General features: G+C 45.1%; 4 protein-coding genes and 2 long non-coding RNA genes across 17 annotated transcripts; 1 reads left to right on the forward strand and 5 right to left on the reverse strand.

The window, feature by feature from the left end:
• Positions 1-23156: 23156 nt before the first annotated feature.
• On the reverse strand, positions 23157-29693 carry HMGB3 (high mobility group box 3). The gene is made up of 5 exons (XM_055727547.1): positions 29561-29693; positions 26634-26790; positions 25920-26059; positions 25209-25383; positions 23157-24651 (listed from the first exon to the last, which is right to left on the reverse strand). Exons 2-5 carry the CDS (start codon positions 26781-26783, stop codon positions 24508-24510), a joined length of 609 nt encoding a protein of 202 aa, XP_055583522.1. The 5' UTR covers positions 26784-26790; positions 29561-29693; the 3' UTR covers positions 23157-24507.
• A 2570-nt stretch (positions 29694-32263) lies between these two features.
• On the reverse strand, positions 32264-37291 carry LOC114014747 (uncharacterized). Its single transcript, XR_003558381.2, has 4 exons — positions 37146-37291; positions 35945-36472; positions 33291-33340; positions 32264-32847 (listed from the first exon to the last, which is right to left on the reverse strand). It is a non-coding gene; the product is annotated as an uncharacterized LOC114014747 (long non-coding RNA).
• Positions 37292-50976: 13685 nt separating this feature from the next.
• On the reverse strand, positions 50977-53100 carry LOC114014751 (uncharacterized). Its single transcript, XR_003558391.2, has 2 exons — positions 52989-53100; positions 50977-52359 (listed from the first exon to the last, which is right to left on the reverse strand). It is a non-coding gene; the product is annotated as an uncharacterized LOC114014751 (long non-coding RNA).
• Positions 53101-68206: 15106 nt separating this feature from the next.
• On the forward strand, positions 68207-101006 carry CD99L2 (CD99 molecule like 2). Of its 7 annotated transcripts, none has more exons than XM_055727573.1 (11): positions 68207-68319; positions 85397-85462; positions 87778-87816; positions 89206-89301; positions 90169-90249; positions 90490-90582; positions 92740-92802; positions 93891-93926; positions 94024-94143; positions 96669-96734; positions 97169-101006. In XM_055727573.1, exons 1-11 carry the CDS (start codon positions 68262-68264, stop codon positions 97231-97233), a joined length of 783 nt encoding a protein of 260 aa, XP_055583548.1. In that variant the 5' UTR covers positions 68207-68261; the 3' UTR covers positions 97234-101006. The 7 variants fall into 7 exon arrangements, with proteins under 7 accessions (XP_055583548.1, XP_055583549.1, XP_055583550.1 ...); XM_055727574.1 differs by having other exon boundaries at positions 97181-101006; XM_055727575.1 differs by having other exon boundaries at positions 97199-101006.
• Positions 101007-103607: 2601 nt separating this feature from the next.
• MTMR1 (myotubularin related protein 1) lies at positions 103608-142816 on the reverse strand. 4 transcript variants are annotated; one of them, XM_055727567.1, is made up of 16 exons: positions 142528-142814; positions 139770-139875; positions 134830-134880; positions 133404-133479; positions 132415-132509; positions 132094-132201; positions 131588-131689; positions 130791-130874; positions 129989-130138; positions 129013-129201; positions 128326-128511; positions 124944-125150; positions 124041-124133; positions 118972-119085; positions 117406-117582; positions 103608-104876 (listed from the first exon to the last, which is right to left on the reverse strand). In XM_055727567.1, exons 1-16 carry the CDS (start codon positions 142656-142658, stop codon positions 104712-104714), a joined length of 2034 nt encoding a protein of 677 aa, XP_055583542.1. In that variant the 5' UTR covers positions 142659-142814; the 3' UTR covers positions 103608-104711. The 4 variants fall into 4 exon arrangements, with proteins under 4 accessions (XP_055583542.1, XP_055583544.1, XP_055583545.1 ...); XM_055727569.1 differs by lacking the exon at positions 134830-134880 and adding an exon at positions 137083-137109 and having other exon boundaries at positions 142528-142813; XM_055727571.1 differs by lacking the exon at positions 103608-104876 and adding an exon at positions 104884-110061 and having other exon boundaries at positions 142528-142816.
• Positions 142817-143910: 1094 nt separating this feature from the next.
• Positions 143911-192665, reverse strand: MTM1 (myotubularin 1). Of its 3 annotated transcripts, XM_055727572.1 has the most exons (16): positions 192544-192665; positions 189259-189414; positions 178732-178803; positions 177810-177882; positions 176206-176300; positions 175073-175183; positions 174051-174152; positions 164289-164372; positions 162265-162414; positions 160249-160437; positions 155663-155848; positions 154435-154641; positions 150812-150904; positions 149033-149146; positions 148509-148685; positions 143911-146197 (listed from the first exon to the last, which is right to left on the reverse strand). In XM_055727572.1, the coding sequence occupies exons 3-16, from the start codon at positions 178792-178794 to the stop codon at positions 146030-146032; spliced, it is 1812 nt and encodes a 603-aa protein (XP_055583547.1). In that variant the 5' UTR covers positions 178795-178803; positions 189259-189414; positions 192544-192665; the 3' UTR covers positions 143911-146029. The 3 variants fall into 3 exon arrangements, with proteins under 3 accessions (XP_055583547.1, XP_027655294.1, XP_027655295.1); XM_027799493.2 differs by lacking the exon at positions 192544-192665 and having other exon boundaries at positions 143911-146194; XM_027799494.2 differs by lacking the exons at positions 178732-178803; positions 189259-189414; positions 192544-192665 and having other exon boundaries at positions 176206-176320.
• Between the last annotated feature and the right edge of the window lie 13397 nt (positions 192666-206062).

Below are 206062 nucleotides of genomic sequence, written 5' to 3' on the forward strand. Positions count from 1 at the left end.
GCTGCCCAATGAAGATTTTGGCCTCACTTATATTTAAAATAAACTTCCTAGGCCAGCACTGCAAGGTAGAGGTGGTCTCACATTTTATGAAACTGCTGCAACTGGAAAACCACAAAAATGGCTTTTTGTCTGGTAACTTCTTTTGGTGCATAATTTATACCTGCAAAAAGCAGGCTTTTTCCACAGCTTGGTTCAACTGCCCTAGGTGGGAAGGTCTGCATAGCTCTACCAGGCATGTGTGCATCTGCATTGTTATAGCAGCTACTCTCTCATAAGACACTTAGAAGAAATTATGATAGATGTAGTGAGCAACTGTTTTCATCGGTGGAGTGATTTAGATGAATGATATTCAGGCTGTTTCCTCCCACCTTCCTGCTAAATGGACTCTTCACTGCTTCAATTAAGAAAAGGCTAGGACTCTAGGAAGCGGGGGGGGGAAGAAGGAAAAGGTATCAATAAGACCTTTTTAATTACGCTTTACCGGAACCTCTGATGTAAATCATACTGAAATAAAAATATCCCCAGTGTGCTAGAAGAATTTAGGCTCATTTGACTGCACAAAGACCATAAGCGTGATCACAACAGAAGGCAACTGAATTAGGGTCAGAAACCAGAGCCCTTCAGCACCCAAACTACACTGGGGAGGGTAGGTTCATGTATACAAAAAGGAAGATGAAGCAGAATGCAATCGGTGCAAAATATTCAAGCACCATAAATGCTTTTCAGCACTCCTTTTGCAATAATGCAATAGCATTGTTAACAGTAAAGCTTAGAGGAGCAGCGCCGGACACCCTCCTGCTGTGCCGCTCATACCCATGGCAGCAGCCATGTGCAGAGAATCGCTCATCCCTCGCTGAGCGTGGGACTCCTCCAGGGGCACGCAATGTCCCCCTTCCCGACCCTGCCTACCAAAACACGCCGCTTAGGAAGAGTTAATCCAGGTATACTATAATAAATGAAAGCTTGCATAATTGAAAAATAGCTGAGGCATTAATCTTCCTCTCCGTACCTTGAGTCCTCTTTAAAAAGATTATTTTGTCTTCAGAGACAGCTTTAATGCTACTTAATGAATCACTTATAAATGAAGGATTCCCCCCCACCCCAGGGACAGGCTGACTACTACACTGATTTTGTCAAAGAGACAATTAACTTTTGTCAAAGACAATGGCTGTTCTCCACAAATACTACTATACTGAATCCAGCATATTTAAGGCAAATTTGTCCTGTTGTTTTGACTGAGCCTGCTTAGCGACAGTGACATACCCATTTCCTTTAGCCAGACCTAGGAAACTCCTTGTGCTTACCAAAATAATTCGTGGCTCCCTGAGCACCCCCAGGAACAGGTAGGTTAATGCTGGGTAAGGAAGACCAGGCTAGGAAATTCAGAACTCCAACAAGAGCTCATTCAAAGGTGTTTTGGTGACTAGCTTCAAAGGAGGGAAAAGAATGAGAAAGAAGAAATATAGAAAAACAGGGGACCAGGAAACCTTCCAATGAACTCCTACACTGAATGTTGCAGTTGCAGACAGGGTGCAGTCAAAAACAAACAAACCAAAAAAAAAAAAAAAAGAGCTGTAACTCTCTCCCTGCAGAAGCAGACACCAGGCAGGACCATGGGGCAGGTTAGCAGTCTCCCACTGCAAATAACTCCCACTAAGCCACAAAGGCAATTTAGCAGCATGAAGTTGTTCCCAACACAGAGGTCCCCAAGCAGAAACGCTCAGTGTCTCCCTTGCCTGCATCCCACCGAGCACCTGCTCTGTTCCCCAGATCTACATGCACAGTGCAGGGATGCTGAATTGAAGCTGAACCCCTCCCCTCCCACCACACCAGCCTGGCTGGGTGCTCATATTTACTTCCAGTGAGAACAACCAGCAATCAAAGTTGTAGTTTCTCAGCAAGTGAGCCTTTTGACTCAAGCAATGGTCTTTGGGAGACACGCATAAGCAGATGCAGAAGTGAGGCTAACAAATCCTTTGCCACATTGGCTACCCCCACACTGTTTAGCCCCAGATGGGACATGAAGGAGCCCTGCAGAGCTGCTCCCAGTGATGGGCGGCAGGCTTCCTCCATCCCTGAGCAGACCAGATGGGGGTCTAGGGGTCCCTCCGGCCTCCCAAATGGGTACCAACAGCTGCTGGTGGTGTAACGCCACCAGGATGCAGTGCTCACCTGCTGGGCAGCTTCAGCATATGCCTTTCCAGCATGGCCTGGTTTTCTTCTTCAAGATTCTAGTCCAGACCCAGACAGCAGAGTTTCATTCCTTGGCACAGTCTTAGACTCCTTGAGCTGACTAACACAGCTAAGATAAGCCATTTAGTTCTGCCATGCATTGTGGCTGTTACCTTCAAAATAAGGACCAACTTTTTTTTCCCCCCTCATGGTCTCAATTCTGCCCTTAAATCCAGCACGTGGCCAGGAGGCAGAACTATTTCCAAACCATTACCAAAGGGGAAATCACCATTATCTGCCCACAACTCTCTACCCAAACATGTACAGCACTAGTTGCTCTCTCCTGAACTTTTTTTCTTGTCCGTTTGGATGGCACAGCTATTTATAGCGGAGCCAACAGCTGTACTGCACGTGGTGTAAAAGAGCCTCAGTCTTGGGGGAAAAAAGAGCACTAGTTGCTTCAGCAACAAACAGGTGAATCCAGCAGCTTGCCCTGAGCTGCCATTGCAGAAGAGATCAACAAACAAGCAGCTCTATTTATGCCACCGTGCTCACACGGGAACTCCAGACAAACCAACAACCTCGTGCTCAGCCGTGTTCCCTCTTTGTCCCGGAGCAGCAGCCTCACGCAAAGCACACAGCTCGCTCGCCCAGAACAGGCTGTTTTGTTAATCACTCAAAGAGCCACGCACCCAGGCCTGTTCATTCAGCTCAACCGCTTAACACTGCCATCTAAATAAAAAGGGGAAAAACGAAAACTTTGTATTCCTTTCATACCCTGAATATTAAACGACACTGTCAATGGGGCCTTGGGATGCAACATCAAACCCCTTCCTTTGCTCCAAGATGGGATTTCTGCAGAATGACTTTGAGGCTGACTGGCCATTTCAAATCTCCCGTTTCGCCCCCCCCCATCTCAAACTTGAGGATGCAACATGAATGAAATTGGAATTAGCCTCATTACCAACAAGCACGGGGGGTGACCTAGATTCACTTTGCCTCTCAGAAGGAAGTGACGGCAAAAGTTTAAAACCTGCCATAACGGGGCTGTCGGCTGTAGCGCATTTAGGTCAAAGTTTGTTGCGATCAGTTTGTGCTTTCTGAAAAGGCTTTTACCAGCGGGATGATTTGTACAGCAGCGGCTGAATTATGCATGGGATTTGTACAGCCTCTGCTAGAAAATAACTCCGGCCCTTCCAACACGAAGCTCAAGCTCTTCACCGCAGCACCTCCAGTGACTCAAACCCAACCCTGTGACACAAGGGTGGTGTAGCCCTTGCCACCAACCACAGCAGGTAGCATCTTGTGCTGGGCCAGGCTGGAGCCGGTCTCGCTGTGGGTCTCAAAGTGCTAGGATGAAAACTGTTTTTTTTTCCAATGATTTTATTGAATGCTTCCCCCCAAAAAAACAAATCAGAGGGCCCACTCCCAGTGAAGGCAGCCTGGTTGCTGTGTGAGCTACTGGGGATGCTCTGATGGCAGCTGAGTGGTAGCACAGGACTCTGCCTAAGTGATGGTCGTGCTGAAAGAAATACATGGGAACGATCAGGCTGGTGGGGTTTGCTGCAGTGAACTGAGAAGAAAAAAAAATTGGGGAAGGCCACAACTGTTTAACCCATTAAGCCAGGAAGATTCAGTTTATGTATTTCATGGCTAACAAATCCTGAAGAACTTTAAGTGCTTCGGTATCTGAGTAGGAAACTCCTACATTGCTCAAGAGCAGGCGAGTTACTCGAAGTGCTGCTAGCTCAGTGTTTGTCAGTAAGGCAGTGAATCTGGAGGAGGGAAAGAAGAAAAAAAAAAAAAAAAAAGCAAAGCAAGGAAAGCTGGTTCATGACACACCAGCCTTCCCAGACAGGGGCCCTATTTGTCTTTAAGATCTGCCTTTAACTCAAGCAAAAGACCTCTCACCCTCCTCACATCATCCCCGTGGAGCATGGGTGGGCAAGGCTTTTCCCCTTACACCGAGACCTCTGGGGTGGCAGGAAGGACAGAGGAAAAAAAAGTGCACCTCATTTTTCCCATTGAGATTCCTCATCCAGTTCTTTTTCTACCAATGTAGTGGGTTTGCATGGCAAAGTGTTGGTAGTTGGGGGGCTGAAGGGGTCTCTTCTGTGAGAAGGTGCCAGAAGCTTCCCCCATGTCGGACAGAGCCAGCACAAGCCAGCTCCAAGAGGGACCTGTCGCTGGCCCCTACCAAACCCATCAGCGACAGCAGTAACGCCTCTGGGATAATGTATTAAGAAGGGAAAAGAAAAAACAAATCTGCACCAGCAGAAGAGAGTGAGACTGTGTGAGAACAACATCCCTGCAGGCCCCAGCCCAGGGCAGAAGGAGGCAGGGGGGGCTCCAGGCACCAGAGCAGAGGTCCCCTGAAGTCTGTGGTGACAGCCACGGCGAGACAGGCTGCACCCACGGGGGGACCCATGCTGGGGCAGTGCGTGACGAACTGCAGCCCATGGGCAGGACCCACGCTGGAGAAGCTCGTGGAGAGCTGTCTCCCATGTGAGGGACCCCATGCTGGAGCAGGGGAAGAGTGTGAGGAGGAAGGAGCAGCACACAATGTGTGATGAACTGACCACAACCCCCGTTCCCCATCCCCCTGTGCCACTCCGGGGGAGGATAGAGAGAAATTGGGAATTAAGTTAAGCTGGGGGTGGGGAAGGTTTTTTTTACCATTTGAATGGTAAAAAATTAAATTTCCCCAAGTTGAGTCTTTTTTCCCATGATGGCAATTGCTGACCAATTTCCCTGTTCTTATCTCAGTCCAGGAGCCTTTCACTACATTTTCTCCCCCCTGTCCAGCTGAGGAGGGGGGTGACAGAACAGCTTTGGTGGGCACCTGGCATCCAGCCAGGGTCAACCCACCACAACCAACCACAAACCCACTCCTGCTCCTTACAGGTCCCCTTTTGCTGGTCTCTTTCCAGTCCATCCCTTCTGCCCTGACACGCCACGCACACAGGAATCCCACTGTTCCGCTGGGTCACTCTTTGCTTCCCTGGTGCAGCTCTCGCAGCCTCTCACCTCCCTTTCTCTCTTCCTCCTCCCTAAGGCTGGAGTCCGTCCCAGTTAAGAGGCCAGCTGGGGCTCAGGCCAATCTTTAGGACACACCAGGGTATTACTCAGTTTACCACCACCTGTATGTGGAGAAGGGACCTAAGCTTACCCTCTGGCTGCGCTCCAATCCCAATAAAAAGGGCCAGTTAGTGCTTTACAAGGAGGTAAGACTGGTTGTCCCCCTGAGAGCCTGGAGGCAAAACCCTGCTCCGCAGATAGTGCCCAAGCAGAGGGGTTGCTTTTTTCTTTGCCACACCCAAAAGTTTGTGCAGCATCCCCGATGTCCAGCACCGCTTGCCAGGTGCCCAGCCTGGCCACGCTGGGAGTAGTGCGAGACTGAAACTGCCGAGATGCTTTGGGGACTCTCCCCTCCACATTTCCCCCTCCCCATTCTCAATTTGCACTGCAGTTCACCTGGATACACACCCCACCTGCGAGCACTTTGCCTGTACCCAGTCTGCTGCCCAGCACTAGGTCCAAGTCGCTTTTCAAGCTGGGAATGGCACAAGCCATCGCTATTGGCAGCTGCTTTCCAATACTAAGGCTGAAATTACCATGGTCATCCTCTGCAAGGAGAGAAACAATTGTCTTAAAGAAAATAAGGAGACTTCCCTTCCCTGAGCAGCCCCTCCTGCAGCCTGACTTGCTGGAGCTCTGACTCAAACTTCAGGAGCGGTTGGCACCAACAGCCTCGCCATGAGCCCACGGCTCAGGAAGGACAGCACGGCACGCTGCACTCCAAATATCGAGCTCTTAATTGTGTCCCAAGCAGCACCTCTGCGCTTGCAGTAATGAGAGCTCAGCTACATCCGCGGCTGTTAGCGAGATCCTGTTTTGCTTCATCCTCATTATGGGAAATAGCCTGCTTGGATCCAGCAGCCGGTGGAGATGTTTCCTCTCATGAAGCCGATTGCTTTCTCCTGTCAATTATGGGCAGAGCGCTCAACAGCCCTGTGCAAATTGCTGGGTGAAAGCACAGACAGGAGTACATGGGAACCGATTACAGTCTTGGTGGCAGGCTTGCTTAAAAACAGCTGATGGAAACACAGAGGTCAAGAGAAATAAAAAGCGTAGAGGTGATGGTGATGATGCTGGCACGGCAGTGCTGTGGTGCCGAGTGGGATGCATTGCCCCCACCAGCCCCTGCAGAATCCTGCAGGGCAGTGTGGCAGGGTTAACTACAAAGCCACATTTTTTTTCCCCAGCAAAGAGTTTCCCTTTTCCCAGGCTATCGATTTGGTACATATCAGCAGGGTGCATCCCACAGCTGGGAAACTCGGCACCCCTTGGGAAAGGATTCCCCATTCTTGCCATGCTCCCACCATACCCCCCCATTTCACCGGACCCTCCAGCACACCTGCAAACCCCCACAGGGTTTCCAAGCATGAGCAACCAGGTCTCCAGGCTGAGGCTGCACACCAAACCTTCACCCAGCACACAGCACCGGTGTGCATCATACACACTGATACCATAAACAGACCCCTGTCCTGGGGCAGTGCCGTTCCAGAGAAAAGGATGAGAAAGCGTGTGTGCATTTTAACCAACAGTCTCAAAGATTATTTCTTCAGCCCTACAGTCCTTGCTGGCTCCTTCCAGGCCAGGTTCACAGCCCCCACCGCCCTGCCTGACCCCAGAGCCTGCCTTTACTCCTTCCTTTGGGGAGGGAGGTAGCGGTGTCTCTTCTGCCTGTAGGTCAGCCCAGGTTCGGCGCCAGTTCAGCCGAGGGTCAGAGTTTCCACCTGTTGCTGGCAGCGAACAAGCCAAGTGCCCCCCTTACACCGTTCACTTGGTGCTGTCCTCCAATATGTTGTTGCTCACGAGCTTCCATTGCTCTTCAGCCTGCTCCCCATTGCCTGATCTGATCTTCAGGTGTCCCCAGACCTCCAGCCTGTCACCGTAAGGTGCAACACCAATGCCCAGTGCGCATGTGAAGCACCACTCACACTTGCTCCCACCGCACCCACCTGCACAACAGTTCCATCCAGCAGTCTCCTAACCGGCATCAGCTCTGCGCACTCATGCCCATCAGCATTTTTGCAGGCTCTGCGGAAGGGTATCGATTCCTGCTCACAGAGCAGTTCTGCCTGAAGAAAAGCCATTGCCTTTGCCTGGCTGGGCTTTGAAAGGCAGCTGCTCTATGCTGTGCGCATCCCTTCTTTGCCTTTCCACTTCTGCCTTCCCCACAGACCCACTGGGAAGTGGGGCTTGCTCACCCACCTCACCCTGGCCCCCTTGCTTTCCTTCTAGACCCTGTAGGCAGAGCTGTCTATGATTTATTTCCTTGTATTTAATTCTGCTAAGTTAGAAGCACCAGAAATCCACAGCTGGCAACTTCAGGCTGCTTTCCAGCTCCTCCATCCAGACCTGCCAGCAGACGTTTTCAGTTTTGGTTCTCAGATCTCCATTACAGTCTGGTCTCAAAACAGCAAATCCACCAGCCCTCCAACTGTGCACGTTCAGCTCCGCAGCCTCAAAGCTGTTACAAACGAGCCGCAAGTTCCTCCTGCTTCTTACGAAAACCAGGTACCCCTCTGGCAGAGAGCAATACCCTTCAGATCCCTTTAGCACAGCTTGGTGCCTGGTTTTCCCCTCCTACCCCATTGTAGGCTGGTGAGCAAAGACAGCTCCTCAGATGTGGCAATGTTCAAACACTTTATCAGTAACCCCACTTACCTCTGCGACAAGATAAAAATTGTGCTTGAATTTCTGCCACTTTGCTAGAGAATTTAAATGACACTGAAGTGTAGGCGCATCCATCCTCCTCCTGCCTTCCCCTCCGCTCCCCGCTCCTGGGCGTGCTCTGCCCTTCCTGCAGGCATTTCTGGGCCCAGGTTTTATTCAATCATGGAAGAGAAATGAGAGCTGCGGTTCACAACTCCTATGAAATTTCACTTGAAGTTGAACTAATAACTTGAGAGAAAAGAGATGGGAAAAGAGGGATTTGCATGTTTCAGGTTCATAGGACCATTTAGGTTGGAAAAGACCTTTAAGATCATCGAGTCCAACCATTCACCCAGCACTGCCAAGCCCACCGCTAAACCATGTCTTTAACTGCCACATCTACAGGTCTTCTAAATCCCTCCAGGGATGGTGACCCAACCCTGGGCAACCTGTTCCAACGCTTGCTCACCCCAGACTCCTAAAATCTGACTGAAGAAAGCAGACCTGGAGATGTTAAGTCAGTTATGAAGTTGAGCAGGGCTGTATCCATTTAAAACAAAACCCCCAACAGATGGAATGAAACCCCCAGTCAGGGTTTGTCCCTGCTTCTGGCCAGGGGCTGAGCAGTCCCCAGGCACAGGGGACTCGAGCCTGGCATGCAACATGCACAAAAAAGCCCAAAGGAGAAGGCAAGGCGTGCATAAGGGAAGCTGGATACAAATCTTCAGGAGCAATGCAGAGTGAAATTAAATACAAATTCAACAACAGAAAAAGTTGCCAGAGATATTTAGGGTTTGTATGTGTATGTTACATACACATACATATATATAAAGACCAACAAACCCTATCTATATGCAATGTGAGCAAGATGTTGCTATAGTAATCTTAATTTTATACTCCTTACATTGATAAGAAGATCGCAAGTTGTTCGGCACCCAGACTGTCTTTTTGTTATAGCATGTGCTGCATTTAACCCAGTGGGGCTCTGTTCTCTGCCTCTTGGAGCTATGGAAATAGAAATAACTACTAACAACGTCATCACTACATGGCAGCTTTGGATTCAGTTTCCTTCCAAAAAAAAAAAAAAAAAAAAAAAAAGAAGAACGAGGCAGACAGAAAAAAGAAACTGCCTGTGCACATTAGCATTGAGTTTAGACGTGGACACAGACACATCCTCGTGGATGGGCAGGGATGCAGGGAGCAGCATTGGGAGCTGCCAGGGGAGCAGGAGAGTCCTGGGTGGGGGTGGGCGAGCAGGGGGCATGAGGAGCAGCACCTGCTCTGCATTTCATGTGAACCCAGCTGTAAATCAGAAGAGACTCCACCAAAGCCAGGAAAGGCACAAGGTTGCCAAAAAGGGTAGAAAGCAAAGCAAGGCACCCATGCTGCGAACACGCTGCCCGTGCTGCGGTGGGAGGCTTCTCCGAAACCTGATGTGCCAGCATGGGATGGGGGCTTCCTGCCCACACTGAGGGGCTCTGCCTACCAGGTGGGGAACTAAAGATAAAATTCAAACACTTCTCTCAAAACAGCCTCCCTCTCTGGTAGGAGCCCTGCTCACAGCAGGGTGGCAAGGGGGCACCCAGCACAAATGCTGGCTGCACCCCTGGAGCTCCACACAGGGAGGCTTTCAGCAAACATCCCCTCATCGCTCTCGCACAAGACATCTTTAAGCAGCGATGAGGCCATGTTCAGGGCTCTCCATCCCTCTGGCAGGAGCTAAATGACTTCATGGTAACAGTGAAAATCTCCAGCAGAAAGCACCCGGGAGCCGCACCTACCACTGAAATAGCAGCATCCTTTCGTCTCCCTCAAAGAGCAAAAGCAGCCAGTGCATTAAGGCCACCCCCAGCTAACCCCTGCCCGGGTCCCTCCTCCTGAGGGGCTGGGGGCTGCTGGCTCCAACAGCCAGGGACCCGAGTCCTCCCCAGAGGAGGGCAGCGGCAGCTCTTTGCCTCACTGGTTCTGCTGGAGTCAGCCCCAGGGGAGGTGTGAGGCTGGGGATCCACACGGTCCAGGGGCACAGCCCACGCTCTGCAGAGGCAGGTGCTGCCTTTGAACATCCTCACCCGACAGCGGCTCCCAGGCGGGTTTGTTTTCTCCAGATTGATGGTGTTTACAACTCCAGGCATCTTCTCAGTCATCTATGATCTCTGGCCGTGAGCAGGTCTCTTCGGGACATTGAGTGACAAGTATTGTTACAGTGCCAAGGAGATGGGACTCTCAACTGCCTGTGGCAGGCAGATCGCTGTGAAATCATGATTTATCTGGACTTAAATTAAGTTATGTCTCCCCTGCCTGCCTGCCCTGGCAGTGGCTGCATACAGGTGCACTGTATTTCTTCCTCTAAACAGGAAAACGCGGGGCCATTTACCAGCGGCTGGAGATCAGAGGGTGCCCGAATGTAAACTCCAGGACAAAGCTCATCTGAGCGTATTTGAGGGAGGCAGCAGACAAGTGACAAACAGCCGGAGCTGAGTTTGCTCTATTTTGGCTTACGCCACTGCTTGGGGAATCATGGGAAGGGAAAGCAGGTGAGTTATTGTCACCTCCAGACTTAAACAAATGGAGGTTTCAAACAAAATTGCATTGCTTAGACATTCAGAGGGGGAAACGTTTACCTCGCGTGCAGAAATAAATGTTAGAGTTTATGAGTCATATAAAGACTTCTATGCTGAAAAATCCCCCTCCGGATGAGGATGGGGATATTTCTCATTGTGGCCTTGATCCATCTAATTTATTTGCAGAGCAAAAGGATCAGCGAGGGCCTTCTTCTCCAGAAGATCTGGCAGTGGGAAAAGTTGTTCTACTGGGGGCTGGATGCCCACCCGTGCCTCCCTATCCTGGCTCCTGCTGGTCTCTCGGACCCCCAGGCAGCCCCCATCACCCCTGGCAGGACAGGCTCCAGCTACCTCTTTGCAGTAAGGGTTTTGGAGTCATGGCATGCCCGGCTGCAATAACAGGGCTGCTCCTCAGAGCAAGGGGAGGGATACCAGGACATGGGATGCCAAACACTGGCACCCACTCCTCTCCCCTCAGCACATCAGAGAGATGCGTGCGTGCACCGAGGGGTGCGTTAATGGATGAGCCAAAGATGGGTGACCCCACCTTCGGGGTGCACAGTGCCCTAGCTGCTGGCACCACATCCTGAGGCAACAGCTGGCGGCTGATCCTGGCAGTGGCAAAGGCAGGAAAAACTCATTTATGTGCGAAGGGTTTGGGTCTCGGGGTGACTGGCAGGGAGTTGAGGCAGCGCAGAACAGGCCTGCCCAGATTCCTCTGCCTTTTGGGAAAGACATACTACAGCCGGAGCCTCACGCCCTCCGGAAAAGCACAATTCCCTCTGTTGCTGATGATTTATTTGGGAAGAAGCCTCATTTTTCACTGATCATATTAGAAGCACAGAATGGATTACAGCATGGAGTAACCTTGATAGCCGAGAAATTTGGTGTATGCAAATGTGAGCATTAAATGGCTCTTTCTGTGAAAGATTGCCTGTAGCAGGGATGCCTTGAGATATGGCGCCAATGAATAGACTGGTATTTAAAAGCAGAGACTTTGCCACAAGCTACAATACAAGGTCTACTGACATCTACAAACAGCAGCTTTCTCCCTGTGAGCACAACTTGCATCTCTGCTCCACAAACCTGCTTATTTTGCTCCAGAGCCCTGTGCCCTTTGGGATGCCTGGAATACCCACCCGCATGCACCAAAAGATGCCAGGCTGCTAAAAACAAACCACTAAATCACCTGCAGCACCCACGAGCTCCCAGGCCCACCCATACCATTCCCTCACACCTAAATTGCAGCCCAAGGGTGGCCAGGATGAAGCACCAAGGGTCTGAGGCTGTTTCATCCTCTCCCACCTTCTCCAGCCCCTTGGAGCTCAGGCATTAGAGGGGAGCAGGCACAGGTATGAAGAGGGATGAACTGGAACTCATGTTTTCCCTGGACTGATGCTACCATTGCCTGGGTCACCTGATGCCAGGCTGCAGCAAGCATCCTCCCCCGGTCATCCCTTATGGTACCCAGGCTGGACTCGCCACCTCAAACCAGCGCAGGGATGGACAGGGATGCACAGGGATGCTGTGCAGTGCGTGGCAGCTGCCTGAAGATGGCAAGCCAACACTGCAGTTTATAATACATGCAAATAACCCCGCTGGAGGAAGAAGGGGGCTCCCTACAAATAAGAGGGCTATATTTTCTTCGCAGCCCCTGCAATGCCAGAGCAGAATGTAAATTGTGGTGTTTGATAAACAGGTATGAGGCTTTTTTCTTTCCTCTTCTTCGTTAAATGCTGCCAGTCTCACAGAATTCCAAGTGGTACTCCTGGTACTGCACCAGTCCTCAAGCCCAAATGCAAAGTCTGAAGAAGAAATTGCAATGCATCCTTTGGCACCAGGGAGCCATAGAGCTAGTGTGTGCATGCAATAATTTATCCTAAGCCTTCTAGTGGCATTTTATGTCTTTTTGCTGTAGTGCTATTACAGCTTTGATTACTCCATTTTTATGTTTGTCAGCACAGCATATGGGCAAGATAATTTGTATTCAAAGTATTAAACTGGTAATGTAAATTATTAAAGACCCAATTCATAAAAGCATTACACACCATATGCAGATTCCTTCTCCTGAACTCTCCCCTCCTACTTTTCCCCATTTTGCAGACCTGGCTTCACACAGTTTGAGCGGGACTGGGATCACTGCCAGCTCCCACCCCAGGAGCACCAGGTTCATCCCAGTGGATGTCAGATGAAAACCCAGCACCTTCCTCTTCCCACTGCCCCCTGCGCAACTCATTTATCCCCAGGTATTTGCTGCCCATCAGCTTGGCTCTTTTTGGCATCTCTGAAGACATGATAGAGTAGAAACTGGTTTCCCATTTTTACCCCCCACCCCCATTTTCTGCAGAGCACCCTCCAAAGTCTGTACATCTCCACGTGCAGCCCTTGCAAGGAGGCGTTGGATGGGGCGGTGAAGACCACCACTGTGGTGGCCCTGTCTCCTTGCCTGTCTCGGGTTCCACACATGCAGGATGATGGCAGCTCGCCTCTGGTTTCATAGTGGGAGCTGCTGTGCCTGTGGGCGAGCACCTGGGCCTTGCAGGCTACAGGACACTTCTTCCCATGCTCAGCCTCAACCGGATTCCAGCAGCCACTCTGAAGGGCTGGGGGCAGCAAAACCTGCCGATTCTGCAGGGAAATCGGGCTTTTCAGCTGTAACCTCTGCAATAACGGGCAACTCATTTCAATAGCTGTTTACCAGACCATACACAGTACCATTGTGTTGAGCAGATGCCGTCTTCTGTTTTTCTCATTACCAAGATTTACTGTCTTATAAGCTTATTATTGACTGAGGCTTTAGACTTTCTTCATGGCTGAGGCCAAGGGGAATGCAAACTCCCAGTGGCTCCTGTTTGCAGGAGCATCCCCTGCTGAAGCTGCCAGGACTGACCCAGTGCTTGGGGCTGCCTCCCCTAAACCTGGACCCCTCTATCTCACAGCAAAGGCTTTGGCAGCCCCAAAGGGTGGCTGCGAGCCGAGGCGTACCCTGTCCCTGCTACGGGGTCCCCCAAAGTACCCTGGCAGCCCCTGGCATGGGGCAGTTCAAACACACTAAGCTGCCAGCCCTTCCGAAAAACTACACTAAAATGGAATAAGAATTGGGGCTGTAATGCTTAACTGCACTTAGTCTGCATAAAATCGCGCAAGTCTCCTAACTCAGAGTCCCCCCACAGCACATAAATGCTTTCCTGACCCATCTTTTCAGGAGAAACACACTACTCCTCCCAGGATGGGAGGAAAAGGAGGATTTTGTATCTGGCTTCCAGAGGTTTGGCATCCAGGGGCCCACAGGTGACCCCAGGGGAGTTGTACCACTTCTCTCCAGGCAATAACTGCTGCTAACACAGACCGAGACGCAGGCTCTCTGGTACACTGGCACTGAGCAAAGGAGCTGGTTTCCCCGTGCATCCACACAGTGCCCATGGCTCATGAGTCACTCTCGGCAGCGGCTTTCTAAGCCCCCTCCAGAAAATGTAAGGACATCTCGTTTCAGCCCCAGTAGGACACAGAGGCACCCAAAAAATAAATACACTGCCAATACCCACTGGGACTCAGCTCTGCTCCACCGTCAGGTCCCCCCAAAAAAGAAAAGGCAGCTTTGCCAAAATAAATAAATAAACAAACCAAGGTAGCACAGCAGGAGCTGCTAGCCATCAGTACTGTGCCGAGAGGCCCACGGGCCGGATTAGCATGTGTGCAGCTAACAGGTAAAACAAGAACATCCCCTACAAAATAATGAAAAATATGGAAACTCTGTGCTTTCCTTCTCTCCCTAGATTTTGTACATCTTTGACACAACAGGGGCACGTTTCACTGAGTCAGCACTTTCAGCGGATGCTGCCACACGGCTGCATCAGGCTCACTCCTCAGTCCCGCTTTTAATTCCCTGGAGCATCATATGCAGCAGTGACTGGCACACATCCTTCAACCACCCCTTATTAATGCCTTGCCCGGGTCCCCACTGCTCTGGTACCTGCCTCTCTTCCACAGCATTTTTTTGTTAAACTAAAAATCCCCCTGCTTTTATCATCCCAAGCATGATCCAGAGCGCCGCCAAGCTCTTGCATCTGCTTCAGGCTGGTGCATTTGTGCCTGGAGGTCCTCTCTTTACCTTCCCCTAAACTGCTTTGCTTTGGCTTTGCCAGAGACAGGTGTGAATTATGCTGCTCACCTGAACAAAGCACCTACCCCAAACCCCCCCCCGGTGCTGGCTTGCTCATCACAGTGTTTTCCACCCGTGGGCAGGCGTGATGCTGTTCAGGCAGCAGTGGATATTTGGTGGGAGTGCTGCAAGGCTCCAGCTGTGTACAGCCCCCATTTGGTATGTTACAGCTGTGGCCAAAACTGAAGCTGTCCAGGAAGGGGATGGAGACATGAGCAAAGCAAAGCGCTTGAGGTGGAGGAGGAGGAATAGAGCACACGCCAAGAGGCTGGTAAAGAAATGACTTTTTGGGGAAAAAACAAAGCCAAAACAAGCCACTATTCTGCTATTTCTGTTCACAACATATTTGGAATTCCTTCTCCAATATTGTGTTTTCAAAAAGGCAAAAGCATTTTTCAACTCTTATTTCATCATCAGATGAAAAAACCCACACACATCTGTCCCCACCCCCACACACAGCTCTGCACCCCGAGCCACCCCCTCGTGCCCGCAGGGGTCAGGGTGAGGGGCTAGGCAGGGGGCAGTGGGACGGGGCAGGTGAAGCCAGCATCGGGGTGGATGGTGCAGCCCACGGCAGGTGCTGGCAGTGGCATTAACAGCCCTCGCTGTAACGATGAGCCCAACTTCGGCAGAGCCGTGTTAAGTGTTTCGCACATGGGAAGGCTTCCGAAGCCCCAAGCCTGGTTTCTCCCCTCCTTTCCCATGCTTTTGCTTTTCTGTTGGGCTCTGCAGAGCTGCCCCTGCCCAAAAACGCGGGGAGCTCTGTGCAAGGGAGGGCGCAAGCCCCCGCCGTCTGCGCAACACCGGCCGCGTGCAATGTTTCTCCCCGAAACCTCAAAGCAGCAGGCAGAGGCGGTGCGTGCAAACAGTGCCATAAAACCCAGGCGTGTCCCTCCAGCTTCAGGGGGTGAGCTTCTGCTCTGCTCACGCTGCAGACCGGGTTTGCACCGAACACACAGAGCCCTGCTGGGGAGGGCAGGGTGCTCCATAAATAACGACAGAAAATTATTTCAGAATATATCCACAGAGAGCAAGCACGACCCCAGCGCGCTGTTCATTTTCGGCACGTATAACCCATATAATGAAGATGCAACCCACCCCAGCAGACAAGCTAAACAGCAGGCTTCCAGATGTCCACCCCGCTCGCCCATCTCAGACTCCTAATCCCCTACTTTGTCTGAGCTCTGGCTCATTTCTGATGCTTTCAGATTATCCAGCGAGCATAACTGCTAGTGAATATCTGAATATTTCCCCCCTCCATCTCACATTTCACCTTGGAGGAGAAGCACTTCACAGAGCCCAGGCCCTTCTTTATCAAGCCAATTAGTGTAACACAAAAGCAGTGAATAGGACCAGGCAAAGCTCACTGGCCTGTAAAATCCCCAATATTTCAAGAGGGGCTGAGGCCAAATATGACTGGTTTTTCAAAAAAAGCAAAAGCCAAGGGTGAGTAACCAGAGCACTGGCCTTTCCAACCACATTAAAAGGAAAACCCAGCAAATTCGCTTAACGTACAAGCCAGTTGGTGTATCATAAAGGAAAGTTTACAAACAGGGCAGCTATAATTCTTTCTATAACATTGGAGGACCAAAGTTTGCGCGGAACAAAAGGAAATGATTAACAGGGGAAATATGCATGGTACAAAAAAGACTTTTTAGTCCAAAAAGGGATGTCCATATTTAGAAACACTTGATTCCTGTTGTCAGGGCCCTGCTTTTTCCTGAATGCATTTCTCCCCCATGAAAGAAAGAAGTTACAAAGGGAGTTTGTGCGCAGCCATGTCACATGCATGCAGGGCACCACTGATTTTCCTCCAGGATTAAGAGAAAAATGCAAAGATTCCAGAGCAAGCAAATAAATAAATAAAATTAAGCACGTCCATATTTAGGAGGTGGCTTCTAGCAAACCGGCCGCTCCTCTGGCAGGACCCCCTCTCCTGCCACAGGCACCCTGAGCCCCCAGGGGACCCTCCCCACTGGGCTGCCCAGGCACCCACGTCCACAGTGAAAGGGCAGCTCTCAGCAGGGCCAGAGGCAATCCCGCTGGGGCTGGCGGGGATTGGCAGCTCGGCTTTGGGAGAAGCTGCTGCCTGGCAGCTCTGCATCACGCTGGGCACAGCCCCACCACTGCCTGCGAGAGCTGGTGCCTGAGCATGGCCTGGAAGCAGGTGAATGGGGAACAGGCCCTACCGGAGCACCTCTGAAGGGTGGGAAACTCACATTTAGCAGGATGAGAATATATACAAAGGTGTTTCCCACCCACACATTAGTTCAGACCTCCTCTCAGCCCGCAGCAGCCTGGTCCTGCTCCCTGCCATGAGAAGGTGCGCCCAGCCCAGCAAGCACGCGACGGAAACCTGGCACAGCTGCAGTACAGCCTAACCTACTCCATTGCCCATAACCACCTCCACGAGGGACCCGAGCACAAGCAACAGCAAACATTTTTGAGACCACCCGCTCCCTTTCATCTATAGGAGTTGCCGAACCTCATCTCACAGGGCCGGCTGTGAAATACAGCACCATATGGTCCCCGACACAGAGAGACACCCTGCGGGCTGGACGCCGTCTGCTCGAGACCTGGAGACCCACATCTCTCCACCACCTCCCGCTCCCGTTTCCCACCTCCATGGTGGCCGCCTGGCTCCACCTGCGCTGGCCAGCCTGGCATGCTCCCAGCCGGCAGCAGCTTGGGCATCGCCCCAGCCCCCCCCTGCCTCGCCCCAACACTGCTGCGAGCACAGAGGCTCAGGGGAACAGCACCAGTGGGTGGTCTGAGCTGGCACAGGGCAACAGCCCACACCAGCATCCAACCAGTGGGAATTCGCAGGCTGATCTGCTCTCAAAACTTGGGATTAAGTTGTATCACCTCCAATAAGACACTGGGTCCCATTTGCTGACCACAGCTGCTTCACTGGGCAGAGGGAGAGCTGGGGCAGGGAATGGGGGGAGAGGAGGAAACGAAAGCTAAGCGATCCATGAAACAGCATCTGGGAATAAGCATTCTGGGGGCACTTATTTCAACACTTTGGGCAGGAAATGGAAATAAAAAGGGTCTGGGGGCTTCTTTCCACTTTGCACTTGGAAAGACCAGCCTGAATGACGGCTGGAGAGTTGGCCTTTTAAGATGTCACCTCCAGTAAGTCAGGAGCACCAAGGGCGATCTTCCCTGGGTCTGCAGGAGTAGTCCTTGGTGCTCCCAGCAGATAAGTAATCACATGTTAATGGAAAAGGCAAAGGGCTGAGCCTGTAAGGGAGGCTTTTCTCCCCAGGCAGAGCGCCAAGAGCGGACAGCAACATACTGCAGACACGCACAGGGAACAGTGGAAAGCAAACAAGGCCAAGTCCTCTTATGTTCAAAACCATCAAAGGTCTTTTGCAAGTTGCCCTCAAGGTTCCAAATACTGGGTCTGGTCTAGCTGATTTCTTTGCTAGACAACCCTCTCTGGCAGGGAATCACCAAGGAATGAAACACGAGCAGCAGCAAGGAGCAAGAGATCTTTAATTAGACAGTTTAACGCTCTTTGGTCAGGTTTTATTCCACTTCCAGCCAAGCCCTTGGAAGAAAGGCTTGTCTGTAAGACTTTTACTGACACGTTGACCTTTAGGCTTGGTTTGAAAAAGCTCCCAGCAGCTTGCAAACACTAAGTTACTATATGAAGCAACAAAATAGTAACAGAACAATAAGAGAAGACCCAGTGCATGTTTCCTTTTGCTCTCCCTGCTCCTGGGGAGCAACCTTTGCCAGGAGCTGCACGTAGCAACACCTTAAACTGCAGAAGCCAAGCCCAGGGAAGATCCCCAGCCTGCGCTCTAAATCTAAAGAGCAGAACTTGACCAATATATCTTTTAAGAGAACTGGAGATCAAATTGCCCCTGCTTCCACCTTTGTCAAGCCTCTTTTGCAAGACCATGAATTACTGCTGGTACATCCCAGGTAAGACGTAGCAAAAGAGAAATCACACAGTAATTAGCAGCAGGCAAGAGGCTTTGTCTCAAGCAATCCCTCAAACCACTTCACCCTTCTACACGTTAGAATTTGCATTATGTTAGTTTAGAAAATTAAGCTTCACAAAGAAGCAGTTAAAAACACTTACAAGTAATAAGCGCTTACAACAACAAAGCCAGCCCATGTCTGATTAATATTTTTTAAAAAGAACGTTTTTCTGACTTGAAATATCTGAGGGATCTTTAAAAGGAGGGGATGCTGGAAAGAAAAAGCGACGCTGTCACTCATAGCATCCTACCTGCCTCCCTCCCTACACAGGCTCAGCTACAGCAGCAAGCACAGGCGTCCGACACCTATGTGGAGGGGCTGCTCCTGCTCCTCTGGTGTCTTGGCAAGGAGCATCCAGCCAGAAGCAAGATGAGGTGGCAGGTATGGGGCAGAGCAGCGGTACTCTGCACTTCAGGGGCTCAAAAGCCAACTGCAAACACCATCAAAATATCCAGTCCTGCAACAAGGCTCAGTGCCCAGCTGTAACTTCCCCAGCTGCTGGATTCAGCCAGGGATGCGGAAGTCAACTGTGTCAGGGGACATGGTTCCAGGGCAGGCATCCCCTTACTATGGTAAATGTGCTTGCATCTCTCAACATCAACAAGACAAAGATTTGCTTTTATACATCCCAGCCTCCAAAGGTCTTAACCCCACCACAGCACCAGCTTGCTGCTCCACACGACAGCCAGGCTCCCCAGCCCCAGGGAGGTCACTTGCTCTGCTCTGGCTTAACAGAAAGACTAACCCTTTTGAGGCACTTTACAGGGGTTTCTGTAAGGCCATGCCGCATCCAGGAACAAGAGAAAGAGGTACTCACCACCAGGGAGACATAGCTGTCAGCTCTAGCAGGGCTGTAGCTGCTTCTTCCTGCTTAATTTAGGGATCCAGGTGCAGGAGGGTGCTCAGGGAAGAGCTCTTACAGCAGCAGACAACTCCAATCAAGATCGTTAGCACAGGCAAGGAGCCACCCCTCATCCACATCCCGCTTAGCATGTACGTATCAGACCTATCAGAAGGATGAGATGTTTGCAGAGTGCTTTGAACAGGGGTCGCCAAATGTTGCCCAAGCAGAGCCAGGTGCACACCGCACTCCCACCGGCACCCAGCCTGCCAAAAAGGGGTGAAGACACCATGTAGGGCATGACCCCCCCCACCAGGCATGCTGGTTATTCGGGCCCTTCTCCACCGCAAGCTGAAACATGTTTGCAGAGCAACCACTTGGTAATGGGGTCTCCAGCACACTTTGTTTTGCAGCACAGCTGCAATTTACAATTCAGTTTATTGCATTAAAATGTGGTGCAGCCTTAGCGGAAAGAAATAAATATGTCACTTGTCACAGTTCCTCCCATTATCTTTTAGAGGTGAGCGAGCTTGGGCTAACATCCATAGAGGGGAGCGTGGGGCTTGTCAGAACGCGAACGGCAGCATGGCCATAACGCAGCATCCTGCTGTCGCCCCAGCCAAGCCATGGGGAGGTCCCCAGCCGGTACTCCCTGTCCAAGCCCTGCTTCCCAAAAGCCTCAGCAGAAGAGGGCTTACTTGGGGGATGCTTCTCCGCCCGTGGAACAACAGCCTGAGCGAGCAGAGGGAAAACAAACTCAAGGCAGCTGCCAGAATTGTGCTGGAGGCTGGAAGCGAAAAGCCATTCACCTGCCATCGCCTGAGCCAGAGCCAACAGAAGCCCTCGCACCTTGCTGCTGTTCCTGCAGGGTTTATTAGGAGTGAATAAAATTATATAAAAATCAGCCGTTCAAAGGGAGCAGATAAAGAGATGTTTTGACTCTGCCTGTATCCCCGGTACAATCCCCAAAGCAGACTCTCACCTTCCTATGGACCTCCGTTAGAGCTCCAGCCATTCGCTGCTAATTGATTCAATATGCATTTGGACTAGGATTTTTAATTAATTTTATTACAGAAAAATTAATGCACTGCTTCCCCACAGATGCATTAGGACGCCGACATGAGCGGCAGGAAACCATCCTGCAGCACGGTTTTCCTTGTGAGTGCTTGAGGGCAGCTAACCCCACAGCCACGGCAGGGCTTCCCCGATGCAGCCCCTCCCCCAGACCCCCCCTCTAGTCTAAGAGCTCACACTGAATATTTACCACGTTTCAACTGAATTTGGAAACGTATAGGTTACAGAGCAGCAGGAGAGCATTGCTCCTCTGCATCCCCGTGCCATGCCCATTTCGGCAGAGGCGGCTCTGGCCCGCACAGAGCAGCTTGACAGCCCCATTCATCCCATCGCCCCCCACCGGGTTGGATTTCAGAGGGATGTTGGTGCATTTCAGTAGCGATTGTGTTCTCAAGACTTCGCATAGTCCCGAGTGCAAATCGAACGGTACCAGCCACGGGAAATGACCTGCACGACACAGGTGAGCGCTGCCGTGCAGCTCCCTGCCTCTGCCCCGCATCCCGCATCTGCCCCACAGCAGCACCAGCAGATGCTTTCCCTTGAGCAAAAGCTCTCACAACTCTGCCACCGTTGCGGCACCCAGAGGGACCACCCCACCCAGCAGAGCCATCCTCTGCCCCCCCAGAGAGCGAGCAGGCTTTAACAGCAGCAGTGCTGGCACCATCCTGTCTTCTTATCCCAGTCCCTCGCCCCGACAGCCCAGCTTCAGCAGGCACAGGGGATGCAAGAAATCCCATTTTGGGAACACAAGCAGTCTCAGTCAGCTGTCAAATTCAGGCAAGGAAGAATCTCTTTTCATCGCTCCCCTCCCTTTCCCCAAATCTATTTTATCATTACCCTTCTCTACATATAATGGAGTTAATCAGAGACATATTTACTCTGCAGAGCTTGGGACTAAAGTTGAACATGAAGTTTTAACCCTACAGCAGCCCAGAGCAGAAATGCCTGCTCTGAAACACCACAAACATTTCAAAGCGGCGAGAAAGAGCACTTGGAGGGTGTTCTATCAAAAAATAGAGCTGGGTGAGATTAAGCAGTTCCCAATATTTGAGATGACATCTCAGAACACAAAAACCAGTGGCAGCGGGGGAAATCATGTGTTATTTATATACATTCACACTATGGTATTTATCAATGGCAGAGCACTGGGGGAAGAAACATCATCACTACATCTGCAATATCCACATCTGAGTCCCCAGAGTCCTGTGCTAGCACTGTATCGAACAACATCCCTGAGGCATGCCATATTTTAGGCGTTTGCAGAGCAGGAATAGGTAGCGCACCGTAAGGTCCAGGACCTTAATCAAGCCCTGCAACTCGATAGATTTCCAATACAATGAAGACAAAGAGGTGTCAGCTCTAGTTCTTATTTGCTAATACTATCAATAGGGGCTCAGCTCACTAGCAGTTAATTCAAAGCCAAGCTCGATTTGCACAGCAGTGATCTACACTAATTCCCGTATGTGGCTAAGGGGAGATTTTGCCAACTAGACAACAGAAACAGCATTAGAGCTCCTGGAATGATGCTACTGCTTTTCTCTTCTGCTCTGCCACTTCCCCATCAAACTTCCACATGCTGGAACCTCCAGTTGTCTTCTCCCTTGCATCAGAAGACACGTGGAAAGGGCAGCAAATACAAAAGTACCTATTTCTTTTCCAGACACAGCTTTATTGAGGCTTTTAAAACACAACTTCCCATAAAATAGGGGCCGATTTTACACTTGGGGTTTTGTGCATTAAAAGACACTAAGAATTGTCATAATTAAGCAATTATAAAATTTATTTCTAAGTGATCCAACCGTAACTTAGCCTTAAAAGAAAAAGTTGCTACACGTTGCTACGTTTCATAAAAGTTTATTAGCTTGCTCCGTCAGATACCAACTTTTGCTTGGTTTTGCTTTCCAGGTTCGAGTTCATCTCAACACTAGATCAGACTGTTTTGCCAAGATACTATACTACGGTTGTTGAGAAGTCTCAGGAAGCCAAATGTGCTATCCAGTTAGGCAATGAAGTAGTTTTATCCATGTTCAAAGTAGTTACTGCCTCTAAGCCTGGCCCTTATTAACCTACAGCTTGGCTCAAATGAAGCAGCGGCAGCAGCCCATACCCACATTTACCCTAAGGAGTTACCCCGTCCTCTTAAGTCAGCCACACACGGCAGCCCACAACTTGGACCTGCTATTGATGTAAGTACCCTCACCCCCCCCCCCTCCTCCTCACTGCGATCAAACACCGACTGCTAACTACAGCCAGCACAAGGAAGGAATTCCAGAGTAGCAAGGGGGTGCTATAGTTTTCCCAGTTCGTGCAGTTTCCATGCCAAGGAAAAATGAGGTTAGAGTCACCAGCTAGAGACCAGGCGTTACCTTTCCCTTCCAAGGCTGCAAAACAGCCCCAGCTTGGATGTGGCCAGACTGCAAGGCAGCCAGCTGGCCACCAAAGGGGAAAGAGACCTGCGTCGCTCCCCCAACCCACCTCACAGCACCCGATGCCTATTAAAACTTGCGTCATTAGAGACAGGACACAGACTAGAGTACCTGCGCCACACTCCTACTTCAGCGGGGAGTTAAGACTAGGCGCCTGGTTCCTGCCACGAATCAAGATGCTAGAAAAAACCACAAGTCTGAAACAGTTTAACACAGGACAAAAAAGGCACATTTTAATATGTACAGCAATGCATTTGGGCTATAAATTTACCCAACACAACTGAAAAAAAAAAATCCAAACTATGCTTTATACTTATTCCATGGTGTCAGCCTCATTCCTAGCCACCTACCTTTCTCTGCATCTCTGAATGCTGCTATATACACACACAAACAAACAATTACGTCATGAATGTTCATTTAGGCTCCCAAGTTCAAGTAATAAAGTTCAAACTTGCATAGCATCTTATGCCACTCAGCCATAAACAGTTACGATTGCATATTAGCTGGAGCAGCCATCTCTTTCAATTCAGCCAGTTTTGGCTGGCCACCATTTATTTTTTTATTTTTTTATTTTTTAATCCTTGAGTCAGAATGTTTCCTAAGTCACCAGCCCTGAGGGATGCCACAGACTTCAAAATGAACCTCTTGCTGTTGTTAAGATCCTTTTAAACCAGAAATTTAGAGTGTTGTCAAGAACAGTTTTAAAAATGTAATACTGTTTATTTTGCTTCAAAAACATTTCAGCATTCTAAACATACAAAAAAAACAGAACGTTGCAAATTCGTTTAAGTACAGAGTGTTTTTGAACTTCAGTTGCTGCACTGGCTCTTCACTTAGTTGACGATGAAGAGATGTCTACAGTTTCAGTTTAAAAACTACCGCACTTAACTAAAAAAATCCATACACTTCTCATGCCAGCTGAACCCCCTTCCACAACTAAGAATGGCAGCAGAATGCTATTTCACTATATACAGAAAGACAACTTTAAGCTAAATGGACGCCCACTGTAGTGTAAATAGATCTACCCTCACAGTGCATGCTTTGGGCCATGGCACCCCGGGGAACGTACAGCCTTTCCAAGTAATCACTGCTCCTCTAAGGCATCATAACTCTAAGCATGTACCACAAGAATCTGTCTAGTTTTTACAAACTATAGATATGTACAGTTTATAACCCAGGATTTTCTAGCCAATAACCATATAGTAACACCACCTTACAAATTAAAAAAATGCTTGAAACATTTTTAAATGCTTTGTTACACCAACAGCAAAGTGCACAGAGTTAGGAGAACACTAGAGGCCTTTTCATTTTAAAAATGTTTGGAAATATGTACAACTTTGATACAGTTTCAGGGTGCTCACTACACCCATGGCCACTTCATGTAAACCAGTTACAATTTCTAGAGTACTTTTAGAAACTACAACGCGATCGGAATCCAAATTTTTCTTTTAATTAAGCCTAATAAGGACAAAAGACACCATCTCAAATAAGAGGTGCTTCATTTATGGTGTTTCCCCTACTCTATGGTATTCACATGGAGACAAGTATTGTACAGTTTTATTCATCATCATCATCTTCATCCTCCTCTTCTTCATCCTCCTCCTCCTCTTCGTCTTCTTCCTCTACCTTTTTCCGAGCAGCTTTGGTTGCTGCTCCCTTTGCGCCATCAAACTTTCCTTTAGACTTGTAGTCTGCAACATCCTGCAAAGTCAAGGGGATGTCTTAATTTGCTCTAAGCAGCAAACACATACAGCATTTGTACAGCAGCAGGCGTTAGCATAGAGGGACTGGCCTTTGGCAGCTGCACCCCAAAAGGGGGATCAGCCAGCACTACGGCACATACACAGGTATGCAGACACCTAAGCGTGCTCAACTGCCTCCAGACGATGGAAGCCTTGAACCCTGCGTTTATGGTTATTTCTTTGAGGAGGAGAAGAGAACCCAGCCTCTCTTACAAGTTTCCTGCTAACGGGACAAAGCTCCTTCAACAGCACAGCAAACTCTTTGCTGAAGCAACACCAGCAGGTGCAGCTGCGCATCACTGGGGGAAAGCTCTCCCTCCCTGCTGGAATCTGCCTGCAGCTTGCTGCCCTACTCTGTCCCAACACACGTGAAGTTCAGCCATGTAGCACAGCGACAACAGGTCTGTAAGCTGGAGATGCTTGCTGTGCTGGGGCCACCTTAGCTGGGTCTATGTTACAGAAACACATCATCACCACAGCTGGTATGGAAGAGGAACAAGTGAAAACCAGCCTTACCTTCTCATACTTCTCCTTCAGTTTAGCTGCCTTATTATTATAAGGCTGCTTTTCACCATCACTGAGGTTGTTCCACATCTCACCCAGTTTCTTTGCTACATCCCCGATGGATATGCCAGGGTTTGTGGACTTGATCTTGGGGCGGAACTCTGAACAGAAGAGGAAGAAGCCAGACCTTTGGGAGAAACACCAGAGGACAGTCAGCACTGCAGCAGCACACCCGGGGAGCACACCCCCACCTCTGTCCCTCGTCCACAGCATTCACACATGCACTCGCATGCCGAGTAGAAACACTGGATTTTTTTTAACTTTAAAGAAAACAACATAGAAACCCAAACATGTTTTGATTTTACCAAGGCCCAGACCCGCAGCCTTCACCCAGTGCTGTTTTTAATCAGGTGTTATCTATGCCCCCACCCAATTTCATCTTAGATATAGATACAAGAGTCTCACTGTCACCTAGTCATTTCCATGTCTTCCACCATTATGAGTTTAAGGATTGCAAGTACTGACAATTCCTGTGCTCTATGTGCTCAAGATTACGAGCTGCCTAGAAGGTCTACAAGACACTGTCAGTAAGCTGTGAACATAACCAGTGCTGCTATATGAAACGTATACCCCATCCACTTCCTTTATGGAAATGTAGCAGCTGTGTTACAGGGTGTGAAAACACCAAAATACTTGTGGGTTTAATGCCTCAAAGTTACTTACGGTGGTCGTTTTGGGGCATTGGGGTCCTTCTTCTTCTTGCCACCCTTAGCCGGTCCATAGTCCTTCATTTCTCTATCATATCGTACCTTATCAGCCTTCGCCATTTCATCAAATTTAGCTTTCTCCTTGCTTGACATAGTCTAAAAAAAAAACCCAAACACCAAAAAAAACCCACCCCAAACAAAAAACACAAACCAAAAAAACAAGACACCGAACCTGTGATTACCCAACTGCGCAATAGCCGGCAAACTTTAAGTAAACAAGCCAACACATACAGACTCGACAGGGGAGTTTCAGGATTTGTTTGTTTTCTAACCGGACCACCTTGGGGACGAAGGTCCCGTACCGGGAAAGGCAGCCACAGCTGGCATATTCAGCGAGAGGGAAGCAACGGGAACGCGACAAGCACAGCCAGAGTCTTCCTCCAGGACACTGGCCTGGAGGGAGGTAGCTGCTGCTGAAGGGCACTGTGCTTGGGAATGGGGAAAAAAAAAGACCAGTCTGCAGGGGAAGCAGCCGAACAGGCAGATACACCAGGCTGAAGCCTTCACAATCATTACAGTAGTCAGCAGCACCCGATCAATGACCGGGACACCCTGCCAAGAACGGCAAACAGACCAAAACACCACCGGCTTCCTTCATATTCGGACACACACACCAGCCTAGCAGACACCGTAAGGAGTTAGCCCTTCAGGAAGTCACAAATTAAAGTACCTTCCACCTCTCTGAGCACTTCTTGGAAAACTCTGCAAAGTTGACTGGAACCTCTGGGTTCTTTTTCTTATGTTCCTCACGGCACGTCTGCACAAAGAAGGCATAGGCAGACATCTTGCCTTTGGGCTTCTTCGGATCACCTTTAGCCATCTTGACTCTGCAGGCAGGAGGGAAAAACGGGGGGAAAAAAAACAAACAAGTGAATGCAAGTACAGATGGGCGCGTGTATATGTGTGGATATGCATACAGCATGCATGTATTTATGAGCACACACCACTGTCCCCTGAAGCAATGCCCCATCAGTAACACATCCCCTTCCTCCCCGCTGACGTTGCTCACTATCCCCAATACAGAGACTCCAATTATTCTTCCTTGACACTCGGGTCACCAACTTGAGGCAAGTGAAACTGGTCACTGGACCCAAGTTTTACATCGATACAGGTTTACATCACATCCAAAGACTGGTGACAGGCTACGAAACAGACAGACTTCTGCCCATTAAGAGTTATATATCAACTAATATGAAATATTTGTTTTAGTTGGCTACCACACTGGGGCTTGAGTGGCACATGCAGTGCCAGGCTATGACTTATGCCTTCAGTAGCAGGAGTTGACACGTTAGCAGCAGCTGGCCAGGCAGAAAAAGGCAGGATGGATTATCGCCCCCCCACCCCGTAAAAGTGTGATAACCTCCTAAGCAGAAGAAGGCGAGCAAATAAAGGCTAGTTTTAAACACAATAGGACCCGTGGAGCTCTGCGAGGTGAGCAGCGCTTGCTCTTGCTCCACCAAGTGACACATGTTTGGAGGCATAGTGGTCAGCGCAAAGATGCGATGAGCAAGTCACCGAGAGGATGATGCTAACTTTTGGGCTGCGCTTCTTTCCCCCTCTTCCACGGCGGATTGGATCTTTTTTCTTTCCCACCTCAAAAAAAAAAAAATCCCGCAGCAATACTTCCTATTTACAGCCTCTCCAGCGTCTGAAAATTTAATTTTTATTAGCACGGCGTTAATATTTAATTGCGCCCGCCGAGCCCCCCGTGCGCGGCGCCGCAGCCGAAGCCGCCCGCTCGGGCCGCTCCCGCGGGGTGCCCGCTGCCCACCGCCCGCGCCGGGGCGCGCAGAGCCCGCGGCGCCGGGGCAGAGCGGGGCGCGGGGCCGGGCCGGGGCCGCCGCCTGCTCCCGAAGTTGGGGGCGAGCGGCCCGCCGCGGCCAGCCCGGGCCGGCTCCGCGCCGCTCCCGCCATCTTCTCCCCCCCAAGGTCACCGCGGCGGCCGGGCTGCGCGGCGCGGGGCGCGGGCACCTGCGGCGGGGCCGGGGCCGGCGGGCGGAGGGGGCAGCGGCGGCTCCGCCAGACGCCAATAATTCATCTTCCATTTTGTGAAATGCCTCCTGATGAAAGAAAGTGCCCCTGAAATGCGGCGGGGCGGCGGGCGGGGGGCGCCGGGGGGCCGGGCGGCGGCCGGGGGCGCGGGGCGCCGGCCCGGCCCCGGGCGGCCGGTGCGAGCGGCAGCAGGAGCGGCGGCGGCGGCGGCCGCGCTCCGCGCCCAGGGCCGGCCCCGCTCGCTAAGATGGCTTCTCCCGGCGCCGCCGCCGCGCCGCCGAACAAAGCCGCGCTCCCCCTCCGCCGCGCTCGGCCCCCCGCGCCCGCCGCCCCCGGCCGCCGGCCCCGCCAAAACGCCGCCCCCGCCGCGAAGGGGCTCCCCGCTCGGCCCCCCGCCGGGCGGCGGGGGCGGCGGGGCCGGGGCGCGGGCGGGAGGCGCCCCCCCCCCGGCCCCTGCCTAGCGCAGCGCTCTCTAACAAAGGCTCCCGTGCAGCCATTATCGCCGCCGCTACGCTCCTCCGCGCCGCCAGAAAAAGAGTGCGGAGAGCCCCGGGGCGGCCCCCCGGCGCCCAGCCGAGGGCGCGGGGCGGTGGGGAGAGAGGAGCCGGGGCGAAAGCGAAAGGTTTGAGCCCCCTGCGGGGCGCCGGGAAGGAGATTTCCCCCGCCGCGACCCCCCTCCCCATCCCTATGCCGCTTACACGTCTTTCTTCCCTTCGCCGGGGCTCTCCAGCGCCAGCCATATTAATGCCCACAGCACGGGCGGCGCGGCGCGGGGAAGAGGCGATGCGGGGCCCCGCCGCGGGCGCAGCCCCGCCGGAGACACCTTCCCGGGCAGGGGAAGAGCGGCGGAGGCAGAAGCGAAGGGATCGGGGGAGTTTGGAGGCGGCGGCGGCGAGAAAAAAACTGCTTCCCCGGGACAGACGGGCGCAGCGCGCAGGGTTTATCCCTGTCAGATGCTAAAGCGACAGCCATATTAATGCAGAATAAACAGCGGGCACGGCATTGCGCACGGCCAACAACTTTCCCACCGCCGCCAGCCCCACCGAGCCCACCCGGGGAAAGGGGGCAAATAAAAGCCGAGGGCGCCGCGCGTTTTGCCGTGCGACATTAGGAGGCGGCAGAGAAAAATCCCTGCCCATGAGGGGGAGAAAAGGAGTTAGTCCCGGTGTAGTTGCTGCACCAGCCATATTACTCTCGGTGGCACGGGAGCCCGGCGCGGAGAAACCGGGCTGCACCGGGGACAGGTAGCCCCTCTGCGCCGGGGGGAGCTCCCGGTGGGGCAGGGCAGGAGGACGGGGGGGCAAACGCTGCGCCTCGCCCGCTGCCCGCCGCCCCGCCAGCTGCGCGCAGCATCTGCCCTGGCACCGCCGATCCCCTTGCGAGGAAGGAAGAAAGTTTTGGGTGATTTTCCCGATTTTTTTTTTTTTACATTAAAAAAAAAAAAACTCGGAGGAAGGAAGGAACGGAAAACAAAAAAAAATATTAATAATTAAAAAAAAATAAAAAGCCCGGGGCAGGCAGAGCAGAGGGACGAGGGCGCGGGGGCAGGGCGGGGCGGGCAGGGGGCAGCCGCCCCCCGAAAAGTTGCGGCGGGGCTGCACGTACCTGTATTGTTCGCGGTAGTGTGGACAGGAGCTGGAGCGCAGGGCACGACGCGGGGCTCGGCGCGGCGCGGCTCAGCCTCGCGTTGGCTGCCTACGAGAGCGGCCTGATTGGCTGCGGGGCTCTGCCGTTTAAAACAACCTCCTCGCCCGCTCATTGGCGCGGCGCCTCATGAATATTAAGCGCGGCCGCGCGGCGGTTGGCCGGCGTGGGGGAGGTCATTCATTCAAAACGAGCGCCCGCCGGGGAAAGGGGAGCTCGGCGGCGCGCGCCGGGGGGAGGGGGGGTGGGGGTTGACCCGGGGTTGGGGGGAGCCCCCGGCCGGGTGGGAAGGGGGGAGCGAGGCGGGGAGCGCTGCCGCTTACCGGCAAACTGTCGTCGCCACGTGGTTGTGGCTGCTGGGGGAGCCCGCTGCCCCATTCACCGCGGAACGGGCCGGGGCCGCGCACGGAGGCGCTGCCCGGCTGCCCCCGGCCCGCGCTGCCCAGCTCAGAGCCGCAGTGATGGGCAGCGCTGGGCCGGAGTCAAGGGGCGGCTGGCGGGGTCCCGCGGGAGGAGACCCCCTGCCGGAGCAGGGGGGGGCGGGGAGGCGCGGAGCGACGGGGACCGGCGACAGCAGCAGCCCGGGGGAGAGAGCGGGTGGGAGCCCCCGGCCTACAGTAGCCCTTTATTGCCAGTTTCTGCCCTAAAGCCGTAAGGGCCCGATTCCAATGTCAACGGCAGTGTTTGCAAAGCCGGTTACTACTGTTCGTAACAGGGAGGGAACCGAGCCCGAGAAACAAACTCTGCTGACAGTCCCAGCACACGATGGATGGAAAAGGAACTACAGAGCAAGAAATGGAGCGGGGGGAGTGGGGATCAGAGAGTTTTACCTACTCATTCATCAAATAAAGCACCAAAACAATTAACCTGAATTACTATTTCTAACCTACTTGCACAATTTGTTTGTTATTAACTCTCCGGGATTTGGTTGTCACAGAGGCTGGCTGTGCACAGGGATAGCTGTAACCATGTCCTTTACGACTGAAACCAGCCCAGTGCGGCTCCGGGGTCAAGGGCTCCTCTGGCTCTCTCGAAAGAGCTGTTTCCTATAGGGCAGCTGCCAAATGGTTAAACTGGTATTAGTGGCTGACCACAATTGTTGGTTGGCTCGGAAAAAAGAGCTGTTATTTTAAGGCTGGAGCAGTAAGACTCAAACCACCACATACTGTTATGGGCTGGGCGTAACTGCCACCCTTCTTTTATGATAGCCAGAAGAAACAGTTGCCCTCTTTAAGGAACAGATAGTGAAAAGAAGCCTCCACCCTGGGCTGAGATGCAGGCAGGCAGTGGAGTTTACCAGATACTGCCCTGTGGAAGCACTTACGGCTATAACAACATACGGTCACAGGTTGCCTTTGCCGGAAGAGATCAAAACAAAACGACTGATGAGACATAGAGGAGTGCCAACCTCCCGCTGACAAATCTACTGGGGAGCGTGCAGAATTTCACCCGGGATTTCAGCCAAAGTCCTGCCTGGATTTTTCCCTTAGGGTACACCTCAGCTGGTCTAGCGAGCACCCAAATCCAATTGTCATCCGTACGCAGAACTGCTGAGCCTTATAGAGACCTTAGACCAGGGTCCTTGGCCTTTCCAAAGTATATATGGCAAAACCAGTCCTGCCAGCCTCTCGCCCTATTTCTACTTTCTAAAACCAAAAGCACAAAACAAGGGGTTCATTCATAAACATTAATGAGGCTACCTGAGGGACTGTATTCTGTAGCATCATCATAAAATAGGACAAGCAATACTACTGCAGGATAATCTCTTTGTAGCTGACAAACATCCCTCTCACCTATTTTTAGGGATACTTTAAAGTGTTTCAAACTAGTTGAATAATTAAAGCTTTTTTCTTGGCTCTGGCGCTGCAGAATTTTTCGCTCTGGAACGCTTTCTTCCCCAAACCACAACCTCATCCTACAGAGCACACCAAGCTGGGAACATTGCAAAGGTGAGGGGTGGCAGCTCCGATGGGCAGCATTGCTTAGGAGCTTGCTTAGAACAGGCATCCGGCATCAAGTGTGCAGGTCTGCTAGTCATCTCCAGGGCATCCCTCCCATTTCCCATAGTCCAAGGGAAACATTCCCTAAGACGCTTGTTCTAGGAAGGCCAGGAAAGTTTTGACAGCTGGTCAAGGGGCAAAGGAGATATTTTGGTAGCTGAGAGACAGCTGGGTTGAAGATTTTGTCCTAGCACTCGCAGCATGGTTTTGAAAGCAGCGGAGGGCTGAGCAGCAAATGGGTGAACATAACCCCTATAGGGGAAGCTTCTACTCACCCTGAGAACTGCCACTGCTGAAAGATATTCCCCTGCAGTGCCCTCTGCCCTGCACATTGCACCTGGCCCCCACATCCGAGTGCTTTCCTGCAGGGCACCGTGAAAACAGCCTAGAAAGTTGGCTGAGCAAATCTAACCTTTTTGCTGCAACCAGAGTCCCACTGCCTCCTACACGCCAGCTCTGGCCTTCACCTGACCCCTCCGGGAGCCAAGGAAGCTCACTAACCTCACAAAAACCAAACAAATGAAGCCCAAAATTTGTCCTCCTTTTTCTGCTGGGTTAGGCTTCTGCTGGATTAGCCAACTGAACCAGTGTGCCAAGGAGTCAAGCAAGTACCAGAGCTGAGGCGAAGGAGGGTGCAGAAGTGTGCAGCCAGGAGCAGGGACACACTCCTAAGAAGCGTGAGTTGGGCAGATTTTAGGGTTTTTGCTTGTTTGTTTTAATATTACAGATTACTGTGTATTTATGCTATAGGAAGCATGAGGGAAAAAAAAGCAAAACTAAAAGAAATTTCAGGATGCCTCGCTCTTGGCACAGAAGGCAGCAAGGCCTGCAATGATGCTAGCAGAGCTCCATGCATAGGCTTGTACCTTCCATTCAGAAAGCTCTGACCTGATCCCCACCATGACCGCTACAGGCGAGATTTATTTTGCAAACACACATTAAGTTTTTAAGCAACTGTCAGCCATACCCTGCATCACACAGCAAGGACTCAGGCTGGGCAATGTCTTGAAATGAGGACTGAGGCACAAAATGCGGTTGAAGGTCCCATAGCAAGCAGATAGCTTCCAATACTTGCAGTAGCTGACTGCTAAGAAGACTGACTGCAAAGTCCTGTCCCAGCTGGAGTCACCAAACGCTAAAGGCTTCTGGCCCATGTACATCATGTTGGTGCTTCCAGGAACCAGCAGAGATACAAACAGCTGAGGCCATGTCATTATCTGCCAAGACGGAACGATATGTCCTCTTCAGCTAGAGATGATAGAACAGGGAGACTGGTGTGAAATAATCTGGAGTCACCAAGGAGTCCTCCAACAAATCAATAGATTACATAAACACACTTTAAATTCAGGAAAGTCATCAACGGTTAGAAATAAAATGCTGCCTCCTGCTCCCTAGAATGGTCTGAGGTCCAGAGTAAGTTCTGTTCTTCAGTCAACAGCCAGTTCTCATCTCAATGCTAGTGACAGCTTGGTGCAGTTGGCCTTCTCACAGCTCTGTCCTGCTCCAGATGTGTCAGCAGAACAAGGCCCACCATGTATTTAAGCTGTTCAAAAATCTGAAGTGCTGAAAAGGACCAGAGCAATAACCGATGTTTGTGGAACACCGTGTGATGGGTGTAGTAAGGAAACTACATCCTCACCACCACTGATTAGCTCCACAGCTCATACAATTCAGTCATGCTCACAACATACCTTGACCATCTCATTCCCATCGGTGAGACCATGAACGCCTCAGAGGGATCCTGGAGGACAAAAAACTGTGTGTAAATTATTAGTCCTCAAGACCTTTAACAAGCTTCCCAGTCTGAATCCAGACTGTCTTGATGTAGGAAGTTAATGTCGTATTAACAGAACATTAAAGTTAACTTGTACTTGAGCTCTTGCTAGTTTCACTGGGAATTTGCTCCACAGTTGGGATGATTTCAGCCAAACAGTTGATTTGAACTGGTGTTGTGTCCTTACTGGGTTTGCCCAATATTGGTCAGAGCACATTGTGCTCGTCATATTGGCTACCTTGATCATGGGTGGCGTCACCTAGTAATAGCTAGGAGGAGGCTGGTATGAATGCACACACTGAAATTTCAAAGAATCTCGGTAAATTAGAAACACGCCAGTCACAGAAAAATTACTAGGGCCCTCGATGCAATGATATCCCCAAAATGAGCTACTGTGTCTGAAAAGCTTCCCAAACATGTACGATCATAACGACACAGTTACCTGGTTCCCATGTTGGAGGGGCAGCTCAAACACACAGTGCATTGCCAAAGCAGTTCCCTTACTGAGGAGCTGCTTGAGCTCAGATTTGGCAGCATCGCTGGGAATAGGCACCAAAGTTGTTCTAGTCTGCAGCATACATGCTTGGAGATGTGCTATATCACCCCATCAGCTTTTATTTTCCAGTGCTGATAGCTGAGTTTCCACCTTTCTATCCACCAGCTGATGCAGGTGTCAGAAGGCCAGGAAAGGCTGTGGTGGCCAATAATTGCAATGAGGTGTTGGATACCAGTACAGCATCAGTCCTTTTGCCCTTTACCCAGCTCTGGAATACATTGAGCCCATGACTGTGTGGTTAAATTAGGAGCACCCATGTTGCTGTGCTCCTGACCACTGCACTGGGGAGTCTGTTTAAGGCAAGGATGCCTCCTGTACTAGAAGGCATCAAGAAATCTCACTGGAGAGCCTGGGGCCATCTGCCCACTGTCCTCCTGAGCTAAGAAGTGATTTTCTGAGGTCTCCCAAAATAGAAGTCTCCCAAAAAGAAACACACTTGCTGTTCACAGGGTAAGGAAGTTCAGGAAAACATTTCTGGTAAATATTCAGTTCTATCAGGTATGCAACTCTGTTCCCATTAAATGTTTTATCAAGCAACCTGGACATCCAATGTCAGCATGCTGAAGATGTGCTCAAGGCCCTGGTAGAAGCACCACGAGGGGCCACCCACTCCTGCTGCGAGGGGTTAGCCACAAGGCAGGCAACAGCAGCAGGGTCCCTTCCACCAGCCCCACTCACAGCCCTGCCCGGAGGCTGGGACCGCACCGGGCTCGGAGGGTCCGCAGGCAGCTGACCTCCAGCACACCGGCTCTGCGAAACGGTCCCAGCACAGACACAGCCATCCCGGAGCATCATCATGTTCCTCACAGCGGCGTGTCAAACCATCCTGCCCTTAGCAAAGCCAGTTATTCCATTGTGGTCGGCAAGCTGCAGTTTAAGCAGTATAATTACAACTGCATTTGGCGCTTCCACTTCTGTCTGGATTGCATCTCTGCAGAACCCTTACCCACCGGCAAAATTCTCCAGTGAAGACTTGACCCGAATGAAAAGGCTGATATAAATACATCCGTAGGGTTCTGCCAGCAATTAGGAATAAGGGCGGGGGGAAATCCCTCCTAAGAATCTAACAAAGCCAGGAAACCTTTTTAAGCAGAACCAGCCTATCAGAGTGACAGAGTTGACATTTAATGTTGGGTGGACAATAGCGACGTGAAAAGTGTTAAATGACCTGTTCATCTCAACAGCACATTCATTAGGCTAGTTAGGGGGCTGTTTCAAAAGCCTTCAGTTTGGACCTAGCTTCTCCCATCACTGACCCTCTGTGTTAACATGCAATAGAGACGAAGAGTCTCAATTAACCCTTCTCTAGCCAGCCTAGTTGAAAGCTGTTTGCAGAGGTTTGATTTACTACAGCTTTTTTTTTTTTCCTTTTCTTTTTGTTCTTTTTAAAATCAGGAGTTTGACTTCAGTAAAGCTGAGGAGGAATCTCCCCATATGAAACTCTCCCAGTTTTACAATATGTGGGATTTCCACACATGGATTTTCTGATGCCCAGGGCCTGAGGCTGATTTCCAAGTCCTGTAACTGTAGTAAAATATTTGTAATTGCTCACTGGGATCTCAGCCAGTGAGAATATTTCCTCTTTAACCTACGAAACAAAAAGAGTTATCTTAAATACACGCTGAAAGCAGAAAATAAAATTAGCAATGGTGTTTAAGGAGCTTGCCAGCATGCAAGTTCAGAGAGACAGAGGTTAATCTGATCCCAATTCAACTACGGGAATCCTAATGTTCCAATGATTAAAATATTAGTCCAGATGAACAGGTGACCTCCCAAATCCCCTAATGGGATGGCACAGCCTGTTATCCCATGTAGCAGTATCCCATTAAGCTGACACCTCTGCAGGAGCAGGATACGCTCCCAGTTGCACACACAAAATTAATTATTGTCAAATGCACTTCATGGGGACTGAGGTGAGAAATACAAGTTAAAATAATTGACAGTCATATTAGGCAGCAGTTCAAAACCTCCTTGCAGTATAACCACAGGCAAGATAAACAGAAACTCATGGTTACCTTCACAGGTGGGTGCCCCCTGCTTCTTGTCACATCATCCCCGCTCCTCTTGGCTTTTTTCTTCCTTACTCTCCCTTCTCCCCCTCCTGTTTTTCCTTCCCCTCACACCTCAGCCCTGGCTCTTTCCCAGCACACACTGCCAAGCTGCCCAGGGGGTGGCAGGCAGGCAGTTTGCCCCTGCACACCTGCTCCAAGAGATTTGCCACCACGGTATAGCACCTCCTACGCTACCAGACTCCTGGAAACTGCGTGCCCCCTGCATGCTGCCTCCTTACATTCCCGGCTCGTCTCTGCTCCCTCATCTAACACATCCTTCCTGCCACAACACACTTTCTTCAGGCGTCTTCTTCCATGCTCAGCTACCACAGGACCATCTGCTTCCATGTATCTTCGTTTTTAGAGGCACTATCCCAAACCTTGCAAGCCCCAAGCAACCTGGCTTACGGGCAGTGGGCAAAATTCAACTTCAGAAGGGCATTTCTGCTCCCGTTTTGCATGCGAAGAACCACACTCCAAAAAACTGAGGCACTGAAGAAGAAAAAAAAAAGAGAAAAAAAAAGCATTTATCTACCTACCTCACCAAGCCACATACTAAAAGTAAGGAAGACAGAACAACTGGAAACAACCTCCACAAGTTTCCCATAGCCTTCAGAGGAGATGGAATCTAGATGTAATTTTAAAGGAGAAGATTGTAAGTGTTTTCCTTGCACTTTAATTGGCAAGTAATCAAGACCACATTCAATGCAACACAAGTTCTTGCAATCACGCTGTGACAGCAGACCAAGAAACTCTATTAGGAATCCAATGCAATTACAACCCAACAGCAGTCCGGCAAAGGACTAGATATAAAGGGAGGCATGACCTCACATTAGGAAGAAGCTGGTGATGATACAGCTAAGGTGTAGTTCAGACACCACTGAAGTGACACTAACAGAAGCAATCAGAAAAGCTGGCGCTGGGACAAGAGAGCTGCCACTGGATACTTATTTCACAGTCCTGAAATTTTACTACAGTCAGAGTTGCTTTCAGATCATCAAATAACCGTTTCCAAAACTATGAATACCCCTGCCCTGTGCTCAGCAGTATCTGAACACAAGTGTGTATCCTTTTCCCTTTGGCCATCCTGCCACCGTCCACACTTCAAAACAAGACTGGGGCAGCCCACACCATACAGGCAAGAGGATATATTAAAACCACTCACGTTCAAATGAAGAAAAGAGGTGAATGTTCTGCACGAGGCATAATCTCGGTGCTGCGCTATCTCACAACATGTTTCTGAATGAAGCTTTGGGTCTGGCCATGGTATGTAAGTTTTAAAGACAGGCTGCCTGTCGCCAGATGCCGGTGTCACTGTTGAGACGGGCAGTGACGTACAAAGTCGTTGGCTAGAGAGAAGGAGGAACAAGTTTTCTCTGCAGGAACTGTGAACCGAGCGCTCGGTCTCTTCCCTGCCTGGCCAGGCTGCCGGGGCGATCAGCTGCGGGAGCAATTGTGCAGACCAGCTGCTCTGGCTGGCATCTGAAGTAGGTTGAAGGTCTGGGTGTAGGAAAACAAGGAGAGCGTTGGGTGATTGCAGCCCGGTGGGGAAACACGCTGCTAGCACAACATGGCTTTAAGAGGGGTTAAAAGTCTCATTGTCAGAAAAGACATAAACAATATAGGTCCTGCAAAGGCAGAGAGTGAAGCAGTTTTTCTTGATTTGTGACCTGCACTACACTGCTGAGGCACAAGATCTCCAAAAGCCACTGCAAAGCTAGGAAATTAATACATCGCCCATATGCATATAGGCTCCCAAAAAGCGGGGGGGGGGGGGGGGGGGGGGAAATGCAGATTGAAGTTACAAGTATTTACAGTTTAGGAGAACATTTAATTGGTTGTAAAAAAAACCCACCAGGGTGACACTGCACAAGCTGATTCTTGGATTGTCTTCAAAGGCTTAGGGGGACCTTCTAGTTAAGAAGGGAATGAGAAACACCGGTGCAGGAAAGACCTCAAAGTCCTTTAAGTCTTCCCCACACTCCCCCATGACCTCTCTGTCCCCTATATGTTTTTTCTTCTCATAAATCTGTTCAGAAAATACCGTTTCCTTTTTGGTATCGGTTTGGTGCTATCGCTTCACCATAGCAACAGACAGCAAACAGCAGCTCCAACAACTGGAACTTGTTGGCTGGCTCAGGTAAGCTCTCCTGCAGCAGCAGGCTTCAGTGACTCTCTGCTTTTGGAAAATCCATCAGTTGCATAATTCTGGATTTAATTCCAGTAAAAGAGAATATACACAATTAACTAAATGCCACCAATTAAATGATCAAGAGGGCAGGAACGTTTTCAGTCACTGCGCTTTGTACGCAGCTACGCTGTACTCAAGGGAAGACAGCAGCTCCTGTAGGCACACCAACCCGCTTTTAAAGTGACTGTCTCAAGTCCCAGAGACAGACCTGGAGCTCAGACCCCGCCAGGGCAGCTAGGTCCACCCCAGGCAGTTCTCCTGTCCTGGCATGGGCCAAACTGCCAGTGGTGCCTGAGCTACCAGAGGCTGGGGGTGAGATTTTGTGAAAGACCAAACGTCCAGGTCAATGCCCAGCAACGCCCAGCAGTGAGGGTGGATCTGAGCTAAGACACCAGGGCACAGACTGAAGCAGATGAGGCTCAAACCTGCTGCTAGTCCGTGGAGGTACTACACTCAGCAGGGAGGTAAAGGAGTCAGCAGGATGATGAAGCAATGAAGGAGAGGGAGTATTGCAACGCGCAGTTGTGACTTACACAAATATCTTTACATGACTGAAAAGGGTAAGAGAGGCATGGACTGTGACTGGGTATCCCGGTCAGGTGGCTACCGCCATGTGCTTACACCTGTCCTTGATGATGTGGAAGGAACAAGTTATTTGGGAGGAAATTTAATAATAAATGGTGTAGGCTTCTGCCAAGTGCTCCCAAATTCTTCTTGCTTTACACGCATTGAACATCTGCTTTGTTAACAAATCTAATCCCTGTTTTGCATAGGACTGTAGCAACATTACAATGAGTGAATAGCAAATAAATTTACAGTGAAACTGTTTTTAAAATTGTATCATTTATATGTGCACATATTCTATAGAGATGCACATATTCTTTATAGAGGCACACATACGTATACACACATACAATAAAAATTGCTTTACAGTTAAAGGAAGGTGAACTTCCCCCCCAAAATTTGCAACTATTTCAGTTTTATTTTAGGTTTGTTAACCCATTTCAAGTTTAAAATACATTGTCTATTGAGATTACTGTATTGTATACCTATCATCAGATTCCACTGCGGTCCGTTGACCTTTTTTTAAAAAAAATTACAACTTCTCATATCCACACAAAGGCATTTGATAAAATTCTCCCAAAATGTCTCAGCTTTGTGCCTTCTCCAACTAAAAGGAGACTCCTTTCAAAGAAAAACAGCTTCAGTCACAAAAAGCAAACATACTGAAAAGATTAAAACAAAATAAAAATCAAAAAGCTGCCAAACTTCCTCGCCGTATCATCAGAGACAGCACATTTTCAGGGTATTAGCAGCTGCCCAGTGTAGCTGGCATTTAAAAATATCCAAATAGCTTAGACCCTGCACAGTCCTTGCTGTTCTTTAGTTTATAAACTGGTGTCCAGATCCTGACTTCCAGTTACAGAACCCCACTGAATTCACTGGAATTTCACAGATTAAATTCAGGACAGAATTCGGTTTTGTGTTGCTTAAGTATAATTGGCCCATAGTATATTGGTCGGTGGGAGATGGTTTTTCTCCCACCACTGCATAAATGGAAAAGGTAAAAATTGGGTAACTAAAGATGACTTTCAGAATCCTGTTTTCCTGGGGGGGGGGGGGGGGGGGGGGGGGGGGGGAGGCAGGGAAGTGTAATTATAAGGAATGGGAAAGTTAGTTGGTCTTACTGTGAACATGGTGGCTGTGGTCTCTGGGTTGCCTTGTGCTCTTTCTGTCCTTCCATCAGCTCGCTTGTTTTCCACATGACTGCTTGTATACATACAATTGTGTCTGGTTATCATATGCTGAATGTGATTGTTATGCACTCAGATTTATTCCCAGCATGAAAATTATTTGAAAACGGGTGGAATGAGGGGGAGAAACACAGCCATCATTTGAGGAACTTACACAGTTAGTGCTCAAGAGCTTCCTTTCAGATCTGCCTTCCCTGCCAAGAAAAGGCATTGTTGCAGTGACAGCCGAGAGGCGTGTGTTACAACAGAAAAATCATATGGGATGCAAAATTAAAATCTCAATCACAGGTGAAAAATCAAGGCAGCGGTGGAGTGTGTGTACAGCACTGGTATTTTGTTCCTGCCTCCTAGAAAAAGTTGCAGATGCTTTGTCCTTACTGAGGTGGTGCTGTACGATGGCCAATGCCTAAAGCAGGCTGGCTAAGCACCCTTCCAGCACCACACCCTTTCTCTGTATGGTGTAGCCTTCGGCTCTGTTTAGAGCAGGAGAGCAGTGACTCTCCAGTCACCAGTTAGCTTCAGTGCATCGAGCCCTGCCTGGTCTCCACCAGCCTGGGTCCCTGGTCCTGTCAGGTCTGCAACTCTAGACCAGCTATCACCCATCTGACCAGTCTCCCAGCACTTCTGCACCGCTCAGAAGGAGCGGGGACTGCATATGCAGCAGGGACAGAAGAAGTCACCCCTTCCACCAGCGCAGCAGCCGGTGGCCCCTTCCAGCCCTCACCTCTCAGAAGACCTCCTCTGCCAGCACAGCTGGATCAACCACAGGTCCTTACCAGTCGATCCCATCAAAGGAGGAGCGCAACTTCCCGATGCCCCGTGCCGGCATGGCCACACTGGCAGGATTTTGCAGCATGGCTCGAGTGCCAGCATGACTGGTACACCGTGCTATGGTTCCCACAGAGGAGCGTGGGGGCTCACACCTATGCTCAGCCGAGGATTTGAATCGTGCCCGATGACAATTTAAGAAAAAAACTTGTCAAGCCCGAGCAGATCCAGATAGAAATCAGGCAGGATTTCTCCACACAGAGACCGCTGTATTTCTGAATGGCAGACTCTGCTCCCCAGCTTCCTCTGCTCCCAGCTACTCAGCATTTCTCTCCTGTTGTAGTAATTCTGGCCGACAACGCTCACTACTACTTACCCTCTTTGGATAATCACACCCTTACAGTACCTCTTGCAGCCTAATGTTTTACAATGAAATGTGAGAAGGTCTGAATAATCCTAATAGCAGTTCAGCAGCGGCACTCGCACAATTATTATATAAAAGGTAAGTGTGCTCCTACCAGCTCTCTATTTAAATTTATAGTGATTGGTTCCATACAGTGACATGGTAAATGAAAAAAATCCCCCAGCCTTCATTTGAGGCGTTTATAGTAAATAAAAAAACGTCGAGGGCTGTGCGTTGGCCCCTGGTCTGTCAGCTCTCTGTGCAGGAAGGGGATCCAGGCTCCCTTTCCCAGGCACGCATAAAATGCCGGGTGATATACGGCTCTGCTCCATGCGGAGCGCGGCTGCAGCGAGAGCCAGAGGAACTCGGGCTGCTGGTCCTAAGGAAACCTTCTCCGCAAGCCCGGGCTGGGAGGGCCGAGGCAGAAATCACCCGTGTTCTCTGGCAGCCTGCTTTCCCAGGGACACTTCGGCATCTTTTCCAGGTTTGGCACTGCACCGCGTCCCAGGTATAAGGCAGCATGGAGTTGAATCCCTGATTAATTCGGTGCACGGTGCCCCTACCATATTGAACAAAGGCTGGCAACTGTCAGATGTGGCGAGTATCGTCTGAATTATTTTTTCCATGAGGAGCACAGACCTTGAGAAGGTTTTTAAACTATCTCCAGAGACTAAAGGCGGCTGTGCTGTTCTGATTTAGACTGCAGGGAAGACAGGTCTTCACTTGTGAGATTTTAATTTCAGTAGCTGCATGAGTAACTTTAGAAAATACACCTTGGGTCTGATCCTGACTCTTGCTGAAGTTAAAGGCCAAGATCCTGTGCAAGTGAACAGAAAGAAAGGTGTCATTCCACGACACAAAGCCAAGCGTCTGGGGGATGCTCAACCCCATCCTGCTGCGAAGTTCATCGCTCCTGGGTGCAAACACCAAGGTGCCTGCTCCTCCGTGCCGCTCCCTGCTGAAGCCACCCTGGCCGGCTGCAGGCCCCCTTCTGCCCCTCTCCATGAGACCCCACACCACAGCCTCAGAGGGAAGAACAGCCAGTACAAGTCACACTGTCCCCAAGCCACTGCATAGGTGGAAGGCTTTGGAAGCACTGATCAGTGAGAACCACCCACGGCTGCTCCCCTTGGACCAGATCCGAGAAGGGTCTTGCAGCTGAGTCAATGAACACAGGCACCAGAGGGGTCTACATCACCTTTACACTCCCGACATCGCCTTCACTTTGCCTGCACTTTTATGCTACCCACACCTTCCTCCCTTGCCACACACCTGCCATCTCCGCTCCTGGGGAGGAAGGCACATCCTACAGCTTCTCACACCTTCGTCAAGCTGTTTCTCCAACGGCACTCAACACACTGCCACCGTGTCTTGGCCAAGGGCACTTCCCAACGGGCTCCACCTCCTGAACTGGTCACAGCTGCTGGGTGGGATGTCTCAGAAACTGTCCCTACATGGTCCCCAGCCACGGGGATGCACTCAGCAGAGCCCCCAGCCCACATGGGAGCTCAGGAGCAGGTCAGCAAATAGTGGGATCAGCCAAGGAGAACTTGCTCGTTGTCATCAGGGAAGGCAATTCTCCCCCGCAAGACATCCCATGCGATCACAGAGTGGCACGTGGGCCTACAAGGGCTGGCTCGGCAACAAGGAGCCAGAGGTGGGTCAAGGATTCCACAAGCACTGGCTGGGAGAGAGAACTGGCATGTCTGGCCCCAGGAAGCTGCTTTTCCACTAGTTTAGTGACTGCAATAGGTCCCAAACCCCTTGCTTTTGTCAGAAGCTGCTCCTGACCACGGCAGATCAGGGGAGATGCCAAGCTCTCCTTCCTCCCTTCACCATATCTCTGAGATGGTGCAACCAAGAGGACTAAGGGCTATCACCCACCGCGGGGTGCTCACCACAGGGCTGGGGTTACCCCAGGCTCTGCTGCAGCCCTCCCGGGATGGCCTGCACCAGGAGTACACACCACTGGATGCCACCGCATTGCTGTGGCACGAGTCATTCCATCCAACAGTACACAAACTAATGAAGAGGAAAGAGTCTCCCCATCCGTTTCCTCCTTAAAACAAATAAAGGAACAGATGCACTGCTGGCTGAGCCTCGACCCTACACAGCCCATACTGCTCACAGGCCCCTCTCCCCCGGAGCTGTCAGACACAGCCCACGCTGACCTGCCTCCCTAACCCTGGTGCAGCCTTTGTCCTCGCACACCCACACAAGGGGACGTTGCCTGTCCCCTAATTTGCTGGGATTTCACAGCAAGAAATGAATGCCAGTGTTTCTATGAAAGGGAGAGAGAGTCACCAGCCGTGCAACATCCAGTGACAGATCCCAGCTCCTGGCGTAGCCAGCCGTGGCTGGCGTCTGCCTGACAATCACTTTGTTAACGCATTTCAAGACTCGCCCCATACTTTGAGAAATCCTCCCCTCCCTACAAGAGGACACAAAGCAGAACCAGCCAGTTTGCATCTCCCAAGGCGTACCAGGGGGTCACTGGTGAATCCGAGCGCAGGAAGGGGTCTGCAAAACTGCAATTTGTAAATGCCTCAGTGGGAGAAGTTTCAGTCCCCCCTCCCCCTGCTTAGAGGATCTGTAGCGTCAGGGGCTTTGCACTCCAGTGGCCTGCTCCCAGTGTGCCTTGCACATCTGCTGAACTAAGGTAAAACCGGTCACTGCAGAGCTGTGATTTATATCACCAGGGTAAGGCGCTGCCGGAGAGGTCCCTCCCTGCTGCAGGAGGAACACGCGCTCACTCCTCTCTCCTCATGCATCCTGCCCTTGCAATCACTGCACAGTTGCAGAGGGGAAGCCTGTTGTGAGATTGCCACGGCTCCTCCTCCTCTTGCAGCATCCAGACACCCCAAGGCGTGCAGCTACTGTGCTACCCTGCAAAGGTGCTGGGCAGAATGGGCCAGGCATCTCTGCTGCAGTCCCTGCCACACGGTACCCCCTGACCTCAGTGCTCTGGAGCATCATAGGCAGCTTCACCTCGCACACATGCTAGCTGGGTGCTTGGGGTGCTCCACCAGAGCTGGCCAGCTAGCTGGGCTGCAAGAAGAGTTAACTTGGTTGAAGGCAGCAGAGGAATAAAAGGCCTTCCTTTCTCTGTTTGTCAGGCAACAGGTCACACGTGCTTGCAGACAGATCCCGAAGCCTGTCTCTGCTCTCACATTTCCTCTCTTCCTTTCCCTGACGCTTTTCTGACACATCTTCTTGTGCTCTTTGCTCAGCTTTCAAAGTAACACTCCTCCCCGCTTGTTCTCCTTCCCACTCCTTGTCACTGGAGTCCTGCTGCTGTCATCACACTCCCATCAGACTTCTCCTTTCAACTGTGCGTTTCCACGCTGTCTCTCCCAACTGTCACATACGCTTCTGGTTCAAACATCTGTTCCTCCCCCTCCCTGGGAAGTTACTCCAAAACATGCTGCATTCTGTCTGAATGGCAGGAAGGATAGATTTGGTTGTACACGTGGTTGTACACAACCATCCACGCTGCCAAGTGAACGGTTCCTCTTCTGCGATTTGGTCTCAACAATTCCCAGGGCTACAGGCTCCGTCCCTCCTTATTCTGCCAGGATGAAGAGCAAGAAGCCCGTTTCTCACATCCTACAGCCCGGTTGCTCACGGCTAACAGCCTCTGCTGCGCAGGGAAGCAAAGGAGAGGGACCGTCGCTACCCCACACAGAAGGGAGGTCTGCACGATCATTTTCTGTAACAGGGTAAATAGATGGCCCTGCAAGAACTACTCAGCCCTGTGGTGGTACGGGGAGTCCACGTGCTTCGCAGCACCAGCAAGGGACTGCCTATTTACAGGAGCACTGCGGCTACCCAGTGCCTAATAGCTAGTGTTGGCCAATGGTCTCAAAGGGCTCACGCCGCTGCATGACGAGACCCAGACCAGTGCTGAAGAGCTGCAGGGGTTGACCCAGGCAGTATGCCCAGCAAGATGTCACGCACAGTCTGTGAGCATCTTGGGGCTCGGTGGTGGGAGACATTTCTGCGTCTCTGCAGCTGGCCACAGGAGTCCTGCTGCCTGCACACCCAGCTCTGCTGGCAGCCCTCGAACCGCCCAGCCTCACTGACACCACGGGGAGGCACGGAGCGATCGTGGGGGGACAAACAGCTGGTCTCTGGCCTCCTCCTTGCTCTGTTCCCAGGCAGCAGCTGGTGGCAAGGTTGTGGTGCAGAAGCAGCACGCCTCAGCAGTATTACTGTCTCCATGCTTGGACAGACAGAAACCCAAAATCTAGCTCTGTGCAAAACCTCAGGGTAAAAAATTATATTCCAGTCCTTTGGTCCTTCCATCTTTCTCCAAAGCATTTGGTGTCACTTAGCAGAGACAGCGACTGGAGCTGCGTGGGGTCTCTGGTCACACTTCACCTGGTCATCTTCTGCTTCTAGGCAGAGGGAGGGCTGCAAGCCCACACCATACCTCCACCATCACACCAGCAGCAGCTCCTTCGACACCTCAGCTCAGCCATCCCTGCTGGCTGGGTACTGGTGGCCAGCATGCTCTCATTCACCAGGCACACCACATGCAAGCACCCGAGTCTGCTCCATACCCACAGCAAACCTCTTAACAAATGGTGCAGCTGGTCACAGACCACCTGAGTTAACACAGGTGAAGTTGTCGGTTCCTTTATTAGTGCAGTCACTGAGCGTCCCTCCTTTCATAGGGAAAATTGGTCTTTCATGGGCTTCGGGCATATCCCCAAACCAGGTGTCAGAACTTAGAGAAGAAGGTTCAGAGGGTTTTTGTTGCTGGTGGTAAGTTCTGCCCATAGCTGCAACCCCAGTAAAGAAACTAAAATGTAGTTTTTATTCTATTCCCTTTTCAGCTGCTTCTAAGTTTCTCAAACAGATTCCTATTCAGGGTGAAATGTTCAGTGCTTGGTCTCAGCTCAGAGATGATTTCTTTTATTTCCCCCTGCAGGAACTGTGAGCAAAATACTAAATGCAGTAGATTTGGAGTTTGGGGAGTGCAAGCAATCAGATATTTCCCCCTCGTTCCCTCTGATACCATATGTTCCAATTGGAAATTTTACACTTGCATACTGGTAACTCGTAAATGGTGGAGATGATAGACTTCAAATGTTCTCATTGAGAGGCAGAAAACAAACCCAGATTTAACCAAATAATTGGTTCAATACTGTTAAGATGAGTTTAAAGAATTCTGATAATGCTTTTCCCTTCCCTGCTGTCCCAGGAGGGACAAGTACACAAGTTTTATTTTAATCTATGTGTTATAATTTTAAGGATAGCTGACACAAGGTGGTCTTTGTTAAGATGTATCTATTTGCTTTGAAATCCAAAGAAGTTCAGCGCTTACTGGCTGCCAGAAATCACAGACCTATTATTCAAGGAACTTTTGAGCTCTGCTGTCAAAACCGTCAGAAGCCTGTAAGCTGAACAGCTCCCATTCAATGCATTTTTGTGCTCATTTGCAAACTGCAGTGGGATTGCTTGCAGCTTGATTCCCTTCAGCCCCAAACTCACTTAAAACTAAAGGCAGAGAACCCCAGTGTTCTTGTAACAGTGTGTTTGGGATCCCAGACTCCCAGAAGCAATGGCACCCTCATCATCCTCACCCACGATGTCAGCTAGGTCACCTTACATGTCACACACTTGGGTTTTTTTTACTTCAAAGTCACTCCTGCAAACTCCGTGCAAGCTTTGTGTAACCTGTTCATACTCCACATGTTGGTACAAATACAAAAGTTATAAGACACAGTCAAGGAACTTCAAGCACAGGACTTCCCAATCACGAGTGCTCAATCATTGTCAAGTCCCCGTACACACATGGATGGTTATACACATGACCTTTTCCAGGGGCAGGTTTACTAAGGGGATGTAGGGAGGCAATATCCCTCCATCCCTTCTCCCATTACCACTGCACAGCACAGAAGTCCTGCACGTGGCTGAGGAGCTACTGAGCAGCTGCCCAGCCCACCTTGCTCCCCCTGCTCCATCCATGGTCCTGTTTACAGCCAGGAGAGCCTCTACTGACAGCTCGCGTGCATTTAGCAACTCGGGCAGCGGATCACTACCAAAACAGACTAGCACATCGTAGCACAAAAAAAACCCCCAGCATACAAAATTACCCTGTTTGGACAAGGAAGTCTCATGACCTGAAGCTCACCAAACACAAGGGCTGGCAGACCGTTAAGGAAGCAGATGATGGCTCTCTTCCAATCCCGCTGACCAAAGTGACCCAGCAGCCACCTGGAACACAGCAAGAGATGAAACCTCTTTGGCAAGCAGCTCCCAGCCTGTCCTCTGCCTCCACAGCATCTGGCACAAGCTAGTTTCACATCTAGAGCTCTTGATCGCTTTCATCTCCCAGATAGTTATGTACCTTAATGATTCATGATTGTTACTCAAGTCCCACCTGCAAGCAATGAAGCCTCCACACCAGCCTGCTAACATTATGGGATAGCTGTGGGTTCACCTCCCCAGCCTCCTGGGAGCTACTTCGTGATGCCAGCCCCAGAGCACGGTGATTCTATTAAGTGCTATGGAATTAATATTGATTTATGCCAGTGGGAGGGAGAGAATAATCAAGTCCTGTGTCCTCACCTTCTGAGCTACTGGTGCTGCTCTGATGTTCTTCATACTTTGAAGTGCTTTATTCTGGTCAGGTTGGTAGAACTACTTTGCTTCTGTATCCTCAAGCTTCGGTCATTCTTTGCTGTAATTCCTTGCAGTGGCTTCTGGAAAGGTGTTTTTCTCCCTCCACTCCCCACAATAAATGAGTTTGTCACTTGAAATATACTGCCAATGTGTTACATGTCCCACAGTGTTTGTGGTTATATCAGAAGTGTTTGTTTATAGCACCATAATTCAGCAATATCTTGATTACAGGGGAGATGGTGTTGTAACTCACTGTGGCTAGAGAGAATATTATTTTTCTTTTCCTTTAATATAAAATGTTGATTTTCAGTCAATACACTGAAAGAAAAAAATGCAGTTGTTGCCCTAGTAACCAGCCGCCTTGTAAACCATAAGATGTTAGGAGCACAAGGTGTTAATTGTTCCAAGTGCTGCTTGTGGTCAGGGATAAAAGCTAGAATGGAAAGGATCATAAGAAACATCTGGGAAGATAACGACAGCTGGTCTCTGCTTGGAGAAAGCCTAGGCAACAGCAAGTAGAGAGGCAAGGTGAGGAGAAGTAACTGCCACCAGAAGAGCAGAATGAGCTGAACTGGGGCCACGGGTGAAAGCATCCCTGAGTGAAGCCTCCAAGAGCAGAATGCTTTGGGAACCTGGCAGGTTTGTGCCAGGTGTGCTCAGAGTTCAGCACCTCCACACCAGGCATAGCAGCTTCTCCTGTCACTGCTTGTTCCCTCCTGCAGACCAGACCCACCTTTGCTTCCCCTTCTGCTCCGTGCCATGGGGCTTCCATGCACTGTGCTCCAAGAGGCTCCTTCCCATGTGTTATTCAGCATGAATCGAGGCCTGTCCTGCAGAAGGTGACTCTCTGCAGAGCATTTCGCCCACTGCAGCAAGCCAGGACAGAGACCCTCCCTGTCACGTTACCACCCGTGTTGCAAGGCAGCTTCTTGCCCTGCTGAGCAGCTCTTGCTTTCAGGCTCCCGGCACAGCACCCAACACCCCCCTGGCCGCTCCTACCACGAGCGCCCTGGCCACGCTGCCTGCTGGCAGGTGGGAGCAGTGGATTGCCCAGAGGGCAGGCAGAACTCCACAAGGCATCTGTGTTGCTGCCCCAGCCTCATAGGAGAGGGAGCCCCTCAGCTCCAGCATGCTGGGGCTGGGAAAGCAGCAGCAGAAGGGCTCCTTCTGCAAGAGGCCTTTAAGGGAGAAAAGGCTGCATGAGGGCTTCTCCCCCATGTCTCTCCTTTCTCTAAGATGAAAGCAAGCTGGCAAGACAGCAGCCTCATGCTCTGCAGCATCTGCCACCTCTCCCTTCCCTCCCCCCCCGCTCCCAGCCCCTGCAAACCAGAGAGCAAACATGCATACTGCCAGATCTGGAGAAAAGTTTTCTACTTCAGTCCTCTTTAGCCATTTACCTGCTCTGGATGCCCACTGAACCTGCCAGTATCTCATTCCCGTAGGAAATAGAGGCAAGGAGCATAGAAAAAGCAGCATATTTATAAGCTAAGCCCCTCCCAGGGGCAGGGTTATGCTAATCAGGGAGCATGGTACATGGATTACATATACACTACAGCAACATATGGAGAGGAGGGCTGACATCCAGCATGCCCTGCCCTCACCGGCACGCATGGCTGGGGGCGTCCCACCACAGGTTGGCCACGGGCACTCGAGGGCAGAGGGGCAAGGCCAAGCTTCTGCTTTCTCCTGAAGAGTTTAAAAGGATGGAACACCAGGACTGGTGCCTCCTTGGGCTCCAGTGTCCACATTCCTGATGTCTCCTTAACTTCTGGGGGGAGCTTTTTCCCCCCGTTGTTTTTATTTACTCTTGATGTTTATCCTTGGTGACAAAGCCATATATCTCGGTGAGCCACACCACAAAGCTCTGTATGCAATCTGATGGTGTGTCATGCTGGTGATGAAGACTACATCGGGCTACACAGCCTTCATATAAAATTAGAGGTTTTTTTCTCTTGCTTCCCCTGCCACAGTTGCCTGTGATAATGCAGCCATGTCCATCTCAGCACAGCCTAACATAGACCTCTGCCACTGACCAGGGCTGGGATTTCTGCCATGCGTCCTTTACACTAAGAAAACACAGTCTGAGCAAATAAAGCTGAGAAATTGTGAGTTTTTCCAAGTGGAGAGTGCCTGGGCAGCACTTCACATAGCAGAGCTGCATTTAAACTGGGGTCTGTGGGTAAGACTGGAACATAAAGATGAATGACTTCGGTTGGGTAATTAGATAATAAAATTGAAGGCTCTGGAGTTTAGCCCAGGAATATAATCTAGTATACGTGGCTGCCTAGCCTTCTCTGTCTCCTGCTGCTAGCAGCACCACCTTAACCTGGCAAGGAGATCTACCCTTCGCATGGAGTCCAAAGACAGAAATGTGTTTGGGTAGCACAGCCTGTGTACTAGCACAAGATCGGAGGCACAGGACTGACCCTGCCCTCTGGCAGCCTCTCAGCAGCTCCAGGAGGGTTTGCAGGAGGTTCTGTGTTTGGTAGGAGCACAGGGCAGGTGTTTAGGGGCTGGCAACCCCGCTGGCAGCTCAGCTGAACACAGTGCAAGTCATCCCATGGACGGGTGCAAGGGGGAACCTCTGCGCAGGGGCCACCAGGCTCATGGTGGCTCAGAGATTCGTTTGGGCAGAGCCAGAGCTAACCCTCATGCATGCCTTGTTGTGCCAGTAAATATTAATGTGGCTGTGTAGGGGGTGGTGTTTAAGGATGGAAAGGGCATCACAGCCAACCTGAAAGCAAAACTGAGGTTTTTTTTCTGGAGCGACTGCTTTCCTACATTCAGCTTTCAAGTTGTTGCAGAACTGAAAAGGAAAGCAGAGGCCAGTTCTCTCTGACTTGGGAAATCCTTCAAAAATAAAGCAAACCCATTTTGAAAGGCAGACTTTGTCAGCTGCCCTATTTTTAGGATTGACTCCTACAGGTCCTTCCTTCAATGATAGCAGTTTTGCCTGAGCAATGACTAGGGACTGCAGGATTTAGGCTTTTAATAAAGCAATTGTGTAATTAAAAATAAATGGGTCTCTAGTGTCACTATTTAAAAGAAAAGAAAACTTAGATCAAATAAGGCATTTCTTTCTTTTTGGTTTAGTCTGCTTGGATCATGCAGAGCTTTAATGACGCAGTCACAAATGTTGTATTTAAAAGGCCTCTTAGTTGCTGAGAGGAGCCCCAGGAGAGGGCTATTAACTGGCCAAATTAGGCTATTTATTTTTGTGAGTTTTGCAAGTTTGAAAAAGAGAGGCACATTTTCACTTAGGAGAGTGATATTTCAAATAGGTCACAGGAAACTCTGGCAGGCGGGGAGCAAAGCAGAGCGTCAGTAGGAAAACATTAACCAGAGACATTTTGCAAGTGCAAGTCGACATTTGGGTTCCTAATGGCTTCTGAAGTCCATTCAAAAATCTTTCAGTGGATGTAAAATAGGGGCAAGGCACCGCAGCTGTGCAGGAGCCCTGGCCTAATCCCGAAAGCCTTTAAAACGGCAGAGCTGTGCCTGCGGGTGCTGCTGCAAGAGAACCCAGCGCTGTCAGCACAGCCGACAAGCTTGGCAGAAAGCATTTGAAGGAGATGGACTCTGCCTGTTGGTTAGGAGGTAGCTGGTGCTTGCACAGATGGCTGGTCAGTCTTGAAATTTCACTGCACCTTTCCTTCCTCCAGCTTTGATTTTGATTCTTCAGACAATCGATGGGCTTCGTTTTCCTCTCACATAATCACCGCCAGAGCAAATTGGGAACGACTTCGGTTAATCCCACGGTGCAAGCTGCACTCACACCTTAAGAATCAGGCCCAATACTTCTGCATGCCCGACGCTGGTTGGCAAAGGTCCCTCTGCACCACCTCAGTGGGCACGGCACGTGCTCAACAATGACGCACCATTTCCTCCCTTTCACATTTGCAAACAGAATCAATTAATTTAAAGTCTGCTCAGGAATGATTCGTGTGAAGTTACTCTGAAGGACTGGCTCACCTCCCATTGACTTCAGCAGCTCAGGACGATGCTGCTCAGGAGCCAGAGAAGCCCCTGGGGCAACGCTGGGCTGCCACTGGGTCCTGTCCTTGCTCCAGCAGGGCTGGGGTCCCTTGAGCTGCTGCCACACAAGCCACAGGAGCACCACTGCATCTACACGTGATGGAAAGGCTTTACAGGATCAGGATCAAGATGAGAAAATAAATGATATAATAAAATAATAAAAAGCAGCGTTCCTAGAAAGTGATGTCCGATGGGTTCCTCTGGATGGATTGTAAATCCACCAGTCATAAGAGTCATGAAACAAAAACAAAATTAAAGAAAAGATAACCACACACCTATTAGAGCGAACTTTCTCTTCCTCAAGGTTTTTTTTCCTATATAAACTGGCTAATTGAGGACTCAGAGGACCAGTAAGTCTGAGGCTATGACTGTTTGTCACATCAGTGTTTTGGGCAGTGACTAACACCTCTACCATAACTCCTTTCCTTGGCTGCGGCGGGCTGAGCTCTCAGTACCACGTTCTCCTCCTCTGAGTGACCGTGTGGAGTTGCAGGTGCTTTGTGCCCAGCATTTCCACGGGACTGCAAGTTTTTATGGCACAGACAAACCAGCATTTTATTGGACCAGAATGAAGGAGCTGGCACTGGAGTGAAGGGAGCTGAAAGGGAAATATGGAGCATGCAACTTTACCGAAAACCTTGTCAGCCAATACACAAAACATCCAACGGACTCGACCTGCTTTACTCTTCCTGTAATTGCTGTACTCTGTCCTACTGAGATAAACCAACCCATCCCACCCCACACAAACCCCAACCAAAACCAGGAGGGATTTCTGGCGTGGTGAGGCCATGGGGCGGACTGGGAACACCACTGCAGGCTCAGCCAGAGAAAACTGGGATAGAGTCAGTCCCGCCGGCTGTGCCACAGAGGAAACCCCTGCTCCGACCCATGTCACCGGTGGCATGTGACAGGGCAGGCATTAAAGCACACACTGTTTTGCAGAGGTGAGGAGGGAATTTATAGGGACAGGGAAAGGACAAACGTGTCGCTTGTCCATTTAGCATGAAAGGAGCTATAAATATTGTGATAATTGTCTCCAGGAACCCAGGACAACCTCTGCCCTGACTCGCAACCACACACTGTCCCTTTGGACTTTACTGAAGCTATTCAGGTTGCAAGTCACCATCTCAGATGGCTCAACTGGCTTGTTATTCCCATTAAAAATATCCTAGCAAAGGCAGCCCTTTCCAAGGAGGTACAGAAGCTGGCTCTCTGTCTCAGACAAACCTGCTGAAGCTCCAGTTTCACTTGTCACCCAGTTGTACAGCGCTGTTCTCCAGCTGGACCTTGTGTCTGCTCCAGTGTGGTAATGCCTCCAGATCTACTCTGTGTATTCGCTTAGCCTGGCAATATTTATTTAGCAGATAAAACTCCGAAGCTGCTCCTGTAGAGATAGTTTGCAATATATTAACAAGGCCATAATATTAGTTAAAAGCATTCCTTATGTGCCCCCAAATTTTTGGTGTAAAAGAAGCAGCAGATGCCAAAGGTCACAAGGCAAATCGAGTCCTTATGAGAAGTTAACCATTAGATAAAGAAAAAGGATGAGGGTGATCTGAGGGCACTGTAAACCACTCTTTCCCCCAGGACCTTGCAGCTCACAGCATGCTGTGTATAATAATGCTTAAAACAACTAAATAGGGGTCCAAGTCTGTCAAGACACAAAGAAATTATTCACCCTTTTCCCACAGATGGGCGCAAAGCAAACATCATAGTGCAGCCCCAGGACAAACAAACGTTTCTCGATCGATGCACCTGTATAAATGCTTGGCCCAGACGGGGCTCTCTGGAAGATCTGCAGGGATTTTGGGTCACTCTTGCTTTACCTGAAGCACCGGGTCCCCACCAAGGCACCTTGTCCTGCCGCTCCCCTCCTGGGCACAGCGCCGGGCAGCATCCTCCTCCCACAGCATCCCCCCAATGGCACCTCCTGGCCCCGCCGAGCCATGGGGCGAGGGGGGATGCCCATGGCCGCCGGGCTGCCTTCCCCAGGGAAGGGCAAAGACGTTCCCTGTGGCGGTGGGGGGCTGGCAATGCCCACTGCAGGAACCTCTCCTTGGCCTGTTTTCTTTTTGTCTCTGTTTCCCCATTCAGGAAAAAGCTTCTGTCACAACAGCTGCTGATTCATTTTCTGACTTGGTGCCGAGCATGCCAGACATAACATTCGTTTGCTGCCAAAGTGGTAAAAACAATGACTTACCAGCTCATTTTTCTTCAGTTGATTATGTTGGGGTGGGGGGGAGGGGAGAAAGAAGCTTTAATTAAAATTAGATAAGAAGGAGAATAAATCCACTAAGATGCAAAGAGCAATGCTCTGCAAGGCAGGAAAGGGGAGAGCATCCGAGGCTGTGTGGGCATACCCATCACCAAACAAAGAAAACCAGAGGGGTCCACGGTCAGTGGCGAGGGACTCTGTGGTCACTTGCTGCCCTTCACTGACTTCTCCTTCTTTCTATGCTTTCCACCTTTTAGGCGTCAACAGCTCCCCAGACCAGTAATTCTCAGATCTGATGGATGCCTTCGGAATGAGAGGAGAGAAGCTACCTGAAGATGTCTCCCATGAGGGCAGACAAGTATACTGGTCTTTGATCCTTCCCATCTTTCTTTCCTGACTTCTTCCTAGGATGAAGGAGTCCCACCATCAACATTTATTTGCTTCCTAAAACACTGACTAACAATTTGCCCAGTAGACAGAATCCACATCCAACCCATGTTTTGGAGGTCCTGAGAAAGCCTGAGATTTTGGCTTGCCCGTTAGACATTAGAGTCAAAAGAGCCAAGTCTGGACCTGATGAGTGAATCCTGACCTGTTAGACTCTCCCGTCTTTTTTTCCTCAGTATTTGACAGGGTGCTTTGGACACATGGGAATTAAGCTGATCCATATTTCCTGACCTCAGTCATACACCACAGGTCATATTTGGAAATAGCTCACCGGGTCGCTAACTCTCATGGCAAACATCCAAGTGAAGCTTAGATGCTAAGAAAACAATGACACACTTATCCTGACCACAGTACCGTCCTACCAATGTTTAGCAACAAATGAATTTCCTAACAGGCTGGCACATCTGCAAGCTACAGAGAAGAAACAGCACCCTGGCCCAGTTCTGCTGGCCAAAATGGATGCAGAACCATACTAACTCCTGCATTTAAGTTCTCTAATCTTTCCATGATGAGCTAGTGTAGAACACAGCACAGAGAAGTGCTGATCCCCCACCTGAAGGCTTCGGCTCCACTGTCTTCAAATAACAGCCAAACCAAGCTTCTGTCCTCCTCCAAGTGATTCATTCCCATGGGGCTTTTTCAGTTCTTATTTGGAGAGGAATGGGAATCAATCAGCTATGGTAGAACCATTGAAAGCCATTATCCCAACACTACCATTATCATCGAGCCCGATGATAAAGAAGAGACTAAGGCATTCAGAGCACCAGAGGCTACAAAAGAGATTTTTTAAAGCAGCTGAAAAACAGTCATTCCGCAGGTCTCTGGCTAACTGTGTGGTGAGATAATACGATTCAAACCAAGGACTCATCAAGGACTACTTATCTAATGCCTGGTAACCACTCCAAACACATGAGGAGGAAAAGTCTTACTTTTATACTTAGGAAGCTCTTGCATTCTTTTCTTTAAATGGTTATTTGCTCTCTTTACTTGAGGGCAATACAAAGAATGGCTATTTGGGAATGCAAAACCCAAGATCAAGAAGTCACTCTTGTTCACCAGAGAAAATGAAATAGACACTACAGAGCTTCTTAAGCGGGAATGAAGGATTTTCAAGAATATCAAATGAGGCACCTAGTTACCACCAAGAAGCCACCGAGAAAGCTGTCTACCTTCTTGGAATATTTTTGGAAATCCGCCTCATTATGTCAACCTCTACTCAGAACCAGAAGGGAATATTTTCACCACCGTCCTCTCACAGAATGGTGAAGAAGGAATCTAAGAGATCTCCTACGTGCTCCACTCTTCTCTCTGCTACACAACTAAACTACTTTTTGCTTAACTTGATCTACCCACATAATTTCACAAGGGCTTGTACACACTGTCCCTTGGATGACATTGCTAAATTACTTCACTATAGCAAAATATAAGTATTTAAGAAAATCTCTAACTCAACCAACCATGTTATGAGAACACCCACCATGAAAGATTTCTCCCTCCCATTACCTTTTGCTGATTCAGGTGCTACAGAATGCAATGCTGCACTGCAGAGCAATGCTCGTGTTGTGGATCAACATATCCGACCGTCCAGAGACAGCCTGCTCTTCTTGGCTTCAGCTGGACCTGTAGTTTCTCCGCACCTTTGCAAATTAAGCCTAGAAACTAACACATTAAATTGTATTGCTGCATAAGGACCTTCATTTCCAGGCTTTTATCTGCAGGAATGATATTGCCATTCTATACACTAGACCTGTTTTTGTAATACTATGGTTCATCAGAACTTTTTATGTTAATACCAAATCAGAAATAATACACATGTGATTCATAATAATCTAACTGAATGGCTGCACTGAATATATTGTAAGAAATTCTGGTTAGGAAAGAAACTCATTAAAGAAATAGTGACTACTATTATCCCACTGCATATATTGTTCTACTGGAAAGTTTCCTTGAGAAGTTTCTTTAATTAGCAATTTGATATTTTGAAATAGTGTGGTCTCCACCACACACAATTTGTAGAACAGACTTGGCTGGCAATACAGAGGAAAACAAGCAATCTTTTCAGAGTTTGCATCTCTAGGGCATATCTTGTCATTTTCTAGCTATTCAGCTGCTGTATATATGTGTATAACACGGTGACACTGTTCTTGTGGGATTTTGATTCTTAAAAGTTACATAGATAAAGAGCTTTTTATTGGAACAGAATATATTGTCTTTTTTTTTTTTTTTTTTTTTTTTTTAGCAAATCCACATAAAAATATTTGCATAACTTTGGGCTATTCAAATAGAAGGTGTTGACCCCAGCTGTGTTCTATTGAATGAATCATTTGTGCAGGAGCTCATTGCACAGAACGTATGGTATTTTATCTTTGTTGGTTTTCTGCCAAATACAGTCTGCAACAATTTTTCCCCTTTGCCACATTTGCCGCTTGATATCCTTTAAAATATACCAGCTCCAAGTGTGAGAAAGCAAAATAGATTCTGGGCCTGCTCTGGCTGAGAGCTCTTTGCATGGATACTCCTGCGCTGGCACCAGGGCACCCTTCCTTTTGGAGAACATCCATTCCCCAGATCTGGACTCTTCTTGTGCTGAATGCTCTTAATCAGTGATGATTTAAAGTTAATTTAAAACTGCAGGGAACTGCAAAAGCTTGGGAGCAAGCACAGGAACAGGGATCCTCTTCATATACAAAACCAGGAGCTGGCTTGAAGCAGAGCAACAAACTTACACGACTTCGAACATCCTAAGCTTGGCACCTGCAGGGAAGGCCTGGAGGAAGGGAGGGATGCTTCTGCCATAGCTCTGCTCTGACTGTCCTCCGGGTATCACTTAAGTGGTGTGTTGGCAAGACACATTTCTGCCCACAAGGGCAGGAAACAAGATTATTTCATTAAGTGACGGAGGCATTGCGTGGCCAAAGCCACTGTTACACAAGGTTTGATTTGAAACAGTAAGCAAGAGGTCAAACTCTCTCAACACTGATCTCCCGAGGGAGAAGAGATAAGGAGGAGTGCTAAGATTTCCATGCTCCCACATGAGTAGATAAGGTCTGAATGAGCAGCCTCATCCATAGGCTGCTTCCCTAGGCATATTTTATAGCTTACACTGGAAACCCTCATACTTCTCTACACTGAATCACTTAATTATGGTTTCCACAAGAAATTCAGAGCAGGATCTCTTCCCACAAAATTTACTCTCACCTGCACTCCTTTTATCACTGAAGATGACTGTTTGTCAGCACTACCTCTACCGATGAGAGAGTTCACATGCAGCTCAATTTAGCAGCCGATGAAGGCAAGACTATTCTCCTATGTGCAAGCTTCCAAAATGCTCGCCTGTGACTGTGTGTGGCATAAACATCTCCAGGAGGAACCATTCATTCAGGACATGCTTGTGGTCTTGGTACGTCCTTTCTGCTAGGCAAGGAACCGCTTTTACAACAGCCAGCCTCCATCATTGGGGGCCACCTTCCAGTTTCCCAGGAAAGCCTTGCTCAGGTGGAGATATTGCAGATGGGATGCAGCCCCATTAATCTCTGCCATCCCGGCTTCCTCATGCCTGAGCTGTTCTCCATCATAGGAGGCTCCCTCTTTACTACGCCCTTCCTCCCATGTGCAACAGAAACGTAACAGCCCAGCTAAGCCTGACCCTGGGCAAACACTGAACACAGACAAGACGCTGTTTTGAAAGCCACCAGTTAATTCATCTTGCAGAAGCAGGTTATTTCTGATGTGAAACGCTTGCTCCCATCCCCTCAAATCAGCAAGCTGGGGTTCACATGCAGCTCTGTGAGAAGGCTCTTCCTCAGTCACCCAAGGACTTACATTGACACACGTGCCAATATTATAGGCAGAGTTGAAAGCATCACTGTAATTACAGTTCACTATTGTATAACTCCAGTTTTGGTTGCTCATAACTTCATCTATAATTAATTGTTTGGGCCGAAAATTTCCCCACTTGGGTTTGGCCTCAGGCTAAACTTCTTCATTTCAGCTGAAAAGGCTCAAGTCTTTCCCAAGAATATGTTTAAGGAAAAAGACTCCGTTTTGCCCCTGTTGAAAGGGTCTTTTTGTCATTTACTGAAATGCTCTCATATCTCCATGTTTCTAAAAGCAGTACCTTGAAATACTGGCAGACTACTGCTGTGAACTACGTCTCTTTTTGCGTTCTCAGGGGGAAAGAGGGATCATAATTTGGCTGTTTTCAGCCTCTGAATTAATATATACATATATTTGCTGTTTACACATGTGCAGCAGAGATCCAGTGGCTACTTTGCCTGTGCTCAGTGCTGAGCAAGCTCGCTGCCCGGCTGTGCCAGACACACCGGTGAGGCAACACATGCAGCCTCCAGCTGTGACCAGGGACGCTCCTGCAGCTGCAGGTTTGGTAGGGCTTTCATTGCAAATGTGCCTTTGGTCGCAGAGAGCTGGGAGACAGCTCAAGCGGAGCGAGGAGATGGACATTACACCTCAGTCAACACTGGGGAAACAGCTACTAAAAAGAACCTGTGGTCAGCCTATTTCCAGAGGAATGTCTGACCTGCAGACAACAAAGATGACCCTGGGTGTACATGGAGCGGTGAAGACAAGCCAAAATACTCAAGAGTTGTTCAGTAAACAGCTGCTGTCTACTCTGGTTACCCAAAGAGACAGAGGTGGAGAAAATGTGTATGTGATTCCCCATTAAAAAGAGCACAGCACAGCTCCACACGCCTGAACGCAATCTGCATGAGCAACCTTCACCTAGCATTTCTGCAATATCTGAATTTGGAATCTTACGACAAACTAAAGATGTTACACCCACTTTCAGAGGGGGGACACACTCAGTGACTTCTGGTCATGCAGAAAACAGAAAGCACATCTCACTAGAGAGAAGAAACCCCGCAAAGGAAGGGAAGTCTTGAAAAATTCGAACGAAGAAATGCAAACTACTTCATTAAATTCTATACCAACCCAACAGAGTTCAGAAATGTCATTAAGAAAAAAAGAAAACCCAGCACTCAACCACCTAGAAGCTAACTAGAAAAGCAAAATGGGCCCACTCTAACATAGGAATTAAAACACTTAGAGACAGTTCTTACTACTCTGTGAACATGAGTCAGTACAAGTGAAAATGGTGCACAGATGGGCCAGCACAGAAGCAACAGAAGTGCCGTGATATTTACAAGGGGGAAAAAAAAAGATCTTCCCTTACAAGTGTAAATATACCAGAGAAATCATCCGCTCGCAGCACAAACCAGGGCTTTGATGTAGCAAACACTCCCACCAGGGACAGCACTGGCTCCGCCGGGAGGAGTCGGGCTGGTAGACGTTGCATCTGGAAGGCAGTAGGCTCACAGCGCTGAGCTTTCCCAAGGAGTCACAACATGCACAAACACGCCAGATGACACGGACCATTTTATAACCTTGATGCAACCGGCAGCAAGGGGCCAAGCACCATCCCAGGCCACAGAGAGATGCTAAGAAGGGAAGAACCATCATGAGCACTGGCTCTACCACCTGGCAGGCAGGAGAGCCCCACCAGCCCGGGCTCCAGCCGCACGCAGCCTGCGCGCCTCAGCTCTGGGCAGCCCGCAGCCACCCCTGCCACCAGCGATACAGCAGCTTAAAGACATGGGAAGCAAAGCTGGTGGTGCTCTGCACAGAGCCAAGCATGTCGGGGTTCCCCAGCCCCTCCTGGAGCAGGGATAACGCAGGGGGCTCTCCCTCCAGCCTCTCCCAGGTCACCCCGCTCGGTTCACAGCGCGGCCACCGGGCTGAGCTCTCCAGGCAAATCACATTTCTCCCCACCCGTCTTCCCCTCACCTGTAAAACAGCAGTAACAATATTTACACTTCTGCAGTTGGCTCAAGATGGGGGAATAAAAACTTAATGATCACCAGCGCTATTCGCCAAGCGACAGCTGAGGGCTTGACTGTGGCAGGAGCGGCACCGGAGTCCAAAGAGCAGGCTGAGCTCCCAGAGCAGGGCTGCAGGAGATAGCACAAACCTCACCGCAGCGGTAAAAACGTCTTGACAGCCTAAACCGGGAAGGGAACAGCTTCCCCATCGCTTACGAACTTGTTTGCAGTGAATTATCACAACATTTTATAATGGGTTTCCAAGTAGGTCAACCCAACTCCCCCTTCGGCTACTCTGACCACTGACTGCAGTGACACACGCACTTGTGTTCTACAGGAAAAACATTTTTAAACAATAAAACCAGATTTCAGAACCTCTCACCTCCCTCAGGGACCCTCTAACAACTTTTGCGGGTTCGCGCTACATTGTCTCACTTGCAAAGACTTTTTTTTTCTTCCCGGTGTTGTGCGAAAGACCGGAGCACAGCAGGAGACATTAATTTACGGAGCAGACAGCAATTCTGCCATCAAATGAACAAAATGAAAGAGTAACAGAGACTTACACTTAGAGTCACCCCTAAGTGTTTCACATGACAACAGCAGGGAAAACACAGTCCAGACTGTTGTTTTAATGTTGATAATATTCCAAAATCTGCAGCGCTTGCTAATTTCTCAGAGGAAATAAAATCTTTGACATCAGTGGGAATTCTGTCTGGGCATGGAAGTTGGTGGTTACATTAAGGTCTAGCTGTAAGAGTCTGTTTGGATGGCAAGATCTTTAGCACAAAGTTCCTTTCCATGCCTGCCCAGAGCACCTGGACTGCCAAGCAGAGGGCAAAACTTCAGTCGAATTGCGCTAGACCTGAATACCTCTGTGCATGCACCGTGCTTTCTGCCAACGCCCGTGCTAGAGGAAAGGCTGTTCTGGTCTTTGCTACAGGCAGGGCTGACCCTTCGCCACCCCCTGCCAGCAGCCGGAGGGCTGCCCGGCGTGCCAGCCTGCTCTGCCGGAGCGCGGTTGCTCCTTGCATCTCAGTGGGCTGGTTATCGCTGTGCGCATCCCGCTCCAACGTGGGCCATGGCTGGAAAAAACAAGGCTGTTAAATTTCCCCCAAAATCAGGAAGATGGGAAAAAATACAGGAGGTGAGGGGGGAGGGAAGAGGGGAAGAAAAGCGTTATGATCACGGCAGCAGGGAGAAGGAAAGAAAAAGAGTTAAGACAGGAAAAAAATTCAATGTAGTACGAGCATAAATCAGGATCACTTCAGGCATATGTCAAAATAGTGTCAGATCTTTTTCTGTTCATTAAGTCAGCAGTTAAACACCCACCAGCTCCACTTCTTGCTAGCCCTGGAGTTTTGCTACACCTGGAGATCCACACTATGGCATCAGCAGTAGAAAAAAATGGATTTGTAGGCAAATGACCTCATTTAAGAGCACTTTGGGTGAACTCCTGTACCCTGACCCGTGTTACCACGAGGTCCACCAGCAGGGCTCAGGTCACATACTCCCTACGGTGGCGACCAGCCCAAGAGCCAGGACCAGAGCACAACAAAACAACATGGAAAAAGGACCTGAATTTTGCAGACCAAGACCTGAATTTTGCAGAACAAGACCAAGATCAGAGCACAACAAAACAACATGGAAAACGGGCCTGAATTTTGCATATTTTTTCCCCCTATTTTTAAGTCACATGTAACAGCACTTAACATATGTCCTTAGGGTCTGATAAAAAGGAAATTACCCCCATCATACCAAGTTAAAAAGATCAAATTCATATCTATCCAGCTAATGTGGCAGAGATTACCAGCCTGAACAGTCCCAACAAGGGAACAACTGTGCTTCAGTCTGAGAAGAACTTATCCATCTCTGCCACTTCGAGTTTTTAACTCTCTCTCACATTTACGGAAGAGTCACAGAGAAAATACCAGACACATGAGCATTTTTCAATAAGGTTTTGAACATGCAACAAAATGTAATATAAAATCACTGCCCAATTACAAAATTTTATAGCATGGTTTTAAAAAAAAATAAACTCAAAACCCAACCCACACACAGTAACTTAAGAACAACCCCAAACTTTCTGGGTTTTATAAACGTTAGTTTCCTTTTTCGTACATAACTTCTGTTACACTTGACGGAACTTTTCCATTACAGGTAGAACGATGAGTAAACAAGCAAACCCCCACTTACAACAGAGGGATAACACAAGACAGAGTGCATATTAGATTGAGACCACGGTAATTTCCTAGGACTGTATTTAGATGAAAGAGTCTGGATTTTTTAGTGGTTTTGGCCTTAAAACCCTTCCCAAGGGACATGTACAATTTAGCTGTGCTAAAAGTCTCCTTTAGGTTCAACAGCCAAGAAGATAGTGTCATCTCGCTTCTCCAACAGCCAGCATCCAGGATTTGGCAACAAAACTGCTTTCCCCCCAAGCAGTATCAGCCCTGAGCCGTAGCTCCTCTTTACCGGTGCCCACCTCACCATTATATTAACCCAGCCACACTGATCACGCCTGTCCGGTGCAAGGTAAAGCAAACCAAGCAGACACCTTGATCGCCTGACACTACCTGCTCTGCACTCAAATTTCCACCATTCTCAGCCTGAATAAGGCTGCTTTATGCAACATTTTATTACTGCAGGTAATACTGCACACTCTCAGCAACAGGAACAAAGATTTTGGTGAAAGCCAGTTTGTTTGTTTGAGGGTTTGGGGTTTTTTTTCCCCCCTTAAAAAAAAAAAATAAATCTCCCCGTTTGTAACTATGAACATTCCCCGCCAGTCCTCAGTCAGCCAAAAAACACATGAGGTCTTTCTGAAAAACCAAGTTCTGTGCAATGAAGTTATTAACTGCTGGGAAAGGCAGGAAAGCTCTTTTACAGCTGTTCATTGATCCACTGAACGTCACCTTACACTCTGTAGCCCCTTTTGGATTCTGCAGACTTCTGGAGTAGGCTGAGAAGAAAATAAAAAACTTGGCCAGGGCAGTTATGCTCCTTCTTGAGACATGTTTTTTTTGGGTTCAGGCCTCAGATTCTCAGCCAACGACTTCTGTCCCTGGTGGAAAATCTAAAAAAAACCAAAAAAAACCCCAAAACAACAAAAAAAAACCCACGCCATTTTTTTCTGCTTTTCAGGAATCTAGAGAACAAACATGAGATTCTAATGTGTTTGTGAAAGATGGGAATTGACCCCAATGCCCCGGTGTCCTTTCATTTGAGATAATTTCTCAGTTATTCTGAGAAAATAAAGTCCGGAACATCTCTGCCCACAAGTCCTGCTGTCAAAAGAGCAGTGCAGCATGCAGTGCTGGACCCGTGTGCTGCCAGCAGCCTGATGCTGGGAAGCAGGAGAGGAGGCAGCCTGGCCGCACCGGCTGCCGCTCAGCACCAGGCACCTCCAGGCACCCTGCAAGGCACAGTGCTGCGCACACTCTGGTCCTGCTCCCACGGAAGGGGACAGCCTGGTCTACCCAATGCCGAAGTCACCATCACCAACGCTCCAGCATGTCCACACGGTGACTTTAATGACTCTCGGAAACCCTTTACATCGGTACCATGGCTTGTGTCAGTTACTCTGGTTTCAAACAGGTGCATGTAAGCCTTGTTTTAAGCAATTGGCTATCGTCCCGGCGTAGACGAGGCCAGAATTAATTTTCTCTATTTAATTTACGATTCAACATTTTTATTCTAAAACTGTACGCTGATACTTGGGGACCAGCAGGTGCATTTAATCAGTACATAAACCATACTGAAGCAGTCCTGCTTCTTCTCATTCCTGTGCTCTCTAGCACGAGCACACCATTCCTCACACCCAGCCTGCTGCTTAGCTTTCTCTCCTCTTTCCCTTTTAAATGGCACAGACAGCTGATGAAGAGCCAGGCACTCACCTTGACCCAGACTCGAAGCTCCATCACACTTTCTCAGCAGGAACAGCCAGGCTTGAAATGAGAGGTAATGCTTGGCAGGTGCTCCCAGGGGACTGGCCAAAAATAAATGCACTCTCCAGTTAATTTCCATCCTCGTACTACCAACGTTTCTCCTTTAAAAGAGCAGCTAAAGCATTTGATTTACACAAGGCAAGGAGGTTCTGCGCGTGTTTGCACTAGCAGTGGCAGACCCAGCACACAATGGGGAACATTCAGACCCATTTTAAGCACCTACGTAAGGTGCCCATGTTCCCCATGTGGACAAGAGATCTTTTAGGGTTTGATTCAGAGGACTGTAATTAGGAACCTGCCTCTCACCTTTGATTACAGCAGGAGTCTAGACATCCAATGTAGGCAGAGAAATGGCATGCTTAAAATTAGCTTGTGCAAATATGCCCCAATGCATGCGTTGTGCAAGGCAGCAGCCTGGATGCTCTTTGGGAAGATGGTTACGGCGAGTAGTACCCGGCACTTGGCACGCGGTGAGAAGTGGAGGAAGTCTGTTTACAGGGAGCTCTACTCAGCCGTGACTTCCACCACAAGCCACTGCAGCCAGCCACAGAATGCCACAGGCTGGGGGGGGGAACTGAGCCCCAAAGACCCCCAGCTGCTTCCCTCAGCTCAGCTGCTGGCATTGAAGGAGGAAAGTCTGCTGGATCCCAGCTCTGGCACAGGACCAGAGCCAGCAGCACAGCAACTGGCCAGCCCATTGCCCAGGGAAACCTACTCCTTCCTTCTCCACGTGATGTAGCTGTGACAGAAGAGACTGGGAATATCCCTGAGCCTTTTAACCGCAGGGCTGCTGGGGTGGTGCAGGCTAGGGGCCGTTTGTAGGGTTGCCATCTCATACTACTGCTTGCCTTTTTTTTTTTGCCTTTTGTTTTTTTTAAAGGAACCACTTAGATCATATCTTTAATCAAGGCTTTAGAAAACAAGGCATGTAGCAAATCTGAACAGACAATAAAATAGTAATATTAATTAATAATAATAAAAATAAGAAAAACAATACCTCAGGCAGGAGACTGACACAGGTGGAAATGTACTTCGGCCTCTGAAATTGCTCATTTTCAATTGTGTATTTTCATTTTCCATCAGAGATAACTGTGTGGTAAGGCTATGTGTTGCTACATGACAGCTCACTCTGCTTTTAAAACAGCAGCACTTCAGTAGCAGCTAAATAGATGCTTTTTATGTGTCCATCACTTATCAAGGGTAATTGATTAGTGCCTGCGAGGGACTCTGAGATCTAACGGATTACGTATTCTGAGCCTGCTAAATTATTTGAATAGGTTTAGGAAGAAAAAGGTTCTAAATCAGATTTTCGTGTGACCCAGCATTACCTTTCCTGATCAGCGTTTCCCCTGCCCTTCAAACATATTTTTGCTCGGATAGACAAACACATGCTAAGCCAGGCAGCAGGTTTTCAAAGGCAGCAAGAAAGAGTTAAGCGTTATACCTGGTAAAACATAACGGGAAGCAAGTATCTTTTCCCACTGAAAGTTTCTCCGATGGCTGTTTATTCTGCTATTTAAAGATTACAGCTTTAACCTAGCTCAAGAGAAGAAAATGAAAAGGTCGTAGCTCCCCTGAGCTCAGAGGAAAGCAATCCAACGGGAAGACGGCACTGCAGCCCTGGACAACATAACGTGTGTGAGGCTCGGCATGGACACGGACATGGACACATCCTCGGCGGAGCAACTGGAAGTGTTTAAGCCTCGGCTGCCTGCCTTAAACACACCCCGAACCAAGAATAGCCTGGACTCCTGGGCACAGGTCAGGCGATGCTGAGTCACTTGCTGGCCGATCCCCAGGCTTTCCAGCTGCCTCGGGCTCGGCCTCCCTTAAAGACACAACTTGCACCCATCACACACAACCCCGGCTCTGGCTGGCCATGCCAGGCCAGGGACGGCACCCTCGGGTGTCAGGGGGTTTAGCCAGATGGGTGGCTCCAACATGAACTCCCCGTTCGTACCGCCCCGTTTCCCTCCAGCTCTGGAGCGCAGCGCTGCTGCTGCCTTCCTGCCAATTAAACGCTACATTCATACATTTCTTTGTAATTATGAATCAACTCACAAGCATCGGTGCGCACCCCAGGCTCACACAGAACAGCAAACAATATACTGTCACGGGTTGCATCAGCTGCTGCGATGCTCTCTCATGCCTTCAGGCTTGCTAAAGCTGATCTAACTCTAATATAATAGCCTTTTTACCCGCCTCCTCCCTCAACAATTACCAGAGGCTTGGAAAGGCATTGAAATGCAAATAGCTGATGGAGAGGTTATTGGAGAACCAGACTGGGAAGGTACAAACATGGTCCTGCTAGTTCCCTTCAGTTTGATTCTAACAGGACCGTAACCCTGAATTTATTTTTGTATAAATAGGAAGACAGGCATTATTGTCAACGCGACAGGCATTATTGTCAATGCACAGACTGCCCTGTATAGCAGCTGAGCTGCATCTTCTCCAGCTCAGCTCCTCTGTAATCTGGGACCCCTGTTACTCCCGCTAGCAGCTGCAGCAGCAGAGAGGATTGCACAGTACAGAAGCTTCTGCAACTCCGATGGCATGATATGAGCACACTGAACCATGCTAACCTACCAAAACCCGCTCCGGTGCAGGCTTCAGAGCTCTTTCCCCCTGAAGCTTACTGGAAGGCAAGGCACTGGGTGCCACACAGCCTGCGATCTTCTGTGTGGCCACAGATGAAAATCAACAACAGAGCATCCCTCACTCTGCTATCCCAACACATCCTTCACCCCAGGCACTGCTAAAGAAGGTTATAACTCCCCCACGGTCTGTTTACACACTATCTGTTCCAGTTATGTTCCCAGCAAGGACAAAAAGCACTGTTTGGACCCAAGGCAGTCCCGACAGCCGGCTGGAACAGCCAGGGTCAGCATTATCTCCCAGCTGCTAGGAGGTGGGGGGGACAAGGACAACCCCGACACTTCTTCAGCCTTTCAGTCCCCACTAAGGCTTTAGGAATTCCTCCTAAATATAGGCTGGATCCTCACCCCCATTTCTGTAGTGAAACAACCTACAAATACCAACGCAGAAGATACCGCAGCATTAACAATTCCCTCCCCCGGTTTAAAAAGGGATGTAGGGTCCGGCACACGAGCTACAGGGGGCCAGCTCCTCTGCTTTGGCAAGGACGTGGCCTGAGGGCAGATCTAATCGCGGTTTACAGCTACTTAAGGGCAGTTATTAAGGTTACAGACCCAAACGCTTCTTGGCAAAGCCAGGCAACGCAACAGGGGGCAACGGCCAAAGAAGCGGCCAGGGGCGGGGCGGGGGGTCAGACTGGACCCAGTAGAGTCTCCGTCACTGGGCAGTGGGGCAGCACTGCCCTGGGTCATCCCGGAGGTGGGGGAAGCTCCATCCCAGGAGCTTTCCAGCGCCCCACCAAAGCCACGCCGATGTGACCGGCTGCCCGTATGTCCCGCTCCGAGGGGGCGTTCGGGCTAGAGACCTCCAGAGGTCGCTTCCAGCCAACATTTCCACGGCTCCGCACCCTCCACGTCAAAAACCGTGGCACTAAAGGGTGAAATCGCAGCAGCTCCCTGCCCTTCTGCCGAGCCCCTCCCGGGAGCGGGGCTGAGCACCCCCGCGCCACCCGGCACCGCGGCCCCCGCAGCCCCAGCCCCCCCCCCGCCGCATCCGCCCCCGGCAGCGGCGACCCCGGACCCGCACAGGCCTCCCGCCAGCTCCCGGCCCTGCCGCCAGCACGGGTTCCCCCCGCTTCGGCGAGCAGCGGCGGGGGGCTGCGCCCGGCGGCCCCCGCCGCACAGGCCGGGAGGGGCGCACCGCGGCCGGGCCGCAGCAACGCGCCTTCTCGGCGCCGGCAAGAGGCGGGCAGGGCACGGAGCCGTCGGGACCCCGCCAGCCCCGCGGCTGCCGCCGGGGCTCCGCCGCCCCCCGGGCGCGCCCCCTCCCCGCCGGGGCCTCGGGGCCGGGCGGCGGCACCAACGGGGGCCGGCAGCGCCGTGAGCCCGCCCCGCCCCGCCCCGTCCCGCCCCGGCGGAGGCAGGCGGCCGTGCCCGCGGCAGACGCGCAGCCCCGCCGCGACATGGCCGGCCGCCGCCTCCTGGGGCTCCTCCTCGCCTTCGCCGCGCTGCTGGGCGCAGGTAGGGCGGCCTGGCCGCTGGCGGCGCGGGGCGGCGGCGGGAGGGGGCGGCCCGGGGGGGTCCCGTTGGGCGGCAGCGGGAGGGGGCGGCCCGCGGACCGGGGAAGGGGGGGGGGGTCCCGCGGGGCGCGGCGCCGTTTGCGCATGATCGCGGCGCCGGGCCCGGCCCAGGCACGGCGGAAACCCCCTCCCGACCGGCCGGGGTCGCCCCGCAGGGTGCACCCCCGGGGGGACACCGTGCAGCGGCTGCAGCCCCCCGCCCCCGCCGCGGGTTGGATGCATCCCCCCAGCAGCGCGCAGCCCGGCCCGAGGGGTGGGTGTGGGGGAGGCTCACGGGGCCGCGGAGATGCACCCCGGGGAGGGTCCCTAGGAGGGTGCATCGCCCGGGGGATCGTCACTGGGGGGGTTGCACCCCCGGGGCCCCACCCAGCGCAGAGCACCCTTGTACCGCAGCGGGTGGCGGGACGCCAGGCTGTGCACCAGGGCCGGGCCCCGCCAGAGCCCTTCCCGGGGCGCCCCCTCTGCCCCCCGCCCCTGTCTGGGCTCTTCTCGTCCCCCGACAGCGCCTGTCCCTTGTGGGTCCGTTCCCGTCCCCCGTCCGTCCCCCCCAGCAGCTGCTCCTGCACAGGTGCCGGACAGATAGGATGCGCCAGCCCGTCGGTGGGTGACAATACTGGCCATTACAGCAGCTCGGAGGGCAGCCTCTGCCTCTGCCTGAGAAAGTGGTGCACCGAGGTTTGCACAAAATGTGCGATGCTGCAGGTATGAGGCTCTGTAGCAGCCTGTGTCGTGGGTAATCCCAGACCGAGAGAGTCACAGAGCTGTCAGGGACGGAGTTTGGGTTTTGGATCTCTGCTGACAGAGCTACGGGATTAGCAGATTCTCCGGGTGACCCAAATTTCTCAGGCTGCTGGCTATATTCTCAATCTTTTTCAGTCCCACCGCTGTTTCTGCAGATTGGAATAGTCTAACCCAGAAACCAGTCCCAGCTGGACAGTAACTGGGAAGATAGAGGGGGAAAAAGCACACTGGGTTGTTTTGGGGGGTGAGGGTAGGTAATTAAAATCAGGGCAAAGCTTACCACAGCTCTTTGTTAGTTTCCTTTAAAAAAACAGCTGTTTGCTTATTTGAATAGGAAAAAAGTCCCCTGAAAGGTTGGACAGAGGAAACAGACGGCAATTATGTAAAAGGCCTTGGGAAAGTTTTTCTAAAAAAAAATCTATTAGCAAGGAGGCACGTATCAAACACCGGTTGGTTAGACGATACTAGCATCAAAATGAAGAGTGAACTGGGCCAGGACCAGCTTTTGCTGTTGGAAGAGATGAGGTTTCCCATTGAGTCAGCCTGGAATTAGTCTCCGTTTGCATGAGGTGCGTACATGCTGGTGCACCTCGAAGGGTAGCACCATGGTCCAGAGTTGCTTATGCTCACCAATTTAGCAGCTACATTTTTAATTTAGATATCTGTTTGATAGGCTGAGCCAAGAGACTATGCATAAAGTTTTAGATTAACATTTTAAAAAAATCTGTTTAGTCGGCAGTAAAGCTATTTGCATTCTGCGCTTGCAACGTGGGCAAAGAAACATGCAGTTCTGTTTCATTTTGGAGCTCTGGGCTGCAGACTCCAGCTCTTAAATATCCTTGGCTGTGTTTGTATCAAAATGAATTTCACTGAAACGTTCATAAATCATTCCCGCCAGCGCAAGGTTTCACAGGTAATTGAGCAACATTAAGTTCAGCTCCTGTCTGAGCTGCTTTAAATGGCCTCTCCGTGGAAGTAACTGTATAAAGGTAGGCAGGGTCTGCACTTGCAAGCTCTCCTGCACAGCGTCCTGGTCCTGCTGACACTGGGCACGTAAGGTGCCGGTGCTCCAGCCTTCCCAGGTGGCCTCCGGTTCCTCCCCTGAGGGGTGGTGGCTCTCCCAGCCCATGGCTGGGTGCCTGCTCCTCCATCTGTCTCTCTCCCAAACTCTTGGGAGCAGCTTTGCAGCACCCTGACAGAGGCGCGGAGAGCCCTTCCCCACCTGAGCACTCAGCTGGCCTTCTGGGCAGCGAGGTGGCCTCCCCGCCACCATCCCGTGCCCACAGGAGAACATCAGGGGGTGGTAAGCAAACGGGTTTGCAAGGCAGGGCGTTCCACCCCCCCTCCTCAGGACAGCGGCAGCAGAAATCAGATTTCTTCATTGCCTCTGTTTGCTGGCTCCTTTTTTAGCTTCTTGTTCTGAAACGGTCTTTCCAGTGCTGCCAACAGTGGGTCACAGGCAGCCCAGTCTGTTGCAGGCTGGGAGGTTTACAAATGGCCAAGGATAGCAAACTAGACAACAAAACCGGTACTTAGCATGACTCCTGCAGCTCATGTCTGGATCCACCGTTGACACAAGAATAATGTGCCTCTTGGCTGTGGCTGTCCATTAAAGCAGGAATGAAATCCTGCTTATTAATTGAAAAAATATGGTAGGGTTTGGGTTTCTTTTTGGTCAAATTCCACTGTGTTTTCCTCTGTATGTGACTGTGCACTCCAATGTCTGGTGGGCTGTCGGACACAGCCGTGCCACATCCCTCCGCACCTCTGAGCTGCTGTGCTCCCTCCACCCTCACCAGTCTGGCTGTGGGTGCAGGGCTGGAAACAGGAATCGCTCACAGGGCTTCAAGCCTTTTTCCAGTGCTGCTAAACTCCAGCATATTCCCGCAGCGCGGTGAGGGGGGAGAAGCATTAAAGTATTTTGAGGCAGTGGAGGAACCCAAATGCCATGCAAAGCCTTCTTGCTGAGAGCCAGAGGCCAGTGTTCCCTATGCTAGCATGTTGCACGATGTTTTAAATGCATAGATCCATGGCTTTTCCAGAAAGTAGTTACGTTTGAGTCACTCCAGGTTAGCCACATGTTTGTGCAAAATGATAAGGGAAACAGCCAAACAAGAAACTTTCCAGTCATTTTTTTCCCCTCTCGTGGCAAGCCAGTACAGAAACGCACTGATGTGCGTTCACGGAAAGATGGTGTATTTGGCTCCCGAGGTCAGTGTTCTTGCAGGGAGCGCAAGCTTACCTCTTACAGGCCTGGCAGGAAGGGCACGTCCAGATTTTATGCTACACTTTGTCTAAGAAAAGCTTGACGAAAAACTTAGTGACCACAACCCAGCGATAAGAATAGTTGTGCGTGTCCTCCAGAGTCGCAGTATCAGCAGTGACGGGCGACTCTTTGTGTTGACATCCCGTGTCTTAATAAACAGTGTTGCACAGATCACCTCTCCTCTCGAGTGTGACTACAATATCCCACCAGCAATTACAATAATTACTTAAATGTGAAAGTAATATTAGACAGTATAATTAGCTATTTATAACTGTTGCACAGATGGTTGCAGCCACTGCAGGCAGCTCCTTGGCACAGTCTCTGCACAACGGTGCCCAGCCGAGAGCGCAGAGGAAGCAGAGAGGAACCAGCTCTTTTCCAGATGTTTTGCCAGGTGTCCGGGCTGTGCTTTGCGGTGGGCAGCGGTGGGCGCAGCTGGCAGAGAAGGGGCTGCCGGTGCCAGGTGACCCACCAGCTCCGTGCCGGTTGCTTGCCTGGGTTGCTCGCCATGGCTGTGCTGGGAGTTTTGCAGGGAGGAATCGTTTGGAGGAGAAGCAAAAGCCGTGGCTTGGCTTTGCTGTCAAAGCTGGAGATAGCGGTGCTGTGTAAGGTGTTTACCTGCGCTAAAAATCTTTGTTATAATACATTATTATGTTATTAAATTTATAATTACTAGGTATCAGCAGTGAGCTAAAGTAATACATTTAAAGAATAATTTTTACTTTGATAGAGTCTTTAGTACGTATGACAAAGCAAGAGAAGCTAAATTAGTTTTCTTACAAATTATCTCTGATCTTTGAACAAATATGCATTAATTAAATGTGCTATGCCCAGATATTTATGTACGTAGCTTTGGAAATAATTAATTTCCATACTTCTGCTTATATTTTGGAACTTTTTCTTCTACCAGCCCAGTGAAATCTATGCTTGGAAATGGCCATTTAACTCTTTGGGGTTTTTTTCCCCTGTTACAAAAATGCAATTTTTTCCTTAACATCTGTTGCAACTGTTTCAGCCCTTAAAGCACATAAACCAGAAGAGTCTATTGATCTCCAGTGCTGGCTAGAATAAACTTTTAGGACTGCTTGCTTTAAAAATAAATTTGTTTTCCCTTCGAAAAATATCTCTTGGAGTTTTAAGGCATTGACTTTACAATTAACTAAAGGAAAAACTGGGGTTTTATTACACAGTGCTTCTGAAGCCACTCATAACAAAATGTATGTTTAATAAACTACATAACTGATGGCAAAGAGAAAACCTTTGCAATAATTCCTTTGTAATCTGGTTGATATAATTCACTGTTGCTGGAAGAACTTGAATATAGGGCAACGGAAGATGAACATGGCATATCAAAACGCAGAACATAAAAGGGCTTTTTTTGAAAAGGAAACTTCAAAGTTGGGGATCCAGATGCTGGAGTCACTAGCTGTGATTTGGGATGTGAGCACAAGAACACATTCGCTGAGCAAAGGATGCTTTTGTGAAGAAAACAGAGAGCCCCCGTACAAGCCCGTTAGTTGTCGCAAAGTGAGGGGTGAACGCGTTCTGTGCACGTGAAGGGCTTTCGGTGGAGCTGCATAGGGTCAGGTTTGGCTTTGATCCTCTGAAAGCTCAGCCTGCTGGTGCCATGCGGATAGAGTTAATGATAATACATATTTACCAAACTGTCCTGTAGTCACTCCAAAAATCCTTGTCCATTGCCTTCCAACCTTGTCTAGGAAACAGACGATTACTGCAGTGGGAATGCTGGGGCCACAGGTGGAAAGCTGGTGCTGAGTACAAGCTCCTCTTCCCCCGAACACCCAAGCACACGAGCAGCAGCAGCAGGGAGGGAGCGGGCCAGCTCTGCTGTAGGGACTCAGTGCTGGTATGGCATATACACCTATAAAAGCCAGTGAAAGCAAAACCAGAGGCATTGGTAAGATCTTGGAGGTGGCAGCTGAGGCAGGGAGGAGGGATGCTGCACACAGCATCATTCTGCTGTTGGAAGGCTCTGCAGGCTGGCACAGGGTTGTCTCCAGCAAAGAAGGTGCTGGGAAAAGAGAATTGCTCAGCATTCTCCTTTCATTGCCCCATGAAATGCTTTCTTTCCCCATGCACAAAGAAATGCGGATGGAAAGAACCGGTCACGGTTGGAAGAATCTTACTGAAATCCTGCTTCAGACGGAGGCGCTCCTGGCCGGGTGTTCAGGGGTAGCTGCAGCACCGGCTCCTGGAGCGTGGGAGGCAAAGGTTGAACGAGCAGAAGAGGTTTCCAGCCCCAGCCATGGGTGACAGAGGGGGTGCTTGTGCTGCCGAAGGCACGTTAGATCTGTGGTAAGATTTTGAACAGCACATTAATCTGTGACCATAAAGCGTTAACTGCTGACAAACACGTGCTTTTAGGGGTAGGAGCTTAGTGAAAAGACTCACTCTCTGTATCAGAGCTGTGTATGACCTATCTGGGAATAAAGCAAGCAGTTTGGTGGAGCAAGCATCTCTGTGATGACCAGCCACCTCCATTCAGGTATCTCCTGCTGCTGCAAGACCTGGGTCATTTTTCCAGATGATATGATCTGAGCAGAGCTAATGCCAGACCCCATCTACCTTATCTGGAGCAAAAACATGCCCAGGTCCCATCCTGCCATCTGGTATATAGCGTTCCTCTTGGAGATCTGCATAATTTCTACTGCAGGGCCTGAGCGTACCCTGGGGTATGCTCTCACGCTGTGAAGAGGTAGAAGGACCAAGAACTGGAAAAGCTTCCCCCTTGCCCAACACATTTTCCCACCCTGGAGGCTCTTTTGGCCAGAGAAATCCCCATACAACCTGATGCCAATGCAACACCACGCTGAAGAGGTTGCAGCCCCCCAAAGCCAAACCATCCGGGGCGATGCTTCGCGATGGTGCAAGCCTGCCCTGAGCATCCCCCTTACCCCCAGGCAAACCCCTGCTTTCTGACCCAGGGACAGGCAGGTTTCTAACCCGGGTGCTTCAGCTGGGGTGGGCGTTCAGCCTCGCCTCACTAGCCGGGCATCAGCTACTGCTGCTGGTGACAGACTGTCTCACGCACTGTCAGGAGACACTGAGCGAATGCCACACAGTTTGTGTGTGTAATTATTTGCCAGGAAACCAGAATCTGTTATTTCAAAAAATCCATAGGACAGCATTAGGCTTTGAGCCTGCGTGTACTTCTAAAAACGCACGCAGATCCCAATAAGTCTTTGGCCTCATGCAGAAACTAGAGCATTTAAGTGAGGTTAACTATATGTTTGAGGGGAAAAAATAATAATAAAAGAATGGTATATTCCTCCTTTTTCTTTTGTAATGATTTAGATACATTTGCAGAGGAAATCTCAGAGCCGTAACACTTGAGTTCAAAGTAACAGTTTATAAACAGTTGGGTTTTTTTAAATGTTGGTGCTATTCCCTCCACAAGTAGGGTCAGAGGGAGCAAGAGACCTGTTAGATTTCTCTTTGAACACAGCGAGCTTCCATTTTTGTTTAAATTATTTCACGCACAGTGCTCTGGTAATAAGGTGACTGTTCCCCTGGTCATGGGAGGCAAGACCATGTAGCTGTGCACCTCCTTCATCTAGAAAAGTGTTTTATCTCAGGATTAAGTAGCTGTCTTTCATGAATAATCATAGTCATGACATAATTTTAAAAAAAAAATCACGATATCCTGTAACAGAAACTTTTAGAATTTGCTGTGATAAGTTGCCGTTGACTTGAACACTTTTTTCCCCCTGGCAGAAGTATTTCAGCAGAGCTTTCTTACCTGCTTGACGGGGGACCCTGCTTCTGCCCCCTGGCACCCGCGGGTGTGGGAGGCAGGCTCTGGGTGCACACCCCCAGCCCTGCTTCCCAGGGTCTGCCCTCAGCTCCTCTGTCAAAGCAAGCAGCCAAACACCTTCCTGAAAACCAGCCGGTGCAAAAGGCTGAGGGATGTGGCCCAGCTTCCCTTGCTGTGGGCAAGCCAAGAGGGGTGGTCTTGCAGCTGCCGGGTCGGGTGGGGGTGGCTGGCCCAGCTGGCCATGGCCGGTGGTTAAAAATCACTGCCAGGTCCTGCACCACCTGCTCAACATTGCCTCCAGCAGATCTCTGCTGCTGCCTCCTGCTTGGGGCGGGGTGGGGGGAGCACAGCCCCCTGCCCTGCTGTCCCTCCCTGCTGGAAGCCCCTTCCCGTGGCAGGTGGGGGGGGTCTTGTCTGAAGCCAAAGCAGCAGGAGCGTGGTCAGGCGAGAGCCACGCGTCCCAGCGTGCCCGATGCCGGGAGGGCGCAGGCAGCGAGCAGCACAGGCTGGATCCCCACCCGATCCAGATCCCCGGCGTTTGCAGGGTGAGGTGTGATGGAGAGGCGAGCAGGCGGCTGCAGGCGTGTGCCGCAGCAGCGGGCAGGCTGGAGCCCTGCATTGCAGCTGCGGTGACAGGGGACAGACAAATGCCTTCAGCCTGAGCAGAGGGCTGTAACCCCCACGTCTCCCAGAGCCTCCCTCCATCTGTCAGCATCACCCCAGTCTTCGTTGCCCCTACCACTCCGCTTCCGACTTTAAATAGCACAGTATGACAGGAGCAGCACATCCCCAGTGATGAGCCAGCATTTTTACCGTGTAATTCCCTATTTACCTACTTTTAACTACAGCATCTTCTCTTGATCTTTATCTGATGAGAGCAATCTCTTCCCATTGGGAATTGGGTGATAAGCATTTAATCTCCTGCTTCAGTTTTCTTTGGGCTCCTGCTTCTTGGGCTTTGTCATAAGTTGTTCCACGCTGGGTTATGAACAACATATTTTCATGCCACAATTTGTTGCCTGGTTGATAGGCAGGCACCTTTGGCCCTAGGCAAATTCAGTCATTACTTAGCGCATAAGCAGAAATCAGAGGGCTGATATGAACATACCTGGTGACGTTTCTGGATGGATGGCATGCAGGAAGGTGAAAACACCCCAGTTTTCAGCCCTACACCCACCACAGTCATAGGGGGAAAAGGAACTTGCTGTGTTTTCTGACTTTCACTAGGGATCACAGACGGAGTGAGCTGCGGTCCGTGTTTCCCACACAGTGCCTGGTGAGGGCCAGGGGCAGCACACCAGGGTACAGCTGGTGCCAAGGCTGCCCCCAAAGTGGCTCCAGCTCTAATCCTGCCTCCTGCTCCCAGCCTGCCTTTCCCTGGCACGGCTGGCTGTTGTCACTGCCGCACAAGGCTGTGGCCACCTGCCCCTGGCTACAGGGAAACCAGGCTGGTGCCTGCTGGGGAGCAGGGTCACAGCACCCCCACACCACCCCTTCCTTTGCTGCACAAGCAGTAATCCAGTCCTCCGGCAGACCCCTGCACATGGAGGGGGGCAAACCCGAGTCCTGGATGACACTGTTGGTTCTGCTGTGCCCTGAGAAAGCCACCTTTAACCATTCCCTAACCTGCACAGGGCAGTCAGTGCTCATTTCCCCTCTGCTGCTAGCAGGGTAGGTGGGGTCTGGGAATAAGAAATATGCCATCCGCATCCTTCCCCCTTCAGGTATAAGAAATTGCTTTTCCTTAAAAACACCAAAACCAATGAACAGTGAAAGAGTGAGAAGAAGAAACACTCCCCTTTCCCATCAAATGCACCTTTGGGTTATTGAGGATTACCTGGAGCATTTTCCTAGGGAGGGTCAAAGAGCTGCTCTCTAGGCTCAGCAGCAGACATCCCAGGAGGGCTGGAACAGGCTGAGGTCCCTCTGCCTTTGGCCACAACAGCCCTGTACCCAGCCCAGGCACAGAATGCTGGGTATCATCCCATCCTCATCTCAGACACAGCTGTGCTCAGGCTTTCTCTACAGAAGGAGAAACCTTAAATACTTGTGCTCAAAACCTTCCAGCCTTGTGCTCCTGATACAATTAATCTGGGGCTAATTGGAAGTAGGTTTTGGCAATGCTGTGGCCAAGACCTCTTTGACACAAGCCTCAAATAACGATTATCTTATTAAAGTTGCTTAGGAAACATCACCTGGTTTATGTGCAGAGATGTCAGAAACCTTGAAAGCTGTGAGTGCTGATACCAAAGAAAACCATTTCGATTGGCTTCTTGTATTGCCCGAACAGGGCTACCTGCTTTCTGACCATGCTGGGGTGGAAGATCCAGTGAAATGTTTGTTTTTCTGCTCATGGAATCAGAGAGAGGATGATGCTGGAGCCAGGCTTAGGGCAGACCCCATCAGCAGCTGCTGGTCCAAGGCATCCCATGGGAAACCCTGATGCGAAGCTTTTCCTAGCTGTGGTAGTGCTGCCCTTGGTGGGCTTTGCTTTTCCCTCCGAGCTGTAGAGGGTTCCTGCTGGCACCTGGAGGCGTCTGTCTGTCTGTGGTGGGGGGTGCTGCTCTGGCTGGTGCTTCTGGGGAGCCTGGGGTGCATGAGCGGGTCAGGGAGCTGCTGGGCTCCTGGAGCTGAGGGCTCCAGCCCAGCCTGAGGCGGTGGACGGATGCTTCATCCAGCAGATCAAGCCCTTGGTGGTCCCTGCACACAGCTTGGCGCTGCTGAGGACGTAGCTCGTAGCACTGTGCAGCCGTACTCCTGGGGTGGGAATCACACCATAGGGGATGCAAGGGCCCCTCGCCACGCTGCGAGCACCGGGGCTGCGGCCGGTGCCCTGCCAGCCTGCAGGTACAGGACGGTCCCCAGGGCACTGGGGCTCCTCCGTGGCCTCGCTGCTGTTAGACCGACTTCTGTCGCATTGCATGGCAATGGTTGATGCGATGTGACGCATGGCCCTGGGCTGGGCACCCCCCCGAAACAGATATTGTGTGGCTGCCTCTCAGCACGTCACCCCCAGGATTAGGCCGTCTTTGGCAGAGCTGCGGTGTCTCGAGGCCGGCTGGCGCTGGCAGCCCCCTCCCGCTCACAGCATCACGGCAATACGCCGACACTGGCAGAGCAGTGAAACTGGTGGAAACGCTTCGTGAATTTGCTTCTTCCCATCTCGGTCTCCTAGCATATGGAGAAAGACCCTTTTGCCATGCTCCTGTAGCCTCCAAGCTGGTGGCTCTGCACTGGTTTGAAAAGCAAAACCAACTGGCAGTAACAGAACCATTCCACTAATAGCCCTTCTCATCTCATTTTTTTAATAAAACATGGAAATAGAGTAATCACCAGCAGTCTGAGTCGGTGAGCCTGAGAGCAGATAAAAGAGAAATGTTGGCAAGAAGGAGAGGAAGTTGGCACAAGAGCTTAGCACGAAGAAACTCCTCTGGATTCAAGGGTGATTTCTGCCCCTCTGGGAGCTGGCTAGGTGGTCGTAGAGGTTGGTGGCTTTGGCGATGGAGGCTGGGTGGTCGTGGAGGCTGGTGGCTTTGGTGGTGGGAGCTGCCATTACTCCAAGGACAGCACAGGGGGAAGCAGGGCCTCTTCTCACATACCAAAATTCAGGAGGAAGAGGCCAGCACCTGTCCTTAGCTCTCAGCTTCCAAGGTTTCCTTGCAGCCTCCGTGCAGGCACACCTGGTGAACACTGCGGGATCTCTGCAAGCCGGTTACCAGATGCAACTGCTGGGAAAGGGGAGACGAGGGCACTTCCCTCTGGAGTTTTAAATCTTGCTGCAGAGGAGTGAGAAAGGCTGTACGAGGTGGCAGCGGATGAGAAACTCTTCCCTGATGTGTTTTTTGTCTGGTCTCTGCAGTGAACTGCTGGCAGGTGCTGGTGTGGCACTGGAGGCTGAGCCACCAGCTGCGCCGGGGGCTGTGGGACACCACAGGGTGTGAGGGGCAGCGCTGCTGCTTCCAGTGCTTTGGGACCAGCTTGCGGGTCTGTCCTTCCACCCGCAGTGGGGAGGAGATGTGTTCACACCATCGGGCAGCCCTCGGCATGGCACAGGGCAGGTGGGCACCACCGTCCCTTGAGCATTCATCGCCTGGCGGGGCGGCTCCCATCGAGGGCTCACCTTGTCCTGCTCACCAGGACGGTGGCCTTTCTGACCCAGCCCCACATAGGGGTGCTGACGGTGTCTGCTGAGGAGCCTGGAGGCCACCAGATGCAGGCTGGTTTTGCCGGTCAGATTTTCCTTGCCACCTCCACCACTCCTGCAGGGTGCCGAGTCTATCAGGTGCTGCCGCCAAATAATTTAAATTGACATAAATTTGCAACTGACACCTGCTTCTTGTCCGCCTGCCCTGGTGCACAGCAACACGGAATTAACCTGTGGCTTAAAACCCCCAGCGAGATCCGCTGCGCTGAGCTGCAGGGCAATGCTGCCCCATCCAGCATGCCGGCCCGGCTCATCCCACCGCTCCGGTGGCCCAAGGAGAGGGCAAAGCGCGGTGGCGTGGAACCCAGGTTCCTGGCGGGGACCCGGCAGTGCTGGCACTGGGGGCGATGGAGCCTGCGAGGGTCACGGTGGCAGCACGCTGGCTTTAGCGGAGGCTTTTAGGCATTTCCATTAATAGGTTTCAAACATAACCACCATTAGTCCCTCCACAAAGAGAAAGTCTTCATTATGCAAATTCTCATCTTAAAGCTTTATTCATGTGCTTCCTGGCAGGCTTTCCTTTAATCTCAAGAGCAAGATTGCTTGGAATTACCATATACCCTTGTTAATTGCATTAAAAAAAAAAATTCAGCAGAGGTTGTTTTCACCATAATCAAGAGTGATTTTGATTAGTACTTCTGGAAATCAAAACGTTTCGCTGGTAATGGAGAACGAGGATGGCAGTGTTACCTCGTCACCTGTGAGGAGCAGGGGCCACCCCAGCTGGGGAGCTGTGTCCCCCTGCTCTCGCCTGGCCGTGCCACAAACTGGGGCCATGTACCCCTGGTGTCAGCCAGCGGTCCCGCTGCCACGGTGGGTACTGGGGGCTGCACTTCTGCCCCACTTGGCTTCCTGGCTGAGCCCTGGCACCTGGGCTGCCGGCAAGGGTGTTTGTGCAGGGGCACGTCCCTGGGCAGTCTGTCTTCCCTGGCAGTGGCTGAGGAGCTGGGGGAAGTTTAGAGCCTGCTTTTCAAGGCAGAGCTAACTTCAGGAGGAGGCCTGTGCTCTGGAGACAGCCTGGGCATGTCTCGAGAGAAGCACAGCTGCCATGAAGCTGTACTGACCCGCCTGGCCCGCCAGCGCTGCCCCCACAGACTGCCCACAACGTCCCAGCGCCGAGGGGCTCTGCTCTCCCTGCGCACACGGAACGCTGCTTTGGTCTTGGCGGTCAGCAAGAACTCGAGGTTTACAAGCAACCTGGCATTAGCAAGTCAGTGTCCCGTGTGTTTGACTTGGTGGCTGGGGCTGTGCCCAGGCAGTGATGGTAGCGAGTTCAAAGCTCTGCTGTGTGCTGCCCAGCATCGCTGCACTGGCCGGCAGCAGCACACTGTCCTCTGCTCCAGCAGCAGTCCCTGGGGACCCCCGGTGCTGCCAAAGATGCCCCAGCTGCTGCAGAGCAGACCCGCGCCCGCGGAGGAGCAGCCATGGGCTCCCCGCAGACCTTTGGGGCTGTATTTTTGCTGAGACAGCGGGAAACGCCACTGCGAGGATGTGGTCGGGCACCAGCAGCGTGACACGGCTCCACACCCAAAGGACCTCCCAGCCCCAGCCCCCTGCCCAGAGGTGCCGGCGCAGCTGTGGGTGCCCTGCACAGGGAACCACCTGCGTTTGCCAACACCGACACCTTAATTCAGAGCCAAAATGATGAGGTTTGGTCACTGGGGAGGACCCTGGTGATTTCAGTTACCTTGGCATATGCTTTCCTCCTGCTCTCCCACCCGCTGCCCACCGCGTCGCTCCTAAGGTAGATGCATAAAAGTCAGGCAGTTTGAATTACTTTCCATTGCCCTTGTACCTGCTTTGCATTCTCCCGTAATCTCCCGGGCTGTCAATCTCGTACCGTTGCGGGCTCTCAATTCCCAGGGAAGCTAAACACATATATATTGCACAAAGAGATCCGTGGGCTGGCACTAAAAATGGAATACACCTCGCTCTGAGTGCTGCAGACAGGGTGCAATATAGCAATATACTGGGTGTGAATTACGATACTGTAATTCAAGCTTTGTCAAACAGTGGGGCTTAATTAGAATATATATATAATTGTAAAAACTAAAAAGCTGACGAGTACAATTGTGCATTTGAGCTGCCTGCTACAGAAAATAATGAGGAGAGAATACATTAAGGCACAAAACCCTTCTACCTTCAAAGAGCAGCTAGCTCTGATTAAAAATACCCCCGGCAAGGCGAAGGGAGTTGGCGAGAGGCGGAGGAGCCTGCGGCGCCAGCTCGGCCATAACTCTAACCTCTGTTTCACAGCCTCCACCCGGCACAGCTGCAGCCTTGGGGTCCCCCCACCTCCCCCGCTGGTGCTGGGGGTTTCGTATTAGGTACTGTGACATGTCCCACCTTGGTTTCTTTTGATTGTCATACTAAAGAAAAATAAGGAGAACATGTCTTGTTTGCCCATCCCCCCCTGCCCTGGACCTGCAGTGGATGCTTCAGTGCCCTTGGCCAGCCGGCATGACACGCAGGGCTTGAACCACCTCCCAGCTGCCTCTAGGGATGCACGTTTTCTCCCAGCAGCCAGAGACAAGATCTCTTCCAAGGACCCAGTGCAAGGGTGGTCAACATCCCCCCCAGCCCTCAAACTAGCCTGCTAACCCCAGCGAAGCTCCCATACTGCTCCCCAGCACCGAGCAACCAGCGGAGGATGATTTTGCATGCCGGTGGTTTTGTATTCTTGTAACAGGTTGCAGGCGGCGTGGGTGCGTCCTTCAGGGGAGGTGAACGCCAGGGCACGCATGACCCTGGCCACATCACAGACAAACACCTCTGCAACTCAGCAGCGGGCTGCCTATGAACTCTTGTATGTAGGAATGTGCCTCAGCTTCTTCCGGAATGTATAAACCCCTAATATTAAAGATACTCCATGCTGCGCGTGGGTTCCTGTCAGAGGATGGGCTTTGGGAGCCTGGGAGACCCGATTCTCCAGTGGTTGCAGAGCGGGACTGGGGCCCCAGGAGCAAAGGGATTTGCGTGAGACGATGCAGGGAGCAGCAGTGCTGCCTCCTGAAAAACTGCGTTTGTAAGGTAAACATGCGTACTGAGAGCCGGTTGGGTTTTAAGCATCTGGCTGTGAAGTGCTGCATTTGTTACTGCTTAATAACGGAATAAAAGAATAAGGCGGAGAGCGTTCAGCTCTTATCTGTCGGAGTGAGCAGGCAAGTTTGCATGCCTTTGACGGCAGCGCTCAGTTGTTGATCCATAAAAGGTGTAATACGTCTCCATAACACCCTTTGCATGAAATAAAGATGTTGTCAGCTTCAATTAACTGGCAATCTATTATTAGTCCCTGCCAACACCTAAGGGATTCCTGGGTTTAAATTGCCCTGGAAAAGGATATCGGTTTGCCATGGGCAGTGGTGGGAAAGCCCTGGGAAACAGGCTGTGCCAAGCACTGCAGCTACTAGAGAAGATTTTAGTGGGTGATTCAGTGCGTTGACAGGTTTCCTAAGTTTCATGCACGCCTCTCCCCGCCGGTGGGGATTCCCCTTGGGTGCAGCTGCAGCCCAGGCACGTTAGTGGGTTTACATCAGCCCTGTGAGGGCAGGGGGCTCTGAGCACCTTTCACCCCCCTGGCCCCACTCGTGTGCCAGCCAGCGTTTTGATTTTGGAAGCGGCACCCTCTTCTTGCCCTGTGGGCAGAGATGCTGGGGGAGCTGTCACCAAACCCAGGGTGGTGTAGGTGCTGCTCAGCCAGTGGGTCTGGTGAGCCCCCCGAAGCCAGGCAGGGGGGACCCCGTTCTTCAGGGCACTCATTCCCTGCAGGGCCTGTGGCCCCACTGGTGGGGCATCTCCATGCAGCCCCCCCACACTCGCAGCCCTTCAGCAGAAGAACGGGTGAGCTGCACTCACCCCCACGGCCGCCTGCTCCCCCTCGCTTGGTATTTGGGCTCCTGCACCACAGGTGAAGCGCAGGGAGGATGCACTAACAGCAGGGCTCGGCACGCAGCAGATCGGCGCCCTTAACATTTACTTAATCACAGAGAGCAGGAGTAGAGCCGGGGGAGGGGGGGGAGAGGCCGAAGGGATGGCTCCTAGCATACCAATGCGAGTCTTGGTGCTGCCACTATAACCCTCCTGCCAGCTCGCCCTGCCTGCTGCGGAGCCAGGGGGAACTGAAATGAAACACGGTGACAGCGCATTTCCCCCAGCCGGGTTTGTAATGCTTCTCATCCCGCCAGATGTGCTGCCGTTTCCCCTGTCCAACTTGGTTTAAAGACAGTTTAAAATGGACGATAATGACAGAGCCCTGCTGGTTCCTGAAAATCCAGTAAAGGTTGTGGAAAAAGCCACACTGGGAAAGGGAGCCTGCATGAAATTGCTGGAGAAGCAGGCTGGCCACAGCAGTAATGAGCTTGTGGGATCTCAACAGGGACATGCTGGTGGTTCAGCAGCAGCCCATGCAAGTGCTAGAGCTGGGCACGTGTTTCTTCGGCACCATGGATGGTCTTGCATGTTCCTTACTTGCTCCTTTGTCGTGACACACCGCTTGAAAACCCCGCAGCTTCGTCCGGGCTGTTGGAGCGGGAGACCATCGCCAGTCTCACGGTGCCAAAATTCCCCCAGCAATAAGGCCCAAGAGGCAAATATTTTGGCAAAGGGTCGGAGGGGTGTGCGGGGAGGCAGAGGGTGCCAAGCAAGCCAGGGGCTCGTCCGCACGCCTCACACCGCACATTTCACCCGGTGACTGGGCTCCAGCTGCAATGGGGCATCACCCTCTGCCAGCCGTTCCTCTGTGCTCCCAGGGGAAGTGGCATCCTTCATCTCCATGGGGAACGCAGCCGTGGGCTGGGCCCTGTGTTACTTACACACACACACCCAGCAGTAGCTTAACGCCGAGCGCCTTGCCAGGGGGGAGAAGCCCATGGCACCTTCCCAGCCACAGAGCCTGCATTTAAATCACCCTCAGGTTTGCCGAGTGTACATTTAAACAGACGGCAAATAAAACGAGATGTGATGTGTGAGTAAGTGAAACCGGAGCTGGAGGTGTTGCAGTACTTAGTGACCACTCTCGGTAGAAGTTTTTCACCGAAATGCTGATACCTGCTTTCTGATGGACTGGTGCCTTCCCATTGTTATTGTCCTTGTCAGTAAAGCTTTAAATTTATTCATGAAGCACACTGGAGCTCAGGTGGCAATAGCTAAATCCATTTAGCAGTAGGAATAAGAGGAAAGCCATTTTAATGTTCTCTTGCAGTGCTGCAGTACTTAGCAAACCCAAAGGATATTAATTACTCAGCATGCTCTGAGATGTAAAAGCATGAATTTATCAAGACAAATACATTCAGAACTAGGGTAAGTCAACAGTAATTAACGCGATGCAAAAAAAAAAAAAAAAAAAAAAAAAAGACAGAGAAGGGAAGGATTAGCTGGCCCTATCGCAGGAGAGCACGGCATAGCGCCGAGTTATCCCCAGGATATTATAAAGTGACTGGAGTTGTGGCGAGGCATCTCTAACGTAAAAACCTGCCTGTGTCTGCCAGGTGTGTCCCTGGGACGGGGTTTGGTCCTGGGTTGCGTTACCAGGGCAGTGATGCAGGCGGTCTCTGAAATGCCAAGCTGCGCATGGCAGCCAGCAGCAGCGGTTTCATACGAAGCCTTTGATGTTGGAAGGTGCTTGTGAAGAAGAGGTGCATAGCTTTTTCTGTTTTTCACTGAATTTGTCTGCGCTGTCCCAATGTTTTCGTGGTGTTTAGCAAATGTGTAATCGTGAGCACAGCCACAGATGAGTGGCAGCTCAAGAGATGAATTGGTAGGCTCTCCTTGACAAATTTAAGCATAGCATGTGTTTTTATACCACATCCATTAGGGCAGACAAATGGAAAATCCAGAGATGACTGCTCTGCAATTTAACAGTCACAGCATTCGGAGAAGGCTGATGTCTTCCTCATCACCGGTGATGGGTTAGGTTTGGGAAAAAACAGCAAAAAACTGAAGCAATTTGAGCAAACAAGTCTAGCCACGCCGTATTTAAAGGTATTTTACATTGTGTGGAGCGAGTACAACCAGTGCTGGTTCTTTGTCTCCAGGTCATGGGGATGACCCAGGTGACTTCAACCTAGAAGATGCCCTGTTCGGCCCCAGCACCAAGCGACGTAAGTCACATTTATTTGTTCTTTTAAAGAGGAGGAAACATACAGACGTTAATAGCTGCAGTTTGTTCTTTGGGATCTGATGCTGGCGGGAGGGTGGTGGATATGGGCTGCCTCTTCCCTGGGGAGACGCAGTGGCTGGGCTTGCCAACAGGTGGGATGGGGGATAGTCCTGGAGAAGCTGGTTGCCGACCGTGTGTGCTTCGCTTTCCGATTCCCGTGAGCAAACCACAGAGGCACACTGGTGCTTTCACAGAGCAATGACACGGAATGAATGCATCTTTTTGGCTATTTTGCATTCATTAATAACACCATCAGACACGACCCCGTTTGCTTGGAAGCTAACGCAGTACTGCTCTCCTTCTGCAGCCGGTGAGGGCAACCCGCCGACCTTGCGGGGCTGGGGCAGTGCCGGGTCCATCCCTGGTCCCGCTGCAACGTGGCACCCACGGAAGGCAGACGGCGTGTTGGCTGGCTGCTTCGCTTAATTTCAAGTGTAACCCATCAGCCAAAGGAAGCTCATTTCTGAAGGGGGTGCCATGCTGAGGGCGTGCTGGGATTTAATATTTGGCTTTGAAATAAATCATTTTTATGTAGGTTAGGGCCGGGCTGTGCCGCTGAGGGGACAGCAGTGCCTGGCAGAGCTCAGCCTCAGGCCTGGCAGAAACAGGGGTGAGGGCAGGGGGCTGGCACCACCCTGGGGGGGGGGGGGGCATTCAGCGGAGCAGCTCTCAGTTGGCACCCAAAAGAGACCACTGAACTGCCCGCGGTGCAGCCGATGGGAAGGGGCTCGTCTCGCACCCCAGGGCATGTAGCACAGCTCTCGCCTGCACCAAGGGCTGAGCCGGGTGGTCTGCACCCAGACACCCCCTTTGCTGCGGAGACACGGGGGAGGCGTTGCAAACACCAGTGCCCAGGACCCCTCGCTGCCTGCCCCCCACCCCGTGCACCCAGGGTGACCATCCCCAGACCCAGCGCCCAGCTGGGCAGCAGCGGGGAGCGCTCTGCAAGTGACACCGGCCTCTGCCATCACACAAAATACACCTGCGAGTATTTAAGCGAAAGCTAGAACAGGGTTTGAAACCGTTACTTTGCAGTCTAACAACACACAGACACTTGTGCTGTGTTGTGTTGGAGTTTACAAGGAATAAAGAGCCGGGATGCTCCGTGCATCTCTCCTGTGGCGTGCGGGGTTCAGCGGGAGGGGGATGGGAGACCGTGGGGTATCAGACTCGGTCACAGCTCCGAGGGATCGTATCTAGGATTTTGCAAGCCCTTTACTACAGTATGTGGAGAGACTTGGTTAGAAGTGTCTAACAGCCACCTCACGCAGAGGGAAAGCGGCGTTTCCCCAGGCCGGAGCCCCAGCTGTGAGCCAGGGGAAGAGGCAGCGCTGTCCTCCCAGCCCCCCCAGCTGCTGCATCCCGCTCGGATCTTCATCGCATCAGCCCCGGAATAAAAGCAAGCAAAGGGTCTGGAGTCGGGTCACATCAAACCGTACCGGCACACTGGAAATGAAGCCCAGCAGAAGCACTCCAGTATTCAGAGGCGCAAATGGAAATTAATGGGAAGAGAGCAGCCATAACTCTTGCTCATAATTTATTCATATACTTGGTAATTCTAGCCACTATTAATAGGTAGTGTTTTACAGGGGGTGAAAAAAATTAAAAATCAACCCCTCTGAAAGCTGACTGTAGCTTTTTTTAGCCCAGGAGCATCCAGGGGAGCTGGGATCTGAGTATTGGGGTGTCACCAAAATTCCTCCAGCTGATGGAGAACCTCCCACACATAATGCAGTACTGGAAATTACCTGTCATTTGACTGACCAGCCGGGCAGGGGACAACAAAACACAGGCAGCTTACTCTTGTTTTCCATGCTGTTCTGTATGGTGTCTGACCTTACTTTCTTTGCTGCTGTCTCCAGGAGTCTTAATGTGGAGCAATTTCTTACAGCTCTCCTTTCCACTTGGTGGGATGCTGGCCCACTGGGATGCTGGCCCACTGGGATGCTGGCCCACTGGGATGCTGTCCTGCCAGGATGCTGGCCCACCGGCCCCAGCTGCGCCCTGCAGAGCACCGGGCTCAGCCCTGCACGGTGCCACGGCTGCTCGCCCCGGCGCACAGGGGGTCCTGCTCCCTGTGGCCACACATCCTGGGGGGGAGGGGGTTGTAGCTCTGAGCTTACAAATGCAGAGCAGCGATGGTCAGCTGGAAAGCTCGTGGTGAAACCTTTGCTATTTATTCTCAAACCAGAAGTGAAACATTTTCGGAGATGCCCATGACCACTAACATTTTCTTCCCTGTCTGTTTTGTCACAGCCACTCCCAAGGGTCCCAGAAAGCCGGCAGGTGGGGCAGGTGAGACCTTGAGTGCATATCGCTTAAGCACAGCGCGGGGTTTGCTTCCCACAGGGGTTCGAACCGTGCAAGCCCCCCACAGGCTGTGCCTGCACAGCTGGGTGCTGCTGCCTTAGCAGAGGCTTTGGGACACTGCCACTTGCCCGTGAGCAAGCTGGTGCCAGCACGCAGATGTGCACTTCTCCCGCACGACCAAAGTAAATGCAATATTGATATTTCTGTCCGTGCTGAAGGCGAATGGCAGTGGAGCATTTATGACCAAGGCTAAATTTCGCACACTTTGCAGTATCCTAATGGAAAAGACACAAATCATTGCTCAGCTATACAAGGGCTTTTTTTTCTGGCTGCATGGCACCTGCTAGCTTTCCTTCCAGGAGAGAGCCCACAGGATATTTTCCTTCCCTTTTTTACTCCGGGATAACCCTGACCTCCGCAGGAAGGCCCAGACTGGTGACATTTCCCCATCCAGGGAAGAATGTCTCTCCGACTCTTTGTGCCTGTCAGATGTGCTGGCTGGCCGGCTGCACAGCATCTGCCCTGGCTGAGGAAGCTCCCTTAAATACACCCGGGTTTCATTACTGGCAGCTCCTCTGGCTCAGTTCTGGCCAAACATACTTAAATATAGTGCGGTCACAAGAGCTGAGGGTTGCTCAACCCTGCCAGAGGAGCCTGAAACAAACTGCGGTGGGGAAGTGCTCAGAAGTGAATCCACGTGCCCCTGCATGAGGATCTTGGCACAGATTTAAGCAAACCCGGCTGTCCAGCTCCTTGGCCTTGGTGGTCTTTGCTGGGGACAAGAAAAGCCAAGTGCCAGAAGCACGTGCAGGGCTTCACCGTTTGGATTGCAGCCCGAACAAGAGGCCATTTGATCCAATAAACTCTCCCCGGGAAATGGACATGTGCCGAGGCCAAGGCTTTGTCTCGGCAAGTTTCTGCTGTCCCCGGGAGCGCTTTTTGGATGAGCGATGGCACCGAGGGGCTCCTGCGGCGGGTTCCTGTCTCCTGGCCCCTCTCCCATGCGTGGTCTGCTCAGCCCAGGGTCACTCACAGGCAGCCCTGCAGGGAGCAGAGCGGGTCCCAGCCACCGGCTCGATCCCCACAGCACCTTCTCATCTGCACCATCTCTCAGGTCTCCCCCCAAATGCATTATTTGGGGCTGCTCGGGCCAGGGGTGGGCTGAAGGCTCTGCAGCAGCTTGTGGCTCAGCAGCAGAGTTGGTTGGACACTCTTTTCAGCTCCACGCTGACGTGGGTGCTGGTGGGCTCCGGCACAGTGCAGCATCGCTTGCACGGCACCTGCAGAGCTGCCGCGCAGGGGATGCGTGCCGAGAGCCTCACACTGTCCTCACAAACGGTGGGGATGTTAACAATCCCTTCTCCTCTGCAACAGACTTTGATTTGGCTGATTACTTTGACACCACTCTGGAGACTACCACCAAACCAGCCAAGCCAACTCCAAAGCCCTTTCCCAGACCGGGGAAGCCAGGTACTGCGGAGCTCCCTGCGCCGGGGGAGGGTAAATACGTGCTCGCCTGTGGGGCTGCGGATGTGGGAAGTTGCTCCCCGAGGTAACCAGGAGCCATCCCGGTAGCTGGGAGGGGGATCAGGCATTGACAGATGAGCTCCAGCAAGTTTTGGCTACCACCAACAGGTGACTTTTAAAGGTGACCATCTCCGCCTGCTCTGCTATCATAGCAGGGTCAGCAGAGATGCTCCAGGGTCTCGCTGACATGCCAGGATAGTTGGCACCAGCATTTCACCTTCCTCCCTCCCTCGCTGCCCACACACCCCTGCCTGAGCCGTATTGAGGGCTTTGTCGAGCAGCATTTGTAAAAATTTTTAACCAGGATGGAGCTGTTTGCTGTTGCTAGGTGGGAGATTCCATTGCTGAAGTAGCACATCCTTAAGTATCTTTCCGGCAGTGCCTGGTCCTGCTCCTGCGTGCCGCAGGCAGCCGGCAGGGATGGCACGGAGCTGCCCTCGCGGAGGCAGAGCTCTCACAAGGGGGATGCAGCCTGTGTCCCACCGGCAGCGTGTTTGCAAGGATTTTCCTGGCAGCCTTGCTTGTCCCCTTCTGAAATTCAAGCCCCGCTGACACGTGCCCTGGCGCAGGGGATCTCTGCGAAGACACCTGCTACCCACACCGAGGGCTGGAGCATCCCTGGGGCACCGCGGGCAGGGGCTGCCCCTGGTGTCAGAGGCAGCTGAAGCTGTGGAGGAACCAGAGCACTGAACCACCCCAGCACAGCCCCAGCATCCCTGCAGGAGGGGGTTCCCCTCCCAGCGCTTGTCCAAATACACGTTTCGAAGGGTGACATCATTTTGGTCTCCTTTTTTTCCCCGCTCCCTTCAGATAACAGCTTTTGGGATGTCATCCGCACCACCACAACCAAACAGCCAAAAACTACGAGGGCCCCCCCCAAGCCTAACCCAGGTGAGCACAATCTGCTGAGCCCCCTTGGCTTTGCCCTGGCTCTGCTGCCGGCACAGGCAGAGGCTTCAGGACGTGCTGTGACGGTGGCACTGCCCCTCCTCCCACCATTTCCAGCCTCTAGACTGTTAGTAAGACACCTTGAAAAAAAGCCCAAACCAACCACATGGCAGACATTATTTTATAATTAATCGCAGAGCTCTCCGGCCGGTGGCCAGCACTAACGCCCGCGTTGTTTTCTAGCAAAGGATCCTTTGGATTTTGACTTGGCTGATGCCCTTGATGATAAGAATGATGGGAAAGATGCTGGGAGGCCGGACGTAAGGCCAGGTGAAGGTATGTTGACTTCCCCTCTCCATCCTGCTGGCCACCCGCCGTGCTGTGCCCGGGGACCTGCCGGAGCTGCCGGGGGAGCAGGCTCTCCCTGCCAGGCAGGAGCAAGCAGGAACGGAGGCGCTGCCACCAGCACCTGCTGCCTGTGCCCTGCCTGCACAGGGAGAGGGATTTTCCGCAGGCAGGTCAGTCCCTTCTACCCGGGCTGCGGGGAGGGAAGGAGCCCCTGCCTCGGCGGTCCTTGGCGGAGAGGGGCTCTGCCTAACGACCTGTTGCCTGTCTGCAGGTTTCTTTCCCGGGGTCTCTTCTGACCCATTAAATTGTGGTGATAGTGTTAAGTTCCCCCTCGTCCCCATACCTGACAGCTATTTAACCGAGGGCATGTGCTGTTGGGGTTCGCAGCCATTGCCAAGACATAAATCTAGAGCAGACTTAAGTCCTGGCATAACATACGCTATGGGCTGGGAGATTTTTTTTTCCATCTCTAAAATACTCCAGTGAATGAATCATTTGTCTATGAGCATTGTTCCCTTGAGCACTTGAGCTAGAAAACAGACTTTGCACGGCTAGTTTATTGATGTCGAGATGGCCGTATACCCTGCTCACACGTGTAATTAATAGTCACATATTTTATTAGATTGTATTAACTAGGTGACTTGTCTGCACTTTGATATTCTGGGCTTGTTGAGGTTTCAGACTCCTGCAGGAAAGGTTGAGGTGTTGAACCGCTGGAACGTGGCACCAGTCACAAACCAGCACACGTGTTCCCCCGGCATTGCTGTACCCTGGACTGCCTGGGACTTCTCCAGGTTCTGGCATAGTCAGGGTTTATTTTTCTTTTTCAACTCATTACTAAGCCCATAAATCTGTTTTTTTGTGGTAAGCTGGTGAATAAGAGCGTCTTTTCCAGGCTGTTAAGGCAAAGGTAACCCTTCCCAAGGCGCAGCATCGGAGAGGGAGCCTTTTGCTGGCTCGGCTTTGGGTGCCCTCTCCCATCACACGCCTTAGTGCACCCCGAGGGTCCCTCTGGGACCAGAGCCAAGGGGTTCAACAGCTCCGCTCATGCAGCTACTGATTCCCAGACCGTGTTTCTCAATGTCCCTCCTGCACGAATTAAACATTCCCACTACAACCACGTCCAAGATAACTTTTTCACCTGTACTGAGATGTGCTGGCGCTCAGTTCTTCCACTGGAGCTGCTCTGTCCCTCCAGGGAGGAGGCGATTTGGGTCCCTGCCTGTGGGACCCTGCTGCCTGAGGGACCCCGGGCCAGGCTGTGCTGCCAGGGGCTCGCCGGAGGCAGGGCAAGGGCACCCCAGTCCCCGGCACCACAGCCACCATGTGCACAAACCGCATCCTTCTCCCTCCTCCGCTGCCAGCCAGGGCCGAGCAGCCAAAACACCTAATGAACTTCTAAATACGTCCATCATCTCAGTTAAAAAAAACAACCAACAAAACTAGTAGTATTTAAACTTTGAGAGGTATTTATTTCAAACTAGACTCAAAGTCAATTATGACTTCTTTTATGAGCTTAAAATAATTTGGGGTTAAACATTTTGTTAACATTTGATATTTGTGAGAGAAGCAGAGCTGCTTATTGACCAGTCCCTGTTCTCGCAGGGGACAGAATAGCTGGGAGCTGCTGGTTTAAATGGGTGTGCAGACCCCTGCTCTGGGCCCTGCTGTACAGAAAGCCCCTCACAGCTCTTTAAAACAGCTGGGGAGTTTTAGAGAAAATAATCAGATGAATAGAGCAGCCTCCATCAGCCCAGCAGAGAAACGTTTCCCTGGGAGCAGGGGCTTGCAGGGGGCCACCCCCACCCCAGGTGCGTGATGCTCGCACGTGACCCCCACCCAGAGTACCCCAAAAGTCCTGTTCCCAGCCCTGCCCATCCGAAGGCACTCGGTTTTGGGGATCCCTCTCATCCCAAGCAAGCCACACGCTATTTTTCCTTCCTGCTACGTTGTTTCCTAGGCAGCTCTGGCTGCATTCGCTGCGTCAGGAAGGCGGCTCCAGTGTTTTGCTGGGCAAACTGGGCTTTACACAGGTGGAAGGGGTGAGCTCCCCCACCTCTGCAGAGCACACGTGGAGCCTGTGGCAGGGGGCTGCGTGCCCCTTCGGGTGCCAACCACCATTTGTTCTTGCTGTTATTTTTAAAGGATTTTCAGACGACGACCTGGCCAGCATTGTGGACGGCGGGTACAGCCCGGACAAGAAGAAAGGTAAGCAGTGACCTATACCCCTTCGTCTGCTGTAGCTGCTGCAGCTTGGGCAATAATCGCCGTATCAGCAGACTCCTAGGGACCACTCGTGCGGGGCTCGCCTGCTCGACGGGGCGCATGTGCGAGGAAAGGGGGTCTCAGCCGTAGAGCCAGGGAAACACACAGGTTTTGGCCTCCATGGTCACACCTTGTGCCAGCAGTTGGAGGCACTTCTGATTCCGCAAAGGCTCTGCAGCTCCATCTGCCACCAGGGCAGATGGGACCTGCATCTCCCCTGCCACCTCAAAAGCCTGCCCCTGTACCGCCAGAGGACAGAAGCCTTCAGTTACTGTCCACCATAGGACCACTGATGGTTGAAACGGGGAGGAAAATGAGCCATCGGATAAGCCTGCGCATTTGCGAGGATCCACAGCGTTAAATATTAAAAGCAGTCGAGTAAAGAGACGAACACCACAAGTTCAATCAACATTTAATGAATCCCCATGCCAAGGACAAACCACATCGGAGGCATTAATACAACGCTGACCTGCTTCCATAAATTCAGGATGTGACTGGGTAAGGACTGCAGCTTCCAGCAGCTTCTCCTCCCAGCCCAGTTTCTCCAGGGAAGGTCATGTTAAAACAGACTCCAAGCCAAGCGAGGATTCCCTGAGATTACGGAGCTTAGCCAGTTGCCTCCCCGTGACGGTACAAGTACGCCGTGTATCTGTCTGACAGCGTTTCATGTGTTTGTTCTTCATGCCAAGAGCAGCGGAGGTGTGAGGGGGCAGAGGTGAGGTTAACTGGTGTGCAGGCAGAGGGGTCCCCTGCAGGGGCTCCCCCCAAAGCGCCCCCCAGCCACGCACGATGGGAGAGAAGAGCAACTTCAGACCCCTCAGAGAAGTAATGACGACGACGAGCTGCCCGGGCAGGCAGCGGAGGTGTGGGGCAGCAGGGGCACCCTGCCCCGTGGGGCACAGGCTCACCCAGCCTGGGGGTGCCCTGGGGGGCCACGCTGCCGGCCCCCACAAGTGCGCGCCCCCTCCCTCCCGGACGGCCAGCCTGGCAGCAGCGGGCACGGGGCACTGACGGGCTCCTGTCTCTTGCAGGTGCCGGGGGCAGCACCGACAGCGACTATGACGGAGGTGGGTAGCACTGTGGCCGCAGGGTCAGCAGTGGGATGGTGGGATGGGTGGTGCCTGCGCCCCTGCCGCACAGCATCCCGCTCTCTGCGCCCCACAGGCAGAGTGGCAGAGACTGGGACGATTGCCGGCATCGCCAGCGCCCTGGCCATGGCACTCATCGGGGCCGTCTCCAGCTACATCTCCTACCAGCAGAAGAAGTTCTGCTTCAGCATCCAGCGTAAGTCCCCCCCGAGCGCCTCCTGAGGGGCACCGAGCAAACACCCCCCTGCCTGTCCCCCTGAACCCCGCTGCCGTGTTCCAGCCTGGAGACGGGAGGGGGTGTCGGGCACGCAGTAACCCAGAGCTGGCAGAGCAGAGCCCCAGCCGTGGGTTATTGACAGCCCCCAGCCCTGCTGGGCATTGCACAGGCAGGAACCCACCACCAGCAACAGCCCTGGGACCCCCTGCAAACCACCAACCGAACAGGGTAAATATGGAACAAAACACCCCACCCCACCCCCCCAAAGCCCCCAAACCTCAGCACGAGGTAAAAACTCACCAAGCAGCAGCATAGGAAGCACGGTGAGCGTCTGCAGGCAGCCGTGGGTGGTACAGCCCACCCCAGCCCACCCCACCTTCCTGCAGGTGCGCAGCAATCACTGCAATTAAGTGCAAATTAAGCGGCAAAGCTGCCTATTCCCAGAAAGCACCTTTTGCATCAGCTGCCCCCTAAAGTGGCTGGGTGTCAGCATTGCAGGAGGTGTCCCCATAGCCTCACCCCATGGCACCAGCCTGGCCATGGTGATCTCCTGCAACCCATTATGGGCTGGCTGCAAGCAGCTGGAAGAGGCTCTTTTTAAATTAATCAAATGAAATCTCCTGTGAGTCTTCTTTGCTCTGGGGGAAGGGTGTTCAGCGTTGGAAATTTCTGCTGGAATTGTGCTATTTCCCCAGTTGTGCCTGAAACAAACAGGAACATTTTGGTAAATTAGATCAGCAGGAAAAGTCAAATGAATGTGATGGAATGAAACACCCTTGTATATTCCCCCCACTTAAATGATATTTTGGCAAGAATAAATAATTTAAATAAAAAAAAAGTAAAGGCTTTGATGAGGGGGAAGCTGAGAGACACAAAGCCCCAGAAAGGCGGCAGGAAATTAAAGTTAATTATAAAGGAGGATTAATTTAAGCCATCAGACATGGCATGCTGGGCTAATGTCAGGCCTTAGATGCATTGCAATGCATGACAGAAATCTAAGAGCCGTCAGCCACTGCAAAAGTGGCTTTTTATTGAAAAACATAAATTGCATTTGGTGTTATCCCAGCAAAACACATGTCTTGGAGGAGGCAGCGGTGATGTATAATGACCACTCACTTGAAGCACGGAGGAACAGGCTCAGCTTTTTTCCTTGCCCAGCCATCCTGTGGTGGTGAGCTTGTGGCTCCGTTTCTCATTTTTGAGTCTCCTCTGACGAGCATTTGCCAATTTGTCTAAAGGATGTGCACAATGCTGCTGCATATTCTTTGTCACTCTTTCTTTCCTTACATCACACCTCCTGCTCGCTGGCCGTGCCCTGGGCTGCGGCTCAGCCTCCTGCTGTCCCTCTGCCGCTCGCCATGCCGGCAGGACAGGAGCCACCAGGCTGCTCCAACAGCTCCGCTCCCACCTCCACGGCTTGGCCAGCCATGGACTGTAGTGTCTGTGCTGGCATGGGGTTTTATGGGATTCTTTTAGCCTGTTGCAGAAACTTTTCTTCTCTCCTGCATGCCTCGGATGCAGCAGCTGCCCCATTGCTGCATGAGGGCTCCCATCACGCTGCTTTGACTGGGTGCCAGCACCGTTCCCCACCTCCCTCCTTCCCTGTGAGATATGAATGAGCCCCATCAAAACCTGGTGGTGAGGCATAGTGGGTCCCTGCCACGCTTCTCGCTGCCCTTAGATGTGTAAACAAGTTTAGATGCTTAAAGAGCGTGTGTTGCATGGCAGCACGGACTGCCTCGGCCTTCCTGCACCGGGGTCCCTCCCTAAGGATGCAGCAGGTAGCCCAGCACTCCCTTTGCCTCTCTCCAAAGAGGTCCTTTAGAGGAGCTGGAGAGGATGGCTGGGGTCCATGGCACATGCCAGACAGTCTTAACCTTCTGCAGCCCTGAGTGGGACCCCGGTGAGCAGTGGCACCCCCGTCCCCTCGCACACCCTGCCCAGCAGCACCTAGCCTTGCCTTTGGGCTGGGCTGCACTTGTTACAAACATTGCAGACTTCTTTGCATTGCGATAAGGGACTTATTCGGGACTGGGCACCCCACTGGCATCCTGCTTCATCACCACAGCCCTGCTCGAAACTGCTTCTTGCAGCTCTGCATAACTTCGCTTTTAGTGAGAATGATGCCGTCTGTCTACGCTCAGGTGCAGCCCCGTCCGGGGGACGTACCCACCCCATGCACTTCTAGCTGCGCGTGTTAGCACAGCGATTAGCCTTGCTGCCTCGCATGAGAAAGACGAAGCAAGAAACTCAGAATAAAAGGGCTGCTGCTAGAAGCTGTGCCTTGTAGGAAAGTCTCTGTGGTCACTTTAAAATCCAGCAATGCTTTCTCTGTCTGTGGTTTACTGATGTTTCTATAGCGCTGTTAATGCAGAGGAGGTTGCAAAAAGGCATCTTAGCTTTTACAGAAGATAGGCCCATTACCAGAGTTTTTAAGGCATCAAAGCAAATAAATCATTTTGACTTTCTACCTTCCCATCTCGCTCTCTATTGTTGCTTCTCAGAGGGACTTAATGCGGAGTATGTGAAAGGAGAAAACATGGAAGCTGTTGTAAGCGAGGAACCCCAAGGTGAGAACCTTGCATGCCTTACCCTGTCTGCATCTGGCCACAAAAGCAGCTTTACTGAGGGACTTTATCCTAAAGTCCCTTGTGCTGTACTGAGCTGCTCTGTCTCTTTGATGAAGGCACCACTTAGGTGATGCTGCGGCTTTTTGTTACACACCGACCACAGTGGTTTTCCCCCTTTTTTGCAAACAGAAGAAAGCCGTGGTAAGGGACCAAGGAGCTCACGCTGCAAACAGCGGCCGCTAATATTTAGCTTTCATGTCTTCAGCCATCGAGAGTGTCTTTTACAAGAAAAGCATGATCCTTCTTGCAGTGCCAGATAATCAAGGCTGCTGCAAAAGCTTTTCCAGCCAACCAGTACTGGGAACCTGTTGCTTGTGCTCTGCTTCTATCGTGTGCTATTGTACTGATGATTTGGTTTTTTTCTTTCTCCCTAGTTAAATCTTCAGTACTGGAAACACAATCAGCAGAACCACCAAAACAAGACAGCGCGAAGATGTAAAGCATGACCCGGGGCTAGAAAAGAATCAGCAGCAAAGATCTTACATGCTTGTAATTTAGCTTTTTATTTAATTTGACTCCAAAGCTATTTAATGTGTATTTAAGCTTGAACTGGCTTCTTACTGCTCTAGGCTTTAGGGTTAGAGTGGCACTATGTGTTTTACTTTTTGTAAACAGGTATATGTTTACATTGAATTAATATCGTAGGTTTGATGTCCAGTTGTATGCAAACCAACAGAAGGTACTTCAGTAGCAGACGGTTTTCAGTTAAGGGACAAGGTCTTTTTCAAGGAGCAGAAGAGCTTACAGGTGTGAGGACAGTGAAGTGCCTGTAAATAGCAATCCAAAGCAAACATTCAAAGCCCTTTGTAAAGCACCTCCAGCCAACCTCTGCCATCAGCTATGGGCACGTCACTTGCAGCGGTGATGAAAAGTGCCCGTTTCCTGAGGGCAGACTGCAGTCCTTAGTGTAGCTACACCTAAAAATGAAGTGCCTATGGGGGGGTCCTTCGGTGGGGCCTGGGGCTGAGGTGGGTGACTCCCTGCTCCGAAGCCAGGAGTTGAGGATGCTTCACCACCACGCAGCGCCAGGCTTCTAACCAAATAAAAGGACCCAGTTTTCATGCCCACTCATAAATACAGGTGATAGCAGTGGGTGCAGCGTTCACTTTTAACAAATACTATTTGAATCCTTGGCTATGCTGGAGATCAGAATGGAGCTGATGGTGCCAGGCGATACAGTTTGTGTGATGCAAGATACCTGCACTGTCACTGAAAGGAAGACTGTGTGTTGGGATGCTTTCAAGGACAGGTTCCAATCTCATTCATGCTAGAACCAATTACAGATTTAACCCAAAAGAAAATAAAGTAGGTATCTGTTAAGACCTGTAACACTCACTACGAGAGAAGTCAAGCTTAGCCAGACGCAGTCCCCACCTTCTTTTACCAGCAGCTATTGAGAGCACTCCCTAGCACCTGAGGCAGAAACCCCCCAATACAAAGGTTCATCCATTGTGTCACCGACTAACCTTTAAAAGAAGCAGAATCTCCTGAGAGGATGGGTCCTCCATCACCGCCCTGCGTGGGGTTCCTGCAGCTTTCTGGGAAGCATCGGGCTGCAAGCGGTGCTCAGCAGGACACGGGGCTACCACCGCGGAGGCACACGATCCCACCCAAGGGCTCACACAACCCTCTTCAACGCTGCAGAACCAGTATGGAGACCTGCCCTTCGCTATCTTGCAAGAATTTGTGTTTACGTTTCTAATCCCTCCCCAAACCTTTTTTATTGATGCTAAAATGTGGATGCTGCCACTTTCTGATACATCTATCGAAATCGATGATTGCTTAACAAGCATGCTCTCAAACTAAGGAAAACTCCCTTCACGTGGTGTAAGAGGTACTCACTATTTATCTATCAGCCTGAAGCACGTGCATTTTGTACTGTTTTGCAAATCCCGTATTTTGTGAGTGTGTAATAACAAAAAGCCTTTCGGTTTGATGTACAAATTCACAGCTTTCAGGTAGACATGACTTACAGAAGGCCTTGCTGGGAGGTGAGCCAGGCTAGGAGCATTGCTGCCTCACAGCTCCATTCGAAAGGAAATTGCCTAGTAACATAGTTAAGTGTTTTGCAATAGCTGCACAATTCTTTATGTTCTTTTTAACACTTGCATTTTTAAAGCCTTACACTAGCGGAACAGCTACAGTGTTTTATAAGGGAGATGAGCTGTAGGGATATGTGGTCCCTCACGTGCACTCAGAACACTTAACGCTACAACAATACCGCTACGAACTACTGCTGCTTTGTTTTATGAACGCGTTTGGATTAGAAAACAAAAATAATTATTGGCTGCTCAGAGAGTGGAAGCAGAGGCAACAGAGGTGGGGTGCAGTCTGTGTTTGCTTGCTGCCAGGGCAGGCTTTTCATGGAGGAAGCGTGGTCTGCAGGGTTCGGATCCTGGCGCACGGCAGCTCCGACGCCGGCGAAGCCACGCAGCTGAGCGTGTGGATCGCCGTTTCCAAGCGCCGCCACCTGTCTTAGCCAAACACATGTGAAAGCTGTAGCATAGGAAAATGTTTTTATAAAGTTACTGTAGGCGACATGTTAGAACATGGCATTGATGATCACCAGAGGCAGTTTTCCTAGCTTAGACCGAGTGACCATAATCCCGTTTCTCCTTTTGCCCATCGCCGGTTTTACTGCACTATGTACCTGTGCCCCCCACCGTTCGTCTAGTGGGCAGTGCTGGAGCATCCAGCGTCGCTTAAAGACCAGAGCACCTACTCCTCCTTTGGGGAGCTCTTACACTAGAACATAGGAGAAACACATGTCTAATACACAAAGACTACTTTAAAAAAAAAAAAAAGAAAAAAAAGGGCAAAAAGCTGTTTCATTGAAAAAAACCCACCCAGTTTTTAGAACTCAGAAGTTGCTCGTTCCCCCAAGGCCTTTTCTACGACTTTGGTGAATACTTATGCTTTAGTGTAATTTCCAGGTATGTGGAAAATCATAAATGCACAGTGAAAAGGAGCACTTTTCAAAAATATACAGTAACAGAATTCAAGATCTCTTTCATTATGATTTCCAATAGGAAAATATTGACAAATACCGCAGTAAAGAAATTAAACTTGGTCTTCTCTTCAAAACTGGACAAAAGTCAAAGTCTGATTATGCTATATGTCATTAAAGGCTTAAATTGCTTTTTATTGCGGTCAGTCTCCTTCTCCATCTAACTGTCAGACCAGTCTTTGAGAAATAGTTTTTTTTTTTACATCATCTGTATTTCAGGCATTATAGCAGCTGAGAGGATTCCTGTGTATTTTCCTAGTTGTGATCCAAGTTCTGAAACAACTGACCCAGCACTGACCTCTCTTAACTACTTTCATTTAATTAGTATCTATTCTCTAAATCTAGCTAGGTAATTGTAAAAGATCTTGCACTTAGGTTCTGTATACATGGTACGAACTTTCATACTTTATTAAAAAAGGCCATAAACCACTGGAAAACAGGGATTTTTTTTTTTTCCATGAGTCCAAACCTATATATACAGCTGTCCTGAGAGTTTATGTACTGCCTGTGCTGTGAGCTCTTTTTCTTACCGCACCTCACTTCAGCTTAACTAATGCTATTTTTAAATAGCAATAAAATGATTCAGAAAAGGTTTCTCAATTACAGAGAACTGACAAGAATTTAACTAGCTCTTTTCCTGTTGTTTATTTTATCAATTACTTGCATTTTCCTTTGGCGATACTGTAGTAGTTCCTTAATTTGAGATTTGGCAATAGTGAGTAGTTTCTTCATGTGAGAACACTCCGACATGAATTTCAGATTATTTTGGCGCTATAAACTCCGTCTTTTTCATGCAACCCCACTAATGAACCCTTATAACTGCTATTATTGTCATTCTTAACTACTCATTTGTTGTGATAAAAGCAGAATTAAGTCCATAATACCATTTCAAATTCTGAAAAAGTAAGATGACAGGCTAAGGCTTTAAAAATCTGCTTCGGCAACAAAGCAGGTTCAGGAACAAATGAAGTTCAGAAACAACGGTGGTGTGAAATTAGAGAATCCTTTCTTTTGACTGAAGTACTTATTACTTAAAAGGAAGGCATATTTGCTGATGCAGAAGCGATCTATACCAAATGAAGGTTGAATGTTATATTGTAAGAAAACAAGATTCATTTTGCTAACATGCATGTAAGGATCATGGGGGTAAAAACCAGAATTTGACTACCGCTGGAAAACACCGAATAAAATAAGTTGACTAGTAAGACAGCATAGACCTCATTTTTTGGTTTTTTTTTTTTCCACATTGGAGGTCAACTGCAAGTGGTGGGCTGTATCCTTACTGTGCATCACCTCTTCTATAATGACACTAAAGACTTTATTTAAAAAAAGAAACCAAACTGGACTTTGTGAGAAAACAATTATCATTACGAAAACTTTAATTCACTGGTAAAGGTGATGTATTTACACAAACACACACGCATGCACACACGCTCGCTCTCCTCGGGTCAATCAGCAGCTGACTCTAGGCAGTGCCCCACGTCCCTGGCTGCGCTCAGCCATGTGGTTTTTGGTCCTTTTCGCTGCCTTAGGTTTCCTGCAGTTTTCTTTGGATTTTCACATCCAAGATTAATCTCTCACGCAGTGCAAGCTAAGCTTTTGGCCTTTGTATAATGAGGCGGTGCTTAGTCTCACATTCAAAAAAGGTGGTTTGTATTTTAAACTAGCTGCTTCTGACTCGTATCTCTTGTAGCAATAAAATTCTTTCTTCCCAACTGCATAAACCTGGCAGTTAAAAGATCTCCAATATGATACCCACTTAGTTCAGCAGACGTGATTTCTCAGCAAATGGACATTTTCTTGCTTTTTAACACAAATGCTTCACCTGGGGAATACTCTGGATCACCTGTTGTACTTTGTCCTCTGCTGTGGGCTTGATGCACGTGCATGGGAGCTGTTATTCCTTATTTTGGAGAATCAGCCATTCTCAGTGTTACTACATACAGCATATGAACCGATACAGCTTTTCTTGGAAAACAAGAAAAACAAAACACTTCTTGTTTAAAGCTTTAACCCCTTGAGAAGAAGGCTGCCCATGCAGGGAACAAAACCAGGCAGACAGGAGTGTCTACCAGCTTTAACTTCCATTTTAATGAAACAACAAAAAATTACTTTTATCTACCAGGGAGGAAAAAGCGTAATTCAGTTCTGAAACAGGACTAAAATGGCAAAGTGTCTGATGCTGATGATTTACTTGACTGACTTTACAGGCAAAAAAAGATCTCGGTTCGTTACCAAAGCTTCATCACATTCTGGGACACCAGATCCAAGTTGTTCCCCCTCTCACATGTCATCGATAACAGGGAAATCCTACAGGCCAAATTTAACTGCTTGCTGTCTTTGCAGATTCCCTTTATACTCAACAGAGTCAAAACAAACAAACAAAAATACCCACAAGCAAAAGAAGATCCAGCTTTTGAATCAGAAGTTAATAGTTCTGTCCAAGGTGCATCAGAGAGGGAACAGGCTTCTGCTCTTCCCTCAACTAGTTCAATGCTGCCTTATTTAAAAATAAAAGATGACGGAATTAGTTGTTAAATCAATAGGAAAAAATCTGATTATCAGGAAGCAGACTGAGTACAAAGACAGTCACCTCTTCAATATAAAACTATGTTTTAACTAGCATATGCGAGCTATATACCTTGGAAAATTTCCATGCCAAGTACATCACAAAAACATCCATTGTGCTTACGCACTTAACAGCAGGACCCCTCCCCCAGCGCTCTCCCTGCGGATCAGAGAAGACTCACTGAGCTATGCTGAAACTTGTGGATAAACAGTCACTCAGCTGAAATAACTGGTATTCTATGCAAAACTGAATTCTCAGATTTTAGCTCTAGGAATCTAAGCTTTAAAAATCTCCAAATGCCTAAGCTAATCCAGTCATCACTTTTACAATAATTATAGAGGAAATGTTGTGATTATTAGCACCAATAAAGAGAAAAACTTCAAAAGATTTTCTTTAGCACTGCATTTTAGAGATAATGTGCTTTACTTTAATATACAGTTAAAATGTCAAGGAAATCTGAAGTATGGAAGCGTTTAATTCAATACCAGCTCAACATACTTTGGCAATGTAAAATTCACTGCTGGCATACTGTTTAGCAGAACCATTTTTACAGGAAAACATCTTTCATCTATTTGTAAAAAGCCTGAGGTTGATTAAGAGATGCAACACTGCAAGCCTTCCTAAACTTTGTTCTTGTAGGTATCTATTATAAAAAGCATTCACTATAATAAAAAGGACACGTTGAAATACCCTGGCACCGCACAGAAAACTTCTAAGACTGGATACAGCCCATCAGCCTTCCAGTTGAAGTCGCGAAAGCGTTCAGTGGCTCACCTTACTCATAAGTGATGTGCTACATAGATGAATGCAGAGAAACAGAAAAGCGCCACCGCATATTAAGAACAAACGTGCAGTAATAAATACTCTCAGACAGTAAAAACCACAGTCAGCACATAGAATCAATTGGCTCTTAAGAACGGGGCTTAATTCCAGCAGAACTTGGAGCAACACAAGCACGAGTCAAAAAGCAGAGCTGCAGTATTTAAGTGCCCTAAGGAGAAGAACCAGATTCTTACGAAGCACAGCAAGGAAAACAATTGAGAGATTTTCAGCATGCACCATTTCTGGGCCTTTCAAGAAAACCACTGAAAAATTTTTTACAAGGCTGGATGTTACAGTAGTCAAATCTCTCTGATACAAATATTTCGGGGGAGAGATGAAAGAAAGTTGGGAATGTATATTTTATATGAAAACACAGCTAAATTGTTCACTTTACAGAAAAAAATGCTAGCAGCAATTTATAAAACAAAAAGCCAAGAGGCTTTATTTCAAGAAAACCAATTAAGATCACATTATTTAAAAACTTTGTCAAACAAAGTCATTACAAGTTAAGGTCTTCAAAAGAGTTTGGACAGGCAGGATCCGTCTTCTGAACTTACAACTTAAAACCAGGGGGGTATGCATATGTTTAACATCACATACACATGTATAAATGCACACAGCCTTGCATTTTGTGTGTAGACTTTAAAACAAAACACGCTTAACAAAATGTGGAGCTATACAGACTATACAATTTACACAGCTGGGTGTCATTCAACCCCAAATATTACCATTTCCTAGTAAACAAACTTACTTTGTACAAGATCTTGACATGAATAAGTTTACTCCTCGCTCAGGAGGCTGAAACTGAACAATAAGCTAAACAGTCAAAAGACTTTATTTCAACTCGTACAAAAGGCATTAAAAACCCTAAAATACATGCTTTACCAAATATATTACATCATACAAGTCAGTGTGGTGTACTCAATAAATCCAGCTTAACGTCATTCACTTTTAATGGCATATTTAGTTGAAATGTAAAAGTGACTATACTGGAAAACATTTATTTTAAAATCAATTTCCAAGTGCATTAATTACCTAAAAAAAATAAATTGCTCTAGCCAAAATAAAATAAAATAATATATATATATATATATATAACTGAGTGAAATAAGGAGCTCCCATTCAGAAAAATGTCCTGTGTAAGCATCACGTGGCATTTCAACTGATTAGCTCAACTAGGCATGGTACCCTAGGCAGTGTGAGAGGCATTCTTCTGTCTACTTGGCAGATGGATTCCTTTTTAGGATGGTTAAATTGTTAGCTGCTCAAAAAAAAGTTTAATTTCACAATTGGTGATTTAGCTAGAATGTCAAAACACATGTGGGAACTGCCAACAAGAAAATACATCACATCTATTGAAGCTCTTTTTGGCCTCATCATGATAATATCAGACACAAAGTAAGGCATGTAGATCATAGCAATTACAAGTCACTCACAATCCTTTTGTGATGGGAAAAGCATTTCACCCTCCCCTCTGTATTACCTGACACGAATTTTTTCACATGGTGTTTGTTACACATCACACAGAGGTGTGCACAGGCGTGGCTGAATGGGAAGGAGATGAACCTCTATCAGAGGAGGAAGAAATGGATCGTGTAGCAGCTTCCCGTTGCAAATCTTCAACTTTCTTCTGAAGCTCCGTCCGGATGGCAAGAAGCTCTTTTAGATTTTGATGGATTGGAACCTGCCGGGTGAAGAAAGAGAATGCTTGCTTTGACTCTCATAGCGAGTTAGCTTCTCTAGCAACGCTTCCACTGTTTCCTTCAGTACTGCAAGGAATCCAACACCTATGAATTTCAGTATCTCAGTATTTTGGGAAAGTGTTTCTTCAGTCACTTGAAATGAAACACTTCAGCAAACCGTCCCTTTCTAACAACGCAACTGGCAAGAAACCTATTCAAAAGACTGTTTGCAAATAGTCTTGATGGGATACCAAATGTATTCCAAGAAACGTACCCCTATCCCTTGGCAATACCACTTGCACCTGAACTTAAAATGCCTTTCCCGGGAGCTATTTCCCCTGCCTGCTGGGACAGAACCTACTATGTAAAGAGAGGTCACAAAGCTGGCTCCGTACGGAGCATCTTGTTACTCTTCTAACCAGGCATCTTTCCAAGAGTCTGACCCCTTCCAGCTTGGCTGCTGCACTTTTCTCACTGACAAGTAAATTGTGCTTACGGTGGACCTCCCGGAGTCACACTCTAATAAACCTTTCATAGAAGTGGGTTGTACAAGTTCCTGCCACTGCCTCTGACGGTACCCAAAACCCACCAGAGATACACCACTCTGCATTAGAGCTCTAGGCTTTTTTCATGCTCATCTGGAACAATCAATATGCCATGGCCAAAGGAAGGTGCGAACCATAGTTTATTGCAGCTGGATCTGTTATCTCAGACAAGCAGGGAGAGACCTCCCCTTCTTCCAAATGCCACAGAAAGGCCCAAAAAGTTTGACTGTAAGTTGCTTTTAATTTATTTTATCCTGTACAAACTCTAATTGTTTATAGCTTTTAGAAACAGCAAGATGGGAAAAGAATTTAATAGGGTTGGTGAGACAATCATTGGGAAATGCAGCAATGGGAAACCTATAGATTGCGAGACCTAAGTGATTTATATCCTGAGCTTCTGGAATGCCAGGCTCCAACTGCATTCACCCACAATACTTCCTGCTGCTTAGGAGCGATTACAGGTCTGGGATACACACCTGAGCAGGAAATTTTCACATGGTGCTATGTGAAGAAGGTACCAAAAGCCAGAAAGGGCTTCTCCTCTTGCCATTAACACACAACCGAGTCATAATTTACATTTTTGTGAATTCTGGCTTTTTTAAGAAAGTATATTAAAAATTCATGCATTTGATTTTGATATTTGCAAAACCTAACACTCATGTTTCTGAAACAGGAAAATACCATTTAATTTCTAACTTTAGTTCTAACTTAAAAGAATAAAACAGTATCAAAACAGTCTGGTTTAGGGTCAACTTTTTTTGACCATATACTTTTTCTTGTTTGTGGCTTAACCCACGAACACAAACTTCAGTGTATTCACAAAGTGCTGCTCCTGGTACCCTGGGAGTCATCAATTCATCCAACATGTCACCCCCAGCAATTTTAAAAGTGTAACTTTTTGAGTCTTCAGCAGAACAATCGCTGCACACTGCCAAGTTCCCAGTGACCCTGGACTCCTGCCTTTGCTATGCAATTGAATTCCTTCTCTTCTTCCAATCTTCTCCTGCAGCCACCATACAAATTCTTTAGCAAGTGAGACCACAAGTCTACAGGCAACAGTCTCCTTCATTAATCAAACAAAGCACTCCCTCCAGAAAGCCAATTTCATTTTTCTGAGATGTACAGAGAACACATGCACCTAAAAACACAGCAAAACTGAGTCTGGTGATGAAGTATGTCCAAGATGCTGTAGTACACACTATGGAAAATTCAAATTTCAGTGAAGATCAAGACCTTCTGGAATAAGCACCCCCCATTTTTTTTTCCCCTTTCCTCAAGTAAAAGATTCCTTCCTCATACACTCCCACTTCAGATTTCTTCTTTATGAAGACATTTTCCTGAAACACTTAGGTCTGTAACAGGGTGATTTACTATTGGCATCATTAGTCACGCAAGCCCTGGGTCATGAGAGATTTGTACACCTGATTTCTGCACAGCTTAATCATGATTCAGCATAACAGGCCAATTCTCTTAAGACACCTTTCATGCAGGCATTAGCCGGTGTGTTCCACTGCACAATGCTCAAACACTCTTATAAAGCAGTTCTATACAACTGGCTTTTGCCAAACCTACTATGAATCCTTTCAGGGTACACTACACAAAAGCTGCAGCAGAATTTGGTGTGTTGTGTAAACTCCTTTGACGAGGAAAAGTGTGGCTGCACATCTCAATCCTTCTTCTGCATTCTCCCAGAACCTCATTCAACAAGACATATACTCAAATTGATGCAAATGGTGTTCTGCCCACATGTCCATCTCAAAGAACGGGACTGTCTTTAAATAAATTAGCTAAATAACTATAATGACATTTTAAAAGTCTGCATTTATTCAAGTCACACAAAAACTTCAACATTAAGATTACAAAAAATGCTCTCAAAAAATTAGGAAGTGTCAGAATTAAGATTACTTCTCCAAACTCAATCCAGTCTTCCTGTACTTCTGTATAAAATCATTGGTTAAATAAACATTAAAACACTAGCTTCCCCCTTGTATTCCTCATTTATTCAGTGCACAGTTTGATGCTACTCAATTAGTGAACAGTTATTCAATATTTGGTTTTCTTTGCAGAGTCTGACCCCATCCTTTATTTATTCTTCTGAACTTAAAATGCTTAAGTTTCCTTTTCTGTACTTTCATCTCATGTCAGGAAACAAATTTATTTCTGCAGCAGCCTAATGAGGTATGGGAGTACTAGCACTTTTAGACCAGGATCTGAAGCAAGCACCTCTTAATTTTGCATACCTTGGATCTCAAATTGGTTTAACAGAGAACTCGGGGAATTCTGCAATTTGGCCTCAGGGGTACTGAGCAGGATGCCCAGTAAATAAGGAACACACACAGAGTGACCACTCAGCTCCTGGTGATCTCCCTTACAAGAGGAATCCTGTGGCAAAGGCAAGGAGAAACTTCATTTCTCCAGAGCAGCATCCTGCTCCCTCAGACACAGGACAATTCATCCTTTGCAGCCGTGCCCGCTCCAGCCTGCCTTCCCAGACTGTATTCCATGGGCTGAACAGAAAGCCAAGCCCTCCAACGCTCTAGAGCATTATTCACTCTTAGTTCCTATTCCCCATTAGTCACAACTCTCTCATAGACTCTGTATCAAATCCATCTCTCAGTCCTTTAATTTATTCTTAGTCCTTGAGAATTTACTGAGATTGTTCCAGCGTCAGATCTCCTAATTGGATGAATTTCTTCCAGGATACGACCAGGCACATTTTTGAAACATAATCTCTCTTACTAAAATCTCCTATTTGCCCTAGAGATGGAATATTTACAGAAAAACTGCTTCTCGCCCCAACAAAACAGGTCTACAATACCAATATTTTCATATGGGAAAAAATCTTTCTTAGTCACATTCTCATAAGCACCTGAGCCTGCTTGGATGAAATTTTACTGAACAACTCAGACGCACGTACTTGGTGACCCAACACGCATCACTGGAGTACAGCAAAGCTGTAAGCAAGGCAGAGTAAGGTCTTATAATGGAAGCGAAAAAAAAGGCTCACCTTTAAAATATTGGCCATCTTCTAATATGTACATGTTAGATGCAAACACTGCAAGACAACTCTACATAAATATCATCATGCCATTTCATATGGTAGCGTAAACGGTTTTCCAATGTCAAGTCTTTCCAGAAAAGCTTCTTGCTGCTTGACGTTTAACAGCATCATGTAAATGTACATTGATGTAAAACAATAAAATTCCAAAAACAGATTTCACACAGTAAACTTGCAACACATACCCTAATTTCATGAAATAACATGTCTAATTCAGCCTAGAGAAATCTTTAGCACGTTCAAAGTATTTTCAAGCAGCTGACAATGACTGATTTATTACTGATAAAGGTCTATGTTAAAATCACATACTCATGGGGTAAGAAAAAGGCAGTACAGGCAGCTGGAAGATACAAAAAAAGTCTTATGGAAGTTCTTATAAAAAGACCTGAAAAGCAGCCTGGCATGAGGAGCTATTTTCTCCCAGATGTCTTCAATTCTGCTACTTTAACTTCCCTTTTTTTGAAAAAAGCAAAAAATTCAAAGAATAACAAGATAGACAATGGTGCTAGAGGGAAAAAGGGGGCAAATGCCCAAAACAAAGCCTCAGCCTCAAGTCATGTGTATTTATTTTTTATAAATGAAAACATTAAGAGAATCAAATAGAACTGGAATTACACAGGTTTCTGGAAGCCTCTGTCCATCTTGGAAGGAGGAGGAAGGGTAAGAGGGTGAAGCACCTTCAAATAAATTTTATCACAAAAACATTAAGATAATAAAGAGGTTTAGTTCATTTCCACGTTTCCTAAGTACTTATTCCTAGGCAGACCTGCTGCTGCCAGTGTTCCCTCATACCATCCTGTGCAAATTCTTACAGATAACTATCTCCATTTTTGTCCTTCACACTATTGTATTTCAGCATGGATCCCTCTCTCAAACAAAGCCTTCTTCAGAAGGAAATGGGTCCATCAACCTTCACAATAACACCTGTAATGGCTTGCTGTGAACGAGGTTCTCCTTTACTCTGCCACTGTTTAGAATAAAGGGAAGTGGAAGAGTGACAGATTCTGTAAGGAACAAGATGTTTGGAGAAGATTGTTTATTTAAAGATCTTGTTACCACCTTAACCCTAGAAGTGTATACTTGCATAGCACAAGTACTGTCTCCATGGCAAGCTTTTATTACAGTCGTGTTAAGGCATCATATAATTGATTTGACTCAGATGAATCTGTTGGGAGTCTGACAGCAGACGTACTGTTTTCTACTCTCTCATCCTGCCTCTCAAATTAGGAGTGGAAGCTCAAAAGATGACTCTGGACCCACCACCCAGTGACATTCAAGTTAATTTTTGCTGCTCTGCTTCACTGTATCGATACCAGATTTTCAGAAGAGTGAACATCCTTTCCTTTCTAACACCAGCTTCTCAGTGTGCTGCTGCAGCAAGGCTGCTGGGCAACACCTGGCCACTACAGCCAGGTCCCCATCGCTCCTGTCCATACTCGGGGGGGGGGGAAAGCAAAGACCTACTTTGCTGCACACGAGGAGCCAACACAGAGGTTTGTTGGGCTGAAAATGGGTTGGGACATTGCTCTTCAGGTCTTCAGGACGTGTTTCACATGTTATTTAAATTATCATCATCTCAATGTGCTGAAAAACAATACATTTCATTTCTGTTATTTAATAAAATATTCCAATAAAAAATAAAGTAGAAACATAAAGGCAAATATACTACATTTTAACAGATTTTGGTGGGTTAACCTCATCAAAACATTCTGCCATTCGATTATCTATAAGAAATAAAACTGGATTTCTCAAACCACATAAAATTTACTAAAAACAGATTAGAAGTTGATCAGCCCAAAACAAAATCGGCATTTACATCCAATACAGCTAGCAGTACCATCCAAGCAGGGACAGAGTAAGGAGTCTGCCAGCAGCACTAAGCAGTGGGGAAAAGGGCTTGGATCCTTGGGAAGTCTGACCAAGGCATTAACCAAAAAGCTGGCCCTGAAAAAGATGGAGAAGAACTTATCTGCAACACTTCAATGCTGGGTTTTTTTCTTCTTTTTAATTGCTACTGTAATATTGACTCAGGAACTAAGATGACTATGACTGGAATTGCATGTTGTTCCCCTCCCTAGCTCATAAGCAACTGTTTCCAGCCACTACCCAAACCCTGTGTCCCTAGTCCTTTTACCTGTCCTGAGCAACACTTAGCACTAAATATAAGCTTCATAAACTAACCCCGGCTGTCCATGATTCTACCATCTTTTTGTTTGGTTTTAAGCACTCACCAAGGTTTGTAGTCCCTTCCCATTCAAATCACTAGTCTTATTGTATTACCCTTCTCTCACTGACTTACCATAAGGAACTATTTTTTTTGTAAATAAACAAAAGAAACATTCAACTTACCAGGAAAAACTTATTTACCGAAGTTCTTAGGTTTCTCTAGCTTTTTAACGATTTGCATATTTGCCCATTTCAACATTCTTTCAAGTTCCCGGTCCAACTTTTCTGCCTTAAGCCATGTTTAAACTTAGAACCTAATCCCACTCCTCGTACAACCTATTCATCTCTGTCTTCTACTCTTGCACGTCTTCCCTGCTACTTGCTTCTTCTCCCTTCCCTTCCTTACCTATGATACTGCCAGTTGCTCTGTCTCTCCAGACAGTTTCTTCTCTCTGGTACGAGCGGTTTCTTTCCCCAGTAAGACTTGATACGATTCTCCCACTGCTAGTGATACTTGCAATATCTGAAACCCTGTCCCCCACCAGTAAAAACCAGCAAAATGTTGCAAAACTGAGTAAGCCAAGTAGCATTCTTCACTCAGAAAGAACTGATTGTAGGTTCCTGCAAATTAAGCAGTTAAAATGCGTGGGGTTTTATTTTCCTGAATAGCTAGCTTTTCTGCCTATTTAATTCAAAAGCAGACAATTTTCGTACACTTTAAAGATAAGGTACCTACTGCCTATAACAAGTTGAAAAATACTCAGAACACTGATAAAGAAACATTCTTTGTTGCTTAAAATATCATTGATATGAAAGCATTTTTTAAACTGAATTATCCGTATGTACATCGAAAGCAGAACCTGCTGAACCGCAACTCAGAACATGCCACTTCACAGTTATAATAAATTATTCCTGCTGAGTGAGGACTTGAGGAAAGATAAGGCTGGTTTTTTTTTTTTAATTATACCCACACAGAAACTACAATTACGCTATACAATTTACATACTACAACACATATAAAAACCACCTAGACATAAGACAGCTTCATTTCCTAAAAATTTCAAACCTTCCAGAATTACTACAGCTCACTTTCAGTATTGATTTTCAGGTTTTCATTCCCAAGTAATCCTTCAGGATCCTGGAGTGCTTTTGGATAGCAAAATTTGTCAACACAAAGATAGGTATAAAAGAAATTACAATAGCTACCCACTTATAGTACCGCCAAGTCTTAATTGGATGGATATCTACTGTGTATTACTGTACTAGCTCAAGGACAGTCATTCACATGAAAATTGTTCAACAGTGAATGCATTCTGTCTTGTTCAGTGAGTATACTTTATCTACTTTAGCAACAGGGAAGAAAGGCTGCAGAGGAAAATGGTTATTTTAAATTCATTGCTTGACTTAAGACTGTAAGTTTTTCAAAAACCTACTCTGTGCACTGGAAAGACAACAGTATCTTTCACTTCAGCTTTTTGTTCTTCTTCATGAAGAGCTGGAACTCTGACAGATTTGCTTTTAAAACCTTGTTAACAGTATATTCATAGAAAAAGACAATCTCAAATGACGAAAACAGGTTTTCAGTAATAATCAATACTGCCACACTTATTGTAGAGGTACGCTCCTGGGAAACCTAGCAAAACCCCCTGGCCTTCTGGAAAAGCAATGACTAGCAAACAGAAATTATGAAACCTACCACGTGGGAACTGGAACAGAAATTTTTGCAAACGACTGCAAAGATTTCCAGACTCGGGAAACTCTACACGCTACAAACTGATGCCATTGCTTGTTAAAACCTACAGCCCATTTAGATGCAGACATCTGATAGATTGAAGCAATGCTTTGAGCACTCACTCTTCAAAATATGTTAGAAGCTCCCAAAAATGAAGATTATTTGTACAGTACTAGTTTCTCCCTTTCTGTGCATGTTCTGATGCTGTGCTCATTACAGGATATAATTTTTTTTTTTTTTTAAATAACTCCAGATTCTTTCAGCACACAGGATAAGCAGTTAGTTTTGTTTTATTCTGTATCAATCGAATGCTGAGGGCTTTATATGCAGATGTAAGTTACCTCCAGTAAATCAGACTCTGGAATCTTGACTTAGACAACCAGACCGAAAGAAACTATCAGGTACTGTAAGAAACTTCCCTTGTCTCACAAGACACGCTGGTAAATGCAGGGATGGAATCTCCTTAGCTAGAGCAACACTTAGCTATCTAACCCACAAGCAACTCCTTCTCCTGATATCTCCTGCCTCATTCTTTAATGCAAAAGGATGGACTCAAGACCATGGATCGCGGACCAGCAATACCAAGCATTTCCTGAGCCATACGATGGCTTTGTTGTGCTACTTTTGTTGTGCTGTTTGTGTTTGATGGCTAAAATGATGTTAAATCAAATGTATGAACTTCGAAAATGTTACAATCGATGTCAACATGCTCAGAGAGGAAAATACCAGGTAGCGTGGCTGAAGACAGGTGTAAATAATACAAACACCCCACATGCCAGACAGTAAGTCATATCTTGTTATGTGCAGGATAAAGTATCTCAGTAATTATGTTTTCCAGTTTATTCTCAATGATTTTTCCAGTGATGCTTAGCATCTTATTTGTTCTTCTAAATATGCAATATTTTCTATTTATTGACACTGGAGTTCAGCTGACATCTAATCACTCGACTGTTCAACACATGAAATCCTTCTGCAATTCTATACACAGCATAAAAAAAAGCATCAATCATTGTAACCTATTTATTTGCTTTCCAGGCACTTCTACACATACTAAACAAACAGGTTTTTATTCATATCTTTTCCTATCCTTTTTTTAAGACAGCTGTTAACCTACAAACAGACTTTCCCTGGCTTTTCATGGAAGCTCCAAAGACTGCCTTTAGCAGATGATTCCTTTCCAGTAGCTGAACTGAACTTCTAGGTTGTAGATGGTGATAGCTTTATATTCTAGATGAAAGTCCACACACACAAAGAAAATAATTAATTTGAAAAACTTACAGGGATTCCTATGATATTATCTCTAGCATAGTCGCCAAATTTGCAGAACAGAGCTTGAAGAAAAAATTAGCAGGCATAGAAACATTTTAAAATCCCAACAATTAAAACAGAACAAGTTTAAGCCCTGTACTCCAAGGGTTAAAATGTCATTTCCCAGAAGGCATAAACCAACTAAACATGCAAATGTTGTGACTAAAATACATTCTTTTCCTTGCCTCTCACCTAGCAAGCCACAGCCTGAACTGAAAGGACCAGAACTTTTACTCATGCCCTGCATATATGAATGGTAAGAGTAGATGAGTTCAAAAATACAGCCCCTGCAGAAGTCATATTCAGAAACACCATTTGTTGTGTTGTCCCCACCTTCCAGAGTTGCCCAAGCAGATAACTAACTCACATCTGGAAGCTAGAACTCCTTACACTACTGTAAAGAGGTCTGAATGACTACATAGAAAAGGAAAGAGAAATACATGATATCAACTGAAAAAATTCAAAAGCATCATACTGTCCTATCTATTCCAGACTAGCAGGATCATCTGTAAGCCCAGTAGCAGGTACCCACAGAGCACACACCTCTGTATGAGAGAATGAAACAGCCTACCTTCCACATATCACACACAAACACACATTTCCCCAGCCAAGGAAAGGACAAATCTGAAAAAAAATTTTCTCAGTCAATGAACTCAAATAAGATACGACTAAAATCTATCTAATTTTCTTGGGACAAGAAGTCAATAATGATGTAACACCTCCAAACTGAAACCAAGGAACATTTTATTTCACTTAAGAATTAGAATGACCTTGTTGAAGCACAGTTTAGCAAAAAGGGAATCTATAAGAGATGTCCACATTTCACCTAGATTTTTCCATGGTGTTCACTTCTCAGACTCTTGAGCTTTGAACTCTATGGAAGGAGGCTGTGTGTCACCCAGTTGCATAGGATCTATTGCAATACAGCTGTAACCCTAAAACGGGGCTCTTGATGCAAACACCATCAAAACCACCAATTTAGCCTTCCACAAAATTTAGGTAAACTAAAGATATATCATAAGCAATCTTTTCTTTACAGAACACAAAAATGACGCTAAAGTCTTTACGTCCTAGTGCAATGAAGTGCTCAGACCTTACTGTACTGTTAAAGGTCTGATGAGATGCAGATACTCAGAGTACAATAAAGGGAAAATAAATGGTTATATCCAGTTACCATTCAGTAATTTATAAATTAAAAAAATTTAAAAGGTGATGTATGCTTATTTCCAATAGAAGTCAATAAAGTGCAATGATTAACTTCTCTCAGTCCATTTAGAAATTCAAGCCTCACTCACTAATCAAGCTGAAATTAGAAAACCCAAAATACGGCTGTAAACCAAAACCTGCCCTTCTGCTCTTGTGAGTTTCTTCTCCCATAATATAAAGTTGGTTGAAAACAGGTATCAAACATCCATGCTGATTATATATTGAAGGATTATTATTCATCTTCCCTTAAATTCTACTATTAGGCATTTCTCCTTTATGGTGAGCTCCTAGAAAACAAAAAACATTTTCTAGTTTCCTGAAGATGTTTGTGCAGCTGATAAAACAGCATGTGACGTTGCTTTGAACTGCTACTCATCAGAGCGCTCTTCACTCACATTAAATATTTCATTTTCTCTTATTCCGGTTGAAAATGAGAAAAACCATGTTCAAAGATATTCAACAAAAACACCCTTTATCAGTAGGCAGAGATGTCTATTCTTTTAATAAATCCACTGATCAAGGAATTTTTTCAATGAAAATATGTGAAGAGCTGCTGGGCATCGCAATGCTTATTGTCTTTTTTTTCTGTCACTGAACGGGTCTGAATGTTACTGAGCTGGCTAACGGTGTGAAACCAGACAATGCAAATACAGAAGAAAGCACACTTAGTATACTGTGATTACAAAGACTACTTGTTTGCATGAGTTTGTGCTTTCATAATTAGACTGGAGAACACAATTCTGCAACAAAAAAAAATAATATGTAATTTCTGCAGCAAATTTATCCAAGTAGATGCGAAACACTTCCAAATATTTGTCACAAATACCACATAAATTCAGGCCAGAGACAAGAGGAAAGGCACGATGTGTCTTTACAAGACAAAGCTAAGGTGGCAGAACTAAAAAGTCAAAACAGTTGTAGTAGTACTTCAAGAAAAGAAGGTGGTAGTAAAGTTAAGGCAGTCACCAGGATCATCAAATTTTGTTACCTTCAGCCTGCTGATTTGAGGGACCTGCTCCCAAAGATGCCCTGAAGACCAATGAGTCACACACACCAGAGTGCCTGCAGAGCGCTCCCCTGACCGGAGCGGGCAGAGCACTCTCCAACACAGGCAGTGAGCAGAGCTTGCCACTAAGTATATGACAGCTCTGATATTTTCTCATTCTGTCATCTCTTCCCCACCCTCATCTCTTCTGGATCGGGACTACCTTTCATGTGTGCTTAAAAAGCCTGCTTGCTTTCAGGGCCTACAGATCTCAATTAAATACAAGTAACAGACACCGCTGCAGGTCGACTGTATTAAAACATGCATAAATCACACAAAAAAGCTTGTTTTTCAGCAAGGTAAGGGAAAGATGGTATTTTGCTAAAAAGCAGATGACAATTTTACTTTAAACCCATAAAGACTAAAATACCCCATCTTTCAAGTTTTAATACATGCTAACAGCTAACAGGTACCTAATGGTCATAGGACTACATCATCCAAAACAGAACAAGTAAGGGAAACAAAGCAGTTCAGAGGAAACATCTCAGTGAGAAAGCAAGCCATCCAGACTTTTCCAGGACCTTGAAAGGTATTTCTCAGATGCCTGGACTTCTATCAGTGTACTGTCCTTGAAACTTACCTTGGAACACCATCTTTTACAACAGCCTCTCACTTGTGGGTGTCTAATAAATTTGAAACTCACATCTCACTCTAACTGGTAGAAGATGAAAGCAGCTTTTGAGCAGTCACTTAATACAGGTAATTTATCATAATATGCTTGGGGGTACCTTGGAATGTTACCTTAATAAAGAGATGGTGTAGCACCCTCAGATATATTACGGCTGTGACACAAACTGAATGTTCTTTCTTCAGACTTCTAAGCATGAGAGCATATGGAGTATTTGTCTGGCAAGATTTAGATTTATCTGAATAGCAGACATTACTTGTAAGAACAAATACTGGATGAATCAAGGAGCATGTATAGGGAGTGTTTAATCTTTAGCATGCCAGCTTGAAACCGTAAAGGTCAATTGAAAACAAGCATCTATGTGATGCTAAGTTTAGAGAGCTTACAAAATGTGTCAGTACATAGTGCAATTATTTCAAAAATTGCTGCTATACTTTATATCATTATTGGTAAAGGGCAAAACATAATTAAAAACTAAGGTACACTAAACTCTACCAGAAGGTTCAGGCAATAAAAGTACTAAAAAGTGTTACAAAGTATTATAGATAAGAAGTGTTAAAAAAGTAATCTTCTGACAACAAAGACCCTTAATGTTACCTTTCACAAGCCAGTAAAGTGATACTGTAACCCTATTCTGCCAGTGACCACAATGAAAACATTTTACCAAGTTTGAACACATCCTGCATCTTCTTCAAGAAAATCGCCTCGTTCCCTATCAGCTGAAATACGTGAAACAGATGAACACTTCTGAAGTTAAATGCTGCATTCAACACTGAAAAATAATTATTTTTTTAAATCTGTGCGCTCTTCACAAAAATACAGAAGTCATGTGAAAGCTCATACCTGAGGCCGCATCCTTGGGTTCCATCTGACGTAGTAGTTCACCCATAGTTCCAAATGGTTCAGACTGGCAACAGGATACAGGACATGGTTTTCATAGTTCACGTAGAAAGGATTTGTGAACTCATCTAACTGGCTGTTTATATAGGACCACAGCGATATAGTCTTTGTGCTTACCTCCTGATTGAAAAAAAATATTTAAAATTATATGGATTGCAAAACCTTAAGATATGAGGTTAATATCTACATATCAGTAATTCTGCCCGTAAAATTTACCTTATCTACTAGAAAGTTGCAAGCACTCTGAGAACACTTCCAGTAGCTGATCATTACACAGTCTTAAAACTTTAGCAAAACATTTGAATACTTAGTCTGGTCCAAGGCTAACTGAGCAAGAAGATTCAGGCATATTATTTTCAGAGACACTAAGGTCTAGTTGAGCAAAAGCAAGCTGTACTGCTTGTAATTTAGAGCAATGTTTGCAACTACTTAAATACATGCTTACACACTGACAACTAAAAAAAAATAATTAAATTAGCTTTGACAAGAAAATCAGTGAAGAGGTATGTAGTTTGGAAGATCCGAAACAGCATCCATGAGAAGTAATTATGCAATTCAGCCACTCGTTATTTGCTCCTATCAATTGATATTATGCTTTAAAATGCCTATTTTATCTTTATTTGCACTTCTGAAAGTTGTATTCTAAATGGAATCAGCATAATCATGGTTAGATCAAAGACTGAAAATCTGAACTTACATCAGATTCCTCTTGCAATTTTACACTCCTTCAGTGTTGTAAAGCATGTGTTTCTACTACCACTGCGTCTTAAATTGCATTTCTTTATTGAGAATTGCATCTGACTATTCATTTATGAAAGAAAGCTGTCTGGAAACCCTGCATTTGCTGAGAACATGTTATTCAGCTCCATCTTGTGGTATTTATATGCAACTTTTTCCCCTACAGAAGCAGTAGAGACAAACCAAAAGAACAGCAAAGCTAAATATGGCAAAGAATTGTTATTTGCTTTCCAAAATATAAAGTATTAAAAACAGTAAAGCAAAAAGTAAGCAAAAGTGTACTTGGAATATGAACAAACTTCCCCCTCCTCCTCCCAGCTCAAAAGTATTTCATTGAATTCTAACTTCATTCATTTAGGTATTTTAAGTTTCCATAGTCTTCAACTGTAAACTTAATCTAATTATGTTCTAAAGTGACCTGCAAAGTCATCCATAAGAGTTCCTTTGGAAATAGTGAAAGAAATGCTAATGTAATTTGACAATGATTATTTAAAATTGTATACGTTGGCTAGAAATATCTGAAAGAGGACTGTCTAAAACCCTCAAACCCCTGAACAGATAATAACTAAAGAGAAATAAGTGCGCTCTCATTTAACAGCACAGCATTCAGCATGTATTTCTCATACCATGAAATTTCATTCTTGCATTGCCTTTTAAGACTACGTCACAAATGTATCCAAAACCACATCTCAGATGTTCTTACATCTTGCATTCTAAGTATTTTCATTTAAAATCAACAAATTAAGAATGTACATTACACTAATTATTTACCTCTTTTAATCTCTCTTTTTCACAGTTGCATAAGAAAGTCCCAAAAAGACAACTGTAAAGGTGATCCAGAATGGTGATCAAAAATAACTCATTGAATTCAAAGGCTGCAGGAAACTGAAAAAAAAAAAAAAATTGATAAAATTACTTTAAGCTTTATTTTAAGCAGCGTAGAAAGGAAGAAACTCAGACATAAGAAATAACCAAAAGATTTAGATAAGATTTTTTTTTCTTATTTAGTGACTATTTTCAGGAAAACTCAACAATTTCAGTGGCTCCAATTGCAATAATACATTTCACCCACACAGTTCTTTATAAATACTCCTCAGAGACAAACCTTACAGTCATTATCCAACTATACTGGAATACATAGAAACATTAGCTAATGTGCAACTGGTGACACAAAGCAATCCACTTTAAAGAGCTCCAACAGTATTGTGTTCTAACCCACCCTAAACTGTCTTCAGCATATGCTTTATCTCCCTTGTTACAAGACAAGAAATAATTTGGGGGGGAGGAAGAAGATGATGACATTTAAGGGTTTTCCTATTCTAACATGCAAGGAATTGGAGAATAAAGACTACTGCACGTACAACGTGCTTAACATGTATTTAAAATGTTTCTTCACTTTCTACCCAAGTAAGTTTATTTGCCTCCATTTCACCTCTTGAGTTTACCATCAGCTATGTACAATAAGCCTTTAATCCCTCTGCTTCTATATTGGCAAGTAAATCCTGTACATCTGAAATGAAAGAACTGTTATTCCACTGAGCACCACCAGGTATTTTATTCATAAGCAGAGGTTACCTGGTACATTGTAGGAAAAAAGTTAGAAATTTGAAAACACTCAAAACGTTTAAGATATAACTTAATCTGTAGTGCTCGAAAAAACATAAAGGAAGAAATTAATGCAAACTGCATGGGCTGCTACCTATTCAGATGGAAAAGGTCCTTCTTAAATCAAATTTTATGATAGGACTACATATGGCAGCTGCTTGATGTGTCAAAATAACTTTGCCTTCAGTATGACAAGGGTATCACACAGATACGGAATGACAAACATTTAGGAGAAAAAAAAATTTAGAAGACTAAAGGAAAATTTAAAAAGTAGCATTTCCCTCATTACCATGAAAGAGAATGTTTTAACAAATGGAAACAAAATTTTTTCATTCCCACTAAAGGAGTAAATCTTTACAGAAACCCAAAAGGTAAAGTTATAGATTCATAAGGAGGAATTTCCTGCTGTATGGGGAAATCTCAAGTCAGTCTTTCAGATCTGAAAAAAACAGCAGACTAGTTTCTGAACACTGAACACCTTGGTATGAGTGACTCAAGAGCTACTTTAAAATAAAATAATAAAAAAAAGATGACAAGTATAGCTAGCAGGAATAACACAGCAGCTGGGACTGTGGATGAACTAGTGGGTCCAGAACTTCCTCTTCAGTGTCATCTGTGATTTATGAAAGGCAAATGTTTATTCATGTTGAAAGAGTTGAAAAACACACAATGGGTGTGCTTGTATTAAACCCAGAAAACCTAAGTTTTAAGCAATGTTCTTTTAAAAGATTGATTTAAGTCAAACATTGCAAAAACATTTTCTTTCCGAGTCTTCTCAAGCTAAGATATACCAACTTTCAATTGAAATTGCTGAGTATGAGAATTATCAGTATCATGGCTCACCAAATGAATGGGAGCCTTCCTTCTGACTCTGCCACGGGTTCCACACCGTTCAACAGCATGGCGCGCTCACACTGAGGCTTCCCTTTCAAATCACACGTTTGTTTTCAATCGCCTAGCCATTTGTTTTCATAAAACCTATAAGAACTTAAGATTATCAAATTCTCTTTTTCAGTCATGTTTGACAAGTTATCACTTACTTCTCTCTAGGAAATCATGCCAAAATTCAATTACCATACAATGATGTTAACAACACACTATGATTTTAAGGAAGTATGAACAGGACTTGGTAAGCAGGTGTGCCAAACCAAGTCAGGAGAAAATTCAGTGGATCTCAGACCTCAGTCTCCAGCCCAAAGCAGTAAACAGATACAGAGAGCGAAAATAATTTGCAAAGGATCAAAATGATATTTGGAAGTAACTTCGAAGACAAAGCCTCTCCTAAAGGGACTCTCTTTAACTGAAAGCACTTAATGAGCCTTGTCACATTAGGGTTCTGTGTTGTGACGAGTCCATACTAATCAGATGGATGCCGACATGGCCACTATTCCAATTCAGTGAAGCATATTCAAAATTCCATACATCAGTGGTTGCACTCCAACTAATTTATTAATAAGTGATAGCACTTTATTGAAACCCTGTCTTTGGATACAAGAGTGGTACTGTTGGAGCTGACATATCAAGACTGTAAAGCTTCTATTACTGCTGCTGAAAAATCACTGACCTAAAAATGCTTTCCTCTGTAGTTCCAAGCCCATTAGCGTCTGTTTGAAGATTCAGGTGGAAAAATTCCCCAAATGAAAATTTACTTCTTGTCAAGTCCACTAATTGTGAGAGAACACATGGGTCATTAAAATCTCCCACTTGACGCTGCTGGATTTGTTGGGGGTGGGGTGTGTGTGTGAAGGAGGTATTTAAAAGAAGAATTCTCTTGTTTAAGAAGTCTGATGATGCCAAGTGGCATCTGATTCAGCAACGTGCAAAATAAGCTTGCTTTTTAATCAATGAACTAATTTTTTGTACTACAGTAACATTTAAAGTTGAAACACTTTGCAGAACAGTTCTTATGGTTGTGGAATTGGACTGAATCAGGTTAGCTGAACACTAGATATCATAAAGAGTACAGAAGTCTGAAACCAGTGAAAAAATGCATCTCTGGCAACAGCTGACATCCAGTAACAAACAGGATACAACTTTCTACCAGTTTCAAACATACTTTTCTCCTAAGTGGGTACTGTGCATGAAAGGTAGAAAGCTGCCTGAGCTAACATGCTACATGCAAATTTTACAGTTTTCTTTCATTTTTAACAGGGCATCATGTCAGATCACATGTGGCTTTTCCAATTTGACATGTGCTATTCAAAATGACCAGATTTTACTAACAGAGGAGGGAAATCACTTTGCCATATGTTTTTTATTAAAAGCTGATATCAATGTACTTCTCTCAGGTTCTCTATTACTGTATTTGTATGTCATGAAGACCATAAAAAACAAGGGAAAACATAAGGCTGTGGAGGATTAAGTTTCATTGTCTGAAGCTATCCGGAAATTTGTATCTCAGTGGGAAGTTAGAGATTCTCTCACTGTATTAAGTCAACTGTTTTAAGAATGTAATCCTCAGAACCCGAAAGAGAAGATTTGCTTGCTTTGAGCCCATGCCCAAACCCCAGCCCTTACACCCTCCCGCAATCATTAACACTTATGGAAAATTTCACATATGTTTACCATGGATTCTAAAGCACGAAACTAGCACTGTTTTACTAGCAAGTGATCTATACAAGGATAAAATAGAATCCTGGTTTTCATAGGTCCCTGTAAAGGTAATCACCATCTTCACATCTATTCTCTAGGTGTTGAAGTCAACTAAAAAAGTAAAAATAAGTGGGCAAGAACTCTACAAGAATGACATTTTCAATTTTTTTCCTGCTGTAACATTAATGATTTTTCAATGCCACTGCTGTTCATGAATTTCAGAACAGGTTTTGAACAGATGTGGTACTGGCAAAATGTTTCATAGAATCTCCCATTCTCCCCTGCCCCCCATACCTCCCCCTCCCCTTTTTTTTTTTTGAAAACCAGAGGGAACTAAACTGTTTATAGCAATAAATAGGAGGCAGCAAGGGAGATCACAAAAATAGAAGAGGCTGCTCTCAATTAAGGATCTCCCCAGAGGACTTTCGTTCCTACCAGGTGTTTAGAACTGCTTCTCTTTGCTATTGTTATGAGCTTTCCTCTGAGAGAGGGGCAGAATTTTTCATTTATTTTCTCCAGCCATACTAAACTCCAGCCATTAATGCTGAAATATAGATACACAGAAAGAGAAAGTCTTCAAGGGACTCTGGACAAGGGCCCAGTATTAAAGTAGGAAACTTTCATACAGCACTGAAGATGACTGTTTTGAATACAAGTTTTGGAAACTGTGATACAAGTTTTCAAAAACCATGTGCAGAACAAGAATACTAAGGTAACAGATCTGGGAGTGCTAGCATCATATGGAACCAGGTTGCTACCCTCCTCTCTTTAAAGAAATCACATACTATACAGACTTCAGTATAACTGCTTTTGCTGTAAGAGCACAGATTTATGTCACGCTTCAAGGGGGTAGGGGCTGGGGAGAAAGAGAGGGGAGAAGAAAAAAAAAGGGGTCGAACACTTCTAATTTATTTGCATTTAAATGCTTCATGTGGACAACTATTCCAGTAACCCCATTAAAGAACAGCAATATAAAAGCTCAGAAAACACTTACGTTTATGCTCAGGGAGGTATGAATAAGGAAAACGAAGGCTAAAGCCATTCTATAATTTAACATATTAAGAAAAAATTCGAGAATTTTAATGTTTTGATATCTTAAATATCACTAATTTCAAAGATCTCTCCTGATTCAGAGGTAAAAACAGTGTCAGAAGTAAGAAAACTTATCTGAGAATAGGTTTGTAAGTGCTGTCCTGTATTCATAATGATGCCAACATTAACTTACATTTCACATCTGAGACATACATAGAACCTCTCTGCCCCTCAGTTCACAATCAGCCTGGACTTTTGTTGTTTCTTAAGGACAATATAAATCCGTATGAACATTTACTCTACCACTGAATATGCAATGCAAACCATTTATCTCCTCAATAACTCCCATTTATGTGATCAGAGAATCCTTTGAAAGCCTGTTTTGAACAAAAAGGATTGCTGGTACTTTGGTTTCAAGTCAATACCACTACTCTAGGTCCTTCTATCTACTTTGAGCAAGAATTTTCCCTATGTGTGCATGGTGCAGCCACAGTGTGACCAACTTCAGGAAAACACACTACTGCTCTGTAAAGAAATGTGTTTTCCTACACAAATTACATTTCCAAGATAAAGACTGAGACCTCATAGAAATATACTCTTAAGCATCTTACCTGCTTTGTCATTTGCCAAACACAGTCAATGAACTGAAGGAAAATGGGAGATCTGTCTGCATCAGCATGATCATCATCTCCATGTCCTACTCGCTGAAAGTCAAAACAAACTTTTCATTTCAGGCTGGTGTATTTACAGTACCAACCTAACACTAAAGTTGAGTAATTCTTAAATTTATGTTCCAATGGTGAACAAGACAAGCAAATCCTCCATAATGCTAACCCGTACCTTTCAACTACTGAAATATTCACTTACATACATGCCTTTGCTGTTGAGCAGAGCTGAAAGCCACTTGGTCAACAAAGCTGTACCAGTTGTTTCCCCACCTTTCACTGCACAGCCATTTACTTCTACCAGTAGGTCAAACTGGTATATATTTACTAAGAGTGTACTGAAACAATGATTATTCCACATCCACCTCCCATAAATACATGTAATTTCTCCTAAACCATCTTAGAGTCACAGCCCACAAAATGTCATAATAATTTATGTCCTAATTCCCCACTAGCCCATGTGTTAAATAAACAATTCAACCTTAAATCAGAGTAATGGGTCCAGCAATTTTACCTTCTAGACACCTTAATTGTTTTCCTTGTTTCTCCATTCACAAGATTATTAAAAATGAAGCAATGTGTTACAATCCCTCTTCCTCATAAAAAAGCCACGTGATTTTTTTAAACCATTATGTTCAAGCCACTTCATTCTTATTTACTTTATATTATACTTTACACATGGATTTCCTGTTAAAAATGAACAGGTGACAATTCTCTGACACACTCACACCATTAAAAGAAGGACACCAGAGACAGTAACTAAAGTGTAGCAGAGTACTGTGAGAAAACATGCAATTTGAAACAAAAGCCTTGAAGGTGACAAAGCATACACTAGATCTTTCAGCTTACCATTGCAAATCGGTGTCCAAAACTTATCCATTCTTTCTCTATAAGAACTTCAAACCCCTTGATAGTTCTGTAATAGCTGTCCAGCATAAGCATAGCTAGCGCAGTAAGCTGTGCAGTTCGATCCCAACCATCACTGCAATGAACCACTACAGATGTTTTACCAGATTCAATTTTATCTGCAATCCTTACTGCTCCAGCAAGAAGCATCTTAAATAAACAAAAAACCAAAATTAAATAAATGAGCATGTTAAATACTGACCAAAACACTAACCAAAAAAAGTTATAAATAACTCTTAAGGTTAATATATTTTAAAATTTCAGATTAATACATAATCATCTAGATGACATTGCTTTAAATTAGGGATTTCCAAATTATGGTTTGCATACTCCTAGAGGTACAAAAACTGTGTGCACTCTGTTGTCCAGGAAAGACTTGTTATGAGCTCTCCATTGTTGTAGCATATAGCAAAAGAAACTGGGAATTCCTTCTCTAAATTAAATCTGAAATTCTGTATCACAGTGAAAAGATACAAATACCGTAACCTATTCCAAAGGCTGAAGTTTCACTGTTTTCAAAGTTCATTTTCGCAGTAATCAATCACTCAATCTTCCTCAGCTTTCAGTTCTCAACTACCAAGCTTAGAGAAAGGGATGAACCATCCAGATAATCTAAATCAAAACACAAGTCAAACAAACCCAGAAACCCCTGGCTGGCAGCTTGTGCTGACTTGTTGGTGCATGAAGCAAACACTGTATTCAGCCTGTGAGCAGACCATTAATAGTGTGCATTCAGAAACACGCCGGAGAGCATAGGATAGAGATGGCACAGGAATGAGATCACCTGTGTGAACTTGCTATTCCTCTCCCTGTCCATGCCCGCCCCTCCCCCTGCCCCCCCCCCAAAAAAAAAACCCCAAACCAACAAACCGACCACCTCTCTTGTTGTCTTAAGCCACTCTGAAGTTTTAAAAAAAACCTGAATAATCTCTCTCCTTTGAAGATCTGTCTGTGTAACATGACCTATCATGGCACTGAAAAATACGTAAAAAACACCCAACCACTAGAACAGGACCACAGGAGAAATTCCTATTCTGCATTCCAACATCAAAAAATGGAAACTTGCATAATATTGGCATTTCTTCCTTCCCTAGCAAGAAAAAACATCTTCTGGGAAGCAGGAGAGCCAGCGTCTACTGGAGAAGCTGTGCTCAAGACCAGTCTTCAAAGCTATTCCAAGAACCACGCTTTAGAGGCAACTTTCATTGGTTGTATCTTTCATTGATCATATCTTTTATAGCAAAACTGAAGGATGCCAGGATGGAAATATCAGGAAACAAAAGCTTATATGGGAGAATAGAGCTTGCAGTCTGAATTAGTGAATTGCCAATTACTTCAGTTACAAAAGCTCTACTGCACTAAAAAAAGTGCAAATACTAAAACAGTTTGGTCTTCAGTAAAAGCAGAAAACTGATCTATATAATGTACAGGTATGTGATAGCTTGCCCTGAATTGTCCTAAAGAGAACACAGATGCCTCTGAAGAAGTACAGCTGAAAATAAAAGGACAGAACAGATACAGGCAATAAGCAGAGAATGGGAGACAGAAAACAACAGTTACTATTAATTCAGTAAATATCTGTGGAGTAGGTGAAGCATTTTATTCTACTTTGGACTAAAGCCTTTAGCAAAGAGCTTCCTCCACACAATATTATTATTCTTTATAGATGTTTCAAAACTGAGCAACCATCACAGTATTTCAGTTGAGGCTCCTAATGAATAACTAACTGGCTTTGGATTGGTTTAGAAAAGGAGAATTGGTTTAAAAACAATTAATCACAAAAGTTCTACCCTGAAAGACAGAAAAAACCCTGGAAGGCATGAGGAAACATCCTGGGTGTGCAAAAAGCACCAAGTGACTCTACTCCTGTTGTTACTACTGTCTTGACACACACAGAATGTTCCTGGTGCCTCCCCAGACACTCCTGGACCATCCTCTATGGGTGCCCAGTGCTAGGAAGGTGAATTTCCAGCAATGCACTGCATTAAACTGTAACACAATCACACTGGTCTGAGTCCGGAAAACAGAAGATGCATTAAGAGTAAAGCTGCAGATTTGTTAATTGCTATTACAAGCCAAATCAAATAGGCAAGGAAGGTAAGCAATTCTCGTATGAAGGCACAGGGAGATATTATCAACACTGCTAACACAGTAGTGGCAGCTTTTAAGAAATCAGGCTGCAGTCCGTGCTGTCCCTACCATTAACATGAAGTATCATGTAAGGGACAGATTCATTAAGAATGTTACACATGTGTCAACTTTCAATGAAATTGCAAATCGTTATGCCAGCGTCATATGGCCAACAGTGGTATCAAGGTTCACTTTTGACACCACCTAATCCCAGGAACCCCAATGAATTCAATGTCAAGGAAAGGTGACCACTGGTCCAAACAGCTCCACTTTAAGAAACAGACTATTGTATTCATGGTCAGGTTGATTAAGAAAAGGTTTTCAGACACTCAGATTCCCAAAGCTGTCTGAAGTAGCCTAACTTCAAGAGAACAAGCAAATTAAACTGTTCCCAAAAGATTGTTAAATTTAATTCTTAATTTAGTGTTTGCTCCCTCTACTGGTTCTCCTGCAGCAGTTAGCAAGCACTAGTTAATAGCAGAGTAAAACTAATAACAATCCCAAACATGTTTTGCATGAGTGACATTTAAGCCAGTTGCTAATAAAACAAATTCCACTCCATCCATATTCATCATAAACAGGGGAGCGAATGCGGTAATGAAATAATCTATTCTAAAAGCATTTCAGAGGTTAGTGAAACAGACTGTAAACTTGAGTATGGTAGTGATTTATTTTAATATTATGTTAAATAATAGAGCAGATTATAGCCCAGTAGAGCACTGGCTATAAACAGCCCATGAAAATGTAGGTGCCCGACACAGGAAAACTAACATTGCATTGAAGGAGAGAAGGATGAGAAGGACTGCAGAATTTATAGTCAAGTCCTTTTGGCAGTTGTTCAAATAAAATCTGAAGTTCCCAGGGCATTCTTCCAAAAAAGCAGGGATAACCCTGGACTGCTCACAAACATTCCCCCTCAAGAAAATAAAACACTGTCCAACACCAAATACAATACTGTGCTATCAGGAATTAACTCGTTACCTACCAATACATAAATCTGGAAATACAAGTTGTTATGGAATGCTTAAAGTGCTATGTTCTGAGCAACCATTTAAAAACTAAGCTTTCTTACATGATTATCCTGATCAAAGCAACATGCTTAAATCTAGACACTATTTTAGTAATATTTTCAGAAATGCAAGTTAAAAACACGGTTCAGAAAAACAATTGATTTTTCATATCAAAAGTATTTTACCCTTATATATTCCAGCCAATGTGTGGAATCCACATTTGATAACCACCGAGTCTCATCAATAGTAGGATAAACTATTTCTTTAAGTTTACGCAGGGATTCTCTCATTACATGTATATTATGAATTTCCAGAAAGACCAGCTCTGCATTTGGGTAGGCACTTTCACTTTCATATCCTCCACCTTTTGCCTGTCATTCAAAAAGTAAAAACAGACAAAGAAAAGAACAATGTATAGGACTTCAGTATAAGGTTGAGCATTGTTTTGTTCAGGTTGCAGAGTTTTCTGAGAGAAAGGATTATTTTGGCAGTAATAAAATAATATTTTTGGCTTTTGTTTTTCTAAGATGCACTAGGGGTTTTATTTTAGGTGAAAGAAATTCTAATTGTAATAGGCTACATTTGATAATACATCCACATACCTTCTCCTTTTTACTACCGAAACCTTTGGTCTTCTGTGGGCTTTACTGCATCTCATTTCTCAGCTATGTCTTCATGCTGCCCTCAGCTCCTGCCAGCCTTTCCAAAACGCTACAAGCAACTTGCTTTCGTTCCCATGACCTCTTTAGAGACCCTGTTTTCTCTCTTTTCAACATCAAGTTCCCCTCATCTTCATCTCTTACTCAATTTGTAATTGTAATGTAATTGTAATAAAGCTAGAACTACCAATGCTAGTTATGATACCAACCTACCTTGTTTGTATCTGCAACACTATTCTGTCTGGCATCAAAGATGATAAGTTTATGTGACTGAGCATTGGCATCCATTATTGTCTGCAAATATTTTTCATCTTCTTTGCAGCGCTTATCATTTGGGCCTACCGATGGCTGACTGCATCGTGTTATTGTTGCTTGGCTCTCAGGATGAATCCAGGATAACACCTGGAATAAAATAAAATTATTTTAGCTTACCATACTACTATAAAAGCAGCAGGTCAGGGTACAATTAGACAACTGCATTGCCTACATGATATTTCCTGGCAAATCAACAAATGCAAATTTAAGGACAAGCTGATGCAAAACCATACTGACAGCACACTAGCACTGGTCATCCCAAATCTACGCTTGAAATACGAAGTGACTCTAAACATCTTGGCTTTTACTTCTAAGAAAAATTAAGCCTGCTGCTGCATCTTACTAATTAGGAAAAAAAGTGAAGGAAGAAAAACTGCTTTCATGTGGAAGTCCACAGAACTCTAAACTACATTGCTAAGCAGATCTAGAGCATGGAAACTGTCACCACCTAACATGCTTAAAGGGGGGGTTCTTATGCTACCTGCAAAACTTGTCTATTCTCAAGAAAACTGCTATGGCTGTAACACATTCCACACCAAATTAGAATCAGAACGCAAGCTAATATGTGAATTAGCATCAAATATCATTGTGGCTTGCAAGTGTTAACTCCAAACAAAAATTAATTACATGGCAAAATAACCAAGTAGTTAAGACTTACATTTAAGTTGCTCTCTTCAGTTCTAAACACATCAAGCCTAATTCTTCTTTCTTTGCCTTCCCCTTCCCCCCACACGACACCACCACCCCTCCCACCCCTTTCAGGAAGGAAGCTGGCCCACTTACTGAAAAAAAGAAGCCTAAAAGAACTGTGCTAATTTCTCATAAGCTACAAATTTTTAGGGCACTTACATCTACTTGTAAAAGTTTCACTTACTGGAACTCTGCCTTTTGCTCTAAACGCTGCCACTTTTGAGAGGTCATCATCCTTTACACTGGTTGGCACAACAAGAATAGCAGGGTATGTATCACAAAGCTCATAGGTGCTGTTAATTTTGGATATTTTCCAACTCTCATTGGGCAAGCCCTGTACGAAAGCAAAACATTTTTGTATTTTTCAGGTCAGACCTTTACACATCTGAGTCTGGGGCAATGAAAATTTTATATGCTATGTACTTTAAAAAAAAAAAGTATGCCCACATTTTTCTTTTAAATAAGCTATAAACTTTAGGTCTTCATATGGAACCGTAGTCAAAATACTGGAAATCGTTCCTGCTTATTATCTTTAAAAATGATATGCAAAATAACCATTTGAATAGGCTACATAGGTAAAAAGTGATCATACAATGAAATAAAAATATTTTTGCAACTAGGAAACTGTAGATTTATGACAAACTATGGTTACCCTTCTGTTTAATGCTGCTTATTCAAAACAAAATTTTTATAAAGCTTGTACTTTCTAGAAACAGCACTTAGCAAAAATGTGGATTTAAGAATGAATGTTAAGGTAGACCAGTTTGCTCAAGTACTCAGCACCTGCTATCTCCAACAATTTTAGTAAGTAGTCAACACTCTCAAAATCAGGCCACTTGCATTTTGTTATCTAAACATGAGATCTAGACAGTCTCTGTACGTAGCTAGAGCTGAAAATCTTGAGTTTTAATATTTTTCTCCTGTTTAAATGGCTTTGGGGGAGATGGAGAAAAAAATAATGCACCAAGTATACTTCTATAACTTACCTGCCTCTTATATTCTGCCATTGGATCATACACTTTCCAGCCATTAACAGCAAATTTTTCTTTATAGCTGAATGCAAAAAGAGGCTAAAGGCAACAAAGCAAAGGCATAAATTACTGTGATGGGTTGTACGCACAATAAGCTCCAAAACAGCAAACCTTCTAATATTTCAAATGTAACACTTCTAAAACTCTAACAACAGACATAAAACCTTCAGTCAAGACTGACCAACACTGTGCTAGGAAGAAAATGAAAGACTGTTTCCTCCTTCAAGTACATGCTATGGAATTAACAAAATCAAGACAGGAAATGCTCAGAGCGAGCTGAAGTTAATTGGCTGTGATCATACAATGCATCAATGGCAAAGCCAGGATACGGAAATTTTTCTCCTACCTCCCAACCAGTTCCTTACCCACACATGCAAATGAAATAGCATTCTGCAACTAAGTAATAATAAGACTAATTGTACCTATTTGTTGTTTAGACAAAACTTCCAGACTGAATTACCTAACGCAGAAAATAAGAGTCAATAGATACACATTTTTTATCAGTCATGTTAGGCAAATCTAGATCTCAAGGTTATGTACAAATTAACTACCTTCACCAATAGCAGGCGATAGTGTAATGTTCTACAAATTAATGCAAAAAGGAAACAGGGTCAGAGTATCTTGCCTGCTCTGTAACAGATTTTATGAATCAATATTTCAATGTTTGTTATACAGCCCTTGTATTTCCCCACCTACACTTTCCAAAAAACAAGGAGAGCCAGTGACAGCCTTCTCTACATCTTAAGACTTACCAGATCATTAGAAACAGGAAATGCACGTGTTACAAGGTTTTCAAAAATCTCCAGTCTGTTCTGCTCTTCCTGTTTATAGGCCAGCCGCAAATTTCTCATATCCTGTCAAAAATAAGTTACACTATTTTACACTGTGATAAATAAATAAAAAGCAGTTATAAGACATTTGATTGAAGGCATATATGTAGCACTAAGTCACTGATACCACCTAACCCATGTTAGAACCGAGTTCTGTAAGTGTTAGCATTATATGACTAGGATCATCATCAGAGTTGCTAGATATAAAAATAGCCACTCTTCCTTTGAATTCACTCCTGAGACAAAAGGCAGAAGTGTTTAAGGCTACAAGTATCATAAGAGGAATTGAAATATATTACGTATAAGAAGTAGTGTTCAAATACAGGGAACTGATCAGACAGAAAAACAGCACATGTGCATGCAGATTCCCCTTACAGAAAAATGAAATGAAAATACTTCAATATGAGTAAATTTCTACCATGCCATACCTTGCAAACTATTTCTAAACCACAGGAGTTGTCTCCATGGCTCTGTACTCCAATTTTTTCAACTCTACTTATGACTCCAAGGGGAACATCAATAACAAAAGGTGGATCCTGAAATTTGTATATAAAACAAATGAATTTTGTTACATTAGGAGGAACACAAAGTGGTATTATTCATGTACGTTTCATAAGAGTCAAGTACAATTCCTGTTTAATAGACTGCTGTGAAACATACTTCACTTACACCAAAACTGTCACTTTCTGAAATCTACTTCAGCATCATTCCCACCTGAAACAATATGCAGATAGATAGCGAAGTCTTACCCTTTCAACACTTTTGATATACATTCTGAAGTCCGTCACAGTTAGTGTACCACTGACTGCTCCCATAAATGGACAGATATACATAACATCTTTAGCTGGAAAACAGACCAATTAAAGCTTTGTTTTACTATTATAGACATTTGTTCCATAAAAATCTATTGCCATTTAAAAACTGTAAGATTTATGCAGTTCCGTAAGATTTTGCTGCGTGACCTCGACAGGAAAGCCTACCGCTGTCAGAACTGAAAGAGCTGTCTTTATCTCAACAATGAAAACAATCAAACTCCTCAGTCCCACTGCTGCTCAGCAACTACTGAGCAACTGCGGCTGAGCTCAGCTAGCATGGGCTGCAGTAAGGGCAGGCAGGTAACAAAGCATCCTGCTGGTATTTAGCTGCAGGCAGCTCTGCTCCCTGCCCTGCAGCATAAAGCACCCACACTCAGCTCACAGAAGAGCAGCCAAATGGGAGAATCACTGCATGTATATGCAACTGACCTCCAAGTAATTCAGCTATATGCCCCTATCTTCATTTTCACTTTTATTTGAAAGAGCTAGTATTCTTTTCTAGCCAAGTACTGTGCTGCTAATGCAGTGCTTGCTGTCACAGGCCAAAGCGAAATAAATCTCATGAAGTTATGGAAAACTTAGTTTCCAGTTCTTAATCTTCTTTGCTACTACAATTTGGAAGCTTTTGAATCTATGAAGTATCCTTGGCATGCCCAAGCAGAAATACAACAGTACACCTATGTGGAATATATTAGCTCTTGAAAAATGTATTTATCTATATGAAGCAAGTCATCCTCTGGACATGATTTCTCTTTCCTACATTTGGATTTACAAGACAAAGAAAAGAAATCCACATGAGATCAGCTAATCTAAACTGGCATTACATAAAAACAACAAAAGTCAAAAGGAAATAATATTCTGTTTTTAAATAAATAAACAAGTGCTTTAATAGTATTCAGTGTAGTACTCGATAGTATGCTTACCAATAACTTTGATTGATTCTCCAGGAAGAAGTGGAGCCTCTTCCATCTGGGCTAGTTTGTTTCCATCCCGCAGTGCCTGGCAGAAATCCAAACCCATGAGTAAATCTCACTTTCCAGCTGTACCACATCGATACATTTTGATGCAAAGTGCTTTTACTACCAGATAACTCGAACACAAGAAGTGTATCTTTTTTTACAAGGCACAACTGTATTAAACAGTACCATGGTAAAAACAAAAACACAACACAAAATTTGGTATTATAAATATTACACAGACGTACGTGTTAGTAACATGTTAGTAACAAAGCATTTATGCAACAATTAGTTTCACATGCTAGCTACACATAGCATACAAATATATGAGTAAGATCAGCCCAGATTTGCAATTAACAATTTGTTAGTCTTTTGCTAAATGCAGGTATTATTTTTGGTATTTTATATACTTGAGAACACTTCAAAGCTCATATTATTTTTTTTAATATTCTTAATGTTGTTTATTTAATATTTGAGTATTTTCACCTGAGAGAATTATATGGCAGAAGTTTTAACATTTTAACTTTGTATTTTTGATAGCAAGAAGTCAGAAGCACCTCACAATGCTCTGTTTTAATCAATACCCTCCTGAGAGTGGCACAGGATATGGAAGAGGTCCATTATAGGAATTTTGGATCCAGAAGGTCAGATTGAGAATGAAGTAATAATGAAATACAGAAGAACAATTAGCTATTTTAAAATAAGGGCTAGTTCCATAAATTTTCATTGAGGTAACTGGCTTGATTCCTGAATGATACAAGATTGATCCTTTGGGTCCTTCACTAGCAGCTAAGATCTACAATGTACTAAGATTTTAATTAAGAATAAAAGGGTCTGTGGGATTTTAAGGACCATGTGAGAAAGTGATCTCTCTCAGGTCAAAATGATAAGATATTATGGTTTCAATTTTTTACATCCTGAAGTGAGAATAAATATTATGGGCTATGTTACAGTAAACAAATAACTCTTCCCTTGTATGACAGCTCTGATCCACATACAAATAATTGGTAGGATCTGCCTGCCTCCAAACAAACTACTCTAAGCCCTCATTAATAAATTCTAGAAATATTTAAACTGATCTGTGGCTTTATGTTTTCTTGGAAACTAACAGAATTTTATATTTAGCACCCCATCACAGAAGATGATGTGTAGAGAATTAGCCAATACTTACAAACTTAGGAGGACAATGTGTTCTGCTTACATGCAGTACCACCTTTTAGACTACATGACAGTACACAAAACCCCTACCTAGCAAATAACCAGTTAACACATGAAATACCTTCGGTGGATTCTCTTGCCTGAGGAATATAAGATTTGTATGTACTGTACAAGTACTAATATGTAGTACCTTGCTACACAGTTAAAAAATAAAAGATGAGTAAAAACTTGCCACCTGATCAGGTTCTGCTTCAGAATGATAGCCATTGTGTCCATCCTGAATCTCCTGCATTGCATGAGGCAGCAGTAGGGCAAGAGAGAAGTAACAGGAAAAAACATGCAGACAAGAGGTGAAAGGACAGAACCTTTTCTTTTTCGTTTCCCTTTTTATTTCTTTCCTTAAAAAGACAGCACATACTTTAACTTCAGTTTAGCTATACAAAATCTTCCATTTCTGGTACAAACTACATTCCACAGAAAGGAATCCAAGCTATCCAAGGATTAGCACTATCCTTTTATTGTTATTTGGTACAACACAAAATGAAAAATTTACTCCCTTTTTCACAAAAGAGTAAGTGCTGGTAGATAAGAACATAAAAGTATGTACTGTCTTCTAAGACAAACAACCTTATAGTGAAGAAAAATGAATTTGAAGTATGCCACATGCTTATCAATAGAAGAAATTGAGTACAGCTTGCAATGGCAGCATTAGGGGACAACTCATGCAATCTTCCACAGAAAAAATAGGTCGACATAAAATAGAAGTATCTAGACAACCTAAAAAATGCTTTACTGTGTAAAACTTTTTAATTGAACTTTTCAGTTCTATGGTTTCACACATTTCTCCAGCAACTTCCTTTTCAACAATTGTTGCTGGAAACCTAGCCAGTAACTTTACAGAACCTAAAATAACTCCTCACAGCAAAATCTGCAAACAATTCACATCTCTATGTTAATTTATTTCTGCATAATATTGGCAGCAAATCCTGAATATTAATTAAATCTCTTTAATAAACAGAAGGTTCCTATGCACTCCAGAGAGAAGTACAATTGCCATAGGTCATACGAAGTAACTGTTTTAATACGTCTAGCCAAAAGTGTTCTCCCGTCTTCTTTCTTTATTAACTGCAGAGAAGTTGTGTTCATGGCAGTCTATTATTCCCCATTCACATATCGAACTTCTCACTTGATAGACTGTTAAACCAGCCTCAGTCTAAATTTACAAATGTTTGCTAAAGTCAGTTTTCCTTTCTACAACATTTCTACAGATCTCTCAAAAAAACTTTGAAGAAGGACTTAGATATAATTTGAACTCTACAAGAGTTTAAAAAGTTATAATTAATTTTAAAAAATCCTTTAAAATTATAAAGGACTCCTAACATTTACGTATTGGTGAAATTCTAAATAGAAATTACTTAAATTTCAGACCATAAAAATGTTGTTTCTGAAACTAAAGCAAAGTAGATATTGTGATCTCTGGGAAGAAAACCAGAAGGACAACCAGCAAATACACCAAAAGATTTTAAATAAACACAGGAGAGAGAGGCACAGCAGATCATTCAAAGATCAAAGACTTTACACAGAACTATGAAAAACCAAATGAAAACAATTTTTGTTACTCAACCCCGACCAATTATTTCAAGAGCTATCTATTAAAAAATAAATAAATCATCAAGTTGTGGATTTGTATGATTGGAATAAACACATCATTTTCAAATACGTAAACAACAGATGAGAAAAAGAAATCATTCAGACTTCATCTCCTGGTTTGAGGCTGAACAAGAGGTCTTTGTCTGAATAGAAGTGTTAGACACATTTCATGAACGATGTCAGAACACTATCCAGATCATTTCTCACTCCATAAATGTTACTAAGAGAGAGGGACAAGAAAACAAAGCACGTCCTTTTTATATCTCCAATGAACAATGGGCAAGACCTAGTCTCGAAATTATCATTAAAAAGATGCAGGTCATTGCACTAGTGTCTTAACTTCAAATCTAACTTTCAGTCCTATTACAGGGTGGTAACAATTAAGGTAAAACATGTACAAAGGCAAGCATGAACTGGTATCTTATTTAGATAGGATAGACAAAGATGTACCGCTTTTATCACTAATATTCTTTAGCACAGATAACACGTTAGAGCTGCTAATACAGTACTCTGTAGTCCAAAGCATGTAAGCCTCAGTTGCAAGCATCCATTTTGTCAAAATTAATGTAATAAAACTGAAGTTAGTATTGCACATTCATAACATAATTTAAAAATACTGCTCCTTACACACTGACTTTTATTGCTCACAAAAACATTGTAATGTATATAAAGCATTTCTATGGCAAAGAAGCTGTTGCACTGCATAGCAAAATGGTCTGACTGGTTCATAAAAACCATTAATGAAGTAAAGAAGAATGCTTGACACACCAAGATCTCACACAGCACAAATGACAAACAGGTAGGAGGCCGTTTTACTGCTAGCCAAAGGTAATCTTACCCGTATAACAACAGGCCTCCTGTACACCTGTCAGTTAAAATATAAAATGTTATCCAACAAAATACACATGATTTGATTTGTTAAAGATATTATATCTTACTTCATCAGATTTTCCGAAGAACTCTACTTCCAAACATTTTAATTATAGCCAGATTTTGAAAGAACAAAACAAAACTATGCAGATCTGGCAGCTCTCATTTGCAGAATTGTTTTGGTCTAAGAGCAATCTAACTCCTTCATTTTAGCATGTAACAAATGCCAAACTCTTGTGAAACATTCATTCCTGATCACCCTTTTATCCTTACAATGTGCTATTGTGAAAAGAGAAGAAAGAGCCTGGCAATCCTTCCAGGTGGAACAATAAGCCTGCAATAACACCCATGAAGTGTAACCACCATATCTTTTAGATTTACATGGCAAAACAAGAACAACTCTTCTCAACTTATTTCTGAAGGTGTCTATACTCAGCTACTATAACCTAAGCAATTTTCGTTTATATTCATTCAAGAATACTCTCCAGGCAGAGAGTATGTCAGAGAAGACAATACACAGCAGAGTTCAAACTCAGAGTGAGATGATGTTGCTGTAGGGTTTAGCGAGCTCCAGTTTTGACCATTTATTTCATCTGCAGCCCCTTTGCTACCATTTGATTCCCCCCTTCCCTAAACTACATTCTGGTAAGGTAAGTTACAGAGAGTAACATGACTAATACCATTAGGTACAAGAATTGATATATTTACCTGTTTTTGCAAACATATAGAATGAAACATTAAAAGGATGGAAAAAAGAATAAAGCAGTGAGCTCCAGGTAAATCCAGCAGAAAGCAACAGAACTGCCTGACCAGTTCCAGAAGAACACACGCACACGGCCCTACCTGAAGTTTCTGGGTAGTTGTAAGACAGTCTCTAAATGCAGCAATTCGAGGTAACCAAAGGTAACAAAGACCCACAAAACTGATCAGCATGCATCAAAAGGGAAAGATGTCTCAAAGACTGAGTTATAAATGGGCATTACCTTTTTACATGTGAATTCCATAGTAATAATGAATAAACTCAGCCCGTTAGTGGTACTGACTAAGCAAATAATCGCACCGATGGAATTCTGCAGAAGCTAAGTGCAAAGGACACCCTCTCCTAAAGCATAGACACCACTTCACAAGATACTGGTCCTGAATGTAACTAAAGATATTCTAGGATTAAAAATTCCATGATGTTATACACAAACATGGGATTTCAAATCACAGCAATGCAATGATGCCAAATACAATTTATACACAAAAAATTCTGAATACCACCAGGCTTAAACTTTTTTCTTTCATTTCTATAAAGCAGAGAATGAAGTAGGATTTTAATTAGGCCTTAAAAGACTAATGCCTGTTAAATAATATTCAAGATGACTTTGGTAAAGAGAAGGCGGTTATTTAGAGTTAAAATGTGCTCTTTACTCCAGAGGAATGCGTTCTAACTCAGAGATAAATTGAACACCAAGCTTACACTTGGATTTTACTAAAATGAAGTCCTTGATCTACAGGGCAAACACAACATCGACAGCTGTAATGCAAGGTTTCCCACAATGTTTTATCAAAGATGTTAGCCTTGACCTGAGGTAAGCATTTGCAATTCTGCTGCCACAGTACGGAAGAGCTATACTTTTTTATGAGTATAAGCTGCTGACTGTGCCAATAGTGTGGAATTCTGTGAGGTGAATTTTTAAGTAGACTACGGTCAAAAACATTTTGTGGATTCATCTTCAGGCTTGGGCTGAATCTTACCTGCTGTCGCAGAACCTAAAATAAACTGTTTCTGGACAACAAACCTTTCAATCACAGAACATATTAGAAAATACTTTACAATCTAGATTAAAAAGATAAAATCTTCTTTTGGCCATTCTACATGAAGACCATGAAACTGTTTCATATCTAGGAAGAAAAAAAGATCTAGGTAGCAGCAGCCTGGGTTTCTTAAAGGGACTTGAAACACAGGTGACTTCTGTCAATTTGTAAGAGAAGGAAAACTGCATATGCTGCACTCTTGATAGCTGAGTTGGCTGGCTGCATATAGGAAATGGCAAATGGGCATGAAAGAATAAATGCAAAAAGCACAAAGGAGCCTATCAAGTAAATTATACTGTGCAATCATTACCTTAGTGACAAAAATGTTGCTGGGAGGGAACGAAAAAGGTGATTTTTGTTGTTTGTCTGACGTTAAATTCTCTGTTTCTGGTGAACCCCATGAAAAATGATAGTCACTTGTGTTCTTTGCATGGCAACAAAGACACATGCATTTATTTTTTGTGAAATCTGGAGCTCAATTCTGTACTCTGACAAACGCATGAAACAATTTCAACCTGTAACTATTAATCTACTTTACCAATTTTTTTTAATGTAGCAATCAAAAGAAAAGAGAACTCACTTTTGGCATCTGATTCAAAACATTGACTACATTGACTTTTAGCTTTCCTTTCACCTCTTAATTTTTATTCTGTAGACTTCAATGCCACTATTCTAAATATAGAGGAAAACACAAAGCAGATTCAAGAGACTTCTACGCATAATGAGATGCTTCTAGTCCCAAAACATTCAGCGATCACTTAAGTACTTAGCACCTGATAATCAAGGCAGCAAGGACTTTCCCGATCATTCACTCTTTTACCTTAAACAAATCAATGCATTCATCAAGTCACTTACCCTGTAGTCTCTGGACACACCTTCTGATGGGACAGACCCTGAAATCTGACTAGAAATGGTTGCAGCTATCAGCTGTTTACACCATTCCACATGGGATCCAGTTGGGCTACAAAAACAGAACAATGCAAATTCTTTACATGTAATTCAAAATGTATATTGAGAATAGCTTAGCAACTGAGCACATCCAGAAAAAAAGACCATAAATGATCACTAACATCATAAAAACTAGCTTGTTTTGTGGAAGAATGCAACTATTTTGCTGACCAACTTAGGGAAAAGAAATTTACTAGATCTTATCAGAGGTGTAGAGCTGCTGGTAGCTTAAAAAAAGCTCACAGCCCTAGAAACTTACAAAAATGCTCATTTCCTTATCCAGTGCATTTTTTTTCTTAAAGCCATCCATGGAATGAATTTGGTCAAGTAACAAGACGCCTTACACTTTCCTTATTACTTCCTGATTATTCAGTAATCAAACTTTAATTACTCTATGCTAGAATTTAAAAATTTAAACTGTGCTAGTCTTGTATTCTATATTAATATTAAATTAAGAAAACACATGTTTTCTAAAGGGTAACTTCTAGTTAGCCGTATTTTTTCCCTATTCATAAAATAATCACTGAATAATCTTCAGGATGGTCCTTCCCACACCACAGCAAGGAACTCTGCAGTGTGGGGTGTTTATAAGAACCCTAAAGGCAAAGCATCTGAACAGTAGACTTGCACCAAATCCCGGCTGATGTACGGCCACTTCACTAGTGCTGGTTACAAATAATGTAGTATTGAGAGCGAGAAGCAATTACAGTTTGTTGCCAGCTACTCTGAAGTGCCCTAGGTCTGCCTCAGAACGTGTGGTGTCTGACAAAAGACTGGGAATGCCAGAGGGAACTGTTCCCTGGGTGCCACAGCAGGCGCAATTGATGCCTTAGATAACTGCCATTTCTTCAGATGGTTTAGTTGGGCTCTTCTACGCATTTAATGCCTATTCAGAAGTTAAATACAGGAACAAAATCTTAAATTATTTTTAAAAATTCATTCACAAACTAGCTTTGAATTCTGTAAGCATCCCATAATATTGACGTTAATGACTATATATACATACCCCGCACCCAACAGGTGCACCATAACTTGGACATTACAAGGGTGGGATGGCATAAGATGGAAAATTATGACTTAATTAGAGGCCTTTCTTTACACCGACTCTGCTAGTACAGGTAGATATAAGGTGCAGATGTATGCAAGAACTTTGTACCTGAAATGAAAGCTCTTTCAGAACTTTTCTGATAGGTTTCAGTACCTTTCTCCCCACTTGCAAAATTCTACACAGTACTAGATCACAAAACATCATTTTGCAACTAAAACACATCTATGTTATTCCTGCCCGAACAATGAAGATAACTCTCAAATTAGTGCTGAACTTGTGTCCAGATTCACTTAGCAGAAGTTTTCACTTAAGTTTTGCAAAAGGGTACATGAGCTAAACCCTGCAGTAATCCTTTTCTGAATCTCATTTATTTCTCCTTCTCTCACATCTTTCTGATTTCTAGCGTATCTCCTTAGGGTTTGCCAAAGTTTGTTTCCAAATAAGCATTTACTTGTTAATTAAGAAAAGTATTTATTTTTCTATAGCTTATCTTCACTAGGAATCGCTATATCAACAAAGTTAGCAGCGAGGAAAACATCTGAATGGAGGCCCATCTCCTACGATCAGCATCTCGAGATGTATCTCTGTACTGCACGATGCTGATATTACCAATGTGACTTATCACCAGCTGACAAGCAGGACACACAGCACTACATGCCTCTGCGTTCTGTCTCATCTGAGGTTATGCACATTAGTGTAGCCTGGTACAATTGTACTGGCAAATTCATAAACTATATGACAATGGACATCATAACTTTTCCAGGGCAGAACAAGATGAGAAAAAAGACAAGACATTAAGATAAGAAAGAGCATTAATAAGGAATACAAAATGTAAGCTTTAGTGATAAAAAACAGATGTTTGACTTCCACCTTCAGCAGAACTATGTAAACTGCCAGGTTTCTCCTAACAGGAAAGAGGGAGAATCAGGAGACCAGAACCTGGCACTGATTAAACAGTCTTTTTTCTTTCTTTTTCTTCCGGACGAAACTTCCATTAGCATCTACTCCTTCTCTAAAGATTTGTAAATTCCACTCCGAGGTCTGCCTCCAGCTGGAAACTTCTGCAGGAAAGGATTCCTGTGCCAGGGCCGGCGAGCGGGATGCGCCAGGGCCGGGCCTCCAGCTCCCGCACCCCGGCTCGGCCCGAGGCTGCCCCAGAGCACAGCGGCGGTGGGGCAGGCACACCCCGGCAGGCGACACCCAGGCTTGCAGGGAAACAAAACAAAAAAGCCTCCAAAACCCCCACGGGAATAAAGACTTAAATTCCGAGCGCAGCCTCACTGGAGTTTGCCGAGAGGCTTGGCGCTGCCGAGGAGCGCGGCGCGGTGCCCCGCCGGCAGCCCCAGCCCTCGCCGGGCCGCTGACGCGAGCGATGAGAAGCACCGAACCGCAAGCAGGAAACTTGGGCGACGGTCGGTTCCCTCGCCGAGGAAAATCTGTCGCCAGCCGGCGCGGTTACGCGGCAATCAGCTCCCGGATTGCAGCCCGGCGGGCCCCGCTCCCGCCGCCGGGGGTGCCCGCCGCCCCCTCCCGCCGCCCGGCCCCGCGGGGAGGGCAGGCCGCGGCGCTCCCGCCGAGCGCGGGAACCGGCGGAGCCCCCTCGCCCGCCCCGCTCACCTGTCCAGAGTCTCCGTGCTGGCCTGACGCGACCCTGCCCCCGCCGCCGCGGCGCCCCCCGCCCGCACGGCTCGCCTGCTCACACCGCCGCCCTCCACCGCCGGCCCGGCCGCCGCGGCCGCCCGCTCCATGTTTCCGGCCGCCTGCGGGACTCGCTGCGCCCGCCGGGATGGCGGCCTCCCGCCCCTCCGCGGCGCGGCCCCCCGCCCCCGGCCCGGCCCTGCCGCCTCAGCCCGGCCCGCTCGGGCCCCGGCGGCGGCCGAGAGCTGTCACCTGGCGGCGGGGCTTACCCACAGGCCTCCGCGCCGCCGCGAGGGCGGGCAGCGGCCCCACGCGGCGGGGGAAGGCCCGGCCGCTGCCGCCCTCCGCAGGGCTCGGCGGGGCGGGCAGGGCCTGCGGGCCCCGGGGGCACGGAGGCGGCCTCGGCCGTCACAGAAAGGCGCCGACACCTCCGGGGTCCCACGGAAAGGCCTGTCAGAGGCGGTGGTTTACACCAGACGCCTTTATTAGCTCGTTTTCCCTTCAGACAGGCACAGGGCAGGCGGCCGCCGGGCGCTCACTGCACCCCGCAGGCTCCCGGCGGTGCCCAAGGAGGGTGGCCGGCCCTGGGGCTCCGGTCAGTTATAAAAACCTGTTTTCTCAAGCAGGGCACAAAATGCTCACTGCGGGACAAAATCCCCAAAGGGCTGAATGCAAGGCAGAGCTATGATGCAAGAGAAGGAGGCAGTAGGCAAACCGTTCCTAGGGCATGCCCATAGCAGTGATGCTGGGGGAGGAAATGCAGAAGCAAGTCAAGGCAGCAATTCAACAGATAAAACTTTTTAAGTAAGTAACTGAAGCCCAGCACAAAAACTAGGTTATCTTCTCAGGCCCACGGAAGTAAGAATAGGGAACAAAGAAAACCAAAAGAGCGTTCCGAGACGGACATTTTGTACTGGGTATCGGGCACCTACAGCTGCTGCCACTCACACCCCAGCCCTGCTTTGTTACCCCTCCTGGAAAACACACGGGTGCCTGGAACCTTCCTGCTCACCACTTCAGAAGCATCCCCAGGTTTGGTGGAGCAGCGGTGGCAGCTGTGACAGGGAGATGTCCTGTTCAGGCCAGTGCCTGCACCCCAGGGTGACAGCCCAGGCCACCCACCTGGGCAGAAAGGGGAAAAGTCTTCCATTCACACTAATCTGTTTGTGTGCCTACATTTGCAACTTTAATTGGACACTTTCTGGAAAATGACTACTTTGAACACATCCCTGTGTTTGCCTAATATTGCCATATAAAAATAAGATACTGGGTTTAATTTTATCTGTTGACTTGGAAAAAAGCCAAGCCCACACAGAGACATGTCAACAAGCTTCAAAGACTGAAATTTGACCAAACCAGTAATGAAGATTGGTATGTATATATGTAATGAATTAAGTGCAAAAAGAACCCTTCCATTATATTACTTTCCCAAATGCAATAGTTTATCACGTAGTGTTTACATAGTAAAAACGATTAGATTTTCTGAACTTCTTCACACTGCTCAGAGATGTCACCAATATGTTCAACTCAAATACAGAAACTTCAAATTTCTAATAAAAATAGCTTTTTTTTTTTTTATAAACCACAAGTAAGTAGAAGGCAAATATACCAGAGTAGTATGCATAGCTTTCAAAATGTAAGTTATACCATCAACAATCGAGTATCCTTCTTCATTTATCTGATGTAATGCATCTTAACCAGCCAAGAGTTACCTTAAGTCAAGATTTTGGGACATTGTTATTTTGGAAATACATACCGAAGAACATTGATGGGAGAATGAAGTTTAGAGGACAAAACCAAGTCATATATGAATCATGTCTATTTAAAACACACACGTGCCATATGCTCTGAGCTTCCCTGAAAATAATAGTGCAATTCAGTGTATATACTGAATTAAATCAAGAGGCGGTACACTTTTATTCCTTTGAAAAAATACTGTTCTAAAAATATTCAGATGTCCTCTAAACTTACTTTATGGAACTATAGCTTTAAATTTAGTTTTCATATGCAAAATATTTACACTTTATAAACTTGCAGAATTTCTAATAAACTATATTATATATACTTACACAAAACAATTTATATATAATCCTATTATATCGTGCAGATCAAAACTCACCACATATACAATAATTTACAATGACAGAAGCCTCAAGCATCAAAATATCTCCTTTGAAATATCAATATTAGATAGTCTCCTCTACAGAGTCTGGAATTGCAGTATTTATTTCCTGGATCGCCCGAATACCATTAAACTTCTGAGAATATGCAAAATTTTAATTAAATATCAAGTAGCAAGGTTTGTGCTGTCGTAAGAAATGCTTGCAACTATTAAAAAAATACCTGAAAGGTACAAATTAAAGGTTTACTGGAAGCCTCTGAAATGAAGGCTTGAAGCCAGGATTCACTGGAAGGTTCAATGGAAGTGCACACACTATAGGCAAATCTTGTACACTGAAGTCCCTTAAATACTTAAAAATAAATTTGTTGAAAAAAAAAGTTAAATTAAACAGTAAACTATAAATGTACAAGTTTTCAACAGTATTTGTAACTGATTTTTTTCCCTACTTTGGTATAAAAGCTCCTTTAAACAGGCACACTTACTTTTAGAAGACAAACACAAGCTTTAATACTATGGCTATTGCTGGATACTTAAATGATGTGTCTGTGGGTCTGTTTTTAATTATATAAACCTTCTTTATGAACCATTTTATTCGGTATTAATCCAAAGAACAAACACTGCTAACAATATTTGTAATATACTTTAGTGCTGAACAGTTAGCCAAGACAGGACTTCTTAGAATCTAGTACAATTGTAATTTGTTTTAAAAAAACCCACCTATTTAGAATAAAAAATAGATTTTTTTCTTTTATTTTGATATCTACTGAGCTATTTGAACTTTTTCATTAGAAGTGTATCAGTGAAATCCCTTCCACATTTTTATTTATTTCAAAAAGGGAAAATTTGGGATTCTGAGGTAACCAGAAAATTTCAACACTTCTCTCTGAAATCTCACAATAGAATTTATTTTTATCTCAAACTCCACAAATGTATTCCTAACAGGAATACACACATACCTAATTTTACACAATGTGAATATTCCTATCGTCATTAATGTGTTTTTTCACAACATGTAAGACTGAGCATGAATTTCCTTACAGAAACATGACCTACAATGTAATAAATTAAAGCATTCTTATGAAAACAATAATATCAGTTTAATTCCAATTGTACCAGACTTTCTAAAATAACTCTTAAAGTCCTCCATAACTAGAAGTTGATTAATAATGTTCCCAGTCCACAGGTTCTGAAAGGCACGTAATTGAAGAGTTTGTTTTGAGTCCTCCTCAAATGAAGACAGGCTAAAGTAACTTGTGTTAGGACAGTCTAATGTAAGGCATTAAAATATTCCTGTTTATGCTATAGATCTATGTTAAGCACCACTTGCTATTACAGTATAGAACGAAGCCAATATTTTCTTCAAAAATGTGTTTGTACTTGGGACATCATTTGTGAGGGAGATGCTGATGAGGTTGATGAATTGGAGATCTTAGAATTATTTGTGATCTGCAGCTCTTCAAGTCTCCTTATATAATCATCACGTAACGCAAGGAGCTCCATGTAACGCTGTTCCACGGGATTTGGCTGCTAGAAAGAGATCTGCATTAGTCTCATCACTTCAGTCCAACTACTTCTACACAGTTAGGTTGCTGTAGTACTTGTATTTTCCTGGCATTACTCAGTATTTGTAGTCCCCAACATATATAGTGAGTTGTAGCTAAGCAGAAATATTTATTTCTATAATGCAAGAGCCCTCTGCCTTCCAGTTGTTCTCATCCAAAGAAAATCTTTATACAAAACAGTTCTTCCTACCTCAATAAAATCAGCCTGCCCTTTCTGGAGCATATAGATTTTATTTTCTTATTATCTAATTAACACTGTGTGCAAGGCAAGATGGGTGTCAAAAAATCTTCAGCCAAGGTATTCTTCTTGAATTGTTAAAAGCTTTTAGATTCCAGAGATCAGATGTCTCACTACCTTCCCTAAAAACAGGATTTAGCCAGATTGACTATTTTAGCTACATGTCTTCCAATTAAAAAGCTTCCCTCACTGATAAAATCTACTTCAATTTTTAACAGCAAATTTGCAACTTTGTGTAAACAAACAAGTGAAATAAATGCAAAACTTTATTATAGTGAATTTTGTAAGTAAACCTGAATGTGTTTAAAAATCAACTGTCCTAGTTTTCAAGAGAGTAATGAAACAAATGGAAAAGACGTATTATCGCAAATGTCCAAGGCAGGTACAGAGCCTAAAGTTACCTTCAGCTGTGTACATCTGTCAAGAAGTTGCTGCTGTTTCACAGTTAACTGCCTGTAATTAAAAGCTATTAGCAGTACAGTTTCAGGAGCAAATGTAAGGCCTCACCAATTCAAAACCAGTTGAACCGGCACTCTTACATGCACCACTCACTAGGCACCCCAGATGAGGACGGCAATGAATGCTGAAGCAACTGTGGAAGTTACATCAATGACTGAATGCAGTTACTAAAATTATTAGAGATGCTGATTAGAAATTAGGGTTAATAATGTTGCTAGTGACAGACCAGACTCTTCATTAGACTGGAATCTGATGCGTAACATGCTTCTAAGTAACAGCACTATGAAAGGTCATTGAAAAACTAGATCAGGCCACATGTCCACTACTCAGCTGCTTAAGTCAGGATGAAGCACAAATTTTGTGTGCAGAAAGAAAAAAAAAAAAAAGGCTGCACTTTGTATGTAAAGATGGTGAAGATGAGGGAGCAGTAGTAGCAGCATAGATTATCACAGGGTTTGTATTTCTAAGAAACTCCTGCCAAAGACCTTCCCTGAATAAAAGCAAAGCACATTTTAAAGTAGATTTACAGCTAATTTGTATGCCCTATAATCTTTCACTTTCTAAAATACATATTTTGATTCACGTCTTGTAAAATGTCCTCATTTTTCACAACAAGCAACAAAAGCTTTAAAAACAGAACTTTAAAATTAAAACTAGCAATATACTTGTAAGAAAATATAGCAAACTGGCTTTCTTGCAGCCTTTAAAGTGTTGTAAATAATACAGGAGATCAGCTGCGGGAAAGGAAGTTCATTGCTTGGAATCTCCTGATTCATTCCAGGGGCTGGATCATGAAGACTGCTTCCGTCAAAGAAATTGCTCCTCTATCTTCTACTCAAAACTCCAGAACTTGTTAAGAAGGACAAATAAGTCTCTCTCCACTATCTTTACATGCTGCATTGCCGAGACCTCTAGCAAGTTTGTAACAAACATTGAGTGTCCATATATTAAACATTAAAAGCACAGAAATGAATTCTGTGTAATTTGATAAAAGCTTTTCTGGGCTTCCAACCTGACCCACTTGTATAATTTTCAGTAACAAATTGTCATCAAAGTTACATTAAAAAAATAATCTTACCATAAGCCATCAATACAGACAGCTGTTTTGAAAGAGAAAGGACTGAACAGGTCATCGTAATTTCTAGATTTCATACACTTTCTCAGAAAAAGGAGAAAGGCTAAGCAAATGCAGCCAACTGAGTTTGTGATGCTAATGCCCTAAACTCTTCAGAGATAGGTAAGCCTATCTCTAAGCATTGTCATTTGCCCTGTAGTAGCATCAAATGCCCTTAAAAAATGCTCCCCGAGCCCTGTCCCCAAGGAAAGAGGATAGAAAGAGCTTGAGGACGACTTGATACTAAGCACTGAAATAAATTCAGTGTTCTGAGAAGAGCTCAGTGGAAAAAAAAAAACAAAACCCAAAAGCTGAACAATAATTTTGACCTTTTTTCTCTATCTTTACCAATATAGGATTAAAAACCTGAACAGATTACAGGTACTATTCTACAAGTCAGTTATGACACAAAATCCTATTTCCAAAGTCAAAAAGCATTTTGTATGTTATAGCAAATTTACTTACTTGTTGCCGAATTCTTGGGTTCCACCTGATGTAGTAATTGACCCAGAGCTCTAAATGACGCATACTGGCTACTGGATAGAGTGCTCGATTTAGCTCTTTAGTATAAAAAGGATTGGTATATTTAGTTTTTTCACTGTTTATCAAAGACCATAATGACAACGTTTTCTCAGTCACTTTCTAAAATGAAATTGAAATAAGAACAGTAAATATTTGCACAAAAGCAGGAAATCCATCACAGAAGCCATGGTTACATTCTAAAGTTAATATACTTCTGATTTACTTAGAAGCATAGTAAGTTACTGTTATTAGAAATATTTCAAAACAACCAGTGCTTGACAAATATTTTAGTGACTGCATAGTCTTTAAGCTACCAAACCCAAGGAATTTACCATGCAACTTATCCTGTAAAAAGAATAAAACCAGTTCAAAACCACTGTAATACAAGGAATATAACCAAGCAATACAACCCAAACTTCCTGTAATTATCTAGAGTCAAGACAGCGATACAATTAAATATGACTAACCTCTTTTTCTCGAAGAGACTCACTGTTATACAAGAAAGTACCAAACCGGCAGCTGTACAAGTGATCCAGGATTGTAATTAAGAACTGCTCATTGAATTCAAAGGCTGTAGGAAACTAAAAGCAGAAAAGACACATTTGTTCCTTACATCATAAAAGCAGGGAGAGATGCACATGCCCTGGTTTAAGAGGCTAAAGGCAGCATGTAGAAGCCTGAATACATCTACAAATAATTTTTAGGATAATGCTTTCATATACTTTATATAGCAAAGTAAGTGTTCAGATGGCATGAGATGTTCAACGTCAAACTATTCCCTGAAAAAAACTCTTCTCAAAATGTTCTAACTGCCTTGAATTTCTAAAAACAAGAATCAAATACAGAACGGTTACAGTTACATTTTTACCAGCAAAACAGTAAGATATCCATAGTGCACTCTTTATAGTGCAGCACCATACAGGAAAACAAGGGTCAGGGGTCCTCAAACTTTTTAACCAGGGGGCCAGCGCACGGATGAAGTGGCAGGCAGTCATCTGCGGCTGCTTGGTTTCCCCCCCCCCCCAACCCCTGGCGGGGGGGGCGGGGGGCAGGAGCGGGGGGGGGGGGTTCTGTAAATACTAGGGGTCGGATTGAGGACCCTGGGGGGCTGTATTCAGCCCGCAGGCCGTTGTTTGAGGACCCCTGGTTTAGCTCCTAATCTTTGTCCCTAAACGGACTGAGTTTGCTGCTTTGTTTCATTAGTTATTGAAAATATGTTTACAGCACTCAACAGCTCCCAAGCTTCCTTTTCAAGCTTTGACAAAAGAATGTTTGTCCCTGTGGTTCAAAGGACAGTTCCACAAAAACTGAAATGAAACAACAGATGCTATTAAGATAGTGTGATACAATTCCTGTAAAAGCATTCTGCTGGGTCACATCTCTCGATATGTTTCCGAGAAGCTGTCCTGGTTTTAGCTGGATAGTTAATTTTCTTCCCACTAGCTGGTACAGTGCTGTGTTTTGGATTTCATATAATAATGCTGATAACACAATTACGTTTTTAGTTGTTGCTAAGTAATCTTTATATTGTGTCAAGGACTTTTCAGCTTCTCAGGCCCTGTCAGTGAGAAGGCTGGAGAGGCACAAGAAAATGGGAGGGGACGCAGCCAGGACAGCTGACCTGAACTAGCCAAAGGGATATTCCATACCATATTACAGCATGCTCAGTATATAAGCTGGGAAGAACAAGGAAGGGGGGGATGTTCAAAGCAATGGCATTTGTCTTCCCAAGTAACCATTATGGGTGCTGGAGCCCTGTCTTCCTGGGCATGGCTGAGCACCGCCTGCCCATGGGAAGTGCTGAATGAACGCCTGGCTTGGCTTTGCTTATGTGCCTGGCTTTTGCTTTACCTATTAAACTGTCTTTATCTCAACCCATGAGTTTTCTCACTTCTACTCTTCCGATTCTCTCTCCCGTCCCAATGTGGGGGGAGTGAGCGAGCACCTGCATGGGGCTTAGCTGTCAGCTGGGGTTAAACCACGACAGAAGCCTGTAACCAAGACAGGCCAGCTTTGCATGCATAGCCAATGCCATGTTAAGCAACATAACCACAGCTTATATACGCCTTTTAGAAATATGGTAGAGACATGGTATCGTTTAAAAGCAAATCCACTCTTTTGGACTACAGCATCAGAGCACAGAGGTATGCTGTCCTCTTCAAATACTTTGGTTTTAAATAAAGACCTAGGTTTTTAATTCAGTAATCTCTTAACAATGCTGCCTTCTGAAGAATGATATAACATACCTGTTTAGACATCTGCCACACACAATCAATAAACTGGAGAAAGATTGGCGATCTGTCTGCATCAGCGTGATTTTTATCACCGTGGCCTATTCTCTGAAATGAAGCAATACAGCCTCCTGTTAATCGAAACAGTTTATTTTATGCCCAATAGACATTGTTTCTTATTTTGCACTAGCATATTAGTGCTTCAGTAATATAACAACCTGTTTTTATAACTTCAGAATTAGTTATTGCACCAAGGAGGAGAGATTCAGATATACAGAAGCACTGCAAAGCTGTTCCAAAGACATCAAATTCCAAAGTGATAATTGGTCCTGTTATAAAAACCTGCTAGTTATTGGACAAGCAGAACCATTAAAGTATCCATTATTTTGCAAATAATCAAGACACGTTTATGTAATAATTTTGTCAAAAGCCAAGTTATATACTTTGTCTTCTTTTTGTAACTTAAGCCACTGGAGAAACTCGATCATCAAACTATCCACACAGATTCTCCTCTTCCCCCTCCATACTTGAACCTAAAGATTCATCCTGAGGTAGACAGTGAACATGAGTGAGCTCAAAGAAATGTTCATGCTCCTGACAGAAAATTAACACACATTTCTAAAGTTTCGGTGAGTCACTTATTCTGAGGAGTCCAAAGTAACAGTTAAAGGCATTCTCCCCACAGACAAAAAGCAGGTTTGGTAAAAGCCGTTTCCTTCCTTTTCACATTTGATAGCTGAGAACAGGTAAGAAATGCAGGGAAAAGAGATTCTATTAACTCCATAATTCTGCTCAAATATACTGGCCTGGAGGAGACAAAAGAAGAGCATGTATGTTGAACTAAGATGCTGTCTCTCTGCCCGTAAGACAGCAGGCTTAATGTCTTAAGGATGTTAAGAGTTATAAAACCAGTACACTACAATGATTTGCAAGATAGTTTGAAATAATAGAATTGAATGGCAGGAAATAGAGTGAGATGAGGGATTGTAGCCGAACTCAGTGAACAGTAGCAAATGACTAGGAAAACACTGTAGGGAAGACAAACAAATTGGCCTCCTTGCTCTCCAGTTTTTATGGTTTAAAATACATTGTATCTGTTAACAGAGTCATATATGTGTTCAGTAATGAGTGAATGTCCTTCCACTTTCACTACGGCTAGAAGTTTTAGGATGTCTGAGTATTTTCCATCTATAATTATGTCTATGTCTCCTATTTCTTACATTAGACTGCATTATTAGAATGACATTCTAGATAGAAAGCATTTTTAACACCTGCAGAGTGCACCAAGTTCACTATACATAGAAAAGCAGGGGCAGGGAACCCCTTTTCAACAAGGGGACTTATTGCGTGCTTCATTAGACAGAAAATACTGGGAGGAACTACAAAGTAGTCTACTATTTAGTTATTTGTTATTAAAACATCCAAATTGCAGCCCTAGTAACATGAAAACATGACACTTGCACTAATCCAGACAATACAAGAAACTCCCTACTCTTCTCCAACTCCCCACTTGAAGGAGGGCATAACAACAATAGTTTCAGAGATGAGTTTCAGGAAACGCTACCTGCACCGAAGTGCCTGGTCCTCACTATTAAAACTCACAGATCTATCAGGTAATAACCAAACTAAAACAGAGCATGTATGATCAAAATATTTTCTGTTTGCATTATCATTTTTTATCATAGAATTATGTTGGCTAGAAAAGACCTTTAAGATCATTGAGTCCAGCCATTAACCCAGGACTGTCAAGTCCACCACTAAACCATTTCCCTACGTGCAACATCTACACATCTTTTAAATACCTCCAGAGACAGCGACTCAACCATTTCTACAGAATACTCCAGAAAATACTTCACTATAAGCTGAACAGCCCATCCAATCCAAATATACGGTACTCTCAACTGCGGATGGCTACAGGAGAGTGGCTTCAACCATTTCCAAAGATTACTACTTGAGTGAGAAAGTTGGGGAAAATAAAACAGTAGTTTAAGCAAAAGCAGGCTATTTAAATCATCCTTATTGCTGCTACATTGTCAGAGATGAACAGGTGGTCTGAGCTAGTCATCTGGAAGGGGTGCAAAAGTCCTACCTCACTAATAGGAGAAAAACATTATCTGTTGAGAGAGAACAAACTCTTTTGATTATTCAAAATAAAATTAATGGCTTAATAAAAAGAATGATAGATTACTTAGTTTTTTCAGAATGGTGAAGGACACACGGATCTCTTTTTCAAGCTGTCTGTTAAAGCATAACATGTGTGCTAGGCTACAGGTCTCCTAGTTATACAATCTCATTTTATCTGCACCATGACTATAATGTTTTTAAAAAATACGAAATAAAATACAAGAATACAAAGGCAAGCCAGTGTTTTTCCTGTGGCTGTACCATAGACAGAATACTTCAAAGTTTTATGTAACACACCACTACTAGAAGACTACAGGTAAGTATACAAAAAAAATGGACTATGACAGATACCACTCCCAATGATCAAAATGCAAATCTCCTAAAGGTGCTCTGAAGCTTAGAATGTCAGATCAAAGACTGCTGCAGCATACAAGCACACTTTGTACACTGTACACACACCATACAATAAATGGTGAAGTGGTTCACGCTCAGTAGCTATACATGAATTTCCAAGTGGCTGAGACAGTCTTGCAAACGTAAAATGGGCATGAAATACACACATAGGTATATTCTTCCATTTCTTGATTTTTTCCAGATTGCCCATTTTCCAAATTTTAGCAATATTAAGTAGTATCTTTAGAATATTCCACTAGGGACAAGTTGTCTGTGCAAATGACTTCTCCTGAAGGTGTGGAAACTTCTTGCTGTGAATTACAATGTTCAGCATCAACAAGCAGCACTGTTGTAAAGCTCCCAACTTATGTTTTAAGTTTACATATCAAAGCACACTCACCCTGGCAATCTATTCTGCTCCTCCAGGTTCCTCATATAGATTTCCTGATTAAATGGTAAGCTACCAAATTTAAAACAAGTTCCACTGAGACTCTGAAATGTTTCCTAACATGAGCACCCTTGACTTTGCACTTCGCATTATGCATGGATATTAAGGACTTGCTACAGACAATTTCTACTTAACCTTCTAAGCACCCAGAAGACAGAACAGAACTAGAGCCAGCATCATCAGTGACAGCCTCTTGAGAGCTATTATGACAAGGGTAGAATACTGGGAAGCAGCATTCAAAACATCACTTAAAAGACATTGGCCAGATTCATTCATATGCTTCCGATAACATCCAAAATAGTCCAAAGGGAGGGTGAAGGAAAAGCCCCATGTTCCAGCCTTATTTCATCATCTTTTGAAAAGTTTGAGAAGACAATTTTTCTGCCTTCTCATTTCCTTTGCTTAATAACCACGACCCCAGTAACCCTAGCAATTCTGTGTTTTCAAAAGCGTGTAAAGAACTAAATATAAGTTCTCATAGAAAGAACAGCAAAAAAAAATTAACTGAACAGGTCCAAAACCAAAAGCTCTTCTCAGATTTACCTGGAAATGTTTTAAATCAGAATTCCAAAATAAAGAATTATCAAACCCTGACACAATGACTAGTTTAATATTAAAAGCTTTTTAGAACATTAATGTTGCATGGTTCTTGCAATTATCTTCTAATTCTTACCGATGCAAATTTGTGTCCAAAGCTTATCCACTCTTTTTGCACCAGAACTTCAAAGCCTTCAATTGTTCTGTAGTAGCTGTCTAGCATCAACATGGCCAGCGACGTTAGCTGTGCTGTCCGGTCCCAGCCATCACTGCAGTGAACCAACACAGAGCTCCTTCCTGAGGACACCCTGTCTGCCACTTGAATAGCTCCCGTCAAGACAAGCTAGCAAAGAGGAACAGACACCAAAGACCACTAATTAGTGTTATCATTCTAACAAAAATAAATTGATTTATTTGTATCTACACAATATCTTAATTGATACTATTTCCATTAAAAGACCCGAGGAACATGGTGTAGTCAATTGGAAAAGAATTTTCTAGGAGATCAAGTAAATTTCTGGTATAAAAATAGAGAAACAGATTGGTTCCCTAATCCCTTAGTAAGGTCTAATTCATCTCACAGCAAATTCTTAAAAAATGGGGCAGAAAGCAGTAACCTTGATAAATCAAAGAACATAAGCTTCTTTTTTAAAGAAAGAGAGGATTTACCATAGGATATACTCTCTAAAAAAAAAAAAATCTGTATTTCATTTGGCTCCTTTCTTTCAGCTAAATCACTGAAATATTTCAGTTGTTGGACAAAGGAACTTGTACCCTTCTAATATGCTTATTTTCCAAATATTAACTTAAAATGAAAATTTATTAAGTAGAATTCATTACATAATCTCTCAATACTTTTGCATAGCTATACTTGAGGCAAAAGGTCCAAAGGTCAACCAGTAAGAACACTGGTGAATTACCAGTTTAAGTATTTTATTTGTGCTACAAGGTGAAAATTACAAAATTTACAAACACATTTACAAGATTTATTTACAAAACTATAATCCACAAAATAAAGTTACATACATACTGACAACTGAAGTAATTACTAATCCTTCACAATGACAGCTATCTATAGTCCGGCACTGCTAGAAACAAAAAGAAATCTCTTCTCTTACATGTGAAGGCAATCAGACTAACAATGCATTCCTCTGTTAAAGACTGGTATTTGACTTGAGGTAGACAATAAATGTTGCATTTCACCTACTGTTGCTTAATAATGTTAAATCATAATATACTCTGCTGGCTTTGTAGTCCAAGTAGTTCAGTGTGTTCTGTATCAGGACTATCTCAAAGTCCAGCAAAGAAAGCAAGTCTGACATGACAGGCTTGGTCAAGCGTTATTTCAAACAGCAAAAAGTTACCTTTATATGTTCTAACCAATGGGTTGATTCCAGACTCGACAACCAGTGTGATTCTTCCACATTAGGGTAAACAATGTCCTTCAACTTCTTCAAAGATTCCCGCATGACATGAATATTATGAATGTCCAAGAAGAAAAGTTCTGCGTTGGGATATGCATCTTCACCTTCATATCCACCCCCAGTTGCCTACAAACAAGAGATCTAAAATTAACTTTAGTCACATATAGACTGTTGTAGCAGCTCTTCAACAGAACAAGAAGGGACTGAATTTTGTTTATACTTTGTTTTGTAGTTGAGCAATATGTAATTTCAGTTGCTTGTTTAAAACATCAGTCTCTGATACAAACTTTGGAGGAGCAAATGCTGGAGAAGGATACTTGGGGGCCTTCCTTTGTCCAAAAGGACAAAGTGTATTACATATAGCCCATGGCCAGAATGGCATTCAAGTTGCTCCAGGTAGCCTAGTTCATTTCAAAATCTCAAGGGAGTAACCCTAAAAGTAGTAGATTAACACTACAAGGTTGTTTGAACTATGGGGCCTGGAGACCTTCCAGTCGGACTGAACCAGCCAGGTTATGGACAGTGGGCCGGCATCGCATCAGTCAGGACTCAGACTGCTTTGAGAATAAAAAGCCACTGGTACCTTCCCCATTACTTTTGAGATTCACAGTGGAAATGGCTTTTCCTTGCCCAACTGACATTACAATATCAGTATTTTTTTTCTTCGTTGATGTTCACTTTTCCCACCCAGGCGTAAACAAACTCATGTTTCTGAATACAAAAAGAGATCAACTTACTTCCCAGACAAATCATTAAGGTTAAATTAAAATTAAAGTACACCACACAAAACAGCAATTACTCATAACATATGAGATCATCACTACCAGGGAATACAACTGCTCATTTGTTTCTGTATGAATTAGAAATTCAGTCAAAAGGATTTGTCTGTTTCTTTACACCACTAATTCAAAGGAGAACAAATCTCAGGTATACCAGTGCAAACTTGCTAATAAAAAGAACAAAACCAAAAATGCTTTCCTGTGTTTGAACTGCCTAGTTTACTAAAATTGAAATGACACTGAAATAGATAAAAATGATAAAATGTTTGGCCAAGTGTCACGGTTTCAGCTGGGATGGAGTTAATTTTCCTCTTAGTAACCACTACAGTGCTGTGTTTTGGCTCCGATGCGAGAACAGTGTGGCACACTGATGATTTAGTTGTTGCTGGGTAATGTTTATACTAAATCAAGGACTTTCCGGTTTCTCAGGCCCTGCCAGCAAGAGGGCTGGAGGGGCACAAGAAATTGGGAGGGGACACAGCCAGGACAGCTGACTCAAACTAGCCAAAGAGGTATTCCATACCATGGGACGTCATGTTGGTATATAAAATTAAGGGGGGTAGCCGAGGATCATTGCTTGGGGACTGGCTGGGTATCGGTCAGTGGGTGGTGAACAGTTCTACTCTGCATCACTTGTTTTCCTTTATCCTGTTCCCTGTGGATTTTATTCTTTCCCCCACCTTTTCATTATAACTGTTATTGTTGTTATAGTAATTATTATTATTCTTTCATTTTTATTCTGTTTCAATTAATAAATTGTTCTTATCTCAACCCTCAAGTTTTACATTCCTTTCCAATTCTCCTCCCCACCCGTCTGGGTGGGGGAGTGAGCAAGCAGCTGTGTGGTGCTTGGTTGCCAGCTGGGGTTAACCCACAAATCCAACTAAAATTAAAGAGTTCAGTTAAGAATAAGCTATGTTTCATTTAAGAATTAAGTTCAAGAATCTTAGATTCTGCCTCTAAGTAGTAAATTAGTAGTAACATTTAAGTTTACTTAAAAGCAACTTTTCTAACGTTAACTTTTATGGCTGAAGACTAAATGTGTATTTGGATCATTAAGAAGTTAAAGAGCCACATAAGTAGAAAGTCCATTCTACTGCTGCTCTCCCAAAACACTGAATCACCACCACTACAGAGGATGTGCCTGGTCACAAAAGGAAGTGGAAAACCCACACATACTTCAGAATGCAGTGCCACTGATGAGATTTTTCTGAATTTAGCTGTAAAATTGCATTTCCTGCAGACAACAAACCCATGCCATTCCATGAATTGTGGTAACTAAATTTTGCCTTTGTAAGCCATTACAGCCACCAACTACACATCAAGACACATCAAGCAACCACCTAGGGTACAGTATAGCCTTTGCCCGTTAATACCACCTACATTTCTGTATACTAGCACAGTATTCTCTATTCTATGCTTGCTATCTCCTTCCTCAGATGTGGGGGTATTCTCTGTGCCAGGGTTTGTGCTAAAAGAAGCGATGACACTATTTTTCTCTTTCCTTTGAGTATCATGAAGTCCTGGTGAGGAATAACTGTAATTTTAGCATCAGGGCTGCTGCAACTCCTACTGACTGTGTGGTCTTGACCTATGTACAAAGAACACAGGAATGCATGAGTAGCATAGCCCAAGATTTTGCTTACACTAATCTTCACAGCTGTTCAAGAAAACTTTTCTCAGTGCTGATCAACATCGGCTTGCACTCTATGACACTGTCCCTCAGACCTAGCAATGCACCCTACTGCTTTTACCGCTATGATTGTTTCATATTTAGGCATATCAGGAGTTAATTTCAACACATAGGTGAAATATACCAATTTAAAAAGCTGAAAACTGTGTTTCATACTTCAGTGAGTATGTGTATATAAAGTTCAGCCACAATACATCTTTGAAACAAATGGGGTAAAAGTTTGAGTTTGTCCAAGAACTGAGGAAAAATTTAAGGTAATATAAGAATTGACATTCCTTCCACAAGGCAAACAGAAGGATTACATGTTTTGTTCACCCACAAAAATTCAGTCTGCAGAGGATAATGCAACTTGCAAGCAACTGACACAGACCCTCAAAATACAAACCATCAGATGAAAACCTAGCCAAACAGACCCTAGGATACAGTTTCTGAAAGTGTGTGTGCTATACAAAAAAAGCACCTCATTTCTTCCTTAATAAATTATATTCCCTATCAAAGAGAAAAAGGGCCATAAAGGTACATGTATGTGCTTTTAAGCTGCGCAGAGCAAAACACTAACATTATTGTCCCTCTTGAATTCTGAAGCAACTTAATGTTTGTAACACAGAAACCTCACAGAGGCCAAGAAGCTTTACCATTTCATGCTCCTTTCAGCACAAACATTGAAGAGGACTCATTCCACTAAATTAGTGTTCATTTTGTGCCAAAAAACTACTCAGGAGCTGTAATTCCTTCTCTCCCAGATAAGCACACTCATTATTTCCCCTAAGATGTCAAACCCTCTCAAGCTCATTTCTCTCATGCTCTTTGCTGTGCAGACACACACCTTCACTAATAAGTACTGAAGAGCACACCCACTTCATTTGTGCTTGAAGTTCAGTGTGTAAGGGACTATCCTAGACATGGGAGTGAAGTTTGTACATTCTCATACGAAGAAAGCATTAAACTTGTGTCCTTCACCGCCTCTCCCTAATTAGGTTTTTTCATATGAACATGGAGCACAACAAAGTCTGATGTGCTCTATGTGTGGGAAAATCACCTTGAGGCAGGGAATTAGAGAAAATTGGGTCCTAACAGAAGCGTAGGTGTTTTTTTTTTTTAGGGTAAAGTACAGCTACCACCTTCAGGATGGTTGGCATGTATCACCAATGCATCTACATGACCACAGTTCCCTAAGCAACACATCCTGCCAGCTCAGCACATGCTGATAGGAGTAATGGAGGATGGAGCAGAGTGCAGACACCACAGCCAGGCTCTGCCATGCTCCCTGCAGGAATGGGAACTCGATGGCACCACACAGCTGATCAGCTGCATACCAGTTGCTGTATGAAGAATCCATGAGATGCCTGTGGCTGAGCTAACCATTGTGGTGAAATTACTTTCCTCAGATGAAAATCTCATTGTAATACTAATGCATACCTCCCTCCCAAAGTTACCTGCTTCCAAGGTACTACTACATCTCACTGGGCACACAATACCAGTTAGTAACAACAATATGTATATAGTCACTCAAGCTCCACCTAAATGTGATGGAAATGGACTAGTCCTGGACTGAAATAAGTCCAAAGGGGGAGAATTGTTGTCTAAACTCCCAGAGCCAAACAAAGGATGCCTAACAGTGGGCTAGGCTTTATGCACACAGCCTTCCCAGGACAGAACTTTTCCAGAGGATATGAAGCAGAGCTGTGGCTTGCACAGAGGTGGCATGTCACTCAACAAAGGGCACGCTCTACAGCACAGCCTTACATTTACCTCACAGTGCAGGTGTAGTCCTATTAGATTTCAGTCCCGTGCTAAGATCTGTGCTTGACTACTAACAGACAGGGTAAAGCGTGTCTGGAAATCCACACAGGGTCCTGAAATCCTGCTTATGACCTGCTTAAGGCATTCATGGCCTTGAGCCCCGATATTTGGTTATGTAAATATATATTTATTTACGTAAGTTTATGTACATTAAGATTAGTACTGCTCCCACAAACCTCCTCACAGAAAACTTGACACTAAGTCTCCTTCCCACCCCCCTTCACAAATATGACTATTAAGCATCTGTTTACCTTGTTCGCGACTGCATTGACATTGGGCCTAGCATCATAGATGGTAAGTTTTGAGATTTGCCCATTAGCTTCCCTGATGATATCAAGGTATCTTTCATCATCTTTATTCCGCTTGCCACTCATTCCAACAAGAGGCTGACTGCAGCGCATAATAACAGCTTGAGTCTCTGGATGAATCCATGACAGAACCTAGTCACGTGTCAAAAACACATCAGAAGAAATATATTTTATTAACAAATTGTAACTTGAAATGTCAAAGTTACATTCTTTAAAAGAGCTAATATGAAGGTTAACACTTCTTTTTTTTCTTCAAAAGATAATCCCCAGACATTTAACTGCTTCCACTGTAGTCTCATAAAATTTAGTATTAATAGTAATAATCTTTAGAAGAGTTCGTTCTTTTAAATACTTAACTTTTATTGAAATTATACTTACTTATACAGTCCAATGCATTCTAATATTTTCCTACAAGTTGCACAAATAATTCTGAAAAGCAAACTGGAAACAAACATAGCAATGCCTGCTGATACTAAGAAGCAATTCAGACGAATGAAGTCATTGTAGAAAGTGACTAAAATGCTCCAATTCTACAAGAACAACTTTTCCTTTTTTTTTGGAGTAGGAAGGAAAGTTGAACCTTTCTAGAGTATCTTGAATGTTTTCCACTTCTCCTTAAAGAACATTTTGTTCCTCAGCCCTCTTCACAAAGAGGGGGCACTGGAACAAAGTGCACACTGCCTTTGTTGTTCTTCTCAGTCAGAGGGGACTTAACACAAACAAGAGAGAGCGTGCAGCCCAGGGAACATACTACAGTGCAAGAGATTAAAGATAAGCAGCCGGCAAAATCTCTAACTTTGTAGCAATGAATGAAGAATATTAAGAAACAGCACTCTCATCCAGTCTGAAAGTTGTGGGTTACAGAGTGAAAGAACATCAGATATTAAAAAAAAAAAAAAATTCCTCAGGAAGTATTCACTCCTGTAATACAACCCTTAGTTGTATATCTAGGAATGAGACCTGTCAGAGTGTGTGTGGGTGAGTATGATCGGTTATTTCCTGACAAGAATAAGATTACTATTACCAAGGAAATGACTCTCACTGCACAGGCACACAAAAGCCCCATCATGAATTCTGAGATGACAGAGAAGATACAGCTAGGCTATAAGAACTATATTCACACACTATATATTTAACATATATATTTTATACACATTATATATTACATGTGTGTGTATATATAGTAAATTTATAATTATAGGCCTAGCCTGTCAGTAAACACCATATCTAATAAATATTTATCATACTGAGTTTTGCTTCTGCTCGAAATTAACTGAGATTCAAGGCAGCTTTCTGATACTGGCTAAGAATCTAGTACCTCTTCCGAGTCTGCCGAATGGAAATATTAGTTAAACCAGATTGTATTGTGGTAGAAATTAAAATTTTCTATAGTGCTGCAAAAAGCTGATACATAAAAATTCTTTTACTTCAAGGAATTTTAGTTACAGAAATATACCCAAAAGGTCAAATGGGTTTATCTTAAACAGCCCAATTTAAAGGGCTAAAAAGCCCAGGAATTCGCTACAGAGACTATGCATGAGGTCTTATTTTAGGACTGACCATTGAAACTATGTTTAAATGCCATGCGGTTTGCTTACAGGAGAGTAACATTTGCTATCACTTTTTATGTGCATCCAATGATAGTCAAAGTAGTACAGATGGTAGTCTAAGGCTCATACTTCATTAAGAAAAGGGAATCTGCAATGCTGGCAGTTGTTACTAGAAAAGTCAAGTTAAAACCAACCAAGTTGGAATGGGTGATTGTTGTGGGGGGAAAACGGAAATCTGGCTTGGCCAAGATACTAGTTTCAAGCAGTAAAACCACCAGCCAATCAAAACTATTCCGCTGTAACCAGTTCCAAAAAAACCATGCTCTGTGTCACAATCAGCAAAAAGTTGTTTGGATGCATACTTAAAACTAGCTACATTATAAGGTAACTTTCATCACATCATACTCACCGGGATTCTATTTCGGGACCTAAAGGCAGCAACTTTCTTGAGATCATCATCAGTTGCATTATATGGCACTACTAAGAGTGATGGATATGTGTCACACAGGCCATAATGTTCATTAATAAAAGTTACTCGCCATCGTTCGTTAGGCAGTCCCTAAAAATGTAACACAAAGTTTTTCAACATATTTTTGGCTATACAAATAATAATTCTGCTCTTGAATTTTACAAGAAGTTATGGCCACATGGTGGCAACAACCTACCAATTTAATCTAACTACAGTACTGTTTCAAAACAATAGAAGAAAAAAAGATTACAAGACCACACAAAATAGCTCATTGATGACGAATTCACAGCCTTAGACTACTGCAGAGCTATCTCATGTTCTCTTACATACAAAATTCTATTCTTACAACAAGTTTCAAAACAATGATTAAAACTAGTAGGTGCATTTCTTTAATGATGGGATCGAGGGAAGAAAACTGCCTTTTCTCATCCGTCAAAGCTCTGCCTTTCCATTTTGCCTGCTGAAGAGACTATGGTCCTGAGAAGACAGGGGGAGGAAGGCTCACCTCAACCTTTCTTCGCTGTGACTTTGTACTACCTTCAGGTTAAAAGTAAGATTACGGTAGCTTTCTTACTGAGAAACAAGAAGTTTTAGTTGCAGTCTGCTCAGTAAGACATTTCACAAACAGCAGCCAGGAAACTGAGAAAGACTGATAAGCCCTTCACACATACACACAGAGTGGGTTTGTGTGGGGGGCTGCAGTTTAATTTTTTGGGTCTTAGGCCTCTGTCCTGGTTTCAGCTGGGATAGAGTTCATTTTCTTCCTAGTAGCTGGTGCAGTGCCATGTTTTGGATTTAGTATGAGAACAATGCCGATAACACGCTGATGTTTGAGTTGATGCTAAGCAGTGCTTGCCCTGAGTCAAGGGCTCTTCAGTCTCTTGGGCTCTGCCAGGTAGGAGGTGCACAAGAAGCCGGGAGGGAGCAGAGCCAGGACAGCTGACCCCAACTAGCCAAAGGGATATTCCATACCATAAAATATCATGTTCGGTATATAAACTGGGGGGAGCTGGCCAGGAGCCACTGTTTGCTGCTCAGGGACTGGCTGGGCATGGGTCAGCAAGTGGTGAGCAACTGTATTCTGCATAACTTTTTTGTTTGTTTTTTTCCCCTTGGATTTTATTCCTCTTTCTCCCTCTCCTCCTCATTACAATTATTATTGTTGTTGTTATTATTATTTTTACTTTATTTCAATTATTAAGCTGTTCTTGTCTCAGCCTATGGGTTTTACCTTTTTCCAATTCTCCTCCCCATCCCACCAGGGGCAGGGTGGGAAGGGAAGGGGGGTAGTGATCAAGCAGCTGCGTGGTACTTCATTGCTGGCTCAGGTTAAACCATAACAGCCACTAAACCTTGAACCAAAAAACTATGGAGGGAAAAAGAAAATAAATCTAAGGAAGGCCTTACTGTTTGCTATATAATTAAAAAAAAGTCCTATTTAAAGCAACATTAAATTTTCTAAAAGGTGTTTTAAAATTGAATATATCATCCTCTTTCATTGACATTTTTCCAAAATCACCTAAAGAGCAAGGTAGAATACCAATAGACATATAATTAACTTCTATAAAGCAACACTGCTTCTAAAAAACTTTTTTTTTTCCTCCCTTCACCTCAGGAAGCACTAGACCAAATCAAAGACCAAATCAAATTTATATTTAGGACACTGTAGTTACATATTCGGCACATTCTCCCCACCCCTTGCTCACTTAACAGTGGCACATTCTAAGAAGTATCAATAACTTCCTTCAAAGAGCAAAGACTACCTTCCTGTGACACTCCAATTTTTTAAAGGTTCCAGTGGTTTATTTCTTTTCTTTACTTTTTTTTCCAAGTTGTATTTCCATCATCATCTTTTCTGAGCTCCCCCCACAAAACAGCTGGTAAGAGACACATACAAGTAATAATTCCTCTACGTAAATTGTCAGATATGAAAGCACCAGGCAACTGCAACTTTAATAACTCACTTGTCTCCTGTATTCAGACATTGGATTGTACACCATCCATCCATTTTCAGAAAACTTTTCTTCATTTGCAAATGCAAAAAAAAGCTGTAGGATGTAAAAGAAGCTTGTTACACCAAACTGAGCAAATACAAGGGCTCATCAGTTATACCCTAAGCCCCACCACAGAACAGGACTGACTCTTCCATGCCAGCCCCATTCTCTCCATTTAAATCTGATATTTTTAAGACTGTAAAACAAAGACCAAGAAGTAACAAACAATACAGATTTGCTAATGAAATAATGAAAATGTGACAATAGCTAAAACATGAAGTGACAAAATAAAAATTACACAGCTTAAACTGTTGGATTTTTTTTTTTTTTTACTGGGAGGAGGTTGAAGTTTTAAAATAGTTTATATTTGATTACTACCTGCATTTCATATCCTCACCATATAAACCACCATCTTCTCACCAAAATTTCTCCAATAGGTGCAGCTGCAATTACTACATAAAATATTAGATGCTAAATTGAAAGTGTAAAAAGGTTTTAATTGCTATTCATTGCCATTAGGAAGCAACCTTCTTTCTGCATCCCCTACCCAACTGATCCTTACTAGTGGAAATCCAGTTTACTTTGGAACACCATGGAAATTAAAAAGTTGCCATTGAAAATGTAACAAAATACGTTGTTAGCAGGTTACACTATCTACTTTTCCTCTTGCTTTGTTGCTCACTCTCAAGACTCATTTATAAAACACAGTATCCTCACCCCAGATTCTGAGAACTTCCTCACAGCTTTCAGCTTCCTTCTCCTTTCAATTAAAGTGGGCTGTAATACCTAACTAACCCCTTTTTTTCTTTGTTTGTTTCTACAGTTTATGATGAAACCAAGTGTTTAAGAATATCCTTCATTGAGAAAAATGATTTTGGTGGCTTACAAATTCTTCAGATGCCAACTGGAACATGAAACTAAATTGTTTCAAAGAAAGAAGAAAAAAAACCCCAAAAAACACCAACAAATGTGGAAGAGAATGCGTTGTCCTGAGCTGAGTAACAGCAACCAGAGCAGAAAGCATTCAAAAGCCCATCACAGGTCATTTGTAACAAAAAAAAAAAAAGCTGAAAGTCTGCTAGCTATTCAAAGATATTAAAAGAAGAAACTGAACGCTAAACCAAACATCCCAAATCTACATCATTTTCACAGGCTTACACCCATACTAAGCAGAAATGCAGAAAACCTGGCAAGCAAGGAAAACCCCCATGGTTCTAAGGTGCCATGATTCCATCTACCGAGATAAGGCAGCAATGTTTCCTACGTGCACCTCGGGCCCAGAGGAGGGTGTCTTTCCATCTTATGAATGCAGACCCTACTGGCTCAAGGCAATTCTGTTTAGCCTAGTATGCTACAATGGTTTAGACGGTAAACAGCACTAAAACCCACAAAAATGAATCCCTCCAAAAGGAGTAGTTTTCTCCTCATGTATTTCAAATCAACAAGTATTTCAAAAGGACATTACTACTCACACAAGAGATTTTATCCCACTAGTTTTAGAAACTGGGATTTGAAATTAAATCAGTATTTTAGAGCAAGTAAATTCATCAGCAAGTTGCAGAAGCAAGCAATGCATTCCCAAACCGTGTATTCTGAATGTCTTCACCATTTTTAAAAGGGTAGGCCTTCAGTGGGAGTAAATAACATGGATTCTTTTGACTAACTAAACTGCTCTCAAGTGGGATGGAGGGAGAGATGAAGTAAGGAAAAGGAAAAAGGTGGACATCAACTGTACCAGAAGAAAAACATACCACTAGAAGTAGATGCAATTATCAGAAGTTAGGCAGAAAAACCTGAAAAAGGTTGTTTGTTTTAATTGCAAAGTAGGAATACAGCAAAACAGAACTATCACTAAAGCAGTAGATGCAACTGATTTGCTGAACTACTAATAAATAGCAACACACAAGAACTATCCCCTCCTCCCCAAAGGAATTTGCTGTATCCCAAAGTGCAACTATGCTAAGAATTCACCAAAGAACCAGAGACAAAGAAGAAACTTAACAACAGTAGGAAACAGAAACACTGGAATCCTAACAGATGACTTAAGATATTCCTGCCTTTGAGACATATTTAAGTTGCTCCTTACTGCAAGTTTCCTGGTGAGAACTTAAAAATTACCCAGCTTAAGCCCTGATAAGTAAAACACAGGAGCTTATTACAGTGCACTGTGATAGCTGTTACACAGAAGATTTTATTGATAAAAATAAAGATGATGCTGCTCAAAACTAGAAATAAACAAATGGCAGCTATGCTGTTCATATTACCCAGAAAATAATCCACAAGAAAACAGAAGGAAAACTGTATTTTGTTTTCACCTTTTAAAAAACAAGTTAAATTTACTATGCATGAGGAGGGGACGGACAGAATCCTTTCTGCAAGAATGAAATCCTACTATGCAGAGCATGCTTCATTTAAAACACTTGGCTACAGCAGCTTTACCGCATCTACGACCAAAGCTTTCAGTCACACAACCCACAACTATTAAAGCTGACAATTAACCTTCATCAGTTCTGTTGACATTCCAGGTAGTGCAAATTCTTCCTATATTGCTCACGAAAAAACCCACATTAGTAGCATGGATCAACCAGCACAAATCTTAAGACTAACAAATAAAAGAACACTACAATGAACACGGAAGTGTATGGAGGAAAGTCTGGACTTAAATTTTTATCAGCAATTCAGAGAATACTCTTGAAGTATACTCCAACAGGAACAATATTTAAAAATAAATAGTATTGAAAATCCTAAAGACTAAAAATTATTTTTCTTCTGCAAGAGTTGACTAACTTATAACAAAAATTTATATACACACATTTATATGTGTGCATTGCAGACTGTACAATTAACCTGGTTACTACTGAAAATCTTACTCACTGTATGAAAGATTGAGGATCTGAATCCCACCCCCACCACCCCCCATGGCTTTTCACTTAAGACTTGATATTTCAAGCCTTGAAATTTTCTGTGAAAATGGCCTGAATGTTAGCCCAGGCTAAATGCTATAGTCTGAAATACAGCAGTATCCTCATCCTACCTTAGGCCTGTCTCTCATGACAAAATATACAAAGCGATATATAAAGCAGTTTCCAAGAGTAAAAATGCTTCCTTTTCTGCTCTGACAATCATAGTATGGTTCCATTCAAACCTAAGATTTTTGTACATTCACATCCACTTAGGCAGCTCAATTGATGAAAATAAAATTTGTATCCCTCTGTATTCCAACATAGCACAGCAGAAAAATCAGAGTAGGAGAACAAGCATTTAAAACAGCATACTCATTTCAGAGAACAGAATTGCCGAATCATTCAGGTTGGAAAAGACCTTTACAATCAGGTCCAACCGTTAAGCCCAGCACTGCCAGGCCCACCACTAACCCATGTCCCCAAGCACCACATCTACAAGTTTTTTAAATGCCTCCAGGGATGGTGATTCCACCACCACCCTGGGCAGCCTGTTCCAATGCTTCACCACCCTTTCCATGAAGAAATTTTTCCTAATATCCAATCTAAACCTCCCCTGGTGCAGCTTGAGGCCATTTTCTCTTGTCCTGTCCCTTGTTATCTGAAAGAAGAGACTGACCCCACCTGCCTACAACCTCCATTCAGGTAGTTGTAGAGAGCGATAATATCCCCCAGAGCTTCCTCCTCTCTAGCCTAAACCACTCCAGCTCCCTCAGCTGCTCCTCGTAAGATTTGTAAAGTTTCTATCTTACACAGTTCTGTCTAATTTCAAACTACATTTTCACTTCAGTGTAACAAGCAACCCACACTTATAAACATTTTAATACTAAGAATCACATACTTAAGCAAACATAAGAGATGTGCTTGGATACAATTGTATTTTCTCAGTTGTGCCAGTACAAGCCATATTTAGCACACGTCTGTACATTACCATTATTTATTAGAAACAAAATGTGATAATAAGCAATGTGAAGTAATTTCTATTGAATAACATATTTTACCAAATTGGACCTTTTATTATTCTGATGCACCAAATTGACAAAGCCCATCATAGTGAACAAATCAGCATGATAAATATTATTTAAATCCCAGAAGGGCTACAGTTCAGGTAAGCTTCACATTTGCACTACCGACCCACATATTTCCACTTTCATCCTAAATAACCCAAGCTTACAGATTAAACACAGTATGTTTGTATCTGTATGTCTTGATTAACTTAACATTGCTGAAGCTTTCATGCCACAGTGCACATAATCTGAATGCAATTCTACATTGCAGCAAGCAAAGGGGACAAAGAAATCATGCCATTTACAACATATTATGCATAAATTCTTGTATCATTTAACATAAGATCTGAGAGATGCTACCTTAATAAAATACATGGCTTGGCTTTTTGTGGATACAGGTTCTTTCATATTAGTGCCCCTCACATACACACACCTCACATGTCAGGATGAAAACAAGGAACTTACTTCACTGCCCATAGGCATTTAGTATGGACCAGCTGGGTGTATATTTATATCCTTCAGAGGGCAGAGGAAGGTCAGAGAAGCAAAGTACATGACCAGCTACAGGAATTGCATGACTCCACAAAGCAGAAAAGCCCTGCCAACCTCTCTCAGCACATCATTAGGCACTCAGGCAAGCCTTTCAAATACCAGAGTATAATAAGTTGGCTAGTTAGGCTCCATGCCTTCTTCACACATCTTTCCTTCCCTCCACATCAGTGGCACATCCCTGCTAAACCCTCCTTCTCCCCCAACAGTACTTTAGGTACTCTGAGCCTCCACCCTAACCTCCACTCATTTCTTTTTTCACTCCACACAAAATCCATTCTCCTCTCTCATTGTTAATCCTTCCTCTCCAACAAAAAGCACTTCTCCATAGCTCCTATTGCACCCAGCCCATTTTCCCAGGAATTAAATCAACTGCAGCTTCATTACGTATGCCTGAATTTGACAAAAAAGGTTGGATTTTTTTTTAAAATAAAACCTACACACAGGAAACATTCAGGTTCAGCACAATATTGCAATAAAAGTGGTTTGGGTTTTTTTAGAACATGAACTGGCTTTTTAAAAATCAGGAACATATAATCAGAAAGTCTAACTGTGGTTTGTACAGGTATACCTGAGCCAAGCCTAGGTTAGTTTGGTTGGATCCTAAATACAAGCAACAGTACAAGTTTCAGGTAGACGACCTGTTCAATAAATCAGTGCTTCAGGCGGCAAGCCTGAGCTGGCCTCCCTCCTCTCAGTACTGAGCCCAGCTAGCCATAAGCCACTTGAATAAAGCACAGATCTACCTTAAGTTATACTGATTGCTGGTTTTATCTCACATCTTGGGTTCAAAGTGGGGTAGTTTGCAATCACTTCCAATGTACTGACTAAATCTGGTTTAAGTTTGACAGAGATTAGTGCTACATGTCTGATGGAAGCCCATCAATTCCTATTAGTCTATCAACTAATTAAAATCAGTTTCAAATTCTTTTCAGCTGCCATGGGATATAGAAAGATGTAGTCAAGGAAAGCATTAAAGAGGTAAGAAATAAATAAAAGTATAGCAAATCATCACTCAGAAAACTTACGGGGTACAAGGGTAGTGATCTATCAATACCTGTAGTTAAACAAAACAACTAAGACTTAACAATACATCAACTAAGATTTTTGTAAAAGCAAATTAAAGCCTCTTTGCACAGAATGCAAGTATGGATTTAACTGCAGGTCCATAGTCTAAAAGCAGACGACTACTGCTTCACCTGCAGCAGAAGGCTACTACTTCACTTTAAAACAGGTTTTCAAATTTTGTAATGTTTTTGCTAAGCTTCCTTTTTATGCTTCACTGTGCAAATAATTCTGTTTACTTCCTTGCAGGTGCTAACCTGCAATGTCAACACACAGTGTCTCTTTTTCAGTCCTCCTACAGATCAAGTGCTTGTCTTCAACATTCAACTTATCATTACCATTTTGCACACAAAAATAGTATGTGATACATCGGTTGCTCACAACAATGTAGTTCTGTACCATAGAGGAGAGGGCAGCTGCAATCTGACAATACAGACTGGCAAGCAGTCTATTTACAAATAGTTAAATATTTAGTCTATTTATAGAACACAGTACATAAATACACGCTCTACTTGTACATGAGCATATAACATATATACAATTTATTATTTGTACAATATGCATTACAAAGGAAGAAAGAAGCAAAACTCGAAAGTGTTGCACACATGCAAAGTAAATTGTATTTTCTATTCCTAACTTACTGGTTTATGCTTTTCATATATCATAAGCTTTTACTAGTAGAAAAGGCTGTCAGTTTCTCAGTGTGTTTAAAGATATCATTACCCTTGCTTTTAATGTGCCATTACTACAACTCAGCCAGTTACATCATACATGTTCATCTAACAACTAAGATCAGGCATTGTAGTATTTAAATAATTAACTTCTGATCATTTGCAAATACAGTAACCTTATACTTTAACTAGCTACATCGGGAGTGGGAGAGGTCAGTCAGACAGCATGACTACCAGCGTCTCTCATCAAAACTGGCATTCCCACAGAGCTATCATGGTTAGAAATAAGTATGTATCATGTAGGTATTATGGTGGCGAATAATGTTATAAAAATGATGATGTGTAGTTTCAAGATAAGATCAGGAAGTGAAGCAGCTGCTATGCAGAAACTAAACTACAAAGACTAAATATATCTCATCTTTTGTGGAGTACTATAAATATTTAATTGGGGGCGTGATTATTTTTTTAACTTTTTAAAAACACTCAGCAACAACTTTTCAATTTAGCACAATTTAAATTAGCATAAGTTGGCAAATGCAACAGAGGATTATGGATAGCAGTTGTTTGTTCTGTATCAACTATGCTGTCAGTTGGGCTATCAGATTTTACATTATGTTATTGATTCAAGGAGATCTGAACCCAGCCTATGCTCAAACTGGACAGAGACAATTAGTTTCTGGAAGTAAGGAAAACATTGAGACACTGACCAATAGATGCACATAGACCCATGATTTATTAGAGGCTCTCAAACACTGCTGTTGGGATGGTGATGGAGAAAACACCATGAAAACACTAAGTACACCCTACCCAGAAATAATGTTTGGGGCTGTATTTACCATTCGTTTGTCTGAGAATGGTACAGCATGAAGAAAACTGAAGCAAAGCATCTCTGAAAATTCTTCTTTAGGATCAGCTCTAAGAATATGGCTCCACTACAAATAAAAATCTGACAAAATATAGAAATACAGATAAAAATCAGGACAGTAAAGTTTAGACCTTTATTGTCCTGATGATGCCTTCTTTCCACTGCAGAGCTGCACAAGCATCAGTGCTGCTGAACCAGCTGAAGATCAAGGCTGCAGTTCCACAAGGTGGTCTGAGCAAAATTAGCACTTTAACACTGCTAAAAATAGGATATTCCTCTCTTTTCTCTCCTGCCTGCTCCCTGTTCTACTTACAAGCCCTCTCTTGCACTGGTTCTGATGCATATTGATTTAAAACCAGGTCTCATCAATTTATTAAGTGGCACAAGACTAATTCAGAAAACAAAGAGTATTTTGTGCTGGGTAAGTGAGCTACATTGGCTTACTTGGTGATTATAGAACTGTCAGTTTGGTATGAGAGGAATAATCAACCACATGGCTGGCAGGTAGAGAGGAGGAGACCAGAGAAAAGCAAGAGCTCAGCATTTGAATAGCAGAGGACTGCCACCTTCACCCAGCTGTCATGTGAAGTCACAGCACATTCTTTACAAAAGATCTCCCTGACTGAGCTATCTGCATGGTCAGGGCGTTAGCATACGTTCAAAAGAGAGCACAGGCATGCACAGCCCAGACACGCTGTCATATTCCGACAGTGAAACCTTGTTCTAAACCAGCCACTGAAAGACGCAGTCCCATAATTTCTCTTCATTCACATCCACCCATAGATGCCCCAACCCCATTGTCACATTGGGCTTACAAGACTGAGGAAACGACGCAGGGTAAAGCTTTTATTTTTTCCCTCCTTGTTCAGCTTTAGTTCCTTTCAGTTCCCTATCTGGTTCACCATGAAGCCTCAAGCTCGTGCAGGGAAAACCAAGGCAGGAATGAACAACCAGGCAGAAACACCCAACTTTAGCAGGATCAATTTAAACTGCTTGCTGAAAGACGGTGAAAGCACACCAAAAATACCACACACTTGCTTAGCTCATTTTAAAATTAAGGGCTCACCCACATTGTGACATCATGAAATAAGGACAGGTGCAACCATGATGTAATATGGGCTCACTTTATTTCATTCCAAAGTAATCATAATTTATAACGTTTATAAGCTGCTCCCGACAGGAGCTAAGAGAGATAAAGTACAGCTATTCTGTCTTTTGTCACTATCTTCAAGTTTTGTGCTAGAGGCAAAATTACCTCTGCCTTGACTGAGCCTTTTGTTAAAAAGCATAACTTTTATTGGCAAGTTACATCCAAAACGGGCCAGACCATGTAGTGATGAGCTTTACTAGGTTCAACAGGTGCAACAAATACAGCAGGAAGTGTACCACTCCACACATTACTCACTATCATTGCTAGACGCCAAAACTGGGACTTTTTGCATGACAAAACCTAACACAAGTCCACATCTTATCACCATATTATTCAAGCCCTGTAGTTGGATTGGGCACCATAGAAAAAATCCCATAAGGGATGCTCCTAAGTCAGTTAAAACTTAATTTGCCCACAGTCACTACATGCAAATCTGTACAGGTCCTCAATGTAAGAAAAAAAATTCTTCACCATGAGAATAATTAAATATTGGATGAGATTGCAAAGCAAAGCGAAAACTTCTAAGCAACAGCATTTATTTCTCCTTATGCTTTCATTCCACAGACGGTTTGCATACAGAATGCAAAATTTCTGCAAAAATACTTACAAAGACTTAAATGTTTATAGAGTATAACCCATTGATTGACATGTGCCTTCGGAGAAGGAAATAAGATTCCTGCTGCAGCCTCATCCACTCAACAATTACCTGAACAAACTTTTTAAGAATTCATAGCAGAACCCTCCAACATTTTGTGAAGAGAGCTCTCATACAATTATACTAAATGAAAGGAACATAATAAAATGTAAAGTAAATTTTACAAAAGACAAAATGAAGCATTTACTGAAGAGATGTCAAAATGATTCACACCGAGAACAATACACAGATTTGGGCAAAGAAATTGAAGGTAATGGTTAGTTAACATAATTGTTGCTCAATTCCTTCCATAAGGTGCTTTTTTTTAACCTGAAATAAATCTGTGTAAATTCATGACACTATAAGCTGCCTGTTATATTTTTCATCAGCTTCATCAATAAAACAAGTGTTGTCTTACCATATCTTCTTTTCCTGAAGTAAAACTCTTGGTGATTCATATTTATCATTACCTTGGAGACTGCCCAATAGTTTTAATATTTTCAAGAAATCAAGTAAGGCATGTACTACTGTATTTCCTAATTAAGGAGGACAACTTGCAGTCTCTAAGCAATGAAATCTGTGTGGATCAGAGGTGCTCAGTAGTTTACTTGAAGTATAGCATACAGCATCCATAACTTTAAAAATACATACATTTAAGTGTTGTAAATGTACTAAACAAAACCATTAGTTCTTTTTAGTTTATGCTGACACCAGATTCTGTGGTTATTCTCTTTAAGCAGACATGATGTCCATTAGCAGGTCAAACAGTTGAAGTTAATTGGCAAGAACTCTGCATTAAGACAACTCAATAGTATAAACGATGTAACTTACCAAGTTATGTGACTGGGGAAAAGCATATTTTGTGAGGACTTCAAATATATCCCTTCTACTGTGCCCTTCTTGTTTTAATGCAAACCGTAAATTTCTCATATCCTAAAACAAAGGCATTATCTTTTAAGTGAAAGCAGTAAGATACTTTTATCTGATGTACAAATGCTATATAGTACAGTAAACATGATTTAGAATCTGCTTGCAACACACCTCAAACCCCTGTGAATGTACACTTTTATTTCTTACACCATAAAATAGAATAGAGCATAAGAATTCTACAAATAAAGCAGTACCACACTCCGTGTGGTGCAAATGCTGCTTTGGCATAAAGCCATCAGAAATGACTGAATCTGATTCACTGAAGTCTCATGGGCTATTGAACATTTGCAGGATGGGAATTAGTCTATGTTTTCAAAATGAAAATTTGCCAATAATCTGTTCAGACTACATTGTCCCTAGCTATTTTCTCATCACTAACATCCAAAATAAGCAATCTGCGCATTAACTACTAAGAATTAAATGTGTATACATACTCCATTAATGAGTCAAAGGATCCTGAATTATCCACTGGGAACTTCCCTATGACCATATTTTTTCATGGCAACAATTTTCTTGTGAGACTAAGGAAACAGAGATGGCTGTTACATAAGCTTTTCACTGCCTTTATGGCTTATAAAACCCCTGTTTGAGGTGTTCTTCAAAGATTTTAGGATTATAAAAAAATTGCTTTTAGAACTAATGAAATAATGAAGCAATGCAGGAATAATGCCCTAAAACAGGACTACTGTGCAAAACCTCTTGTCAAGTAGTGACTCAGAAAGGAAGACCAGCCCCTCTCCTCGCATGCAGAGAGGACAGTTAAATAGCCCTTTGTACAAAAGGTATTTCCCTGTCCAGGTCCAAACCCCCCTCTTTTTAAATTCAGCTGTGAAGAACGTGATTTTTCATTCCTATAAATAGGTAAGCAGTGAGAAAAGGAACCTATAGATTTCATTTTCTATTGAATTATTGGAAAGTCTTACTTTACAGGTTATATCTAATCCGTAAGAGTTCTCTCCTCTGCTTGAAGCTCCTCCCATTTTTTCAATCCTTGAAATTACACCCAATGGAACATTCAATATTACAACTGGATCCTGCAAGGAAAGTTTGAGTAAGGAAGATTAATCTAAAAAGAAGACTCAAGCGAAATGTTCTTATGCATTCTAGAATAGAAAGCAAACATGAAATACAGTCAAGGAAGCAGAAGTGTGTTTCTGCATTTGAGTCTCTCCTCCCAACACATTACGAAGTCTGCACAGTCACTCTACAGTCTTGAATACCATCCAATTTAACATGCAACAAAAATACTTCATGCCTAATACAGTATGCAGGAAAAAAAGGTGGCAACACCCTAAAAGATGCCTTCTGCTACACACATCTGATTGCCTCTGTCTGCTAAGACGGCTTTATTGACACACAGGATAAACTAGAAAAAAAATGAAAAATAGATTACTAGTAGAGTTAGCTGCAACCAGAAAGACCTCAGTTCAATAGTCCTAAAACCTTACTTTTAAAAAAATACAAACAAAAACCATGTTATGAAACAGATAAGTGGCAACATGAAAGAGAATAAAATGCGCTTGTTATCGAACACATTGCTACTCCCACCGCCCATGTAAGGTTCTATTGATCAAAGTATTTTTCTTTTCCAGCAGCAAGGACAATCAAAATCTTGGTTTAAGTGACAGCCATTTTAAGAACTATTGCACATCATCAGTTGCTGCCCTTGATCTATCATAGAGTAAGCGTAAAGGGAGCAGCTATCAAAAAAGCTCCAACAGACAAAAGATAAAGGTATCAGTTCAGTGTGATTAAACTGTAATTTTACCAGGCAGAAATAACACTTTTACAACACATCTGACTTTAAAGAACTTCCATTTTTACATGGATTTCTTAGTGGCACAAAGGCAATTACTACTTAGTCATTACACAGTTAAGATAAGGTTATTACAAACAGATCATTCCCAGTGAAAAGCCTCCCATGCAATTCCACAAGCATACGTGGGCCACAACTAAAACAAATGAACTGGCCACAAAAACCAAAAGCAGTGGGGGTGAAGGGAAGGGGGTTTAAAGCCAACTCATCCCACCAAAGCAATTGTGGCATATTACTCACATTTTCCACACTTCTTAGGTATAGCCTGTAGTTTGTGATGTACACTCTTCCTTTAACAGGGCCATTAAACGGACACATATAAATAACATCCTTGTCTGTAAGAAATGCAGCATTTCTTAAAGATTGTAAAAAGAAAAAAAATCAGAGCTAAGGACAGCATCAGTTAAGTAGCAGTAAACTAAAGAGAGCTGCACTCATAACAGCCACTCAGAGATGAACGAATTTAAAAAGTAATAAATCTGAGTTTCATCCACTTGAATTATTAGGAAAATGTGAAAAAGTTTCATATACTAAACTTTTCCAAATTAAATCAGCAGATTTCAGTAGCCTTCCCTAATTACATCTGTGTTCTTCTCTTTCTTGGCACTACACGGAAGAGGGCAGGACACAGAACAGCAAGTAGATTTAAGTCCTCTCTGTGACTACTGAACCAGTCCATTCACTATCCCAGAACAAACACATACACTTCTATTGATATATTACATCTTTCAGTGCTCTGTAATCAATTCTGCACTGAAGTATGTAGTTCAAGTTCTGAAGTGTTTAGGGAACTCACCATCCTGAAGAGAAACATTACATTTCAATTTGAGGCAATCAAACACAGCAGGGCCATCAGCAATGTTTCAGCAAGGACAGTAACAAAACAAGTACTAACACATACTACTCAAAAAAAGACAGACTCAACTGAAGCAATGACATTACAGACTTAAGCGAAGCAGTACAAACCACCTATTTCTCCCTGTCCACTCATTTCTTTAGCCCAACCTATTTATCTGCCTTCCACAACAAGCACCCTTCTTCCAGTGTGCTTCCCCAAAGCACAGACAATTTTCATAAGGATCATTCATCTTAGTCCCACACCCTCTCCCTCATGCCTTCCCCACAACTCTCCTCATTAAAAACCTCCCTCTCTCCTCTAAATCACTACTTTGGTTTCACCTCAGCCAATCCTGTTCACAAACCCAGCTAAAAAATCCTCAGGCAGGGGGAAGGAGAAGCTTCACAAATAGAAGACCAACCTCTTCCCATTGCATTCTGATCCCTCAACACAAGCGCCCATGAGTGGAAGGCTCCATTCCAGTAAGAAGTCACTGTACACAATACATTAATCTTCCTTATGCTACAAAATTACTGTATGTAAATGAATAGTAGCTACATGCATGCCATGTTGTGTCAAGGAAGCATAAGAATAGTACTTAGGGTAGGCATGGTTTGAGCTAAGTTTCCACACTCCTGTACAAGGTATCGATTCATAGTGGGTGGCGCACAGAATTCTCTTGACTTCAGAAAGCTTGGAGGGGCTCTCATTGCTAGACACCTGCTACTTAGCCTGTAGATACAATTATGACACACCTTGACTTGCCATTTCTTTGTATTGGAGGATCTGCAGTGTGTGGAAACCAAAATTTTAAAGACTTAAAAAGTTATCTGTGGTGATGAAAAATTCTTATTGCAATGACTTCAAAAAACTAATGATGTTTTAGCATGACTTACCCTGTCCCCAGCCCAAACCAGTCCAAATTATGAAAACAATCCAGTAAAGATACATGTAAATGCCAGACTCCTAATCAAGCATTGCATTAGGCAGCTATATAGCTTCATACCTGTAACTCTAGTCTCTCCTGGCAAACGAGGTATTTCTTCATTTTGTTCCCAGTTAGTTCCATCTTTTAGCATCTAAAGAAAGTACAATAGCACATCCTATTTTAGTTACAATTCCTTCAAGTTCCAGATAAAACAAACAAACGAACAATCAACCTTTAAAGGTAATTTCTGCATGGGAAAGAACAGGTTTCTTCACAGTAGAAACTGACAGACTGAATCAAAACAGGAACACACACCACTATCCTAAGCTGCAGTTATTAAACATTTAAAGGTTGAACAGATCTGAAACACCAGCATGTTTTAGTATTTCTCCTTCTGAAAGAATAGTTAATTATATTTGCATTAAATTGGGATTAAATTTCTATATTATAAGTTCTCTAAAGGTTTTGTGCATTTATTTTTCCAAGTATGCTGGGCTTGGAAGAACAAATCAACTGAAATCACTCAAGCAACGTACTCACAACTATTATACACAATCTACTCATTTGTGCCTTTCCCAAGTTCAGTATTTTTAATAATGATGAATAGAAAATAATCATTGTTTTTGAAAAAATGTTTAAAAAGCTTAATAAAACCTTAGTTTCTGTTTTCTTGCACACAGGTTACATTTTCTTCAGCACGCAGCTTCAAAAAGCTGAGGGGAATGTCATTTAGATTGCTTCAACGTATTTCACACTACAGATGAACATTTTAAAACTAAGCCAGCCAAACATAACTAGGTATAACTTATCAACTGCAGTACAGAATCCTTCTACAGCAAAGTGCCAAGAATTTTCAAGAATGCCACAGAATATCTCAACGTAGAAAACATGGATAAGCGTAAACATATTAGAATTGATTTTAAGGAGGCTCTCATAACTTGTGATACGGAGGATATTTTGAGATCTTTGATGTAACAAACATGAAAAAAGTTATACTTACCCTTTTACTTGAGGAACTCTCCAAGGAGTTCGAATTATATTTAGGTGTTGATGATGCGGCCATACTGGGTATCTGATGAGAAATCACAAATTAGAGACTTTAAACTTCTTCCTGGAATACATACTGTTTATGGGAGAGATTTTAGACTTTAGAGATCCACAGGTAGAAATACAGAGCTTCCAAGACTGTTTTACAAGTTATTAATTTTAAAAATTACACAATGCCTTATAATTGAAGATCACTATTTAAAAGCATCCAAATCTAATACGAAATTAATTACTAGCTCTGTGATTGGTTCTTCTTATAAGGAATATTCTGTATCAAGCTGTATTTTGGAATCCAGTTGTTTGTTGACTGAACTAGTAATAGTATTCAGACATTTAGAGTGTTTATTTTAAGTGACAGGATGTACGTACTATGAAATGCAATCTACTTGGATTTTTCATTTAGGAAACCAGGAACAAGCTATAAAAGTACTGCACAGCTCTTGAAATCACAAGCATGTCAACACACTCAAGTGTTTCAAGTTTTAAAAAAAAAAAAAAGGGAAGAAAAAAAAAATAAGGGAAGAGAAGGAAAAAGCAGGAGTTCCACAACACTTCTACATTTAAAAACAACCCCCCATTTCCTAAACTGAAACTTCAGTTAGCGCACCAGAAGGGGGAGTGTCCAGCTTTCTGGTCAGAATAGCCTTGATATGTTTAAAAGAATATATATTTTTTTAAAATGGTATTGATTAAAGACAGAATTGTATAATACAGAATTCATCATCTTAATTATTTCCTGACATCACACATGGGATCTCTAGAGCAAACACTGGGGAAAATTGCACATGGGATTTCTAGAAAAAAAAACACTGGGAAAATGTTCATACTTGAAGTCCCTCCAAACAGCAACTTTGTACCAAATTATACTTCCCTTTCACTAGTCACACGCCCTTCATCAAGTCCAGTTGACATTCCAGAGCAGTCCTGAAGAGGTTTTGTTTGTTTGGGGAAGGGAGTTTAAGGTGATTACAGACCACACAGCCTTTGTTCCTGTTCCATAAATGAAACATTGTAACTTTAAATAAATACTTACTCTCCCCTCTCAACGCTGAAAAAAGTTTGCACATATCTCTGCAGCACAAGTCAGCCCATGCTCCTGCATAGCTGGGCTCACAGTGACACTGCAACAGCCCTACACGAAGCGACACTGACAGATAAAAGTGCAAGATCCAAAATGCTTTGAAGTTACTGTAACAGTGCAGGAATGTGTCTGTGCAGGAAGAAGGAGGAAAACCATGACCTGAAGTTGTACAGGTTTGTTACCTTCTTACACTGCTCAAGTCTTCCATAGCTCATGAAGAAAACACAGGAAACCTGACATTCTGTTTAAAACTGTAATATTCAGTGATACAGCCTATCAGTAGAAAAATCACTGCCTAAAAAAAACCAAAACCCACACCCAACCAAAACACACCCCTCCCATTAACTTGAAAAAATAAAAGAAAAAAAAAAAGAAAAAATGCTTTTGAATGCTGCAGAACCTGTGTGACCCTGTTGCACAGAGGTTTACTGCTGCCTTTCTGCATCTCTGGCAGTCTCAGCTTTCTCCAGACACTGAAACAGAGCGGTCCTGACCTAATTTTAGTACAATGCCAACAACTTAAACGAAAAGCCATTAGCAATCAACATTAAATCACTGTTCTTTCAAACTAACCTCCACAGGAAAACTACTGCAACACTGGAGACTATAAAATTTAGAAGATAAAGTTTTTCCTTCCTTGCAATATCTTACATGCTATAAAACTTAAGGTACATTTAAGTTTTTCTATATTGCCAACGTTAACTTGGGAACATCCAAGATTTGTTCAGATGACTTTTCCTATAGAAGCTTAAGTTTTCCAACAACCAGGTATTTAAAAAGGTAAAAGGTGTATTTACTCAGAAGCTTGTTTAAAAATGTTTTCCATATTAAGCGGGTTTTGTTCATATTTTAAGTGAGAAATACCAGGTGAGATGAAGAGACAAAGGCACAGCACAGTCCCAGTTTTTCTGTCTGTATAGAAAGTGGTTTTAACTAGAGCTCACAAATTTAAATGAAGGTTGCACCAACGATGAGAGACAAGTGAGCATAAACAAGCCCTAGAAAAGTGACTTTTAAAAGATGTGGCAACCCTGAATAGATCTGCACTACAAAATGGAAATTTTGACTGCAGCAGGTACAGGCACACCCAAGCTAGCTGTTGATCTTGCAACCACAGCCACTCCACCAGCGAAGCCACAGAAAGACAAGCTTCAGCAGAGGTCACACAATCCCACCCAGGATCCTGGACACTCACCCCGGTGCCAACCCACTGCCTAAGCTCGTAAGAACAAAAAAGCTTGTTTGGACATTCCTTATGCCTTTCACTACAATCTCCAATCATAGCGTGTTTCTGCTGCTCACACAGGAGAACACTATGAAGTGTTTTAAAAGCCTTCTGTTTCCTCGCTTGCCTCCCTTACACACATTCACTAAGTTTTGGCTGAACTGTAGGCATAACATGAGGTGAGTTACGATTCTGAAATAATCATCGGACTCCGGAACACTGACTACAACTTTTCCAAACCTCAGTGTAAATTAGAAGGAATGAATACGCAGGGATCCCTTCAGATTCTCAGAAAAATTTCTCTTTGTAGAACCTGACAGACAGCGGGACAGAGCTCACCTCCCCACCATGCCACTTCCAACAACCAAGATGTCTGTGGAGCTGTTGCAGCAGACCTCTGCGTGCATGTAAGCTTACTTTGTGTAAAATTCCCCCAACTCTCCATGAGACTAATTTATTTAAACATTCTACACAGTGAGAATGAACTCACTCACCAACTTCAATTTCTATAGAGTATTTCATTACAGAATTACAACCAACTACTCTGTTTCATTTCCAACACTTTAATGATGCAAATTTGACTTACTCAGAGTTAATTAAGTTGAATAAATATGTATTGAAGATAAGGTGCTCTCTGTCAGATACTTTTTTTAATCCATCATCAAACATTTTCACTAAAATTCATGTGAGTTATTTCATCCGTAGATAAGTGGAAGAATTCTTTTAATGCTACCTAAATTTTACTTTGAAATCCAATTACACTTAAAAAACCCAAATACTAACATGCACATTTATAACCATCCACGTTTCCTTGATTTCAGTAAGCAAGCTATGGTCAGGTATTAAACTTTACATTACAGAACACCCAATTAGCATTTTAGAACAGTGTCTGCTGCTGGACCCCAGCACAAGACAGGCATTGGTAGGGGGTTCAGCAGAGGGCCACCAACACGACCAGGACCCAGAGCACCTGCCCTACGATGAGAGGCTGAGGCAGCCGGGAATTGTTCAGCCTGAAGAGGAGACTGCTTCGGTGGGACCCCACAGCTGCCCACCCACCAGTAGTACCTCTGAGGTGGTTACTGAGAAGACAGAGCCAGAGTCCTCAAAGCAGTGACTGACGAGAAGACAACACACAACACAAACAAAATAGATTCCGGCTCAATTTAAGGAAAAAACCCCACTACTTTTGCACAGTAAGGCAGTCAGGCAGTGAAAACAAGGCCCAGGGAGGTTGCAGTCTCCATCCTCAGAGGTTTTTAAGACCCAACCATGTAAAGCTTTCAGCAGCTGGGGCTGACCCTGCTTTGAGCAAGGGGTTGAACCAGAGACCTGCTGAAGTCCCTTCTAACCTGAACTGCTCTATGCTTCTGTGATCTTCAGACAACAGACAAGATTAAGTTCTCATTTAAAAATACTCAAACAAAGACACACCCTTAAAGAAGTGGACTCCTCTGTATCAAAAGAGCAAACAAGTTTTCAAAAACATTTAAAATGAACATGAAATATTTCCTTTTAAAATATAATTTATTTTTCTGACAAATGGTAGAAGCTGCTTCTGGCAACTTCCCAAAGTAATACTGCCATGAACAATTCAAAAACATACTCCATCATAGTCTTAAAATAGCTACAACTTTCTCATTATCACAGAGCAGCAGTAGTCCTTCCACACAGAGAAAAATCTTGCAAGTAGTTTTCCACTGCAGAAACATTTTATTCCCCAGTATCACCCATATGTACTTCTATACTTGCACAAAAACTGAAAGCCATGCAAGTCTCACACTTGGCAGCAGCTGAACTGAAGTACAATTACTCTGCAAATTGAAAATAAATCAAGAGAGCTTTGTTTATGGTATTCTACAGTTACAAACAGTTGAACATTCTTCCCTGAATCCAGAATAGCAAGGAGACAAAGAAATTTTACTGGATTTAACTTGAACTAATAAACAAAGCTTTGTTAAAGTTACCAGAACTTAATATAGTAACACTACCAAGAAATGTAGGCTCCAATGATCTTACAATAACAATTAAACTACTTGGAATCTCTATTTTCATTAAAGATTATATTTATACTTGTGCTTCCTAGGATTCATGGGAATGGAGGCGCAACAACATTTGAAATGGTAGGCACTGAAGGCCAGATTTTAAGTCATTTCAAGGATCCTATCTGCTGTTTATGAATAAATGCTGACAGATATCAGCACATGCCCACACAGAAAATCTAAATAAACTTTAAAACATGTAAATAAGCTTTTGAGGGTTAAGAAACTGAAGTGGCAAGCTATTCATCCTTTACAGTTCTTCACTGGCAACAGGTGAGAGAATGTATGCAGCACAGCTTGGAAAGATCACCAAGACTCATGTTCAGATTGACAGCAGCCTGGTAAAACTAGTTTTCATCGTTTATAACACGGAAGAAATCAAAGTTCATTTGACATTTTGCTGGTCCTTTTAAGGCTTCACCTTCACACCATAATCATACCAAATAATTTGTAACTATTATATAACTGAGCCATGCTTGTCTCAACCTAAAATCTTAACACATATAAAGAACCAGTTTGTGCCCAACCACAACATAACCTGCATCAGCCAAAGGATTACTACCACAAACATCTGAAATCAAGTAAACTGCATGAAGTGAACTGGGAGCACCACCTTCCAGATATTGAATATTTTTGACCATCACTGATTAAAGCTTTGGAAGAAAACCTCTTCAAATTTGTACCTACATCAACCATCTGGAGCAAAAAAAAATTGACACCACTTAATGTAAAATGAAGCTTTTAACTTTATATAGTCCATAATGTTCAATATGTTGCTCCAGAAAGACTGAGGAAATTAAACTGCTAAATTACTATACACAGAAGACATTTACAGAATATACTACGTAAGAAGTAAACATGGCAAAAAAACATTAGTGACACATATTACTGTAGTTGAAGCAGTTATTGTGTGTGTGTGTATATATATATATACATCTGTATATAAATATAAGGGCAACTGGATAAGCATGAGAACTATTTGCTTTTACCAGAATCAGATTTATCAATACAGTAAAAATGAACAACAGTTTAACTGAACATCTTCTAGAAGCATTCCCATTTCTGTCACACATCAACAACCATGACACAGCACAATGCCAAAGTTCTCATAATCCTGCTCCATATGATGATCTGTGGAAGCATATAAAAAGTCTGTGCACCTCCAAGGCCTCTCCTAAAAATACAGTTACAAAATTTACTAAATCCCTTCATTTGCTGTCATAGTAATTCCGAAAAGAATTAGAGCACTTCTAAAGTTACAGTCACAATTGGACAATTACATGACACTTGAAAACCATCAGTGCACTGGGTTAATCATTTAAGACCTGCAAGACACCTGCCAGTCTAGATAAAAATTATTTTCATAGTTAGACCTGATAACAAATAAGGAATTATTTCAAAGAGAAGAAAAATAATAATATATTAGTAAACAATTTTTCACTGTGTTTGAGAGGTAAGTGTAAGTTAGTGTGGGTATATAGAAAAAGCTGCTTGCACTTTCATTTGAACATAAGCAGCAAAAAAATGAAAAAGCAGGTTTATAGTGACAAAGTATGCTGGTGTTACACAGATTACTGTAGAGTTTTATTAGGTACAGTAACAACCTACAGAGCTAGTATGAATATATTGCCTTGTGTTTCCCGCAATAACATTAAAAGCATAAAATACAAAGTCCTAAAAACAAAAAACACATCTGTCAGCACCACAGCTGCACAGAAGAGATAACACATAACACATAGGTTTTCAGAAATAACATAGAATAGAGCAGAACTCTAGGAATTTCTAAGACAGTAGCAAAATTAAGCTAAGACAACCATGTAGGGAGAAGGAAAAAAAATCCAAAACACATAGAAGTATTTCACTCTAAGCAAAAAAGAACACAAATCCTTTAAAAAAAATCAATTATGGAAAAGCAACAGTCTATCATATCAGCAAGTCACTGAAATAAGCATCAGCATCTTTAACGCCAGTAAACAAGCATTTAATCTAATGAAATCAAGGGCAGTCATTCATTTCATTAAAGGTTAATAAAATTTTAGAATTTTATATAAAGATATATAGGGTTACAAAACAAATCACAAGAAAGATCTACACTACAGCAACGAAGGCAGTTTTCCAGACATCAGCTGTCCCTAACAAAATAGCACTAATCAACCAAGAAGAAATACAGTGAAACCAAAGTGCCACAACCAACTAATCAAGTTCATAAAAATATCTCTTTCACACTCATATAACCAGTTATATTTAGTTATATTTTAGCACAAAGGAACTATACTCAATAACGGAAACAAAAATGAGGTAGCAGAAGTCTCCAAAGTCCAACAAAGCTACAAAAAGTAAGTAGCATAAAGGCAGAGCATTCCAGTTTCAAACAGATAAAGCTTAAAAAAAAAAATCACCACCACACACACACACAACCAAATCACCAAAACACCCATGCCACAGAAATACTTGCTTACATTTATTTCCAAGGGAAATAAAAAAAAAATAAATTAAAACTTCTGCAACAGTGAAAGATGCCAATGCGGGGGGTGGGGGTGTGTGTGTAGAAGAAAAACTCTCTTTTTTAAGAAAGAATTCTAGAGTAGTTTGGTCTGGAAAGGGCCTTTAAAGATCATCTAGTCCTATCCCCCTCAATGAGCAGGGACATACCTCTTCAACTACAGCAGGTTGCTCAGAGCCCCACCCAGCCTGACCTTGAATGCTTCCAAGGATGGGGCATCAACCATCTCTGTGGGCACCCTGTTCCACTGTTTCACCACCCTCATCACTAAAAATCCATTATATCTAGTATAAATGTTCCTCTTTTAGTTCAAAGCCATTACTGCCTGTCCTATTGCAACAGGCCCTGCTAAAACGTTTGTCCTTTTTTATAAGTCTTCTAAGTACTGGCAGGCTGCAGCAAGGTCTCCCTGGAGCCTTCTCTTCTCCAGGCTGAACAACCCCAACTCTCCCACCCTGTCTTCACAGGAGAGGTGCTCCAGCCCTCTGATCATGAATCATAATAATATTGTTCATGCTCTCTGACCTGATATATTTAGACTACTTAACTAAAAAACAGATTTTAACATTTAAAAGCCATACAGTATGGGCATCAAAAACATGCCTAGAGCAATGCCAATTCAGACATCATAGTTACACGTATTTATTTACCTGCGGCCACCAGCAATTACCTGTCACTCCTTATGCAACTGATGGCAAACAGAAAGAAAGGAAAACTGACTTACCTGTGAGATTAAGTATCAAGCAGGAAAAGGAAGAGGTTCTCTTAAATCACTTGATAGCACTTATGGTTTCTTACGTCAGAGCTCAAGTGCAAATCATATCTATGATGTACAACAACAAACCACCTTGACATGTCAAGTCATAAGCTTCTACCTGCACTTATTCCAGAGTGGATCTTTGGAATCAATAAGAATTGCTAGATCACAGAATCTCCCGTTTCTTCTTTACCATCACAGTTACAGGATATAAAATCCTGCCAAGTGTAACTTCTTAGTAATGGAGTCTGCAGCCCTTATCTTTCCTCAAGTAGATCCTCATGATTTTACTGATCTGAGACTGGCTCATTCCACTAGTGGGTCTTCTCCCTTAGCATCTAAATAATACACCCCATTTGTATGTACTTACGAAACCTACATTTCCCAGGGAAACCATGCCAGCAGTACAAGCTTCAATGGTATACTGTGCATGTAGAATGTATACTACTATTTGCACTTCTGCAATGAAGTTTTTAAGTCAGTTAAATTCATCAATAATGCATTAAAAATTTCTGTATCCTACCAAAAAAAAGTATCACTTATGAAAAAGTTTGCAATTTGGAGCCACCCGTCTGCTAAACACCAGTTCTCCACCAGGCTTCCTGTCTTTAAAATAAACGTACTCCTGAATCCCACACGTTGCCGGTCCTCTGCTAGACTGTGAACAGCAAGCTGTACAACTCTACACGAACTGCTAAATTTGTTTGCAAAGAATCAGAAATGCTCCTTCTCCCAGAAAAAGCATTCTCTTGTTCCCTAATGTGTCCTGTATTTGAAAGGGCAAATCATTGTCTCCAAAGGACTCAATATGAACAAGTGCAAATGAACAAAAGTTCACAACAGTCAAGTGACTTATTTACTTCAGCAAACAAATCAGAAGCATGACAGTTGCCTGCCCACTGGTATTAGGCTTACTACACCAGGTACTTCTGAAGATATTAGCAGGAAAACCTTGCACTAATGAAAAAAAAAAAAAAATCTTGACAATGAAGTTCTACAAGTGGGAGCAAGCAACAAGAGCTTGGCAGAAAGTTTGGTAAGTATTTTCTTAGTGCCACCAGATCTTATGCACTTCTGTGTATATGTTTCTTTAAAAAACCATAAAACAATAATGTTGTTGCTTGCACATGGGAAGCCATAAATAATAGCTGGAGGGAGCAAATAAAAATCTTCAGTTCTGTCTTGATTGATATTTCTCCTGTCTCCATTTGAAGGTTTTCTTTTACTGCCTTAACTTCTCATGGAATTTGACTCCCACTCTATTTTCAAAGCAAAGCAAAACTGTCAACAAAACCTAACATAAAAGTTTGTAACATTACTTTTTCTAATCATCAACCCAATTGCTTCCTCATTTCTAATTATATTGAAAACATAGCTTAGGGTGATAACCCTGGCTTTCATCCTGACAAGCTTTCTCGTGGGAGAGTTACAAGCACCCTCACAAAGAGATGATATAGTAGGACACATGCCATTATGGACACTAAGTAACTTATCTGTTGATGGACTCTGAGCTGTTAGCTAGATATTTCTCATGCTTTGTATCACAGTAAGAAGGAAAAGCAGCACCTGCTTCAGTGGCAATAAATACAATTATTTGCTAAGGCCTGTTTTCTAGCAATTATCAGAGATCTATTCCTTGTAATTCATGCTGACAATTATTTCTGTCCACTTGTACTTGCCGATTGCTTCTCCTGTGTCTGTTCTATGCATAGTATCTTTCTCTTGCCATGATTATCTTTTTTACTTACTTTTTCTTAATATTTACTCTAGTAACCAAGTTCTGAAGTGGAAGTTCAGTCACATGAGTGGATCAAAGAAGGTAGTTTTCCCTCTATGCATGTAGTCCTGTACAGCAAATAGCTGTTAAGTCTAGCTAGAATAGGTGGCACGACAGAAGCGAGTAGCTGTTGTTAGGAACCATTAGTCACATTACCTCTAGAATCAGCATTACATCTGTAGGAAACCTATGCCTGAAGGCTGATCCGTGGCTTTCTAAACCCACCCAGTCTATTTTCTCTACTCTGCATCCCCTGCAGGGATGTATACCTCCCACATTGTCAAAAGCTGATGCAGTTGACAGGAAAGCCTATGGGACAGCAAATACAGCTTCAAAGTTTTCTATTAAGAGAGCCTTCAGTTGCTCCCTGCTCATTCTTCTTGAAAGATATCCCCTTAGGCCACTGCAGTTCTATTGCTAAAGATTTAACTGATGATTCCACAAGAGAAATGGAAATTGTATCTGTTATATAATGAAATCGTGTGTGTGTGTGTGTGTGTGTGTGTGTGTTTGTGTGTATATATATATCTATATCTATAAAAAAAGACACTGTAACAGTTAAAATTACATCCCCTACTCGGGCTTTCCTCCAACTTTCCTTTGAGAACATGTACAACTGATGCATCAGACTCCTCCTCCTTCATCTGCTGTGTTATTTCTCTCTTCCACTGCATGGATTGCTTCTCTAAATACACGTAATACTACAGAGAAAGTATCATTCTGAGTTTGTGTCTGAAAGAAGCAGACTGAGGACTATGAAGAAGTCATCCATAAACCGTTCTTTGCTTTAATCCCTAAGAAAGGGGAGATTGGGGCTATCCTAAGTCTTTCATGGGGCAGCACCATACGTTTGCGTGTGCTCTCTTCCAAGTAACAGGTAGGTACTGTGCCAGGCACAGAAAGCTCGATACTTCTGTATTCCACATTTGCCTATGTCCGTTATGCATTAACGGGTCCAGTCACATCACACAGAGTCTCTGGCATACAGCCTCTCCAGTCATTTTATGCAACAACCCAGCAAAGAGTCTGTGCACCAATTACTTATATTTTGTTGAAGTACACAGACTACATCTTACACAAAAGTGTAGCACTTACTTTTGTTTTCTCTTGCTCAGAAGCTTCCAGGTTTAGTAAGTCATTTCAGCTGTAGAAAATATATAGGTGTCCACTCCAGTGCAAGCTGAGAGGACGACTGTGTGTTCATTCCTTCAACTCTCGAACAGCATTGGAGTTCTGTGCTGTAGCTGGCCCCTGACAGGAATGGAACAGGTAGGAAGACATTGTTAGCACTTTAAGAACTAATGTCAATTGCAATATTCTGTAACAAAATAAATAAATTCTTAAATAAAATAAAACCTCCAGAAAGGAAGCAAACTCACAGAACAGTTGCTACTAAAAACATTCTGGAGAAAGGAAACAAACAGGTCTAGTTCTTTTTATGCTTCACCTTGCGTCAGGAGGTTTGGCATCAAAACGATGGAACTGAGAACTTTCTCTTCTAGAAATTTAAGATACGGCTTTGAATCCACAGTGAGGTGGACTGAGAACTGGCTGAACAGCAGAGCTCAGAGGGTTGTGACCAGCAGCGCAGCCTAGCTGGAAGCCTGTAACTAGCAACTAGCAGCATTCCCCAGGGGTCAGCACTGGGTTCAGTCTTGTTCAACTTACTCATCAATGACCTGGATGAAGGGACAGAGTGGGCTGAGCAAATCAACAGTTTGCTGATGAAAGAAAAATGGGAGGAGCGGCTGATACACCAGAAGGCTGCGCTGCCATTCAGCAAGGCCTGGACAGGCTGGAGAGGAACCTCAGGAAGTTCCACAAAGGTCAGTGTAAGGTCCTGCACCTGGGGAGGGACAGCCCCACGCAGCAGTTAGGCCAGGTGTTGACCTGCTGGGAGGCAGCTCTGCTGAGAAGACCCTGGGACTACTGATGGGACAGCAAGATGCCCATAAGCCTGTAGTGTGCCCATGTGGCCAAGGCGGCCAGTGGGATCCTGGGGAGCGTTGGGAGAAGCATGGCCAGCAGATCCAGGGAGGTGGTCCTCCCTGTCTCCTCTGCCCTGGTAAGGCCGCATCTGGAGTGCTGGGTCCAGTTCTGGGCTCCCCAGTTCAAGAGGGCCAGGGAACTACTGGAGAGGGTCCAGTGGAGGGCGCTACAAAGACGATGAGGGGACTGGAGCATCTTCCTTGTGAGGGGAGGCTGAGGGAGCTGGGCCTGGGTACCCTGGAGAAGGGAAGGCTGAGAGGGGATCTTATCAACATCTACAAATATCTTAAGGGCAAGCATCAAAAGGATGAGGCCGGGCTCTGTTCAGTAGTGCGCAACGACATGATAAGGGGCAGCGGGCACAAACTGCAACAAAGGAAGTTCCATCTGTATATGAGGAAGAACTTTACTTGGAGGGTGACAGAGCCCCAGGACAGGCTTCCCAGAGAGGTTGCAGAGTCTCCTTCTCTGGAGATGTTTAAAACCTACCTGGACACAACTCTCTGCAACCTGCTGTAGGTGATCCTGCTTTAGCAGGGGGTTGGACTAGATGATCTCCAGAGGTCCCTTCCAACCCTGACAATTCCGTGACATGTTTCCAACATGTAAATCTTATGCAGACTTTTAACCATGCTTATGTTTCCCACACATATTTGGGCACCTTTCTGCACACAGTTAAGCACTTCCTCTCATCCCTTCCAAAACAACAGTACCATTCATTTGGGTTCTTTTTTTTCCCCCAAATACATTCAGGAATGACTTTCATATGAAAGCTGCTATGTAAACTTGGCAAAGTCAGAAGGAAACAAAACTTATTTTTACCCGATTTGAGTGCATAGAAAAAAAAAAGTATGTTTTCTCCTTTAAAAGAACACACACAATATTAAAGATTTGCAGTTACCTCTCATTACATTAGTCCTGCACTCTATTCTTAGTTAACACTGTAACTCTATGCATCAGGAATATGTTAACACTAGAGTATGCTCAACCTCAGTGATGCTTCAAGCCCTTCTCTTGGGCAAGTGTGCCTTTTGGAAGTTTACTTCTGACCAAGCACAGAATGATCAACAGTGCAAAAAGGGAAAATTCTGCATTTTATTGAAAACACCTCTATATCTCATCTCTTGCGGCATCTGCCACACAATGAAGCTGCATACAGCCCCAAAAGTTCTGTGTGTTAAGGCTCATTGCACTTACCAGCTTTGTTAATAACTGCACAGCCTAACTTTTTTAACCACCTAAACCACAAATTAACGTTAATACAAAAACCGTATCAAGAAAGAGGTTCTAGTTTCACCCAGTGCTAATCCTGTACCATGAGAAGTCTGCCCTTCAGATCTGGTTAATGATAAACAAATATATAATGACCAGCAAGCAATGAGCATGATATTGCCCCAAAACGGGTATTACGCAGTAGAGCCAAGGTACTTTTTAAATGTACATAGTTTTGACTAATACCTATTGTGACAAGTCCATCTACAGGCCAACTGCAAAACACTTAACATCTATGCAATTTTAAAACTGAGTTTGCCTATGTTGCTTTCTACAGGACCAAGAAAAAATGGGGCTTTCTGTGAAAAGAAAAAAGCTAACAGTCCTTTTACACTCTTAATTACACCTACATCTGAAAAAAACTCAGAAAATCAAAGGAACAAACCAAAACCCACTAATCAGACACTGTCGGAATTACACTTTTTGGCTGCCAAAGCACAAACACCAGCAAGCAGAAACACTCTATCACTTTCCAGAGTCATTTCTTGTTTTAAATTAAGCAAAAACGTTTGCTCTGGAATGGAAGGTTTCTGCTTTCAGCTGTGAACACTCAAAGAAGTCACAAGATTCAGAACAAAATTTAAGCCAGTCAGAAAGGAACACTACAGAGGCTTATAAGTCTGAAAGCGAATCAAGAGCACTCTCGGGGTATTTTTTCTATCCCAAGAGCGAATTTCTTTTTGCAGGAAAGGTACAAATCACAGTTCACAGGCGCCTTGCTAAGCCGCGGCGCTGGGCGATGCGCTCCGGCACCGTCCCGCTTCCAGCCTGATTCAGCACAGCGGGGCGAGGGCCCGGGGCCGGAGCGGGCAGCACCCAGCCGCCGCAGAGGCCGGGCCCCGCCGGCCGCAGGGCCCCGCCGGCTCCCGGCAGGCGGGCTGGCACCGGGGCCGCGGGGCTCCCCCAGGGCCGGGGGCGGCGGGGGGGGCCCTCGCAAAAACCCCCAGGGCAGCCGGCGGGGGCCCTGAGAGAGAGGGGCTGGGCCGGAGGGCAGGCCCGGGCCGGCAGCCGCCCCCGCCTGGGCACACCGGCGCGGGGACGGGAGGGAGGGCTCCCCGGGGCAGGGGCAGGGCCCGCCGGCGTTACCCCGCCGCCCGGCCCGGCCCCACCGAGACTCACCGCGACGCCGCCGCCGCCGCGGGCCCGAGTGCGGCGCCCAGCGCTCCCCGCGCCGGCCCAGCCCGCCCCTCACGTGACGGGGCGGTGCCCCGCCCGCCGGGAGGCGCGGGGCATGCCGGGAGCGGGGGGCGCGGGGCGTGAGGGAGGGCGGGAGCGGCGGCGTCTACGCGACTTGTCCCAGGAAGCGCAGGGAAACCGCCGGGAAGAGAGGGAACCGGGGGGCGGAGGCAAACACGGGGGGGGGGGGGGGGGGCGCCCAGGGTAACGCAGATCCAGCCGGTCGATCGGTGGCCGTCACTGTGCAGAGGCGGCCCAAGCCGCCTGCGTGCGCCCTGCCTACAGGTAAAAACTGACACGGAGTAAAAGGATCGGTGATGCAGGTGCCAGGGGGATTATTCATGTAAAATTCGAAAAAAACCCGAACCTTTACATACAAAACAGTGCGGTGCCACTGTACGAAGAGTAGCAGCACACACGGCACAGGCACCCTTTGCTGCCTGACGCTGCCTGCCGTCAGGAAAAGGGGATTAGCGATGTTATAAAACATTTTTTTTTTATGTTATACAACGTATTTCTGAGTTACAAAACAACTGTGTCCACTTCCTCTGTGCTGTGGCCAGCCTGAACTTTTTCCCCTGCCAGTGGAGTGACAATGCCTCTCCCTGCCCTCAGGCCTGGACACCACAGAACAGCTGATCAAAGGAAATAAAAATATAATATAAACCAAAAGTAACCCTGGGCTCCTTCATAATCCCAAGCACTGAGCAGCTCCACACTCGACTGAACCCAGGTCTCTCCCGCAGTGCCTGCCTCACCCCGACATAGTGCCACAGTACGAGCTCCTTTGGGAAGGAGATTGTCACCTGCCGGTTTGCGAGTGTCAAACCAATAACCATCACCTCTGCTTTTCCATATCATCCTGAAAAAGTCTCCAATTTAATTTTGCCAGTTGTTTGTTGTCTATGAACGAATAGCTGCATCGTCTGAAGAGCCGACCGAGCTAAAGGCACTTTGAGGTGAGCCATGCATTTGTACCAGACAAGATGTACTTTCAGAAGGAGCCACAAGACAATAATTTTAAAATTAATTTTATTCTTTACTTTTAGGTGTCTCCTTTACTATCAACAATTTACATCTGGAAATTCCAGTAACTGTAGAGAATCTAAATCAAAAAACACAAAGGAATTGGGCTGGTGCCTCTTCTGATGGAAAAAAATGTTTCTGGATAAAAAATACTTTCCTGCAATAAGAATGTAGCTGTGTTTTATGTTAATAACCAGAAGCAGCGAGCAGTGAGCAAAAGGAGATAAATGTTAGTTCACCTCCCTCAGAGGCAATCTTGTCTGTTGTCTTCTGGTATGATATGCCTTTATTGCTGATATCACCCTTTCAGTGAAGATTAGCTGGAAAATTCACTGATGCAATTTGGAAGTCTTGCTTTGATTGATGCCAGTGTGGTATTTCCAACTGTAAATCAGAGATCAAGGTGTTGGTTTATATATACACATTTATAGGTATAGTTATTGGTCTACACATACAAGTGTGTATACACACAATCTTTGTTTGATCATTCATTCAAGGTTTCATTCAGATCACATCTTAAAGCTTTTCTCTGACATCGTGAAAACTAGAAAGGCTTTTTTTTTTTTTTTTTGCCTTACTCATTTCTGACACTCCATGACTCAGATTACTGAAAGTGCTCTCCACAAATGCCCTCATAAATTTCTGTCCATCCGTTTTGTCCTAGATCTTTTCCAACCTGGCTTATGCCCCTTGCATTTCTTTAAAAGGACAAAGTCTCAGACGGCCTATTGCTCATACGAACATTAATGATCACAACTATTATTCCACCCTAATCTGTCCAGTGAAATGCGCTCCACCTTTGTTCGGTTACTGTCCTCTCCCTTTTTTTCCTCCTACATTTCTAACCCACTTACTGACATATTTTTCAGGGGCTTTTCCTTACACGCCTTCCAGCTTCCAGTAGATATTAACCAGGCCTTCCCCCTTGGGTCGCTCCTCTAGTCACTCTGTGTTTTATCCCCAGATAATGGGTACTACAACCACGGTTCAAACAACTATTTCCACTCGGATTTTTCACAGCTATGCCTCCTCACTGCAGGTTGGCATGCTTTCCTTACTGAATTCTTGGCTTGTGTCTCTGTTGCCTTCTTATGACTGCTCAGTAGGACTCACCTGCTGCTGCACACAGTCACAAACACCCTGTGAGTCCCACACCTGCATGGTCAGATGCCTGTAGATGATGTGAAGTGGAAGAAACGTGCTTTGAGTCTGATGATGATTCATCTGATAGCTATTTGGCTCTGCAAGAGCATACATTATTACAGTTCTGTGTGTGAGTGGGTTCTGGGATGTTTAGGCTTTCTCTCTGTTTCTGAGTCTGTTCCTCTTTCTTTTGTATTGCAGGATATAGCACCTGGCTCGTAAGCAGCCCAGCAGCACACAACTCCAGCTTCCAGTCCCTGGACCATCTGGATAAAAACTGGTTAATTGACAACCCTAATGTCATTTTAAACTCACTACAGTTAAAATCATGTCAAGTCTTCTCCCTCAAGCCCTCTGTACTTTATCTATTACACTATTATCTGCCTGTATGTAATCTTCTTTGACTCAGACCTTTCCCTAGCCCTTTATGTTCAGACTGTGTCTAAATCTGTCCATATAGCTAAAACTCCCATCTTCTCAAATCTCAATTACTGCAACATTCTTTCCTTTGGCCTTGGAAAATATAACCTTGTCTTGCTCATTGAGAACACTGCTACAAAGACCATTTTTCTTAGTCTGTCATTTTCACTGTGTTACTCCTCTCTTTTCATCCCTGTACTGGCTCAGCCTACTCCATCACGTTGATCCTTACCTACGTGTCTTTGCTTTGGAAGGCCTCGGTAGCCTGCCTCACCTTACTTGCCATTTCCATTCGCTGCTGAGATCTAACTGCACCTCCAGTTAGCTCATGATACCAGTTTCACAGCCCTCTTGCAATACGTTTAAACAGGTTCTTTTGCGCATTCTTCTGACTGCCTTTTATTTCCAAGGATCCTATAAACAGCCCAAAAGTTACTGATAATTTTTCTTCAAAGCTCGCCTTAAAACTTTTCTTTCCTGTAATGTCTGCAACAGTGTCACGTTTCTTTATGCTGCCTCTCTTGCCCCTATTCCTCAGTTCTCTCATTTCATACTTTGTTAAGCTCTCAGGGCAGGACCATCCTTTCTGTCGATTCTGACAAGACTATAACAGGGTCTTGTAGCACCATGGTAATGCAAATAATACATAGGTGGAACTGAGATGCCAGGGAGAACCTAGGTGCTATGAGATTGATGACAACAAAGTGCAATTTGGGAGCATAACCATACCTGATAAAAATACTAACTTGTTTTCCTACTATTCTGGAGAGTAGAAGAACAAAACTAAGCAGAGGTGGGGAGTCTGCATCTTTAAATCAAGCCCATAGGTCAAGTTAAAGATGATTTGTATCCATCTACCTAACAGCAATTTTTGTTTGGTTATAGTTGCTGTTGTGACAGATAAAATGGAAAAGACAATGTAGTGTTAAATATATCATACATTCATGGGTATGTCTGTATGTTCACATGTGTACTTTTTTTTTTTTCCTTTTATAAGTTAGATATCAGAAAAGATATGGTATGTCAGTGATGCTGTTGCTTTTCTAGCACTGTGCCACTTATACCCTTTGTTTCCTGTTGTTGTCCTTTCTTTGCTAACTTTGTGTTTATTTTTGTCTCTGCTAAATAAAGACTGCCAGATTCAATTCTTCTAAGCGGTACTTTAAGACCTCTTTAACCTATTTCTATCTAGCTTTTCCCCTCAATTAGCCTAATAATTTCTTTATAAAGAAACATGTTGCCAAATAAAACACCTATAGCACCCTAAAAAAAATCTGCCCCTTGCTGATTGACTCACAATAGCAATAAGGTGAGTTATGTAAGAGGCTTGTTGTATTTCTGGATCCTGCGACTCCCAAGGGCTGGAAATAGCAATTGTATTTTGGGAACGATTTTCAGAAACACTGACTGAATGTACATACTTGTTATTGTGAAATCAGGCAGATGCTAGCTTTCAGATACCTAGGTTTTGTATGCACAGTACTGCTGTCACCAAAACCTGGCACACAGCAACTGAGGCATACATATACATATACATACATCTATAATATACACACACACACCCCTGCTATGCCTAGTAGACAGATTCCTCCTATTAGATGCTGATTCTTTGTCTTCAAAGGCAGAGAAAATTAATATCAGGTACTTACTGATTCTATATTTAGGTAGGAAAAAAATCCATTATTTTCTCCATGCAAATATTAGAAGCAGTTAGTATGTTTTATTTGAGAAATAGCTGCATTTCACAGGAAGGCAAACTCATTCTCACATGTATCATACCTAATTTGCATAGTAAGTAAAAGGTTTTAAGAGAACTGAAATGAATTTGGATGAAAAGAACCAAACAAATGGAAGTTAGTAATAGCCACTGAATTAGCAGGACTGTTAGTGGAATTCATTTTAGTACTGTTAGAACAATACCCCAAATTAAGAGAAATAGAAGAAAATCCTCTTAAATGGAATAGCACACAAAGGAATAAGCTTCCAGTACACTTAAATGTAAATTGCAATAGAAAGTTACCCGTTCAATGTGTAAATATAGCCCATAAAACAGAAGGGCCTTCTAGACTAATACCTGTTAAGTGCTTTGCTTTTGCTCTGTTGCTCTGAAATTCTCCAAAGGGCTGAGGTTTCATTCAAATCTGAAAGAACTCTAGTGACACCAGGCAGCAGAGACTGCAGCAGCAAAGTGGTTAAAGTTAAAATACCTTATAAAAGCCCAGCATCTTGGCATCGAACAGTTTCGTCAGCATAAAAAAAACCTGTGTAGGATGGACACCCCAACACCCTCCTTCTACTGTCATGGTCCACATGTGTACAACTTAAACTACCATGGTGCCTGAATCACTTAAAATTTAGCGTGTTTAAACATCTTTTTAAGTGTACCAATGAGCACAACAGAGATGGGCTGTCGATACAGTTAATACATGTTCTATTGAGAAATACTCTCAAGTTCGTAGTACAAGAGTCACAGCAGCTGATACGACAGGAAGGGAAACATTCTCAGCAGCATTTACTACTCACAGGGAACTTTGGTGTATTTTGAAAACGCAGCACAGCCCCTCTCAGCTGTCATCCCCCAGCAAAGAGGAGTTAGCTTTAAAATCTGGACAAGCTCCAGGCAGCAGACTGTGATTACTGAATGACAAGAGTCCCAAGGTCACAAGACCAGCCAGAGAGCCTGCAGAAAGATCAGTATTAGGAAAGCCCTTCCTCTTTCCTCTTTAAATAGTGCATCTACTTAGATCAAAACATGTTTGTAATTGATTTCCATGGTAGTATTTGCTGTCATATTGGCAACAGAGGTGACTGCTTATGCAGGATAGGCAATCAATGAGTTGGCAAACTGTTTCAGGGACCACCACCACCCACTAGAGCTTTACTGATTTCTCTCTCTAAAGACCAGCTGATCCATTAATTCAGGAGAAATTCTGCACTCTCAGGTGATGAACTTCAGGCTGGATTCAAGGCTGTATCAGCAGAGCCTGCCAGAGCGGAGCTAGAAAAATTGAGAATATACTTTCTTCTGGGTTCTCCAAAGGTCATGCTTTATTGATTTTGGTTTAATTCAAATTTCCCGACTATGTTTTGTAGGGAAAATGGATCTAATCTTGTTATTATAAGGTGTTATTCTTTCTAATAAAAAAGAAAACCCACCACCATGGCATGGCTGCATAAATATGTCATGGTGGGGAGAAGAGAAACTGGGTCTCAGATGCAATTTTCTGTCCCATTGTTAAAGAAAATTGCCATTTATTGGCAGGATTAAAAACAACTGGCATTCATGGTATTAGCAGGAATCTTCATTGCAGCAATCAGTGAAGGTTTTTCTCTTAACCCCCATGGGACCAAGGATCATTCCCATGGGACTGAAAGAGCCATGCTACTGTGGATCAGCTAGCCTGGCTCATCTTTGCACTCTGGTGAGCAGGAGAAAATCCTTTTATTATGAAGCACAATTTCTTTAGTTGATCTAATGAGTGAAACAAAACCCCTCTCAGCTCTGCAAAATCACTGAGACTGTTGGGGTCTTTGGAAGCCCTGAATATCACATCAGATGTTGTTATAGGTTTCTTCAGACAATTAGCAAAGCTTTAAGCAGCCACCTGAAAGAAATAATGGCTTTTATTGGAGCTAACGCACTCATTTCTTCCACAAAGCTTCTTGTGAATAATTCTTGCTGGAAAAATTGTACATGATTTCTTTTCATTTATATTTTAATGCAATTTATTATACAACGGCGACCTCCATTCAGGGTTCAGAAGATCAGAGTACTTACAGTAATCTTCACAGCACTTTGTATCTCCAGCTACAGCTTACATTCACAGCATGAAAAGAATAAGAAGTTAATGTACCAAATCAGAAAGTCTCTGTGTGGCAGTGTTAATCTCAGTGTTGAGTTATTATTTATTAGTAGTATTATCATAGCGTCTAGAGACCAGGGCCTCATTGTGTTGGGCATTGCATAAAATACACAAATAATATATTTGCTCTCTAGCGCTCAGTTTAAATTCGAGGATGATTTGAGGATGCGCACAAGAGGTACTACAGCTATCATTACTACCACAGCCAGAGGCAAAACTCTTTTCATGCTTATTGTGGATGCTGACACCAGGAATAAAATTACCTACTGACAGGCAATTAAAATGAACACATTATTCTGGGTTCAGACCTCAAGACGCAAGAAGATGGAAAGAGCCTCCCTGTCTGATTTCATGCCAGGCCAAGCACGGTTGCAGATGGTGTCTTGCTGCACTCTTGGGTACATTAGCCATCCGTAAGAAACTCAAGAGGTGTCAGGCATTTGAGTTTTTAAACCAGTCGATCACAGAGATGTCTGCAAGACGAAGCAGTGGGTGAAATGGTGAAGCAGTTCCATATCCCTGTGAGTTGGAGCCTGGAAGAGTGTGTGTCTGTGGTGGTAGATCTGCACGTGGCTTAGCATGTTAGCTTTTGGCATAGCAGCTGGAAATGTGGGCATGTTTGCTGGCTCACACACTGGTAACCATTCCAGGATGCAATGACCTTTTTTTTTTGCTACCTCTAGTAAACAATGTTTGGCTCCTTTCTGTTAAATGCTGTATTCATATCACAACTCACTTCTAGCAAGTTTCCTCTGAGAATGAGTCTGATGCAAACATTTCTGTGTGTGTCTAGGCACACCGCCCCACTAGATGATTTTGAACTGTTCGTTAATTGCACCAAATTCAAAATACACTAGAGGGTCTCAAGATAATTGAGTTTCACAGAGTGGACACCCAGGGAGAAGGGGGTCACTTTCCAAATATTCACCAGTTCACCTTTTACAGCCTTAAATTCCCATCAACCGTTCTTTACAGCCAGACATGGCAGTCCACAGGTTATCATCATGTGTGAGAAGGACTAGGTGGAGAAACTGAAGGAAATGTGTAAGTGTGAGAGGAGACACAAAAATACCCCAAACAAAAACCAAAAAAGCACATCCTACTTAAAAAAATCAGAACAGCTATAAATGCCAGATCTGTAAGAAATCGCCTCCACTGTTTGGGGAGAAAGTGGTTAAGTAATGCATTAAAGCTGAATTGCAAATCTAAGAACAGATACCCTCTTGGAGTACTCATGTTGCTGAACAGCATGAACTCAGTCGCTGAGTGGCTGCAAATAACTACAAATGCACAACTGCCCACACGAGCGGTGAAACACCAACACAACTCTAATTTTCCAGGTAGGTTCGGAGCATAGCCTGAAATTCATTGGTGTAAGACTCATTTCCCTTTTCAACAAGGGATTGGGTTCTCGGTCACTCAAGCAGCAAAACTCAGCCTGTTGCAGCCAAGCATTTATAAGTATTTAGTTTAAATTCTTCTTTGGATACTCAGTCCCCCACTGCAAGCAGCGGGAGCTGCTGCTTTTGCCCTGAAAAGGCCAGCTGTAGGATAATCTGCTTTGCGTGGCCTGTGCTGTGTGGGGAGCAGGTGCTGCAGGAGGCTGCTCTGGTACCAGGAGGCTCTTGGATCTGGTTGACACAGTAAAGCAAAGACACGGGACTAATAATAATACTTGGCACTTTTACAGTCCTAGCTGCTCAAAGCACTTTATCAGCGTTAACCGATTACCCCTCAAACTATCCCTGTGGAAGAGGGACTGTCTCAGCTTTATGGGCAGGTAAACTGAGGTGCAGAGCTGGGCTGGGACACTGGCAGCCCTGATTTAGTGACAAGCACACTGCTGGGCTAGGAAGCCTCTGCAAACGAAGGGCTCTGCAGAGCAGCCAAGGAGTAAGCCGCGGCAGTGGGCTCTGCACTCCCACCCAGCCATGCTCCCTGCCCTTGCTGCAGCAGTATTAGTAGTATACCACTGCATCATTTCAACCACAGGTCATAAGCCAAAAACCTTAGCAGAGTAAAGATGTGGATGTTTGAAGCAGAAGCAGGACTCTGCCTGCTCCTCAAGATGCACAGGTGGCACTTTCAAAGACTTTGTTGGCAGGAATATTGGCCAAGAAGAGCGAACCACTCACGTTTCCACTGTGAGCCCAACCCCTGTGGCGGGGCTGGGTGTGCCACATCCCAGCGCTGGGAGCAAGGTGCTGAGCAAAGCAAAGCTTTCAGAGAAGACAGTTGAAGCCCATGGCTCGTCCTCCACTGCCTACCTGCTGGGCTGCATGCTCTGCCCGGCTGGAATGAGCCTACTGGCTCTTGAGGTTGGAAAATTAAGACACGAAGGGGCCTGACTCACAGTCCCATTTTGCCCACAACAAGCCATACAGAAACAACCAGCTTATTCTCCCAGATCTGTAAAACAAAGTCCAAAGTGGTGCACAGCTACCGACGGTAATACACAACCCACCGGCCGCGGGATGTGGCTGCCGGTCCTGCTTAACTACACTTGAAAAATCCTACTGGTGTCTGCCTGCCTCATTAGGCACTTAAATATCTTTGGGATTCGAGTCCTGAGCCTTTTGTGCCTCATGGTCCCCAGCTGCTAATGGACATCATCAACTATCTTGAAAGGGCACAGGAAAACACATATATTTATTAAAGATTGTGAGGCTCAAACAGGGGGTTAATGGGAACTGCTTAGGCAAATAGTGTAGCCAGCTAATAAGTGAAAAAGAATAATAATTTATGGGCTGAGAAGAGGGAAGGAACACAGGTCCTGGTCTGCCAGGTAATTCTCTTTCCCCTGCTGCCATACAAAGCCGGCATGGCTGACAAGGAGCAGTCTGTAAACTTGAAACAAAGCATGTTTCTGCAGCTGGATGGAGTCAAGCACAGCTCTATATTAGCAAATTAAAAAAGAGATTTCACAACTTTATAGCTTCGGGCTGGTTTGCCCTCAGGGAGTGAGAATGGGCCGGTCCCACCACCTCCTGCCACTGCCCCAGGTCTCATCCGTCCCAGCCATTCGTCAAACACAGCGCTCTCCGGGATGTGAAACCGAGCAGGGGCAGTGCTCGGGCCCCTTCGCTCCTTGAAAAGGGATTAAGACAACATCAGAACAATTAAAATGTCCTTTTTTTGATACAAATCCAACTTTGAGCTTAAAACGGCATTTGTTTTTTCTTCTCCAACCAAATGTTTACCTCTCAGGCATTACATTGATTAAATCATAAACCTTGATAAGGACAAAACCAATGTGATGCACAAAAGCCCAGGAGCTTCTGGCTGCTTTCTGGCTTTGACACATGTGAGACTGGCAGCAGGGTTCAGCCACACAGCAAAGGGCCCTTTGGGCTGCAGGGAGAAATCCTTGCTGTAGCCGTGGGTTGTTTTAATTGACACACAGCCGTGATGCAACCCAGACCACCCTCATGCCAATCTCAAGAAAAAGAAAACAAAAAATCCAACTGTCTCTACTTCCTGAGCTCAGGAAAGCAAAGGAATGGGGCTCCATGTCCCCACCACAGGCATGGCCATGCACGTTTGGCTAGGCAGAGGGCACGCAGCCCGACGCACACAGCCTGAGAGCAGCGCGCAGCCCAGCGCAGGCAGCACGAGCCCTTGTTAGGCAAATGGCTGCCTCAGGCAGAGCGAGGATGAAAGCCAAGTCCCAGACCTGCCGCCTAACGGGAAATGGATCAAGACACGTATAAAACAGCATATTTGTTCTGCGCAGTGCTACAAAACCATCAAGTAAGTGGGGAGGGAGCAAAGAACATGGCTGTGATTAACTACAGCTCTACTGGTTTCAGCCTGGCTGCGTTAATAAGGCGCCTTTGCCCGGTTTTGTGCGGGATTGTACACAGGAGGCCTCTTGACCAGCCAGAGTCTTAAGTTCTCAGTAACTCCTGCAGCTGCCAACCAGTACTTGTGTTTTAGCTTGCCCAGGAGAGACCCTTATTGGTATTTAAAACACCTCACTCTCTTCCAGACTCTTTTCTTTTTTTTTTTTTTAAAAAAAATTTGCTATATGTACAGCAGGGAATAGAAGGTGAAACAGGCATTAATTTGGCATTAAGCCTCAAAACCTGAGCTCAGCCTGAATAGATGGCTGGGCAGATGTGCCAGGGCCAAACTGTCCCCCCAGGAGCACGTGGCACCTGCCCTTCGCTGCAGGCAGGCAGCCGGAGAGGAGGCAGGGGGGCACAGCAGCCGGCCGCTCGCCCTCACGCCATCCCCTGTCCTTGCCTACCCTGCAGCCGGCTGCCAGCGTGGAGCAGGGGTCTCTCCTGGGACCACCCTGCACATCTGCGGTGCCTCGACCGCGGCGCGGGGCCATCAGGGCAGGACCACGTGGCGAGTGCCAGCCTCTCGCCAGGTGCTCGCTCCTGCTCCCAGACGGGTGTAAATCAGGGGTTACCCTGCTGCAGGCAGGGGAATAGCTCCTGATTTACAACATCCTACACAAGAGGAGAACTTGACCTTACACTTCAACATCAGTGCAGCTTCCTTTGTTGAAAGCTTCTTAAGACAGACATGTAATCAATCCTGGAGAGCCACCGAGCAGCAGGGCTCGGGTTCTGCATAAGTCAGGGCTAGGCTTGCCAGGGAAATTGCCTGACCCAGGCTCCCACGACATCTATTCCTAGGCGGTCCCTGCATGCTTTCTGAGAGGAATGAGTGTGTTTTTCTATTTTGCCTTTGTCAAAAATGGGCTGCTTTAGATTAATACCATCCACAAAGAGAATTGTTCCGTAATAAGTCTATGCTACTAACCTTTCAGACAGACAGGCTTTTAGTGAGCTCAGGTCTTTGGAAATTCTGGCTGTTATAGGCATTTGATGTTATTTTAGAATCCAAGAGGAAAGAGCTTACTGCCTTGCCTCTGTTTTCATGGCCATAATTATGAGGGCAGTCTGGTGACGTAACTTGTTTGGGAAATAAATGATAGCTTTCAACAGCAAGTGCTGTCAGACACTTTGTTCGCTGTAACTATTTTAGAAATCCAAATTCATTTTGCACTTCCACAGCACCAGATGCTGCTGTTATTTATGCTTGAGTAAATCCCATGCTTCACTACTGTCTTCAGGAGACCTATTCTGCGTTTGCGCCGCTTGCAAGACAGCAGAATGTGGCCCATGGTGTAAGCCTGCGTACACCCTGCAGTGTGATCTGCTGGTCCAGTAAATACAATGGGAGAACCGTGCAGATGTATTTAGTCTTACTCCCTCACCAGCTGTAACTATTCGCCTTAGTGATACGGACCATGACAGTGAAGGCCGAATCAGACTTCGGGCATTTTCACACTTTAAACAGAGAGAAGGAAAGGGGAAGGCAAAGTACAGACAAAGGTATTTTTTGCAGAACAAAACAGACAATTTATTGTGATAGAGGCATTACCTGTTACAGCCTGACACCCACCAGAACTGCAGGAGCTGAGACGTTACCCTGTGGCCATCACACCTTCGCCCTGTACATCCCTGCGCCCGGTGCTCCCGCCGAGCTGCTGCTGAGCCAGGGAGCAGCAGCCACCCAGCCCTCGGCTGCCACCCAAGCGGGGCGCTGGCCATCACAGTCACCTGCCAGCCCCCCACAAGACACATTTAAGAATCAGCAGTTACAAGTATGATCACAGGCAGCAAGATAATAGTACTACTACTTACTCCTGTTCTTCTTCCAAGCTTGATATAGTCCTGACTCCTCACAGCACCTCTGTGGCAGGCAAGGATTGTCGTTCCCCCTTGAGAAGTGAGGAACTGGGCCGTGGAGGCATGAAAAGCTCTACCAGCTCAAAAGCTAAACAAAAGAAGAGTGAAAACAAGTGGGTACAGAACAGGGGTACAAGATAAACTGTTTTCCATAAATAATGTGGGAAACAGTTGACTTTTGGAGGTTTCCCCTCTGCAGTGTTCGTGACCTAAACCCTGCAGAACTGAAAAGCTGAAAGGTGCATTGACACAAACAAAATCAAGAATGAAAAGAGGGCATTTTTTGTATTTTTATGAATATCCTAAGGACAAGCGTTGGGGCAGTGGCCTTCTCTGCCATCTATGACTGCTGTGCTGCTGGCCCGGTGGGGGTCAGGTGCCGCTGGCTCCCGGACCTGCGGCCAGGCCTGCTGCTCCGTAAAGCAGCGGAGCCCCGGCCACAGCCAGCGCTGCTCCCTGGCAGGACACGGCTCACGACAGAAAAGCTGCTGAAACGGTGCCAGTTTTCACAGCCAAACAAACTCACCTTTGTCCTCGCCACAGACACACAGGCGTTTCTCCCCCTCGCTGCTGTCTGGAGGCCAGTCGGCATTTCTGTCTCATTCAGACACTTGCTGAGTTTTACAGCCTGTTTTGGGCGATTGTTTGGTGGGGCTGGTTTCCTTTGCTGGAAAAACTGGCTTCTTTCCTCCTCACCCTGGTTCCACGCAGGTACGTGCCTTTCTCGAGGTGATGCCAGTCAGGGGTCGTTCCCCTCAGGGCCTCTTGCGCCATGAGGACTTGCCTGTGCCATGGGGAAGCCACATGGAGCATTGACAGGGCCTGGGGTGGTTGTGCTTGGGAGGGGTCTCCTGCTCACTTGAGCACCACCAACAGAGCTCCTACCCGACTGCTTTAAACCCTGTCTCCTCTCGTTTTTGACCTCAGGAGCTGTTTCCTACCCTCCAGCTCCGGAGAACAGGCTTCTCAACCGGGATGACCTCGCTAAAACCCTCCCTCCAACGTGGACCGCTCTGAGGGACAACCCAGCCAGGAGATTCCTCAGGCTTGCCGTGCCCACAGTGTGCCTGGGACAGGCGTCAGCGCCAACACGTCTTCTCCACCAGCCATGGGAAGCTGGGGCGGTGTCTGGCTCTTTAAACGAGGCAATTATAGCTACAGATTCTATTTGTGCATTTATTTAAGACTGCTAAAATTTTCCTGTTTCGTCCTACCCCTTCCCCCAGCCTCGCCTCCCCCAGGGAAGGCCCTAGCTCTCCCGTCAGATGATTTTGTGTCAGAGGAGGGACACGCCGTACCCACCGC

The sequence above is a fragment of the Falco cherrug genome, chromosome 15, assembly GCF_023634085.1.
Source record: "Falco cherrug isolate bFalChe1 chromosome 15, bFalChe1.pri, whole genome shotgun sequence".
In the NCBI taxonomy this organism is placed as follows: Eukaryota; Metazoa; Chordata; class Aves; order Falconiformes; family Falconidae; genus Falco; species Falco cherrug.

Excerpts from the sequence above, each read along its gene's own strand:
- HMGB3 (XM_055727547.1), bottom strand. The coding sequence starts at position 26,783 with ATGGCTAAAGGTGATCCGAAGAAGCCCAAAGGCAAGATGTCTGCCTAT. Across the intron at positions 26,060-26,633 it reads AGTGCTCAGAGAGGTGGAAG|ACTATGTCAAGCAAGGAGAA; the intron begins GTACTTTAATTT and ends TTTTTTTTTTAG. Across the intron at positions 24,652-25,208 it reads TGAAGGAGAAGTATGAGAAG|GATGTTGCAGACTACAAGTC; the intron begins GTAAGGCTGGTT and ends TTGACTTTGCAG.
- CD99L2 (XM_055727573.1), top strand. The coding sequence starts at position 68,262 with ATGGCCGGCCGCCGCCTCCTGGGGCTCCTCCTCGCCTTCGCCGCGCTG. Across the intron at positions 68,320-85,396 it reads CGCCGCGCTGCTGGGCGCAG|GTCATGGGGATGACCCAGGT; the intron begins GTAGGGCGGCCT and ends CTTTGTCTCCAG. Across the intron at positions 94,144-96,668 it reads GTTCTGCTTCAGCATCCAGC|AGGGACTTAATGCGGAGTAT; the intron begins GTAAGTCCCCCC and ends GTTGCTTCTCAG.
- MTMR1 (XM_055727567.1), bottom strand. The coding sequence starts at position 142,658 with ATGGAGCGGGCGGCCGCGGCGGCCGGGCCGGCGGTGGAGGGCGGCGGT. Across the intron at positions 130,139-130,790 it reads TGGCAGAATATAAGAGGCAG|GGCTTGCCCAATGAGAGTTG; the intron begins GTAAGTTATAGA and ends GCTTTCGTACAG. Across the intron at positions 119,086-124,040 it reads TTTGGCAAATGACAAAGCAG|TTTCCTGCAGCCTTTGAATT; the intron begins GTAAGATGCTTA and ends TTTTTTTTTCAG.
- MTM1 (XM_055727572.1), bottom strand. The coding sequence starts at position 178,794 with ATGGCCGCATCATCAACACCTAAATATAATTCGAACTCCTTGGAGAGT. Across the intron at positions 177,883-178,731 it reads AGAGTTCCTCAAGTAAAAGG|ATGCTAAAAGATGGAACTAA; the intron begins GTAAGTATAACT and ends TACTTTCTTTAG. Across the intron at positions 174,153-175,072 it reads GATTAGATATAACCTGTAAA|GATATGAGAAATTTACGGTT; the intron begins GTAAGACTTTCC and ends CCTTTGTTTTAG.